Genomic DNA, 288,358 nt, shown 5'->3' with positions numbered 1-288,358 from the left:
TAAGAAGACAACTGCCGTGTGGTGGTCCCCTTTCCGGCCTTCACGGAGAGAGGCTGTTCTTTTGTGTAGGTTGAGGATAGCTCATGGATGATGTTATGCACGCACTGATCTCTCTGGCCTAAGACAGAACCTTGGCCAGCAGGAGACACTCGAATTCATACTAGCCAATGATACGATTACTGCTGATCTCATCATTCGCTTTATGTGTCAGAGTGGATCAGGGGTGTGTAAATTTCAAGTGTTCTGTTACTCAGGGAACTTGTGTTCTCTTTCCATTCTTTAGTTACCTTTTCAGCTTAATATTATAGTTTTTATTTTTTTTATTTTGTACTTCATTTTGAAATTTCTTTGATTTTTTTTTCCAAAGTTATTCAGAGAGGATAATTACCAAGTTGTACGTCCTGTTTAAACAAAAATCACCACCACCACCTTCTTTTTGATGTAACCTATGATTTCCTGTATACGATCATTATCTCGTACCCCTTTTACAGGTGCATCTTTCATATTGTGCATGACATTCATTTCAGTTTTTGAATATAACAACTTAAATTCTGAACTTTTCTATTTGTCTGCTCATTTCAGATTCTGGTTTTGTGGTGCTGCAAGGAACAACCTATTGGACTGACCTGTTTGTCCGTCACTTTCTCTTCCAAACCGAACATTGTATAGACTGTGATGACCTACTCTTTTTTGTTAGGAAACGCCATATCAAAGGGTCTTCCCGGTATCTTCCAAAATTTGAGGTATATCTCAAGTGTGTGTTGTATGATGAGTAATGATGTAGTTTTATGAATGAGAAAGAATTCCATTTAGGATTTGTACGTCAAATTGTTGCATAAAATGTTATTTAGCGTGTGTTGACAATGAATCCTTATATTGAATAAAATAGATGGAGTACACCTTTTCAGTACTGTTCAATACTCCTAAATAGAATACAGTTAGCTTATTAAGAGTACACATTTTGTCCCTATGAGGAACATCCTTAGTTGTAAGATAATTGAATACAAGAACTCCCAAAACTTAGAGATACACAAAACTACAGGTTTAAAAGAATGGCATGTGCTTATTAAAGGAACGTTTTAGTTCAATATGCATCTGATGTTTAGATAGTAATCTAAATGTCTTGGATTTTATAGTCCCCCCCCAAAAAAAATAGCCATAACACTTGATTTTAGAAAAGGTGTGCAGCAAAGACTAAAATTGGTAAACACATTAAAATAGAATGTAATTAAATCTTACGTCCTTAAAGTTCAGTGAAATCTGGTTAAGATATTCAAAGAGTAAAATATTCCTTTACACATTATGATGTTGCATCACTTTGGGCTTCCTGAAGCCAGAGGAGCTCCTCTCTGATTTGCAACATATGATGATTTTCATAAACTATTGGAATAATTGGAGTAAAACTTTTTTTTGCTAGGGGCTTTACGTCGCACCGACACAGATAGGTCTTATGGCGACGATGGGATAGGAAAGGCCTAGGAGTTGGAAGGAATCGGCCGTGGCCTTAATTAAGGTACAGCCCCGGCATTTACCTGGTGTGAAAATGGGAAACCACGGAAAACCATCTTCAGGGCTGCCGATAGTGGGATTCGAACCTACTATCTCCCGGATGCAAGCTCACAGCCGCACGCCTCTAAGCGCACGGCCAACTCGCCCGGTTGGAGTAAAACAGTGAAGGATTTGAAGATTGAGAGAAATTGTTATCTTTATGAGTGGAAAAAAGAAAAAAAGAAATTAGTGCAAAGATCCCTTGTGGGTGGGGGACGCAGATGAAGAATATACCTATGGTATCCCCTGCCTGTCATAAAAGGTGACTAAAAGGGGCACCAGGGGCTCTCAACTTGCGAGTGTGGGTTAGCGACCACGGGGCCCTTAGCTGAGTCTTGGCATTGCTTCCACATGTGCCAGGCTCCTGACTTTCATCAATCCTGTCCTACCTTCCTTGGTCAACTTTTGTTCTTTTCAGACTCTGAAGGTATTAGAGCATTCGAGGCCTAGGGAGGCTTTCATTTTCATGCTCTTCGTGACCCTTGTATTTCTTTGTTCGATACTTCATTTTTCAAAGTGACCAATCCCTTCGTTTTTATTTTTCTCTCTACACCCTGTCGGAGGGGGGCGCAGGCGAAGATTACACCCACGGTATCTCTTCTTGTCATAAGAGGCAACTAAAAGGGGTGACCAAGGGATGATATTAGAACCATGAAATTACTTGTGATTAGTACCTCTATGTGCAGAACACTATGGGTCAACATTACTTGTGGCTAATACCACCTTGCGAGGAAAATCATGGCTCTACGTTACATAGGAGCAGTACCATTATGTGAGGAACACTAGGGTCTGAGTGTTGCTTGTTATAGAGGTCATCATGTGTATTCCACTGGTCAGTTCCACTGTGTTCGAGAATAGATCTGCATTACCTATGAGTAGTACCACTTTATAATAAACACCCTGGGTCTACGTTGCCTGTAGTTAGTACTACTGTGAGAGAGTGGTTAGTACTACTATGTGCGAAACACCACGGGTTTGACTGGCGCCCATGATTAGTACCACTACATGAGAAAAACCATTGGTCTGCATTGCCTGAGAGTATTATTATTACATGAGGACCACCATGGGATTGTGTTTCTGTGGGCATTTCCATAATGTGTGATGCACCATGGGTCTGCATTGCCTATGATTAGTCCCACTAGGTGAGGAGCACCATGGGTCTGCGTTGCTTGTGAGTGGTGCCCTTGTGTCCAAAACATCATGGGTTTTTGTTACCTGCGAGTGTTGCCATTGTTGTGACATACCGTGTGCCCAGTCTACATTACCTTTGATTAGTACCGGTACCATCATACGAGAAACATCATGAGTCTGCATTACCTGTGATTAGTACCACTGTAGGAGGAATAACGTGGTGGTTCTTTACTAGTGATTATTACCATTGTGAGAGGGCGGTGACCTCGATGTTAGACCCCTTTATGTAATGAAGCATCATCCCAGGAATTAAGACATTGTGAATTGGATCCACTGTTTATTTTTGTTTCATGATCATTTTCTTATCACCATTCGTTTTAGATTCTAGTCAGCGAATACATTTTGAAGTTTTAATTTGCATTTCGTTACACCTCGTACCATTAGGGACCGATGACGTAGCTGTTAGGCCCCTTTAAACAACAAACATCATCATTAGAGCAAAGTTAAGAAAAGGAAGAAGAAACAAAAAGAATAATGGGAAGTAAAGACAAAATTTAATATAAGTATTCTCTCCCCTGCAGGCCCCATTGTACGGATGTGTATGTTGGCTATGCTGTGTAAAGATTAACATGTTCTTTGTACCTTATAGCCAAACCTTTTCCAGACTGTATCACTGCCTACATGTTTGGCATGCTAATGCAGTCAAACATAAAATATATTCAGCAATGGGAGAGCATATGTTTGAAAAGAATCATAAATTTACAGACATTTCTAATGAAATGGGATTAATACATTCGGCCAAAAGGGAAAATTCATTAAAAATTTATCTTACTCAAAAAAAAAAAATCACTTTGAATCAAGTTTGAATGAAAGAAGTACAGATGAGAACTCATTGTATAAACTAGCATTTAATAATTTAAGGAAGAAAAAAGATAAAACTTTAAGATCTTTAATTTATTTATGTATTCTCGTTCAACATCATCTAAATATTAAAATGTTATGTAATGATAATGTTCATAATATATCACTAATGTTTGTTTATTCATTGATATGGTCTAAACAAAAAGATGTGTTATATTCTTTTTATTCTTTGATTGGACTTCACTGATGTGGGGAATGCACTATGTTCCTGAAATATGTATGATTAATTAATTTTCAGTTATAAAAATGTATGACAAGGTGGACCAGACACATACTATTTTAAATAGCTTTTGATAATAACGTCGCCATAATTCACGTGGCCACATTTAATGCACGCACCTTGGTGCGGCACGACTGCCACATTAAGTCTGTGCTTATATACCCACATCAGAGTCTTGCTATGTTGCATGTCTGCTGCAGCAGCGCCCTCATACGGAACCTTTTTGAGCACGCCTTATATATTGTCATTGGGTGGAATAAAAACTAAGGTAGTCATAAAATGATTTATTTCAGGTTTACTGAGATTTACTATGTTGCTGGAGATTATCATTAATTATATTGATGGTATCTTTTGCGGTAATATTTGAATAAATGTTGGAAATGTCAAAAGAATGGATAGTGTGTGAAGGATATAGATTCAAGATTTAAGCAGTGTTGCATAACTCAACTGAATTCTTAATAGAAGATCTGTTGTGGAAAGTATAGTTTTATTTAAAAAGCTCTGAATAAACAGAGAGGTTTTGTAAGTGGGGCTGTTTGTAATGGGTCTAATGGGGACTCTCTCTTAGTGAATCTTGGATAAAGCTCGTGTTATAGGAAGTCTTGGGTTCATGTTAAGTTTAGTAGCTGTGTATCTTGGTCGCTTAAAATGAATGGAGCCTGTTTAAAAATCTGTTTGGGAGTTCTTTGAATTTTACCAGTTGGGTTTTTATTGACTTTTATAAAGGAACTGTTTGAATAAATATATATATTTTTTTTTTTTCATTAGAGAGAAACTCTGGAATCTAAAGCAACAAGTAGAATGGATTAAGAAAATTAGAGATGATTTGGAAGAACTGCAATTAACTCTGGGAATTTGCAAAACAGATAATTTAAAGAAACTGAAAAACATAAAAATAAGATTTAAACCAAAAATAGACAAACGACACACAATGAAAAGGGTATTTACAAATGAGGAATGACTGGAAAGATCAGAACAAATGAAAAGCTACTGCACAATTCACAAAGAAAACCTATCAAAGAAGTTGACCAGAAAATGATTAACTGAAGTGGTCCCATGAGGCTGTAAAAGCAGAATAATAATAATTTCATAAGAACATCAGCACATGTACTGTGTGTGACCACAAGGATTCCAAATTTTACAAAAATGCTAGTAGACATTGTTACAACTTAGAAGAAAAAAAAAAAAAAATCCGTAGTCCTATGCACAAATTTAAAACTCCTTGGACTCATACCTTACGAAAGAAACATGCAGCACATTCATAGGGGATTATCACACAAAGTATTTGATTGACAGTTATGAAATATAAAGGATGCCTAATGAATGCCTATATTATGTTGAGTGTATTTCTGGGGATACCTAACCTTGTCAGAATGTTCCATGTACATTATCACAGTAGTATTTCCTTTGTCACCTTTAGTGTCAGTGAAATTATTGTCTGTATTTTTTGTTTTAAGTCATTAGGGACTGTAATGAACATAGGAGACACTTTTAATTTTGATCATATTTTTGTATGTACTGTACAGTATATTCTATGGCCTTCATTGGACCACTTTACACAGTTTTTAAAAAAGGGTTTTTCAATATCCTATCAGCCCAGTACTTCTTTATTCTCTCAGATTTTAACTTTCTTCTATTGTCTAAAATCACCTGTCCAATTATTGTCAGTCTGTTGATCTTGATTTGCAGTCTGGTTCGTTTGTCTGTGAGATCTTGATTTTGTATGTTTTGTATTTCATATCTTCTATTGTAATTTGTAGTTTCCTCATGCCTTCCTTGATTTCTGTAATCCATCTAATGTTGCCGTTGCTGTTCAATCATTTTTCAATAATTCCCTGTTTCCTGGTGTCCTGTGAAGATGTGAAAGAATGAGATTTGTTTCTTCCTGACTGTACTCATTACTGGTTTATTTCCTTCTGGGCTGTTTCATTAGAAGCTAGTCTCCAATGTCCATTTTCTTGGTAGTCTGTTTTTTTTAAATGCACATTTTGATTCTTCTACTTTCAGTCTTGAGTTTTCTGTCTATTTGTGGAGTGTTAGTTGTTTTGAAAATGGTTTCACTTGCATACGTTATTTCTGGTTGTGTAACTGTTTTATAGTGTTTTCATTTTGTGGCTATTGAGAGCCCTTTTTTATTGTAGTGTTCTTGGTGATATATTGTGCTCTGGTCAGTTTCTTCTTCTTTCAAATTGGCCACCTGAGGGCCATGATGTTCAACTTTTCCACTTAGAGGATGACTTGATGTTTGCCCAGTACTCATGCATTCTCTGGCTATGGTTCTCCCTTCTTTCATTTGTCCAGAGAGCACCTGTTTATTACGGGGTCGTCTGTCCTGAAACCTCTTTTGATTATTCTTCTGAGAGGTGCTCGGTTTCTGATGTTTTCAGTTATTACCAGTTACTGTATGCTTTTCTTTACTTCTGTTAACCATGGTGTCCCTATCTTCCTGTTTTTCCAGTAGCTGAGAAGCCAGTAGATCTTCGTAGTTGGGGTCATCCTCATGACATGTCCATAGAAAGTCAAGGCTCCTCTCCCTGGCTTCATCTGTAATTTTCTTTTCAGTATAACTGTATAGCTCCTGCTTTGGTCACTTTCTCTACTCGCCATTTACTTTGATCGATCAATTTATTCTATTACGCCATGTCTGCTTTTCATTGAGGTTATTATTTTGCCTAAATATTTAAATTTATCAACAGTTTTGATTTCCTTTTTATCTGTTGTGATTTTATTTATGAGTGGTGGGTCAATTAACATGTTTTCTGTCTTTTTGAAGGATACTCTGAGGTCGATTTTCTGCGCTATTTCCTGTAGAGATTTAAATTTGTTGGACAGGAGAGCAAGCTCATCAGTGAATCCTGGGCAGTTTAAATCTATGTTGTCTTTGGATCTTCCTATTCTGATGTTCCTTGGGCTATTTCTGTACCATATTATAAGAATAAATTGTCAAGAGGGGTCCACCTTTTCAATACAGTATATCAAGTAAATGATATTACACGTAAGGTATTCTTATAATTGCACTTCAATACGGAACAAAAATGTCACTCGCTCATTATATATTCCAAGGCACAGCTGAACAACAGTGATGACAGGCAATCTCCCTGTTGTAAACCTATTTTTTATAGGGAATGGCTAAACTGAAAAGACTTTGTTCAAATACTGGAAGTAGAGACTGTAGAGCGCTGGTCTTCAGAGCTCAAGTTGGCAGGTTTGATCCTGGCTCAGTCCACTGGTATTTGAAGATGCTCAAATATACTGGCCTCATGTCTATAGATTTACTGACATGTAAAAGAACTTTGTGACAAAATTTTGGCACTTAGGCATCTCCGAAAACTGTAAAAGTTCTCCTCTGACTGCAGTGGTGCTGGTTTTGCAAGCTGTAGAGAATCTTTCATTTTTATACTCTTGTGGCCCTTGTCTTTCTTTTGCCAGTATCTTCATTCTTCGAAGGGTAGAAATTCTTCCATACTTTTTTTTCCTGTGATTAATGTCAAGAAGGGCTGGATTACCTAGTTGTGCAGTGTTAGAAATGAGAACACAGTGGCAGTAATGTCTGCTAAGGATCACATACGAATGGACAGTTTGAGAAATTGCACAACATGGTGAATCGATAGATAGAAAGCTCAGCGGTTTTGTTACAACATATTACACAAAAATAGGCTGTTTATAGAGCAACTTCAAAAGGAGTGGATTGTAAACCTAACGATTATTGTACACTTATCAGGTTCGCAGCAAATGTTGAAAATGTTTATCATAAAATTCTGAGCACAGGGCAAGGGAATTGATTTGAATAAATATTAAAGTGATATGTTCCGATCTGTCAGTGGAGAGATGGCATTGAATGACATTAGTAGACGAATAAGTTTGAGTTGTGTATTCAAAAGTAGGAAAGATCACAATATGAAGATAAAGTTGGAATTCAAGAGGACAAATTGGGGAAAATATTCATTTATAGGAAGGGGAGTTAGGGATTGGAATAATTTACCACGGGAGATGTTCAATAAATTTCCAGTTTCTTTGAAAACATTTAAGAAAAAGCTAGAAAAACAACAGATAGGGAATCTGCTACCTGGACAACTGCCCTAAATGCAGATCAGGATTGATTGATTGATTGATTGAATTTGCACATATTACAAAAAACTTTCACTAATGTTTCATTATGCACGAAGTACACAAAATTTGTATATGGTTGCTTTTAATTCCTCAGTTGTTCTGGGAGTAGACTGGTAGGTAAACTGAGAGCTTGACAGCACCCCAGAAAAATAAGTGAGATGACAAATTGGGATTGTCATGAAATTATTCATAAAATCTAGAGACTGTATTATGGTGGGGAATTGCATAGCTGTTGTAAATAGTTAGAGTAAACTGGTTGAAGAAATGTAATTTGCAATAAGGTATGTGGCAACCACATGTTAAGTGTGTTCATGCAGTGTCATTGTCATTACTTTGAGCACTGTAACAAGAGATAGCGTATTCTTCGAAGGGATCCCATTCATTTCCCAGTATTCTTTGAAGGGATGATATTCTTTTCCAAACTGGATATGGTATTGCTCTCATTAGTTTACAAACAGATTTAAAACCAGTTCCTTATATCTTTTAGCTATAGCTCTGAGGGTAGTCTGCTCATATTAACAATATCAGACAAATTACCTTTTCTTTAAGTTTGACAAAATTGAATTCATGAAGTAATACTGAATATGTACCTGGCCAGGTTTCTGCTGCATATGTCATTGGTATGTATTCTGCCTTGTGCATTAATTGTCATTGGTATATCTTTGTTCTATTATAGAATACATATTCTGTGATAGAAAACACACTCAAGTTGTATCTTGTGTTTCTGTACCCATTTGTTAATTTTTTAAGTTCTCTACTACATCAAAATATTCTTCTGCTAATTTTGTTATGCCTTTTCCTTCTTTTCATTTACCATTATTTTATTTTTATTTTTTCTCCATTATGTTTCTCATTTCTCAGTTTTGGAGAAGTACAACTGAAAAGTGCATAAAATAAATATTGTATTATAGTCAAGATTTAAAGTGGATAAACTGTACAGTTTCTGCACAAAAACAGAGCAGACTCGGCACAGAAAAATCTGCATCAGACTTTATATACTCTGTTTCATGCTGTTGTCTTTTGTAATAAAATATTTCTTCTTTGTTATTCATTTGTCCAATATACACTTTGCCAATAAACTTGTGTAATTGTATTATGTTCGGAAAGTGCCGAGGAGCATTGAGTAGTGGTGTGTTGAATCGAATATTTCAGCCTATTTAACGAGAGCCAAACATGTATTTGTGTCAATTTGAGCGACTTTGTGCTGAAACTCGTTTAAAGAAACTGCTTACTTGCTCGAGCATGAGGTCAGAGACACAAAATGGCCCAAGTGTTTTCTGTTGATCGACCAGTTCTTAACCTAAACAAGAATTTTTTTTTTTTTTTTTTTTACAAAGCATTGAAATACACACTTCAAGACAATTTGGGGGACTTGTTTTTGAATGTATGCTATGCTTCACAAAACAATACCTCACACCCAGGTATATTACCAACTAAACCTTTATTCTTTACCATTAAAGTATATAAAAGAACATCAATGGATTCGCGTTCATTTTCAGAGCACAAACAGAAATGTCCAAATAGGGGCAAAAAACATAACAGTCCTCCAGGGTGGATTTTTATCACAGTTGGAGAGCTTCAGTATGGTGTATGTCCTCCACGAGCATTTATCACAGCTTGGCACCTACGTGGCATGCTCCGAGTAAGTCGACGGAGGTCACGTTGCGGTATCAAGTACCATTATTCAACAATAGCCTGTTCGAGGTCTTGAAGAGTCTGTGGTGGAACAGGACACCCATGAACACTTCTATCAAGTCTATTCCACACATGCTCGATGGGATTGAGGTTGGGACTCACTGCTGGCCATTCCATCTCTTGAAAGTCCAGTTCTCGCAAGACAGCTCTGGTGATGCATGCTAGGCCTACATGAGCCCTGGCATTGTCGTGCATGAGTACGAATTCAGGGCCAATACCATATGCAGCAACCAACACATGCTGTAGCAGTATCTGCTCGATGTACCCCGCAGCGGTAAGATTACCACGGACGACGACAAGATCCGTACGGCCATCAATATTGATGCCACCCCACACCATCACAGAACCTTATCCGAATCGGTCGCATTCCTGGACAACATTTGGCATGTACTGCTCACCATGGCATCTCCATACACGTTGCTGTCCATCATGCTGTGTCAGAGTAAATCTGGACTCGTCTGTGACCAACACAGGTCTCCATTGGTGAAGTTACCGGTTGACGTGGGTACAGGCAAACAGAAGGCGAGCTGCGCGAGGTTGCTGCGTTAAACAGGGCACTCAAACAGGACGTCTGGGTCCTAAGGACACTTCTCTTAACCTGTTCCTTACTGTCTGCTCAGACACCGTGACTCCCACCTGAGGTCTTGTTGCAGTTCTCTGGCAGTTGCTGAACGACACCGCAATGCACAGATGGTCAGATATCGGTCATCCTGTGAGGTTGTCATGCGCCCACGACCTTGTCCGACCCTCCTTGCGAACCGGCCTGTCTCATTGTAGCGGTTCCACAAGCCTTGAATAACTGACGGAGAAACATTAAGATCCACAGCAACACGACGAAAAGTCCATCCTTCCTGGATCAAAATGACCGCCCTTGCGACTTGAACCTCGTTAAGATGTCTCATGGAATGTGCTGGTTTATGTACAACGTGCTCAAATGACCGCAGAAGTCTGTGTACCTCACGACGACACACGGACGCACCGCTATTCACTTTGTTTTGAGGGGTCGCGTGACAGTTTAATGCATGGCTATGCCTACAGATGGAGTATAACTTCAATTTGACATACCCTGAGTACTAAGGTCTCAGGTATGCTGTACGACCATTGGAACTGCATCTACCAAATTAACATTCACGTACCAGATGTTACAAAACATGTTGCCCCAATTTTTTTGAACTGTGTATTTTCCTTTTGTTTTGGTATGCATGTTACAGAATTAGTTTTCTTTGCAAAGGAATGAGACTATTATCTGGTTCACATTAAAGAATTAAAAATGTGTTTTCTTATTTATTAATGTTTTTTTCTTCAACTGCCTGCCTGATAATCTAACATGCATGTAATTTCTGATAGAAAATACATTGTTACTATTGGAATACTATGAATATTATTTTCATTTTCATGCCTCATAACACAGATTCAAATACTGTTTGTGAATACAAAAAGCCTTCAAGTACTCCCACTCTCCTCTTTCGTGAGATTTGCGATTTTATCACACTTCCTCTCCTGCCTGGTGAACTCATCAATTCTAGTCCAAACTAGAGTTGGTGGTAGAGTTTCTGAACAAGTTATTCATCAAATTGTTGAAGTATTTGACTCATCACATGGCTAGCATTGAATACAGTTTGTATGGAATTCCATCATTTAAACTATTTCTTTAAGCATCATACTTGAACTTGGGAACTTTATAATTTTTATCCAATCACTTTTTCTATCAGAAAATATGTTATAAATATTGAGGATTGATGGTTTTCATAAAAGTGTATTCAGCACAATAGCATTGAATTTTGAATTACATGCTGTATTTGCTTCATAAAGCCAGGTTCACCTACCAAAACTTGGAGTTCAGTATTCCCAACAAAGATACAGTATTTGTTAGTGTGGGTAACGTGTGTCTTCAATATTGATCTGGAGCAAGAGAGTCTTAGATGAGTCATTACCACTTATTGCTCTACGTATTGAGTAAGCTGCTTTCACTTGTAGGAGTTCTCCTTGGCATTCTACAACATGTGTGAATAGAACTCTTATTATTCTCATCACTACTGGTTATACAATACAGGGACATAACTCTTGTAAATCTGGAAAGAGACTATCCCATAGAATTTATCTTGAGAGACTCAGAATGAGGCCATGAGCTAGAATAATAACTGTATAATGTGACTGTACCACAGTGGCAACTCCTGACTTGTGGTTTAGGTGATGTAACCGAGAAAACTGCAAACATCAACGTAAACAGACAGTCATTCCAAACAAATTTTTCAAGAGAAAACAACAAGCAAGGCCAACAGAAAAGTTTATTTAAGATCTCACATCCACTAATCCAATGGTCTGTTTCATAAATATTTCTATTAAAATGATGAACACGACTTAAGATGTGTAGTTACATTCAGAGTTGGTCGCAGTTGTCCTTCATGAATAATTCTGCTTTTCTCCGTAAAAGAAAGTATACTAAATGGTTCTCTTAATAATCATTCAATTACACAATGGTTAGAATTCAATTTGGATTGCGCGGTAGAAACGTGTGACCCTGGCGCTACATCCATGCGTGCTGAGCTACTCTCTGATTGGTGTGATGTCATTTCAAAGTCGCATCATTCCCGCATTTTCTTTGTTTGATATTTACACTACAAGCACACGAAACTGAATCATTTATATTACAGCACACATTTGTCATATATCATCATTTATAGGACAACAAAAGTACCACTCACAAGCAAGGACTCCAGTATTTCAGGAAATAGCAAATAAATCCAGGCTACACGCGATAACTTACAGGATTCCACCTTGCACTGCCCTCTTGACGAATGTGGCTGTTCGTTCTGCATTTCAGCCCCACGAAAGAGATCAGCAAACAACAAGGGTCCAACTCGTGCTGCCATCTCAGGAGTAGTTTGGCATTTAGTAGGAGTCACTAGCAACAACGCTCATTTCATCCATCTCTAAGTATCAATAACTGAGCGTTTGAATTTTATATAAATAACTTCAATTAAAATATGAACAATTAATACTTATCTTTTGTTGAAAATACAAGGGATGTAACACATCAATCGCATGTATGGAGAATTCGCCACTGCCATACCATGAATTGGCCTAAAGTCAAGTCTCCTTAGGTGAGTGGTCAGAATCGTGGTCTTTGGTTCAGAGGGACCTAGTTTCAATTCCTGGCTGGGTCACTGAATTTAGTTGTGTCTGTTTAATTCATCCAGCTCGAGGATTGGGTGTTTGGGTTTGTCTTAGCATAGCACACGCATCTTCATCCACATTAAACGAATCATAATGCCAACCACCACAGAAATACACTAGAGTGGATACATCCTTCCTCATAGGGTTAGTGTCCGGGTGTGGATTCTCTCTCTCTCTCTCTCTCTCTCTCTCTGTGATTTTTATTCATTGCTCATTGCTGTTTTGCATTAAGATAATATTGTGTTTCTTTGCTTAGACGGAAGTTGACGTATTCCGTAAAGACAGCCGTAAACTACCCATTGGAGACCCAGATATTGACTGGGAGGAAACAGTATACTTGAATCTCATCATCCACCAGTTTGATTATACACTAACTCTTGCCATTTGTACAAGGACAAGTCCAAAAGAACTTCAAGTATTGAAGAGACATTCTCAGGTGAGCTTATTATATTTCATTAAAATGTAGCTTGTTGTAAAGAGATTTTTGGATGTTATTTATTGCATTTTTCTTTCCACAGAAAGTTTATGCTTCCCCAAGCAGAAGAAGAATGGACACTAAAGGAGAGGTGGAAGAAATGACATATCCCCATATCTGCTTCATGGTAGATAATTTTGATGAGGTAAGAATGTATCAAAACTAGGAATTTCTCACAAGATACAAGCAAGTTAATTTTTGGAAAATGTTTTGGTTATGGCAGTAAATTATTCTGTTTTGGTAGAGCTGATTCATGAATATACGTTACTAGCTGATGTACCCATGCTTCACTACGGAATTTTACGTTGTATACAGAATTCTAAATGAAGTAGTGTACACATTGTGAATAAGATTTTATTAAATTACATTGTCCGTAGTGTTACCGGGGAAACGCAACGGGGAAGGTCTCCAAACGTCGTTTCACATGTGAAGGCCGTTTTAGAGAGTTTTCATTGTATTAGCAGGCCTTCTTGCTTACTGCCAGTTACAAGGGAGTTGGGGAGTTTTCATTATGGTGGCAGGTCCCCTTGTGTACTACCAGTCACAATTGAGTTGGGCATTTTTCATTATAATGGCATAAAGATAATAATTAGTCAACAGAATCGAAGAAGAGAACAAAAGAAGACATTACACCATGGCTAATTCCAGATAAAATAAGATAGTGATGTCATTATTCTTGTCTGACTCGTTGGCTGAATGGACAGTGTACTGGCCTTCAGTTCAGAGGGTCCCGGGTTCGATTCCCGGCCGGGTCGGGGATTTTAATCGCTTCTGATTAATTCGTCTGGCTCAGAGACTGGGTGTATTTGTCCGTCCCAATACTCTCCTCATCATATTCAGACAACATACCATACTGCCAACCACCACAGAAACACGCAATAGTGATTACATACCTCCATGTAGGGTTGGCGCCAGGAAGGGCATCCGGCCGTAAAACAGGGCCAAACCCTCATGTGCGACACAGTTCGCACCCACGACCCCGCAGGTGTGGAGAAAAGCGGTAACAAAAGAAGGGACGTCATTATTCTTGTTAGAATATAATATTAACTGACTGGAATGCTGCCGTTAAAAACAATGCTCTCGTACGAAATGCTAGATCAAATTAAAATCTGTATAGTTGCTCACTTTTCACCAACAGTACTACTACGCTGCTAATCAAACCGTGCCAAGTTCTAGAGCTGGAATGACCCAGCCACAAACAAGCTGACCACTGCTTTACTGCTGTCCATTAACAACCTCCCTATTCCTGTAACTGTAACATAGCTGGAATACTGTGGTGAACCAGTGTGTCGTATACCAGTAGTTATCAAACCATGTGTGAACCAGAGGAATGGCATGCTTCAAAAAAAAAAAAAAAAAGTTAGCCTACCCCCCCCCCCCCCCCCAGTCACTCGTGTAGCTCACACGGTATGCAGCAATATGGCATCTATTGGACATGAGCAGCAGCAGAAGAGACAAAGCACATAAACAATAGCCAATGTAATGTTATTGTTGATCAAGTATATGAGCTTTCAATAACCTCTTATTCGTCAAGCAATCGTTCCTTCACGACTTTTTTCTCATTTTGATAGTCATCTTCACAATTCCCCTTGTGGATGTGGACTGATGACCACGCAGCTTTTAACCGTAAGACAGTAAAGGCAAAAATCACCACCATCGCCAGTTAACACGATTGAACATTTCCATTTTAACTGTGTTCGGTTCATTTGAGAATTAAATGTTAGGCCTTTTCCTAAACTACCATTTCACCCATTTATAGCGTAGACTGTAGTGCCTTCCAGACTTTACATACAGATTTTCTTTCAGTTCTGTTGAGCCATTTTCTTGTATCTCGGGGTTGATATGGACTATGCAACAAAAGTGTAAATCATGAATATCTCGATTACCACAGCCGGTACGGCAAAACTGTATAAGACAAAAATGATCGGAAATTGTACTTTCTATTACTTTGGTTATGTAATATTCATCGATAGAACCACTAATAACATAGATATTTGAGAATTACAAAATATTTGAGAATTACGTTAGATTTCTCCTAAACTACCATTTCACCCAGAGTGATTAAAATTATTTATAGCATTGATTGTAGTGCTTTATTCTCTGACTATACATACCGATTTTTATTCAGTCTTTTTTAATTCTGAGTAATGTACAGACAAAACTCGTATTTTATATGTACTTCTGATAATTAAATAATCATGATATATTATGCTTTAAATTCTTGCCCATCTGTAAGATTCCCTTACCCAAAAAGAACCTAAACTCATTCCGTGTATCTTTACAAGTAGTGAAACAGGGCTGTGTACCTCACATCCGTTATTCTTTACTTTGGTGTACTATACCTGTTTTCATAAGTTGTCATCTTTTGATGATTATTCAGATAACATACCTTCACTGTTTTGAAAATTCTGAGCAACAAATGGAAATGATAAAATATGCATGTAAACCCAATACGAAGTTTTAGAGCTCATGATGCATTTGGAAAACAATGTGCCTTAATTCTACTCTGGAAATAGTTCCTCTACTTTGGTGGCAGTCATGGTAATGTTGATTAGTATCTTAAGAGAGGTAAAACACTAATCAGAAGAGAAAATGGAAGAGGTGTAACTCTTCGGTGAATGCAGGTATCAGCAAAAGAAAGGGATGGGTCACAGAGGGCATGAAAATGACTCCCTAGGCCTTGCAAACCTAATACTGTCAAATTTAAAGACCAAGGAATGGAAGTCTATTCTGCATTAAAGAATCTGTAGATGTCTTCTTATGACTAAATTCTGTCCTGAATTAAATTTCCAAATTCTTAGAAATCATTTTAGAAAAGACTAGGTAAACAGTTTGATAGGGAATCTGCCACCTGGGCAACAGCTCTGAATGCAGATCAGTGGTGATTGATTGGGTCGTAAGAGATTGAGAGTTGATCGAGGAAGGTTGGATAGGAAAGATAAGTGAGGAGCTTGACACAGTTGGAAAGAATGCTTTACGTCGCACTGACACAGATAGGTCTTATGGCGACGATGGGACAGGAAAGGCCTAGGAATGGGAAGAAAGCTGCCGTGGCCTTAAGGTACAGCGTGGTGTGAAAATCGGAAACCACAGAAAACCATCTTCAGGGCTGCCAGCAGTCGGTTTCAAACCCACTATCTCCCCGATGCGAGCTCACAGCTGCGCCCCCTAACTGCACGGCCATCTCGCCCAGTAACTCAGCTAGCGACCCCATGGTTGCTGACCCACACTGCCAAGTTGAGAGGGTTCTCCTTTCAGTTGCCTTTTGACAAAAGGTAGGGGATACCATGGATATGCTCTACCACGCCTCCACCCCCACCTACAGATAATCTTCATCTTAACCAGTTTTGACTTTTTTTGAAAAGTACTTGTGTAATCCAATTTAACTCTCCAGTGGGCATGCCTTTGAAGTTTCATAAGTGTATATGCCATGGCTTTTTCACCACATCTAGAAGTGTTATTTAATATCTGTGTTTTGATAATAAGGAAGGTAGAAGAAATTTAAAAAACTTATGATAGCATTCTTTGTATATTGTAGGAGTAAAGAAAAAGCTACACACAAGGTTAGAAAAGACACAAACAATTACAAAACTTCCAAACAAATTATTACAATACTGTTCTTAATACATTAAAGGAATAAGATGTTACAAACACGTGAAATTTATTAACCAGAAGTAGTTACTGATTCTTTATGCAGATTTGACTTCCATTCCTTGGTCTTTCTTTGTCACATAACATTTATGTGGCTTGTTGCCAAGAATATTTCTTGCAGACATTGTTTCCACACCTCTTACATATATTTTTGTTCTAATGTTCTTATGCTGCCTGCAAATGTGACATATTCCAGGTCTTGGTGCTTCCTGAACTTGCATTTGTTTGCTGTAAATACAGTATACTTCAATATCTTCTGCTTAACCTTGACCTTCCTTTTAGATGTAATAATAATAATAACAATAATAATAATAATATATAATATAGATTATTATATATATGCGAATAAGCCCATTAAGACTACACAAAGTACTTAAAATGCATGCATTTGCCTTCCTCTGTGCCCATATTTCTTTCATTTTTTTACCATGGGCTTCCTTTCCGTCTTCAGACCAGGTTGTTCCAGTCTTCTTCTTTGGTCTTTCCTCTTGGTCAACTTGCCCTTTGTGATGTGTACCAGAAGACTGGAAAAAAGAGATAATAATACCAGTGTTTAAGAAAGGAGACAAGAAAGTTTGTGGTAACTGTAGAGGAATCACACTTACATTGCAGGTAGTTAAAATACTGGAAAGGATATTAGAAAGAAGAATGAGAAGAAAGATTGAAGGAGAGTTACAAGAGGAACAATATGGCTTCAGGAGTGGGAAGATCTACAGTGGTCCCAATCTTTAGCATTGAGACAGCTGATGGAAAAGAACTGGGAATATGGAAAGAATCTGGTCATGAGTTTCATAGATATAGAAAAGGCATATGATAGTGTACCCAGAGAGAAGGTTTGGGAAACAATGGTTAAAAAGAGACTCAGAAGAGAAATGTTAGAAATGGTGCAAGCAATATACAACAACTGTGTTAGCAGAGTACTGACCCCAGTTGGAAAGACAGAATGGTTTAGGAATAAGACTAGACTAAAATAGGGGAGTGTGCTGTCACCTCTTTTGTTTATTATGGTCATGGACGGAATTATAAAGGAAACAAAGGAAGCCTATGGAGATACTGCTATTTGCAGATGATGTTGTGATCTGGGAAAAGAACAAAGAAGTACAACAACAACAACAACTAAATGTACTGAATGAAAAAACTGAGAAGTATGGCATGAAAATCAGTACAGAGAAAAGCAAGAGTATGGTGATGTCGAGAGGGGAAAGGCACGGAAAGGGCACTGTGAAAATTGAAAGTCAGAGTCTGGAAATTGTGGACAGCTTTAAATACCTAGGAAGTGAATTAATGCAAAATGCTAGGTTGGTCATGGAGATTAGCAGGAGGGTACAGCAGAGTAATGCATTCCATCAAAGTGTAAGAAAACCTGTTTGGAGCAAAGAAGTACCAAGGAAAATAAAGAAATAATGTACAAAATGTACTATGTACCCATACTGACTTATGCAGCTCAGACTTGGACTTTGACTAGCGGGCAAGAGAGTAGAGTTGAAGCCAGTGAGATGAAATTCCTAAGAAGTATGATAGGAAAGACAGAGTGAGCAAGATGTTATGAAGGAAGTTGGGATAGGAAAGCTAAATGAGAGAGTTGAAAAGAATAAACTAAGGTGGTTTGGACATGTGAAGAGGTTGGAGGAGAATATAATCCCAAGACAGAGGCCAGAGGCAAAGTGCGAGGGCAAAAGAGCAATACCTGATGACCTTAAAAATGCCACTCTCGTTACTCTTTTCAAAGGAAAGGAGATCATAGTGTTTGTGACGACTATTGGCATATATTATTGCTATCTATAGCAGGTAAAATTCTTGCTAGAGTTTTTCTCAATCACCTGCAGATTATTTCCGAGAGGATCCTACCAGAGTCGCAGTGTGGTTTTCGAACGTCCAGAGACACAACAGATATGCTCTTCTGTGCAAGGCAAATCCAGGAAAAATGCAACATACTCCTTTATCCAATGTTCTATGGCCTGGGGCCTGTTCCACGAACGAACTTTGCAACTTTTCAACTTTGCACTTTTCAGTTCTGGCAAAGTGCAAAGTCTTTCTGTTCTACCATGAACTAGGCTGTACTTTTCAATTTCTTCGCAAAGTGAAAAGTCTTTGCGAATGAGTGATCCGATTGAGTTTATTCTATGAGCAAACTGTATAGACCTAATACTCTGATTTTAATGCTTTACTTTTCGCGGCAAACTTGGCGGTGTAATTGTCGTACCGTTAAAGTTTTTATCATGGGAAAGAAAGGTTAGGCCTATTATAAGAAGCTGGCTGTGCTGGAAGTTGTCAGGGAGAAATGTGACATCCTTTTTTGACAACTTTAAAGATAACCTCTCAAATGATGACACACATCAATGTTAATGAGAGTACCGTCAACACATATACACACAGAAAGACATTCACCCTTCATTAGAAATCCCGTCGCTATATTAAGTGGATTATCAGGCCAACGTACTGTTAGGAAATATTACATTTACTATAACATCTACGACTTTGGTAACGGTTCTGCAAATAATTGATTTTGATGTCCCATGCATTGCTGTTACACAGTACAGCTGGGCACCATTTACTAAAAAATGTAAACATAAGAATTTGTTCTTTTTTGGAAAGGAATTTACTTCTTTATGTTTCAATAAATGACCGATCATTTCAAGAATATAGTCAGCCTCTGTTGGGATAATACGAAATCACTCGCGATATTACGTCGAAGTGAGGTTATGAAAATTAATCCTGTATTTGTACGTTCTATTATTGGATTCTTCATCACTGTCCTCACTTGATGCTAACAAAAGCTCACGTCGTGACGTGTTTATATCACTAAACCAAATTCTACGCCGAGAAACTAATGTACATACTTGTTAATTAACATATGAAAAGGGAATCATCTCTTTGCAAGATTTATGAAAACTTTTCACTTCATTACTTTGCACTTTGCATTTCTGTACCAATGGAGGAACATAACAGGCTTGAAAAATGAAAAGATTTCTAACTTTTCACTTTTCACTTTGCAAGCTAAATCTGAAAAGCGATGGTGGAACAAAATCTGAACTGAAAAGTGCAAAGTGAAAAGTTGCAAAGTTTGTTCGTGGAACAGGCCCCTGGAAAAGGCTTTTGACTTAGTCCCAAGATGGGTAATATGGACAGTAATAAAACACTTTGGCTGTCCACAGCATTTTGTTGATCTTGTCAAGGCTTTTCATGATAACATGTCTGGGCAAATCATTCATCAAAATATTATCTCTGATACATTTCCAATCACTCATGGATTGAAACAATTATTTATGCTTGCTCCAACACTCTTCGTTCTTTATCTAGCTGCCATGCTATATGGAACATTTACAGACAACCATAGATGTAAAGGTCAGATATTTTGGGGGACTGTTCATTCTAGCTAGACTTTGCTCCCAAAAGTTTACCAAGATTTCCTCCATTATAGAATTGCAATATGCAGATGGCACTGCTGCACCTGAGAAGCTACAACAGTCAGTCAGTTGTTTCAAGAGTGCATGAGATCGTTTTGGTCTCTCCATTAATGTTCAGAAATCCAAAGTACTAGCACAGCCTGAACCAGGGTCGAACCTGCCAGCTTTCAATATCACCATTGTGGATACTCCCCTGGAGCAGGTCGACCACTTTTTATATCTGGGAAGTATCCTCTCAACAAATGCTAACTGCTCACAAGATGTGGATAGGAGAAATGGTGCTGCCCACTCAGCCTTTTGACATTTATGTCATCGTGTCTTCATGAATAAGGACCTTACAATGCATACCAAGATGATGGTTTACCATGCTGTTGTCAAATAAATACTGCTTTATGGTTGTGAAACTTGGACCCTCTACTGTCAGGATATCGGAGAGCTAGAGCATATCCAAACGGGAAGACTGTGTCGCTAACCTTTCATTTCTTGAGAAAGCACATGCTGTAAGCATTGAGGCTACCATCATTGGCCACCGTCTCAGATGGATAGGGCACATCCGTCACATGCGTGAAACCAGGCTTCCTCGCCAACCCCTGCATGGTGAACTCTACTCTGGCACAAGACTTCTTGGAGCCCCTTTGAGGCATTTCAAGGATCAGCTAAAGCATACTATGAAAAGAGCTGGAATTAACACTCAATCATGGGATACACTTGCTGAGAATCATACACTTTACACCACATTGTTTCTACATCAGTTAAGGTGTTTGAAGCGGAACGACGACAACGCAAAGAGGATAAACGACTGACACAGAAGCTCCGTCAAGCTCAACACCACCCTCCCCCAGCCATTCCATGTGATCTGTGTGGACGTATGTTTCATGTCAAGATTGGGCTACTGAGTCATGAAAGATATTCACAAAGCATTGTGAGTGTGAAAATGTAAACTGCTTGAAGAATATGTTTACTCAGATAAGAGTTGCAGCAGACGACGACAACAACAACTATGAGCAAGTAAGCATAAGTCATCGGCAAAGTCCAAATCTTCCAGTCTTTGAGTAAGATTCCACTGGATTCCCAATTGTTGATTCATTGCGCTTCTCATGACAACATCAATAGTCATAAGGAGCAGTGTAGGTGAAAGTAGACATCCTTGTTTCACACCAGTCTTAACTTCAATTGGTTCCATTAAACGTCCTTTATATTCCTCGTGGCATGTATACTTATCTGTCTGGCTGGTCATCAGCCCAGGCTCTGGTTGGATCCTCAAATAGCACCACCAAAGGTTATGTGTTTATAGGGAACCTGCAAAAACAAATGGCGGAGCCAAAATGAGGCATACTAGGCAAGGCGAGGAATGGGGTAGTTTGCCATTGCTTATCATACATGCACTTAATCAGACTGGTCATCTTGGGAATGCCAAAGATCTTCATTACTCTTCAGATCTTAGCCCTAAAAATGCTATCAGACACCTTCAAAGATGACTGGTATTCTGTTGATTGCTCTGCATTCTGATCAGCTCAGGCGTGACTTTTTTGGAACCCAGCCTGTTCTTTTCTCAGCTTACTGTCCACATAAGCTTTAATCTTGTCTAGGATGTCTCATGAAAGAATCGTACTAGGCACAGAGCAGTGTAATACCATGCCAGTTGTCACAAACCGATAAGTCCCCTCTCTTTGGAAGTGTGATAAGCAGCTCTTTGTTCCATTCTTTTGGGAAAGTCTCCTTTTCTCAGATAGCAGAAATTAGTGGAAGTAGCAAATTTGCAGATATATCTGGATTTACTTTGAGAGCTAGATCCAGTCACATGTTGCAACTGCTATGTCACCAAGGACCAGTGGGAACCGTCTGCTTGCAACAGGATTACAATCACGTGTTCCTCTGGCCAGGCTACCACTGACACCATGCACCGCCTAACACGGCTACTCTGGTGTCGTGAAAGAGTCAACTGCTCTTTTGTTTTCAGTGACAAAATTAGGTTCTGTCTGTATGGAAGTGATGGATGTACACAAATATGGTGTAGACCTGGCGAGAGGCCTATTCCAGAGTGCATTCGCCGACGACACCAAGGTCCCACCCCAGGCTTCATGGTGTGGAGGGGGCCATCAGTTACAACTTGTGGTCACAGTTGGTGATTCTGCAGTACAATGTAACCAGTGCCCACTACATTGCACAGGTTGTTGTCCCGGTGCTATTGCCATTTCTTTGACAGAAAGGTGATGTACTTTTTCAGCAGGACAATGCACGTCTTGCAACGCCCCTAATAAGTATGAGTAAATGACGATGGTCATAGGGACGAGCGCTTACAAATAAATTTTCAACAGAGCAAAAATAATATAAGACAGTAAAACATACCCAAGGAAATAGACAAGAGGAAGCATGTAGGGACCAGGAGCCTACCCACTTAATGAGAGAGGACGGGATCAGGAAATTGCTTAGCAAACACACCAAGAAATGACACCAGAAAAATTCAAAAATTTAAAATAAAATATAATAAATAAATCTTTTACACTACAATTTAAACCTTTGGGTCAAATTTAAATAAACTGAAAAAGGTATTAAGCTTACAATTAACACCCAACATTAGGGTAAAATAAATATACAGAAAATCACAGAATTATATAAGTAGAAAGAAATTCATTGCTAATAAATAAAATCATTCATTTCTTTAAGAACAACCATATTCATACACCTATATACTGATGCATCAGGAAAACTACGTAGGTACCATGGTACGCACATGTTTGACGTATTCTAAAATTAAATGAAATTTTAACATTTAAGCCCGAAAGTGGAGAAAGGGGTTAGCAAATCGAGGACTGAGACAGCACCCGGTAGAAGTAAATGGCCCGCACCAAACCCGGATACGAAGGCATCACCACGGAACGTGACAGTCAAATCAAGCCACGATTACGAACATGTTACAATCACAAGCTCACGCGGCACCGATTAAAAGAAATATCCCAAGTTACAATAAATTTTCAATCACCAAACCTAGGTGAACAAACGTAAACATGAGCCACAGTAACATCAAGAAAAGCACGAACAGATCACTTAGCATAACCCAGAACACAAAATAGAACCAACAGATTCAGAAGAAAAAAAACTCAATACAACGAATAATTTATGGAGTATAATACACGATACAGTCATCGGGGCAGACACAATGCACACACCCATCACACACTAACAATGTTACATAACTGTCAGGCCAGAAGAGATAATAACAACAATACCCACACAAAAGGATAAGATAAGGAACCATCCCATTCTCCAGGGGTGTCCAGCCCTCGACCTACTAAACGTTACTTGTATTGTTGAAACTGATAACATTTATACGATATTACACCAACAATGGAATGATATTTAATTTAAAGCCCTCAAAGGGAAGGAATATAACTAAAACAGACTCAACTCAATTATTCACCAAGAAAATTAAGCATAATTCAACTTACCAAAGGTGACTAATAATAATAATAATAATAATAATAATGAAAAAAAAAGATTAAAGAAAATTATGGAGAGAAATGTAAGTGCATTGTTAGGCCAAAATACGGGCACAGGATAGCCAAAACATGCGACAACCAACACAATTCGCACAAGGAGACAAGCAGAAACACGAATATACGCCAAAAATACAACACGTAAGAAAACGATAAAATACCACAGTATAAAAGGAAGGCGGCACACGCATACGGGCATTACAAGGAAAATCACAAGCAAAAACACCAAAAGGTAAAGCCCGAGCGAAGAGAATGACAAATTTAGAACAAGGACACGATAAAAATTTTCAAATGTTATCTTAGCACAAGGATAGCTCACCGTTATGTACATCACGTACACTAGAAGCAAAACACGGCATCACTAAAACTTAGATGTCCACAATGTTCATATTCCACCACAAATTCAAATATTACACCCACGCAGTAAAATAATATTAATAGCAATGATACTTTAAAATACTTACAAGCAAGCCTTATGCCAAGATAACTCACCTCGTAGTTCGACCTAACAATATCACTCCACAAGTATAAATAAACTACCTATATAATTACATATTTACAAATTAACACACATATTATACACCAAAACAAAATGTTTAAACTCCCATCACTCGATGTGGCCTTTTTTGTTTATCATCCAACACCAGTTGGAGTACACATCGTTCTGGTAACAGTCTCCGCAGCCATCATTGCTACAACCAGCCTCCAAGACATCCTGCGCAAAAAAATCGCGCTACCAAGTTCGCCGCTAGGCGTGACACCTGGCAGACTCGATACGCGCCCTGGCGAGCAACAGTCACATCACACTCTTTGGTACTACATTCAATCTGATAGATAGCGTAGCAGTCCCCGTAGCTGGCCTACCGTGCAATTACACGTTTAGAAACTACACACATAGAGTAACCATACAACGGAAAGTTCATCTCTCCTCGTATAGGCAGAGCAGGTACTTAGTAGCCAAACGTCCAAGGTGCTAGGGCAGATATAATCCAAGTTCACGAGATACGAAGTCTTTCTTAATTTATACTTCAAATATAGTCGAACTCCAGCCTCATATGAACGTGGTAAAATAATAGTTCAACTCAGTTACTAGGCTGGGAACCCAAGGTCATTAGCAGAGAATAAGAATTACAAGTGTCAAAAATAGACACAATTTAAATAAATGTCCAATATCCGTAGATGGTCGAAGGTATATGATTCAATAAGAGTTTCTATTTTAATAACGCCACAGTCTGCATACAACTGCTGCAATACGTGCTCTACGTGATGTACAACAACTAGCCTGGCTAGCAAGATCCAATGATCTTTTGCCATTTGAACATGTATGGGACATGATGCAGTGGGAACTTACGCATTATCCAGAGCCTGCAAGAACCAATGCCGAATTGTATCAAAAGGTACAAGATGAGACAATTACCACAGGATGCCATTTGGCAACTTTATGATCGTTTGTATGCACAAATAAACACCTGCATTGCCGCCAGAGGGGATTACACTGTGTATTGATGGAACTATTTGGGCACCCTGTACTATGACATGTTTCATTTCGTTTGAATTTGTAATCATATACTCCTGCAATGATGAACTGTAGTGTGCCATCTTGGGTTTCAGGTATTTTGTGACATCTTAGTACGTGATGGAGAAATGGTATGTGTAGAGTTAGTTGCTTCAGACAGAGATGGAGCCATCCAAGGAGTGATATTCCTAGGCTCCATTCGATACGATGCCTTGAAGAAGGTGTATGATGCAAGGGTAAGCCTTTTGTGCTTTAAATTGTATTATTTATTGACATGTTTATTGTGATATTCACTGCACAGTATATGTTTATTGTCATTTCAGTCCAGCTTGAGTAGCAAAATGGCCCAAAGAATGACATTTGGATTGTTTTCGGGAGCAACAACTCAACGTGTCGAGTTTGTACGCATGAAGGGACCACAGGGCAAAGGGCATGCTGAAATGGCAGTCACCAAACCAAAAGGTAAGCATGCAATTAATATCAATGGTAGGGACTCTTTATTATCCCATTTCTGCCCAAGGAAGTGCATTCTAGCACCTCATTTTTTGTTGTTGCTAGGTTCTGGAGCAGAAACTCCTACCTCTGAACCAGGAATGTGTGCTGTGGATATGTGGGATTCAGATTGGGATGAAGACCCAGAAGAATTTTATGTGTACAGACATCAGGTGAGGTCTTATCCATTTTGCCCATATACCCAAAAATCAAGGATATTTTGTAATGTTTCATTGTAGGCTGCCTGAAATAACCTATCTCCATAGGTAAGTTAATATGAAACACTACCTTTTAAAATTTCTAAGTTCTCTTGTCAGATCTTGTCATCAGTCTCTAGCTCTTAACAGCTGATTGGGTGATCATATGATCTCAGGTACTGTATTGCAGACTTCTGAAGCAATGCCTTGTAACTGTACAGCAAGGTTACAGATTTCATTCAGCATTTATTATTATTATTATCATCATCATCATCATCGACACAATTCATTAGATTGTATATCTGATTTTCATCATTTAGACTGTAATATAATCATGCATATTATGCAATTAAATCATTGGATAAGGGAATTTTGTTTGTAATTATTCTGTATATAAAAAAGTGAGATTTATTGATTTGAAATAGTCATACTTTAACTGGTAACAGTAGGCAGATGAGCTGGCATGACATGTTGCAACCAAGGCTATGTTTAACTGAGGTGGTATTAGACAAGCAAATTTTCCACGGACACATCTAGGTGGTGACCGTTTCTATGCATGGGGAAGCTATTTACACACATGACTGATTTTGTAAAGTACGTGACCACATGGTTTCGATAGTATGTCCGTATTCGTCGATGTGGAAGGGATGACCAGATAGAGAGGATCTGAGTGGTCATCACAAGTTTATATAAGTTGATGTAAGGAAAGTTGTGTGGTCGAAGTGGTCTAAGAGGTCTGGTCTGGTCTGGTCTGGTCTGGTCTAAGAGGAGTGGTGATTAGTACTGGTCTGAGATGTGTGGTAATTTGTACAAGATCTCGTGGAGAAGCAGCAGCATCTAATTGCAAGGTAGAACTTCTTTATGCAATTTTATTTCAGCAGATTCACCGGATACTTGGTGCCGTGGTCTGTAGATGTATAGGCAGTATACATATCGAATTTAACCGGTATGTGCAGTTAAAAATCAGATCATAAATTAGATGTATGGCTTTTCAGGCTTGTGCTCTATTAACCAGCGTCTCGTCTTAGGTCTGACACCAGACTCGTCAGAGTGGGATGTGTCAGACCCTACCCACTGACGCCTGGTGTCAGACCTAAGACGAAACGCTGGTTAATAGAGCACATGCCTGAAAAGCCATTCATCTAATTTATGATCAGATTTTTTATATGCTCTATTGGTGGAAAAATATCTAAATCCCTCTATGGGAACTTAGAATTTCCATTCGGAATTGCTAGGTGGGCATTAATTCCATTGTGGAGTTTTATCTCCCGTATGCAGTTATCAGACTGTGCCTCTTAAATAGGCTTCTGAGAAGTTCACCTGCATACACCCAGCGTCAGTGGGTAGGGTCTGACACATCCCACTCTGACGAGTCTGGTGTCAGACCTAAGATGAAACGCTGGTTAATAGAGCACATGCCTGAAAAGCCATACATCTATGATCTGATTTTTTATATGCTCTATTGGTGGAAAAATATCTAATGCCCTCTATGGGAACTTAGAATTTCCATGTGCAGTTAAGTCATCAGTGTATTTCGAATTCTTTATTGAATTCTACTATGCAATTTGCGAACTTTGTTCGAGAATTGAATGAAACAAAAATACATCTAACATCGCATAGAACTGTTATATTTATTTTAACAGTCTCTATATTAGCTATTCCACCTTTGCTGTTAGGACCTAGTGATTACAGTGCACTATGTCTTCTGGTATTTGCTACTTTCATAAATCTGTCTCTGTCTTATCTTTGGCTTTGACAGTATGAAAGTGACTGAAGTATGAGCGGTGCTAGTAATGCCAATCCTTATGCAGCCAGTCCCTGCTATGAATGGTGTGAAATTGTTGCTCATAGGATCGGTTGGTGTATGCATTTCAGTGGGCTTGGCTGACTGATGTGTAATAGCAACTCTGGCTCGGTGAGGAAAGCAGCGGGAAACTACATCACTCCTCATTTCCCTAGTACGCTCTTCAGTGATGCCTAGGCCATCTATGACAGCTGATGGCAGAGCTGTTGAGGATCCCACCAGCGGCATCGCTGACGGACTGAACATACATACATATTAGCTATTAGGACGTGTGAAACAAGACTAGATATCATGCCTGAATATTACAGGTTCTTCTGTCAAGTTTTCCAATTTCTTACAATAAATATTGAGTGGACGTAACCGCATCGGAGGTTACTATATTCGGCCAGGAAAAGTAAGTCACCTCCAGGTTATGCAAGAAGATTAGATAACAGAAGACGACTTCCAACTTCACCTCAACGTTTTTTCCAAGAATTTCAAGTTCAACAGCAGTGTTTGCAGATATCAGGTAATTACATCAGACATGTTATGCATAAATAACATGAGAAGAAGAGCCTCCGTGGCTCAGGCAGCAGCGCATCGGCCTCTCACCGCTGGATACCGTGGTTCAAATCCCGGTCACTCCATGTGAGATTTGTGCTGGACGAAGCAGAGGCGGGACAGGTTTTTCTCCAGGTACTCCAGTTTTCCCTGTCGTCTTTCATTCCAGCAACACTCTCCATTCTCATTTCATAGCATCTATCAGTCACTAATAAATCACTTTGGGAGTGGCGACCCCATCGTACTAATAGCCTATATCTGCTTCGTTCATTTGTCGTGACCTACCTGTCCAGTGAGACGATCTCGTAGGTTTGTCACCAGGCCGTTGGATGTTGAAGTATTACCTGTCCTGCCGAGCGGAATGTAGGGAGGTAATTTGTCGGTATGACTCGTCCCGCAACTCCCGAAATAAAAGAAGAAGTTATTTCCCTGTCCTTTATTACTGAGGACAACTAAAACTACTATGTACAGTATATTTACAAGTCTGAATGTGATGATCTAAAGAGAGAGCGAGCTTGTTCCACGCGCCTACTGTTCTACTACGCGTCTCTCTGAATCTTGCCCTGCGGCACTTGGGCTATGCTCGAAAAGAATCTCGTTCTGACAAGTACGAACTACTGGCTGGAAGAAGGCCCCGCACCATCTTGGCCAGGGGTTATATCTCCGCTCCTGAACTCAAAGTTCTATCCCTACCTCCTACCAAGGGGTTGGGTCTTACGGGCATTACCAAACTGTTCATCCAGTCCGTGGCGCCTTCAAGTAGCTATTCTCAATAGTTGTCACAGTAAGTGCTGCTACCTAGGCACTACTGTCTTCTGTCTTCCTTTGTCCTCATCTTTCCTTGTTTTCCTAAAGTGCATCTGTACTGGCCCTGACTGGCCTTGTACTCTGCTTTGTTCCTTTGTCGGGCACCAGGCAGGCCGCCTGGCCCGCATACTAACTTTGTTTGTTGATACATAGTAAATATCCTGTTATGATCAACAAGTCTCCGCTCTTGGTCAACAAATTTTGTAAGCGCACTTTGCAAGCTCTCTCCACTACATGTAACTTCTTGAAATATTTCCCTTTTCTTATAGTAACTAAATCTGACTATAATTATTATTCAATTACCTTAATACTACAAGGTGTCTCCTGTCATTGATCATCATTCTAACACTAATTAATCTCCTCTGACACCTTGAGCCCGAGACACGGCTGCGAACCCCGGCTGCCTTCCACCTGGCAGTCCGTCGATTCGAGTCCCTGGGAGGTCGGTACACGACATCTCCCCCCTTAGGGAAGAAATGGATGCAACCATACGTTGCGTCCATTTCTGTCCTACACTATGTATACTCTGATGTTGCCTGTACATAAGGATCGGCGACCCTGTGGTGAAGGGGAAGGTTGTTCTCTACTCTGATTATCACTTGCATCCATTTCTACTTCTATAGATCTCACAGGCGTACTAGGGCGTCCCCCAGCAGGCCTGGAGTGTAATTCCATGATCTCCTCAGACATCTCCGGGCGTCCCCGGATCCGCCTAGAACGTTGGAATATAGTTAAATCCTCATCTGAAGTCTTAACCTTATCACCCTTCGTAATTACCGTTTGTTTTATACATATATTAGGGCAGTGAGCCCGTGCGTCTTCAAACCATCTTTTTGTTGGAAACCCTAGTTTCGGACAACAACAATTACAACAGAAACAAATTAAAATTAAACTTATGATACCAGCAACTATCCACACAATATATTTGTACACATTAAGATGCTGATAGACCATTTGTCTTTGCAGTTCTTCTTCTTTTTGTCTCACCATATCTTCCACTTCTTGTGTCTTATGGGTAGCCCATTGTAAATCGTCAATATGATTTAGCAAATTATTTAATGACAACTTATTCATTTCGGGTATCTGTTCTAACTTTATTTCACTACCTATCTGTTCACAACAGTCATAATCAAGTGTGACTTCTGGTACAAAGTCTTTACTTTGTGTAGTGTTCACTTCACCTACACCTTGTATTTTACTATGTGGTCCATATACTGTGCAACCCGCACTTAAAACAAGAATACCAGTGCCTGTTAACCTGATATCACTAGTGGTATCCTTACACATGCATGTTACCTTAACTTCTTCTGGGGATACGTATATATATCTGTTAGCTCTGATAGGTATCCACATGAGCTGTTGAACGGGAAGTACTCTTTTATCACAATTATCTGGAATTTGACTAACTCCAATAATTAGCTGGATCACGCTACTCTTTTGAGTGTACACTGTATTAATAGGGAATTTAACATGACATAGTTTCCAACTGGGTGTTACGACCTTACATTGATTTACCTGATCTTTATCTAACTGAACATAAGTTTGTTTCTCTTTGTCCATAAGGATATAGTCCTTGGTCTCTTGAAGATAAACAGAATGGTGTGGATTACTCTTCATATACGTGGGGAATGGAATCATGTGATACATTGTATAAGTTACCCTATCTGTAAGGGGTGTCTTGATGACGTACACTAGATAATTTTTGTTAGCGAACACTTCCACTGTGGCTACCTTGTAAATCAAGTAGCCGTAAGCTGATTTTAAATCAAATGGCAGGGACAATCCTTTAGGGAAATCTCCCTGAGCTTTCCTATAACCTTTAATGATATCATCTGGTGAGATTTGCACCTGAATGACTCCTACCGGAGCATTCATTATACCTGATAATACAACACTGTAATGCTCATACAGTTGTATGAGAAGGCCTTCAATCTCAATTAAATGCCTATTCACTGAGTTTTCTAATTCTACTTGCTTAAGTGCTTCTGTAATCTGAAGCGTGCTATTAACAAGATAAGATCTCATTTCTGCAATGTTTTGAGTTAATCTCTGCTCATTGGCTGTGACATCGTAAATGGTGCTGTTCATAGATTGCAATGTTGATTTTACTACTATCATCTGGTCTTTTGCAATTTTCATAATTGAAAGCTGTTCCTGCTCTAACTCACTAATTTTTGACTCGTATTTATCTGCATCATCTTGACTTAATGTTCCAAATAACGCCTTTGCGATGGAACCTACTGCGTTAATTAGGCCTCGTTTTCGCCTAATGTTTTCCGTTTCCCCTATTGGTTTAGTAATCCTCGTAATTAATTCCCTCGATTCCTTAATTCTCTCTAATTGTGCATTGAGCATTTTAACATCCTGTTGACATGTTAGATTAGTACTTCTTTCTAATTGTGTACATATTAATTGAGTCCAGTGTATGTGTTTCTTAACATTTGAAAATACATCACTTAATTTATTCAGGTTTACATAGGTAACTATTGTCCATTCCGTATGGTATAACTGAATCTCACCCTGATTGTCGAAGTATGCCCCTGGAGTACTCTCATATGGTGTCACCTTGACATCCAGTACTTCTCCGGCTATTCTGTAGCGGTGTGATGTCACGACTATCACTGCTACTACGATGGACAACAATCCTAGCATTCGCTCCATATCTGTTGTCTACCTGCGAGGTAAAGACAGGATATGTGTTACCCTTCTATCTGTGAATACATTCGCTTCCCAGTTCTCACTTCACTTATCTACAAATACAATTTCAGTCGGTTTTTATGTACTTTAACCCTTTTTCCTTTCTTGTTCATCAGTAGGGTGCAGTTCACCCCTGAAATATCTACTATCTCGTAAGGACCTTCGAATGGTGGGCTTAGCTTTCTGGATTTTCCTCTTCGCAATGCGTCATTGCGCAAAAGAACCTTATCACCTACCTGAAAGGTGATTTCATTCTGCTTTTTGTCATAATGCTCTTTCTCTAATTCTTTTCGCTCTATTAAGGTCTTTCTGGCGGCCTCGTGGTTTCGCCTAAGCTGTGCCGTCAGTTCCTCCACCACGTTCTGGTGTTCGTTGTAACTCATCTCAGGTGGCTTTTGCAGCACACCTAGGATATTTGCCTTCCTTCCAAAAATTAATTCGTAGGGTGTGAACCCTGTACTTGTGCTCTTCGTGGTGTTATACACAAAGCTAGCTGTGGGCAAATACTTATCCCAGTCATTTTGCTCTCCTGAGCAGACATAATGCCTTAGGTACTCCGTGAGCACCTTGTGGGATCTTTCTATACTACCGTTCGACTGTGGCCTGAAGGCCGTAGTGTGTGTTTTCTGTATGCGCAGCGTTTTACACAGCGTCTTAAACACATCACTCATGAAATTACTGCCCTGGTCAGTGAGAATCTGCTCTGACATCCCGTAGATATTTATTACATTATTGACTAGCGTCCGTGCCACAGTTTCTGCCTCTTGATTAGGCATGGCACTCGCTACTAGGTACTTCGACAGCTGATCTTGGCATGTCAGAATGTACATATTTCCTGCCTCTGTCAACAGAAGAGGTCCTACTACGTCTAGGGATATTTTCTCAAAGACTGTGTTCGGGGTATCCGTAATTCTCATGGGAGCCCTGACATCTGGTCTGGTCCCTTTATTCTTTTGGCAAGAGGGACATGTGCGTACATAGCGCTCAATGTCCCCTTTCATGCCCTTCCACTGAATTCGTTCACGTACCCTGGCGTACGTGCGCGCTATTCCTTGGTGGCCTCCCACCAAAGAATCATGACATTCCTTCAAAATGGCTAGCTTTACAGCTTCGCCTAATTCGTTCTCTTCCTCAGATAAGCTACCTTCGAGCGAAATCTCCTCTGTGTTAGCGTCCTCGGAAACCTCGCTACCGTCCGCTTCAATTCCCTCTGCCGTAGCGTCCTCAGGTTTTGAAGACAGTACCTCCTCTCTATTCTCGTCTGAGGCTTGAGTTTCTACTGTTGTCTCTGAGCGAGACCTGTGCTGAGCCGAGTTAACCACTCGCGCTTGGCACTTGGGTTCAGTGGGATTCCTACTCAGGGCATCTGCATTGCAGTTCTGTTTGCCCTGCTTATATACGACGTCGAAGTCGTATTCCGCCAGCTTCAGCCTGAACTTTAGCAGGCGTGAAGACGGATCTTGCACGTTGAAGACCCACTTCAACGGCTTATGGTCTGTCACAACAGTGAATTTTCTACCAGACAAATATGGTCTGAAATACTTTACTGCCCACACTATTGCCAACAATTCTTTCTCAGTTACGCTGTAATTCATTTCTGCTTTATTAAGCGTTCTACTTGCATAGGCAATTCGAAGGTCTTTTCCGATAGATCCTTGTGACAATACTGCCCCAACCGCTTCGTTGCTCGCATCAGTGGTAACAACGAATGGTTTTTCAAAGTCCGGATATTGCAATATAGGTTCCTCAATTAACTTTTGCTTTAGTGTCTGGAACGCTTGTTCCTGATCGTCTCCCCATACAAAGGGAACGTCCTTCTTCACTAACTGATACAGCGGTTTCGCGATTTTGCTGTAGTTAGGTATGAACTTCCTATAGTACCCACTCAGTCCGCAGAACTGCTTGATCTAGTGGTCGGCCTCGGAAAGTCCTTAACGGCCTGTACTTTACGTGGGTCTGGTAAGACACCTTCGTCAGTGATTACATGCCCTAGGGACACTACTTCGGTTATTAGGAATTCACATTTATCTGGCTGGAGTTTCAACGTGTTCTCTCTCAGCCTTTGAAATACGTCTCTTAGCTTCGCGTTGTGCTCCTGAATTGAACTCCCGTACACAATTACGTCATCCAGGTAACACAGACATTTTATACCTGTTAACCCTGTGAGCACATTGTTCATCAGCCTCGTAAACGTGGCCGGCGCGTCTTTCAGCCCCATGGGCATTTTCCTGAATTCGTACTTGCGCCCTAGCGCAGAGAATGCCGTCTTTGGCTTGTCTTCAGGCTTCAGTAACACCTGGTGATAGCCACTCGCGAGATCTAAGGTCGAAAAATATCTCGCCTTGCCAAGGGCGTCTAGCAGTTCTGAAATTAATGGCAGGGGATAACTGGTTCCTATTGTTATCTCGTTCAATTTTCTAAAATCGATCACGACCCGCCATTTTTGTTTCCCTGAGGCGTCTAATTTCTTGGGAATTAAAAGTAATGGCGCATTCCAGCCTGATGTGCTAGGTGTGATAATCTCATCACTTAGCATCTTGTCTATCTGAGCTTGTATTTCCCCTTTCTGTGCTTCGGGAAGTCTATACAGTCGTACATTGATTGGAGGTTGATCTTGGGGTGTAAGGATCTCATGCTGTAGTACGTCAGTGTGAGTTAGTTTATCTCCCTCAAGATGGAAGATATCATTGTACTCAGCACAGATAGCGTATATCCCTTCCTTATCTACTTGCGTGAGGTGATCAACTCGCAAACAGTCACCCGTTGTGATCGGGGCTTCTGGGTGGCCGGTTCTCCGTTCGCCACTCTACTGTTCTGCTCTACCTTTCGCACTTGTGCTAGGCAGGTCTTATCTACCTCCTGTATGTGCACTCGTGGACTGTGTAAAGTCACCGCCTTTTCAGTGGTATTCATCATGCTAAACACTGCTTCGTGGCGCTCTGATTTGGTTAGGCACCCTGCGAGGTACACCCCTGGTATCACCTCTTCCTTCTCAATAATTCCTAAGGGTAGATTCCGATCTACTTCTAGAACAACGACCTTCTGGGTCCTTGATTCGAGACGGATCACCTTTGTCTCTCGCGCCCCCATAGGGTATTGTCGCCCTCTTATGGTGACATGACCTTCCTTATAGTCGATCACGCTATCTGTCAGGATGTCTCGCCCAACTATACCATCCTGTGTTAATTGGAAATCACTCCCTACCACATGAAATGTGTGACTTGTGTTTCCTATGGCAAAACGTACAGTACCTTGAGTGTAAATTATTCCCTTACACCCGCTAATTCAATTGATTTGCTCCCGTCAGTCATGCATTCCTTGGGTACCGATTGCCTCTTTACTAGGCTGACATCGGACCCAGTATCTATCAGAAATCTCAACGGTCTTCCTTGGTTTGCAACCTGATTCAGCACCGTGTCTTCTACGTCAGAATTCTTGGGACCTTCTGATCTGCGGGCCTCCGTAACTGTCCCCTTGCTACGGGCCCGTTCTAGTTTGCCGCCTGAGCCACGGAGGCTTTTGTGGCGTGCGTACTGCCGCCCTTCTTTTTGAACCAACAGTCTTGGGTTCGATGTGACCACCTATCACAATGTTCGCATTGGGCTCGGTATCTTACTGCCTTGCCCCCTATGCGATCACCCTGAGTTTGGCCTTTTATGGCCCTGTTGCCCGTGGACTTGCCTTGGGCTTTTCGACAATTTCTCTGAATGTGGCCCTGTTGGCCACACAAATAGCACCTACGGTTATCCATTCGCATCACCGGAGTGTGTGCACCTTGTGTGCGTGCACCTTGAGTGTGTGCACCTTGTGTGTGTGCACCTTGTGTGCGTGCACCTTGAGTGTGTACACCTTGATTGTGTGCACCTTGTGTGCATGCACATTGTCGACAATTCACCTGTATGTGCCCTTTTCGGCCGCAACGATAACAAGTTCTGTTTTCCTTTGCCACTGGGTTTGGTTGTATACGTACTATGCGCACCATGTCTCGTACCTCTGTTTCCTTATCCCTTTGTTTCTTTCTACATTCACGTTCCATGTGCCCTGTTTTCCCACAATAGCGACATTTTAATTTACTGGATGTGCCCCCTGTAGCTGTATAGGAACTAGCGGTCTGTGCGGTGTGAGCCCCTTGCGTTCCCGTGTTCTTACAGTTCTTTGCTATGTGGCCTTCTTTGTTACAATTATAGCAAACCACCCTAACACTAGCATGTGTTGGCTTAGTATGCCACTGTGGTGCTGCATTGTGCTCCCTAGCATGTGTTGGCTTAGTATGCCACTTTGGTGCTGCACTGCGCTCCTGTTGTGGTCTGCGCTTGCTAAACCCTGAACTATGTTTGTGTTGTAGGCCTTCTCGTGCCTTCTTTGACATGATTACGGTTTCTTCCTGTTGTGCGAGTGCAACTGCTTTCTCAAAAGTGATGCCCTTTTCTGACTGTACCCTAGCTTGTATTCTAGGGTTGGCTAACCCTTGTATGAAACTAGCAACACATATTTTTCTTTTTATTTGCAACTGTGCATCGCGATCTTCCTCTGATTCGCCTTCAAGTATTGCCTCTCTAAAAGAAGCTGACAATGTTTCTATCTTGCGCGCCCAAAGTGCGACCGTCTCTCGCGGGTCCTGCGCTGTTTGGAACATTTGACAAATATACAGATCTAACGTGCCTTGTTGGCCATAATATTCTGTCAATGCCCGCTTGGCTTTCTCCCAATTATGTATATCACGTCTATACAACAACTTATCTTGGGCTCTGCCCGTAATCTTAGTTAAAATGTACTTGAAAAACAACACTTGATCTTCATCCTTTATCATACGAACAGCAGCATCTACATTAACTATGAACTCGTGCAATCTATCTGGTTGACTGCCATCAAACTCTCGTCCAATGAGGCGATGTCCTTGTACTACTGTCACAAAAGGCCCACTCATACTTACTGATTCCACCTTGTCAAGCATCTCAGTGCCTTGGTCTGCTGGTACTGAACTATTCTGTCGTGCCATTTGAAATAAATATTCAGCCTACCTTAATTCTTCAGTGCTGCTTCACTGTTGAGCTGGATGAGTAGTCGGCTGTAGTGCTGCGTCTCCACCGGATGGCGTTGTCTGCTACTGGACTGCTACCCCTCTTTTGGGCTGGCTTAGTAGGCTGCGGTAGTGATGCTCCTCTTCTGCGATGCGCGGCACATGAATGAAACTACGCGGTAGCGCGGTTCGGACAATCTTCTGCGAAGTCACGATTTTCTCACACGGAAATCTTCTGCGAAGTCGCGGTTCTCTTGCGGACAGTCTTCTACGAAGTCGCGGTTCTCTCACGTTATTTCGGTGAGTTGACACTGTTCGAGGATCGAACTCGGGACCCTGCACTACCTGACACCAAATTTTTATACGTGCCTGTCGTGACCTACCTGTCCAGTGAGACGATCTCGTAGGTTGGTCACCAGGCCGTTGGATGTTGAAGTATTACCTGTCCTGCCGAGCGGAATGTAGGGAGGTAATTTGTAGGTATGACTCGTCCCGCAACTCCCGGAATAAAAGAAGTTATTTCCCTGTCCTTTATTACTGAGGACAACTAAAACTACTATGTACAGTATATTTACAAGTCTGAATGTGATGATCTAAAGAGAGAGCGAGCTTGTTTCACGCGCCTACTGTTCTACTACGCGTCTCTCTGAATCTTGCCCTGCGGCACTTGGGCTATGCTCGAAAAGAATCTCGTTCTGGCAAGTACGAACTACTGGCTGGAAGAAGGCCCTGCACCATCTTGGCCAGGGGTTATATCTCCGCTCCTGAACTCAAAGTTCTATCCCTACCTCCTACCAAGGGGTTGGGTCTTACGGGCATTACCAAACTGTTCATCCAGTCCGTGGTGCCTTCAAGTAGCTATTCTCAATAGTTGTCACAGTAAGTGCTGCTACCTAGGCACTACTGTCTTCTGTCTTACTTTGTCCTCATCTTTCCTTGTTTTCCTAAAGTGCATCTGTACTGGCCCTGACTGGCCTTGTACTCTGCTTTGTTCCTTTGTCGGGCACCAGGCAGGCCGCCTGGCCCGCATACTAACTTTGTTTGTTGATACATAGTAAATATCCTGTTGTGATCAACAAGTCTCTGCTCTTGGTCAACAAATTTTGTAAGCGCACTTTGCAAGCTCTCTCCACTACATGTAACTTCTTGAAATATTTCCCTTTTCTTATAGTAACTAAATCTGACTATAATTATTATTCAATTACCTTAATACTACAAGGTGTCTCCTGTCATTGATCATCATTCTAACACTAATTAATCTCCTCTGACACCTTGAGCCCGAGACTCGGCTGCGAACCCCGGCTGCCTTCCACCTGGCAGTCCGCCGGTTCGAGTCCCTGGGAGGTCAGTACACGCCACATTCCATCCCTGACCTGGTCAATGACTGGAAAACAGGTTGTAGGTTTTCATTTTTCAACATGAGAAGAATTTAATCACTGGCGATCTCACAATGTAATTCACACAGAATGCCTATAGATTTTTAAATTTAGAGTAAGTTTTACGTAACAACAAATCTCACAGGGTATTTTTATAGTTTTAAATTAAAGTACAGCAATGAAAGTTCGTTGTGATGTAAACTCTATAGTCATGAATTCAGTTTTCTTTTCTTTCAATAATAATAAGTGATTCTATTTCCAAGTACAATCCTTAGTTGTGGAAATGCAACCATAATCTTGTATTGTCCTGATCCATTTTCCTGTATATTGCCAAGTGTGTGAGTTTTATTATCCCACGCCTTGAGAATAATCAAGATAAGAGGCATGCTGTCTGAATTTTGTTGCTTATTACAGCAACTGGCGCTCAACCAATTTATAGTATATTGTGTGAAGGAAATTAATAATATGAGTAGTGGTTGATGTAGTTTCAGCCTTTACCATTTCAACATTCTGACAGTCCAGCCATCTTCCAGCAGAGTTGAGATCTACATGACAGATTCTAAGCAAAGCCACGCCTAGCCTTTTCTGTACAGGAGTGGAAGGTCAAGTCTCCATAACCTCAGCACTGAATGAAATACTGATTCGCCTTTTCCCTAGAAATTAACATCATACTCTTTTCTGGTGTAGGCTGATTGAATGTGTGTCTCCAGAAATCTTCTTTCTAACTTTTTCTACTTCCTAGCACAGGGTTTTGAACCCACTTTCATACGGGTGAATTGAGTACTCCTTTACCATCTAGGCTAGGCACCCCACCTAGATTCTAAGACTGACTTAACTTTCCCTCCAGAACAAACCAAATACATCATGGGTGCTTCATGGTATGTTCCATCAGTTTTTCTCTTCTTCTGGTTAATTTTTGCCAAATCATTCTCCTGTCTAAAAATTATTTCAGTATCCTTTAATTTTTGAACCATCGACCCGTGTAACTTTCAATAGTTTTATGTAATGGGACCTTTAAAAGGGTTTTATTTTCTTTAAGAGTTATTTTCCATGTTTCACTTCCATACAATGCCACATACTACACAACAGTCTTCAGAAACTTATTTCTACTATGCATTTTCATATGTGAAGTGAGGAATTGTGACTGATCTATACTATCTATATATTATTTTGTATATGTCATTGTATGTTCCACATCTCCTCCTACATCGGTTTCCCAATTACAACAAAATTTGGTACACATTACTTATTATCCGGAAAAGAATACTGTGGTAGGGAAGGGGTGACATGTAAAAATAATTGAAAATATTCCCGAATGCATAGTTTTTGGGGGCAGTGAGATGAATAGTGACACTCCGGATGCCATTTAAGTAGAAGTTCAGCCCCCATCGGCATGGAGGTTGAGAATGGATGGAAAAATAAATGTTCAAAATGACCAATATTATGGAGAGAAATATGTTCCATTGTAGATTTCAACCAGACTTGACACACATGTGACTTACCTTGAAAAAAAATACTGTGGTGGTAAGTCACCCCTAGCACTTGTAGGGATGTATGTGGAGAAGCAATGATGTAAAAATAATCTAGAATGACCAATAGTAGTGTTGAATGCATAGTTTATGGGGTCTCTGAGATAACCAGCGACACTGTGAATGGTGTTCAGTTCAAAGTTCAGCCCCCATCAGCGTGGGGGTTGAGAAGGGATAGAAAAGAAAATGTTAAAAATGACCGAGGAAAGTGGGGATGTCTGTATGTTTGTGGGTTGGTTTTTTTTTTTCCAGATGATCAAACTTGGTACACATATGACTTACTATCTGAAAAAAATACTGTGGGATAAGACTCATGGCACCCCTAGAGGAGGGAGTGACATAAATATAATGGAGAACTATTAATATTAATGTCGAATCCATTCTTTTTGGGGTTGCTAGCATGAATAGTGATACTCCTGTTGCTGTTTAAATCAAAGTTCAGACCCCCCAGTAACATGGGGGTTGTGATAGGGTGGAAAAGAAAATGTCCAAAATGACAGATTATAGATTCATGTGTGTGTGTTCCAGCATAACTCGCAAACCAAACTTGGTACACTTATGACTTACTATCTGTGAGGGTACGAGGGGTTAACATATATAAATAATTGAAAACTACCAATGTTAGTGTCAAATTCATAGTTTTTGAAGTCACTGAGATGAATGATACTCTGAAGCCATTTAACCATTCGCGCTCCTGTGTCAGGAGCGGCCTGCCAAACATTTCTGTTGCACTCCTGTGTCGGATATATGAATTTTACTACCTTATTATGTCAATTTGATTGTTTATGCTGCAGTCTTGTGTAGTGGAAAGCTTGAGCTACATCCATGCACATTATAAATCGATTGTTTTTAGTCGTTTGATAGTTTTATGTTTCGTCATTGGTGTTATGTCACAAGCGATCCGTTGAAATGTCGGGCTGTGGTAGCAAGCGAATGTGCACGGATGAGATTAGCGACTTACTGAATGAATTGAGTGATAGCGAGGAGTCTCATGTTAGTACCGTAGAGGCGCGCAGCTGTGAGCTTGCATCCGGGAGATAGTAGGTTCGAATCCCACTATCGGCAGCCCTGAAGATGGTTTTCCGTGGTTTCCCATTTTCACACCAGGCAAATGCTGGGGCTGTACCTTAATTAAGGCCACGGCCGCTTCCTTCCAACTCCTAGGCCTTTCCTATCCCATCGTCGCCATAAGACCTATCTGTGTCGGTGCGACGTAAAGCCCCTAGCATGTTAGTGCCTTTAGTGTGAATGAAAGTTTACCTGCTAATTCAAGTGACTCTAGCAATGAAAGTGACAATAATGGTGACTCTAGATCTGATAACGAAAGAGCTGATGCGGTTGCCAGGCAACAAGTAGCCAATTGAAGTACGCATGAAGTTCACAATGCTTATTTGCCACAATTCATTTTCATTGCACATAGTAGTGTAAAGTTAGGTCAAAACTTTGAGAAGCCTGTCAAATTTTTCAGGGGTTTTTTTTCCCTCTAATGTAATACTTCGAGAAATTGTGACTGAGTAATAAATATGCATGTGAGAATATTTCTACCAATGTACTGTTTCAGTACATGTGCTTTCCTCCATTGCATATCAATGTAATCTTTCTTTCTTTCTTTCTTTCTTTCTTTCTTTCTTTCTTTCTTTCTTAATCTGCTTACCCTCCAGGGTTGGTTTTTCCCTCAGACTGAGCAAGGGATCTCATCTCTACCGCCTCAAGGGCATTGTCCTGGAGTGTGAGGCATTGGGTCGGGGGATACAACTGGGGAGAATGACCAGTACCCTGCCCAGATCAATGTAATCTACTAAGGTTTTTATTTTACTACCTCTGGTGGAATATGCTTGAGCATTGAGGGTTGGTTTATTGATACGCACCATCCAGAGATCTGCAGGAAATGCTTCCGTGAAAATATGTCATTGAAAAATGCCATATTTTTTATCCATTCTAGGAACCCAGGACTTTACCAAGGGGATTGTTTTGAAAACTTACACACCCACACCCTGAAGTTATTGTACAGTAAACCCTAGATTATCCATTCTAATGCCTGGGAAGGGGTGGGAAGTTCAATTTTTAAAAAATGGATAATCCATACTACTCATTTTAATGGACTTTAAAGTACATAAAATACATACCATATAACCTTGAAATGCAGTGCATTATACCCTCTTTAACACCAAATGTAGTCAAAGGTACAACAATACATACTAAATATTCACGTAAATTACCAGCAGACTGTAAATAATTAATTTCCCTAGTGTCATTTAAGCTGCTTTAAAAAAATCTGTTACTTTTTTTTTCACTCTCCTACAACTTATTTTCTTTATGTCCATTCTGAGCTTTTTAATTACAAAAATGTCTGTAAAATCCCTATCGTCCCCTTGCTCCAAGAATTCCATTAACTTTTCAGCCGACTCCAGTGCGGTCTGAAGGGATGCGCGATTGTTTGTGACGCCCTCTTCTTCCCCATCCCCCTCACTTTCACTCCTCACTTCGCAGCTGACCGCCGAGTTCCCATTTGCGTTTTTATTTACTATTTAGTCATCAGTTAAAATGTGATGCTCAGGCAATACGTCATCAGCATGAAGCCACTCCTCAATGTTACTTTCATCTACTTCTCCGAAATGAATGTTATTTTCAATAGTCTTCAGGATATCTTTGATCATCAATCCCTCATTTTCATCTTCATCAGTGAACCCATGAAAATTATTGGCGAGCTCTTCGACATCAACATACAATTTTCTCCACGATAGAGTGATGTTCTGAGTGGTTACTGGATCCCATGATTTCTAGACAAGATAAAGCGCTTCTTTAAGATAGTTTTCTTCAGAACTCAACCATCAACATTTCTTCGGAAGGTAAGAGGCCTAGCAATTCCCACTTGTAATGCGCTTTAAAGGTTGCGATGACGCCTTGGTCCATCGGCTGAATTAATGAAGTTACATTAGGTAGCAAATAGGAAACAAAAATGTTTCCATCCTCTGATTTCAACTCTGTATCAACAGGGTGAGAGGGTGCATTATCAAGAAAAAGGACGGCTTTTAATGACAAGCCTTTGGACGCCAAGAAATCTTGAACCCGCGGAACTAACTTATTATGGAACCAAGCCTTGAAAATATTGCGTGTCATCCATGCAGATTTGTTATGATAATCTACTGGGAAATAGTTCGTCTATGTTCCTTTGAAAGAACATGGATTTTTTGCTTTACCAACAACAGCTAATTTTAATTTATGGTCGCCACTAGTGTTCGCACAGCACAAGATGGTAACGTGCTCTTAACTCTATATGTAACCTAGAGCTGATTTCTCTTCAGCAGCTGCTAGTGTTTTACTGGGTACGCACTTCCAATAAAGTCCAGTTTCATCCGCATTGTACTTTTGACTTGGAACGAAATTGTATCTCTCAATTATGCGCTTAAACTCGTATCTAAAGTTTTCTGCTGCACTGCTGTCACCACTTAGTTTTTCTCCTACGATGTTTAATTCTCGAATGCCATGTCTGTCCTTAAATCTCTGTAGCCAACCATTGGACGCTGGTGAGGACCCTGAGAGCCCCATCTTTTCGTGAAAAATTTGTGCCTGCCTTGTTATCATAGGACCACTAATAGGTACACCTTCACCTCTCTTTTGCTGAAACCACGTGAATAAAGCAGCAGTTCTTTTAAAGATGATGCCTTCATTGTTCTTCTTTTAGCGAGTCCATGTGAACTGTCAGAACTCGCTGCAAACTGTGACACTTTGTCTTTATTCTTCAATAGGTCCCACACTGTTGTCACACCCACACCGAACTCTGATCTTAAATTTAAGACTAGTTCACCTTTCTTTAGCCGTTTGATTATATTAACTATTTTGTATGGTTAAAACTACACACGTTTTCTTTTTACTTCAGATTTCGATCTCGACATTTCTTGGCTGTTAGAATAGAAAATAAATGTTCAACTTTATCTGTCACTCCCACATTTCCTTACTTTGCACTACAGTACAGAATGTAGCATACCTGTCTACTAATAGCGGAGGTTGACTATGACGGACTGCTAAGCTGTTTTTTAATTCCTGTGCATTGTGAAATATTTACGATACAGTAGCCTGTGGTGAAAATATTTAACCCTGACAGAGAACGATATGAAAGATCTACGTACGATACTCGGAGATGTTAAACTACCAAATAAGTTGTAGGTATCATTCTGAAATAGAAATGACCAGCATAGCATACCGTACTCTACGCTCCGTGGACTGGGAGAGGGCACGTTACAGTAAATTATTCGTCAACAATGGAATGGATAATAAAGTTTATGACTGTTGAATTTGAATAGCATCCTTCTTCTTTCGTAACAGTTAAAAGTTAAATAATTCTACACAACATAAAATTACGTAGTAAAAAAATGTATGATGTCTCCAATACCGATTGCCGGTCTATGCGCATGTACATACAGTAGTTACTGTAAGTTATAATCGTGGACTCAGGAGTCGGAGAGTCAATCTAAAGTCGCTCCAAAACAGAATACTGTATCAAGACACCTTGACGTCAAGAGCAGAGCTGAGTGGCTCAGGCAATTGAGGCGATGGCCTTTTGACCCCAACTTGGCAGGTTCGATCCTAGCTCAGTCCCGTGGTATTTGAAGGTGCTCAAATACGTCAGCCCCGTGTCGATAGATTTACTAACACGTAAAAGAACTCTTGCGAGACAAAATTTCGGCACCTCGGCGTCTCCAAAAACTGTCAAAGTGGTTAGTGGGACAAAAACCAATAACATTATTATTACTGACATCAAGAGTACGCTCGTTCAGTTTTGGAACGACTGTACATTTTTTTTAAATTAGAGAATTTTTTTTTGGCGACGGGTAATCCACAGAACGGTTAATCGAGGGACGGATAATCAAGGTTTTACTGTATGTCAAATACTACTCACATTTGAGAATTTATGATTTTATTAATTATTGTATATGCATGACCGAAAGTTACCATTCTGTCAAAATAAACTCTGAGCTGGCGTAGAACTAAATGTGTTATTGCTTGGAACCTTAGAGATTAAGTCCACGTTCAGCCCCCACTGCTATACTACTAATTCAATTTTTTAAACATCTCATGCCTTAAACCTAAAATATTTGAGTTCACTATAACCACTCGCTCTCACTATTCACACTAAGTTGATGTGTTTTTTTCCTTTCTTACAGCGCCGCCTTAGTGATCCTAGTGCCAATCTGAACAATTTTGTACGTGGTGGTTGGAAAACAAAGCCTTATGATATTGGTGCTAAGTCTCGCTCGGAGAATGAAGGTCTTGATTGCATGGCTAACGGAGTTACAGAGATAGAAGCTGGAGATGTTCGAGATGGTAAGATCTTTGTCTCATTTTCTCTGATGATGGAGTAAGCACTGGTTATTTATTCCCAGTGTATTTCAAGAATAAATTAAAATCTAAACGAAATGTGATGAAACCACATGGCCCAATAGAGAAAACTGAAAAATTTAACCAGTGTTTTCTTCTAAGAGATGCACAGTTCAAAAAAAAAAATCTCTCTTTTGTGTACCTGTAAAAGATGCTGTTTGTTCATTTAAATGTGCTCTAGCTTTTGGTACCAAGAGAAGGATTTGAGTTGCAAAGTAGTTACTGAAAAGCAGTTCTTTCTTTTGTGTGGTAGAATTGAGCATGCTTCTGTGTGTTTATCCACTTGTGGTTTCCCCCTACACACAGTTTTTAAATAATTTATTTCTGCTTACTTTTATTTTGCTCTTTTCTTTCTTGTATCTTGCTTTAATAATTTTATCTCTAAAAAGGAATATAGGTATCTATAGTCACTCCTGTTATTTCTGTATTGACTAGTTTCAGGCAGAACATTTTTGAGTTTACACTTTCTTTACACATCTGTGGTTAAATTCACAAGAACTTGCAGGATGCAGTGGACAAGAGTCAACTCAAATCTTCAAATTGGTGTAAAATGTAGTCGTTCGATCGTAACACAGCATTGTATTTTGAATACCAAAGTCTAGATTCTGCACATTATGAATGGATAGTACACAGTACATATCAACTTCAGTGAAAAATGAACTTAAATATGGTCATGACTCATCAGTGAGATTTGTTGGAAATTAAATATGAAATTTCCAGATTAATTATTTTAACAGTCTAGGTTCATCAACATTTCAAGAGTTATGTTATTTTACAGCCAATGTTAAATATTTTATGGATGCATCTTTTTAAAATCACAATTGCAGTTAATCTCATACATGTTCTTAAATTCTATTGCCTGTTACAGTTTACTGTAACCTTTAAGTTTTCCTTTCTGTCAAAAATATTGAAATATTAATAATACCATATTAGAAAATACCGTATAATCTCGAATACCACCCACCACCGAATAAGACCTGCACCCTTATTTTGAATGAACAAATTTTTTTAAAAAAAGTGAAGTCAATATTATTTACAATCTTGACTAACACACATCAAATGATTAGAAAATACAAATAAAGGTACCTAAACAAACATTTCCAAAACGATATCAATGAGTTCATTCATCATCAAAACTTTCATCATCAAAACTTTCATCATCAAAACTTTCATCACCATCACCTTTCCACAAAATGTCGTCATCGCTGCCATCCATAGCATTTCCTGAAGCTCTTCCGTATGAGGTCTCCAGGGATACGATTCCATGCCGTCAAAATCCACAAACACAGCAGCTGAACATCCGGGCGCTGAATGCGACCAGTTGGCGTCTGTGTGTATCAGCCGCCATCCATTCTGTATGGAGCTGTTTCAAGTCTGCTTTAAATGGAAGGTTCACGCAGACATCCAGCGGCTGTAGCATAGACGTCATCCAGCCCGGAATTAGTGCTAGGTCGGTTTCCCCATCCTTGATATGTTCCTTCACAGCGTCTGTTGTGTGGCTGCAGTAACTGTCAAGAACAAACAAGCTCTTTTATCCGAATAATGCACCAGGGCGACGTTGCCAGACACACTTTACCCAGTCTTCCACAAGTGAACTGTCCATCCAGCTGGAGTTCTGAGATCTGACGATAACACCAGCGGGTAGATTTTTAGAAAGCGTCTTTCACTTGAGAACAATGTACGGCGGCAGTTTGGTTAGGTCGGCGAGAATACACAACATTACCGTACACCGTTGTTTTTCATTACCACCTGTTCTAATGGTAACACTTTTCACACCGTTAACATTCACAATCCTGTCCACTGGCATTTCAAAGTAGACTGGCGTCTGATCTGCATTGCCAATTTGGGAAAGCAAATATGCATTTTCTTTCTGCAACCGAATTATGTGACGCTGAAACGACAATAACTTCTCATCGTAGGCACCAAGAAGGCGCTGTGAAATTGAGGTACTCCTTCGTACACTCAACCCATTTCTTTTATAAAAATTACAAAGCCATCCTCGGCTTGCCTTAAACCCTTCCGATGAAAGTTCCTTTGCGATCTCTAATGCCTTTAGCAGACACATTTCAGTTGACACACCATATCCTAATTCCCGCCTTTGTCACATATTTATAAAGTTTTTTTTTCAGTTCCTGGAAACTGTACACTCTGTCCACATAAAGCTCTACGATCACCACTACATGTTAATAGCACATTTTTCCTCTTTCTCCAGTCGCGAATACACGACTCGTCAATATCGTATTTCCTACCGGCGGCACGATTTCCAATCATTTCGGCTTCCCGAACTACTTTCAGTTTCTCACTCACAGTGAAAGATCGCAAACGCTTTGTGGAATTCATGTTGATACTCCGAGAACATGCGTGAGACTGACGCCAAGTGCGGAAGTAGCTTATGCTGAGAGCGGAGAGAGCATTGTTGCCAAGCCGCGCCGGCGACGATGCCCGATTTACGCGCATTCGGAAAGATAAATTTCCCAAACTTTTAAATAAGACCCGCACCCAATTTTGGAAGCGATATTTTCGAAGAAAAAAAAAACCACTGCGGGTGGTATTCGAGATTACACGGTACTTGAAAAAGAAAACATTTACTTACTGTATTAACAGAATATACTTGAAAAAGAAAGTTTAATTAGTATGGAATGATGTGCTGCTTTTAGGAACAAAACGTGTCACTTTTTACTATTTGTTTTGCATCGTGCCAACACAGATAGGTTTTATGGCAATGATGGGATAGGAAAGGCGTAAAAGTGGGAAGGAAGCGGCTGGGGCCTTAATTAAGGTACAGCCCCAGCATTTTCCTGGTATAAAATGGGATACCACGGAAAACCATCTTCAGGGCTGCCGACAGCGGGGGGTCAAACCCACTATCTCCTGGATGAAAGCTCATAGCCCCTAACCGCATGGCCAACTCGCCCATTATTCTGTTTATTATCAAATGTTTTCTTGATCAGCTATTTTCTAAATCTTGCATTAGTTTAGATGTAATAAAAACATTCCAGTCTGTCAGACACACAACAATTTCAAATGCAAATTAAAACACGATAAGCATACCTGTAAAAATCACATATTATGTACAAAGAAGGAATGACATGTTTCATTCTGCAAGAACATCCTCAGATTCTATCAAATTATGTGCATATATGTACACTATAGTTTACATAGTGTAAACTTGTCAATGATATGGAGTAAGGAGATAATATTATGAACCATATGTGAGTAAAAAATGATTACATGGGAAACGACCAGCACCGTATAATGAAATATTTTGTACTTATCTACACTTATTTCATACACTTGCGAGTACTTCAAAGCCGTCTGAACCGTTATAGCACTGAGGCATGTGACACGATAGAGGAGGTAGTAGAGGAGCGGTTTTGAACTTAGCTAGCGGTTCCTCGGGGAGGGGCAGAGGAGGGGAGGGGTGCGTGATTTCTTGAATGTTATTAGCTAGTAACACTAAGTTATCTGCAAATCACAAGCAGTTTATTTGATCTTTCTTGGTTCCAATTTTTGTGTTCATAGGATTTTCCTTGTACCTTTCCCCATCACATATTCTAAACCACAGTTGAAAGTAATGGCGATAAACAATCTCCCTGTCTTAACTCTATTTTAATTGTAAATGGCTCAAATATTTCTCCTCTGAATTTACTTTGAATTTGGTGTTTGTAGGGTTCATTTTATCATTTTTATTAATTTGGCATAAAGTCCAAAATTCCTTAGTATCTTCATCATTGAAGATCTGTGAATACAATCATAAGCATTTTGAAGTCTGCAAAGGTTATGACTTTTTGTTTTTGCCTCTTTTGTAGACATCCATTACTAATTTTCAGGTGATTATCTGTTCTGGGCAGCTTCTCCTATGTGCTCTGTATAAAACTAACAGTTTGTTGTTCGTTAATATTCCCGTCGATGTACTTGCAAAGTCTTGTGGTAATGAAAAAATACAAATGTACAGTACTGTTGTGATAATAGAATATTTTATCAGCAAACACTTCAGGCCCGGTTTCTTCAACTCTGTTCAATTTTACTTAACAAATGTCAACTAACTAACTAAACTAAACTAAACTAACTAACTAAATTAATATTTGAGGGAACGTTAAGATAAAAAGTGCCCCGTTTCACGAACACATTTCCATTTGTTACGAAACAATTGTGAAAGACAAATTAACACATTTCTCTGAAATTTCTGAACACGTTTGGCAGTGAGCGTCTTTTGTTTCTTTACATAAAATGCTTCTAGTGGTGTGTTGAAATAGTATTGTCACACACAGACACATGGTTGACATTATTATAGGTTATGGCTAGTGGAGACCGATAAGACGTAAACATGTCGAGAAAGAGGCAACAAAAGCGTTATTGTGATGAATGCGAGACAAATGTTGTTATAGTTTTAATTTAAAATTATGCGATCGTGCTTAAAAAACGAAAGAACTGACTGTTATATCACAACATTCGATATAAGCACAGGCTATTCTTATCACCAAGAAAATGTGATAATTGATATGTTTTGAATGATTTTCAGGCATTTTTTTATTGTGACAAAAATAATTTAATGCCTTGTTGATGCTGCAATGGCAACAGGAATTCTTTGCAGGATTCTACACACTCTTTTCTTGCACTCGTGAACATAGTCACCTACAATTACATGAAAAGTGTCTCAGGCATAATATGTAACAAGTAGAGGCCAGACCCTACGGTCAACCGATTTCATCGAGCTTCAGTGTACCTGTGGAGAGACACTCGACAGTAATTAGTGTATAAGGGTTTAAGTCAATACACTTTAGTTTTCGAAAATAATGAGGTCAGATGTCATTACACAGAATCCGCTTCGGACAAAGTGGGGTGATAGAACACTAAAAGGCAAACAAATTTTACTTGAACATGTCGGGTCAGCAACCTAATAACTTTTGAAAAATTGATGAATCACTGATTCCAATGCAAGGGAGTTACATCACAGTGACACGGAGTGGTGGCCTAGTGGTCACCGTACTTGTACACGAACCTCGTAGATGTGAGTTCGAGTCTCGTCGCCGCTATAATTGTTGTACAAAATAAATTAATATTTGAGGGAACGTTAAGATAAAAATTGGAACAAAAATATTACGCATATTGCAGTACACTTTATTTTCTATGTGAAATTAATATAGGCCTAAACATTCTCAGAGTTACTGCTGGATCTCTCTCTCTATATATATATATATATAAATTTCTTTCTTTCTTTCTTTCTTAATCTGTTTACCCTCCAGGGTTGGTTTTTCCCTCGGACTCAGCAAGGGATCCCACCTCTACCACCTCAAGGGCACTGTCCTGAAGCGTGAGACTTTGGGTCGGGGGATAAAACTGGGGAGAATGACCAGTACCTCGCCCAGGCGGCCTCACCTACTATGCTGAACAGGGGCCTTGTGGGGGATGGGAAGATTGGAAGGGATAGACAAGGAAGACGGAAGGAAGCAGCCGTGGCCTTAAGTTAGGTACCATCCCATCATTTGCCTGGAGAAGTGGGCAAACACGGAAAACCACTTTGAGGATGGCTGAGGAGGGAATCGAACCCCCCTCTACTCATTTGACCTCTCGAGGCTGAGTAGACCCTGTTCCAGCCCTCATACCACTTTTCAAATGTCATGGCAGCCGGGAATCGAACCCGGCTAATCATACTAACACTACACCACAGAGGCGGACTATATATTAATTTGAGGTAGAAAATGTTCCACCGTTGTAATACTATGTTACTGAAGAAAAGTGTATTTTTTTATTTCATTTATGACTTTATTTTACAAGGACTTTCATAGGAGGTATTATAATTTTAATTTAATATTTGTTTTTATCTAATGTAATAGTATATGTATATGTGTTTCACATCATTAGGTTTGTACCTGTCTGAAGCACAATAAATAAATAAATAAATAAATAAATAAATAAATAAATAAATAAATAAATAAATTCTTAATTTTATTTGCATTTTTACCTTCATATTCCCTGAAATAATAATAATAATAATAATAATAATAATAATAATAATAATAATAATCAATTTATATAAAAAAGCATGGCTATGGCGGGACTCGAACTCACGTCGTCACGGTTCGGAGACAAGTACGATAACCACTTGGCCACTGCTCCACTTGTCTGGGTTGCAACTCTTCACGTATATACGCATTGCATTAGAATTGGGGGATTCATAAATTTTTCGGAAATTATTAGTTTGCGGACTTCACAAATTTAAGTAAAATGTGTTCGCATTTTAGTGTTCTATCACCTCCATGTGGTTCAAAGCGGATCTTGCCTCATGACATGTTTTTTTTTTTTTTTTTTCGAAAACGAAAGCGTATTGAACACGAGTTACTGTAGAGTGTCCTCCAACAGGTACATTAAGCTCGTTGAAATCAATTGGACCTAGGGTCTGACCCCTCCTTGTAAAATCTATAAAAAACTGCTGCACTGGAGACACTGAAAAGTTTCAATCTGTTGGAAACTCGAACCTATTTTCAATATAGTCTATTACCTCGTTCATTATGGGTTTGGTAATTAGAAATATTTCTTCTGACAACTCTAAAAAGTCGTTACTTCTTAGTATGGGTCGTCCTTTGCCTTCTTCAGTTTATAAATAGTCTTCATACAGCAGTAAAGCTTCAAACTTACGTCTTCTACGTGCCTCCATTTTGAAATTTTAGCAGCTGTTAAGAGGTTTAACACAGGGCTGCTGCCAGGTTAATTTAACTCATGTATTAACAATTTGTTAGAGTTAACAGTTCTTCATGAAATGTCCATTTTGTTAAATTATGTGTTAAGTCTCCTTAACAGCAGAGTTAACACTTAACATTCGTTGAAGAAACCGGGCCTACCCTTTAGAATTACACATAATAAACTTCACGCTTGAGTCCGTATTGTCATAAGTATTAACTTGTTAAATCCTTTTGTCAAATATTCCACCTTTACAATACTGTGAATCGTCTTTATTGTTAAGACTATATTAAGCTATAATAATGAGACATGTTTTATCCCACTATTGGGACATCTTCAGTGTTCTTCTTTTTCGACCCGATGAGCTGCTGATGATGATGATTTTGCTCCAAATTACAAAATATAATTTAAAATATTTTATTAAAAGTAGTGTAACATAATAACTGCAGGACAGTCACATTAGAAATTTATAGCTAATCTAAAAATGTCTAATCCCATAACACTACAATTAACAATAGATTCAGTACAATGACTTACTCCTAGCTAAATATTGTAATTGCATTATATCATATACGCATTTACACAAACTTTACAGGATGTTGGATTCTCTTCTTGAAGTGTCATTTATTTTCTGGTAAAGGTTCTAAAACTCTTGCCGATAATGTGTTCCATTACTCATATGAAACAATCACTTACATACTTCAGGAAAAGCCTGCTAACTTGACAAATAGCCCCGTTTTTCCCAGTCTGTTTCTCACAGTAGGATCAAGGGAAAGAAGTAGGTAAGGTTCTGGAACAAAGAAAGGAAATTGTTGTTGATGAAATGAGAGTTCCAATCTTGAGGTCTTAATATAGCTTTGAGAGACCTAAATAGGAACAAGGCACCTGGCATTGATGACATACCCTCAGAATTACTGACTGCCTTAGGATGTTATTCCATTTAGTGTGTAAGATGTATCATACATACAGGAGAAGTGCCATCTGATTTTAGACAGAACGTTGTTATACCTGTTCCCAAGGAAGCGGGTGCTGACAACTGTGAAAACTACAGCACCATTAGTTTAGTATCTCGCGCTTGAAAAATGGAATGGAAAGAGAAGTTCAAGCTGAGTTGGGAGAACGTAAGTTTGGCTTCAGGAAAAATGTAGGAACACGTGAAACAATCCTGACTTTACATCTAATCTGTGTCCGTCTGATTGCCTTAGTGGACAGTACAGTGCTCTTCGGTTCAGAGAACGCTGTGTTCAATTCCTGGCCGGCTTGGATATTATAACCTTAAATGGTTAATTCCCATGGCTTGGGGATTGTGTGCTTGTGCTGTCCCCAACATCCTTACCCTCACACACTACACATACTATCATCTATTACAATAACATGCAGTTACCTATACACGGCAGATGCCGCCTACCCTTGTCGGAGGGTCTGCCTTATTACAAGGGCTGCATCTGGCTAAAAATAGCCACGCAAAATTGTTGTTGTTGTTGTTGTTATTATTATTATTATTATTATTATTATTATTATTATTATTATTATTATTATTATTATTATTATCTAATCTTGGAGGATCAAATTAAGAAACAAGCCCACATGGCATTTGTAAATCTAGAAAAGGCATTTGATAATGTTGATTGGACCAAGCTATTTGATATTCTGAAGATGGTCAGGATCAGATACCAAGAAAGAATTATATGCAATCTGTACAATAATCGGTCTACAGTGATAAGAATCAAAGGTTAGGAAAAATAAGCAGCAATCCAGAAAGGATTGAGGCAAGGCTGCAGTTTGTCCCCCTCTCAGCTTCATTGTTTATATAGAACAGGCAGTAAAGGAAATCAGACGAATTTGGAAAAGGAATCGCAATCCAAGGAGAGGAATTCAAAACTGTGAGATTTGCCGATGATATTGTTATTTTATCTGAGTCTGCAGAAGATCTAGAGAAATTGCTGAATGGTGTAGGCAGAACAAGATGAAAATAAATCCAGAACAAAAGTAATGGAGTGCAATCAAATGAATCAGTTGATACAGGAAATATTAGATTAGGAAATGAAGTCTTAAAGGAAGTAGATGAATATTGTTACCTGGATAGTAAAATAAATGATGGCAGAAGTAAGGAGGACATAAAATACAGACTAGCACAAGTAAAGAAGACCTTTCTTAAGAAAGGAAATTTGCTCACATCGAACGGGGTTAAGTCAGGTTGTGAGTTTCACAAATAGGAAAAGTCCTCTCAGTTTTAATTACTATGTTAATGGATTGAAAGTTCCTTATGGGAATGATTGTAAGTACTTAGGTGTTAATATAAGGAAAGATCTCCATTGGGGTAGTCACATAAATGGGATTGTAAATAAAGGGTACAGATTTTTGCACATGGTTATGAGGGTGTATTAGGGGTTGTAGTAAGGATGTAAAGGAGAGGGCATATAAATTTCTGGTAAGACCCCAGCTAGAGTATGGTTCCAGTGTATGGGACCCTCACCAGGATTACTTGATTCAAGAACTGGAAAAAAATCCAAAGAATAGCAGCTCGTTTGTTTAGGGTGATTTCCGACAAAAGAGTAACGTTACAAAAATGTTGCAAAGTTTGGGCTGGGAAGACTTGGGAGAAAGCTGCTCGACTAAGTGGTATGATAAGTAAAACTCTTTCAAGATTAAAATTATTGTGTCCACCTTTTCAATACAAATATATTTTTTAGTGATTAAATTCTACATGAATTAAAAACACCAGTTAGAAACATGTTTAGCCCTAGTTATGGGCATCTTCAGCCTAATGCTAATCTTAAGGTCAAGAATTAAAACTATAAACATTGGAACTTAATAGTAAACCTAACTTAATACTAAATACAATGGTCTTATGCTTTTTACATAGTTTACAATATGTACATTAACTTGGCTAGAATTTATGAACAAAGAATTAATTTATTTTATAATGACTAGACATCCAAATTGTAGATTGGATTGATCACAGCATGAATTGGGGTTTCTCAAATTGTATTGACTAGAGATTTATCACAGTGTGAGTCGGGGTTTCTTTAACTGTTATGGTCGCCGAGTCGTAAGAATTGTTACAAAACCAGAACCTTGGTTAAGGTCATTCATGTTAGGGTTTGAATCTGTTTGAATATTCCTTTAGAAAGAAGCATGGTTATGTTTTAAGGTTGAAGCATGTATGTTGGAAACATATTGTTGATATATTCATTAGTGCTCATTGGATAAAAATTTGGAATACCGTATTACGTCATTCTTGTTGATTAACTTGAACAATGCACCAATGGGAAGTTAATCAACAAGAATGGCATAATATTCAAAAATTTTATCCAATGAGCACTAATGAATATATCAACAATATATTTCCAACATACATGCATCAACCTTAAAACATAACCATGCTTCTTTCTAAAGGAATATTCAAACAGATTCAAACCCTAACATGAACGACTTTAACCAAGGTTCTGGTTTTGTAACAATTCTTACGACTCAGGCGACCATAACAGTTGAAGAAACCCCCACTCGCGCTGTGATACATCTCTAGTCAATACAATTTGAGAAACCCCAATTCATGCTGTGATCAATCAAATCTACAATTTGGATGTCTAGTCATTATAAAATAAATTAATTCTTTGTTCATAAATTCTAGCAAAGTTAATGTACGTATTGTACATACTGTACATATTGTAAACTATGTAAAAAGCATAAGACCATTGCATTTAGTATTAAGTTAGGTTTACTATTAAGTTCCAATGTTTATAGTTTTAATTCTTGAACTTAAGATTAGTATTAGGCTGAAGATACCCATAACTAGGGCGAAACATGTCCCTAACTGGTGTTTTTAATTCATGTAGAATTTAATCACTAAAAAATATATTTGTATTGAAAAGGTGGACACAATAATTTTAATCTTGAAAGAGTTTTACTTATTGTATCTTCAAGACAGAACAAAATGAGATTAGTTACTTGTAAGTGGTATGTTCTGAGCTGTCAGTGGAGAGATGGCGTGGATAGACATCAGTAGACGAATAAGTTTAAGTGATGTCTTCAAAAGTAGGAAAGATCACAATATGAAGATAAAGTTGGAATTCAAGAGGAAAAATTGGGGCAAATATTCATGTATAGGAAGGGGCGTTAGGGATTGGAATAACTTACCACGGGAGATTTACAGTAAATTTGCAATTTCTTTGCAATAATTTAAGAAAAGGCTAGGAAAACAATAGATAGGGAATCTGCCACTTGGGTGACTGCCCTAAATGCAGATCAGTATTGATTGATTGATATAGGAATTAGATGTTTGTGAAGACTTTTCATCTGGAGCATGGCATTGTATGGAAATGAAACATGGACGATAACTAGCTCACAAAGAAAAAGAATAGAAGCTTTTGAAATATGGCGTCAGAGAAGAATACATAAAGAGAAATGGATAGACCGAATTTCAAATGAAGTGGTACTAAATCGAATTGGTGAAAAGAGAATGTTTTGGCAAAATTTGACCAGAAGAATAGAGAGAATGATAGTACACATCTTAAGACACCCTTTTTGAGGGAAGTGTCAGTGGTATGAACGGTAGCGGTAGACAAAGGTATGAATATGGAAAACAGATTAGAGTAGATGGATGTAATAGTGAACTAGAAGTGAAAAGGTTAACATAAGGTAAGGTGGCATTGAGAGTTGCATCAAACAAATCTATGAACTGATGACCCAAACAATAATTCCACATGCGGCAACAGTCTTCCACAGAAGAGGAGGTTAAGAATGTTTTGGTGTAAGCTTATATGACCAGTATTAATGGATAGGTTAATAGACTTCTTTCAGGAAATTAGTCTGCATTAGCATTGCAAATGTGTTGTTTCAACCACTCTTCTGCAGCCTTGTTAAGATGATATGACACAAGCAAGGTGGGTGCCTATATTTGTACAGCAGCAAGAAGGCTAGGTGGTGGTGCTCCTATTGGCTTGCCCCTTTCTTCAGTTGATGATATCCGGTCTTGAACAGTGTGACCCAGTGCAAAGATTCTTGGGTCTCACAATAAGCAAAGCTTACTAATTTCTGCTAGTCTGTTTCATTCTTTCTCTCGAGTTTTATTTCATGGTTGAGAAGTTGAGAGGTGACAATTACAGTTACGTTCCTTCACCTTCGTGGTAGTGCTTTGTTTGGTGGTCCGTTATGTAAATCTTCATAAGTGAACAGGGAATAGAAGAGAGAGGATAAAGATGAACACAGGAGGAGAAATGGATCCAAACAGGTCAATGGAAGTAATGGAAAGAAACAAACAACCCTTGTATTCCTGTATTCACCTTTATTGTCTTCCCTTTTACTGTCTTTATCTGGCTATCTTATCCCACACTTCCCACATCAAGATAAAATTCTATGAAGATGGCTCTTCACTGAGCGTTGATGCCTGCCGTACTGATGAAACTGGGAAGATGAAATGTGATAATCAGAGGCTGAGAAGAAATGGACGAAAAGTATTTGGCATTGATTAGGAGAGAGCCCATTTATTTGAAGATGTGGGTATTGTCCTTGTCTTTTTATTTTTTCATGTTTGTCACCTATATCTGTTCCCTCTTGCCAGCAATGACCTGTCATTGTTCTTATCCTAATCTGTGTTCCTTTTCATTTTCTTATCCTTTATATGTATTGATTTGTCACTTGTTCTTTCGTTTCTACTAATTATACCTTTAAGTATATTTCCCTTAAATTTTATTGCCGGTAGAAACAGAACTGCATGGAGTAGGTGTTTCATGAAATCACGTCAGCGGCAGTAGGAACACTTGTTAATGGGCACCCTTTTGTCTTGTTTCCTGTTGAAGAAGTTAGTGTAAGGGTTGGTGGAATGTTCCTTACCACCACTTGACTTCATTGTAGAATGTAGAGTTTTGAGGTCTAAAAGTAGCAAGGAATATTAGAATATAGTCACTGTAAGATTTTGTTCTTTATTACTTGGATCTGTAATAATATTAGCGCACTCACACTTTATTATTACACAGAAGTCCATGAAATCACTATGCATAGTCCTACACCAGACACAGTGTTCTCTGTTTATAATAACCTGTTTATTTGCATATCACTCCTTCAGTATCATTATCATGTCTCTTCTCACTTGACCTAATTTCTTTCATGGAGCCTGCTTTATATTTCTCATAACTCTTTAATCTACTGTTTCCCTGAGGCTTCCCAAACTTTCTCATACTTCAAGAATTGGTGTACTTCCACTGGCACCTCAATTTTTCAGAAGTAGTTTAATTGTTGCTCAATGCTTGCCTTATTGGCTTTCTATTATGCAAGGCACATCCAACATTTTTTTTCTTTTTTGTGATTTCAGTTTATTTAAATGATTGAAGATTCCAAGATTAGCATTTGCCATTGTGAACAAGCTGAGTGATGCTACATGTATTGTCAGGAAGTTAAGAGAGAGGGAGAAGTACCACATGGAAACATAATAGCATGAGGACGGATCAGAAATGACAAAGAAGGTGAAAACTGGAAATTTTCCTCAGCATCAGAGTCTTTACCTAGACATGAAGGATCTCCCCATTAGGTCCAAACTTGCTTTTCATTGACTGTGATACATTGCAGTTTTCTGAGCTGAGTGGCACAGGTGGTAGACCCCAAGTTAGCTCAAGTTCAATCCCAGCTCGTGGTGGTATTTAAAAGTGCTCAAATATGCCAGTCTTGTCAGTAGATTTACTGGCACAAAAACTGAGGAACAAAATTCCGTCACTTTAACACTTCCAAAAACCATAAAAATAGTTAATGGGGACATAAGATTAATAATAATAATAATAATACTTTGTGGTTATCGGGGAATACTCTATTTGGTTAGTGTTCCTTATATGGCATAACAACTTAAATCTTCACTGACTTCTCAATGAAGCACTCACAGTTTGAATCCTTGCCTCTGCATGTGTAATTTTTACATTGAAAAGTCACTCTCTTATTGTTCGAATTCCATGCAAAATCCAAAATTGCATGTGTTTTGTTACTGTTTTGTATTTATCGTTTTATGACTTTGTAATGTACATTGCACGAAGACTGGAGTGCCCTCAGTTCCAGACCACTTGTGATTCTGTCATGACAGTGAGTATGGGTTTTATGTGAGGTTTTCATACCTGCTCCTGCTAATTTTTTTTACAATTTGCTTTACGTCACACCGGTACAGATAGGTCTTATGGCGACGATGGGATGGGAAAGGGCCAGGAGTGGGAAGGAAGCGACCATGGTCTTAATTAAGGTGCAGCCCCAGCACTTGCCCGGTGTAAAAATGGGAAACCAGAGGAAACCATCTTCAGGGTTGCCAGCAGTGGGGTTCGAACCCACTATCTCCCAAATGCAAGCTCACAACTGCACGGCCCTAACCATATGGCCAACTCAGTCGGTTCCTGGTAAATGTTACTACTTCATCTTAAGTCATGTTTTACAATATCCCACTCCTCATCCTAGATAATTTCAGTTACATATGCTCCAGTGTATACAAAAAACAACACAGGTACCTAGTGCAGTTTCTGCATATGTCACTAAAGGCTACATTTTTTCAGTTTTTAAGGTTTGATGCTCAATCCAAGCAGCTGCTAGGTTGTTGCTTTTATTTAATTTGTTAGGGTATTTTGAAGGATATTTTTGAAGTTCATACAGTAACTGCATTTGCCATGTCATTAGATACCCTTGTTCTTCCTCTTGTTACTAAGAAATTGTACTTTGCTGTGTGTCATTTCATTCTCACCTGTCAGGAATAAACAGTTGTGTTTTGTGGCAATGATTGCTGTAGCTCAGGTCAAAAATGTTAATAAAGTTCTTGAAAAAAAAATGTCAGTGTATATCTTAATAACATGCCATAGGACATGTGGCTCAAGCATTTTATTGATGTTTTAGCATTATTTTTTATGATTTTCTGTTTTGCTTCTTTTTTTGTCCGTAGAGCTCGAGTTTTGCCTGCACTCTTCTACTACTACTTCTTCTACTTCTTCTTCCTCTCCTCGTTGTCGATGTTCAAGCCAAAGACCAACACACACAGATTTACTAAGCATGGGCATGTCTCAAAGTTACTGCGGAGTTTCCGCCACCCCTGCACCGAGATGTGCTTCATGCATCAACAACAATAATGGTCCTACAGGAACAAGTGTTCCTAATGAAATGCTCAAATCTGTAACAAGTAATGACCTTCAAACTGGAACCGAAACAGCTGCTGGTGATGCCGCTGGGGCTGATGATAATTTTGTGAGGACTGTAAATGAGAGGGATCAGAAAAATAATCTAACTGATAAAGACAGTAGATTAGAAGATCCTGAAATGTGTGTTGAAACATCCCAAGTCATAAACAACGAACAGGACTTGTCCAGTCCCAGGCCTAGAATAAAAGACTATTGCACAAGATCGTTGCCTAAACGATTAAAAGACTCTGTCAACAGTCGCACTAAATCTTATGGAAGGTCATTCACTCCCCCATACCGGCTAACGCCAGATGGTACACTTGTGAATTACTGGTGTGACCTACCGAGGAGAGGAATACCAGGAAGTCATGGTAAGTTGTTTGCTTAATGCATGGCCTTTGTTATAGTTGTGATTTTGGTTTGTTTTTATTTGGTTTGGTTTGGTTTTGTTTTGTTTTGATTTGCTTTCAGTGTTTGCTTGGTGTTGCAAATTTTACCCAGTGCACGAAGGGATTGCTTTGTTGTTTTATCACATCCAATTTTCAGATGTACATTTTAAATTATGGCTTAAGGCAAGTGCTGAACTAAATTGTGAGCATGAGGATTAACTTGCATATAAAATGGTGTGATTGCATCCTCAGAATTGAATTGTAATAAAGGACAAATGCATATAAGTAGAACAACATGTGAAAGAATATTGCATGCAGTATTGCCAACTCGGCATATTTTCTGCCAAATTTGGTGGATTTTTAAATAGAACAGCGGATAAATTTTCCATTTAGCGGACAGTGGATTTTTTGGTGGAATTTCAAACTTCTTTTAGCGATTTTCAGCGGTAACAATATCACCTTTCATCACCAGGAGAAAAATAATAATAAAGCACTTACAACGGCATAATAGTCGAATTATTCCTGTTGTATTGAACTTACGCTGCATACTACGACTCGTTTTCTAGACCAGCCCTGGCCCACAGCCTCAGTCAGAATTTGTTACAATCGTTACTGTACTCTTGATGACCCGGGTAGTGTCATGTTTGATAATGTTTCTTTTGACATCAGGTTCTTTTTGGTGCATCATTATGTCGAAAGAATCGGTTGAAAAGTAGTCAGATATTTTGTAAAGAGTGATTAAATAATTAAACTTCAAAAGACTAGTTGGTTGAGCTTCCCAGTGATTCCAAATACCGACGGTGCATCTATTGGCAGTGCAATATAAATGCGAAACTGTTTGACATTATTTCTTTCCGCACTTATCAAAAACAATGAAAACAGTAATGAAAGTGGAAATAACTTTCGAAATAGATTTGAAAAGTTCCGTGTGTGCTTTGCTGCTTTGAACTGCCAGCATATACTTTGAAAAAGAATGGTACCATGTGGCTTCATATGAAACCACCAGCTGGTATATGCTATTTTGCTACAGTTCGAAATTTAGCGGATTTTCAACTAAAATTTAGCAGAGAAAAGATTTATGGGTTGGCAACACTGATTGCATGTTGGTACCAGTGGATGAGTATTAAATGTTCTTATTGGAAGAATGTCATAATTTAATTCTACATACTGAATTTAGATTGAGATACATTCATGTGAGTATTAACAAAACAAGTCCTTCTCTTCCATTGATCCAGTATTGAATACCAGCAATATTATTATTTACCTTAATCATAAAATTCTATATAAAATTGTTCTGAAAATCAAAACTTGCACAGCTTGATGTAAGATTCCTAACTCTCCTTTTCTCTCTATTTTATCCATTTTCTGCTATTGTAATATTTTGGGAGTATCTGATGCAAAAATTGACACCTCATATTCCTAAACATATCACATGGAATTTTTACAATTTTATTTCTCATTCCAAGCAATTAGTGGAGTTTGTTCTGTTTAATGTGCCTGTTTTTGGAGTATAATAAATCTAAAGCAGTATTTGCCAGAACTCTGCCCAGTGGATTATAGCAGCATTGCTAGAATTACTACTCTGAAGCATGGTGATGAAACATTTTTATCCTTTTGTTGACTGTGGGTAATGCTGAAATGGTGCTAGCATGATTGATTTCTTCTTTACATTGTGTTTTGGACTTGTGTGAGGTTACAGCTGTCCACTTCATTGATGTAATAAAATGTAAGGTTGATTTAATAACATGGATAAACTGAACTGCTGCCAAATGAAAATGAAAACCTTTTATTTGGGGAATTCTCATAAGTAGCCTTTAGGATTTCCGTTCTAAAAATCCCATATAATAACCTTGGATCAAGTCTTTTTTTTTTACAGCGTTATGCCAATGTGTGGAGCACGATAGAACTTAATTTAGCTGACGTTGATGTTTTCTTCTCCTAAAATCTCATCATCTGGGCACTGACCATTTTCCTCCATTCTTCAGTCCATGATTTATTGGTCCTGGTATTCATTTTCTAGCAAAATGGTTGTTGTTGTTGACAGCTTTTTTGAACTCGAGTCAATCTTTAACAATTTCCTGTGTAAATTTCCTGCCGGTCTTTTTCTATTTCACCAAGCCAGTTGTTCTCGACTTTCATTGAGAGAGCAGGGTCAAGAATTCTTTTGATGAGGCTGTCATTGTTCATTCTGAGTGTGAGCATAGAACTGTAATCTCCTTTTTCCTGATGGTGTCTGTAATCTTTTCAGAATGCTGATAAAGCTCCTGAGACTTCTGTCTCATCCAGATTCCCTCTGAGCAGACTGGACCAAAGATTTTCCTCAATATTTTCCTCTCCTGTTTCTCTATGTCTTTAATAAGTGATCTTCCTCCAGTGATCAAGGTTTCTGAGGCGTAAAGTACTTCAGGTTTGATAACCAAGTTGTAAAGTCTTAATGTTGCATTCCTAGTTACAGATTTATTGTTATATCTGTTCCTGGTGAGCCTATAGTTCTTCTGTAATCTTGAGATCCTCTCCTTATTTGCTTCACGATTCAAGCTTGATGGCTGAATCACTTCTCCTAGGTACCTGAACTTATTCACTTGATTAATTTTGCCAAATCTAGCTTTTTAGAGGCTTCCCATCTAGACAGCGAGCGGATCCCTCCATGTACTGACATTTTTCATATGATGTTTGGAGCCCATTCCAAGCCAAAATTTCATGGAAGTTTTTCAAGGGCCTGAACTGCTTCTTGTCTGTTGTTAGAAAGAATAGCTACATCATCTGCTAAGGCCAAACACTGCAAATTATTTATAATAATAATAATAATTATTATTATTATTATTATTATTATTATTATTATTATTATTATTATTATTATTATTATTATTATTATTATTATTATTATTATTATTATTCCGGGGTATCTGTGGAACAGCAGAGGTGAAAGAAGGTACTGGGATGAATAGGTCTCAACTTACAAAATTAAAATTAATTTAAAATTTAACAAAGGTTATATTTTCTTTTCGAGATCAAGAAATAACAAGTATGACAGGAACTCAGTTGTATATCAACAAGTTAAGAATGTACAATTACAGTTTATTAATGTATTTTGGGCTTCGAGCCCCAGATTCACAATCCCTGAGCAATGAGCCCAACTTTACTTATACACAAGGTTCAACAAAGGGGCAGAAAACCCCAATCATGCCAAGGAGCATTTGCTGCCAATTACCCAGTTAAGCCTGCTCGAGGCACACAGAAAATACAATTTAAGAAAGAGCAACCCGCTCTCAAAGTTCAAGCCTATTCAAAGGCCACACCAAACTCTACCTTCAAGCTGCCTTCCAGGCACACAAGAACAGGGGTAAAAATACCCAACCTACTGAGGCCTATTCACTAAAGAAACAGGACAATTACATGGCCTCAAAATACCAACTTGAGTGGAGGTGTAACTTGCACTCCTAATACACCTTTTTAAAACCTATTTGGCTCTTAGGCCGCTTATGCAAGGGCTAATCCCGTACTACGGAGGTGACACGATAGGAAAATTTATTACATTATGAAGCGAAGAAAAACGGTTATGAAAACGTAGTCACCTCAAAAACAATATGAGAGGGAGGTCGAGAGGGTTAGGCACTCTCTATCCCGATTTGTAGTTAAAGAGACGGAATTTATACCAAGTGTCTTTTACATTTTAAAGGAAGGTTACATGATAAAAGATTCGAACCTGCCCCGAGGGTTAAACTGCTGAGCTAGCAAGAAATGAATTTATTAAAAGGCCATTACCTCATGGAAGAACTGCATCCCAAAGGAAGAGGCGCTTCCCGCCCCCTGCTACATAATCACACTAGGAAAGATGTTACTGAAGTGGCCCGGAGACCAGAAAATCAGCAGTTTATATACCCTCGTTGGAACATTCGAGACCTTTCAAGAATGAGAACCCACACCCCCCTCAACTTTATTGGCTAGGATCAAGCAACATATCCATATCGGAGAAGACATACGTTATTGGTCAAAAATTAATTAGAGAAATTCGGGATTGGCTAAATTCAAAACAAGCGGAAAGAGAAGGGTTATACTGCCAACCCAAAAAATGACTGAAAGAAATTTAACAAAGAACAAACTTATGAACACAAAATTTCTCAAAAAACAGTTCCTTCACTTCGCACTAGGGTGCACAATTGTAGTTCTTCAGTAGTGCCATCTAGAAGAGAATGTTCACACTTCTCACTACAGAGAAAACAAATATAAATCGAAAAAGACACAGTTCAGAACTCTTCAAAATTTACAATAGCGACATCTTCTGAGAAACTTTAGAATTAACATGGTGGTTAAAGTTCAGGCTTCCTCCAGTAGAGGAGTTTCAACTGGCGCAATGTTTGAATTAGCGGCGTGGAGGTGTACCGCCCGGTACAATTATTATTGCGTTAGGGCTTACTAGGGACCACGTTCCAATTTCAATTCTTCATCCTTTGTTCTTCCTTCCCTTTCTTCCATCCTTCATTGTTTCACTATGTTTCATTTTTCTTCAGACCACTTTGTGCTGGTTTTCTTTGCCTCGCTCCCTTGGAATCCTTCCATCTTTAAAACTTTCTTCCTGAAAATTTCTCTTTCCATTACTTCTTCTTCTCTGGTGTTATTTCTTTCCAAGTCTTTGTTTTGATCTCTTAAATCCAGGTGGTAGTTGACTTTTTCTTCTAAAGATACGTGAAGATCTTTTTAGTTAGTGTACTGTCGTCCATTCTGTAAGTATGTCCAAAAAATAGCAGTCTCCTCTTCTGTACTGTTATAGATATGTTTTCTATGTTCTGATAAATTTTGTTATTACTTCTTAATTTCCAAAATTCTGTAGTTTTTAGAGGGCCCTAATATTTATTTTAATAATTCTTCTTTCTAGTACTTTCAATCTTTCAAGTTTATAATTGAGTACTAAGCATTCACAGACATATAAGCATTCTGGTTCCACAACTGTGTTGTAGTGCTTTAAGATTTTTAGATAAACATTTTTTGTTGTATTTTTTAATACCATATGCTCTTTCTATTTTGTGTATCCTTGCCTCTTCTTTCGATCAATCAATCAATACTGATCTGCATTTAGGGCAGTCGCCCAGGTGGCAGATTCCCTATCTGTTGCTTTCCTAGCCTTTTCCGAAATGATTTCAAAGAAATTGGAAATTTATTGAACATCTCCCTTGGTAAGTTATTCCAATCCCTAACTCCCCTTCCTATAAATGAATATTTGCCCCAGTTTGTCCTCTTGAATTCCAACTTTATCTTCATATTGTGATCTTTCCTACTTTTATAGACGCCATTCAAACCTATTCGTCTACTAATGTCATTCCACGCCATCTCTCCGCTGACAGCTCGGAACATACCACTTAGTCGAGCAGCTCGTCTTCTTTCTCTCAATTCTTCCCAACCCAAACATTGCAACATTTTTGTAACGCTACTCTTTTGTCGGAAATCACCCAGAACAAATCGAGCTGCTTTTCTTTGGATTTTTTCCAGTTCTTGAATCAGGTAATCCTGGTGAGGGTCCCATACACTGGAACCATACTCTAGTTGGGGTCTTACCAGAGACTTATATGCACTCTCCTTTACATCCTTACTACAACCCCTAAACACCCTCATAACCATGTGCAGAGATCGGTACCCTTTATTTACAATCCCATTTATGTGATTACCCCAGTGAAGATCTTTCCTTATATTAACACCTAGATACTTACAATGATCCCCGAAAGGAACTTTCACCCCATCAACGCAGTAATTAAAACTGAGAGGACTTTTCCTATTTGTGAAACACACAACCTGACTTTTAGCCCCGTTTATCAACATACCATTGTCTGCTGTCCATTTCACAATATTTTCGAGGTCACGTTGCAGTTGCTCACAATCTTGTAACTTATTTATCACTCTATAGAGAATAACATCATCCGCAAAAAGCCTTACATCCGATTCCACTCCTTTACTCATATCATTTATATATATAAGAAAACATAAAGGTCCGATAACACTGCCCTGAGGAACTCCCCTCTCAACTATTACAGGGTCAGACAAAGCTTCACCTACTCTAACTCTCTGAGATCTATTTTCTAGAAATATAGCAACCCATTCAGTCACTCTTTTGTCTAGTCCAATTGCACTCATTTTTGCCAGTAGTCTCCCATGATCCACCCTATCAAATGCTTTAGACATGTCAATCGCGATACAGTCCATTTGACCTCCAGAATCCAAGATATCTGCTATATCTTGCTGGAATCCTACAAGTTGAGCTTCAGTAGAATAACCTTTCCTAAAACCGAATTGCCTTCTATCGAACCAGTTATTAATTTCACAAACATATCTAATATAATCAGAAAGAATGCCTTCCCAAAGCTTACATACAATGCATGTCAAACTTACTGGCCTGTAATTTTCAGCTTTATGTCTATCACCCTTTCCTTTATACACAGGGGCTACTATAGCAACTCTCCATTCATCTGGTATAGCTCCTTCGGCCAAACAATAATCAAATAAGTACTTCAGATATGGTACTATATCCCAACCCATTGTCTTTAGTATATCCCCAGAAATCTGATCAATTCCAGCCGCTTTTCTAGTTTTCAACTTTTGTATCTTATTGTAAATGTCATTGTTATCATATGTAAATTTTATTACTTCTTTGGCCTTAGTCTCTTCCTCTATCTCAACATTATCCTTGTAACCAACAATCTTTACATACTGCTGACTGAATACTTCTGCCTTTTGAAGATCCTCACATACACACTCCCCTTGTTCATTAATTATTCCTGGAATGTCCTTCTTGGAACCTGTTTCTGCCTTAAAATACCTATACATACCCTTCCATTTTTCACTAAAATTTGTATGACTGCCAATTATGCTTGCCATCATGTTATCCTTAGCTGCCTTCTTTGCTAGATTCAATTTTCTAGTAAGTTCCTTCAATTTCTCCTTACTTCCACAGCCATTTCTAACTCTATTTCTTTCCAGTCTGCACCTCCTTCTTAGTCTCTTTATTTCTCTATTATAATAAGGTGGGTCTTTACCATTCCTTACCACCCTTAAAGGTACAAACCTGTTTTCGCATTCCTCAACAATTTCTTTAAACCCATCCCAGAGTCTGTTTACATTTTTATTTACCGTTTTCCACCGTTCATAGTTACTTTTTAGAAACTGCCTCATACCTGCTTTATCAGCCATATGGTACTGCCTAACAGTCCTACTTTTAAGACCTTCCTTTCTATCACATTTATTTTTAACTACCACAAAAACAGCTTCATGATCACTAATACCATCTATTACTTCAGTTTCCCTATAAAGCTCATCTGGTTTTATCAGCACCACATCCAAAATATTTTTCCCTCTGGTTGGTTCCATCACTTTCTGAATCAGCTGTCCTTCCCATATTAACTTATTTGCCATTTGTTGGTCATGCTTCCTGTCGTTCGCATTTCCTTCCCAATTGACATCTGGCAAATTCAGATCTCCTGCTACAATCACATTTCTTTCCATGTCGTTTCCCACATAGCTGACTATCCTATCAAATAATTCCGAATCCGCATCAGTGCTACCCTTTCCCGATCTGTACACTCCAAATATATCAAGTTGCCTATTATCTTTAGAAATGAGCCTTACACCTAGAATTTCATGTGTCTTATCTTTAACTTTTTCGTAGCTTACAAATTCTTCTTTCACCAGAATGAAAACTCCCCCTCCCACCTTTCCTATCCTATCTCTACGATACACACTCCAGTGCCGTGAGAAAATTTCTGCATCCATTATATCATTTCTCAGCCATGATTCAACTCCTATTACAATATCTGGTAAATATATATCTATTAAATTACTTAATTCTATTCCTTTCTTTACAATACTTCTACAGTTCAACACTAACAATTTTATGTCATCCCTACTTGATTTCCAGTTCCCTGTTCCCTTATCACCGCTCCCTAGGCCATCCCGTTTCCCTGAATGTACCTCCCTATTACCCTTCCAAACAAATTTCCTAACTTATACGTACCACTGCGGTTTAAATGAAGGCCATCCGAGCGCAGATCCCTATCTCCTACCCACCCATTAGGATCTAGAAATTTCACTCCCAGTTTCCCACATACCCACTCCATAGTCTCATTTAAATCCCCAATCACCCTCCAGTCAGTATCCCTCCTACACAGTATTCCACTAATAACAATCTCCGCTTTCTTAAACTTCACCCGTGCTGCATTTACCAGATCCCACACATCTCCAACTATGTTGGTACTTATATCAGCTTGCCTTACGTTGTTGGTACCAACGTGAAACACTACCACCTTCTCCTTCCCCTCCTCCCTCTCTTCTACTTTCCTCAACATCTGCCTCAACCTAATTCCTGGATAACATTCTACCCTGGTTCCCTTTCCTCCACACACTTTCCCCACGTGTCTAACGATGGAATCCCCCATGACCAGAGCCTCAACCCTACCCACCTCATTTGATCCCCTCCCCTCCTGGTCAGCCCTATCTTTCCTGATAGCTGCAGAAGCTACTTCCTCCTCCCTTTTCTCCTTCCCATGACCCTGTTCCACCTGTCTTTTCCTATCCTCTACTCTACCTTTCCCTTTCCTACAGTTTCCCTTCCTCCTACTTCCATGCATCTCAGCAACAGTTCCCTGTCCCTCATCTTCCCTCTGTTGTTCTACCTGGAGTGACTCGTACCGATTTTGCACAGACACCTGTCCTGAATTCTGATCCTGAATAGAGCCCTTGGCCTGCAATCTCCTTCCCCTTAGAACATTAGACCACCTGTCTTCTACAACTCCTCCCTTTCCTTCCCCTCCCTCTTGTACACCTACTGTAACCTGTACATTGTTTGAGGGAGTCCTATCTTCCTTCCTGTCTTCTGTGAGAATCCTAATTATCTCCCTCAAACTTTCCAACTCCTCCCTCATACCCCTCAATGCCTCACCACACCCACAATAAGTACACTCGCGCTCCTTAGCCATTCTTTACGGGGGGAAAATTATAAATTATAAAAATAAAGTAACTAATTTGCAGAAAAATAAATGAACGGAGGGATATATTGTCTGGGATAGTACACAACAATAAGGTAATTAATATACGACTACACTACAATACTACTTAGTCGTGCTCTATTTTTTTTTTTAATCCTACAACCCCTAACAGGATAAAAGCTGCTGTTAATTACTGAATATCGAAAGTAATACACAAGAACTACACAATTCCAAACTGCAATTTTGAAAGCAATTAAAATTCTCTCTTCCACTGACTTGCTCTATAGCAGATTTTTCCAAACCATTTTCTTGGATTGTTTCCCCCCAAATATTTGAATTGTTTTACCCTTTCGATTGAACCAACATATGTTCCTAGCAATTTTGGAGCATTTTTTATATTCGTCATGAATTTTGTTTTCTCTGCTGAAATCCTTAAGCCTGCCATGTTGGCTGTCTCTTCCAGGAGATTTACTTGTATTGCTGCATTAGTCAGGCTTTCAGAGAATACGGCAAAATCATCTGCAAATGGTAGGCAATTTATTGCAACACCTTTATTCTTTCTCCCCAGCATAAGTGGTAATATATTATGGTGCTTCAGTTTTTTGTTCCAAATTCTCATAACTTTTTCCAAGATACAGTTGAAAAAGGAGGGGAGATAAGCGATCACCTTGTCTGACACCTGTTTTTATTTTTAAACATCGTGATATCTCGCCCATACATTTAACTTTTGGGACTGTGTCTGTAAGGGTTTCGCGAATCAGGTTTGCCTATTTGGTTTTAACTCCAAACTCGCATATGGTTTTATCTAAGTTTTCTCTATCAGCACAGTCGAAAGCTTTTTTTTAAATCGATGAATATTACAACTATGTCTTTCGGGTTCATTTGTCTGTGACGAATTACTGACTTTAAGTTGAATATTATTATTATTATTATTATTATTATTATTATTATTATTATTATTATCATTATTATTGTTATTGTTATTGCTGTTGTTATTATTGTTATTATTTAGCTTACAACAAATAGTCCTTTTGAAATTGCTATAAGCCATATATTTTGTAACATGCCTGTATAGAAAAAAATGGATTGAATGTATACAATGAGGATGAAAAACTAAAGGTGATCTATTCTCCAAATTTGGTATACCAGTAATAAGTTTCAGCCATATTGGAGAGAGAATACACAATTTGCAACTTTAAATTTTCTGCAAAACTTTGCTAGTAAATAATTAACATTTTGTGCTAAAAAGTTGCATTTTCTTCTTTCTTTAGTTTTCTTTGACAATATTTGTTGCAGAATTCTTCTGGAGAGCATTTTTTAATGGTGCTTTTACTCCAGCCAAAAACACATTTTTCATTATTCCAAAGAAAGTAAGCAAAAGTCTTGTACAATTTATAACCTAATAGTATAACCCTGCTTTTACATTCCCAGAATTTACACTTTCTTGTATTTACTTTTTTTAAATCTTGGTCCCTTTAGTTTCCCTATGTTCACTATGCAATCCAGCCTCTGCTTTTATGTTAACAAAATTTTGAATTTCCTGCCAAATATACCTTGTAGACCATCCTTCCTTCATCCTTTCAGTTGAATACGACTCTCGGTTATCCCTTGGGTCATGTGTCACCACTCAGCTCTTCTTCTTGCAGATTTTTTCAGTTCACCAATAGACATACCAGTATCGCGTTTGATATCATCTTTGCCAGCGCAGTCTTGGCTGTCCAGTTCTTATTTTATCACCCATCACTTCTAGCATGATATCCTTTTCCAGAGAAGTGCTTCTCATTATGTAGCCAAAGTGGGATAGCCTTCATCTCTTTACCATGGCTTCAAGGGCGACTTTTGATTTCAGGTGGTTTACGATGCTCTTATTACTGATCCTGGCACACATTGCCAACACCAAAGCTTTAAAACATCAGTCCTTCTTTTGTCAGATTTCTTTGGCATCCATGTTTCACATCCGTAGGTGGCAGTGGGGAAGACTATGGCGCTGATCAGTCTGCATTTTGTTGTTTTACTGATTCCTCTGCTTTTCCAGATTTTATTCATGTTGATCATTGCATTCCTTCAGAGTGTCAACTGCCATTTGATCCGAGGAGCAGTTTTCTTCTTGATCAATTTTAGAGCCAAGCAAGGTAAAATCACTGACTACACCAATTTCCTTGTTAATTTTAATCATTAACATCTGGGTTTTCTGCTGTCACCAAGATCTCTATTTTCTTGATGTTCAAAAACAACCCAGCCTTCTCACTTTCTGTACCAAATAATGAAAGTTCTCCTTCCTGCCAAAAGGGTGTTATCTTCAGCATATCTGAGGTTGTTAATATTTCTGCCACCTATTTTCACACCAATCCCAGATTTGTCCAGACCAGCCTTCCTCATGACAGCTACGCACATATTAAATAGTGAAGGCAATAAGAAAACCTTTTGCATTTTAGAATTCTCATAAGTAGCCTTTAAGATTTTGGTTCTAAAAATCCTATATTATTATTATTATTATTATTATTTGAATATCTAATTCTAATCCTTTTGAAATTGCCATAAGCCATTATATATTTCCCGATATGTCTGTTTAGAGAAAAATTGATGCTATGATCATGTCATGTTTGAAATGAATAAAATTATTATTATTATTATTATTATTATTATTATTATTATTATTATTATTATTATTATTATTATTATTATTATTATTATTATTATTATTAATGAAAGTGGACACTGTAAGAAACTGTAAGGAAGAAAAGGTATGAGACATGATGTAAATATGGAGAACAGGAGGAAATATTGAAGAACGGGTTCCAAACTACACGTGCATCCAACATCTGGGTCAGTTGCATGTTGTTGCATGAAGAGTCACACAAAGTGGCCAATAGGCTCAGCGTCAAGAACTTCTCAGCAACAAACAGATGGATCAACAGATTCAAAAAGCACTATAATTTGGTATACAAGACTGTGTATGGCGAGTCCATTGCTGTTGACGATGAAAGTGTCTATGATTAGCAAGGGGGTAGGTTGAAGGAACTAGTAAAACAGTATGCTCCCAAGGACATTTTTAATATTGATGAAACTTTTTTTTTAATGTTGTTCTCAGCAAAACCTGGCTTTCAATAGGGGAAAAGTGCCATACAGTGAAACAGAGTGAACATTGCCGTAGTGTGATGTTAGGTGGAAATGCCCTTGCTCTGAAAAGCTTCGTCCATTGGTAATTGATAAATCAAGGAAGCCACGTTGCTTTAAAAACTTTAAGACACTGCCCACTAGTTATGATGCTAATCAAAGGCACCTTTTTGAGAGACAGATGTATGCTGTTGATTCAAAGATGGAAGCACACAACAAGAAGATTCTTCTCTTTGTTTATTGTTCTGCACATCCAAAGAATTTGTACTTGAGAAATCTGCAGCCTGAATTCTAGCCACTGAATTGTGCAAGCAAGTTATAGCCTTCAGACTTGAGAATAATCTATTGCCTTCAAGTCATTTTATAGAAAGAACATTGTGCAGAGGGCATTGAGTTTGATGGAGGCAAGAAAAGGAGTTGACCTCCTTCAAAGTATGTCCTTTTAATCATTAACATCCGGGTTTTCTGCCGTCACCAAGATCAGTCCTACACTACATTGCAGTGGCATGGAAGAAGGTTAAAAGTTCCAGTCTCTAACCGTTTCCTGAAAGGTAACTTCTGCAAGGTCGGTGAAGAAGGAAGTACAGTGGATGGTGGTGGTTGTGGTGGTGGTGGTGGTGTGTTTGCCTCTGCCTGGGAGAAGTTTCAGCTGATAGCTCAATAAGACAGTTTTGTCTGCATTGACAATGAAGTTGGCACTGTTGAAACAGTGTTGGTGGATGAGATGATGGAATCCTATATGCAGGAGGTGTAAGTGAAGAAAGTGATAATGAAGATGATTGTGAAGATAAGTATGTGCCCCCTCCTGCAAAGGTAATTGCACCAATAAACATTGTCAAGCAGTACATTTTTGGTGCTGATGGAAATACTCCAGAAGATCCAAAAGGCAAGAGTGAAGTAGTTTGGGCATGTGAAAAGAATGAGGCCTGCAAGAAAGGAAATAAGGGGAAAGAGACTAATAGGCAGACCTAGGGAAAAATGGACAGACTTAGTGAAGAAGGATGTAGAGGAGAGAGGTCAGGATTGGGAGCGGATTTTGAACGAAGAATTGTTCATGGACCGAACAAAATGGAAGGGCTCGTATACCACATCTGGGAAACTGGAGTTGGTTAATGATGATGATGATGGAAATAGTGATAGTTTTGATAATCTGTATGAACTGGAAAAATAGATTGAGATGATCCGTTAGCAAAATACAATATTTGACTTTTGTCAATAATAATAATAATAATAATAATAATAATAATATTGTTTTTTTAAGTCCCTATGTGTCAGAAAGCAGGCACTACAGTGTTTGTTTTCAATGTTGTACAAAGTGATTAATCATAATCAATTGGATTGCCAACCTTCAAATGGAGACAGCTTCCTAAGAACATGACACTGTAAGATGAAGGGAGTGGAGAGATAGATAAGAGAATGGGGAAAAAATGAGCAGTTATCTAATGTTAAGGCCAGGTGCTTCCATAGATCCAAACACCAGTTGATATCCAATTGCAGAATATCCTAAGGACAAGAGGGTGGGAAATTGGGGGTAAATGTTTGAGGACTTTATAACACTCATCAAACCTGATTTGATGATGCCTGATGTGAATGGGGACAGGAAGATCCATCCATGTCAGGAGTTTTGCAGATACTGTGGTGGCCACATATATACTTAGCTAGTGGGTTGCTAGTTCAGCCAATGCAGAAAGTTGTGCAGAGCCTGCATTGAAGATGGTAGATGATGTTGAAGTACAGTCATGCTACCCAATATATCCATAAACTGAACACATTTTGTATGGATGCTCTTAAAAATCAGCAAAACGAAGACAGTTGGCTTGGTGATGAGTAGAAACTCTCCAACTGTTCATCTAAGAATTGGAGATGAGGAGATGGATATTGTAGACAACTTCCAGTATTTAGGTAGTGTTCTGTCATCAGACAATACCATACATCAAGAGATTAGTAACAGAATACAGAAAGCTTCCAAATTCTATCACGCTGTACGCCAAATACTTTGGGATGAAACATTTCCATTAGTTTCCAAGATCGGCTTGTACAAAATATATCTAGTACCTATATTGACGTATGGCCTGGAAGCAGTAACGCTTATTGGACCAACAAAGAGTCGTCTTCAGGCAACAAAAATTAAGTTCCTCCGTTCTTGTGTACAAAAAACAAAAATGGATAAAATAAGGAATGTGGATATCCAACAACAGCTTGGATTGGAAAGAAGCTTGCTGGAGACTCTGCAAGTGAAGAGATTGCAATGGTATGGTCACATGAAAAGAATGAACCCTCACAGGACTCCTCGAACATACTTTTACCACAATGTTCCTGGGAAGAGACCAAGAGGAAGACCTCATGATGTTTGGAAAAAACAGATAATGAAGAACCTTGAAATTAGAGATGTGAACTGGTGTCACATATATGAACAGCATCTGTGGATGGATAGAACAAACTGGAGGAGGCTTGTACACAACCGCACCCGGCTTGCTGGAGCAAAGAAATGATGATGATGATGATCATGATCATGATGATGATGATGATGCTGCTCTTAAAACTGGTATCCCTCTCCCACACCCAGCATATGTACTATCTGTTCATCAGCCAACTGACACCCTCCCTCTTTTAAGCCCCACTCTGTTTCTGGCAGATCTCTTCACCCTACCCAAGCCAGCTGCACTTATTCCCAGTCTTCCCAAACATCTTCCTGTACAACCACTCACACAGCCCTTATCAGGAACCCAGACTGATTCTGCAACCGTATACTGTTCTGAATATCTCATCTCACACCCTCGCTGATTATATATACTTATCTGTTAATCTCTCCTGTCCAGAGTTCTCAGTTTCTGCCCCATTTCAATTTCTGGCTGATGCCTACTCTTTTGTTAGGAAACTCCACTATCACTTTCAGTACAAAGACAGTTGTTCATCACCAAATGGTCCGACTCGTTGGCTGAATGGCCAGCGTACTGACCTTCGGTTCAGAGGGTCCCGGGTTCAATTCCCGGCCGGGTCGGGGATTTTAACCTTCATTGGTTAATTCCAATGGCCCGAGGGCTGGGTGTTTGTGCTGTCCCCAACATCCCTGCAACTCACACACCACACATAACACTATCCTCCACCACAATAACACGCAGTTACCTACATATGGCAGATGCCACCCACCCTCATTGGAGGGTCTGCCTTACAAGGGCTGCACTCGGCTAGAAATAGCCACACAAAATTATATTTATATCACCAAATGATATAGAACCATCATTAACTGGCTTCAAAAGTCCATTTAGTATTGAGCTCCAACCCCTACCACCTGAACATCACCTTCAAATAGCATCTATTCCTCCTAACCAGTCTCTGACTCAAAATTCCTACCCGATACAACCTGATGAAACACAAATGTGATGCTCTGACGAGATTACTAGACAACCTGGGCATCATCATTCTTCCCGCCAACAAAGGATCGACTACCATTGTCATGAACCTCCAAGATTATGACTGTGAGGTCCTGCGTCGACTCTCTAACACCATCTCATATGTCCCCCTCAACCAAGACCCCCGACATAGGATCAGAATCTTAACTTAGCCACTTACATCAAATTTCATGGACCACATTGTGGTTTGTCTGAATCCTTTGTTGGTCTCCCCATCCCAACCAGCCCCATACTTCAAAGTTCCACATGCTTCCAAATGATGCATAAGGTGAATAATCCAAGACACACCATCATTTTTTAGCCAAGGTTCTTTCACAGGACCTCTTTCAACATTAGTTGGCCAATATTTTCAACCTTTCATATGTTCTCTTGAGTCTTACATTTTTAACACCGGTCATTTTCTAGAATTTTCTTGCCACTCTTCTTGAACCCCTCCCTGTGAACTGCCTTCTGGTTTCTATTGATGTCACTTCGCTCTACACCACCATCCCTCATGCAGACACACTTAGAGCCATCGAGTAACCCAGTAACCCAATGCTCTGCCGTGTACTTCCTTCCTCGTCTACCTCGCACAATACATCCTGGTCCACAGCTGTTTTAACTTCAAGAGGCAGTTATTCTACCAGATTTGTAACTCTGCTGTAGGCACCAGGATACTTCCATTCTCTGCCAATCTCATGGGGAAATTCAAGAAAGATTTCATCACTACTCAACCTGTCCAGTCCCTGGTCTGGTGGAGGTTCATTGACGATGTCTTTTTCCTGTGGCACCATGAAGCAAGCCTACTTGACTCATTCCTGCACTGCCTCAATTCTAATTACAGTGTTTCCCTACATCTCTCTTACTTTCCTTGATGTTGACCTCCACCTTCAGGGTGGCAGAATCAACACCACTGTACACATCAAACCCACCAACCATCAGCAGTATCTCCATTACAACAGTCCAGTCTTAAATTTTTTGTTTGAAGATGTGTTTCTCTAGGACATCCTGTTCAGTTAACCCGTTCAGCCTCAAATTGTCAGCCACTGCTTAGTGCCATCTACTGTAGGCTTGCCTTTGAGATTCCAAACTTGTGTTAGGATCTGATTCATTAGCCTACTATCAAACCTATGGAACACTTGACTGATGACATTTGTTACTTTGCCCATCTTGTTATGCTCTTCTTCACTTTTTCTGAGCTGTATAATGGGTCCTAAGATCTTTCTCCCTGTCCTTGGTGTTTCTCCAGTTCTCATTTTGAGGTTTTATTTCTCAACCTCGTCCAGTGTTTCTGACACATGACTTCATTTGAGTTAATCTCGCCTGCACACCTTGTTTCTCATTATTTCTCATATCTAGCCAATTAAGACATTTATCTTTCTATCTAAATATTTGAACATGTAGACCATTTTATCTTAGATGGACCTCTACCATTATTATTCTGTCCTCCTCTGACGAAGCCTGCAGCTGAAAATTTTGGACCCATGCCTTTCTTTTGTGTGTATTCTATCCACACGGTTTTATGCAGTAAGCCACTGATCTCAGTCTGTTTCATAGACTTATGTATATTCTTCTCCAGCTAACTTTCTTACCTGAGCATTCTGAAATTGTTTACTTTAATGCATATTAAGTTGTTTTTTACTGCTTAATACTGAAACATAGTTTGACATTTAATTCTCTCTACAGATCTTTTTTAAATAAATTGATTGTATTTTATATATATAAATCAATAACAAGCTTTTGTTAGTGCTACACCTTTTTTTGGCCACCCGTGTATATTGAAAAGAAATCTACCATTTAAACATCGCTGCAATTTACACTTTATCTGTTACGTGGCGTAAAATGTGTAAGAGATTATACTGCCCAAAATATGCTAAAACATTACATTAGACATTTTTTGACACTCCAAAACTATTATTTTTAGAAATACCATTTAAGAATATTACTTAACATGATTCAGGAACAAAACATTTTTACCTGAAATCCTATTTCTGCCTATGGGCTTTGAATATTTTGAGTAAATTAATATTGCTGAAAGTGTTCAATACCACAGCCTTCTAATGTGTGGTTACTATATCATGTTAACAACTCTAATAATGGTAAAATGCAGACTTATATTTGTGACTGAACTATGATGTGTTTGTTGCTTTAATGGCCAAAGAATAATATTTTCAGCTCCTCAAATGTAATTGTGCACTTTTGTGAACTAACCTTGATATTACCTGTCAGAATTGCTAACTACTGTGTACAAAGGCAAAAGTTATGTTGCAGTCATTGATCTCTTTAGTGTAGTGGTTTCTATACTTTTCTCAATGGCACCCTGTTTATAAGCTCTGCAAATCCCATGCTCCCCCTCCATACTGTCTTTCTTTCTATCTTTCTTTCTTTCTTTCTTTCTCTCTCTCTCTCTCTCTCTCTCTCTTTTTTCCTTTTCTCAGAAATGCTATTTGAGAATAATATAGAATAAATTAGAGGATTTCAAAATTCACAAGACTACAGTAAGTACTTTTATGAAAATCTAAGAATTTTCTTATGAGCAATAATTTTTAATTGGTAAAAAATACCCACATCATCCATACAGAAAAAAATTAAATGAATTCTCAATAACATAACTTTTTTATTAGACTCCAAGGATAGTCTAATTAACATGAGCCCAGAGATACCTACTTTAAGGGTGCTACCAAAAATTCATAAGCAAGAAATTCCTATTAGACCAATAGTTAATGTTAGAAATAGTCTGGTATATAAAACAGCCAAACTTACACTAAGTTTAATAGCCAGGTGCACCTAAGTAATACTGTTGACTTTTGTAACAGAATCAAAAACATTGAGCTAACAGATAACTACACAATACATAGTTTAGATATCAAAGCTTTGTATTCCAACATTACTATCGTAGATACTATAAAAATAGTAAAAAAGAATGTAATGCAACGCTGCAAATTAAGTAAGGTGGAAATTGAAGAATTTTTAACTTTACTAGAATTTACTTTGGAAAATAACTATTTAATTTTTGACAACAAAATTTACAATCTAAAGGCCTAGCAATGGGTTCACTGGCTTCTGGTATTTTAGCAAACATATTCATGAATTACATGCAATATAATAAAATAGTGGATGAAGTTGATTGATTACATGGTTAAGATATTTATATCAAGAATATTACAAGATTATTTATTAAACCACCTATTCAATACATTCCACAATTTGTGGTTAGATTTTACATGGTACTACAGAGTTCTAAGGTACATGTTTTGTCCTTTGTTTAATGGGCATCATCAGCCTAACTCAATTTTAAGAAAGAGTTAGTTGTGGAACCTATCTATTCTTACAATGTGGTATTAAACTATTAGTGTGGTGTCTTGAAACTAGCAATACATAACTTCTAAACATAGAGAGACACTGAACTTGTTTAAAAGTATTGGTAATTAACAATCTAAAAATCACTTAGTCAATCTTAAAAATATGTGTGTCTGAAACTAAAATGGATCTTCATTTTATAGACAATAAAACTTATGTGGCCTTCAGTACTCGAAGTTCAAAATGTCTGAGGGATCATTTAACCTGCAAGGAAACTTACACTCTTATAATGTGAAGTCTGTTGTATTTACACGTCTTTATAAAACAGGAGTGGTAATGCTGTGAGGTATTACCGTTAATGTTGTCAACAAGTCATAAACTAAGTGGAGCTTTAGTTGACATAAGTTTATATGGTCGGATATTATTTGGCACTGCTGCTAAATTTTAAAGGTGATCAGCTGGACAATAATGACAAACTTGAAAATACAATATCCCTTGCAGAGTTATGGGTGAACAGGGCTTAAGAACTTATGTGATAAATAAGAATCTCTCATAATACCTGTATTTAAAATGGGTACTTACTCATTAGGGTGCAAGTCAGGTGCATCTTACTGTTTCAGCAGTGCTTGCTGAATTATGAGAATAATAACTTGTAATGGCTAAGATATGTTGATATATTTATTATCGATGAACAAAAGATAAAACCTGATGGATTATTAGAGTATTTAAATATTTTGGATAAACAAGTGCATTTTACGATGGAATCTGAGAATGACGAAACTTTGAGTTATTTGGATTTAACAATTACTAGAAATTTTGGTCATTTCGATTTTCAAATTTTCAGAAAAGCTACTCAGATACTATAATCAGAAACGGCTCCAGTCATCCAGGTCAATGTAAAAAGGCAACATTTTACAGCTTAATTAATAGAGCTATAAACATACCTATGTCTAAGAAGAATTATAACAGAGAGATAAATATAATCCACCAAATTGCTTGTAACAACGGATACTCCAGAAAATGTATAAATAGAATGATAGAGTGAAAAATGAACCGAAAACAACTTTAAAGATCAAAAGGAGAAAAAGAAATTTACAGTTCTGACTTTTCAAAATAAGCACTCTTATCAACTGGCTGAAATTTTCAGAAAAAGGAACATCAATAACAAATACAAAACTGATAATATTAATAAGATAATTTTCATAGCAAAAAAAAAATGAAATGATTATATAAGAAGCTGTAATATTTTGCTGAATGAGACTGATCAAGCATCATATTAGAGCCACACAGGGCACAATTATAAATCAGTTATTAGCCTGGAATTTGACTATGTAAAGTGAAAGGATTCTTGTCCCATTCATTAATTTTATGCACTCTGCCATATACTTTCAGTTAAAATACAGTTCATTTGAGATGGCTTTTAGGTAATGCTGAAAAGGAAGGCCATTATGTCACTGAATTGAACAAAATGTCTTATAATTGTTTCAAATCCATCCATGTTAATAACATTTGTTGTTTTCAGAACTGGATGATGGTGCTTATAATCCTCTGTGGACAATGAGAGGTTTCACACAGACGTTCCATTTTTGGAAAGAAACTCGGAGGGCACAGTCGGTTCCTCTGAATGCATTCCTCACATACATTACTCTTCCTTGGTGGAGTATAGCTAAAGGTGAGAATGGAATATGGTCAACATTCTTCATATTTTTCATATACTGTTTACCATTAGTAAGTTGTACATTGAGTCATGTGAATTTTGTATTTTTATGTATGTTAATAATTTACCGATTGAAGTAACTGCCTCTGAAGTCCTCCCTAACAATGTACCAATTTCTACTGTGTTCTTTTCAACAACCTCTTACTCTTCTCTTTGCACTGCTTATGCAATTTTCCTTTTTGTTGATCTGAATATGAGTACATACACCTCTTGTTTCAGAATATTTTGTCTTGTAGCAGTTCAAACTGTGCCTGTTATTTGTTACATGTGGTGCAGTGGTGAAACGTACTGTTGGACGTGCACCAGTTTTCCTGCTCCAGACTTCCAGTGGTATCATTTACAGGTCTTCCTGGAAAGAAATTCTAGGTTTAAATATCATTGGTTGGAGATAGACATGGTGTAAACATCCTGCACATTCACTGGTTGCTGAAATGATCTCTTCGTTTCCATCGTGTGGGTACGCAGTCCTTCCCAGGGACGCAGCTTAGTAGGATGCTACCCTACTCACACATAGTCCCAGTGAGGATCTCTCCTCTAATGTGTTATGGATCACCAGTGGAATATACAGTCCTTAGCCGCCTGATCACAAGGAGGACCTTGACTCAGAATATGTCCAAGATGCCCACTCCTATTCATATCAGCTGGTATCCCAACTCTCAAGACCACTTACTAGGCCACTCAGCCATTGCTCATGGTTCACAAACTAGGATGTGACTACAGTAACCCATACGACGAACCATGGATTTAAAAATTTTACTTTCTGGCTCCAAGCGTTTCTCTCTTTGTGATTGCAACTCACGAAACTCAACGTTCCCCTCTAGGTAGGTCCATACATTTCCGCATCCATTCTTTGTTTTCTTACCTTGTTGTTTTTTTTGTAGCTTCCCATCCTTTTATTTAAATTTACATTTCTTAATGTTCTATACTGTATTGTTTGTTTGTACCTACTTAGCACTACACTCTGCTACCACTACATCAGATCAAATACATGATGCCCCACTAAGCTGCGTCCCTGGGAAGCAATGTGTGCCTGACAGTGGAAACAAACCGATCAGCAAATTTTAGTGACCAGTGAATGTGCAGGATTTTTAAACCATCTTTATCTCCAAGCAATGATATTTAAACCTATTTTTTTGCAGTAGTCCACAATATTAGAATTTCTTGCCAGAAAGATTTGTAAACAGCAGGAACACAGACACATGTCCTACAGTACGTCTCACTATTGCCCTACCTGTAGTAACAAATAAATGGCATGTAAAATAAATGGCACATAACACAATATTTTTTTTCCCTACCTTCTTTTTTTGCTCAACATTGCTTTTGATATAACCTGAATTATTGTACCATTTTTTTCTTCTGGTGAGCCTCTAAGAATGGATACTGAATTTAAATATCTGGAATCTGTGATCAGCTCCTGTGCAACAGCAGATGCAGGCGTGAAATACCGAATCGCTATTGGATGGATGAAGTGGAAGTTCGTAACCTCAGTACTGTGTGACAAAAGAATGCTGGTCAAACTTAAAGGGAAGATCTTTAAGTCTGTGGTTAGACCTGTAATAATGTACAATGCCAAGACTTTGGCAAAGCTAACCAGACACAATCAACAAATACTTGTTGCCAAAATGCAGATGCTGCATGTAGTTTGACGATCAAAGATCGGGTCAAGAACAAACATGTACGAGAATCAATGGGTGTCGCTGATATTGAGAAAATGGATACTGACCAACTAAAATGGAAACTATATAGTCCATTGAGCCTTGTGAATTGAACCACTGCTAGCTGGTAAAGGAAGACCAAGAGCTACATGTAGTTCTTGCAAATAGCTGGTCAAGAAACAGGATATTCTAGAAGAGCTGGTACACCATGCTGATGTCTTTTCCTTATCAAAAATTGAATTGTTAATCTTACTTTCCTTTTTCTGTTCTATTCAGTGTTTATTATTAATGCTTTCTGTTCACGTTATTCCACAACTGGAAATTAATCAGTGATTGTGCAGCCAAAAATAACCATTCTTATTTCTGTCCTGAGTCTTATTTCTTTGTTCCTTTCTTCAGCAAAACTGTCAGTAGTTTGATGCCATTATCTACATACTTTAGCTCTTCCACATATTACTGCATATCCTTCCCTCTGGCCTCTACCTACTCTCTTTCTGGCTTGCATTCCTCCATCCTTCAGTGATCTTTCTCCTCTTTCCTTCTACTGAGCCGAAGGATAGCTATGTTCTTCTTTTTCATGAATTTGACCAGTTCTTTGATCTCATTTGTCACTGTGAATATGGCTGTTCCCAAGTTAATAGTGTCGTCCAGATGAACTGTGATACTGGTCACCCAGAACTACATTAATAGAAAATACTCATCATTGTGAACATAATCATTATCATAATACTGCTACTGTAGTGTTCGTAATTGTAGATACACTGTGCAGTGAAACCTGCTGAAACGATCACGCATATTCAGCAGTCATTTTTCTCTGGAAATTATTAATAATTTTTCCATAAGACCTGTGTAAATGTAACCTTATTTAGCAGTCCCTTTCCATTGCAGTCAGCAGCCACACATATTTCATACACTGAACTGTATTTGGTGGCCAGGGTTGTAGCCCTCTGCAGTTTACAATTACTGTGTCAGATTTCAATGAACAGTATGGCAAGAATACAGTGTCTTATATAAATTAACTTTTAGTATCTGTTGAAACCTGTACTGCTAAGAAGAGGTGTAAATTGTACTTGTACCTAAAACATAATTTATTATAGGTGTGCTGTACTTGCATACAATAGCAGATTTATTAAAGAAGGTGTAAGCTGTGCATGTTAGTTTTCATGCACTTTTCATTACATAGCAAGACTGCTGAATAAGATTTATTCTCCCATTCCTGTGTAGTATAATATTAACATAGCAGCCACCTGTTCTAATGGCCATCCTCAAAGAACAACTTGTGACAACTCTACCTCTTAAAAAGGCATAAAATAAATAGTCTTTACTGTAATCAGAAAAAATGAAGATACTAACAGAATAAAGTGAAAAGCCATGGAGGATGTGAAAACACTACAAGAGTTGGTCAAGGGAGATTGAATTAGAAAGATGAAAGTGAGGAGCTTGGTACAGGTGGAAGCAATATCACTCAGCTAGGAGCTCTGTGGGTGCCAGCCCATACTGCAAACTTGAGGGCCCCTGATGTGTTAGCCCATGTATTTGCCTCTTACGATGGCTTTTGTCCCCACCCACAGAGAAACTTCCTCAGTACCTTAAAACTGTCTCTTTTTTGCAGGAGACACCATAGCATTTTCTGAGGCAGCATATTTGCAGTCATTTTCATTGCTGACTAATTTTACTGTCTGCTCTGTACTCAATCTATTCCCTTCTGTGCACTTCAGCTAACACTACCCTAGATGATCATGCAATGGAAATTAATTACCTGCGTGATTAACCCATGGTGGACCTGTACTGATGAAGCAGCACATCCATACAAGTAAATATGATCCATTGATGGAAGTAGTAGAGCTTATTGAAGCAGACCCAGACTGTATGTGTAAGATTTTCAGATGGTTGAGAACTACTGTCTCACTTCGCCATCTGGCCCCACAAGGAGAATTGTCAACAAGACGTGAACAAGAAGTCAACAGTACTGTCTTCAAACAACACATCAATCAAGAGATAATGAAACTGAGTAGTCCTGAACTAATTCAAGATCAACCTGCCATGCAGACTCTACAGCACCCTATATGCCAGATACAATCACCTGCATATCTATCGGATTATGTAACAAATGGTTATAATTTCAAGAGAGAAAGGAGCAAATGTGGTAATATTCACACTGTTCAGATGTTAGTGTTGCTTAATAGTTCTTTTAATTTATAGGGCATGACTGATAAGTTATTGTCTTTGATGTCTTGTAATGTTTATGTAATCAAGCCCTGTACGTCTGATCTTTCCTTATTAAAGCCTAAATTGTTGAGAAAGGCTTGTATTCATATCAGCCAGCTAAGATGTTCACCTTCAGTAACTCATAAACTGTTAAAGATATCAAAAATCTGTTTTCATTATTAATAATGTTACCAACGGGGCTCATAATCAAACTTGCAGTGTTTTTCCAGAGTGTCAGTTTCTGCCAAGATAACAATTTCTTTTTAATGGAATTACACTGTTTTCTACATCTAGCATGAGTAGTTTTGAAGAAGAAAACAAAAGTATTTCATTTGCCAGCTATGGCCTGCCATATTTGAATGAATTGCTAACCTGAAGGCCAGGGTATGCGCTAAGCATGAATCCTGAGCCCAGTGACATACAGTTACCCTTCAGTATCTTCTGACAGCTAGCTAATGTGCGCATGCAGTATGATAATACCATTTGATTTTTTTAAAATTAGTATTCTATATTATTATTATTTTTCTCTAGATCACAGTAAACAAATACCCAATCGATCCGTTGAATGAGAAAAATAACAGCGTTCATCTTAAGCCACACACACACAAACTACTACTAACTTTAAAACAAACAGACATAGTTAATATACATAAAAAAGAAAGAAAAGAACACCACAGTTTATAAACAAAAACAAAAGGAAAAGAACACCACATAATAACCTACCGTCCGGCCAAGTCATCACCCCTGGTGAGAAGAAGGCCACCCTCCCAATGATGACCCGACCGGCCCTTCCTGTGGAGACCTCCTGAAGGCCCCAAGATGTAACCAGATGACAATGTTTTCCTTCTCACCATTCCACTCCTAATCGTACTCCTTGGACATGCCATGAAGTCCGTCGGATACTCCGGATATACCATTTGATTTAAAACCTTTGTCCATCTTCATAGCATAACAGTTGGCACTACTAGGTGCTGCCTTGGGAGCCTTGCTTTGATTCCCAGTACTGCTAGAAATTTAAGAGTGGCAGAGCAGGTACGTGGTTAAACAGATACATGCAGCTCACCTCCATTGAGGATGTGCAAGAAAGAGCTGCACAACCTCATGATGAGAACATGAATTACCGGTATTATTGCAGGCAGAGGAGACACGGATATTAGACAGCTTCTAAGGGACAAGTTGTGTGTGTTTTACTGCCCGATTAGTGATTCATTCCAATAGGATGGTCTACAACTGGCAAATGAAGCCTATTTGAAGACATTTTGTTTTCTCAAGAACTGCTTGTCAGATTTTGATAATAATCACACTCCTGAATTTATAATGTCAGTTACTTTAATGCTAGTTAAAGAAAAATCAAAGTTGGTACCGGTACCTTATCTCAGCAGATATCAGTGCTCTGGTAAAGTGAGGATGACTATCAAATTTTACTTACTCTTAAAACGGTAATTACTATCACCGCCATCTTACTGGAAAAGTGCTGCAAATTTGATTGTGAGCCCCCCTTGTAATACTACGAACAATGAAAATAGAATTTTGATATCGTTAATTGTTTTATAAGTTATTTGAGGTGAACCTCTTTGTTAACCAACCCTGTATAATGATGCTGAGCTCATTAAATGAATTAGATGTGGTGTTGATCATTTGAATACTGTTTGCACCATTACTCTGTAAGTTGTTATCTCTGATATCTACAAAACTTAATGGCACTGCATCCAGTACATAGCACAAATGTGATGTGGTGATCCATCAAATACCTTGATAGTAAGTTATTTGGCAGATTCTATCCTGGCTCAGTGCAGTGGTATTTAAAGGTGGTCATGTAGATTTACTGGCAGTTAAAAGAACTCCTGTGGGACTAACTTCTGGCACCTCAGTGTCTCCAAAAACCATAAAAAGTAGTGGGATGTAAAGACAGTAAAATTAATTAATTAGTAAGTTATCACTGATAACTTCATGCCTAGGAACATAAACAGTTATTGTTCCCAGTGTACTTCTGAACTGTGATATTGATTACCTGACTACTCATGTCCTTTTAAACTTAGAACAGCAATAGACTTCTGCCACAATATCCTTCCTGATCTAGTACCTCTTTTCCATTCCTTCCTGTGCTCTACTCTTCCAGGTGTTTTTTTTTTTACCAATCTTGTCTCCTGGTAGTTTCTGATATTGTTCCAAAAGTTGAATTTCCAGAAGGAACCCATAATTTAATTTCACTGTTGTGAATTTTATAAAAGCATTCAAGCTCAGCTGACTTTTTCAGACGTACAGCTTACCAGTATTTGTCCCAGTGTGAAATCCAACTGATGAGCACATTGTCACACAGACAAAATGCTGGTAGTTTCATGATCGATAAACCCTGACAAGCTCGGAACACTTTTGTGATACTGTTGTTGTCGCATCTTAGTGTGTATCCAATCCACCTCTATTTCCTTCGCATTACCTTAATGTAAGTTTATTGTGTTCTGTACCACGTCCTCATTGAAAATGACCAATGGTCACTATATCCTTGGATTTTTCTCAGGCACCTGTTCAAATGCTTGATGGTTTCTGGACTGCAGTTCTGGCCCTGCAGTGTAGGGTTAGCATACCTGCCTCTTACCTGGATGCCGTGGGTTCAATCCTGATTGGGTCAAGGGATATATATCTGGATCTGAGGGCCAGTTCGAGATCCACTCAGCCTACATGATTACAATTGTCAAGCTATCCGACAGCGAGATATCGGGCCTGGTCTAGAAAGCCAAGAATAACGGCTGAGAAGATTTGTCGTAATGTCTTCTCCAGTACCTCCATTAGTAGCGATGATGCTTTCCAAGTTGCAGAACTGGTTAACTGCTATCTCTTGATTCTAAGCTGAATCATGCATTGCTCTTGGTTATACACCACATCTCTTTGATCTTACTGGTATTAATTGTCAGCCCAGAATCTGCTGCTTGTACTTGCATGTCATTTAATTTGGTTTCCATGTTCTTGTAGCTATTAGCCAGCAGGCACAGGTCATCAGCAAAATCACAAGTCCTTCAACCTATGTGTTGGTCCGCAATGGATACTTCTGCGTCTTCTAGTCACTTTTCTCATCACCTTATCTGGCATCATTAGGAACAAGATCTGTGATGGTGGACATCCTTGTTCAACCTCAGTTTATTGAGATAGGTTCTGACAGCATCCTCTGATTTTGTACTCAACATGTGTTGTTTTATATACCCCTGACAATGTTTTGATTACCTGAAGGTTTTGTGAATTATACTGCTTTAGAGGTTTCAGCTCAAAGTTTGTTGCATTTATGTTGCAAGTCTTAGTAGAATTACTTTTAAGTACTATGCAATTGAATTAAGGATTGTGTTGTTTCAACCAACAATTTGAGATTTTGAGTTGATGGCAACCTACCTGTTGTTGAGAGCACTGGCAGCTGTATCAGAGGCTTTCAGTAACATCAAGTTTTCTGGACATGTATTCAAAAGTTATTAGGAGGGGGACTGACACATTTACACAGAAGTAGTTAAAAATAATATAATATAAAATCTTTAAATTAAGTTTTTGTAGATGCCTGGCGTGAACACACGAACGTATACACTCGCGTAATGATCTTCGCCTCTGAGACAAGAAGTAACTAAATCCTTGACCAAACATGATGCACACAAATATATGAAAATTGCAATGGCCAATGGACTTCTGTCCAAGTGCCTGAGCATGAGAACACACACACACACACACACAGTTTTTTATAGATATAACACAACTTTGTAGATAATGACCCATTTGTTATTGTTTTAATTATGTACTAGCTGTTTTGTACCCACTGTTGAAGAGTTTGTTTTTTTTGTAATTGCAGCAGTAATATCTTATAGTGAAGATGAGTGGCAGCAGAAGAGTCGTCAGTCATACCTCAATCTGTCACTATTACAGTATTATTGATCACTCTTAGGGACTTAGGATATTGCAAGTAATATTTTTTTCTTCTGGCTCAACATGTCAGGGGTATTGGAGTCCTGGGCTTTCAATCCCATTGTTGCTATTCCTTTCTACCCTCTTTCTTCGAGTGATCGTTTCTTCAAGTTTTTCTACTCATTTCGGTAGTCGCCTTCACTGTCTTAATGATCAGTAGGACCATGTCGTTTGGCATCTCATAAAACCAATCACGACAACCACCACCACCACCACCACCACCACCAGTTAGTTTCATAATATGACTACTAAACAATATTTCGGGAGATGGTCGGATTGAATTCCACCGTTTGCAGCCCTGAACATGGTTTTCTGTGTTTTCCCATTTTCACACCAGGCAAATGATGGGGTTGTACTTGAATTAAGACCATGGTCACTTTTGTCCCATTCCTAGACCTTTCCTATCCCATCATCCCATAATACATACCTGTGTCAGTGCAGTGTGAAGCAAATTGAAAAAATTATAAATATAAAAAATTTAAAATGTTATACATTTCCCATTAATAAAAAAACATTTGTGACTTTCAGATATCCTGGACCATCGAGAGGGACCTATCCTGACATTTTAGTGATACCTTTCAGAAACTTTGTAAAAGAAGCACCATGAACTCCTGGCCATCTAAGATACTCAGGAATGCAATATATGTGTCTGTAAACAACATTGCGATTGTTATTTTTTAATTGAGAATCCCTTTATAAATTATATACATGATAATTTGTGATTGTGTGTGTGTGTGTGTGTGTGTGTCTGTGCGTGTGTGCCTATAAATAGTCCAGTATTAGCTGGGAAAATAGTCAAATCATTCAGTCATATGTTGTGTGGACGTTAATGTTTGTACAGATCGTATATTTTAATTTAAAGGTAGAATAGCATGTGAAAAAAGTAAATAGAATGTTCGAGTTCTCATTTTGTTTTTCAAGAAGATATTTCTGTTATATTTTGATGGAAAGTGATTGCTTGAAGATCTGTAAATATTTTCTCGTCTAGTATTAACTAATGTTCTGTATTGTGTTACAGTATTGTGACCATGTCATAGACATTTAAAATGTAACCCTTCAAATACTGTTAATTTCTGAACAGATACTTTTTATTGCTTTTTATAGGATTTTATAAGGAGCCTGTTGATCTGAAAATCCTCTATTACCCCAAAGTGTTGTTCAAAATTTGTTTCTCTTGGTATTAGAAATCTTGGAATACTAAAGTGTAGTCATCTTTAATGCTAAAGAATCATTTGTTCATTTGATGCAGCAATTCTTTGAATACAGAATTCATAGTTTTTTCATAGCTTTTTTTCTGGTGAAGGTTCCGCTATATACTAGTCAGTGATTTATGTCCTCTATTTTGTAATGATTTTCATATTTTGTTATTCTGTACATTGTTTTATATGAGATTATAATTTGTTAAATATTATATTTATAATTTTGAGCCATATAATATTGTTTGATTTTCAGAACAAGCTCATGTAATGACTAAAATCAGAGGGAAGTTTGTTCAGCATTACTCTTGTGATAATGTATTGTTAAAGTTGATGTTGTGTGCTTATTTTTGTGAACTGTGGCAAATCTACAATGAAATTACATACTTCGTTGTGCAGAGTGCACAATTAATTACTAGAAGTCCATTGTCAGTTGATTGTTTTTGACTCTGGATGGGTTAGAGTGTTAAACCATCTCGGCTAGGTACCAGTAATAATTTACCAGCTATATTGGCTGTCGTGCCTTAAGGGGTATTCGCATTTGTAATTGTAGACACTCTACAACGATGACAGCAAATAAGACAATATTTATTGTACAGAAGTTTACTAAGTGAGTTTATATTTGATTTTTTGCTGTGTGTTTTTCGTCAAAGTATGTGTATGTTAGCAGTCTCTAGACTTGTTCCCAGATGACTGAAAATATTTACTTGTAATATTGTGAAGTAGCAATGAGGTATGACTTTGAAGAACAAATGTGTGTTTCAAGGAAACAAATTTTGACTACTGCATTACAAATTCTATGTTTGTGGAAAGAGTCCCAGACTAAGTAGAAATTTAATCATTAAGCTAAATGAACACCTAAATGTACATTTAACTAGCTAATTTTCCCCAGTAAAATATGTTTTCCCTTATAATGTTAATTATGATCTTATTATTTATCTTTAGCGTTTATCCCACCTGGTGGCAGAGTCTGCTATATCGATCTGCTGTCTATATCATTCTATCTCGGACCACATCCGGATGGATATTCAAGATTTTTGTGTAGTTTGTTGACCCAACATTGCTTAGATCGTCCCTTGGGTCTTCTGCCAACGACTGCTAGGTTGTAACGCATCTTTGCAATTGTCGACTCATGCTCATAAAACGTTCTCAAAAAATTGGAGACAGCTCTCCCGCATTTTCTTGTGGATTCGTGCAATGGCAAACCATTTCCTGATGCTGACATTGGAAACGTGATCTAATTTAATGTGATCCGCTGTCCACTTTTGTCTCCGTTACGCTAAGCTGATGTTCTTTCTCGGTTGTAGTCAGCCAAAATTCGCAGTCATAAAGTGTGACAGGGCAGATGACAGTACGTTATATTTTTTTTATGTTAGATGACCTTTCAACCTGCAGTCGCAAGTCATTCCAGTTGTTGTTCGCTGCTTCAATCAGGCTGCATTAATTCTTGCGTTGACCTCTTCAACAAACTATCTTTAGACCCCTGCGCAGATATACAAAATATCCGCATCCGCAAATGGTTATCTGCATCTGCGAATTGTTATCTGTGGATATTGTAAATATTAACTACAGTATATAACACCCAAGATGTTGAAACTGATAGATCTGTTAATATAACACAAAGGCCTGATACCTGGCATCAGACCCTCCCCCAGTCACACTGGTTTATGAGGGATTTTTCTCTTGCAACAACTATCTTTGTACTTTCCTTCCATTAATTGCAGGCAGGAACCAGTTGGGCTTAGGTCAGATTTTCGGCTTTATGGTCTCAAGGCTCTTTATATATATCACAATTCTCCCATACCACTGTCAAAGGTCACCTAACAACAAGCAAAAATAAAAGTATACCTGAGTGAAAATGAATAAACTTCATTATCTGCAGATATTGTAAATATTATCAGCAAAATTATCCTCACTGCCATACAGTTTGCATCTGCAAAGACAGTAACTTCGCGGATATCCGCATCCTTGCAGGGCTCTGTCTTCAGTTGTCATGGAACCAAGGTGTTTAAACCTTTTCACTCACAGCAGGTCATCACCGTCTGCTTAGACATTATCCATTTCTTGTGTGTTGGACATCGTGTACTCTTGTTTTCTTTTTGTTGAGAGACAAGCCATGTTTCACCAGTCTGTCACTCCATTCTTGAATTTGGAATTGTAGATCCATCTTTTTCTCTGCAACCAACATGACATCATTAGCATAGAGAATTGTCCACATTAATGATCAGTACAGGTCAGGTGTCACACTATCACTATGTTGAACAGGAGCAGTAATACGGCGGAACCTTGGTGTATGCCCACTGTGAAGCTGCTTACAAGCAGCAAGATATTCTACCACACCATGTTTTCGAAGTGCTAGCTGGATGAGACTGTGCAGTACTCGATCAGACATTCTTGAGGTCCAGGAATGCAAGATGAAGCAGCTTGTTCCTTCTTTCAGTGTTTCTTGACTCAGAGACGTGTGACATGAATTCCGTCAGGTGTACTGCAATTTTTCACAAATCTAGATTGGTTGCAGGTAAGCTTAATGATCTCGTGAATCCTGTTATGTAGAACATGCTCAAAGATCTTCATAGCTTGACACAGCAGCTGGATTGAGCAATAAATAATTAGCACCCTAAGAGGGCCTTCCTTTCTTTTAAAAGATGGGTATGTTGATGCTTTGTTTCCAGTCATTTAGGGCTCATCTTTCTGTAATGACCTGGTTGAAGAGCTGTGCTAACTATAGATGAGTTTGCGAACGGAGTCACAAAGAGTAGACCCTACTGGCTGAAGAGTCAACTCCAAGATGACAAGCAGAGCCATTGGGCGAGTATACAAGGAAATTGTATGCTACCAACATGTGGAGGCCACAGCTGTGGGGTCACCAATGTCGTTCAAACGTTCGGAGGTTAATACTCATCAAAAATGAACAAATACAGTATGTGTTGGAAGGTATTTGCCATTTTGCCATTGAGTCTTGTTTAACAAGAAAGACCCTTTAAATATAACAGTCTTTATGTGTGTTTGCAGTTCGCTAGTGAATGTACACATCACCCTTGGGCTAGTGGTTGTTCCTAACTATCACGCAGTTGCCTTGAGTTCAAGGCAGTCTATCACCGTACATGTTTACTTCTTCTTTTTTTCTCTCTAATCTTTCTTTCACTGTCCATGTAGACTGTGAAATGTATTGATAAACTGTGGTTTGTCAAATCTTTACTTTTCTGTTACTTTCATGACCATTGATGTAATTATAAGGGATGGATTTACAGTAAAAATCAGTAAAGGTAATATATATATGTAAAGTAAACAAAAATTAGGTCCTCGTGAACTTTAAACACAAGTTACTTGCGGGAATTCTGGAATGCTAACTGGCAGGTGTGTGGACTGTTAAATTTAAAGGGCTATTTTCTTGTTAAATAGGGACCAATCACAGAAGCCTGCAGGCACCTATCTCTTTACTTTTGGCACTGGTGTGTTCATTCTATGCATGCTTCTTTCCATCCTGTGCAAAGGGAGACTGAAATTCCCAACATGTTCTGTTATGCGGCGATTAATATCAGATGTGAAGAAAGTATATTTAAGGATGTACATGCTTACTACGGTATGCGTGAATATTTTCTTTCTTTTTTTCTGTTATGGCAATATGAGAATATCACTTTCCCTTCCTGGGACTGGGAAGGAAACGACTGTGACCTTAATTGAGGTACAGCCCCAGTGAACGTCTGACATGAAAATGGAAAACTACGGAAAACCATCTTCAAGACAACTGACAGTGGAGCTCGAACCCATTATATCCCGAACGCAAGCTTACGCTGTTCGCTCACATTCAAATAACGCACCAAGCACTCGGAATCGACTCTTCACATCCAAACAGACCGTCCCTTCGAAGTCAAGGAAGTCTACTTTCACGCCTCCAGTGTTCATTCGTGCACATCTCTAGTGCTAACAATCCCGCTGCATCCCAACAGTGAGAATACCGTAGTTCTGCTGGAATATCATCTGAACCTGTGATGATGGCCTTTCCGGTCTTAATTTTCTTCAGAGCCGCCTTACCTCTGTTTTCTCGCTTTACTTCAATCAACCAGCGAGTTACTATTCTCATCATTGACACCTCAGAATCGATGGATGTCTTCAGTTTTACAATGTCACGATTTAGCGAGTTGGTAGCTGTCTCACTCTTCTTTGTTTCGTTTCTGGTTGTACTGTACACATTCCAACAATGCATTGTTTTGTCTCCAAGCTTCTTCTGTATTGTGTCTTTGGCATTATTGTTCCTAAGCGACGCATCTCTATTGATCTGGCGGCATTCTGGCTATGTTGTTCCAAGATTAACACAAGCAGCTTCATGAGTAGCCCCTTTCAGTTTAATCCAGCTTTGTTCCACGGTTCAAATTAGCAGAAGTGTAATTCGTACAATGACATTGGTCTCCTCCTCTTTGAAGCACCACCATTTAATTCTTGCTGGTCCAGTTTGCTCCATGTATTTATTGGTGGTTTGATACACAGATTGCAGATCAACAGTCAGTGACTGTTTTGTACGGCACTACTTTTACAACAAGCACATCTTTGAGATATAGGCGTTTTACAAGGATGTAGTAAATTTGGTTGCATTTGTGCCACTGCAATAGGTGATTAAATGTGAATCACACTTTTTGAACCAAGTGTTCGTGATGATCAGGTCATGTGCTTGAACGGAACCAAGGATTCACTGGCAGTCTTCAATTCTTTTCCCCATACCCACACCCAACATGGATAGCATGGTCTTCTTTTCTGCAACCTACCTGCCCATTTAAATCGCCAGTGATGATAAAGTAATCTTCTGGGAGCACTTCAGCAGATTTTTCAAGTGTTGCCCAAAAGGCATCTGCAGGGCATAGACACTGAAGAGGTGGATTTTCCTGCCATCTTCAATAAAGACGATTTTCATCAGGTGATCGTCATACCATTGAACTCTAAAGACATCATATAATTGAGTATTTGTATTATGGAAACTAGCTAAACGTAGCTTTTGAACTTAGAAGAAAAATAAACTAAAACATTTCTCAGATTAGCCAGTAAAGACATCATAAGAATGTTTGTGATCTTGAAACAGGACTTTCAGGACAGCATTCATGTAGTCTTTTTCAAAGGCCACTATTTTTCTTTTCTGTCATGAGAAAATCTTCAAACAGTGTTTTTTGTGAGGTGAATTTTGTGTTTGTAATACAGTAATAGTATTTGCTGTGTATGTGGCTGAGTAATGATAAAGTCACACTCATGTATTATTATTGTACCTACATAGAATTCTGGAATCTTTTCCACCATAACTGATTGAGAGCTGCTATTCTATTTCTGTAATTATTCTTACATGCACAGTCCTTCAAAGTACTATACGATTATATGCTTTGTTGATCCAGATAAACTTGGATGGAAATATTCAGGGATGAAGTCCATTTAACTAGCAATGAATGGATAGTTTTTTTCTTTTGAGGAAGACTTTTTTGAAATCTTTGTGGTTACACAATATTGTTGAATGGATGATGGTCATAAATGTCAGGTATGGTACCTTTGTTTAAAATGTTCTGTATCTGATTAGCAAGTATGAAATTCAGAATTTAAAATCTGGTCTTGTGTTTAACTAGTCCATTTTTATTGCTTTGGAAAAACTGTGTTGCTCAATCAAATTCAGAGATAACATTTTATTTCCACAGCTATTTACACAGCTAGAACATTAACTCTATAAACTAGATTATCTCATAAATGTCTTTGTATAATGTATAATTGAAAATTCAGATATTTTTTGGAAAAGATGAAGTTACAGTTTATCAGTAGGTGGTAAGTACTGTACTAAATTATCATCTCAAATATAAAAAGAGTAAGCCCTCAGAAGATGCACATTCTGCTGAAAGAGACAAATTAGATTCTAAGGGAGCCCAGTAAAAATATTATTTACCCCTTTCTAGGGAGACTGGGAGATTTATGTATTTATTTTTTTATTGAGAGAGTTGGCTACACAGTTTGGGTCATGTAATTGTATGGTTTTCCTTGATTTCCCATTTTCACACCAGGCAAATGCCAGGATCTGTACCATGGTCGCTTCCTTCCCAGTTTAGCCCTTTCCAATCCTATTGTTGCCATAAGACTTGTCTGTGTGACATAAGACAAATATTTTTTTTTAAATAGTTATTTCTCAAGAAGTATATTTCCTGGTTAATGGCACAAGCATGAAATGAATTCATCAGTCACACTCATTTAAAGATATAGTTTAATGAGAATCTCAAGTATCATATTCCTTGCACACTTGGGAAGAAGTCTTTGATGGTTTTTTTTTCTACGTTGCACTGACACAGATAGGTCTTACGGCGAAGATGGGACAGGAAAGACCTAAGAATGGGAAGGAAGCGGCCTTGACCTTAATTAAGGTACAGCCCCAGCATTTGACTGGTGTGAAAATGGGAAACCACAGAAAACCATCTTCAGGGCTGCCGACAGTGGGGATCAAACCCACTATCTTCCGGATGCGAGCTCACAGCTGCGCACTCCTAACCGCACCTCCAACTCGCCCAGTAATCTTTGATGTTGTGATGAATTGTGAGCTTTAAGAAGTTGTCATAATGATACTCTTAATCATGTAGTAGATTTAGTGTTGTAATTTCATATGCTGTGCATATGTTAGCATCCAGGTATAATGTATCAAAATGAGAACTCAGCATGATAAAGTAAATGAAATAAAGGGAAGCATCTTCAATAATTCTAAGTAGTCTTGGGGATGGGTGCCCGCTGTAAATGTCCTCAAACTTCAGGCAGACCTCTTTCACTTCCTCCCCCTAGTCTCTTCTGCCTTTGGATTTTGCCACTTCCCCATCCATTCCCAATTCTCCATTCATGCCCTATTGGAGATTGATGAACTACTTTCAGATTTTTTTAAATTTCTTATTTAGCATGTGCAAGGTATTTATTACTTATACTGTTGAGTTGTTTACTTTGCAAGAGGTTATCATAATGTCCATGTTGAATGGTTTTCTTTGGGATACAATGGTTCACCAGAGCAAACTGGCTCAAAATGTGTTTGTATTTTGTAACACTTTGGGTAACATCTGGGAACTCCTTGAAATTGAGCCATGGATTTTAGACTCTCCTTGAGGACATCGTGTCAGCACTGCTGTATTTTCTTCAAAGTATAAATCAGTAATCAGCCTCTCCTGTGACACAAACCAGGGCTATTTGCTGACTTGTAATAATGTCTTTAAATATATATATAAGGAAAGAATGCCCTTCTTGTTGGTTACAGTACTCTTTTGTCTCTTTGCAAAAGGCAATCTCCCTCATGATACTTTTTCATCCTCTAGAATCAGTACTGACTGGTCAAATTTCTTAACTCGTAATGTGCTTCTTATACTAAATAATAAATAATGGGCAAAATACTTCATTCTTCTGAAACTTATTCTACCACGTAATTATTTAGAACTTTTTACCATGAATCTTCTGACATACTTGTCTACTTTTTGAGATTGTTACAGGAAGCTAACATTCCATGTATACTGAATAGTGATGCTATTTTCTCTAGCTTCATTTTCCTCTTCCAGGAGGTAATTTTCCTCTCGTGATAAATTGTTTTTTCTAATCCTTGATTTTTTATATCACAGATTCTTCAGCTATTTTCTGTAAACAAAGAACAGAGGGCTTGAAGTGAATATTTACTAAATGGTGGGTAATTCTATATTAATTGTCATTTTAAATACATGTTCTTGTTCTCCTGTAATTTCCTTTTATGCGTTTTTGCACTTTCAGATTATATTCATATGTTGATGGAAAATGAAATCCCAACACTAAGAAGACACTAGTTTAAAGGAATGAAATGTAAGCTAAGCAATTGTCTAAGTAACATATTTATTTGATTAAAGTTTCCAGGGCACAGTCATGCAGTCATGCGAACGTGCATGAATCGTGTTGTACAGGTGCCGTGTGTCTTTTTATGGGTTGAAGTTTCATGCCTGTTGCACTTGGTCAGTCAAATCAGCAACAGTTAATGCTAGTATTGGATGACTCAGGATTTGTCGTCCCGTAATGACCCATACATGGTCAGTGGGCAAAAGTGAATACTGTAAATGAATGGCAGTAAAACTAGTTCAATCACTAGTCTGACGTACAGATCTCCTGTCAAGGTTCTTGAATTGACGAGAGTGCTCCTGCTGTTAAAGGGAATTGGTCTCCAGACCATAATTTTTGGTGTAGCCCAGTATGTCAACGCCACAGACTGCTTGGTTCCAAGCGCTCATCTGGCCGCCTCCTTTACCAACCTGCGGCCATCTTGGCACCAAGACGGAAACAGCTCTCATCTGAGAACAAAACAGATCTCCATTCTGCCCTTCAAAGAGCTCTTGCTTGACACCTCTGAAGTCACACTTGGCAGTGATTCAGAATTAATGGTATGAATGCTACAGGACGTCTGACTTGGAGCTGTCCCCTAAGTGATTTATTTGTTACAATTCACTGTATCACTCTGTTGCCAACTGAAGCGCTGTTGCAGTATGATCCACCACAGCCATGCGACAAATATGGCACTCTTTTCTCTCCGTAGTGGCCCATATGTGGCTAGACCTTGGTCTTCTTATGACAGTGCCTTCCTGTGACCATTGCTGGTAAGACCAATGCACTGTGGATGCATCCCTGCCAAGCCTTTCTGCAATATCGCAGGAAGAACATCTACCATCTTCTCATAGCCCTATTACACGGCCTTATTCAAACTCAGCAAGCTGCTGATACTGCCTTCTTCGTCACCTTAAAGGCATGTTTAACTCTCACCAACCTCACGTCAACACTGGATGATGACTAACACTCGTAAAGTGTACAGTGCGTTTTAAAGCAAACTTTTTTTGCAAGGTCCTAGTGGTGCTACTAGCACCACTCTTCATCAACTAGTGCACAAATTTGAATAGGTGTCATCTTTCAAGTGTGCAAACACGCCTCCCAAATGTCATATATTTAGCACAACTCGTTCTTGGTGTTGGGATTTAATTTTCCGCCAGTGTATTTGTAAATTGAGTTGTAGCTGGAAAGTGAGGAATTATTTAAAGACTATTTGCTAGTTCTTGCATTGACACAATACATTCCATTTCCTCTTCATTACTGACAAGTTTGAAACTGTGTTTTTTAATCGCCTTTAATATTTTCCAACAGTGTACCTGAATGTGTTGTGTAATAAAGGTAATCAGTACTTAGTAGATTTAGAGAATGTGCACCATAATCTTTTGTACAAGTACAATAGAAATGTCTTAATTATGAATAAAATTACTTCCCTTTATTTCTTATTTAAATGGTTTACTGTGATAGAATTGAATGAAATTAAGATCACTCTCATTTGTAATGTTTTTTTAGTGAATTCAAAGAAAATGTAAACATTATAAAAACAAAAGAAATATATTGAATGTAAAATAATATAAATTGCAACCGATTTATTCCATTAGGAAACATTATTAAGTAAAGATGATCCTGTTAGAAAAGAAACTAAGATTCCCTTGTACTTAATAGCATATTCAATTTCCAGAAATATATTGAGTGCAAAATAACTTAATATAATTTGCAAGTGATTAATTCCATTAGGAAACATCATGAAGTAAATATGATTGTATTAGGAAAAGTAAAGATTCCCTAATACTTAATAACATATTCTTCAGTCATGAATATCTATCTGAAAATGATTTGTTCCTCTACTTTCCTCCTCTCTTAAATGTTTTATTTATTTATTTATTTATTTATTTATTTATTTATTTATTTATTTATTTATTTATTTATTTATTTATTTATTTATTTATTTAAGCCTGCCTGGTGGCCATTATCATTAATGCGTTGAAGACACCGAGGTTAGCCAGTTCGAGTCCTGTTGATCGAAAATATTTTTCCCATCAGAATGTTGGCCGGCAGGGTAGGTGATGGTATACAATTTATAATCTCTAGATTGCGTGCCAAAAGTCTGGATTTAATTCCAAACCTCTCCGCAGTGCTCATATGGAGTGAGGGCATGTGGCGCTGTTGATGATGATTCGTCCGTCGGATGGGACGTTAAGCCTTGAGCAGACCTCTTAGTGCTATTGGACTGGAGAAGGCTATGCGCTGGTACCGGGTTTCACCGTCTTCCTTCCTACTATCACACGAAGTATATCACGCCATTCATTTCATCTCATTAACCCCAGATCTCTGCACATGGTTATGAGGGTATTTAGGGGTTGTAGTAAGGATGTAAAGTAGAGGGCATATAAGTCTCTGGTAAGATCCCAACTAGAGTATGGTTCCAGTGTATGGGATTACTTGATTCAAGAACTGGAAATAATCCAAAGAAAAGCAGCTCGATTTGTTCTGGGTGATTTCCGGCAAAAGAAATGTTGCAAAGTTTGGGCTGGGAAGAATTGGGAGAGAGAAGACGAGCTGCTCGACTGAAGTGGTATGTTCCGAGCTGTCAGCGGAGAGATGGCATGGAATGACATTAGTAGATGAATACATTTGAATGGTGTCTTTAAAAGTAGGGAACATCACACAATATGAAGATAAACTTGGAATTCAAGAGGACAAATTGGGGAAAATATTTGTTTATAGGAAGGGGAGTTAGAGATTGGAATAACTTGCCAATAACTTACAAATTTCCAATTTCTTTGCAATCATTTAATAAAAGGGTAGGAAAACAATAAATAGGGAATCTGCCACCTGGGCGACTGCCCCAAATGTAGATCAGCAGTGATTTGATTCTGATGAGGTTGACGTCAAGAAGGGCATCCGGCCGTCATCAATCAATTGACAGATTCATCTCACCTCCTACCCGACCCCGTAGAAAATGGGGATAAGGGTTGGGCAAATATATATATATATATATATATTTATTTATTTATTTATTTATTTATTTATTTATTTATTTATTTATTTATTTTTTATTTATTTATTTTTTATTTTTTTATTTATTTATTTATTTATTTATTTATTTATTTATTTATTTATTTATTTATTTATTTATTTATTTATTTATTTATTTTAACCTTGTTGGAATGATTTCTGGCAAGTTTTATTACTATATTTAACCACTTTGGTATGGTACAAGACATAAAAGGATCATGCTATCACTGTTCAGCCTGAAGGCCTGCAATTATGAGGTGACGTATGGTCGGCACAACAAATTCTCTTGACTGTTTTTCTTGACTTTCTAAACTTCGTGCTGCTATCGTGCTGGCAGATAGCTCTTCAATTGTTCTCACGTAGGTTGAGTGGACCTCAAACCAGCCCTCAGATCCAGGTAAAAATCCCTGAATTGAATGCAAGGCCTCCGGGTAAGAGGCAGGCTCACTACCTCTAGACATTGGAGGTCATAGTTTTAATATCAGAAACACCCTTTCTGCAGTGCCTATCTTGTTTTGATTTGTACATCCATATCTCTGAACTTTGGCTTTCAGTCTGTCAACATGCAAAAAAGTTTCAATTTAATTTGAGCAGATGATTGTATTAAACAGTAATACAAATAATAAAAAAATAAAGCACAAGTAACTGTCAAGAAAGTGAAACAGGTATGGGAGATTGTCTTTCAAGAATTGCCTTTTAGATGAGTGTAGATGTCTGCAGCCCTGGTCAAGAAGGGAAACAGAAATGAGCTAAGCAGAAATAGATTTAAAAGAACTAGTACTGATGAGAAGAGGATCAGTCTCCAAAGATGGCAGTGTGTAAAAATGTGGAGTTAGTTGCACTTTTATTTCTCATGTCTCCTCTGCCTGAACTCTTGTCAATGTGTATACTCCTATCCTTGTTTGCAGTTCTTTCTTCAGTGTAATAATCCATTACCATTCCTGAAGGCTTATCTCCAAATTAAGATTGCAAACATTTTGGCTGTTAAATAATTCATTAATCCGCTAATTATTGTTTCCACCAGTATCGTTTCCCTTCTGTCTTGCCTTCTACTATCAAATGTGTCAGGCTGTATTTGTTATTTTGGAAGTCATGACCAAAATAGGCTGTGTTTTGTGAGAGTTAAGACTTACCATGATTTCCCAGCATGGCAGAATCTCTCTTCATCTGTGACACATTCCACGCACGAGATCTTGAACATTCTGTGATACATCAACATTTCAAAGGGCTGCTGGTTTGTTCACTGACGACGCCTTTAGTGTCCATCTTTTGACTATTAATGTACAGCACTTCGTGAAGCACCAACGTGTTTCGAATCGGAGGTCATAGTTTTCATTTCAGAAACACACTTCTTGCAGTGCCTATTCTTGTTTTGATTTCTACATCAATATCTCTTTCTTGTATTAGCCAGCTTCCTAGGTACGTGAAATGTTGCACTTGTGACACACTTTCAATGATGTATCTGTCCAGGTTGATAACCTTACCTGAGGCCAATGGTCAGCTCCATGGCCTGTGGTAGTGTAGTGGCCTTTAATTCAGCAGGTCCTAGTTCGATTCTTACGTGTGCTGGGGATTTTAGCTACATCTTGTTAATTCCTCTAGACTGAGGACCAAATGTTTGTGTTAACATATTCACTCTTGGTCATTTCCATGCATAGAATCAAATGAGCCCCTAATAATGTTTTCTGGTGTGGTGTACCCTCTGTGAAGATGCATAAAGTCAATCAAACACTTACGCCAATGGTACCTTGTTTTTTTTAATTATGCATAACAGATGGCTATATTCCGTTGGCCTTCCCCATCCATTCCACAGGCTTCAGCGGTACTCTGGTATCAACCTCAAGGATATTAGACACCTACGGTCCTGCAAGTATACCTGCACTTCGCAGTATGTGGCCAGGACCGGTAAACCTAATGATCTATCTTTGAATGTTAAAATCTTAAGAATAGTAATTAAAAATCCTATATATATCCCATTATGGCAGACCACATGACATAAGAGTTAATTATTGGTAAACCTAAGACACTGAACTGTGAAGCATGAAGTATTTCTCACCAAATGCCTTAGGGCACTGGCGAAATTTTATCTACATGAAGGCGGATATGGGAGTGAATGTGTTAATATACACCTTCATTTACACAAAGCCCCATCACATTGCCAATTGCCACAAGGACACGCAGTAGTGAATAGGTTCCTCCACATTGGGTTAACATCAGGAAAGGCACCTATGCTTAATCTGACCCCAAGTGTTCGGATAAAGTCCATAAGTAGGAAGAAGAAGAAGAATTAATTTTTGTTAATACTATTACATTTTTCAGCCCCAGTTAGTTATAAATAATGACACCACTGCAACAGAGGTTATTAGGCAGACTTAATAAACATTCTCTCTCTTTTAATAGCTGTGTGACCATGCTGGGATTCTTACCAAATGGCCACAATTCCTCTTCTGGCTAATATATGTGGCATTTTTTAAATGTGTTGAGAAAGGAGTTTGAAATGCTCTCACTGGAGAAATTCACATTGCTTGGTTAGGATTCCATGTAAAACTTGAGACCTGGTGGCTGTGATCTCTGTATTAACAGGCGTATAAAACTACAAACATGCTTCTCACACTCCCTCATGCACAGGATTGTTGACTGAAAAGTACTGTACCAAGACCCCTATTTGAAACAATATCTTTGCAAATGTTTTTCAGACTAAAGTCAGCAATTCCAGCCACAACTTGGTTGACAAATTGAGGATTATTCTGTCACATTATGAGACTAATGAGTTTTCTAAAGCTTTAAATAAGTACATATTAATTTGTGTGGACTAGTCACTAAAGAGTTTGCATCTAACAGTTTCTTTACCTTTCTTGTTTAGCTTTTTGTAATACCCTTAAATAATGAAAGCTGTGCTTTCTTCTGATTTGCTGCTATTACTAGGATGGCAATAGTTTTGTTTTATTTTAAATATCCTTATCTTTTAGATAGTTTGCATAAAAAATGGATATAATCTATTACATGTATAGATGTAATTTATCCGATCATAATACTCGTATGAAATCTATAATAATAATAATAATAATAATAATAATAATAGTTTCACGTCTCACAAACAACTTTTATGAGTTTTGGAGATACTGAGGTGCCAGAATGTTGTCCCACAGGAATTCTTTTTCCTGCCAGTAAATCTCCCAACACGAAGCTGGCACACCTGAGCCCTTTCAAATACCACCAAACTTAGCTGGGATCAAACCTGCCAGCTTGAGCTTGGAAGGCCAGTGCTCTACCATCCAAGTTATTCAGCCCAGCTATGGAATCTCTTAAAAGTTCACCAAAAGGAAGTTAATACTAATAAGGCATAAATTTGGTTATAAATCCAATATCTGATCTGTGAAATAGGTAAAATGTCTCCTCGACAGTTAATGTGTTGAAATCTCATCAGAAGTAGAGCTACGTGAAGCTACTCACAAGAATGTGTAGTGAGGAGAGAAAATTTATTGCTCTGGAGCAATTTTGAATAAATGGCAATAGGCCTTATAAATTATGTTCACTGCTTTGATGTGTGTATTGTATGTAGCTCATTATGGCATATTTTAAGGCTCTTCCAGCCGGTAGCTTGCCTGTTCTCGCACTTTTTTCCCCGTTTGATATTTTCACCATTCCTGAATTTTTACTAAAATAACAAATCCTAGACCATATGAAAATACATACTGTAAAGGATGTGTGTATCTTAATTTTAAAACATGGTTTCAAGTTTTAAAGTTTATTTTTTACTGTGAACTGTAGCATAGAAAAAACTAATTGAGGGCTACATTTTACAGACGGGTATAAATCATAGCAGACATTTCGTAGAGCTTTTTATGACCAGCAATTTTTCCATACATACTTTGGTTCTATCTTTGATGATTTAGGCAGCATAAACCAACAAAGCACTCTCATGGCCATTTTTTCTTCTACTTTAAAATTGGTACTACTCGGCTCTCTTTTGTTATAGATTAAGGTGTCGTGCACCTAAGACTTCTCAGATAAATGCAGTATAAAATGGAGAAAACCACATCAAAATCCATTTGATAGTTTTCGATTAGTCTGCACAAGCACAGATCTTGCATATACTTATAGATACATCACCATTCTATTATTACTATCTCTGTCTCTGTTCAATGACCAATATTGACATCAAGAAAATGAGGAACTTTTTTACGTCGCGTATAATTTTTATTTCGTTATCCATAAAGTTTTGTTCATCATTATAGAAATATTTGCTTCATTTATATGTTCTCTGGAAATTGGAATTATTGATTGGTATATAGGAGATAGCAGGAGTTTATACATAGTACATCTGTATTGCTGTGATTATTTGAAGTAAAAGATAATATCTGCAAGTGAAGAACCAAGCAATTGATGGCTGAAGTGTCGGTGAAAATTTATGTATAAAATATGTCTGTCAAGTTTTCATATATTTTGGTACGTAATGTAAAATATTACAGGGACTAATTGTTCTGCATGTCGTCATTGAAGTTGGAGATCCAGTTGCAAAAAAAATGTACTGCTTTAGGTGATCTATTCTACATAACTATGTACCTTAATTACTGGGTATTTATCATGGAGTAGTTAATGCAGCCATTATAGACAGTATGGTGGTAAATTCTTCATTCTCCTTTAAATGTGAAATAGTATTTAAGAATTTATTTCCGTGTGTAATGCATCATTCTTTATCTCCGTGGAAATGTGTTTTGCAGTGTGAAAACGTTATTTTGAGTGTTTGTTGCTATAATTCAGACAGCTGCAACAAATCTTACATTTCAGATGTAGGTTTTTTGTCTGTATGGTAGAAATTCCTGACAAGTTCAATTTTCTGTGTTACCGGTATATTTATTGAGAACCTCCGTGGCTCAGGCGGCAGTGCGTCGGCCGCTCAGCGCTGGGTTCCGTGGTTCAAATCCCGGGTCACTCTCTGTGAGATTTGGGTTGGACAAAGCAGAGGCAGGACAGGTTTTCCCTGTCATCTTTCATTCCAGCAACACTTTCCAATATTTAATTTCATCTGTCAGTCAATCATTGCCCCAGAGGAGTGTGACAGGCTTCGGCAGCCGGCACCATTCCTATCCTTGCAGCTAGATGGGGGCTACATTCATTCCATCCCTGACCCAGTCACTGACTGGAAAACAGATTGTAGGTTTTATATTTGAGACGTTTCTAGCCATAAAGTGTGTGTGTGGTTTTTTTCACTGGGCAGGAGTGTGATTTATTTGACTGATATTTTTCATATATGAAGGTAATCCCAAAAAAAAAGTCTCCTATTTTTTTATAAATACATAGACCTGTTTATTTCTACAATGGTTTACATCATTTTACAGCTTGAACGTTTAGCTATTTTTCTACATAATCACCATTTCGGTCAGTGCATTTTTGTAGACGTGACAGTTTTTGTATGCCCATGTCATACCAGTTCGATGTTATGCTGTTCAGGAAGTTGTGAACCTCATCTTTCACCTCGTCGTCGGTGCTTAATCGCTTTCTAGCCAAATGTTCTTTCAACTTACAGAACAAGTGATACTTACTGGGCGCCAGGTCAGGAATATAGGGTGAGTGGGTGATGTTCCACTGAAACTGTTGCAGGAGAGCAACGGTTTGCCGGGCGACATGCGGGCGAGCGTTGTCATGGAGAATGTTTACACTTTTGCTCAATATTCCTCTTCTCCGGTTCTGAATTGCCCATCTGAGTTTTTTCAGGGTCTCACAGTACTTGTCAGCGTTAATTGTGGTCCGAGCAGTCATAAAGTTGACCAACAATACCCCTTTTCGATCCCAAAACACGGTTGTCATGACTTTACCGCCAGACTGTGATTGTTGCTTTATCTCGGGTGTAAAGTGGAACACCCAGGTTTCGTCACCCGTGACAATTGAGTCCAAAACGTTGTCCTGTTCGGCTGCAAAGCGTTGAAGAAATGCGCTGGAAGAATCAAGTCGTTGCGCGCTTCGGGAAACCTCAGGAACCAAAGTGCAGAGATCATCCAGGGTGATCCACTGATCTTCACGCATGATTTGCTCAACCTTCACGACTGTCTCGGCAGAAATTGACAGTCTCCCACTCCTTTGTTCGTCGTGAATTTCAGTCCGACCGGCTGCAAACTCTCTACACCACTTACAAACATTTTTGACACCCGTGCACGACTCACCATACACTAATACAAATATTGTTGGTCCATTATTGGACATTATAAATTTTCAAGCTAACTCATTCCTGGATTCCTAGTTGTTAGCGTTTCGCCTCAGTGTGCTAAGTTGGGCTCATCAGTTGGTAAATAGCGCATCCATCAAGACACATGGCTAGTGCATACCGTGGAGGCCACTGCGTAGGCTACTTGGAGCCACCGGCAGTGTCAATGCACGATGAGAGACTTTGTCTCATTATCAAAAATTGATGCCTGCCTGGCGATCAGATGATATAGATGAAACACTCTTCACAATATTGTGACCAACAGCCACACGAACAGAGTTCTGTATTTATAAAAAAAATAGGAGACCTTATTTTTGGGATTACCCTCGTACATGAAATAAGTTCTGCTGCTGGGAAGAAGTAATGTACGCATATAAGATTACACCACAGAGTTGAAATGGTTGTCGTTTTGGGGAAAGAGGCGTATTCAGCAACAGTGTCGAACAAAATCTACTGAAGAATTGTATACCCTAGGGTAAATAATAATAATAATAATAATGATCATCTGGCCTCAGATACCGTGTTGCAGACATTTCGATTTAACATAACTTAGATGTCCCATGTTAGTTTTTATGTTCCATTTTACTCTACCAGATGACAGAGAAACCAAAACTCACTTGAGTGATCCATGCCCGAGTTTTAATTAATTTTGTCGTGTAAACACAAACTTGTCAACAGAGATCTTTTACATTCCAACATTGTACAACATAATGGACTTTTTCCTACCCTTCAAATATCCAACTACCTCTGCTGGGTTTAAACCTGCAATCTTGGGATCCACAGGCTGATGCTCTACCACTGCTACCCTGGGGTAAGACTTCTGCATATCCAACTCCCCAGTAAGTTACTGTCATTCCACATAGGAACCACAAACACACTTTCATAAATGATTAATATAAATTAAATAAACCTTCATTGTTTCATATATTTTAAAATTGAAAAGTTAATGTTTTATAGAAAATGTGTTAAGAAAAGTGCATAGTATTGCATATAGGGCAACAATTTGGATTAAATTATATACTTAGTTTAATCACATAATTCAGTTTGCTGTCATATTGCTACTTCCGTCCATTGTTACTAAACCATAAACTTTTAAAAGAAATGTACAAAGTACTACAAAGGACCATAAAAGAAAGGACATTCAAAATTTCACTATGTCATATGTGGCTTTCTATTTATACACAATCTTATTGACTTGTGGGTTTATGAGCTACTGTATGATTTGCTATATGGCTGGCAACATTTTAAACTTTAGCAACAAAGGAAATCCCTTCTGTTGATAAAATCCCAGCACAGACATATTTTAACAGAGAAATAAGTATTTTAGTAATACTTAGAACAGAATCCAGGATGTATTGGTATCATTTTGTAGAAAACAAAGAATTTACCTCTTATCATGCTAGGACAAATGCTAATTTTGCATTTTAAGCCAATTTTTCATTTTATGACTAATTCAGAGCAAAAATCAATCAATCAATACTGATCTGCATTTAGGGCAGTCACCCAAGTGGCAGATTCCCTATCTGTTGTTTTCCTAGCCTTTTCCTAAATGATTTCAAAGAAATTGTAAATTTATTGAACATTTCCCTTGGTAAGTTATTCCAATCCTTAACTCCCCTTCCTATAAATGAATATTTGCCCCAGTTTGTCCTCTTGAATTACAACTTTATCTTCATATTGTGATCTTTCCTACTTTTATAAACGCCACTCAAACTTATTCGTCTACTAATGTCATTCCATGCCATCTCTCCGCTGACAGCACGAAACATACCACTTAATGTAGGATGCTAAAGGGTTTATTGTGTCGCCTATTCAATACATTATAAATTTCTAAACACTTAGGAATTTATTAATTCCATTTGAGACATGTTTTGCCCTTCATTGAGGGCAACATCAGTCAAATTACCTCCTCAAGGCAAAAATCAGGTACCTGATTGGTAATTAAATTGTTGGAAATTTTGCCGATTTTTACCTCGAGGTTGATGCCCTCAACGAAGGGCGAAACATGTCTCAAATGGAATTAATAATAAATTCCTAAGTGTTTAAAAATTTATAATGTATTGAATAGGTGACACAATAAACCCTTTAGCATCCTACATTCAGTATCTTCAGTACGGATTAACAATGATATTTATCACTTGCAACATACCACTTAGTCGAGCAGCTCGTCTTCTTTCTCCCAATTCTTCCCAGCCCAAACTTTGCAACATTTTTGTAACGCTACTCTTTTGTCGGAAATCAACCCAGAACAAATTGGGCTGCTTTTCTTTGGATTTTTTCCAGTTCTTGAGTCAGGTAATCCTGGCGAGGGTCCCATACACTGGAACCATACTCTAGTTGGGGTCTTACCAGAGACTTATATGCCCTCTCCTTTACATCCTTACTGCAACTCCTAAACACCCTCATAACCATGTGCAGAGATCTGTACCCTTTATTTAAAATCCCATTTATGTGATTACCTCAATGAAGATCTTTCCTTATATTAATACCTAGATACTTACAATGATCCCCAAAAGGAACTTTCACCCCATCAACGCAGTAATTAAAACTCAGAGGACTTTTCCTATTTGTGAAACAACCTGACTTTTAGCCCTGTTTATCAGCATAACATTGCCTGCTGTCCATCTCACAACATTTTCAAGGTCACATTCCAGTTGCTCACAATCTTGTAACTTATTTATTACTCTATACAGAATAACATCTGCAAAAAGCCTTACCTCTGATTCCACTCCTTTACTCATATCATATACCAAGTAAAAGGCATTAAAAAAATGGGAACAACATTTTGCATTTATTGTAAAGGCTAAAGACCACTTTTCCATGCTCTTCCGCAGAATTCTTTCTCATTTCATTTTACTTTTAACTATTTTTATGTGCCCATAAGACCAAATGGGATAAGCTGTAGGCTGTTTTATCGAGAGATATTGAACAAGGCCTGATACCCAAGTGGCATCATCATTGGCTTTCCACAAAGGTGGCCGCAGTTCAAATTCCAGCTAGTGAACATGGGATTTGAAATGAAAAGTCACAGCCCTGTGGTTTGGATGTGGTCACAATATCAGTTGCATAAAATTACAACCTTACTTACTTAAAGGGACGAATATAGATCTGTTGCTCCCTCTTCATATACTGACCTGTTATTATGTTGATACAATGTGTGTTTCCCTATCCTCCTGAAACAATTCAGAATTTTCTGAAAGAGAATTCAGGTAACAGTGTATAACATTTTTAAAAGTTCTATTGTAATCATATATATATATTTTGCCACTTTTATGAAAACCCAGCATGTTGCTCATCTGAATTCATCTTGATACTCGTGTCACCAACGAAACTTTTAAATATGTGTTTCAAACTAAGAATACTTGCTATAGAATTCTTAGCATTTACAGTGGCTTTCTTGAGTGTGGAGTTTCCACACTTTCTCAAATACATGAAGGAATACAATAGTGTCTCATTTCTAGTCTCTGGTGTGCTGGAAAGTGGGTAGTATGTATCCTATTCTTTTCTTGAAATCTTAAAGGCCTAGTTAACTAAAAACTAAATTTCCTAAACATACAAGTATGAGCTTTTTAATATACTGCTTGGTTACTTTTATGTAACACTAGGAGTTGCCCGTGGCTTCGCTATATGAAGAGGTGTCCGCCAGGGATGTGTCTTGTTCCCACGCCTTTTCAACATCTACTCTGAAGCTGTGTTTAGAGAGGCTATGGAAGATGTTAATCTAGATATCAAGATCAATGGCTATGTCATTAGTAACATCCAATTTGCTGATGACACGATTGTGTTAGCCAGCAACCCTAGTGATCTTGAAATCAATATATTAACAAGACCAAGCTGATTGTATGCTCGAAAACACCAAAACGGCCTCCCTTTACATCAACAACAACAACAACAACAACAACATTGTCCAACATGTATCTTCCATCAAATATCTTGGAACTCTAGTGAACCAGCATTGTGATTCAAAATGTGAAATCTTATCCAGGATTGGACAAGCAAAAAATATGTTCAATACCATGAGGACCTTATTTACCAGCCAAGAACTCAACCTCCAGCTCAGAGTTTGAATGCTACGTTATGTCTTTCCTGTCCTTCTGTATGGTTTCGAAGGGTGGACGCTCAGCCCTTTATTGGAGAAGCAGATTGAATCTTTTGAAATGTACTTATACACAAAAATACTCTGAATATCTTGGGTAGAAAAGAAGACAAATGAAGAAGTCCTCAACATCTTGAACAAGAAGAAAGAGCTTCTCATAACAATCAAGGAGCGTAAGCTTGGGCACATCATGAGAGGTGAACGATATGAACTTCTCTGACTGATCATTCAAGGGAAGATTGATGGGAAAAGATCTGTGGGAAGACGGGGAAATTCTTGGCTGAAAGACTTGCGGTGGTAGTATGGACATACGTCGATAGAAATCTTCCTTGCTGCCATTTTGCATGTAATCATAATCAATTGGATCGCCAACCTTCGGAGGGAGACGGCATCATAAGAAGAATCATTCCTCGGTACTGTACTAATACATTATCTAAAAATTCCTAAAGTATAAAAACTCTCCAAAAAATTGAGTTTCATTTACCTCAGAAACTCTTTGTTACCCACGTTTGTAGTATTGCCTTTTGGGGCAAGATGACCATGTGACATAGAACTGTACATGTGAAAAACAGTCATCTCTCAGGTTGGAAATAAAAAGTTTCCTTATTTTAAAAGGAGATTCCAAATACCAGTTTTCACGTCTGTAACATCTTCACTTTTTGAGATATGAGTATCCACATTTAAAAAATACCTTTTTTTTTTTTCACTTTTCACTCCCATTAAGTGAATATTCAGAAAACAAAGCAAAGAATGTGTTCCCGTATTTTTAAAGGACTTCCCAAATACCAAGTTTCTTGTCTGTAACATGTTAAGTTTTTGACGTACGATATACTGTAGATATGATATTCTTTTCAGCTCCTTAAGTGGATTTTCCAAGAAAAAATAAATACGAGTTTATTTTTAATGGAGATTCCAAATTCCAACTTTCACGTCTATAACATCTTTAGTTTGAAATAGAAGTACCCTCATACAAAGAATTCAACTCCTTTTTCACCCCTTTCCCGCCCCTGTAAGTTGATTTCCCCCAAGAAACGTATGTTTCTTTATTCCTAAAGGAGCTTTCCAATTAATTTTCACGCCTGAAACCTTCAGTTTTTGAGATATAAATATCCCCATAAAAATAATTCAATTTTTTCACTTCCTTCCACCCTCAGTGTTCTAATGACAAAAAAAATGTGTGTTTCTTTATTTATAAGGAGCTTCCAAATTCCAAATATCACGACTGTAACATCTTCAGTTTTTGAGATATATGTATCCTCATAAAAAGAACTAAACTCCTTTCTCATCCCCCCCACAAGTTGATTTCCCTCCAAAATGAATGCTTTTTTATTTTTAAAGAAGATTCCGGATACTCATTTTCACGCCTGTAATGTCTTTAGTATGTTTTTAGATATAAGTATCCTCATTCAAATAATTCAATAAATTTTTCCATTCTTTCACCCTCTCTAAAGTGGATTTTTCCAAAAACAAAAGAATACATGTTTCTTTGTTTTTAAAGGAGATTCCAATACTAATTTTCACATCTACATCTTGTTTAGTTTTTGAGATACAAGTATTATCGTACAAAGAATTCAACTAATTTTCAGTTCTTCCACCTTCCCCCTCCCCCCAACTGGATATTCCGAAAACAAAAAGTACGGATTTCTTTATTTTTAAAGGAGACTCCTAATAAAAAGCATTCAACACCATTTTCAGTCCGCTTCCCACCCCACCCACCTTAAGTGTTTTTTCTGAAAGCAAAAAATACACATTTCCTTATTTTTAAAAAATTATAAATACTAATTTTCACAACTGTAACATGTTAATTTTTTAGATATCCTGTAGATATGCTCCTTTTAAAAATTTACCCACTTTTCAGTTCCCCTTATGTGGATTTTCCAAAAACAAATTGTTTCTTTACTCTTACAGGAGATTCCAAATACCAATTTTCACGTCTGTAACATGTTTCTGAGAGATACCGTAGATATGATATTTTTAAAGTTCACTCCTATTCACACCCCATTAATTAGTTTTCCAAAAAAACAAAAAAATACATTTTTCTTTATATTTAAAGGAGATTCCAAATACCAATTTTTACATCTATAAACTTTTAAGTTTTTGAGATAGAGATATACTTGTTTAAACAATTAACCCCCCTTTTCACCCCCCTTCATGACGGAATATCCAAAAATTCTCCCTTTGTGAGCACCTACACTTTAATATAAATGTATCCGCAAAATTTCATTTCTTTATGTCCAGTAGTTTTGGCTCGCCGATGATGAATCAGTCAGTCAGGGCACGTTATTTATATATATAGTATTTAAGATATTATTCCATCTGATAAGTGTTATAAATGGTTGTATGTTGCCTATTTCAGTGAGAAGGTTTATTTACGCCAATAATTTAACTTATTTTCACAAACACTGTGCAAATGTTTTTAGCCAAATCTTTGCAGGACACGAGTGCAATTTCAGTCCACTATTTAACTTAGACAGAGCATGCCACAGAAGTAGAAGCATGATGAATAGAAGAACAAATGTGAGGACTCGAGTTCAAGCGCGCCCCGTCAGGCAGTGCTAGAGTTGGGCTATGTCCACAGTACCGATCAGCTGGTCTTAGGAATGAGGCCAGAGGAAACGTATTACTCTGTAACTGATAAGTAACAATGAGAGATTACAATGCAATACCACAGCAGAGTACAATGGAAAAAAATCATACATGGAAATAAGAGCTACGACCTTCATCAGATGTTGTGAAAAGCACAGGTTACTCGAGTGTACAAATACAGATAAATAACACACAACTCCCAGCGTATCAAAACAAACTCAGTTTATTGGTTACTGGACTTTCGAAAGCTTGCGTGAAGATTTGGCAGATGTTAGAGATTGTAAATCTCACCGGATTTCTTTCATTCTGAAGAAAAATCGGCACTTCAGATAATGATAAACAAGTCTAGAGATTATATCCATAACATGTTGAAGACAACAGCCAGCTCCTTAAATATAAACTGAATTTTTTTGTCTATGGAATCGATATAATAGAAAAATATTTTGCCCCACATTGATTTTGAGTTTAGTTTTCCACTAATTACTTTCTCAGCCTGGAAAAGAATGTTGCATATACTTTTCGAAGGGCGCATTAAAAACACTTCAATATTGCTTGAACTGTAGTATTTTATTTCGGTGAGAACTGACAATGTACTTTATATATATATATATATATATATATCGTATGGCTTTACAAGTAGACAAAATATTTTTTTTTTTTGCCTGTGGCTTTATGCCACACCGACACAGAAAATCTAATATCAAATGGAAATGTCCACATTTGACAGAGCACTGAGTCACTTGTTGTAGAAGCCTCAGATCACCATTAAATGCTCGAAATGGGCATTCCTTAACAATGTGTTCCATTGTCTGCTCCTCCGCTCCGCAGTCGCAGTCAGCAGATGAAAGGAAACCCCATTTCTTCAACATGTAACCACACCTCCCTTGACCCATTCTAATTCGGTTCAGTTTTGATCAGGTTTGATGCGACAGTTGGAATCCCTCAACCGTAGTCTTTTATTTCAGTGAGAACTGCCTTAAATACAGATATTGATTGATTGATTGATTGATTGATTGATTGATTGATTGATTGATTGACTGATTGATTGATTGATTGATTGATTGATTGATTGATTGATTGATTGAGATAGCCACTTTTTCACCATTCACTATAAAATGACTTGATTTTACTATCAAATCATCAGAGAAACTAACTTGACAAATTCTACTATTACGCTTTAACTCGGTATTCTTTCGTGGAATAGCTCTGGCCCGTTTTTCAAATGTATTTCTATCCTTCGATTGTGAAAAGAATCGCATATCATCAACTACTCTACCATAGCTTGACTTACAGCCAGGCACAAAACAGTACAGCATGTTGAACTATTAATTTAATCAAGCCACATAAGATGCGGCTTTAAGTACACAACACACAATGAACTGAGTTTAGGAACTGAAAGCAAAGAAAATTCAACTTGATGACTGAAATATCTCGCACAGCAACATCTCTCGCACTTTCCTATACCCGGCTTGCCGGAACTACTAGAGCACATGTTGGACAGAATCGCTTGCAGTGGTGGGGCCACAAACTACCGTGCTATAATGGCTGAGTTCTCGAACTTGGTTCTTCTCTTCGTCATGGTGGTAGTAGTAGTAGTAGTAGTAGTAGTAGTAGTAGAAGCTGGAATTGATAAGATTCCTGGGGATTAACTAAAATAAGTGGGTTGGAAATCAGTAGCACATCTGAAAGATTACTGTTTGCATGAAAGAGCTATACCAAATGAACAAAGTTGCTATAGTAGCCATGTGTACCAAGGTATGGATGATAAACACAAAGCTGACAATTACAGGCTGGTCAGCTTGACATGTGTTGCATGTAAGCTATGGGAAAGCATTCTTTCTGATTATATTAGACATTCTGCAAAATTACTATCTGGTTTGATAGAAGGCAGTTTGGGAAAATTTATTCCACTGAGGCTCAACTTGTAGGATTCCAACAAAATATAGTAGCTGTTTTAGATTCAGGATGTCAAATGGCCTGTATTGCTATTGACCTATCCATAGTTTATATGGTAAATCATGGGAGATTACTGATAAAAATGAGGGAAACTGGACAAGACAAAAGAGTGATTGAATAGGTGGCTAAATTCCTATAAAATAGAACTTGGAGAATTAGAGTAGGTGAAGCATTATTTGACCCTGTACTGATTAAGAGCCTCAAGGCATTATCATCGGGCCTTTATATTTCATTATATTTATTTATATTTCCATTCATTGCGTGGCACTTGAACAGGTATTTTTCTTTAAATACTTAGGAAGAATAACATCTGAGGATGGATTCTGCCACCAAGATGTCAAGGTGCAGTTTGGAATGGCAAGAGCAGTGTTCTATATGTCATAAAATGCTGGCCAACAATGCTTCGAGCCTAGAGCTCAGGAAACGGTTTAAGATATTTGTTTGGTCAGTGGAGTTATTATACTGTGGAGAAAAATGGATTTTGAATGACAGCTGACTAGTTGTATTCAGGCATTTGAAATGTGGTGTCGGAGGCACCTGCTTAAGATTCCTTGGACAGATAAAATCATAAATGTGGAGGTACTCAATCGAGTTGGTACTGGTTGGGCAATTTTGTGAAAGATAATCTGTCTGGAATGGACACAAGCTGCGACATGGGGCCTTATTACAAGACATAATAGAAAGAAGACTGGAGGGCAAGAAAAAAAAGAGGAAAGCCACAGCACACTTTCATTGCCCAACTGAAGCAAGAAGTGGAATTTGCACTTTATGGCAAATAAAAGAGAAGGCTCACTGCTCTAAGAACTCGAGAGCTATTATTAGAGGAGCAAACCAGCCACATGGTTGATACACTATGAATGAATAAATGATATAATATGAATTTAGCTTATTTTCACAAACACTGTGCAAATTTGTTTAGCCAAGCCTTTCCAGGCCACATGAGTGGAATCAGAGATACAGGCAGCTTTTTGAAGATACTGTATAGACTAATAGATCAGTTACAGGATTGTGACTAACTGCAAAAAGACCTTAATAATGTTGTGAGATGGACAGCAGGCAAATAAATAAATAAATAAATAAATAAAAAATAATGGTAAACAAAAGTCAGGTTACGAGTTTCATCAAGAGGGAAAGTCCTCTCAGTTTTAAATACTGTGTTGATGAGGTGAAAGTTCCTCGTGGCAGTTACGGTAAGTAGGTATTTAGGTGTTATTATAAGGAAACATCTTTGTTAAGGTAATCACATAAATGGGGATTGTAAATACAGGTTACAGGTCGCTTCATATGGTTATGAGGATATTTAGGGGTTGCATTAAGGATGTAAAGGAGAGCACGCGTAAGTTACTGGTACAAAAGTAATCTCAAAAATAAGGTCTCCTACTTTTTTACAAATACATAGATCTATTTATTTCTACAATGGTTTACATCATTTTACAGCTTGAACATTTAGCTATTTGTCTACATAATTACTATTTCGGTCGATGCATTTTTGTAGACACTGTGACAGTTTTCGTATGCCCATGTCATACCAGCTCGCCACCATGTTGTTCAGGAAGTTTTGAGCGGCGCTTTGGGAAACCTCGGGAACCAAAGTGCAGAAATCATCCAGGATGATCCGCCGATCTTCGCATGATTTGCTCAACCTTCACGACTGTCTCAACGGAAATTGACGATCTCCCACTCCTTTGTTCGTCCGTTGTGAATTTCAGTCCAACTGGCTGTAAACACTCTACACCACTTACAAACATTTTTGACATCCATGCACGACTCACCATACACTTCCTTCAATTGGCGATTGAGTTCAATCGGTTCAGTACCTTTCGCGTTCAAAAACCGAATAACTGCGCGCACTTTGCACTTGGTGGTAACATCCAATGGGAGCTCCATTCTCAACGGCTGCCAAGCGAAGACCGAGTGCCTCAGCACGGCGTGTGCATGTTTATATGCGAGCATTGGAAACACTCTTCACAATAATGTGACCAACAGCCACACGAACAGAGTTCTGTATTTATAAAAAAAATTGGAGACCTTATTTTTGGGATTACTCTCTTAAAACCACTGTTAGAGTATGGTTTCAGTGTATGGAACCTTCATGAGGCTTACTTGATTTGAGAACTGGAAAAAGAATCCCCCCCCCCCCCAAAAAAAAAACAGCACAGTTTGCTATGGGTGATTTCCAACAAAAGGGTAGTGTTACAGAAATGTTGAAAACTTTTGGCTGGGAAGACTTGGGAGTAAGGAGACAAGCTGCTCAATTTACACTATGCATCTGACAGTAGTGATATTACCAACCACATTCCTTGTGCCGCTGTCAGTTATTATTCGATTAGGGGAATGGAAATTCCTTAACCCCTTCACTGTCGCACATTTATTCCGGTTCCTCTATCGATCATATGGAAACTCACGAAGTCATAGTACACAATTCTCAAAATCTCAACCAGTAACCACAAGAAACTGCAAGAAAATGAACGAGTGCAAGCCACACCCTTGGCGTGATACCTTGAGAGTACTAGGGCTCCAAAGTTACCAAAATCTCAATGAAATATATATATATGATAGATTACTAGAATGTAACGATTACAATTTTATTTCAAGATGCGAGTAACTAGTAAAAATTACATGTTTTGAAAAGTAATTATTACAAGTAAACATTATGAAATATTTGTATCTATTACTAATAATTTAATTACTTTGACTACTTTCCAGCTCTAGATATAATGGGTAATCCGGAACAAAATAAATGCAATTGAAATCTTCAAGTTGATTGCAATATATCAAGAAGCCCATTTTTATCACATACTGTTTGTAATACCTTCTAAAATCTGATGTGTAACTTTTTTTTTTCACTATTTCAAAAAAGTGGATCAAAAATAGTGAGCATCCTAACCCCTTCAGATTCTTAAACTATAGATGACATCTGTATAGGGCAACTACTACATTAGAACATCTTCATGATTGTAAATGCAATATTCTCTTGCTCATATGAGATACTTTGCCATACATAGCTACTTCAGTGTCATGTGACTTTGTCAAATTTTGATCTATATTTACCTTTTTTAGCAATGTTAGTTTTGAGAATAGAAGCTCCTGAAACCAAGATTTCTAAATATAATTGAGTAATAGAAGTAAAAATTGGAACTTGCATGCAAATCTTCCTGGTTAGTAGATGGTGATAGAGCCATTTCAGCACAGACCTCGATCTACCAATAGTATTGAGTAAACTTTGTTTGAATTCATGAAAATGTGCGTGATTGTGCAGGCCGCTTGATTAATAACAAGGTTAATGTTATTGTAGATGCCTTCTTACCTAGAAGACCCATCGTAGATTCCCCAAACAAAACTGTTGGCATTGTGAAAACCTCTAAAGGCTTTTTTTTTTTTTTACCAAATTCTGCCCAAAATTAATATTTATATGTTATTCTTCAAAATCCACATTCCTTATTTCACAGTACAAGCATGACTAACAATTAAAGAACATATTTGCATGATCACTGTTATTCACAGCTGAAACTTCAGTACTGTGGGGGTATGCATTTTGAATAGCATTACTTTAACCTTATGTTCATAGTTTATTGGATGAAAGCATTCCTCAAAATTTTGAATACTTCTTCATATTAGAAATGGAATGAGTAATATCAAAGGCATTACCATAGAAGAGGAAAATACAATCTAATGTCCTTTCTGTTATACAATTTATTACATTATTACATTCTCATTCTCATTTTAGTTTATACGGTCTTTCTTTTTACCTGCCTTCTTTATAAAACTACATTGGTTTTGTGCATCTAAGATACTGACTCAATAAACTAGTCTGTGATTCAGTATTTGTTCTTACACTTGTTATCATGATGCTTGTTGTTCAAAGGGGCTGAACATCTTGGTCGTCAGCACCCTGTTATCATAGTTCTGTAATTAGCTAAGTGTATATTCTAAAAGAATTCTATAGAAGTGAACTGGATGAGATTTGAGTCACTTCAGTCTCTCACAAGGTCCCTACGAAACTTTGGAACTTCCAATGTTTATTATTGTTTTGATATGTGCAATGGGGGAGTCTCCTCTTAGCACAAGGTTCAAAGGATTTTGTGTAAGGTGGCGCTTGAAAGCCCAGTGGGATGTTCACTGGCTTCTCACCAACATGGTCACAGTTTGAATCCTGGTCAATACACATAGGATGAAGAGTCTCATCCTTTGGTTCACTATCCTTGTAAAATTAGAGGCTGTGTGACTGAGTCACTTAAAGCTTACTTTTCTTTTTTGTTTTCTGTAACAGAGCTTGGTTCCCAAGACAACTTGGGAGTTAAGTTTGCAGCATACTAGTTTATGCTGTAATACCTTACCTTTACTTTCAGTTGTTTACATTTCCTTAACTAATAGAACTGCGGACTCATGTTAGAATCCGTGATTGCAGTTTGTTTCCTTTTTTTTCCTGTTATTTTTACAATTGGCTTTACGTCGCACCAACACAGACAGGTCTTATGGCGATGATGGGATAGGAAAGGACTGGAAGTTGGAAGGAGGTGGCCATAACCTTAATTAAGGTACAGCACCAGCATTTGCCTGGTGTGAAAATGTGAAGCTATGGAAATCCATCTTCAGGGCTGCCGACAGTGGGGTTCAAACCCACTATCTCCTGGATGCAAGCTCACAGCTGCGCGCCTCTAACTGCACGGTCAACTCTCCTGTTTTGTTGCTTTTTTGTTTTTTTTATTACAGTCATTCAGAACATATAGAAAGTCTTCAAAAAATTAATATGGATCAAAGACTCAATACATTTCCACAAAAAGAGAGAATATTCGCCTCCAGAAATTAACTTGAAAAAGATAAGCTAGGAACTACAGACAACCGAACCGGCATGTGACAGGTCTAGTGCTTTTGTCGAACTGCTTAAGTGGAATATTCTCCCACAGTGTGATTTCAATATCACAGATTTTTGGGAGCCCAACTTGCCAGTAGACAAGTTGGGTGAAGAAATTCTCTCTAATATCTCAGGAACTAAGACTCATGTAAAATCCTTTAAACCTTAGACTAATAGGTCACCCCCTTTCAACAAATTTAAAAATTAAAATTTGTAATTTCCAAGTTTGGTAGCCACATTGTTGGAGAGAAGTTTATTGATAAGTGAGTGAAAATATTGTACACATTTTTTCTCTTTGGTGAAAGAACGATAAGTAATACAATACATTCATATAACTGCCATTTATATTTGTCCTATGTGTATGTTGTTTGACATGATTTGTAATTCATGTTTGTGTAATGAATATTAATTTTTAAACTAGTGGAATGAAGCAAAACATTAAAAAATTTTGTCAGGAAAAGTTATGCCAAAGTTTTTTGCTCTGCATAACTAGTACAAAGCAAGAACTTCTCACCATTCTAAAACTGTGCATTAAGAAGTATTTGTTCAAATAGATTTTAAAAATTTATACTGTAATGATGTGATGTGAACAATAAATTACATATTGTGGTTAATATCCTGTGATAATTGATATACATCATCAATACCCTAAAATCTTACCTGTGTTATTTATACACTGACAGTCGTAAAAAAATTGATGCTAGGCTGTTACTATTGTGATGGCCACAGAGTTTTGAGGGTTTAGTAGACTTACTCTTTAGAAATAAGACAAATATCATGTTGATAATAAATTTTATTCAGTAGAACATGGTACACTTGGAATGTGGGTAATAACTCGGTGTAGTATGGGTCTGTGATATGAGAAATAAGGCACATAATCTAGGAATTCGGGAGTAATATTACGAGTAAAAGTAAGATCAATAAATTAATTGCCCAATGTGCTAGGATAGTTGATCGGCACAACGCGAGTCAACACAGTGCCATCTTATAACAGAGTATGCATGTGACATCGCATACTTTTCCCTTACTTTGAAGTGCTATTTCATGAAACTACGTTTGGGATTTTCTTCTTTCTTTTTTTTCCAATCAATCGCTACTGATCTGCATTTAGGGCAGTCGCCCAGGTGGCAGATTCCCTATCTGTTGTTTTCCTAGCCTTTTCTTAAATTATTGCAAAGAAATTAGAAATTTATTGAACATCTCCCTTGGTAAGTCATTCCAATCCCTAACTCCCCAACCTATAAACAAATAATATTTGCCCCAATTTGTCCTCTTTGAATTCCAGCTTTATCTTCATATTGTGATCTTTCCTACTTTTAAAGACACCACTCAAACTTATTCATCTACTGATGTCATTCCATATCATCTCTCCACTGACAGCTCGGAACATACCACTTGTAATACTAATATAAATAGTCCATTATTGGACATTATAAATTTTCCAGCTAACTCATTCCTGGTCGCCAGCATTTCACCCCAGTGTGCTAAGTTGGGCTCATCAGTTAGTAGAAAGCACACCCACCAAGATGCATGGCTAGTGCATATCGTGGAGACCACTGTGTAGGCTACTTGGAGCCACCGGTAGTGCCAATGCACTATGAGAGACTTTCTCTCATCACCAAAAATTGATGCTTGCCTGGCCATCGGATGATATAGATGATGATAGTCGAGCAGCTCGTCTCCTTTCTCCCAAGTCTTCCCAGCCCAAAGTTTGCAACATTTCCGTAACGCTACTCTCTTGTCTGGAAATCACCCAGAACAAGTCGAGCTGCTTTTCTTTGGATTTTTTCCAGTTCTTGGAATCAAACAGGTAACCTCCTCTTTTATCTGTCAATTGAGATATTAAACATAATCGTAAGTTAAATAACCCCCTGGCACTACAGCCCTAAAGGGCCTTGGCCTACCAAGCAACCGCTGCTCAGCCCGAAGGCCTGCAGATTACGAGGTGTAGTGTGGTCACCATGACGAATCCTCTCGGCTGTTATTCTTGGGTTTCTAGGCCGGGGCCGCCATCACACCATCAGATAGCTCCTCAATTGTAATCCCGTAGGCTGAGTGGACCTTGAACCAGCCCTCAGATCCAGGTAAAAATCCCTGACCTGGCTGGGAATAGAACCCGGGGCCTCCAGGTAAGAGGCAAGCATGCTACCCCTACACCATGGAGCCGGCACCGTAAGTTAAATACTCTCAGCAATATATGCATTCTACCCAAACAGTAAAAGCATCTTAAAATTTTTCTTTCCATATACCCATTGTCAAGGAACATAAGTCTACGTTTTACCGAGCTCGATAGCTGCAGTTGCTTAAGTGCAGCCAGTATCCAGTATTCGGGAGATAGTAGGTTCGAACCCCACTGTCGGCAGCCCTGAAAATGGTTTTCTGTGGTTTCCCATTTTCACACCAGGCAAATGCTGGGGCTGTACCTTAATTAAGGCCACGGCCGCTTCCTTCCCACTCCTAGCCCTTCCCTGTCCCACCGTCGCCATAAGACCTGTCTGAGTCGGTGTGACGTAAAGCAACTAGCAAAAAAAAAAGCTACGTTTTAAAAAATGAAAAAGTATCCTGAGAGGGACCCAGAAATGAGATCACTCTTGTCCTATAGCATGTAAATGAATGCTTCACAAGCCAGCAATGGTACCAATGACCAACCACCTTCATGCAGCCATATAGCCTATTTCAAAGTCACCGGGCGAGTTGGCCGTCCGGTTAGAGGCGCACGGGTGTTGCCTTGCATCCGGGAGATAGTGGGTTCAAATTGCACTGTCGGCAGCCCTAAAGATAGTTATCCGTGGTTTCCCATCTTCACACAAGGAAAATGCTGGGGCTGTACCTTAATTAAGGTCACAACTGCTTCCTTCCATAAGACCTATCTTGTGTCGGTGCAACGTAAAGCCACAAGCAAAAAAACAGCCCTTCAAAGTCTGGTTGGTGGTATTGGCATCAAAAGTATCTTCACTTGCTCTGTACCATAGCAATGAGAGAGAATTCTGGACTAATCAAGTTTAGCAAGCAAACGTGGTGCTATTCTGTATCAGTAGCACTCAAATCATTTACACATTGCATATCTTTGTACCAAATAGTAGAGCAATAACTCTTCTCTTTGGGTACCTAACATTCTATGCTTAACAGTAGATTATCACTTAATTTTGTTCAGAAATTATCAAAAAACTGTCATATATGGACTGGGAGGAATATGTTAATTTTCTAATTTAAATTTTATGTTTAAATATTTATTTACATTTAGAAAAATAACTACACTTCTGTATTTCCTTCCTTCCTTCCTTCCTTCCTTCCTTCCTTCCTTCCTTCCTTCCTTATTTTATTGATATCCATTATTTCAAGCTGTAGCTGCCTCTGTGAATCAGTGGTAGAGTGTCAGCCTCCAGATCCCAAAATAGCGGGTTCAAACCCAGCAGAAGTACGTAGCTGGAGTTTTGAATGGTGGGAAAAAGTCTATTCGACACTCCATGACATACGATGTCGGCATGTAAAAGATCTCTGGTTACGTATTTGGTGTTTACCGGACAAAATTAATTAAATCTCAGCCATAGATGCCCAAGAGAGTTTCGGTTTACCCGGTCTGCCATCTAGTAGGTCTAGAGTAAAACGGAACGTCAAAATTGATGAGCAAACAGCCAGATTGCATCTAATCGAAATATCTGCACATGGTAGCTGAGGCTATACAATTATTATTATTATTATTATTATTATTATTATTATTATTATTATTATTATTATTATTATTATTATTATTATTATTTATTTCAAGCTGTGGTTATTTTTGTTCACCATTCTTGAATATTCCTACCTGTTCAGTTACTATCTATCATTTTATTTTTGTACTTTAATTTACAACTTACTTAATACCTATACAGAGTGCTGTAAGGTTTTCTTGTTAGTTGCTTTTTGTAGTACACCAACCATCATACTTAACACACGGTGAAAATATACCAGGTGATCCACCAGCCCTTTAGTCCTGGGTTTGCTCCTTGGTATGTTTCAATATATTGTGGAAATAAAAACAGTTTGATCAGAATCGTTTAAAATTTGTATTTGTATGTTGGTCATGTCCAGATTAAGCAGAAAATGCAATAATGCATCTGTATATGAGCATCATGAGAAAAGGAAATAAGTTTAACAGAAATGAATGAGAATCTGTACTTATCAAATATCTTTGTTAATACGGGCGCTATGGACAAATGCTATATACCAAAAGTTGTAGAAAATAACACTTCCGATCTTATGCCCAGTACAAATTGATCCTACAATGAATAATGATGGAAATACTTATGATTTTGTACAGAATTTATTTCCTGCAACATACCATTGTTAATATTAATCTTGCTGAACAATCCTTTGAAACAAAGAGAGGAGGAATACTAAATTCTGTTCATTCATGCCTCAAATATTTTTATCGCCAATGAATGAATAAAAGGCAATTAACCAATTTTTTCTGTATAACTGTTATGTTATTGATGTTATTTTCTGCACACTAACTTACTTGGCTCACTCACTCATCAATCAATCAATCAATCATCACTGATCCACATTTAGGGCTGTCACCTAGATGGCAGATTCCCTATCAATTGTTTACCTAGATCTTTTTTTAATGATTTCAAAGAACTTAAAAATTGTAGCCAGAGCACGTGTTAAATACGTTTGGTGATTTTCAAAATTTCATACACCATGCAACTTCTGCCCTAATGGTACTGTTATATTGGGTGTAAGATTCTCTATGATTAAACACACTTCATGGGTCAGAATTTACGATACATGCACAAGTCGATATAAAGGAAATTATGAAATTTTTTACCTAATTTAACTGTCCCTAAGGTCTAGCCAGTTACCCCACTACGGTAATGAGTAGACCATACAGCCTGCTTCTCAGCACAGAGTGTTGGGCAACAGTAAAAACCCAATCCCCTAACATGACCAACGGCTTCAGGCAGATGAGTTTCCTTAGGTGGGCTGAAAGTCCCCTTAGTGTAGGAAATAACACTGGAACCCATCGAGTAGCATCTGACCCCAGCATCCATACTCGATAACCTGCTGGCAGTACCTCTAAAATGTTGTTGGGAGTGGCGACTCCATTGTGAACAGCCTAAAATGAAAATGGCACTTTTAAATTTGCTAGAGTGTTCCCTGGAAGCGAGGCACAGATCTTATGCTGGAGGAACTGTAAGAAGTGGGGAGCCAGTAGAAAACATTACGAAGCTGACAATAATCAACCTCATGACACTGACTGGAATGTCAGAAGAGGTGATTGAATTTGTGGTGAAGGAGAGTGTTGCTATAGTGGGATGATTGAGTGAGGTTAAGTCAAGAGAAGAAAGGAAAGAAGAAGTTGAGGAAGGGGTACACTCTCTATGGGAACAGAGGACATAAGGCAAAGAATGGAGTGGGGATAATAACAAACAAGATCTTAGATGAGTATGTAGATAAAGTGGACTTCACAAGTGAAAGAATAATACAGATACAGTTAGGGACAGAGAATGGAGTAAAGGATTTCATCCAAATGTATGCACCTGAGATTGGATGCAAAGAAGGCATGGGCAAATTCCAGGAGACACTGGAGAGAGAAATAAAGGATGGGGAAGTGGCTTTCATGGGAGACTTGAATGCAATGTTGGAATGCAGCAGAAAAACTATGGGAGAAGTAATTGGATCTTTTTGATATGGAATGGGGAGGGAGAAAGTTGGTGGATTATTGTGTGAGAAATGGGTTAAGTGTGGGCAAAACGTGGTTTAGGAAGAAGAACAGTAGACAGATTACAAGATATGGATGGGGAAACAGAAGGACAAAGACAGTAATTGATTATTTTTTGGTTGAAAGAGCAAATCATAGACAGTTGTTAGATGTAATACTTACTTACTTATCCGGCGCTACAGCCCAGTGTGAGCCTTGGCCTCTTCTACGATATTCCGCCATCTACTTCGATCCTCGATTTCCATCCGGTTTTCTCGTAGAAGTCTTCTGAACAATGCTTTTTTTACAAGGTGAGGCCGTTAACCCCACGCTCAACCCTATCCACTGGCTGGGGACATTGATTTTGGAGCATCCTACTCCTAGACAGGTTGTCTTCACCACGACTAAGGAGTCCCGTCTACCCCGTCTTACATCCTCAACTATTTAACCCCAGTGAGGATGGGTTGCCTCATCCGCCTTTTCCACCATTCCGAAGGTCTCCTTCTCTGCTGGATCCGTCGTTAAGGTCTTCACCCGTAACCCTGGGCAAGGGTTCCACGTTATACCCCGTGGGACTGGGTCCCCACCTGAACTTAGCCATCCTTTTACACCGGCCTACTGGAGTAGAGGATGCCCACCCCCGCAACGTGGATGCGCCAGGCAGGAGTTACTCAAGTGGGGAATAGGGAAGGTGGCCCTATCTCCCTTGAGTCGGGTTAATGGTTGTGTATGGTACCACAACCAAAGGCTGTTAGATGTAATAGCCTTACCAAAAGTAGACTTTGATGGAGACTATTGAGTATTTGCAGCAAAAATGAAAGTATGAAAAATAGTGAAAATGAAAGAAATAAGAGAAAATGAAAGTATGGGAAATAAAAGATATGGAAGTAAAAGAAAATTTCCAATATAAATTGAAACAACACACCCAGAATTAAGGTGGAGATTGAGTAAATGGAATGGGACATGTTCAAGAATGCATTTGTAAGTTGTGCAGAGAGTGCTTGTGGCAGAATAGCTGAAAGAGTAAAAGATGAAGAGACCCCGTGGTGCAATGAGAGGGTAAAAGGAGCATTGAAAAATAAGAAGTGGGAAATATGGAATAGGGATAAGACAGAAGAAAGTATTAGGAAATTAAAAGAAGGTGCAAGAAAGTAGTAAGTAAAGAATAGAAGAAAAGCTGGGAAGGATTTAAATGAGAGTTGGAAGAGGATGTGTATAGCAGTAAAAGGATGCTGTATAGACTTGCAAGGAAGAGTCTACACAAAGCAGGTGAAAGGTAAAAACTGAGATATAATAACACAACCTGAAGAGATAAGGGAAAGATGGATGGAGTATTATGATGAACTCCTGTGTACTCATCACCTTTTATTTATTGTAAGTTTACTTTATCCTTCTCCCAATCATTCTTATCAGTTTTCTGTTCTAATGTCTTACTTCAGCAAGGGTTTGTTGGCAATAAGGCATGAACTCTTGACTGTGTTCACTACTGATATTTTTACCATCTGTTGTTTCATAGTGGTGGGATCATCTGTTTTTTCTGAATTATCTTCTTCATCAGAGCTGAGACCATAATACCATATTATGGTACTAATGAAAGTTTTGAAGTAGAGTATTCTGGCAGAGAGTGATATAAACCATTGTTATCAACTTTTAGCATGGGAATTGGTTCATTTTAATCTGTTCCCAGCATGATGTTGGTGGACTCCATGACATTTTTGACAGCACACATGCGTCAGAGTTGATCTGTGAAAAATATTCTTCCAATTAGTGAAATTATGTTTACATCATCTGTTATAGTTAATTAATATCAAATATAATGAACTAGCTGAAAGTTCAAATTTATTTTTAATTATATTGGTACTATAGTATGAGCACATTATCATAACCTTCAATTGCAGTGCATTTATACTCATTCTGAATTCCTGACAGATGTCTTCTCTGTCTCTTCTTGAAGTACTGGTATAAATGCAGTACGTACTTTTATCAGCAGAGCTTGAGTTTGTCATTGCAGTCCTGTACCCAGGATTTTTTAAAGCTACATTGCCTCTAACATGCTGTGAATTCTAAGGAGAGAAAGAGACAGCAGGAAGGATTAGTCAGCTAGTACATTTATATCATGGCAGCTGTAGTGCTGCTTGCCTCTGCCCACTGTGCTAATCGAGCTGCTATAGCCATTCTATGTACAATATTCTAGCTCACTGGCTTCAGTCTTCAAAACAAAGTCTCATCTCCATTTTGTAACCTGTTGAGATGATTAAATTATACTTGTATTACTGTCTTCTTCCATGCTTTTTGGTAGATTTTTAAGGCTGGACGCACACACATGCCTGTTTTGCCAAAGGCGCCATTATGCTCACTGCGGAGCCCGATGGCGAGGGAAAACGTACAACTCGTCTGCCGAGTGGTGAAACCTCAAGGTCGCAGTGAAGTCCACGTCTGCCATGCTGTCAACATTGCTTATAATCTTAGCATGCAATCATCTTCAGTGCAGTGCAGCACTCAAAACAGCCATGGGGGGGGGGGGGGGGTGTCTTCTCCTCCAGAGCTACAGCTCCCCACTATCGATATAGCAGTGCAACCTTGAGACTTCACCACTTGCCGCATGAGCTGTACAAGCTGCTAGGAGTATACTGCCTCGCTTAGTAATACCATGGTACAAACCTAAACATTGTATCACCATTTTGTGTAATACCACAATACCACCAACATCTACATTATTATTATTATTATTATTATTATTATTATTATTATTATTATTATTATTATTATTATTATTATTATTATTATTATTATTATTCCGGATCATGATAAATGAATGGCATTGTCACTGGCTGTCACTTCGCTGCGGTTCGATTCACCGTAAAACTGGAGGTCACATGTTTGTGTTAAACAATTATGTTAAACTACAATCTTGCTTGCTTCCTTTTATTAGTACAGTATTCCGTGGATGGTGAACTTTCACTAGCTCAGGTGGTAGAGTGCTGGCCTTCTGAGCTAAAGTTGGCTCGCTCAAGTTTCAAGTTGCTTTATGTTCCATTGATACTGATAGATCTTATAGCGACTACATGATAGGAAAGGGCTAGAAGTGGGAAGGAAGCGGCCGAGGCCTTAATTAAGGTACAGCCTGGTATAAAAATGGGAAAACACAGAACATCCTCAGGGCTGCCGACAGTGGAGTTCGAACTCACTACCTCCCAGATGCAAGCTCACCACTGTGCGCTGCACGGCCAGTTCGCTCGGTGTTGGCAGCTTCGATCCCGGCACGCAAAAAAACTCCTGCGGGCAAAATTCCAGCACCTCGGTTTCTCCAAAAGACGGTAAAAGTAATTAGTGGGACGTCCAGTATAATATTGTGTGTATGTCTACCCCTTAGTCCCGTTTTCTGATACGGGGTCGGAGATGAGATGAAATTATATGGAATGTATTTACGACCGGATGCCTGTCTTCACGCCAACCTCGGTTGAGAAGCTAATGAAGTTGGAATGAGTGACAGTGAAAATAAATTTGGTAAGGAGGTAGAAGGAATCAGCTGTGGCCTATGAACAGGAGCTGTCACGGCGTTTGCCTGGAAGTGAAAATGTGAAACTACCAACAAACAAACAAACAATCTCAGGACAGCCGACGGTGGGGTTTGAACCCACTCATCTCCCGAATGCAGAGCTCGGCTAGCTTTACCGTGGCCATTCCGCTCGGTGTTAAACCAATAACATTATTACTATTGAACTGTATTGACAACTATGCCAGACTCATTGGCTTAGCAGATACAAACGCTGGCCTTCTGAACTTAAGCTGGTGGGTTCGATCCTGGCTCAGTCCGGTGGTATTTGATCGTAATCAAATAAGTCAACTTCACGTCAGAGATTTACAAGCACGTAAAATAATTCCTGCGGGAAAACATTCCAGCACCTTAGCGTCTCCCAAACCCGTATACAGTAGCGGTGACTACGGGGCGGGCGAGGGGGGCAGTCGCCCCCCCCCCACTTTGTAGAGAAAACATTACATTTTTTTTTCCATTTTAGTCGGCTGAAGCTAGGAATTATAGGAATTATTAAAAACAATTTGTGCGAATTTTTAATTATTAACAAAATTATTATCGAAAATATGCACAAAATGTCGTTCGTCGCGGCTAACCGATTTGTATAGCGCCACAGCAAGTAGTGGAGACTTCGCAAATGGTATGAGGAAGGGTAACAGGGGCATTTTTTTGCCAAGGTCGTGGACACTGTGGTATGATTCACCTGCTGCATTTGTCAGTATGGCAGTCTCTTTAATATTATCTGTTACTTTCTTAGAGTGTAATCAAATACTAAGTGATTTTTTAATTTTATAACAACGCCGTACCTCCATTTAATTGTAATACGTGTGTAATACTGTTTCTTTGGTGAACGTTTTATTGTATAGTAAGTATTGAATCAAAATCTCAAAAAAACTATTATTGACGCACCTCTCTGTTGAAATTCGCTCAAAGAGTATCAAAAGCTTACCATTTTGCAGCTATATCAGTCAACGCGAGTACTTTCTGTTGTTTGTATATTTTTGCTCCCCCCCCCCCTCCCCCCCACTACTAACTCCCAGTCGCCGCTACTGCCCGTATAAGTAGTTAGTAGGACGTAAAACCAATACGGTGAGATTATAATATATTGACAACTGTACAAGAACAAATTATAATATCATAACAGACGCAGTTGTATTGTAAATGAAATAGTACGAAATGGAGAAAATAAAATTGCCTATTGTCTGAATACCGTACGGTACGGCAACAGAAGTTACATTGACGACAAAATAAGAATATTGTATCGGATATTGGGAAGACATTTACATCCGTTACAGGGAAACTCTGATCAAAGCTGATTTTTGATAATACTTCTAAAATTAGGCCTGATAAAGGGAGTAGCTGGCTAGACGTCACAAGAGGGGCAAAAGTCATGGCCTGCGCCGACAGAGCCATCTACATTACTCAATTGGAACTGAGCTTTATGTCTCCACTCGGGCCAGACTAGATGCCGGTCGAGTGACGGCAACTTCTCTGAATTATTTGTGCGAGGAAGACCGCGCTTTCCAGACCAGACAACAACAAACGGAGTCACATCTGTGCAGTTCCTCAGCTGTGGAAGTTAAAAGGTATCAGCTAAACCGTTTATAACTTTCACAACAATAGCCCTGTAAGTAAGCTTGGAGTTATACGTGTCTATTTAACAAATCGTAAATCACTGACTCTACGGCTGTACTTGGAAACCGAACCACAGGGATGTGATATTTCATTTCGAAAAAAATCTTGCTTGCATCGACCGGAATTCAAACCAGGATCGCCTTAATGAGAATTGATAAAGTCGCTAAACTACATTTAAAAATCAGTAGTTCTGTGAACAATAGAAATTAAATTATTAACAGTTATGGGACACTTTAGCTTCTGCATTCACTTGGATGTCACAAAATAATTTGAACTTTTCAAAATTATATCATTTTTTATTATCGAAATTATATTATTATCGAAAGTATGAACTTGGTTTGTGATAACATTCGGAAACGCGCGCTAGTTGATATCTCACCCAGGGGTGATTCGCCGCTTAAGGCGGCTCTAACGGAGCACAGGTTACCAGAAACTGTAGCCATCACATATGAAAGGGTTTGCGAAACTCTTGACCAAGGAGTTCTACGTTTCCGAAATAATAGTTTGACTCTTTCGAGGAAGAAGTGAGGCTTTTATTTTCTGTTTTCCTTTCTATTTTTTCATTGACTTTTCTTTTTTTTTTTTTTTTTTTTTTTTTGCTATTTCTTTTACGTCGCACCGACACAGATATGTCTTATAGTGACGATGGGATAGGAATGGGAAGGAAGCGGCCGTGGCCTTAAGGTACAGCCCCAGCATTTTCTGGTGTGAAAATGGGAAACCACGGAAAATCATCTTCAGGGCTGCCGACAGTGGGGTTCGAACCCAAAATCTCCCGATTACTGGATACTGGCCGCACTTAAGTGACTGCAGCTATCGAGCTCGGTGAAAATTATTTACAATTGTACCTCAATTTATTATAGTTGTAGACAAAAACATGCTGTGAAACCGGAGAAACATAAACACAGCATTATTCACATACGATGTTACACCAATATAACGTCTAATCCATTGAAGATATCGATACCGTATTCTGTTTTCATAATTTTAAATGACTTTAAGGGGCTCGTAAAATATTGTGCTGCATTTTTGTTTGGGATTATTAAGAACGGAGATATCGATACCGACTTCGTTGTATAGCTGGAGCTATAACAATTTCCTTTTTTTTCACAATTGTCTTTTTTACGTCACACCGACACAGATATGTCTTATGGCGGCTATGGGATAGGAAAGGGCTAGAAGTGGGAAGGAAGCGGCTGTGGCGGTCACTGTATCGAGCGGCGATTGCAAGAGTTGAGGGGGTGGAGAGGATATATAATAATGTTATTATTTTACTGTGAATAATACCGAAATACCTTCCTAATAATGCGGAAGCGTGTTAATTTAACGTCTACCAATCAGAAGCCATAATCAGATCCTAGTGTTTGGTACTGGGATACGCTATGTAGAAGAGCGTGTTGTGGGTGAGAATACGCCAAATCCTGCGGATCACCTCATCCACTACCTTCAGCTAGCCCTTGATTCTTTGGAAGTTAACTACCGACCACTACCCCATATGTAGGCCCACGTAAATAGATTTTACCCAGTCCTTTAAGGATAACTCATTGACGTGTTCTTACCTCATCACTCATCACATCCGGAAAACTCCATATTTGATATAGGCTTCGATGATGCTTATACTTATCATAGGGGTATTTTATAGTTTGGAATAAGGTGCCAAACCTCCGAAATCATTGAGAGCACTTATTGAATATTTTAACACACACGCACACATGAGCAGGTAATAGCGATTCTTTTCCGCTTAACGTGATTTATTTCCGCGTTCACAAACGAATACGTTAATTACGGTATCTGAAGTTCACACGATAAGAATAATTACTATATGGACAGATGATTATAGAAGTAATTAAATACAATAATAAAATCTACAATAGGGTCTGATATCGGAAGTTGTTTAATCATCACCAAGTAGTGTCATCAACACGAAATATTACGGGATGAAAATCATACACATACAGGAACTCAAACAAGAAATGTAATGAAGTAGTCTACGAGTGAAAAAATACATACGTGTTGGTATCAGTGAAAATGGAAATGACTGTGATGTTCTAAAGAACAATAGCAAGTCCCAGTAAACTCTAGTGCTTATGCGTGGGCATGTGATCGCTTATAGCCAATCAGTAACCAGATCCAAATCGTGGATTTCTGGTCTGTTGATAAATGTACGGCCATATGCGGGCTAGTGGTTGGGAACACGTCGAAGGCAGCGGTCGGCCGATCCCAGAGGGGAAACCGGAGCCATTACCCCTGCTGTCTAAAATACGGGGAGGACACTCTGTCGGGTTGTTTAAAAGTAGGTCGTTGACGCTTGCTGTGCGGGTTACCTTCCTCACAGGCGCTACCTCAATTTTCAATTGAACCTTAGAACAACTTCCCTTACTCATATCGTATTTCTTCTGAGCCATTTTCTGGACATTGTCGTTTTTCAGAAATCCTTACTTCATATTTTCTCATCCGCCATATGTCAGATATTTGCTTCTAAGTTTCTGAAGCCATCTATATCTCCGCCACGACACCTTCTACGCAAGTGTATCCAACTGGTTCCTATTGGCTGCACTGTACCTTTCAGTTCCTTGGTACCGTACTCTGCCATTCAAAGTTATATTAATTTACTATTCTGTAAAAACTGTCAGCCCGAGCGGGAATCGAACTCCAAGTGTTCTTCATTCGCACTCCGGTGCCTTACCCAGAGACCACACTTTACTGTCGAGGGTTTAGCCTGAAATCATGGGTAATGAAGTGCAATAAATAAAAGGCTTACTAAAATCCATTTCTACAAGAAAAAATATCGTGAATTTTGTTTAGCATGTATCTAAATTAGTCCGCCTCTGTGGTGTAGTGGTTAGCGTGATTCGCTGCCACCCCAGGAGGTCCGGGTTCGATTCCCGGCTCTGCCACGAAATTTGAAAAGTAGTACGAGGGCTGGAACGGGCTCCACTCGCCTCGGGAGGTCAACTGAGTAGAGGTGGGTTCGATTCCCACTTCAGCCATCCTGGAAGTGGTTTTCCGTGGTATCTCACTTCTTCTCCAGGCAAATGCTGGGATGGTACCTAACTTAAGCCCACGGCCGCTTCCTTCCCTCTTCTTTGCCTGTCCCATCCAATCTTCCCATCCCTCCACAAGGCCCCTGTTCTGCATAGCAGGTAAGGCCGCCTGGGAGAGGTACTGGTCATTCTCCCCAGTTGTATCTCCGACCCAAAGTCTGAAGCTCCAGAACACTGCCCTTGAGGCGGTAACGGTGAGATCCCTCGCTGAGTCCGAGGGAAAAACCGAACCTGGAGGGTAAACAGATTAAGAAGAAGAAGATGTACCCAAATTAACAAACATACTGTAAGTGACCTAAATACGATAGAATTGTTTTTAATATAGTAATAATATCGGTAGTAGGCCTAATTTCTTTCTTTCTTTTCTTTCTTAACCCGTTTACCGTCCGCCTCCGTAGCGTAACGGTTAGTGTTATTAGCTGCCGTCCTCGGAGGTCCGGGTTTGATTCCCGGTACTCCCAGATTGGTACACGCAGCTCACCTCCATTGGGGATGTGCCTGAAAAGAGCTGCACCACCTCAGGATGAGGACACGAGTTCATTATATTATAATCCGTTTACCGTCCAGGGTCGGTTTTTCTCTCGGACTCAGCGAGGGATCCTACCTCTAGCGTCTCAAGGGCAGTGTCCTGGAGCTTGAAACTTTGGGGCGAGGAGATAAAACTGGGGAGGAGGACCAGTACCTCGCCCAGGCAGCCTCACCTGCTATGCTCAATTGGGGGCTTGTGGCGGGATGGGGAGACTGAAAGGTATAGACAAGGAAGAGGGAAGGAAGCGGCCGTGGCCTTAAGTTAGGAGAAGTGGGAGATCACGGAAAACCACTTCGATGACGGCTGAGGAGAGAATCGAACCTCCCTCTACTCATTTGATCTCCCGAGGGTGATTGTACCCCGTTCCAGACTTCTTACCACTTTTCAAACAATCTTTGCAGAGTTGGGAATCGAACCCGGGCCTCCGGTGGTGGCAGCTCATCACTACAACACAGAGGCGGACCGATACATTAATTACGATATATTTTCTTGTATACTGTGCATAAAAAATCAAATTCATGGTACTTATACTTGAGGAATGGACTTTCTTAGATCCCTTCTCTTTAGAAGTTCGTTACCCAGTATCTCATCGACAACATACGACATTGATGTATGGTTTTCGGTAAGGCGCTAGAGTATGAATGATGAACACTGGAGTTCGAATCGCAATAGGGAGGAGCATTTTTCCTTAATAGTAAATGAATATAGCATTTAGTAATTGAGTACCAAGGAGTGAAAGGTACAGAGCACCCAATAGGAACAGCTAAGTAGGTGTCATGGTCAAGCAACTTGCAAACTTACAAGCAAATATCTGAAATATGGCGGATGAGAAAACATGAACAAAGGAATTCTGTAAAAACGACAATGTCCAGGAAATGGTTCAGAAGAAATACGATATGAGTAAGGGAAGTTGTTCGAGGGTTGAACTGAAAATGGGGGTAGCGCCTGTGAGGTAGGCAACCCGCACAGGAGTCGACGACTTACTTTTGAACAAACCGACATTTAGACAGCTGGGGTAACGGCTCCCGTTTCCCCTCTGGGGTCGGTCGATCTCTGACTTGGACGTGTACTCATCCTTTAGTCCGACCTTGGCGCTGCATATTTCAACAGATCAGAAATCCAGGATTTGGTTCTGGCTACTGATTAGTTGTAAGCAATCACATGCTCCCGCATGCGTACTACTGTACACTTAGACTTCGCGTTATTCATTGCGAAGTTGTTGGTTTCTTTTGTATTTTTTGTTTTTTGCTATTGGTTTTACGTCGCACCGACACATATAGGTCTTATGGCGACGATGGGATAGAAAAGGGCTAGGAGTGGGAAGTAAGCGGCCGTGCTCTTTATTAAGGTACAGCCCCAGTATTTGCCTGGTGTGAAAATGGGAAACCACGGAAAACCATCTTCAGGGCTGCCGACAGTGGGGCTCGAACCCAGTATCTCCCGGATGCAAGCTCACAGCTGCGCGCCCCTAACCGCACGGCCAACTCGCCCGGTTCATTGCGAAGTAATTTAAATGTGTATATCACGGGATCTGTATTATTATCTTATTCAAATAGTTATTTACATAATTATTTATTTTTATCCTAGTTATGTGACAGTGGATATACCGAGCATGATACTATACAGTAGCGTAGCCCGGATCAGCCGATAGTGGTGGTGGTGGTGGGGATTTGTAGTTACAAAATGATGGTAGAACACAATGGAGGTGCATTAATGACTTGTCATTATAGGCCTAATGATACTGATACAAGTGAATTATATAGCTGTTTGTTCTACGATTATGTCCAAATATTTATTTAGTTTTGTTATTGTTTATTGTCAGTTTCTGTTGATTTTCTGGCGGATTCTAACCCCCAGTACTCCCCTCCCCCCACTGGCTACGCCAGGATCGACCGATGGGGGGGGGGGGCGGTTATAGTTACAAAATTATGATAGAACACAATGAAGATGTTTGTGCGTGTGTGGTGCGCGCATGCATGAGTGTCTTTAAATGGTCCCAAAGAAACGCTTGCACCAGAGAACGCCGTCTGATACGGCAGCTACTAGAAAATTAAATTCAATTGTAAGGTAAGGTGAGGGCATATTCTGCCCGAAGGCAGGTCCGAACCTCCGCAGAGGTGTGCCTGAGCCGGAGTTTACGTGCGGAAGGGTGGCCAGATTCTTTCCGCTCCTCCATTCCCTTACCCCCCTTCCCCCAACAACGCGTGGCAACCCATCCAAATCTTGACCACGCCCAACTTCGGAGATCTCACGGGTCAACACGGCTACGGCCGTTGATTTCAAGTATAACTGAGATTCCAAACATTAATGGACCGACGTATGATATAATTGCATGTCTGAAATCGTAATAGTGCGAATTTTTCTGCTAGTGTCAGAAATTATTACAGTTCCATTATTAGTAGGCTACTGTGTAGAGTTGTAGAGAATGAGGTCTGACATGGAAATAAACCGTTTCCGGAAATATGTCCACAAAACATATTTGCCTCTTATACGTGTGAGGAATGTATCTTAAAAGTTTGGCCGCACCTTATTGCTACACCTTGTAAATACTGTATTTGGGATAAAACAAGACACATTAATTTTATTAAACTTGAATAGCGCCCCACTACTACCATATTGCCGTTTTGGTTGACGCAACAGTGCTGCAGCGTTAGGGTTGTTACCATCATGTGTATAATTGTATTATTCGCTTCTATGAAGATATTATTTCCTTCCTCCCCTGCGCTTCCAAGAAACGATAACGGATTCGTCCAAGTAGGTGGCGTGAATTTTTTATTGGGGGAGGGGCAAAGTCCGCCCCCCCCCCCACCCCCCGCGTGGTAATCACACATGCTATTAATTTCTAAGGAGAAAAGAGATAGCAAGGAGTGGAAAGGTACTACAGGAGTACCTGCCTGTTTGCACGTCAGTCTCATTACCAGGTAAGGTTTGTGTTTGAAAGGTGGTGTTGAGGTATGGTATTAAGGGTCAGGGGAAAACGACGTAGGCGGAAAAAGAAAGAGCCTACATGTAGAACCTGACGAATTTTGATAGCACATCCAGGGATGTGGTTTCTGGATGGATGCAGGTGTTTGTGTTAGTTGAGTTTCTGGATAGGTCCAGGCGTTTGTGTTAGTTGAGAAAAGGTACATGCACCAGCCATGATCCATAATCTCGTCAGTCCAGCTATCAAGGGATCAGTCCGTCTGGGCACTGCTGTGACTAACGCGGGCCTTGCCGGTTGCGGAGTCATGCGTCAATAGCCACTAGGGCCCGCCGCATCGCTCCGTCCCCTTGGATCTCTCATACCCACTCTCCGATCCCAGAGAATGACTCCTAGCCCGCCAAGGCAGGGGCCTTCTGGATGGAGGTGGGACATGACGCCGGGCCTCCTTCCTCTCTGCCCGCGCCATGCCCGGTAAACAGGGCAACTGCGATGAGAGGCCGGGTTGCCCCCCGCGCAGTTGGCGAACACCGGCGCCTCCTTAAGTGCTAAGCAGGCCGTGTATTGGTGATCACCCCCTCAACGGTTACACCTCACTAAGAGCCTACACCTATCCTGACGGCGGCCCCACCTCAGACAGCGGAAACACGGCAAGAGCTGCCGAGGTGGACGTTTCAATCTCGCCTGACTGCCGCTACCCGCTGAGGTCCTCTTCTGATTGGCTCCTCGGTCGACTGCTGTCCTGGGAGCAGTCCTGGGTTGCGGCGGGGTGGCCCTCTCCTGTTGGGCCGACGTCGTCTTCTTTTTCTGGGTCCGGGGCTGGTGTCTTCTTCCCGGCGGTGGGGGTCTCTTCTCGGCAGGGGAAGAGGCCTCATCCTGGTAGCCCTTCTCCCGGCCTGGTGACCCTGGGGTAGCGGGTCGTCCCGCTGTAGAGACGGCGTCTCCCTCCTCCTGGCTGACGGCGGTGGCGTCGGCCGATGCTTACACCCGACTGCGTTCCCTGCACATCGATTGCGTCCACGCCCTCACACCACTGGAATTAGGTGGCCGGACGAGAAACACCTAGGAAACCCGTGGTCGCCCACCCGCGCTCTACGTCGAGAGTCTCTGGTCCTCCTTTTAGTCGCATCTTACAACAGGCAGGGGATGCCATGGATGTACAGTATTCTACCGCCCCCACCCACAAACGGAAAATTATTGTGAAGTTAAGTCTGTAGTACCTACCTTAGGCAGTAAATCATTGGGACGGGTAAATGGACGTTATTGACATCAAAATAATACGCAACGCATATTTCGGGTCAGCATGAGGACGGCTAAGATTGGGAGGATAAAAGAGGAAGGGGGAGTAACAACGTGTATGGCACCAAAAGGTTGTTTTAACGGGAACAAACTTGTGTCGAGCCGCTCTTGCTTAAGATCCATAGAAATAATTTTATATTATTATTATTATTATTATTATTATTATTATTATTATTATTATTATTATTATTATTATTATTATTATTATTATTATTATTATTATTATTATTATTATTATTATTATTATTATTATTATTATTATTATTATTATTATTATTATTATTATTATTATTATTATTATTATTATTATTATTATTATTATTATTATTATTATTATTATTATTATTATTATTATTATTATTATTATTATTATTATTATTATTATTATTATTATTATTATTATTATTATTATTATTATTATTATTATTATTATTATTATTATTATTATTATTATTATTATTATTATTATTATTATTATTATTATTATTATTATTATTATTATTATTATTATTATTATTATTATTATTATTATTATTATTATTATTATTATTATTATTATTATTATTATTATTATTATTATTATTATTATTATTATTATTATTATTATTATTATTATTATTATTATTATTATTATTATTATAGACATGATATGGGCCTTTGTACTTATGCGGTGTCAAGAAAACAAGGTGAAACTCTTTACGTTCCTTCACAGAGAACTTTGCTCAGCGTCTTCAGAAGAAAATCTCAACTATTCACAAGGAAGACTTCTACAATAATGAAGGTTTGAATTTAGACGTTATTAATAGAAGTCTAGATGGTACGTTCATTTGTCACCAGATGGCTCACCGTACGCGGTACGGAGTTAGCATTCGAAGCGGAAGCTGACGGCACCATCAGAATCGGCCTGGGAAGAAGAGGGGGTATAACTGGTGTACACACATATGAAAGTATGACTGACACAAGCCTGGAATGAAACATCTGGTGATGAGGAACGAACGAATTCGGAAAACACGAAACGAAATAACGATAGTGAAAGGACAGGGAAAATCCTTAATGCCTGGCAATCATAAGAGTCTTTAAATCTGCAACCATACGTGTCTTCCAGGCCGCGACATGGAAAAGCGACGTCATCTCGAACCAATCCTTCAGGCTCTTCAGCCAGGTATCCATTGTCCTGATATCTTCCCCTGCATCACCGATTGTAGGATCCTGAACTTTTCATTCCACATCACGTGACCGAAACATTATGTCCTCGGACACTAAAAGCCATACGCCATTTCATTTCAACCGAAATATTAAAGTTTCCGCTTCTTAATGGAAAGGAAAGGAATACTTCGGTCGTCTTGTTTAGTCTTTCCATCACCTCAGTATTCCTTACTCTTTCAGTCCACGAGGTACGTGACATCCGCCGACAAGCCCACATTTTGAAGGCTTACATCTTCCTGCATTGAGCCTGGGTTACAGTCCACCCTTCCATTCCGTAAAAAAGTGCGGCAGATACATAGACCTTGGCTACTCGCGGCCTCAGATTGAGATTGCAGTTGCTAAAGAACTTCTTCATTTTAATGAAGGTGTTTCACGCATGCTCAGTTATTGCTTTGATCTCTTGACTGAGCTCTCATTGCTCTTTCAGATTGCAACCAAGGTATTTGTACTGTCGAATACGCATGCTGCCCTCGGTGCCTAGCACAAGTCTGGCTCGGATGGACCTCCGCTTTCTCACGATCATGAACTTGGTCTTTTTTACGTTTATCATGAGTCCTAAGTTGTTATAAGCCATGTTGACTCTCCAACAATGCTTGAAAAATAGTTGCGCTGTCTCCAAGCAACACTGTAACATTTGCATGCGCTCTCCACTGATGCAGATGGCTACTGTTGTGACTGTCTCTAGTGCTTCGTCCTGTATTGTATGTGAAATAAGGGGAGATAAGAGGCAACCCTGACGGACTCCTCGCTAGATTTCAATCTCTTCAGACAGGCTGTGTTCTACGTGGACGGTGGCTTTCTGGTTCAAGTACAGGTTTGCGATGATGCAGGTGTCTCTACTGTTGTGTTAATCTCGAAGCAATCCTTCAGGTTCTTCAGCCAGGTCTTCCTTAGCACGTCCAGCAGTCAATCAATCACTACAGATCTGCATTTAGGGCAGTTGCCCAGGTGGCAGATTCCCTACCTGTTGTTTTCCTAGCCTTTTTTTTAAATGATTGCAAAGAAATTGGAAATTTATTGAACATCACCCTTGGTAACTTATTCCAATCCCTAACTCCCCTTCTTATAAACGAATATTTGCCCCAATTCGTCCTCTTGAATTCCAACTTTATCTTCATATTGTGATCTTCCCTACGTTTAAAGACACCACTCAAACTTATTCGTCTACTGACGTCCTCCCACGCCATCTCTCCACCAACAGCTCGGAACATACCACTTAGTTGAGCAACTCGTCTCCTTTCTCCCAAGACTCCCCAGCCCAAACTGTGCAACATTTTTGTAACGCTACTCTTCTGTCGGAAATCGCCCAGAACAAATCGAGCTGCTTTTCTTTGGATTTTTTCCAGTTCCTGAATCAAGTACAGTAATCCTGGTGAGGGTCCCATACACTGGAACTAGTTGGGGTCTCACCAGAGACAAATATGCTCTCTCCTTTACATCCTTACTACAACCCCTAAATACCCTCATAGCCATGTGCAGTGTCTACTGTCTACTGTTTACTGTGTTGTACTTAATCAAATACCTTTTCGTAATCGATAAAACATGCATACACATCCTTGTTCATATCCCGGTAACGCTGTACCAGGACGTGTATGCAGTACAGCGCATCCCACGTCCTAAATCCGTTCCTAAAACCAAACTGAGTTTCTGAGAGTGTCCCTTCGCATCTAGCATATATTTTGCTGTGGATGATCTTCAGAAACATCTCCAGAACATGGCTCATCAAACTGATTGTACGGTGTTCCTCGCATCGCATTGGTCTTCTTCGGTAGAGTGGCGGAGATGGACTTGAGTCAATCGTTTGGAATTATGCCGTTTCTGTACACCGCGTTGAAGAGGTCTGTTAGGACTTCAGTATCATCGTCGTCCACCAGCTTTAGGATTTCGTCGTGCATCTGATCCGGCCCTTCGGCCTTACCAAAACTTCCCACACCTCCTGCAAGATGTCAGGACTAAGTCTCTGCTTCAACCACGCCGTGCTGCTCTGGTCTGGCGTCCTCAAGTAGCTGCTCAGTGTACGCCTTCCACAGCTTCAGCTTATCTGTGTCCGTCACCAGTCGGTTGTTCTTGTCGACCAGCATGTTGGTACCGTGCTTTCTATTTATTCCCAACGTCTCTTTGATCTTCTTGTACAGGTTGAAATTGTCATGTCTCTCTTGTAGTTCTTTAATTTCCAGACACTTTTATGACAACTATTCTTCTTGAACGGCTTTGACCTTGGGTTTAATTTCCCGGTATGCCTGGTTAGTGGTTAGCTAGTGGTTACGATTCTTCCATTTCCGTCTCTCATCCCTCATCCATGGCTATTTCTTCCTCCTCATCCCTGCTATCAAATGTTTTGTCTCTGTAGTGATTGAACTATGTTAAGTAAAATGATCTTCATATCTAAAAGATATTAAAACTGATGGACTGTAGGGTCGTTGATAATGAGTCATATTGCGTTAGAATTCTTCTGAATAAAAACAAATCAAATAAAACTTGAAATCCTCCATGCTTTCCTTTTACAAATTGATTTACGTCGCAGCGACATAGATAGGTTTTATGGAGACGATGGGACAGGAAAGGGCTAGGAGTGGGAAGGAAGCAGCTGTGGCCTTAATTAAGGTACAGATCCAGCATTTGTCTGGTATGAAAATGGGAAACCACGGAAAACTATCTTCAGGGCTGCCGACAGTGGGGTTTGAACCCGCTATCTCCCGAATACTGGCTGCACTTAAGCGACTGCAGTTATCGAGCTCGGTCTTCATGCATTTTAACAAAGCACACTGACTGTATTTCTGCTCATTCTGAAATATCCGTGAAATTTTATTTCGTCGTCCATCAATTCCTTATATAGAGAACAGAACTCTCCTTTCCATGCGTTTCCATAGACGGTTAACCCACTGTTTCTTCTTTTCTTCTTCCTCTTCATTCAAGATCACAGCTATCATTGTGAGATCATCATCACCAAAATTCATCATGGAACATTTGACTACTTACGTAACTGTCCGGAACTGAAGTATGAGAACAGACATGATACATTAATGACGGAAAGAAAGGATACGGAAAAGGAGAGCGCTGTCACATTCCTGAGATGTGTGGATCGACCTTTTATCTTCCGAGTGCCATTTCCATCATTCTGCGAGATGACGAGCAGTCAGTAGACCTCGTCATGGGTTTTATGAGAAAGTGGCCTGTTCCATCGTCTTTAAAAGTGAAGTTTTATTTCTATGTTTTTTAATTTCTATTTTTAACTACGCTTTTATTCTATGGAGTATGTTTATACATAATTCTGTATATAATACGTCTTTTAGCGTTTAACTTGAATAAAATATATTATTTTACTTCTAGGTTAGTGCCTTGTTCAATTGTATTACATTTTTTCTTTATTTGTAGCCATGTTATAGGAAAATAAAGCTTTGATTATTTTTAATTCACAATAATTTTCCTCATCATTATGTTTTTGTTTGCATCCTAGTCAGTAGGTAAATTTGAATTTATTATTGAATCATCGAGGGATGATGACCTAGATGTTAGGTCCCTTTAAATAACAAACATCTATCTAAACACAATGGTACATGTAGCTCACCCCCATGGGGTGTACCGGTTAAGCAGTTGCCGAAACTGACGAGCCGAACATGTCCTCGGAGATTCCCGGCTCTAAAAGACAAAATCTAAAAATACATTATAAATATTATTATTTAAACAGACAAAATGTACTGTATTAAGACTTGTTTTTTTTAAAAAGATAATGGTTTAAATCTGCTCGAAGCAGTTTAGAGAACAATATGCTTTAGCATTAACATTTGCATTTTATATTTTGAATATTTTTAACATTTTAGTAAAATTGTTTTCATCGTGCCTATGTCATGAAATAAAGGGTGAACTTAAGTCACACCAGAGATACAGTCCAGTATATACCATATTCTCATGAATGATGCTGTCATTCATTCCTACTGGCAATACTGTTAGCATAATCATACTTCACCGGAAATGCCAATTGTGGCATCCATGATGTACATCGTGTAGCTGTACTCGGTGGTTTAGCTTCTCCGTTCCACGATACTCATATTACAAATAATAAACTGTTCCCCTCTGTCAGTGGGTTAATTAATTATGAGATGATTGTAGCACCAACATAACTTATGCCTCTAAAACACACACACACACACACAATTAGGGAGGTCTCCTTTCTGGCTGCCATCACTTAGTCGCATTTAACAAATAATAATAATAATAATAATAATAATAATAATAATAATAATAATAATAATAATAATAATAATAATTTAATTGCTGTGAGCTCGCATCCGGGAGATAGTGGGTTCGAATCCTACTGTCGGCAACCCTGAAGATGGTTTTCCGTGGTTTCCCACTTTCACACCAGGCAAATGCTGGGGCTATGCCTTAATTAAGGCCACAGCCGCTTCCTTCCAACTCCTACGCCTTTCCTATCCCATCGTCGCCATAAGACCTGTCTGTGTCTGTGCGACGTAAAGCAAATAGCAAACAAAATAATTTAATTGATTAGATGATCTGTATTTAGGACTGTCCTCCAGATGACAGTTCCCCTATCAATTGTTTACCCAACCTTTTCTTAAAGAATTTAAAATAAATTGGAAATTTATAGTACATTTCCCTTGATAAATTATTCCAATCCTTCATTCCTCTTCCTATAAATGAATGTTGACCCAATTTCTCCTCTTACCTCGCCCTGTAAATAAATAAATAAATAAATAAATAAATAAATAAATAAATAAATAAATAAATAAATAAATAAATAAATAAATAAATAAATAAATAAATAAATAAATATTGCCCCAATTTGTTCTCTTGAAATCCAACTTCATCTTCCTATTATGATTTTTCCTAATTTTAAAAGATCCACACAAGCTTATTCGTAATCTCTTGTCATTCCACGCCATCTCTCCGCCGATTGATTGGAGCATACCACTTAGTCAAGGAGCTCGTCTCCTTACTCTCAAGTCCTCCCAACCCAATGTTTGCAACATTTTCATATCACTACTCTTTTGTCGGAAATCACCGAATAAGTTGTGGTGCTTTCCTTCGGATCTTTTCAAGTTCTCATGGCAAGTAATCGTGGTGTGGCTCTCATGCACTGGAAACATATTCTAATATTGGGATCTTACCAGAGACTAATACGCCCTCTCCTTTACATCCTTTGCCGGGCTGAGTGACTCAGACGGTTGAGACGCTGGCCTTCTGACCCCAGCTTGGCAGGTTCGATCCTGGCTCAGTCCGGTAGTATTTGAAGGTGCTCAAATACGTCAGCCTCGTGTCGGTAGATTTACTGCCACGTAAGAGAACTCCTGCGGGACTAAATTCCAGCACCTCAGCGTCTCCGTAGGCCATAAATGTAGTTAGTGGGACGTTAAGCCAATATATTATTATTATTATTATTATTATTATTATTATTATTATTATTATTATTATTATTATTATTATTATTATTATTATTATTATTCCTCACTACAACCCTAAATGCCCTCATAACCATGTGAAGAGATCTGTAACCTTTTTTCACTACTTCGTTAATGTGTTTACCCCGCGATCATTCCTTATATTAACACTTAGGTACTTACCAGTGGCGTGCGGTGAACATATTCGTTACCCCAACCGCCAAAATGTAATATAAACAATCGTAGCCCCACTACACTCTCTAAAGTCAACATCACCATTTTATAAGGCTGCGTTTTTCGTGGAAAGGTCTACCTTTCAAGAATATTTTCAACCACACGCTCGCACATACTTCCAAATTGATATTCACGGCAGTGACGAAACCATCATAACTTAATCTATAGCAGATTTTAAACAATGTACTTACAGTTTCATCCGGTATAATAATAATCGTATGGCCTCAGCTACCGTGTGCAGACATTTCAATTTGACGCCATCTGGCTGTCTGCTCGTCAATTTCGACGTTCCGTTTTACTCTAGGCCCCCACTAGATGGCAGGCCGAGTAAACCGAAACTCTCTTGGGCGTCTATGGCTGAGATTTAATTAATTTTGTCGGGTAAACACCAAATGTGTCACCAGAGATCTTTTACATGCCGACATCGTACGACATGGAGTGTCGAATGGACTTTTTTCCGCCCTTCAAAAATCCGACTACCTCTGTCGGGTTTGAACCCGCTATCTTGGGATCCGGAGGCCGACACTCTACCGCTGTCCACAGAGGCAGCTAGTTTCGTGATAGTACAGTCGTGGTTTTCATAAAAATACACTGGGACTAACTATTTGTTTGTTTGTTTACTTACAATGCCTAATCTAAACTAATAAGCAAAAGTTAACTGGTAGATTGACCTGTCTAAAGCATTTGAAAGGGTGGATCATGGGAGACTACTGGCAAAAATGAGTGCAATTGGACTAGACAAAAGAGTGACTGAATGGGTTGCTATATTTCTAGAAAATACAGTAGATCCCAGAGAATTAGAGTAGGTGAAGCTTTATCTGACCGTATGTTTTCTTATATATAAAAATGATTTGAGTTAAGGAGTGGAATCAGAGGTAAGGCTTTCTGCGGATGATGTTATTCTCTACAGAGTAATAAATAAGTTACAAGATTGTGAGCAACTGCAAAATGACCTCGATAATGTTGTGAGATGGACAGTAGGCAATGGCTTGATGATAAACGGGTTTAAAATTCAGGTTGTGAGTTTCACAAATAGGAAAAGTCCTCTGAGTTTTAATTACTGCGTTGATGGGGTGAAAGTTCCTTTTGGGGATCATTGTAAGTATTCATTGGGGTAATCACATAAAAGGAATTATAAATAAAGGATACAAATCTCTGCAGATGGTTATGAGGGTGTTTAGGGTTTGTAGTAAGGATGTAAAGGAGAGGGCTTATAAGTCTCTGGTAAGACCCCAACTAGAGTATGGTTCCAGTGTATGCGACCCTCAGCAGGATTACTTGATTTAAGAACTGGAAAAAATCCAAAGAAAAGCAGCTCGATTTGTTCTGGGTGATTTCCGACAAAAGAGTAGCGTTACAAAAAAGTTGCAAAGTTTGGGCTGGGAAGAATTGGGAGAAAGGAGACGAGCTGCTCTACTGAGTGGTATGTTCCGAGCTGTCAGCGGAGAAATGGCGTGGAATGACATTAGTAGACGAATAAGTTTGAGTGGTGTCTTTAAAAGTAGGAAAGATCACAATATGAAGATAAAGTTGGAATACAAGAGGACAAACTGGGGCAAGTTTTAATTTATAGGAAGGTGAGTTGGGGATTGGAATAACTTACCAAGAGAAATGTTCAATAAATTTCCAATATTGAAATCATTTAGGAAAAGGCTATGAAAACAAGAGATAGGGAATCTGCCACCTGGGCGACTGCCCTAAATGCAGATCAGTATTGATTGATTTACTGTCGCTGAAGTTTCATAGTTTCACTCGCATACTGAGCGTACGTGCATCAACGACAAACGAGGGAAAATGTCACGCCGTATAACACACGTTATATTCATGAAGAATGCCATAGAACTCACGAAACCTTCACCTATAATCCAATAGGAACACTACAAAAATACACTATAAACCACCGTCACAGACAACCATTCACGCTTAGCTCTGTGTTCATGCTGGGCAACCTAAATATTTTTCTGCGGCTATCGGAACACATACTCTACGCGTGCCATCAATGAATTGCTCGAAAAAACTGTATACATGCCGAAACCCAAGGCTAAAATATATTCTTCTATATTACGATTGATTTCATATACTGGCTCTATTTTTATTAGCAAGACGACGTGCAAGTGGGTATACTGTTAAGATGTTGATATTTTTCTTGCAGTCTGTAGTGTTTGGCGCTGAAGACTTCGAATGTCAAGTATTGAAACTAACACCCCTTACCTAATCTAGCTGGCCTGTCGCCGTAAATTTCTGCCGGGGGAAGGCCTACAGCTCCGCTCCGATGCCAGGATAAGGAAGCTTAAATTTCGCTGGGGTAGCTCTCTTTTGCGTCGGCAAGGAAACCCAGATCGCTGGAGAAGTTGAACTGCCGTAGTTCGAGAGTATTGTCGAGACAGCTCTACTTGACTTGGCTTAGATGTTCGTAGTTTCTTAAACTGTATAAAAAAAGCGTTCTAAGGAATAATTAGACAATGTTAATACAAAGTTCTTTACCCCAGCGGCGCTGGAGTAGATGGGGTTCGGTGCACGCCACTGGTACTTACACTGATTCCCATAAGGTACTATCACCCCATCAACACAGTAGGAAATTAAAACTATGAGGACTTTTCCTCTTGACGAAACTTGCAGTCTGACTTTTCACCCCGTTTAACACCAAACCATCGTCTGCTGTCCATCTCACAACGTTGTCTAGGCCTTCAGCATTCACTCACAATCCCATAATTCATTTACTACTCCATCATCCGCAAAAAGCCTTACCTGTGATTTCAGTTCTTTATTTATATCATTCATACGTAATCTATCTATCTATCTATCTATATATATATAATAAGAGTTTTGTGTGTACATTGCTCAGAATTTAAAAACGATGATATTTCTGTATCAGTCAGACGAGAAAACGGCTGAAGAGAATTTAATGAAAATCGGTATGCAAAGTTGGGGAAAAAGTCACTACAGTCTAGGTCATAAATAATTGTATTCACGCTGAGTGAAATGGTAGTTTAGGGGAAGGCCTACAATTTAATTCTCAAATATTTATGTTATTAGTGGTCGTATTTCAATGAAAATCGGTATGCAAAGTCGGAGAACTAGTTGCTACAATCTAGGCTATAAATAATTGTATTCACGCTGAGAAAAATGGTAGTTTAGGGGAAGGCCTAAAATTTAATTCTCAAATATTTATGTTATTAGTGGTCCTATCTTAATGAAAATCGGTATGCAAAGTCGTGGAATAAGTCGGTATAATCTAGGTCATAAATAATTTTATTCGCGTTGAGTGAAATGGTAGTTTAGGGAAAGGCCTAAAATGGAATTCCCAAATATTTGTTATTAGAGGTGTAATCGATAAATACTACATAACTAAGGTTATATAGTATTAAATTTCCTATTATTCATGTCTCATACATTGTTACCGTACCGGCTGAGATCATAAAGATATTCATGAATTTGGATTTTTGTTACAAAGTCCATATCACTGCCGAGTCACGAGAAAATGGGTAAACAGAATTTAATAAAAATCGGTATGTAAAGTCGGGGAATAAGGAACTACAGTCTGCGCTAAAAAAATACAAATCACAGAGTCGAAAGAAAACTAAATGTGATGGCCTACAATATAGAAAGCTTATAAAATTGATCAACAATAACATCACATTGACCATTGTTTGCTGTGATGTGCTTTGCGTCTTCTGTTGCCACTCATCTCCGGTAGATAGGATTACTGCTGAGTACCGAGTAGACCTAGAATGTTGTATATAATGTAGAATTCCGTAGTGAAGCACGGGTACATTAGCTAGTACAATATAAATTCTGCAGCGCTAAAGATTGTTTTCCGTTGTTTCCCATTTTCACGCCTGGTAAATGTTGGGGCTGTACCATAATGAAAGTAATGGTCACTTCCTTCCCACTCCTAGTCCTTTCCCATATCAACGTCGCTATAAGACCTATCTGTGTCGGTGCGGTTCTCTAGTACTCTCCCTTACGACTTCTCTTGAGCAAAAGAACGTAAGTATAACCGTCTAACATAGCATTTTCACCTCCGTAGTGTATACTGAAATCTGGTCCTGATAATCCATTTATGGACTGAAACCACGTCGGCTTTCATTTCAGAACTTCAGATAGCGCGCTGCTTAGCATATTGATAGCTCTCAACTTGTAGAGTAGCCAACGTAGCCGTAGCCGTGTTGAAACACCGGATCCCGTGAGATCTCCGAAGTTAAGCAACATTGGGCGTGGTTAGGAGTTGGATGGCTTGCCACGCGCTGTTGGTGGGGGGATAAGGGAATGGAGGAGCGGAAAGAAACTGGCCACCCTACCGCACGTAAACACCAGAATAACCCTTACCTACCTTAACTTGTAGAGTGTGTGTGTGTGTGTAATAATCATGAGGTCCATCTGAGTCGGGCATTGTTTCCACTTAGCCGTGGTCAACTCTTGTTCTTTAATTTTCTCGCCCTTCATAGTTATTGTATTTCTTTTGTTGAGGGATCAGAACTCCTTTTCTGAAACTTTCATAGGTTTCCTGTACTTATTATTTAATAATAATAGTAGCAATAATAAATGCATTGTACTATTTAAATGATACCCCGATAAGCTGCCTCTGTGGATCAGTGGTAGAGCGTCGACCTCCGGATCCCAAGATAGCGGGTTCAAACCCGGCAGAGGTAGTCGGATTTTTGAAGGGCGGAAAAAAGTCCATTCGACACTCAATGTCGTACGATGTCGGCATGTAAAAGATCTCTGGTGATACATTTGGTGTTTACCTGACAAAATTCATTAAATCTCAGCCATAGACGCCCAAGAGAGTTTCGGTTTACTCGGTCTGCCATCTAGTGGGCCTAGAGTAAAACGGAACGTCAAAATTGACGAGCAGACAGCCAGATGGCGTCAAATTGAAATGTCTGCAGGCGGTAGCTGAGGCCATACGATTATTATTATTATTATTGTTATTATTATTATTATTATTATTATTATTATTATTATTGATACCGTGATGGTAAATCCTGCTATAGTATATCAACGAAGTAAAATTAAATCACAAGTCACGTAACAACAACACCAACAAATACAGCAAGAATTGCATGAAAAAATATCTATGAAAAAATGCTATTTGTTCGGGGCGTCGATCTATAAAGATCTTTTGCCCCTACTTGCACCATGTGATATGAACCTGCGTGTAATTGGAATGGAGGAAGTGTAGATTGTTGAATGTGTGGAAAGGAACGTTAAGGACGACACAAACACCCAGTTCCCAGGCCAGGGATATTAATCATTTACAATTAAAAACCCCTGACCCAACTGGGAAACGAACCCGGGGCCGCCAGGTGACAGGCCGACGCGTTGCCCCCTACACCGCGGGGCCGGACTGATAAGAAATTATATCAAAACAAATTTCGTGATAACGAAAGAAAGAGTAAAAAATAAATGCATCCAAACAAGACACAAAAATACATGACCATTTACAATTACGTGCAGTACAGCATAATAACTAAAAACAATCCCATAGAAATTCATGCGAAATTTATAGAAAATAACTTTAAATATTTTTTACATCTAGTGTAACATAGGGGCGTGATCAGCTCAGTGGCTTAGCTGCTCGCTTTCCACCCGGAAGGCTGAGGTTCGAATCTCGGTCGATCCTGGGTTGAGATGTTCATCTCAAAAATCATGTAGCGTCAGGAAGAAACCCCAGGCCAAAACAAAAATATGTCAGGGTGGCTCCAGCAACCCCAGAAATACATAGGATAAGCTGGGGGGAAAAAAGATAAAATTAATGGATCATAATCGCAACGCAGTTACTCAGATATTCACCAAAATTTACAAAATATAGTGCATTCACATGCATATTATCGTAGGCTATAACGTACCTGTTTCCAGTACCTTAACACTACGATTTGCAGTAGACTGAGTGGTGCAATGACTTACTACTAGCTCAACATTGTAGTTATAATACTAAACCAAACCAAAACCCATGGCGCAACAGCTCCGAAGGGCCATGGCCTACCAAGCGACCGCTGCTCAGTACGAAGGGCTGCAGATTACGAAGTGTCGTGTGGTCAGCACGACGATTCCTCACAACCGTTATTTTTGGCTTTCTAGACCGGGGTCGCCATCACACCGTCAGATAGCTCCTCAATTGTAATCACGTAGGCTGAGTGGACCTCGAACCAGCCCTCAGGTGCAGGTAAAATTATCTGACCTGGCCGAGAATCGAACCCGGGGCCTTCAGATAAGAGGCAGGCACGCTACCCCTACAACGCGTGGCCGGCAGTTGTAACAACATCACACATAAATATACACAGTTGATAGAATATTGGAGTCTTTTCTTGAAACATCTTACATTTTTGTGAAGAAAGATTGACTGCTTCAGAACAGAAAGACAACGACTAACCGATTGCATGACTGAGATCGGCAAGAGGAAAGATAGCGCCGATGTCTCTGAGCTACTAAGAACGCGGTGTATTTATCGGCATGCCGTTGTTACATAATCGAACTGTGCCGTTTATCAGAGTTGGAAAATAATTTAGTAAAAGTAATAAAATTTACTTGTAAAGATAACTTTTCAGTCATTTTGACTTTTCACGAAATGTGATTTTTACTCTTAATTTAGTTCCTGAAATAAAATTGTGATCGTTGCCTTTGCTGGCGGGACCTAGTGTTTACAGTGCACTATGTTTTCTGGTATAGGCTAGAGCAATTTTGTTACTTTCATAGATCCGTCTCTGTCTCATCCTTGGCTTTGACAATATGAAAGTGACTGAGGTATGAGCGATGCTAGTAATGCCAATCCTTATGCAGCCAGTCCCTGTTATGAATGGTGTGAAAATGTTGCTTATAGGGTCGGTCGGTGCATGCATTTCAGTGGGCTTGGCAGACTAATATGTAATAGCAACTTCTGGCTCAGTGAGGAAAGCAACGGGAAACTACCTCACTCCTCATTTCCCTAGTACGCCTGTTCAGTGATGCCTAGGCCATCTATGACAGCTGATGGCAGAGCTGTTGAGGATCCAGCCAGCCTTAGAGCTGAAGACTGAACATACACATACATTTTTAGTAATCGCTACATTCTGGTAATCGATATAACTCTCATCGAGAATGTTGCAATTTTGGAATCCCGGCACCCGCAAGGCGTCGCGCCAATGGTATAAGCACGGTTACTAGGTTAGTAACCGAGGGCATAAAGCCAAGGATACACGCGCACTCGTTCATTTACTCGCATCTTGTGGATTCCGGTATAGATTTAGATAATCGTACACTACGTGGTCGAGAACAGGACAAGAAAGAAAACATGTGATGGCGACGAAGGGGTTCAGAAATGTTCATTCACCTATTTGAATAAATGTCCGCCTCTGTGGTGTAATGTGATTAGATACCACCCATGGAGGCCTGGGTTGGATTCCCGGCTCTGCCACAAAATTTGAAAAGTGGTACGAGGGCTACTGGAATTGGTTTCACTCAGCCTCGCGAGCTCAAGTGAGTAGAGGAGGGTTCGATTCCCACCTCAGCCATCTTCGAAGCGGTTTTCCGTTGTTTCCCAATTCTCCTCTAAGCAAATGCTGGGAAGCTACCTAACTTAAGTCTACGGGTGCTTCCTTCCCTCTTCCTGGCCTATCCCTTCCAGTCCCCTCCCCTCCCCGCACAAGGCTCCTGTTCAGCATAGCAAGTGAGGTCGCCTGGGCGAGGAACTGGTCCTCCTCCCAAGTTTTATCTCCGACCCAGATTCTCACGCTCCAGGACACTGCCCTTGAGGTGGTAGAGGTGGCATCCCTCGCTGAGTTCGAGGGAAAAACCAACACTGGAGGGCAAACGGATTAAGAAAGAAGTATTTTGAATTGGTTGGCCCTGAAAATAATTAAAACACGAATATAACTTTGCTTGGGATTAATCATTCTGAAAGTGTCTTTAGTCACTCGATTTTTATTTAGTGTCTCGATGTTAATACACACAAGATCGCTTCGGCGAGGAAATGGTCCTCCTCCCCAGTTGTATCCCACGACTCCAAGGTCCTTTTATTTCACTTAAAAACTTTGCCACCGAGCGAGTGGCCGTGCGGTTAAGAGCGCGCGGCTGTGAGCTTGCATCCGGGAGATAGTGGATTCGAATCCCACTGTCGGCAGCCCTGAAGATGGTTTTCCGCGGTTTCCCATTTTCACACCAGGCAAATGCTGGGGCTGTACCTTAATTCAGGCCACGGCCGCTTCCTTCCAACTACTAGACCTTTCCTATCCCATCGTCGCTATAAGACCTATCTGTGTCGGTGCGACGTAAAGCCACTAGCAAAAAAACTTTGGTATCACTCCTGGCCCATGCGAAAAAAAAGTCAGTAATTTCCTAAAGACAAGCGTCTGTGAAGAACTTGTAATTTTACTGATTACTTGTTGAAAAAGTAGTTACTAATCATTAATTATAACTGAGTGAAATATTTCTCAGGCAACTGTAATTTAGCCCAACTACTTGTATTTTGTTCTTTTCCCATCACTGCCATTAATATTTCGCCTTAAGCGCCAGTGCTCTGCCGCTTTGATGTTGACATCTGGAGTAAACTAAGGAAGTTTACATAAGGAACTATTCCTATCTGGACAACGGTTGATGATAACACGCACTGTAAAGAGGAGGTGGAGTCAAATAGGTTACAAAGATAATAGCGGAAACTCTCTCGAAAATGTATAGCTTTCCGACGAGACAGCGCCACTAACGCTATCCAGCGGCTCGCGGTTATAACTACTTACAGTTGTCATCTGTCCCCGTTGCCCCCCACACCCTGTGGGTGGGGACGGTAGAATAACACCCACGATATGCCCTGCCTGTCGTAAGAGGCGACTAAAAGGGGTCCAAGGTGCTCTTAATTTGGGAGCGTGGGTTGGCGACCAAGGGGCCCTTAGATGAGTCCTAGCATTGCTTCTATTTTGTGCCAGGGTCCTCACTTTCATCTATCCTATCCGACCTCCCTTCGCCAACTCTTGTTCTTTTCCGACCCCGACGGTATTAGGTTTGTAAAAATGAAATGGCGTATGGCTTTTAGTGCCGGGAGTGCCCGAAGACAAGTTCGGCTCGCCGGATGCAGGTCTTTTGATTTGATTCCCATAGACGACACATGCACTCAGCCCCCGTGTCAGCGAAATTAACCAATTATGGTTAAAATTCCCGACCCTGCCGGGAATCGAACCCGGGACCCATGTGACCAAAGGCCAGCATGCTAAACATTCAGCCACGGAGCCGGACATTAGCTTTGTGAATCCTAGGGAGTCTTTCATTTTCACGCCATTCGTGGCCCTTATCTTCCTTTGGCCGATACCTGCATTTTCAAAGTGTTGCCAAGTTGTACTTCCTCTCAAAACAATAACCACCACCACGATCACCTGTCATTGTTGGCTCCTATGACATAATACCTGAACCAGAGATCTCTAAATTTCGTTTCCATACGAAAACGCGCTTTTAAGTTTTAAAGGAGTCATGCAACAGGTTTTAAGTACACAATCTTGAATTGCAGATATATTATTTTATTAGTCACGAGATAAGGCAAAAAAAATGACATCCACTTTAGACCTACAGCTAGACTAAAACAACTTACACCTACATGTGATAGGCTACTGCCTGTAATTTTCAGATAAGGCATGAAAAGTGACAACTATATGCATTCAAAAATAGACTGTTGTACATATGTTATGTTCTGCAAATTAAAGTCTAGACATGAAAAATATAATTACTACAACAATTTGCAATATGCATCGATATTTACATTAAATTCACTTAGGCTTACATACATTATATATTTTTTGTAATTAGAGATTAGGTATACACATTGACGACTATGCACATACCATTCTTATATAAATACTTTATAATGTAGATGAGGGGTTGCCTGGCCGAGGCGGTAAAGGCGTGCTCAGTTCTCTCGTAAGGACGTGGTTTCCAATCCCCCGTCAGGAAGTTGTCAAATTTAAGAAACGAGATTTCTACTTCCGGAGGTGCACAAGGCCCTGAGGTTCACTCAGCTTACACCAAAAATGAGTACCGGTACCAGGTTAATTCCTGTGGGCAAAGGTAGCCGGGCGTAGAGCTACCCCATCAAGTGGCGAGGTTAAGGATAGTGGAAGCCTTTACCTTCCACCGCTCCAAGCGTCTTCATGGCCTCTACGGAGCTGACTTTGCTTTGCTATATAATGTAGATCCACATAGACATTAACATGAAATCACATATGTGTTCCTTTCTCTCATGTGACCTTCTTTTTTTTTTTTTTGTGATGTATAGGAATCATTTGTTTTATTTGCGAAGAATTTATTGAGGATCGTAAAGTCATTATGGGCCAACAAGAAATAACAGTTGGCATACATACTATCTACATTACATATTCACTCATTAAGGACTACACTAACTTCATATCAGACAAATTTACACTCACACACATATTTCTTTATTTTTCGGAAATCTGTAGAAAGACTTTGACACATTTCGCTGTCAGTAATTATTACAACCATATAGAGCGCAAATACTGCCTCTTCCTGCCATTTTCCTTAAAATAGTCAAATATTTTTCATATTTGACATTGCATTACTTCACAACTGTTAACGCGCGGTTGTTAGTGAGCACTTCGAGCCACCAGAGTGAGCAACAGTCGCTGTCGCAAGTTTTCACGCCTGCTGTCCGCTACCATCTTTGTAACCTATTAGTTGGAGTGTCTGCACATAAATACGTCAAATATTCAAACCTCTCTATATTTCCGAAGTTATACGATTCTTTATCGTTTGCTCATCTAAAATGTTGCATCTGTATAGGCACAAGTTCTTACTCGGTTTAGCCGGGCTGAGTTGCTCAGATGGTAGAGCTTCAGACACTAAGTTGGCGTCTGACTCGTGGCTGAGTCACTGCCTTCGTAATGTCCAGGCCGTACTGTACCTCTGATGACGTCACGCTTTGGGGGGGACTTGAAGGCGATACGCATATGCTCCGCTTGAATAATACACTTGTATAAATTACTCAAAGAACTGTTAACACCTTATAAAACCAAAACCTATCCTCAAATATTTGTTAATTCTGACATACAATGCATATCCTTCTCCGTAACGTTCTATTTCTCGCGTATATATGTTAGTTTGCGTGAGTACAGCCTAACACTTTGAGACATATTCTTGCGATTTTATCCATTTTCTGGTCAACTGGAACATTCACATCATACACATTGACAGAAAACATGCAGCCAATTACCATTACTATTTATTACAAATATAAATTATTTCTGTACCTCACTGTTTCCACTCCATGAACACTGCAGCTTTCCTGGACCTCTTACAGGAAGTTACACCAGTATGGAGTAGGTCTGCTCTCTTTGAAGCACTTAGTTGAATACACAAGTCGGTGTGAATTTTGGAAAAGTTATTTAAAAGTATATTCACCCAAATATATATACACTGTCCGGCCAGGTCTTCCAATTTCTTCCCCCAGTCACAAATGACTAGGGAATCTGCCAACTGCATTGACTCCAAAGCCAAGGATTTTGTGACACACTTAGGATCGTCTGAATTCAGAAATACCATCGTATGTGTATATGACACTAACACACAAAATACTTTGTACACCTCAATTCCAAGTTCTATTGACATGTCTGATGGATATTTTAAGCCCCCTCGATTTAGGAAATTCAGATATCTTACTCCTGGAGGTAATTCATAAATAAGATCTGAATCTGTCAGAAGATAAGATTCGCATAAATCACACTGCTGTTTGATACTCATAATTGATTTATTTTTTAATTATTATTATTTTAATTTTTTTTTTTTGCTATTTGCTTTTCGTCGCACCAACACAGATAGGTCTTACGGTGAGGATGGGACAGGAAAGGTCTAGGAATGGGAAGGAAGCGGCCGTGGCTTTAATTAAGGTAGAGCCCCAGCATTTGCCTGGAGTGAAAATGGGAAACTACGGAAAACCATCTTCAGGGCTGCCGACAGTGGGGTTCGAACCCACTGTCCCGAATACTGGATACTGGCCGCAGTTAAGCGACTGCAGCTATCGAGCTCGGTGATACTCATAAATAAGACTTGCATTTTCAAATACAAAGAATAAGATAAGCCGTAGGTCTGATTACATAAAAATATAGGGCCTACCTAATGTTACCCATGTTTATGACATAATAAAAAAATTAACTCACCACCTGGACGAGACACACTTATTTCTCTCAGGATGTGATTTTCAGGAAAGTGCTTGATACACAGAACTATGTTGTGATTAACTATTAAATTCTCCCTGGGAATAGCCTTCTTCCATAACTTAACTCGTTCTTCATCAGAAGGAAACACTAATGCCGGAGTGTACTCTCCTTGTTTATAATTGGCTTTGCAGCCAGGCACACAGCAACTCTTAGGCATGGTGATTTCCCTCACTGATCATCTTAATTCAAGTATATACAATTCGTTGTTAATAGTAAAACACAGAATGCACTAACTCAATTAATTTTACATTATAAATATAACTGTACACAAATAAACTACAAAATTAAAACACTGAAGAACGATCTTCTTAACCTACAGCTTCACATAAATACACTCTCACACTAAGTTTTCTTCATTAATTAACGACTTTCCACTTAATAATGCAGTCGATGACGACTCATTCTCACACATATCTGAGTGAACACGCGGCCATCGTTAAAAATTTCAATAAAACTGCGAAAATCTATGTTTAACTCTACTAACTCATGTGCTAAACTTCCCCCTAACGATCAGCTGATTGCTTTCCCGCGCTCGTTACAGTACGGCCTGGACATCACGAAGGCAGTGGCTGAGTCCACCGGTATTTGAAGGTCCTCAAATACCCAGCTTCTCGTCAGTAGATTTACCGGCACGTCACGTAACAGAACTGCGGGTCAGAATTCTAGCGCCTCAGCGTCTCCGAAACCCGTAAGAAGTACTTAGTGGGGCGTAAAACGAATTATTATTATTATTATTATTATTATTATTATTATTATTATTATTATTATTATTATTATTATTATTACAGTCTATAATGAATGTTTGTGTATGCATGTACATTTAGTTTAAACTTTCTTCAGATGCAATTTTGTCACGCCTAACCATCCTCCTCTATTCTATCCTGATATCCTGTATATCAACGGAAATACAGAAATTTACTTAGGATAACTAGAGACCTGTTAGAAAAAATACCTATCCTTTATTTTTACTTAAATACAAACGATTCACTAAACGCTCATTTCGGGGTCTCGGGGTTGTATACAGCAAAGTTAAGTTGCTGTTTGCTTTACGTCGCACCGACACAGATAGGTCTTATGGCGACGATGGGGTAGGAAAGGCCTAGGAGTTGGAAGGAAGCGGCCGTGGCCTTAATTATGGTACAGCCCCGGCATTTGCCTGGTGTGAAAATGGGAAACCACGGAAAACCATCTTCAAGGCTGCCGACAGTGGGACTTGAACCCACTATCTCCCGATTACTGGATACTGGCCGCACTTAAGCGACTGCAGCTATCGAGCTCGGTAGTTAAGTTTGCCTATGTTCGGCTATTTTAATGCCTATTCGCCTTTCTTTTTTTTTTTTTTTTTTTTACGAAGTTAATATTGCATAGTATTGAACACAACCAAAGAGCTATTTTTAATTGTCGAAATTACGCGACGCACCCTCACTGCAAAAATGAGACTGCCCTGTTCTTGAAGGCCGTGTTGCATCGTTACGATTTGAAGGGATGGGGGGGTGATGTTGGCATTTAATCGGTTTTGTGTTGAACATTTAAATTATTTAAGATTATGAAATTTCATTTACATTTCTTATTTTTAAATTCTGCACTTGCTGGCGTTATGTCTTCTGGTATGGGCTAGAGCAATTTTATTACTTTCACTGATCTGTCTGTCTCATCGTTGGCTTTGACAACATGAAAGTGACTGAGATGTGACTATGCTAGTAATACCATTTCATACATAGTCAGGTCGTGTTACAAATGGTGTGAACAAGTCGCTTAAAGGGTCTGCTGGTGCTTGCATGTTAATGGGCTTGGTAGACAGGTACGTAAAAGCAACTTCTGGCTCGGTGAGGAAAGCATCGAGAAACTACGGTACCTCACTCCTCATTTCCCTAGAACACGTTTTCAGTGGACTATATATGATGGCTAATGGTGGAACTGTTGAGGATCCAACCAGCCTTCAGGCTGAGTCCTCAACCAACCAACCAACAAACAAACAAACAAACAAACAAACAAGCAAGCAAACAAACAAACAAACAAACAAACATACATACATACATACATACATACATACATACATACATACATACTGATTTATTAGAACAAGCTAAGATGTACAGTAAAATATCTGTTGACACCAAAAAGGAAATACATGTGATAGTGTAGATACTATTATTATTATTATTATTATTATTATTATTATTATTATTATTATTATTATTATTATTATTATTATTCTACCGCGTTTGCCACACCTGTGGGGTCGCGGGTGCGAGCTTGGAATTTTTTTTTGCTCGGGGCTTTACGTCGGACCGACACAGAGAGGTCTTATGGCGACGATAGGATAGGAAAGGCCTAGGAGTTGGAAGGAAGCGGCCGTGGCCTTAATTAAGGTACAGCCCCAGCATTTGCCTGGTGTGAAAATGGGAAACCACGGAAAACCACCTTCAGGGCTGCCGATAGTGGGATTCGAACCTACTATCTCCCGGATGCAAGCTCACAGCCGCGCGCCTCTACGCGCACGGCCAACTCGCCCGGTGAGCTTGGATTTGGCCCTATTTTACAACCGGATGCCCTTCCTGACGCCAACCTTATATGGAGGGATGTAATCACTACTGCGTGTTTCTGTGGTGTTTGGTAGTATGGTGTATTGTCCGAATATGAAAAGGACAGTGTTGAGACATACACAGATACCCAATCCCCGAGACAGAAGAATTAATCAGAAGCGGTTAAAATCCCCGACCCGATCAGGTATCGAACCCGGGACCCTCTGAACCGAAGGGCAGTACGCTCACCTTTCAGCCAACGATTCTGACATGTAGTACCATACTAATTTTCAAATAATTTAAATTTAAAATTACGTAGGCCTATAGTACTTATTTTTAATGCCCTTTTTGAAGTTTTTGGTACCTGTGATAGAACCTACTTTCAAGATTGTGTAGTGCCTAACGTGCGGTTTGTAGTGGACCTTACGTACATTGCCAGTCAGAGTCGTTCAGCCCCTTCCTTGCAGAAGCAATAAGGAATGGCATCAACTGTGCGTATGTCGTCCTACCACAGCGAAGCAGCTGGTTGTGTTGTGACAGGAAGGAAATAGAACACAACCGCGAATGAGTTCGTAACCCCGCAGAAGTTTATGATGTCACTCTCTAAGATAGTTTATTACTCAGAAGTCAAAGATTCAAGGCGACAATGCTATTTATGAGTGTGCCTCTCAGTTCAGCGGCACAAAACATTCTAAACGTACTGATGTAATAAAAGAGCTAGTGGGCGGAGGAAGCGGTCGTCTAACTCGACCAGCGTACAACCACGGAACTTTGTGCTGGCTTGCTTGAGTTAAGATGCTGTTCCAGATAAGAGCCCCGGAACGTCTTGGCATTCATCACACTCCTGAATTTATGTGTGTTGATTCCTGAAAATCAAGAAAGCTCGTCATGACTGTTAATATCGCGATCATAGCCGCAGGATCTTTAGTTTTACGTAGCCAGTCGTCTTCTTATTTTTATTACAATTTTTACAATTTGCTTTACGTCACACCGACACATATATGTTATTATGGTGACGATAGCATAGGAAAGGGCTAGGAGTGGGAAGGGAGCTATTTGCTTTACGTAGCACCAACACAGACAGGTCTTATGGCGACGATGGGTTAAGGGAAGGCCTAGGAGTGGGAAGGAAGCGGCCGTGGCCGTAATTAAGGTATAGCCCCAGCCTTTGCCTGGTGTGAAGATGGGAAACCACGGAAAACCATCTTCAGGGCTGCCGACAGTCAGATTCGAACCTACTATATCCCGGATGCAAGCTCATAGCTGCGCGACTCTAATCGCACGGCCAACTCGCCCGGTACGGGGGGGGTGGGCAATGAAGCGGTGTGAAAATAGGAAACCACGGAAATCATCTTCACGGCTGACCAAAGTGGGGTTCGAACCCACTACTCCCTAATACTTGAAACACTTACGCGACTGCAGCTATTCTTATTCAGGTCCTGTCTCGTCACATAAGGTTAGCGACCAAGGCCGTACCCACGGGGGAGGTTAGATGGGTTCAAACCCCCTCCGAAATAAAAGTAAACTTGACAAATTTAAACAGCATATAAGGGTTTTGAAATAGCCTACAATAAATTAGAAACCTCATAAAAACAAGCATTTGCAATCTGTGTCATCTTTAAATGTTTCTCTATGAAAATAGTTACCGGTAACAAATTTACTGAAAACATAAATGGAAAAATTAATTTTGATGAGATACACGGATTGTTATTTTTATGTTCTTTATTCATTTTGCACCATAAAATCGATTTCAATAAACATATATAAATATTTTCATGTTATCGATCCGCTAGAAGACTTTCTTTAAAATGAATTAAAACTCTAAATATTTTTAATACTTAGGCCTATAGTGAAACATATTGTTACCTCCATTTTTAAACAAATCTTTGTGTCGCACTGCACGCACGTGTTAAAGCGTGTTCTGCCCACCAGACAGCTATGACTTTACCTTTCTACCAGTAGTGGCGATTGGGATTTAGGAGTTGGGGGAGGGGGAATGTACAGACAAGAAAGAAAACGTACCCGGGTTTGTGGGATTTAGCGGGCGAGGGGGGAGGGGTGGTTATATACATAAACATTAAATAAAAAAGCTACAAAGTGGTAAGTTGTTCGCTGCTCTCTGAGCGAATCTCGACAGAGAGATAAAAGTGGTCACTTTTCCAACTTTAAGTGCGGTAATAATACTTTTTTTTAAATACTTTCTCCAAAGGAACAGTTACATACTGTATGTAATGCAATTAAATGGAAGTACGACATGATTATACAATTAGAAAGTTATTTAGTACTGGACTACATTTTAAGAAACTAACAGACACTAAAGAGACGGTCGTGATTTTGAGATCCGGAACCCGATATTGTACGCCTGTAATTAGTTGTAAATGGCAGGCAGCTAAGTATACCAATCAATCACCACTGATCTGCATTTAGGGCAGTCGCCCAGGTGGCAGATTCCCTGTCTGTTGTTTTCCTAGTCTTTTCTTAAATAATTGCAAAAAATTTGGATATGTATTCAACATCTCCCTTGGTAAATTATTCCAACCCCTAACTCCCCTTTCTATAAACGAATATTTGCCCCCATTTTTCCTCTTGAATTCCAGCTTTATCTTCAAATTCTGATCTTTCCTACTTTTAAAAACACTACTCAAACCGTTCGTCTACTAATGTCATTCCACGCCATCTCTCCACTGACAGCTCGGAACATACCACTCATAGTCTCCTTTCTCCTTCGTACACATGAAGCCTACAGTGAAGGCACTGCAGTTTTAAATTTTATTGGGGTCTTACCAGAGACTTACATCTCTACATCCTTACTACTTTACCTTTACTTTATATCCTTGACCCACTGAAGGAGCTAAATATCCCCACCGGTGACTGGGGGATAGAATCAGTATATAGTAATTGCAGATTCTCTGTCTGTCGTAAGAGGTGACTCAAAGTAGTAACTCCTCCCCTCAAGGGCTCTTAACTTGTGAACGTTGTTTAGCGACCAATGGGCTCCTACGTAAGTCCGACATTCCTTCCTCTTAGTTGTGCCAGGCTCTCCACTTTCATCTTTCCTGTCAGACCTCTCTTAGTCAACTTTTGATGTCTTCCGACCCTGGCGGTATTAGGTGCATGAGCCCTAGGAAGTATTTCAGTTTCACATCTTTCGTGGCCTTTCCTTTACATTTGTCGATACCGGTACCTTCTTTCTTCGAAGGTATGGACCTCCTCTTCTTTTTTCTTTTCTTTCTTTTTTCCTATTTGTTTTACGTCACACCGACTTAGACTTATCTTATGGTAATGATAGGATAGGACCTGAATGGCGTCAACTCAAAATGCCTACACACGTTAGCTGAGCATTATTATTATTATTAAATTATTTTTAAATTTTTATTATTTATTGTTAACAGTGTGCTGTTCTTCGGCTTCCGGGCATAGGTATTTGATGCAAAGAACTTAAATGTATTCAGAATGAATGAAAAATCATCGACTATGGTTTTGACACTAGGAGACAGTGGGACATCTGCTATTTAACACGTGCGATTTGCCTTATTAATAGTCGTGTTAAGCTGAAATATTTATCGTTTATCAAATATTATGTATTTAATGATTCACTTATCATACCACATGAAGCCTACAGTGAAGGCACTGCAATTTTAAATTTTAATGGCGCCCTTTTCCCATAAAGATTATTTCATATTTTGATTGTTTTCAGGTTGCAGTCATGAAGCTAGCAGTATGGCTGGCTGTCCTGGCATCTACTTTGAGCTTAACGACAGGCTATAGGTGTCCTCGAGAGCCCAGAGAAGAACACTCTCTGGTGCTGAAGAACCCTGGAGATAATGGATTCCGCATCCAAGTCAGCGGAGAACCAGAACAGTACGTCCCAGAGTCTGTTTACACGTGTGAGTATACCGGCCATTTATGAACTAAAATACCACTGTAAATTATGTCCTAATTGAATTAGTTTCCCAGGTTTGGAAGGTCCTGTAAATAGCTTCATGCCTTACTTCTAATGCTATAAATCTCGATTTTGATCCCCGCCCTTATTAGGGAAGGCTAGGTAGTTCACTGTTCCAGCCTGAAGAAGAGCCAAGAGGAACACTTCGCGACATATCCAATCCCAGTGGACTATGATTATGAACAGGGCGTGGATTTCGATGACCTAATGCATACCCAAAAATGAAAATGACGTAAAAATCCTCAAAGATGGCTTAAAACAGTGAGAAAATTACCCAAAAATATGAAGGAAAATAACATTTACCCAAAATGGTAAATAGGCCTATATGCATGTATTCATATTACCTTTAACTCCTAATGAATACAATTAGTAAATGTCATCAAATAATAATAGTATTGAATGTAGAAACACCTGAGAGAATAGAATTTCAGTCCTTTTTTATAATGCAATTTTTACAAGCAAAATAGCTGAGCACCTACGTCATCCACTGATACCGTGGATACCGCGTGTTTGTCGCGACCCCACATATTTCTGAATGGTACATCTTTTATTTGCTGCCCCTTTCACTTCACATATTTTTCAGAAAGGTATCCTGTAGAACTCGCCGAACTGTGAAATATTTTCCTTCAGTGGACAGCTAAAATTGTATTTTTGGCATTCTAATACTTGAAGTGAATCACACACAAATAAATAGAACTCGCACCGTGTAAAACAAAACTAACAAGCACGTATATGCATTTCAACAACCTGACTTACATGTGAATTTGTACCTACTACAGTCTACTCTCATCGCACGCCCTTCCACAATAGAGGAGGCAATGTCTTATCGCTCTTTATAGGGAAGTGAATTTCCAAAGAGTTCGGATAAGGGTTGTAGAAAGTGACTTTATTTCACAGTTCTTGAACTGCTGAACCTTTTGATATATGAGTATTTTCGTTGTTTTTGTTTTTTTGTTTTTTTGCCAGTGGCTTTACGTCGCACCGACACAGATAGGTGTTATGGCGACGATGGGATAGGAAAGGTCTAGGAGTTGAAAGGAAGCTGCCTTGGCCTTAATTAAGGTACAGCCCCAGCTTTTCCTGGTGTGAAAATGGGAAACCACGGAAAACCATTTTCAGGGCTGCCGACAGTGGGATTCGAACTCACTATCTCCCGGATACAAGCTCACAGCCGCGCGCCTCTAACCGCACGGCCAACTCGCCCGGTAGTATTTTCGTTTATTGAAAGCTCGGATAATATTCAGATATGATAATTGTCTGTGTCTGTTAGGTCATCAGCCCAGAGGCTGGTTGGATCCTCAAATAGCACCACCAAAGGTTATGCGGTTATAAGGAAACCGCAAAAACCAATGGCAGCACCAAAATGAGGCGTACTAGGCAGGACGAGGAGTGAGGTAGTTTGCCATTGCTTTCCTCACTGGGTCAGAAAGTGCTATTGCAGCACGACTGACCCTATGAGCAACACCTTTCATAACACTCATGCACTAGTCGTGCTCTGAATGTCATTACTCAGCACCACCCATACCCCAGCAGCTTCCATATTGTCACAGCCATGGATGAGACTGGGACTTCGGTGGAAGCTACACTTTACTCTGGCCCGTGCCAAGAGATGGATACAAAAGTACTGTATCCATCACGAAATGGCAGCAGGCCTATGATGATTATTCAACCTAAATGCATAAGAATGACTCAATAATAGCGGAGCATAAAGAAAAATGACTTAAAATAACAATTTCACCTAAAAGAATAGCTTAAAATGACAAAATAATGAGGCAAAATTTTTAAAAACACCTAAAAGTAAAAACATGAATAAATACGCATTTCTGTCAATGGCCCATAATCAGAATTTATAAGTTAGTAATGTGTATGTTGCATCAGATAAAAGATGACACGTCACCAAAGTCCGGGTCCTACTATGAATGTTTGAAATGGCAACCTCATAAAGGGGCCAGTCTGGAGATAAAAATGGATATTTCGGTCATTTTGATGAAAACATAAGGATATGAAAACTTTTAGGTAACGACTCTGTAGTGAAAACTTTATCTAACTTTATTTACACTTTCCCAAATTGCCAATGTTACATATTGAATTACAATTTTGTTTTACGTAGCAGCAACACAGATTGCGACGATGGGATAGGAAAGGCCTAGGATTGGGAAGGAAGTGGCCGTGGCCTTAATTAAGGTACAGCCCCGGCATTTACCTGATGTGAAAATGGGAAACCACGGAAAACCATCTTCAGGTCTGGCGACAGTGGGGCTCGAACACACTATTTCCCGGATGTAAGCTCACAGCCGCGCGCCCCTAACCGCACGACCAACTCGCTAGGTCATATTGAATGATTTTTCTCCTCTAATATTCCTTTTAACTTTACAAAACTGTCATACTGTATGTATCATTGGTATTATAGCCACTAAGTTCGTGTACTGGCTGCATAGTGTGCCCGTGGTGCAGCATATCGCACAGGTGCCGTGACATACTCGAGACGTCCCAGCAAGAGTTCGTAGTTGCTTGCATGTAGGTAGACAGGAACTAGGGTCTCTGTTCTGAAAGGTAGTGGAATGCGAGAATGTCGCAGTATGAGTTACTGAGCAAACGTAAAGTTTCTGTCAAAAAAATGGACACATCTGCTAGCGAGACGTTTCAGATGATAAAGCAAGTATATGGTATGGTGCTGTGCTCAAGTCGCGCCAACGTTTTGCACAGGGGATAGACAGTTTGGAGGATGATGGCGTAGTGGGCGGCCACAAGGAGCAGCTGTAAACAAGGACAGCTACAAGGAGATTCTTCGCTATCTATGCGATTCAGTTCGTCGTAAGCATCCCGAACTGTGACGTAGGAAGAATTGGATGTTGCTACACGACATATTCCTGCAGATCGCTCTGTTCTTGTCTAAGAGGAACTGAAAATTTGTCTATACTTTCCATACTGTCCCGATCTTGCACTATGCGATTTATTTTCCCTGCTTGAAAGGAAAGCTCCTTCGACGTAGATTTCTTTCTTCTTTTTTTTTTTTTTTTTTGCTAGAGGCTTTACGTCGCACCGACACAGATAGGTCTTATGGCGACGATGGGATAGGAAAGGCCTAGGAGTTGGAAGGAAGCGGCCGTGGCCTTAATTAAGGTACAGCCCCAGCATTTGCCTGGTGTGAAAATGGGAAACCACGGAAAACCATTTTCAGGGCTGCCGATAGCGGTATTCGAACCTACTATCTCCCGGATGCAAGCTCACAGCCGCGCGCCTCTACGCGCACGGCCAACTCGCCCGGTGACGTAGATTTCATTCCACCGAAGGGATCACTGCTACAAGACAAGCGTACAGGATGTTTCATCTACATCCTTCAGTAATGTTTCCAACAACTATACCAACGTTGGCCGTCACCCGTAGCGGTCATTAGCGACTATATTGAGAACCTATGTGGAACTGTGTACGTGTGTACCATGTTGCGTGACTGCCTAACAACTACACCCTTCCAACAACGTGGTCAACTTGATGCACTAGGACCAGCATTATCATAATAATAATAATAATAATAATAATAATAATAATAATAATAATAATAATAATAATAATAATAAATAATAATAATAATAATAATAATAATAATCTTCTTCTTCTTCTTCGTTCCGTTCTGTTCCGCATTCACCTCCTCTAAGATTCTCTCGAGGTCGTTCTCATCTGCTCGGTTTTCGAGAACATGTGATAGCGTTTAGCTGCATCTTGAACATGTTTCCTCACTGGTTTGGGTCAAGTTGCTATTAGCTTATATTCGGAATATAGTGGGTTCGAACCCCTGAAGAAGACTTTCCATCGTTTTCCATTTTCACTTAAATTAAGGCCACAATCGCTTCTTTCGAGTCCTATCTCATCCTCGCCATAAGACCTCTTGGAACCATTAAGACGTGAAAGGAATAACGAACAGCAATGAACATCAATTGATCGATCAATCAATCAATCAATCATCATTGATCTGATGCCGATGGGGCAGATACCATATATTTTCTTAAATGATTACAAAGAACCTGGAAATGCTACTAACATTTCCTTTCATAAATTATTCCAGTCCCTAATTCCTTGCCCTGTGAATTAATATTTGTCCCAATTGACCTCTTGAATTCCAGCTTTATCTTCATATTATCTCTCCACTGACAGCTCAAAACATACCTCTTAGTCGAGCAGCTCGTTTCCTTACTCCCAAGTCTTCTCAACCCGAAGTCCGCAACATTTTCATAAGACCACTCTTTTTTTTTTTTTTTTTTTTGCTAGTTGTTTTACGTCGCACCGACACAGATAGGTCTTACGGCGACGATGGGACAGGAAAGGGCTAGGAGTGGGAAGGAAGCGGTCGTGGCCTTAATTAAGGTACAGCCCCAGCATTTGCCTGGTGTGAAAATGGGAAACCACGGAAAACCATTTTCAGGGCTGCCGACAGTGGGGTTCGAACCTACTATCTCCCGATTTTTTTTTTTTTTTTTTTTTTTTTTTACGTCGCTCAGAACAAATCGTGCTGCTTTACTTTGGATCTGTTCCAGTTCTTGTATCAAGTAGGTAATCCTGGTGTGGGTGCCATACACTGGAACCGTACTTTGAGGGCGAATCAGAAACTTCTACGCCCTCTCCTTTACATCCTCACTACAACATCTAAATATTCTCATAACAATATGAAGAGATCTGTAACTTTATTTTTTACAAGCTCGTTAATGTGATCACCCCAATGAAGATCATTCCTTTATTAACACCTAGGTACTTACAATGATCCCTGTGAGGTACCTTCACCCCATCAACCCAGTAATTAAAACTGAGAGGACTTCTCCTCTTGGTGAAACTCACAACCTGACTTTTCGTCCTCTTTATCAGCATACCATTGTCTGCTATCCATCTCGAAACATTGTCGAGGGCTTTTTTTGCAGTCGCTCACAATCCTGTAACTTATTTACTTCTCTATATAGTATAACATCTTACGCAAAATTCCTTACCCGTGATTCCAATACTTTACTCATACCATTTATATACATAAGAAAACTTAAAAGTCCATTAATACTGTCGTGTGGGACCGCATCTTAATAATAATAATAATTATTATTATTATTTTCTCAGTTCTATTTTCTAGAAATGTAGCCCCATTCTTTTGTATGGTCCAATAGTCCTCATGTTTGACAGTAGTCTCCCATGATCATCCCAATCAAAAACCTTGGATAGAACAATAGCGATACAGTCCATTTGACCTCCTTAATAAAAAATATGTGCTATATCTTGCTGGAATCCCTCAAGTTGAGTCTCAGTGGAATAACCATTCCTAAACATGAACAGTATTCTAGTAGACCAGTTATTAATTTCGCAGACTGTCTGATATGTCAGAACAAATGCTTTCCTGCAGCTTGCAAGCAACTGTTCTGGAATTATCCACTTTGTTTATCATTTGCACACTGGGGCTAATATAGTAACTCTCCATACATTTGGTATAGCTTCTTCATGCAAACAGTAATCAAATATGGCACTATATCCCAACCCATGGCCTTTAGTATTGTCCCCATATAGCCACCAAAATCTGGTGATGCCCCAACTAGCCAGCCACTCAGGCGTGTCCGGTCCTAACCCTCTATGAAAAATTCGAACTCACACCGCTATTTCAGATTTTGGGAACATATACTTCGATAAACAGACATTGTATAATGGGTGAAGCTATCTACTGAATAATGGGCAACAGTTGATTTAAAACAGATCCTAATTTATTCAAAATAAGCACATAAATAGCAAGGCAAATTAAACAAAACAACTTAAACATCCCTGGATTCAATAACTGTAAAACTCCTTGGGAATATAAACGTCCAAAGTCCTTTATATAATGAACACGAATATACCACATTACACTCGTGGATTTAATTCTTTAATGTTGACGCAAAACGAAAATGTGCTTGTATTTTATTTCTCGTTGAATGTCGTGAGTAGCTAAATTTCATGCCCACAAAACATTGTGGTGAAATCCTATCCGACCTCTACGTAAATATTTAAGGGATGACTAACGCTAACTCTAAAGCTTGGTAAAATGAATCGCAATAATCAATTACTTATGCACAAACAATATTATCAAATCACTTATATCATCCCTCACGTGGATTTCAATTTACCACGGACACACATTATTTACAACATAAAGTAAACACATGACGCACTCACAACACCCGTAAACATAATGTCAGTCTCACATACAAACCAAAATACATAATATTAACATTCAGCCATGAACACTGTTCGCGTGTCATTCATACCAACGATGGCTATCTCTGAAATGAACCTAGCATATGCCCTTCCCAGGGCATTTACCGAAAGCACTGTCTAACTCATTAAATAAAACTGTGGGTGATGAATGCGCATGGGCCTTCGTTTATGACAGTCCTTGGGATATTAACTATTTCGCTTCGCCCGACCACACTAGCCCTGGCGGCAATTCACACACTGGGAGATCACACACGCTCCCTAATCTCTATCTTGAGGAATTACACTTCTCAATCTCACTATTACCTTCCCAAGGCCTGTCGTGTCATTACAATGAAGACTCTATCCACGTCTAGTTAGACCATTCTATTAATACGACAACCTGTAAATATGAATTCTTCCTTCGACAACAGGAATAATTCCTTGAATTTACATCTTACTACCTGGCTCATTCCTAGATGCTGGAATTTAACACTCCTCAACACACATTTGCCGAACATTTCACTAATTTAATTTAACATTTTGAATTCTCTCGACGATTCTCCTCTTGATTAGGATCGAAGAATTGACAACATCCATGTAACAATCACATTCATTCTCTAGCATACGTAGAAAATCACACATATACACGCATGTCCTCATTCGTTTCAAAGCATGCATACTACTAGATTACACTAGGCCTGACATATTTGAGGCTTGTCTGCGCGTTTATTAAGAAAGCAAAACTGTCACTGAGTGAAATGTAATTTTTCACATTGATTTGACCCTTATTTACATTTTTATTTCCAAATGACATGCATTCTTACGTTAAGTTCCCTCACAAACAAGATGAAATGTGATGAAATGGGTCGATTCATTTACCACTTCTAGCTTTTACTCTTATGTTACTGGCTATTGCCTCTTTAGAAATACAAAATTCTACAAATTAAAACTACTATTTACAAATCCCTCTAAATATCTACGTAAAGTGCTACATGATTAAAATGGTATGTTTGCTACTCAGCCTTCAGGTCACTCCTTGCTTCGGATCGGACGGCCCCATCCTGTTTAAGCCATCATTGTAGTGGGCGTCGGATGTCCAGATCTCAGTTCCGTCTTCCCTGTGGTCCAGCTGCTGTTCTCCATTGTCGCGCCCTCGTCCTGGATAGGTGGCTCCTGAGGTTGCGTCTCCGGAATATCTCGTGCACTGCTGTCTTGTCGGTAGCCTAGTGACACTATAAAATTACGGTCACCTTATGAGCTATGTGTAACTGAGCTCCTGAGTTTGTGTGGCTACTATAGCATCCTAGAATTTGTAATGGTATTCAATGTAGGTGCTAACACTGTCTATCTCTCCCTCTGCTCACAGTTCATGGGTCTCCCCTCTCGTTCGCGCCGCGGTCGCCCGACAGAACATTTCCCGCACTGCCAATTAACACTGTTCTGTATTTCCGGGACACGATTTGGACTTCGACGTCGGTCAAGCCCCGTTAGTCACTTTATGCGGTGAACAATAGCCTTCCACCGTCGCGCATGTTCCAATGGACTCGATTGTAAAATAACTCTGATTAAAAATAACTGTTTCTCTGGTTATTATTTTCTTATAAGTTCAGATAACTGCGTTCCCGAACTTTGGTTCAGAGTGCCTAGACAACTCTCTGACACGAGGTAAAGTGATATCTAAATATTAATACGATATAACAGTGTCTCCATGCATCTGTCTGTAAATACGAACGTCACCAGTCAATAGGTAGAGTGTACCAGTGAGACGTTCAAAGTAACACGAACTCGCGTGCCGATTCACAAGTACAAGAGTATGACAATCTATGAACGAGAAATAAACTGTTCGACGACTGATGCTAAGACCGATAGTACGAAGAATTCTGATGTCGATACGACTACCACTGCGAAGACGATACCACTAAGGATTAAAGAGTGCCTTTCCAGGTGCTGCGCGGCTAAATTTATCAACTCGGTTTTCTCCCTCCAGTATATTCTTCATTTTGGTTTCTCTTGCCTTTAACCATTCCTACAGGGATAATTTACATGACGCTTTTTTCTCATTAGCTGGTTCGTTGTGATTCCTTGCACTGAATTCAATTCTTCCCCTGCTTGTGCGGGCTAGGGTTAGACTTTCTACTATTGTACGAGCTTGGTCATATTTTCTAGGCCTCCACTTTGTATTTTTGACGTTAGTTCAGATCTGTTGTGAATGTATCACTTGGGCTCAATTGCGTTACTTTTCAATTGTTTTTATGACACTTCCGTCACACTACTTTTAACCGTGAAGCTGGATATCGAGTGTATTGTTTCCTCCTGGTCTATTGTCTTTCCTCGCTCCCAACCCGCCTGTTGTTCTTCCCGGTCAGTCCTCGGGAGAATTTATGGCCGGGTTGGCATTTTAACCTCTCGTCGAAAACACTTGCACGTCAACCCAGGGTTCTTTCTCTGTTCGCTGTATAAGATTTATTTTCTTGTCCATTCTTTAGAGAATAAATATAATTGATGCCAGGATACGCTTTCAATGAGCTCGTATGAAAACGGGCGCAGTATGTCCCCAAAAATCTTATCAATCTAAGCTGCTTGTCCAGCTTTCAGCTTTTTAATCATTTCGTAAATGTCTTTATCATCATAGGTAGCTTTTCAATATGTCGTCAGTATTAGACACCTCGTCAACTTGAACACTATACTTATATCCAACTACCTTTACATACTGCTGAGTGAATACTTCTGCCTTCCTCATATATACTCTTCCTTTGTTCAATAATTTTTGGTACGTTCATTCTTTAGATAGACCTAATATTTCCGGAGATATTTGGAAGTTTGTGAAAATCGCGAATAGGCCTATCTGTTATTTTTCCTTGTAAAGTAATAACGCGTGAAAATAATATTTTACAGAACTTTTAATATGTATAGTGTTTCGATACGGCTAATATTACATGAGAAACTTGACACTTCCTGCTGTTTGGTCTCCTCAATATTGCGATATTCTAGCCTGTGTAAAATGGGAAGTTGTGTCCGTTGCGGTCGCTTTTATGAAGTACAAGTATTTTGGTCTGGCGCAAGTGATGTTTAAAGCAGTGAAATTTTGCGCAGAGTGCAACGCATTCAATGGGTGGGATAACGCGACAGCGTACCCACAGTGCATAACAGTCTTGTTTGTACACCAACTTATTGCAACGAAATAACTGTTAAACTTTTGTATACAAGTATTGTGTTGTATTTTATTGCCTATATCGTAATAGATACACTAATAAACAATGCAAATAATAAAAAAGTATTGATAGATAGCCATGACGTGCAGCTCTCAGGATACTGTTGCTAGGTAATATCGCGTCACACATTCTCTTACATGACACTTTTTCATTACACAAATTTTCAGATGACCGCCAGCCACATTTACTGTATGTCAAAAGGTGAAGAATCGATCACTCGAAGAATGAGTGTGTCGGAAATGAAGTGATGATTTCAACCTAGAATCGAATGCCTTACCATCGCCGAGGTGGAAGGAAATGAAACAGCATGGTCTACTAAGTCCTAAACCTTTAAAAACTGATCAACAAGAGTGTACTGACTGACTTGTTAGTTGTGGTGTGACCGAGCTCGATAGCTGCAGTCGCTTAAGTGCGGCCAGTATCCAGTATTCGGGAGATAGTAGGTTCGAACCCCACTGTCGGCAGCCCTAAAAATGGTTTTCCGTGGTTTTCCATTTTCACACCAGGCAAATGCTGGGGCTGTACCTTAATTAAGGCCACGGCCGCCTCCTTCCCACTCCTAGCCCTTTCCTGTCCCATCGTCGCCATAAGACCTATCTGTGTCGGTGCGACGTAAAGCAACTAGTTGTGGTGTGCTGTATCTCTCTTGCTTTCACTCTTCTTCGCTAGAGCACTCAATAGCTAGTATCTAATACATTACCATATTTTCAATTGTCTATTTATTTTAAATAACAGTGCCTAGTTTTCATGCTGTGTCTGCCTATTTTAACCATTTTTAGCGCCTAAGCACCCGGGGTCTGAAATAATAATAATAATAATAATAATAATAATAATAATAATAATAATAATAATAATAATAATAATAATAATAATAATAATAATAATAATAATAACTATTCGGGTAAGGAGGAAATGCCTGCCCGCAACCGGAGAACATCTTGAGGCCCTCCAGGGCTAACAACCTTGGTTGTATTCAGAATGAGCAATTTGCTCCAAGCTAAGCTAAAGCTTCTCAAGCATGATGGTAAAACAAAGACATGAAGTTAATACCCCAGGTGGCAACTTTTCGAAGAAATCCACCGTCGCCGACAAGCGACGCATGCATCCCGTTCGGATCCTGGGGCCGGGGGGGGGGGGGGGTGGGTGTGATGCAACATCATGCTAAAGACGAGTCGGAGCGTCTTGGAAATCCTGAACAGTCATGAAAACTGAAACCCATATCTAAGAATTTTTTGGCAACGTTCAACATAAACAGTCTAATACAAACTGGTAAGATGAAACAGCTGACCAATGCCCTCCACGAAAATAAAATCGCTGTAATGGCTCTGCAAGAAACTCGCTTCACTGACGAAGATACGTTTGAGTCTGAAGGGTATCGGTTCTTCAAGAGCAAATCCCATAAGAGAGTAATGAAAAACACCCCTATCTTCGGTACAGCTTTTGCTGCCAACACCAGAATCCTTAGGTCAGTCTCAAATTTTGAAGCTGTTAATGATAGGTTATGCCTGCTATCCCTGCGTTGTGCAAATAAAACATATACGCTAGCCAATGCGCATGCTCCAACTAATGAACAAAACAAAAAAGACCTGGAAGGCACAGATAGATTCTGGAACGTCCTGGATGCCAGATTAGCGAAAATCCCGAAACACCACGTCAAGATCCTAATGGGTGATTTTAATGCACAGGTAGGACGTGAACGGAAACACAGAAAAGTAGTTGGGCTCTACCCAGCCCACAAAAGAACCAACAAGAATGGAGAACGCCTCGTTGAACTATGTGATAACCACAACCTCCAACTGATGTCAACACACTTTCGTCACTTACCAAGAAAACAGATGACATGGAGATGCCCAAACAAAACAATAGGAGAATTCCAAATAGACCATGTTGCAATATCTCGAAGATACAGTCCAGAAATCATGAACGTTACCGTAAAAAAGGGAATAAACATAGACTGAGATCACTACGTATCAGTAATCGAGTTTCGGCCAATCCCTCTCAACAAAAATAAAAACGAACCTACCATAATTCGCTTTGACACAAAAAAGCTCAGAGAAAGAGAGAATGAATTCAAAGAACTTGCCCAACCAGTGCAAAAAGACTTCAACAGCACGAGAAAGCAGATTATACAAGCTGCTAAAAGAGTGGCCGAAATCAAGAAGAGGAAGAAGCACACGTGGTGGAACGATAACTGCGAGAAGACCTTAGGGGATCGTCTGAATGCCTGGAAAAAGTATTGCACCTCGAAAAAGGAAGAAGATTGGAAGATGTACAAAACACAACAAGCACAAACAGCAAAAATAATACGCAGTGAGAAACGCAAGTATGAAAAGGAACTACTGGACAAGATTGAGCAAGACTTTCATAGAAGTGAGACCCGTGAATACTTCAGAAATTTTAAAAAGAAGGTACAAGGATACAAGGCACTTTCCCTTTGCTTTCGAAGGAAAGATGGAACTTTTGCAACATCAAATGAAGAAACCTGCGAAATCTTAGCTAAGTATTTTAACGGCCTTCTAAACTGTGAAAAACCAGCCAACCCCATCAAGGTGAGCCAAAACCTGCCATCTTCTCCACCAAATCGCGATAAAATCAAACCCCACATAAAGAGACTGAAAAATAACAAGGCTCCTGGTGAAGACTTTATGATTGCGGAACTGTGGAAACATGCCCCGGAAGAAGCAAGAAAGGAAATATAAGAGATGTGAACAATTACCGTGGAATTTCGCTTCTGTCAGTAGCCTACAAGATCCTGTCACTATCCATTCTTGAAAGACTAGAACAGCAAGTTGAACACAAACTCGGGGAATACCAAGCAGGTTATCAACATCAATGTTACATCTCTTCAAATTAGCCTTGATTACATCTTTAAATCGCTTCCTCTGACCGCCTACACAGCGTTTACCTACTGATAGCTCAGAGTAAAACACTTGTTTGGGAATGCGATTATTGGGCATGCGAACTACGTGGCCTGTCCATCGTAGCTGGCGTCTTAAAACCATCAATTCTATACTGGTGGTGTGTGCCTCTTCAAGAACGCTGATATTTGTGCGCCTGTCTTGCCAAGTTATTTGCAGTATTCTCCTCAAGCAACGTTGATGATACTGTTCCAGCTTCTTAAGGTGTCGACTGTAGCATGTCCAGGATTCAGATCCGTAGAGTAAGGTTGGAACTACAACAGAATTGTACACAAGAATCTTTGTTGTGATATTGACATCGTGATTGTCAAAAACTCGAGATCTTAACTTAGCAAAGGATGCTCCTGCACGGTTAATTCTGTGTTGGATTTCTGAATCTATATTTGCGCTTGATGAGAGGGTGCTGCCAAGGTATGGGAAGGTGTTTACAACTTGAAGGCTCACTCCATCAATTGTGACATTGATATCTCTTTGACCTTCCCCAGGGGCTGGTTGGTATAGGATCTGTGTTTTGCTGGTATTCAGTTTCAGTCCGATCTTGTTGTACGCATCAGAGAAAGCATTCAGGATTCTCACAAGCTCTTCTTGTGTCTGAGCTACGACAGCATTATCATCAGCGTACTGTAATTCAACTAATGCTGCAGACGATGTCCGAGTTCCTGCCTTTAAACGGCTCACATTAAAAAGTTTACCATCCATCCTGTAAGTTATATGAATTCCTGGAGGGAGATCATCTCTGACAAGTTCCATGACAGTGGCAACATACAAGGAAAACAAAGTGGGGGCTATCACACAGCCTTGCTTAACACCGGTATTGATATGGAATGGCTCTCCAATAGAGCTGTTGCCAATGACAGCTGCCATCATATCAGTGTAGAGCAATTTCAAGATGGCAATAAATTTCTGCGGAAAGCCATATAGAGATAAAATTTTCCACAAAGCTTCTCGGTTCACAGAGTCAAATGCCTTAGTAAGATCAATAAAGGCAATATAAAGAGGTCTATTTTGTTCTCTACATTTTTCCTGGAGTTGACGAGCTGTGAATATCATATCTGTGGTTCCTCTAGAAGGCCTGAAGCCACACTGACTCTCTGGAAGTATTTTCTCCACCAGGGGTACAATACGATTTGCCAAGATTCGAGCAATAAGCTTTCCCAGGCACGACAGTAAGGATATTCCCCGATAGTTACTGCAGTTTGTTCGATCCCCTTTCTTAAATATGGGAACTACCAGACTGTCTCTGAAATCAGGAGGCATTTCTTCTGTGCTCCAAATTTTGACAGTCAGTTCATGTATGTGTCTTACTAGTTCCTCACCACCTTCTTTGAGAGCTTCCACTGGTATACCATCCGGACCAGAGGCTTTGTGACGCTTTGCTTGATTGACAGCATGCTTAACTTCATCTAATGTTGGTGGGGAGCCAAGTTCATCATTGATGGGAGCTTGTTTTAATATATCATACACCTGTTCATCAATAATCGAATCCTGGTTCAAGAGGTCTTCAAAATGCTCTTTCCACCTATTCATGATGGAGTGCTGATCTTTTAAAAGTATACTTTTATCGCTGGAACAAAGAGGATTCCTCCCATAGGTGGTGGGACCATAAACTGCTTTTGTCGCTTGGAAGAACTGTCGTGAATCTTTATCTGCTAGATATTCCAACTCTTTTGCCTTTGCTGTCCACCATGCATTCTTGAGCTCACGGGTTTTTCTTTGGACATTTGCTTTGGCAATATTTACGGCTTGTTTCTTAGAGTGGGAGTTCATGTCCCTTCGCCATGCTTGCAAGGCTTTTCTCTTCTGTGAGATCAATGCTTCAATTTCTTCATCATTTTCATCAAACCAGTCCTGATGTTTTTTGGTCTTATATCCTACTGTTTCTTTGCAAGCATCTTGAATAGTGGTCTTCAGACTCTCCCAGTGTTGCGTTACATCAGGTTGATATTCCTTCGGCAAAGTCCGATGAAGGAGCTCTCTGTATTTTGAAGTAATTTCTGCATTGCCAAACTTCTCGGTGTCAAAAGTATGTCTGAAGCTCTTCCGTTGTTTCCTCCTCTGGGTGGACAGTGACAAATGCATCACTGATCTAATAAGTCGGTGATCTGTCCAACAGTCATCGGCTCCTGTCATTGCTTTGGTGATGAGAACATCGCGTAGATCTTGCTTGCGGACAATCACATAGTCAATGAGGTGCCAGTGTTTCGATCTAGGATGCTGCCATGATGTTTTGAAGCGATCCCTTTGGCGAAAGATGGTGTTGGTGATTATCAACCCATACTCAGCACATTTTGAGAGGAGTCTAATACCATTGGAGTTTTCACTGCCAACTCCCTCCTTGCCAATGACACCATTCCATACTTTATGGTCCTTTCCCACTCTGGCATTAAAATCACCAAGCAAGATGATTTTATCTAGTCGATTGATGTTTGATAGGATGTCATCCAGATCTGAATAGAATGTTTCTTTGATGTCATCATCAGAGTCTAATGTGGGGGCATATGCGCAAATTACTGTGGCATGCTGGTCGCCATTTATTCGAAGTCTTAATGTCATGATGCGTTCATTACGTCCAGTTGGAAGCTCCTGCAGGTCTCTGAGAAGCTTATTCTTGATAGCAAAGCCTACTCCATGTGTTCGGTGTTCACTGGTAGGTTTACCCTTCCAGAAGAAAGTGTATCCTGCTCCGTTTTCATTCAACTGACCTTCTTCAGCAAGGCGGGTCTCCTGTAGTGCTGCTGTGTCGATATTGTATCTTCGTAACTCTCTACCCACAAGGGCTGTTCTCCTTTCGAGTCTCTCATTTGAAGGGTCATCATTAAGCGTTCTTACATTCCATGTAGCAAAATATAATTTCTTTCTTGTTCGACCGCATTGAGGTGATACCATTGGACGCGGCTATCCAATCGGTACTAGAAGTGGTTGACTATGTTTAGGGCACCTTTTCTAGCCCCTTCCCCATGTGAGGTGAGCAGAGTGGACCCTAAATAGGACTGCTCAGTCGTAGATGCAGCAACCGAATTGCTCTACAGCCACAATCCTAAGCAAGACGACCGATCACACATCTACCGCCTACGTGCCAAGTTATCACTAGAGGCTTCCAGACATCACAATCCTGCCCCCGTCGCAACTTCCTGATCGCCGCAGGACTTTTGGAAGAGTCAATTTGTTGTTGGAAGACTGCTGTGCGTGAGATTCCTTTAGAGTGAGAGTGTTGGTGCACTTCAACAAACGCACTGTACTTGATGACTTAAGAACTGTTTTCAATGGCAAGCCGATGCAAGACGATTGAAGGGTTCCTAGTCACTGCAGCCTTCGTCCGCCATTCCAGCCGAGGAGGGACTTCCTGTCCTTACGCCTGGTCCGCCGTTGAGGACTTTCTATGCCGTTGACCAAATATGGTTCATCCGCCTTTAGGGGAAGTTTTCCACCCCAAGGGCAAGAGAGTGCCCTGAACTTGATGAATTTATGTGTCATTTCCTACACAAAGGCTTCATCAAACCTACTAAGGGAGAGCTCATCCGCCCGTAGCCGTTGGTTCTCCCCTAGTTTGCCAGGTTTGGTACTGGCCGCCTGACCCTCGGCCAGACAGTCACAGGTAGTACCGTCTACTGTCACATACGGTAGCAGGGTGACCCTGACCTGACAGATGATATAGCCCTTATGACAGAAAATTTCGAAAGTGCAACAGAACAGAAGGAAGTAGCAGAACAAACAGGTTTACAAATTTCCTTTCAAAAGACAGAAGTAATGTCAAATATCAAAGATGATACGGCACAACTAAACACCAAATATGGAACGATAAACCGTGTCAGCAAATTTAAATACCTTGGGGAATGGATCCAGCAAAATGGACTTGACAAAGAGGCCATAGCAGCAAGAATCAAGAAAATGGAAGTCAATTTCCAAACCACCCGCAACATATACAACAAAAAGTGCTTTTCCCTGAACACAAAAAATCGTAACTACAACACTGTCATCAAACCAGTATCGCTGTATGCATCTGAATGCCTTATCCTGTCCGAGAAATGTTTGCTTGCGGATTTAGAGAGGAAAGAAAGAAAGATCCTACACACCATACTTCGTCCGAACTACAAAAATGGCATCTACATTAGAAAATCCAGGCAAGAAGTATACTCTAAGATAGAAAAGATCACGGACACAATGCGTAAAGGCAGAGTTCGCTTCTACGTAATCGTGAATAATAAACAATCGGCTTTTAGCAACGGCTGATGCACAACGGCTGATAGAGCTCCATGCGGTACTGGATTGTGACGTCACAGCGCGCCGCTTACGTCAGAGGCCGTTTCACTCTCCTTGCGGAAAGGCACTATTAAATATTTTTTTAATGGTAGAAAACAAGGCAACATACCACAATGTAATACGTTTACGTACTATTTCATTGGTGTACTTTTCAAAAAAAAATATTTTTGAAAATGATGCATGTTCCCAATTGCTTCATTCCCGTACTCTTCACAAATTGTTCTCGCAGCTCCTGCTGCGCTGGATCCTCGGTTAAAATCAAAGAGTAAAATGTGTCGGAAATGCTCACTTTTCTCAACTTGACATTCCATATCCGTTTGTCTGAAATATGCACAAATAATACGTTCACAATCAAGAAAAGCTCTGTGTGTGTGTGTGCGTGCGTGTGTGTGTGTGTGTGTGTGTGTGTGTGTGTGTGTGTGTGTGTGGTTTTTTGCTAATGGCTTTACGTCGCACCGACACAGGTCTTATGGCGACGATGGGATAGGAAAGGACTAAGAGTTGGAAGGAAGCGGCCGTGGCCTCAATTAAGGTACAGCCCCAGCATTTGCCTGTTGTGAAAATGGAAAACCTGTGTTTCGCAACACAAACTCCAAACTCAGTTTAAACAACGGAATAACGATAAGCGATATACCTTCACGCCGCATTGTTACCATCCCAAAAGAATACTGCACGAACTTATGCATGGACCCTATACCAACCACCACAGAAACACGCAATGGTGATTACATCCCTCCACATAGGGTTGGCGCGAGGAAGAGCATCCGGCCGTAAAATAGGGCCAAATCCACATGTGCGACACAGTTCACACAGTTCCACCCAACAGGTGTGGAAAAGCTGTAGAAGACGTAGGCATTTTACTTGACGTTTCGGACTCTGTTGCTTTACGTTTCTTTATTAAACATGTATCCCCTGTTATGAATCAACTCTCTTTTAAGAGACGTACGGTACTCCACAGACCACCAAAGAATCCTCACAATCCTCACTACTGCACTCGTTGTCACAGCACACATTCTTAAACCATATTATTGCCGGTAAAAAGAAACCAACAGCCAACACAAAGTAGTAAATATAAACCTAATGTTAGAGGGTGGTTGCTCAGTTGTATTTTCTCTTAAAACAATAATCACTACCACCACCACCACCACCACTAAACTTTGTTTTGTCCATTGTCACACTTCAGCCACACAGTGCACGTCTAATGCTTGTTAGATAATTTATGCTGCTACTCAGAGTCAGAGGTGTTATGCCTTTGTTGGCGTGACCTAGTGTTTACAGTGCACTATGTCTTCTGGTATAGGCTAGAGCATTTTTGTTGCTTTCATTGATCTGTCTCAATCTTACCGATGCATTTGACAATATGAAAGTGACTGAGTATGAGCAATGCTAGTAATGTCATTCCTTATGCAACCAGTCCCCGCTATGAATGGTGTGAAAATGTTGCTCATAGGGTCGGATGATACATGCATTTCAGTAGGCTTGGCAGACTGATATATAATAGCAACTTCTGGTTCGGTGAGGAAAGCATCGGGAAACTACCTCACTTCTCATTTCCCTAGTACGCTTCTTCAGTGATGCCTTGGCCATGTATGACAGCTGATGGCGGAGGTGTTGAGGATCCAACCAGCCGTAGGGCTGAGGACCGAACATACATACGTAGGTGGAGTCATTAGTCATGGCAACTTTTTTTTCTCGCGAACAGGAGACAACACGGAGCATTTGGAAACGTACGGTATGTACTTGCGTATTATGCCACTAGATGGTGTATGTAAACAACAGTGTGAGTCTAAGCATGCCCCCAAGTTCAGTGTGTGAGTGAGAGCGTCACAAAATGGAAGTCGTTTGACACAATTGGATACATGGGCATAATCAATGAAACAGATATATACATAACAAGCAGGAGCAACGATCGTATATTAAAATAGCAGTTCTCCGCGGCAGAAATGGCGGGAAGTATTAGGTGCGCAGGCCATGTCCTATAGAACAGTGGCGAGGTGGGTGGAGACGTTCAAACGGGGTAGAGTATCAACTGCCGATTTGCCTCGCCCAGGCCGTCCAGTGTCCATGCACAATGATGTACTGATAATAGTGATCGATCAGTGTTTACATGAGGACAGGCGCTTGATTCTAGCGGAATTGCAAGAACATACAGCAATACCAGCGGCAACAATACACAAGGACCTACAGATGCGTAAACTTTGTGCAAAGAGGGTGCCACGTCACTTAACTGAGGTACAGTAGTGGACTCGTTACGAAACATGTCGTATTAATCTGGAGAGGTTTCAGCAAGAAGGACAAGCCATGTTGAATCGCATTATTTTAGTTGATGAAATATGGGCACGTGCTTATGAACCTGAACTGAAGGGACAGTCAAGTGATAATAATAATAATAATAATAATAATAATAATAATGTTATTTGTTTTACGTCCCACTAACTACTTTTTAAGGTCTTCGGAGACGCCGAGGTGCCGGAATTTAGTCCCGCAGGAGTTCTTTTACGTGCCAGTAAATCTACCGACACGGGGCTGTCGTATTTGAGCACCTTCAAATACCACCGGACTGAGCCAGGATCGAACCTGCCAAGTTGGGGTTAGAAGGCCAGCGCCTTAACCGTTTGAGCCACTCAGCCCGGCACAGTGAAGTGAATGGCGTCGTCAGGGGTCACCACGGAGACACAAGGTTCGACAAAATCAGTCGTCCAATAAGGTTATGGTAATCCTGGCATACGATGTTCATCCAGTGCGTGCGGGGCACACTGTCAATGCAGTTTATTACAATTCCTTTTTGTTGTACCAATTGCGCCGTGCAGTGCGAACCAAACATCCAGATCTTGTGGACAACGCCATAATCCTACACGATAACGCGACAGTCACACAGCAGCCATCGTTCAGCGTCGTTTACAACGGTGGGGATGGGAGGTTCTTCCACAACCGCCTTATTCTCATGATCTGAGCCCATGTGACTATGATCTAATCCCCAAAGTCAAGAAGCCATTACGTGGACAACGGTTTGCTAACAAAGAGGACATCGTAACAGCATTTCGGAGAGAGGTGTCACGCGTTACCGATGCACATGCAGCTAATGGTATTCAGCGCCTGCCCCACCGCTGGCAACGCACAGTGGAAACCTCGGGTGATTATTTCGAAGATCTGTAACCAGTGGAGACCTGTCCTTTATACGTTGTCTTGTGCATTTGCTGTCTATACCGTAATAAAACAATGTTTACAAATGGCCTGTCTTCTGTCACTTTCCTACGAGAATCTCCTGCAGTCAGAATTTGTCTTCAGGCACTATGTATAGGTACATGCCCTATATTTCCAAATGCATATTTTAGATTTCCCGTGTTGTCTCCTGTTGGCGAGGTAAAAAATAGTTGCCATGACTTATGACTCGACCCTCGTACGTATGTACTACATACATACCCAGTGGCGTAACGAATATGGTATGAGCCTGCCTGCAGGAAACAAAATTGGATGCCCTTTATAGAAATTGTATAAAACCTGTCGATAACACATATTTTAATGCAATCACTATCCATTTTACATATATGCAAAGGACTTACTATAAGAGTACAAAACTAAATCATTTATTAATAGGCCTAGATTTTAATTTGGAAGTTAAATATTTTGTGGGGATTGAAATAAACGTAAAAAATACAAATAAATATGTTTCTATCTTTTGTCTTTACATTTGTAAAACTTTACTGTACTCGCATTTGATTCTAAAGAAACTGGACCATGCAGCATACTTTCTGGGATTCAAAAGCAGTGACGATTTCAATCATATCTATGTATGACACATTCGATGCTGAGGAGGCTGAGTTCACAGAGTCTGTCTTGGGTCATAGCATTTCGGAAGTACCCATTTTTCACACCAAGCAAATCCTGGGACTGTACCTTACTTAAAGACCACGCTCACTTCTTTCCTGCTTCTAGCACTAACCTATCCCATCGTCGCCGTAAGACTTATCTGTGTCGGTGCGACGTAAAGCAAGTTGTAAAAAAAAAAAAAAAAAATCGTAGGTAGTTCTTTATAAGTTTCAGTTTTCGAACATGCTCAGCCCCATGGCAAAATGGTTAGCGTGCTGACCTTTGGTCCAGAGGGTCCCGGGTTCGGGGATTTTAACTTTCATTTGTTAATTCCAATTCCAATGGCTCGGGGCTGGGTGTGTGTGTGTGCCGTCTTCAGCATTAGAATTCGTCACTGGTAGGGCCCCATTCTCAGGGACGCGCAGGTCGCCTATGTGGTGTCAACTCGAAAGACCTGCACTCGGCCTCTTCGGAGGCCACACGCCATTATTATTATTATTATTATTATTATTATTATTATTATTATTATTATTATTATTATTATTATTATTATTATTATTATTATTATTATTATTATTATTAGTTTCGAACATGATCGTTTTACGGGAGAAACATAAATAGGAATAATAGGTCTAAAATTTGATATTTTTGAACCAATTTTTACTGTTTCTTCAATAATAACTTGGTAGGTACAGATATTTGTGTGAGCCGGACTGAGTGGTTCAGACGGTTGAGGCGCTGGCCTTCTGACTTGGCAGGTCCAATCCTGGCTCAGTCCGGTGGTATTTGAAGGTGCTCAAATACATCAGCCTAGTGTCGATAGATTTACTGGCACGTAAAGGAACTCCTGCGGGACAAAATTCCGGCACCTCGGTGTCTCCGAAAAACCGAAAATGTAGTTAGTGGAACGTAAAGCCAATAACATTATTATTATTATTATTATTATTATTATTATTATTATTATTATTATTATTATTATTATTATTATTATTATTATTATTATTATTATTGTATGAGAACGTGTCGCGTTACGAGGGACAACTCAACAAAATAATAATTTGCAGGCAGATCAACCGTCCGAAAATTACGTACACACTGTAAAAACAAAATTTTTTGCCCCATTCTACAAACATATGATGTCACCTTTCCCGCGCACAGTAGCATTCGGGTAAACTTATTTTATTAATGTATTTTCTTTTTCTAGGGAACTGCGAGCCCCTAACGTTATGCCCCTTCTACGCATTGTGCAGGTGATACCGATACGGTTTGAAAAAACGGCATTATGAAGAAACGTTAGTACGTAGGGTATTTCCGGTAATTGCATTGGAATTTATGAAATGTAGAGAAATATATATCCCTGGTAAGGAAGGAATCGTTCTTTAAAGAGCAGGGGAAGGTATTTGACGAGAGGGGAACCCCCGCCCCACAATTCCTCCGTTAATTCGAACCCTGATGATCGGCTGCAGAAGTTAAGTTACTTCACCGAGACAGTCACGCAAGCTGTTGTCGACAATAAATCCCAGTGAATCATTCACATTACTAACAGTCCTGAAATCATCTCTGGCGTGTATTGCTTATTAATTTTTAATGTTAATAAATACCTAGATAACATTTAACTGTTTCGTCTTAGGCTTCTTCCGGGAGTGTTTCTATGGAATCTGAAATACTTCTGACGGTCCAACAAAGCAGAAGCTGCCAAATGCGGAGAAAAATGAAACGTATCTGATGCCTGGTTAATTATTATGTCTCCGGGCGAGTTGACTGCGCGGTTAGGGGCGCGCAGCTGTGAGATTGCATCCGGGAGATAATGGGTTCGAACCCCACTTTCGGCAGCCCTGAAGATTGTTTTCCGTAGTTTCCCATTTTCACACCTTAATTAAGGTCACGGCTGCTTCCTTTCCACTCCTAGCCCTATGCTGCGATGTAAAGCAAACTGTAAATATATATCGCATACTTCTTTCGCCGGGATTTTTCTCGATAGACGAGGGGTCTGGACACAGTATCTTCTCTAACATGTCCACTTCGTCAAACAGCAGCGGCGATTGGGAATTAGAAGTGGGATGGGATAGGGGGTCAGAAAAATGTATAGACAGCGAAGGGTACCTGAATTTGAGGGATATAGTTGCGGAGGGGGGCTGGGGTGTTGAGGTATTCATAAAAATTAAAAAGTTTTCTGATGATCTCTGAGCGAATTTCGACAGAGAGGTAAAGATTGATCTTAAATGGGGTAATAATAGGTTTTTTTTGAGTTCCCGGTACTATACAATAAACATTTCACCAAAGGAAGGACAATTAAATATGTTTTACAATTAAATAGTATGGCATGATTATACAATTAAAATAATTTAGTATTTGATTACACACTAATAAAGTAACAGACACTACAGTAGATAGATCTGAACAGACACATTCACTGAGTGAGACTGCCAGACTAATGAATGCGTGCGGCAAGCGGATGAATCCCCATACCTCAGTGCCTATATGACCTTGGCAAAAATATACCCCTGCTGCCCTTCTTCAAAGTACGTGTTACACGGTGCTGAGCGAGTCTCCGTTACTTGCCGTGATGCTGTACGAATCGGTTAGTCGCGACGAACGACATTTTGGGCTTATTTCCGGTAAGTATTTTTCTTAATAATTAAAGAAACTAAAGGAAATAATTTGCTAATAGAGTTTGTACAAAAAATATTTTTAAAAAATAATTCCTGTAATTCATAGTTTCAGGCGGCTAAAATAGAATTAATGGATAGATGTAATCACTATTGTGTGTTTCTGTGGTGGTTGGTAGTATAGTGCATTGTCTGAATATGAAGATGAAAGTGTTGGGACAAACACAAACACCCAGTCCTCAAGCCAGAAGAATTAAGCAAACCCGCGACCCTCTGAACCAAAGGCCTCAATGCTGACCATTCAGCCAGTGAGTCGGACGGTCGTCAAAACAGCGTTGTCTCTAATCTTTTTGATTTCACTTACAAATGAAGATAGAGCATGCTGAACTGAATCTGGAATAATTGACCATTTCTGCAGTATATATACAGTATACTGACAGGAGGCAATACAATATAGTAAAAAGAAGCTAAGAAAGTAGAAGCTAAAAGAAGGAAATTGCATTTTGAGTGAAAGTCCCTCAGCTTGATTCACTATAAATGTTTGCTGGCTGGTATTTCCAAGACATGCCACCGCCTGGTGGTCTGACACCATGGTTAGCCGGTTCGAGTCTCATTGGTCGGAAACAAATGTCACCATCAGAATGTTGTCCAGCAGGGTAGAAGAGGTGGGGGGTATACAATTTCTAATAACTAGATCGCATGCCAAAGGCCCTGGATTAAATTCCAAACCTCTCCGCAGTGTTCGTATGGAGTGAGGGCATATGACACTGTTGATGGTGATTCGTCTGTCAGATGGGAGACATCTCATTACCTTCTCTAATGAGTCTGACATCAGGAAGGGCATCCAGTCTTAAAAATTTGTTACGAAGATTCATCTCACTTCATACTTGATCCTGTAGAGTAACGGGACAAGGGTGGAACACATACACTTTCCACATTCGCATCCTTGTTTTTATGCACAGTCTGAACCATTCTTGAGTCTGAATTCATATCTAGTTACTGAATTATCTGGAAGTCTCTTACCAACAATCTCATCAAGGAGCGCTATCCTTTGGGAAGAATGTGTATAAAAATGAGGAATCTCATGTATGTTTCCAAAGAAAATTTGAATTTCTTCGTTCTGACTTGTGGCTTGTGACATTATCAAATTATTATATTGTCGTGCTGAATTACATTATATTACATACAAGTAAAAGATTTCAAAATATGGCTGGTCTAAGGCATGCATCACCTGATGAGCTTTATGGGTGGTGCTGTTATCCTGCTGGAAGTAGGCATTAAGCTTTGCTTCCTCAGCCATTTTTTTTTTTTTTTTTTTTTTTTTTTGACTGCAGTATGTTTTTCATGTAATCTTTAGAGCTAACTGTATCATAAAAGAGAGGACAATTATTCTGCATGCTGAGCTCCATGGCTCAAGTGGCAGTGTACCGGCCTCTCACTGCTGGGTTCTGTGGTTCAAATCCTTTTAAAGTCAAGAATTTCATGTTTGGTCCGTATTGAATAGAGATTACAAAACAATAAGTTAAATTGTACAAGATCCACCTGTTCAATACAAGATATGTTGTTGATTAAAATTACAACATCATTTATTGAATGGTACCAGTTTCAACATCCATGGACTTCATCATCAGCCAAATAGGGTCATTATACAAAGATACACATTAAGGTTAAAACACACAAAATTGACTCTCATAATTAAAACTGTCTATAACAAGTTAAAATATAAAGCATATTTATGCTAAATGTCCAGGTTTGAATATGTAATTAGTACAAGTTTGACAACTTGTTAGTCACAATTAAAATAAAAAAACTGAAGCTGAGAAGCCTTGCAGAAAGTAAGTTCAATTCATTGACAGTCTTAAAATTTTAGATTTGGGTGCATTGTACAGCACTGGCAGCCAACGTATGTAGAGAAATGTATGCTAAGTGTGATGCAGTAATGTTAAATACATTGAAAGAAGTGGATGATGTTCCTCTGTGAGCATTGATTTGATTTAATACTAAGTAATACATATAAAAACCATCTTCGTAAATATGATGTTATGTTGTATTGTACACACAGTTCCGGTCACAAGATCCACTCACTCCAGTACAATACGACATAACATTTAGCATAAATATGCTTTGCATTTTAACTTGTTATTGACAGTTTTAATTATGAGGGTCAATTTTGTGTGTTTTAATTTTAATGTGTATCTTTGTATAATGACCCTATTTGGCTGATGATGACGTCCATAGATGTTGAAACCAGTACCATTTAATAAATGAGGTTGTAATTTTAATCAGTAACATATCTTGTATTGAAAAGGTGGATCTTGTATAATTTAACTTATTGTTTTGTTCAAATCCTTGTCTCTCCATGTGTGACTTCAAATCAAAATCACTTTACCTGCATATGAGGTGTCTACCTCAGTAGCAAATGATACACAAAAATACATTATTATCAAGCACTAAATTTTAAATTAAAAAGAAAAGACATTTTCCTAAAATACAGCATTATACAATTTACACTAACAAGTTTTTTATTAAACACACAGCTCATCCTTAATAAATGTATATTATTTACAAAATTCTACTCATAATATCTTCTTTACTTACACACATAATCAGCTCATATACAGTACGTGGAAGATTTAAATTTACATTGAATTTTTAAAACTAATTTTGTTACTTAACATGCACTTGACAAAGCATAGGTGGGACAGGTTTTTCTCCAAGTACAGTACTCTGGTTTTCCCTGTCTGCTTTCATTCCAGCAACACTCTTCAATAGAATTTAATCTGTAAGTCATTAATCATTCCCCCAGAGGTGTGAAACAGGCTTTGGCAGCCGGCACAATTCCTGTTCTCACTGCGAGATGTGGGCTTCATTCATCCCATTCCTGACCCAGTCGAATGACTGGAAACACGCTGAGGGTTCTCATTTTCATTCATTCTGCTTGTACAGTAGTAATGCCACACCAAACAGACTTTCTGACTGTGAAGAGGAATTTCAGAGAATTCACATATCCACTTAAATGGAAATTGTCAGTCATAATTAAAAGAGTAGAATCAGCAATACCGTCATGGACAGATCGCAGCATCCACTGATATAAATTTGCGTTGGCAGCTGGATCCTAGGGTATTAACTGATGAGCCACTTACACTTTGTAAAGGTAGCATTTACAGTCCCTGTAATGCTAATCTTTATGAAATACCACACTCCTGTACCAATCGGCATGAAGATTTCCTCATGCTAATATTCATTCTCGCTTGAATATCTGTAAGCTTCTCCATTTTAATAACCTCTTCTTTTCTTAAAAATTAGATCCTGTTACTCACCATTTCCTGAATAACTTGATTATGTATTGTCTTAAAGGTATTGCAGTGCCATGGAAGTGATATAGAAATTTGTGAACAGTTCTGTCACATAATTTCTTCTTTAAGAGAAATATCTCAACTAGAAATATCCATTGTCCAATACAATACTGTACGTCACCATACTGATAGCTAACACAAATAATGTTCAACAAGTTTAGGAATGCAACACTAATAACATGCACTTAACCTTTCAACTCCCAAGTTCTTTTCAGCCTTATACATGTCCCATGCCAGATGTTTCTGGATGTTTCAACAATGGTTGAAATAGACTAAAAATACCCTGTATTTACACAGCTACTGGGCAGTCATGGAACGACAATATTAGCAGTAGTTTTCTCTTGGCTCTTTTACCAGAACTTAGCAATGATTTGATAAATGTCTACAGCTTGTTTAACTGGAACTTATCTCCACTGTACTGATAAAAGTCAGGCTCAGCATCATTCCCTAAAATTTCTAAAATATAATCTTCCTTGATGCTTTCTTTACACTTCTGTGCACACATCTCAGAAGACAGCTGTGAAAGAAAAATACACGGTACGCAATTATCGTAAAAAGTGGGAGAACAAGCTGGCCATTCTGTCGGGCCTCTCCTTCCCACTTCCTGTTTGGTAATTCGCGATTCAAAATTTCCCTTGCCGCAATAGCGTAGTGAGGTGGTGCACCATCCTGCTGGAATACACAATGTTGGTGCTGAGCATTTTGCATCACTGGAACAACAACTTCACTGGCAATTTCACTATACTATTTACTGTTGACTGTCTCTCTCAAAATTCGCATGCCTGCCAATCCTTCCTATCCAGTCATTGCCCAAACTGTCATTGATCAGCATTTCATACAATTCTCTTCAATAATTTTTGGATTTTCCCTCACATAATAATGACAGATGTGTCAATTAACATTCCCATTCACCTGGAACACAGCTTCGTCTGAAAAATGCAATTTCTTGTAGCAAGATTCGTCAATACATGAGACACACTGGACTGACTAATATCAAGTTCACGTTGGCGTGTTGATTTCCAGGGGCTATTCCCAAATGATCCTTTCCTGTTGTTGCTGCATCAGTGCTGCTGTGAAGTCTTCCAGGAGTTTTTCCCTTCTGAATGTTTCCCATTGTCAGCAGTCATTGTCTCCACTTTCCCACAGTCGACGGCAGCAGTGTTATGTTAAAATAATGTCTCGTGCGTCTCACGATCATTCAGAAGAGCAATCGCCCATGCAGCTACGATAACTTTCTGCTGCATATTCAGCGCCATTTTGGTTAACAATGTGACCAATTTTGTTGTTGCATTGTTGTGTGTCGATTGTAAGGAGTCTTGGCTGTCCGATGGTGCCATTCTTCCATCTGTAAGAGTTATAATCAAACGTCAGCATTCGATCAAATATCATCATCATCTTCCTTCCAAGTATTGGGCCATGTGTCCCGTTACGGTCTTGCATTTTTCTTTTTGCAAGACTTGAAAGCAATCAAATGTCCTTCCGACAGGTTGCTAGCCTGAAGGAAGTAAGACCATTGGTGGGGCTGCCACCTCTCAGCTAATGGACTAGCTGAAATTACAGCATTTCCCCCATAATGGATGTAACGGTTATACCGCTGTGACCCTGTCGACAGGGCCTCATCTGTGGGAACAGGTTTTTTCATCTCGGGAAGGTGAGGTTGGCCTTTGGGCAGGAGAGGTTATGTCATAATCATCATCATCATCATCCTTCCAAGTACTGGTCCATGTGGCCCGTTACAGTCTTGCATTTTCTTTCCATCGCTTCATTGGACGTCCTATAGATCTCTGTCCTCTTGGTTGATAGCGTAGGATCTGCTTTGGTAGTCTTCCAGATTCCATCCTTTGAACATGACGTTTCCAGTTTTCTTGATAATCATAGATGTAATTGATTACTGATTTCACATTCAGTCCCTTAAGCACATCTTCATTTCTTATACGATCCCATTTCGTATAGCCTGCTGTTCTGCGCGTAAACGTCATTTCACGTGCTGTAATTCTGGAAATGTCTTGAGTTCTTATTGTCCATGCCTCACTGCCGTAGCAAAGGGTTGGTCCGGTTAAAGTGTTATAAAGACGTATGCGAGTGTGTTTTTGGACAAGAGATGGCTTCATGATATGATTTATGATTCCTGTTGTTCTGGTAAATTTGGTTATTTTTGCAGAGATATCAATTTTCCCTTGGTAAGATAAATTGTATCCCAGATAATTGAATTCGTTGACTCTTTCCAAAATTTTATTATCTAAACAGATTTTACTCGGGATAGGGTCCTTCCCCTTAAAGGCCAATATATATACCTGTATTTCTGATTCACCCAGTATATCTGTGGTATTTAGCCATAATTATGTATGTATTTACTTATTTATTTGTCTATTTATTTTTGTTTATTTATTTATTTATTTATTTATTTATTCTCAGTGTCCATCGTCGGATCTCGGACCCATGGGAAACTCCAGATGTTCTCACGGTTTATGCTGGGAGTTGAGCCATTGGATCCCAATGGTGACGCCTCTCCTCAGAGAGTTGGCAGTTTTCAGTTATTTGGTGACTCCCTCACTACTTTTGATGACCGCTGTGTCAATACAATATCAGAAGCAGACGACTTACCAAAAACGGAAGTCCAGGTCATGTGGATCTCTCCTCCAAAAGGCTCTGGATGTGTCGTGTTCAAGTAAGTAGCATGCAGTGGATTTTAATATTAATTCTTGGTAGAGTGCAGGAAATTAAACCAACAATCTCCATCCTAAATTTTTCAGGAAAGAGGAAAAATAACAGTGGTGATATTTAGATTCTTGCATTGACCGCTATGTTGTGAATACAATGATACTGGTGATTATGAAGTGGAAAAAATATTAAGATTGTGATAAAAGTAATTATCTAGCATTTCTTTCCAGTTGTCCCCTCTTAGGATCAGTGATTGAGTGTCGGCCCTTTGATCCCAAGATCAGAGTTCAGACTCAGCAGAGGTAGGATTTTTGAACAGCGGAAAGAAGTGCAATTGGCACTCCATGTCTTGTAATGATGAATGTAAAATTTTTCTGGTAACTCATTTAGGGTTTACCCAACATAGTAATTTAAAAGTCATCCATAGATTGCCCGACAGAGATCCATTCTTCTGCCACCTGGTAGAGTAAAATAGAATATCAAAATTGATGTTCAGTTTGCCTAAATAGTGTCAGATCAAAATACCTGAACATGGTAGTTGAGATGATGATGATTATTATTATTATCATTATTATTAATTGTTTTACAACTTGATTTATGTTGCACCGACACAGATAGGTCTTATGGCAATGATAGGATAGGAAACAGCTAGGAGTGGGAAGGAATCGGCCATGGCCTTAATTAAGGTACAGCCCCAGCATTTGCCTGGTGTGAAAATGAGAAACCACGGAAAACCATCTTCAGAGCTGCCGACAGTGCAGCTTGAACCCACTATCTCCTGGATTCAAACTCACAGCTGCACGCCCCTAACCGAACAGCCAACTCATCCGGTATTATTATTATTATCATTATCATTATTATTATTATTATTGTTAGAGGACTCGTGCTGTTGCACAGCATTCATCATAAATAGGTCAGATTTTTTTTATAAAATAGTTCCGTGTACTGCCTGGGTAATATTTTGAACATTTACTTTTAGGATTTGTATTACCTGTTAATTGCGTGTGAAGTGATTTTGTGTAGATGTCCTTATTGTGATGATGAATGATCATTTTACAAACTTGTTTCCTTTTATAACTTGTTTTATGTCATGTGATATAGATGTTGATTCCCATAGGGAATCTGAAATATTTCTTCTGAATGAGTAAATTTATAATACCAATATAAATGGTCCGTTATTGGACATTATAAATTTTCCAGCTAACTCATTCCTGGTTGCCAGCGTTTCGCCCTCGTGTGCTAGGCTGGGCTCATCAGTTGGTACCTAGCACACCTACCAAGACGCTGACTAGTGCATACCGTGGAGGCCACTGCGTAGGCTAATTGTAGCCACCGGCAGTGCCAATGCACTATGAGACACTTCGTCTCATTATCAAAAATTGATGCCTGCTTGGCCATCAGATGATATAGATGTTGATTCCCATAGGGAATCTGAAATATTTCTTCCGAATGAGTAAATTTATAATACCAATATAAATGGTCCGTTATTGGACATTATAAATTTTCCAGCTAACTCATTCCTGGTTGCCAGCGTTTCGCCCTCGTGTGCTAGGCTGGGCTCATCAGTTGGTACCTAGCACACCTACCAAGACGCTAGCTAGTGCATACCGTGGAGGCCACTGCGTAGGCTAATTGTAGCCACCGGCAGTGCCAATGCACATTGTTTTATGTCACACCGACACAGATAGTTCTATGGTGATGACGGGAAGGGAAACGGCTAGCAGTGGGAAGGAAGCGACCATGGTCTTAATTAAGATACAGCCCCCAGCATTTGCCTGATGTGAAAATAGGACTGTGGAAAACCACTTTCAGAGCTGCCGACAGTAGGGTTCAAATGCAAACTGACACCTATCCGACCCAAACCACGCAGCCACTCACTCCGTATTTTGGAAATATTGTGTAGTTTTAGAGTTATTGTTGTGTATTTAATTTAAAGTTTTAGTTTTCTTTTTCGCGAGGAACTTTGTCCTTTTTTCAGCCCATATTGTCTGAATTGTTCCTTTCACATAATAAAAGTATGTGATAAATGTATGTACTTACAAGTCACACTATAGATATGATGTAGATGATTCCAGCTGTCACTGGGACATTCAATCAATCAGTTAAATGAACCTGAAAACTGTTCGTGGAATACTCTTGACAAACTACGAGTTCTTGGCAGACCGGTCAATTATGTAGACTACAGGAACGAGACATCATATCAGGCAGGGCATGTGTGTGCACCCTTTAGAATTCCTGTCAGGCACATGGCCGACCGTGAACAAGCAGGTGGGCTTGAAGTACTGGCGAGCACTTTGCGAATCAGAATGCTCCATTTTTCTTTAAAAATTTAAAAATATACGGCAAGAAATTTTTATGCTTTTAAAGATGCTCTGCAAATTATTATTATTATTATTATTATTATTATTATTATTATTATTATTATTATTATTATTATTATTATTATTATTATTATTATTATTATTATTATTATTATTATTGTTTTGTATTTTTTGCTAGTTGTTTTACGTTGCACCGACACAGATAGGTCTTACGGCGACGATGGGATAGGAAAGGGCTAGGAGTAGGAAGGAAGCGGCCGTGGCCTTAAATTGCCTGGTGTGAAAATGGGAAACCACGGAAAACTATTTTCAGGGCTGCTGACAGTGTGGTTCGAACCTACTATCTCCCGAATACTGGATACTGGCCGCACTTAAGCAACTGCAGCTATCGAGCTCAGTATTAGTATTATTATTATTATTATTATTATTATTATTATTATTATTATTATTATTATTATTATTATTATTATTATTGTTATTATTATTATTATTAATATCTTTTATAGAGTACAGTTGATTACAGAACAGGATGGAAATTCTAAGTTCCCATGAAGGGAATTAGATTCTTTTCCACCAATAGCGCATATCAGCAGTTATCAGCAGTTATCAGACTGTGCTTCATAAATGAGCTTCTGATAAGTTCACCTGCATACACCCCAGCGTCAGTGGGTAGGGTCTGACACATCCCACTCTGAAGAGTCTAGTGTCAGACCTAAGACGAAACGCTGGTTAATAGAGCAAACGCCGGAAAAGCCATCCATCTAATTTTGATCTGATACAGAACAGGATACGTGATTTTGTGACAAATACAGGGTGGGCTAAAAAATTGCTTTTCCAACAGTTCCTTATATTTCATTTATATTTGATTGCATGTTCCTTTACCTAGATTGTTCAGAATGTAGGCCCTGTTTCTTGATGCACAATTGACAATGTTTAGGCTCTGATTTACAGATAACAGAACATAACTCACAACTATTATCAATTTTCACAAATGACTATTTGATTTTCTGTTGCAACTGAAGCAGATCCTGCGATTTCTGAGCAGAAAATTGCATGGTGTCAAGGCTTCATGATCTGGGTGTCCAATCTATTGCACCAGAGCTAAACCATTAATAGAATTGCTGGTTCAAGAAGTTCCTAATTCCTGCATCAAAATGAGACTGTGCTCCATCTTGTTGCCATATCAACTGCATCTGCAACAACTGAAGATACCAGTCACTGGTAACCATTCCTTCAAAAAAAGAAATGGTCCTATAACTCCTCTACTGGAGTGCGACAGGCTTCAGCAGCCGGCACATTTCCTATCCTCGCTGCTAGATGGGGGCTTCATTCATTCCATTCCTGACCCAGTGGAAACAGGCTGTGGATTTTCATTTCAACTCCTCGACTGCAAATGCCACTCCAAACAATTACATCAAAAGTATTTAATTCTTTTGTGATAACTTTATATGAATTTTCTCTAGCCTAATAAACACAAGAGTGCTGGTTCACTTGGCTGTTTAGATTAAAAGTGGCTTCATTGTTCCATAGAATTGTTTTCCAAAAGTCAGGATCAGCTTCATGTCAAATAAGAAAACATTCGCAGAACTCTAAAGGACAGTCCACATCATTTTCATGTAGCACTTGCAAGAGCTTCCATCGATATGGTCTCATTTTCAGATCGTGTTATAGGCTTCTTAAAGTTTGAGAGACTCCCTTCTAATTCCAATATAACTGGTCTGTTATTGGAAATTATAAATTTTCCACCTAACTCATTCTCTGTTGCCAGCATTTTGTCCCAGTGTGCAGTTTGGGCTCATGAGTTGGCAACTAGCACACCTACCAAGACACATGTCTAGTGTATGTAATGGAAGAAATTAATTTCATTAAGCCCATATTGTCAACTTTAACAGCACTATGGTATTTTATGGAAAAATCCCACCTTTACAATACAAATCTTTTTTATTCCTTACTAGAATAACATTATCTTATAGGAACATGTTTCATCCCCATAGGGATATATTCAGCCATAGTTGAAAGACAAAAGTGGAACAAGGATACATTGATACAAATTGATACACTGGGTGATCCTAATGGATTATTGTTCTGTCCTTGTGCCAATTAAAAACATGAAACATTGTCACTTTTGCTGTGCCTGCAACTTACATTAAAATGTATAGAATTGGTCACAAACACCATTCTGACATACATCTCTCATTTGTAAAAACTTCAGGTATAAAAATACACTAATATTAGTTAATTACACATAACTGCAACTTAGTACTGTGTCAGTTAAAATCTTGGGTTTGTTTGATCTGAATTGAAATCCGAACCCACAACCTCCCGATTTTGCATTGGTTGCTCTACCAATTGAGCTATGGTGGCCTAGGCCATCTTTGTTCTGTTTGAAAGGATCTGAGCTACAGGTCTGGCACTGCTGCTAGCACACTGTAGAGTGCGTTTAAGTCGCCCGTTGTGGGGCATGTCAATGGATATTGAATTTTCACGACCGCATTGGTAGAGCAACCGACGCGAAATCGGGAGGTTGTGGGTTCGGATCCCACTGGTATCCGGCTGGCCATTTTTGTTCTGTACTTAACATCTCTTCAACACATACTACATGTATGTAACACGACCTAATACGTTGAAAGTCTGTTTCGATTAGGTTAGAAATAATTTTCCATGAGTAAACAGTATTGTTTCTTCTGTGAGAAAGTTGTTTCTTAAAGCTCCTAGCTGCATTCTCACATTCAAGGAAATGTTGCCTCAACCTCCTCTTCCTCCCAAACCCATCATCACTCATTGGAGGACATGGCTCAGTGCAGCCCTATACTATGTCAATCACTTTGAAGACATTAAAAATGTTATAAATTCTTTTCATGTCGATGATGCACTCTGCATAGTGAAGGCTAAAACAGCTTTCACGAACAAGAACGCTGTTTCACTTGCCTTCATTAGGGCACACTTTACTGATATTCCTGCAGCTATTGAGCGTGTTGAGTCGGTATCGTTGCCATTAAAAGATTCAATAGAAGTTGTGGACTCCATTTCGAAGAAGGAAATACCAGTACCGATGGGTGAAACCTATTTACTCAAGCTCACCAAAATTCTACAGTGGAACCCTGGATTTTCAACAATGAACAGTGTGTCTGCAATACAGTACTTCAGGGAGAAGAAATTACTGACGAGGTACCATGGGGACCGAGAGCTATTGCTTCAATGACGCTTGCTCCAATGACTTCTTGTTGTGTGGAGCGTACATTTTCCTGCTTTAAGAATATTTTGAGAGATAACAGAAAAAGTTTTACTCTGAAAAATCTGGAAATGCATTTAGTTGTACAATGTAACAGCAAGTGAAAACTGTGTTCTATGCTTCTGAAAATGTTTCTTGAATGTATAATATAACTATTTAAAATAGTTTATTTAACCCTAGAATGGTAGACATAATCACCCACCTATTATTAGTAGACATACGTAAAAATGACGTGTCAAAGGAATTTTTGGTAAATGAGCAAGTAAATCCACGTGTAAGTTATCTATATTTACAAAAACAAATAATTTCACTTGTCACAATACAAAATGAAGCTAGTTCCACAGAACGGTGCACAAAACCTACAGAAACTGTTAAATGTTCCGTTGAAAACGAATAACACATACGAAATGAATTACAAGGTTCTGGTTTTGCCTCAACAATGGGGTAGCATGAACACACTCAAGACGTACAATATTCCAAATGATAGGGCACGGCCTTAAGAATATCAGAGACCTAGGTTGTGGAATATTCAGGACATTTCTTCTTTTGATGTTCGCCGCATATGGGCCTGTTGCAGGAGCAGTATGTAGTCGTCATTCTTTTTATGCTCGACGGGCAGAAAGAGCAGTACTTCCTCTGTCCCTTGTAATCTGAAGCTGACGTTGGATTTGGCCGATCATCTTGTCCGAGTGAGTTCTTTATGAAAGTCTTCACCTTCGTTTGCATGGTGGGGATGGATAGCCTTTGTGATTGCCATGGAGCTGCTAGTTGCTTGTGGAGTTCTATCATATAGTGCAGCCTTGAAAGTGCCTTTTTTTCTCCACGATGGAGCCTGCACAAATTGTGGGTATATATAATGAATGAATTTATGCAAACTATATTCATCATATTAAAGAAAAAGCACAGTGGCCACCGTTTAGTTTTTCGTCCACAGTCCATGTTTGAACACATCTGGTCAAATACATCAACTCCACATTTGCTTTGGTTATAACGAGGGATCATTTCTGGCTTGTTGTCATTCACACTGATTGATGCATCATCGCGCATTGTTGAGATGACTGTCACAAGTTTGTTTTTCTTCGGCATGTAGGACACTGCTGTCACATTTTCGTGAAAAATGAACAAACTGGATTCAACTATCCTTTGCATAAACTTGGGGTCCTTGAACTCAAAAGGTAGTTCTCGTTTGTCCTTTCGAATATTTTCAAGAGCAGTAATACCTTGTGCCAACAGGGATTCAATTAGGGGTACACTTGTGAACCATCTGTCCACTGTAATATTCCAGTTAGTTCCTTGTATGTTAGCAGATAGTTTTTCCACAAAATACTGAGCTGCCGGCACGTTTGCAGGTGTGGTGCCTTTTCCAAGGTAAGGGATGGCATCCTGCATGTAATATGTTCCTGCATCACACATCATGATTATTTGTAGCCCATATTTGTTAGGTTTTGCGGGCATGTACACACGAAATATGCATTTTCCACGAAACCCAACAACCTCTCATCAATTGTCATGTAAGAACCTGGAGTGTAATTTCCTCGGCAATTCTTCAATAACATTTCCCAAATGTCAGAAATAGGAGCAAGTCTATTCGCATTTCTCCTCTCCTCACGGGTACTTTTGTCGTCAAATCTCAGGCAATTTGTGATGAGGTTGAATCGTCTTTCTGACATAGTACCCCGATAACTTTCACCACATAAAGTAGCATCAAACAATTTAGATGCCGCCAGATGGTTATTATTCAGAGCTGCAGATAGTTGCTTCTTTGGCAATCCATTTCCTTATTCGTAAATTTGAGAATTGTTTCGAGTATATCCATAGTAAAGAAGGAACGGAAGCAAGCAATAGGTTCAGAATAGCTCGAAGCATTCGGGTTTACCCGTTGACGAATATGTACAACATTCCTTTGTGGAGTTTTCCCTTCATTTTTCCTTTTCTTTGTTGTCCACTGAAATACATTTCGTCCAGTCAGTATGAGTTTATCACTCTGAACTAGAGGATTAGAAACACTTCCACTGGGAGCTCTACGCTGAATAGATATTCAGGAGGTCTCCTTTTGCCGTTTCTTGCTGCTATTTCCTATATTCTGTAATATTTTCTTCCTGTTACCTCCACTTGAGACGGGATCCCTCTTTCCGGAGTTGCTATGTTCTTCCACCTCTACGTCACGTATTACTTCACTCAATTCTTCATATATGATATCATCTTCAATTGGCACAAAGTCTTCACCTATGTCAGAATTATATTCCTCAGAATCAGAGCACACTTCCACATTGTCTTCTTCACCTTCCGACTCATCTGACAGCTCTCCTAAAAGCGCTGCTATCGCCTCGTCATTATCCAGATACTTCGCCATTCTGCAATTAGAAATAATTATTATTAATTAAATACTTATTGTACATAAATGTGTGTGTACTTTTACATTATATGTATTAATTATATATATCATATACGTAGTGTAGGTGAAGAGAAGATCCATTATTGGTAGACATACGTCAAACAGACGTACAAAAAATTTACGTGCATTGGTAGAGTACGTCATACTTACGTGTAGAGTTTCAATGGACGAGAGCTATAGACAAACTGGCGGGAGCACGGGTGCCATTCGTGGCCACTTCTGTTTCACAACTGATTAGCGGATGCACATCCGGCCGGACAAGCGATAACGATGAGTGGGGGAAACGAGGGATGCGCCTGTTCATGATAGACACGTCATTTTTACGTAGTCTACCATTCTAGGGTTAATCTGCCTTGATCAATACACTCATTAAATGAAAGAAAAACTATTTATTAAACCAAACATGTTTCGGGAAATCTTAACCATTCCCTTCCTCAGTGGTAAAAATTCTAAATCTATTAAACAATTTCTTTGCCAGCTGGCATTTAGACTAGTCAATACGGACCAAACACAATATTAACCTATCATGGTTAAGTTTATTAACAATGTTTCTTGATGCATTGGAAGTGACAAAAATTTAACCTACATGAACCATTTATTGTATTTGCACATAAATATTCTTTGTTATGTTTAATTTCAGTTGGTATGATGTGTTTGAAGTGCTTTCATTAAGCCATTCTGTCCCATATTTTGAAATGAGTGGTATAGTTTTGTACTAGAGAGGCGTGAAGGTTACAATAAAGTACAAAAAATTTGAATGAAAAGTTATAGTAATGATTGAAATGATCATTAAAAACTATTTCAGGAGGATAAAAACTATTTTGAGCTATTAAAAAATCTAAAACGTGGTTTTTAAGAACCTAAAAATCCGGGCCCTAGTAATAACACTACCCAGATAACAAAATTCTTTAACCTAATCTATTTTTTCACAGCCTAATTTAATGTTTGCTTTCAATTCAGTACCGCTTTAAAATTTTCTGGTGACCAGATAATTTTATTCAATAAATTTAATCATAGGATAACAAGATAAAGGTCAAAAGCTATTATTTGATATAATATACAGTACTTAAACATATACTTTAAATAATAATGATGATGATGATGATACAAGGCTATTTACAATCTTCACTCATTCTTACAACTGAATTGGTTCATAAAGAAAGGGCTTCAGTCCATTTCAGCTAAGTGTTGGGAAATCAAAAAAAACTATCTGGACATTTTACTATCATAATAGAAATGTAAAAATTGTAACGATCAAATAGAGAATGCATATTATGATTCCTCTGAACATATTTCATGAATTTATCATCAGTAGTTGAATTATACAGATTTTTAAAATCTTGTGGACTGATAACCTTTCTTTATAAAAGAGTTTACAACTGAGTAGCTTTATCTAACCACTCAAAGTTTCCATACAGCCTTTTTCTTTTTCCACAGAAAAATGTTAGAATATTATAATACTGTATAACCAAGTTCTTAGTCTCAGGATGAAGAACAGTTACTGAAATCAGATTAAATCTTCCGTGTCCTCCTCTAATAATCATCTTCATTGTCATCTCCTCCCCCAGTAGGCCAAGAAGTCAGCTCCGTTAAGTACTTCTGATACTCATCAGATGTATATTTGACCAATTTCTTCAGATCATCAATTTTCCTCTTCTTAATAGCTATCTTTCCTGCTGGGTAGGCAGTGTTTATTAGCAAAAATGATGGCACTTGACTGGAGCTACCTACCTACCTAGTATGAAAGTGTTTATGCTCAAGCCATCAATGAATGATAAAACATTTAATTTTATAGGTTTTGTATAACAAAAAATAATAAAATACTTCAGTATACAATAATGATGGAGTTACACAGTCAAATGGCCTCAAAACAGTGCATAAAAACAAGAGAGTTGTGTGCTGTTAATTGACAAACACCTAGTGCCTCTATGGGTATTTCATAAAAGTAGGGCTTCAGTCCGGACTGATGCCCTTTCTTTACAAAATGCTAACTTTCCAATCACAATATCACAGTGAAGGAGAGGCTGGATTGATCTCCTTTCTTATAAAATGATGTGATGACCATTCAAGATGAGAAATTCAATGATAACTTAATTTCAAAAACAATGTGACTGATGCCCTTTCTTTATGAACCAATTCAACTGGTGTTGTGAGAGGACTGATCTGCAAGCTCAGGGCAAGAAGAGTTATGTTGTCTTATAAATCATTCCTTAACATTTTTCCTTTCCCATTTTGATAGCCATTGTATTCTGATCTGATTGGATGAAATAGTTTGAGACATAGTGGCCTTTAACCCACAGAGCTATGGTGCTGGAAGACAGCAACAACTGGTATGCTGATGACGGTGCTCTCAGTCGTGAGCTGTGTGAGCTGACCTCTCCAGAAAAGCAGAATGATGAGGAAGATGATCAAAGTGAATGCTGTGCTTGTGATGAAGCAAAGTATAAGGTAGGCAATACAGTACAATCTCATGTGTACTAGAATAATTTTCATAAGGTTCTCAAAAATAAGAATATTGCTATTTGCATGTATAATCATTGTAAACAATGGAATGAACTTTGTTGCTATTTTTCACTCCATTTTTAGGTTAATGTCATATTCATTGGTCTCAGAATTATACTTTTCATATATTATTCAATGAATCTCTAATAAATAAGTTCATACATAGGTTTATTCCAGTCAAATTCATTAATATTAATAGGATTTTTTTTATCTCTTGCTTTCTGGAACTAGAATATTTCCCTGCCACAGTCCCTGATTGATTGATTGATTGATTGATTGATTGATTGATTGATTGATTGATTGATTGATTGATTGATTGATTGATTGATTGATTGATTGATTGATTGATTTGGCAGTGTAGGGGTCATGAAGAAGGATAATGCCATTTGATAGCATAACTGGGTGTTTTGATTTTATGTTACCGGGCGAGTTGGCCATGCATGAGCTTTCATCCGGGAGATAGTGGGTTCGAGTCCCACTGTCGGCAGCTGACACGGGCCTTTTCAGGAGATCCAGTTGAAGACATGTTAAGTGCTATAAGAATGGGAGGAGGGTACAATGTCATGACTGACTCCTGGGCTGTTCAGAATTCCATAAAGAGAATTCTGAAATCTGGTATTTTAATTTCCACCAATGGTGGTAATGTTATCCACATGCAAAATTCAAAATTTTCTGCCTCAATATCCTCTCACAGACTTGACGAAACAGAACCAGTGTTGCTCCCTGAGTATGTACTTGATTCACTGGAAGATGTTTATGAGCCCCCTGAGTCAGTGTGTGTCACTTAAACTGCTTCCCAGGCATTAGTGTGTGGTTATTTAGTGTGTGTAATCGAAGAAAAAACAGAATGCAGCAGGTGCTTGAATAATGTTTCCACCTCAGTTAATGCATCCCCATGACTGCATGAACTTAATCAGACAGTTGGATGGAGGAGGCCTGTGCTATTCCCAGCCATGATTTATTGGCCTAATTATGGGGCCACAAAAATTTGTTGAGGCGGATCTACCGTACTGCAATAAATCTGCAAGTCTGCTCCAGACTATTAAAAAACTTTCTAACTTCCTTGTGTCAGTGTAACATTTTAAAGTGTTTTAGTAATAATAAACACCAGGAACTTGTCAGAAACTGTGGTGGCCTAATTCATGAAACCTCTACTTAGTAATGTAGACAAGTACCATACAGACAAAGTTTCCAGGTTTTCTTGTTTGTTCCAACCTCTTTCTCGAAAAGTCCTGAAGGTATAACTCTCTAGAGCACCACTTTATATGTAAAATCCTTTAATTTTTCTGTTACTTTCAGATTTTACATTTTGCTTGTATGCTTATCTAGATGTATTCACACGATAACTGCAGCCGTCTGGTGCTGCCATCTAGCGGCAGATTGTTTGTAAGTCGTGTTACACATTTGAATATGGAATGAGCAAGCAGTATAAGCAGCCATCGAATGCAGATCGAGCAGGCAGTACCCCCAACATAACAAGTTTTACTCAAGTCTGAGTGCTTCTAATGTAGTAACATACAAATCATTTTTCATATGACTGTAGAGATTCGTAAGGTCCAGTATATTTAAGGTTTAATGCCCACTTTTTGTCTTCTTCAACGTTTGTACTGATTTTTGTATGTGTGTTTAAGTCTCTGTAGTCTCTTGGTGTAGGAATCCTTTTTAAATGTATATGGGATTTTCCTTTTTTCACTAGACCTTCCAAATTTCTGTTGTCAAAATTGTGATACCAGTAAATGAATTATTTTAATATTAATTCATAAACTCATCTTCTCTAATGTTATATGATCAGGACATTATTTTTGTCATTTGTCTTATTACCTTATATAACTCTTTTTTTTTTTTTATAATTCCAAGATTTCAAGTTCAAACTTGACAGAGGTAATCAGATTTTTGAAGAACAGAAAGAAGTCATTGTTATGCAATGTCAGTATGTAAAAGATCTTGGTGTCATATCTGATGATCACCCATGAAAATTAATTAAAACTCAGTAATGGAGTTTCTCAGTCATCTTGTAGAGAAAATTGAAACATTAAAACTGACACACTAGCAACTAAAGTGGCATTAAATTAATATACCTGTACTTGGTAGCCAAGTTGTTGATGTTTTTGTTGTTGTTGTTGTTGTTGTTGTTGCTGCTGTTGTTTCCCATATCTTTCTCCTCTTTCTTCAATATTTGATATGTATTTTAAATTTCTGATTATGCTCCAGCCTAGCAGTGCATTTTTTTACATTTATAATATTTGTAATAAATAATTTTTATTCAATCAATAAAATTATTGTATGTTATTCCCATACCTAAGAAGAAAAAATAATGAATCTGAATACATGAGAGGATTCAGTATCTCTCAAATCAAAACATAATTTGATTCCCAGTTATTACAGTTCAAATTTCAATTAAGTGTTCAGGTTGCTCAAATTCATTATGTGAAATAAAGGTATTTTAAATTTAAATTTAAGGAAGAATTTGGTGTTACAGATGGTGTTTGAAGGAATCTGGTCAAATAAAACTCATCCCAAGGATTTCCCATTCTCCTTGTGGTTGACACACTTCAGTGATGTCATTGGAGCATCTCATGAGCGAAACTTCTCCTTCTGGGGTGAAGGTCAGATTGCTACCGATGGACTACGTATGGTGGCCGAGTGGGGATCAGTACGAGGCATGGAGAGTGAGCTACGAGCTAATGTAAGTTACAACTCAAGTTTATAATAAACATAGAAAATGTTTAACCTCTCAGTGGACAAACAGCCACAGTGTGCTTCACTCGCTAGTGCAGGAGGAGGCTCCTGCACACTGCAACTTAGGAGCATAAAATGTGCAAATTTGGAACTGTAACTGGATAGTTTTGGCACATATGAATACCAAATTTTAGTACAATAAAACACACAAATCACAAAATACCTCCCTTTAAACCACTTAAGTAGACACAACCTTTCCACTGGAATGCACAAGCATCTGACATATAAGCACAAAGATCAACACCAGGCACCTCACTATCGCTTCCACTTTCCACATTCATTTCTGCCACGTCATTATTTGTCAATGAACTGTCACTGGAATAATTAAGATTACTTACCATCTGAATCATTATATCTATTGTTCAAAAGCAAAGAAATACTCTCATCAAAGAGCTACCATGATCGGTTGTTGCAGCACTAAAATTCACTTCCTTTCACGTTGCTGGAAAGGAAACTGTCAATAGAGAGAGTAGATATACTCTACACAAAGGAAGAGGAAAGAATACACTATTCCTATGTAAAAGAAATTTTGACTCTGTTCTCAATCCGTACGGCAGATGGTAGCATAATGCAAACACTGCATGTTGCATATAAATACAACACCACTTCACATCTGCCAATATTTGGTGCTTGCCACACCTAGTATGGCACTCCATGCCATTGGGTTAATTTGATTATTAGCACCAGCCTTAGAACAAACATTGTCACTCATTTAACTTTCTTGAAAGTCACAGCAATTGTGCAACTGTGTAGTACTTTCAATTCTTACATGTTACCCAACTGTAAAATATTGGCGTACATCAGAATACATTCTACAATAGGGACCAGTAACCTAGAAAACCAATTTTTCTGTTATAAGTTACATATACCATAGAAACACACATTAATACATTTAATTATTACTTTTGCAAATTTTCTGAAAATATATTGTAATAATGTTGTTTTTCATTCTTAGGGAGTATATAAAGGGTAGTCAAGTAAAAACAAATCACCTGCCAATAGGTATAGCGAAACATTTCCTACTTCAAAAGTAATAACCAGAACTTTTAAGACTTTTAGCCCACTGGGTGATAAGATGGTCATCTCATTCTTGATGGAACCACATGTATACCCAGTCACATACATCATCGTCTGATTCAAACTGATTTTCACAAATGGCTTTCTACAGATGTAAACGCAGACTGAAGAGTTTCCGACCCATATCTCTGAAGCTTATTGCTCACAGATTGATTGATTGATTGATTGATTGATTGATTGATTGATTGATTGATTGATTGATCAGTGTATGGGAAAGGCATTGTCATAAAGAAGGATAATGCCATTTGATAGCATAACTGGGTGTTTTGATTTTATGTTACCGGGCGAGTTAGTCATGCAGTTAGGGGCTCGCAGCTGTAAGCTTGTATCCGGGAAATAGTGGGTTTGAACCCCACTCTCGGCAGCCCTGAAGATGGTTTTCCGTGTTTTCCCATTTTCACACCAGGCAAATGCTGGGGCTGTACCTTAATTAAGGCTCCGGCTCTGCTTCCTTCCCACTCCTAGCCCTTCCCACTCCTAGCCCTTCCCTAGCCCATCATTGCCATAAGACCTATCTGTGTTGGTGTGACGTTAAACCAGTTGTAAAAAAAAAAAAATTATGTAGTGCCTCAATTTCTGCAGCGTATCTTCATAGCTTCATAATACTGTGCATTAATTTTGGGCCTTGTGCTTAAGCTGACTTTCTTGACCAGATCCACTGTCTCTCATATCAAACAGCTCCTCAGTTGAACTAAAGAAAATAAAAATAAAACAGTGATTCTCTTCCATGCTAACATTCTTAGACTAGCTGAGAACAGACAAGCACACTACCTCGACATCATGGAACTGGGTTCATTAAAGGTGTGCAACAATAACATTGGGCTTTTAGGTAGCTCCTAAACTGGAGAAAGATTTGAGTATGAAGTTGGCAGTCAAAGAAACATGCTGTATTGATGATGAAGAGATGGGTAGTATTAGAATGTGCTCATACACTTGTTTGCTCCATTTTCATTATTATGTGGCGATAGGACTTAAATACTCTCATAATTTCTGGGGTAAATATTGAAACTTCTGCTTCTGGAAACTTACAAACATATATACCTACTGATCCATGCTTCAGAAACCTACAGAAACAATTATTTATTGTTCCTTGCTCCCTCTGTGTGTCATTGTCATTGGAATGAAGCAGATGTCCACAGAAAAGAAAACTTACTTGGATACTGTGTATCTCTCCACATACTGTTGAAGTGAGACTGGCTACAAAAAAAAGTGCATGTGCCTGCATCCAGCCAGAGAATATAAAACAAACGGAATGTTTTTGTACAACAAATGCAATTTGTTTCCTTCTTACATAGAATAACAACAAAGTCAGTCCTAATTCCTAATTCTGTACTCCATTTTTCAGAGCAAACACCTGAGAACATTGATCAAAGCAGCTGGACTGTGGTATCCAAATGTTAATACCAACACATCATCAACATTCCGAGTGGATCGACGTAGACCTCTTGTTTCTCTTGTGTCTATGCTTGGTAAATATGATCAACATTCCTTTTTTCTTTCTTCTTATTCTTCTTCTTCTTCAGTCTAAGGCTTTCTCTCTGTACATTTTGAATTTTTATCTCATTATTATATTTATTGAGGACTAAATTAGGTATGGTTACAGAACATAATTTTAGGTAAAAGCCTTTATGTAAATGCATATTTTATATTTTTTCTGTAAATACATAAATTATTACTTTTCTGTTATTTGCACACATTTCTTACATGTTTATTTAGCACTATGGTAGATATTTTTAGTTTAGTGCATTTTTGTTTTGTGTGTACTTTAACAGGGAAGGACCTGCATGTGTCATGTCGAGGATTGCATGTAAAAGATAGTTGGGGAAGTACCGACTCCTTCCCTCTTCAGACCCCACTAGCCATGAGATTCCCCCTTTCTCCTTCAAAATATGAGACATATTCTGGTTCGTTCAGTTGAGGATTACATGTTAAGTAGATAACATCACATTAATGTGCCCAAAAATAAAATCTAGTGTAAGTAACTGGTTGTAGCAATATGTGAAAGAATTTAGATGTGTTCAGCAAAGGTGGAAAAATTCTATACTGTATTGCCAGCCTTGTGGAAAGTACTTAAGGAGGATCAACACATTAAAATTTTTCAATATTTACCTGTCAACAAACATATCATTGCATCTTCATGTTTCCTTACAAAACAGACATTTTTACATGAAACAAGACCCTCCATCTCATACTCAAAACCTTCACAATGTCATGAATTTTATTTGGATTTATGCATAACTTTTATTTTGGTGGATATTCCTCCATGAACAATCCAGAGGTTCAATTATTTTAAGTTCATGACCTTTGATCCTCCGTATTATAATAACAATAACAATAACAATAATAATAATAATAATAATAATAATAATAATAATAATAATAATAATAATAATAATAATAATAATAATAATAATAATAATAATAATAATAATAATAATAATAATAGCATTATTGGTTTAATGCCCCTCTAACTACTTCTGTGGTTTTTTGAGAAGCCAATGTGCCAGAATTTTGTCCTGCAATTATTTTACATGCTGGTAAATTTATACCAACATGAGTACCTTCAAATACCACTAGACTGAGCTGGGATTGAACCCACCAACCTGAGTTCAAGAGGGCAGTACTCTACTGCCTGAGCTACCTTCCAAAGTGCTATGAAGAAACATTAGGAAATATCAGAGCTGCTTGCAAAAATGAGAAATTATGGATGTTCAATAATGAATACAGACTCAATAGGAAGAAGAGTAGGAAATGTAGTTGTTGGTGTGCTTACAAATGACAAAATTGTTTCTAAATCTTTATTTTTGTTAGCAAACAAATTTTGGCTGCAAATTACATTACTCTTGCTAGGCTGTTCAATGAAAGTATGCATATTTTGTACCGAATGGATTTGGATATGATGTGTATGTTCAGTCCTCAGCCCTAAAGCTGGTTGGATCCTCAACAGTTCCGCCATCAGCTGTCATAGATGGCCTAGGCATCACTGAAGAGGCGTACTAGGGAAATTAGGAGAAGTTGCTATTACACATCAGTCTGCCAAGCCCACTTAACTGCATGCACCAACCTACCCCATGATCAACATTTTCACATCATTCATAACAGGGACTGACTGCATAAGGAATGGCATTACTTCTTCTCTTTCTTGCTATGGGCTTTACGTCGCACCGACACAGATAGGTCTTATGGCGACGATGGGATAGGAAAGGCCTAGGAGTTGGAAGGAAGCGGCCGTGGCCTTAATTAAGGTACAGCCCCAGCATTTGCCTGGTGTGAAAATGGGAAACCACGGAAAACCATCTTCAGGGCTGCCGATAGTGGGATTCGAACCTACTATCTCCCGGATGCAAGCTCACAGCCGCACGGCCAACTCACCCGGTAATGGCATTACTAGCATCGCTCATACCTGAGTCACTTTCATATTGTCAAAGCCAGGGACAAGGCAGAGACAGATCAATGAATGTAACAAAATTGCTCTAGCCTATATTATAAGACTTAGTGCACTGTAAACACTAGGTCCTGCCAGCAAAGGCATGATAGCATGCTTATTTTCGCTGCCGACATTGAAATTTTCTCCCAAAAAGAATCTTATAACGTCATGAAGTGCTACTTCTAGCCATATCAAAAGTGAGACAGGGCAGTTCTATGAGGGATAAGATGAAGAAAGTTTTCATCAATTTTCACTTGGGCAAAGTGAGAGTAGACATGTGACCTTGAGGATGAGATCCTAAGGGCAGCTGGCAGGATACTTTCTGCTCTCCACTTTCTTGCTTGCATTTGTTTATGTTGTAAGACACAGTAGATTGACTTAAAAAAAATATATATATATATACACTGACTGACAGAGCAAATGCAACACCAAGAAGGAGTGGTTCAAAAGGGATGAAAGTTGGGGAAAAAACAGAAACGGCATGGACGAATAATTGATGTTTATTTCAAACCGATATGCAGGTTACACAATGCGCATGGCATCAACTCAGTAGGATGTAGGACCACCGCGAGCGGCGATGCACGCAGAAACACGTCGAGGTACAGAGTCAATAAGAGTGCGGATGGTGTCCTGAGGGATGGTTCTCCATTCTCTGTCAACCATTTGCCACAGTTGGTCGTCCGTACGAGGCTGGGGCAGAGTTTGCAAACGGCGTCCAATGAGATCCCACACGTGTTCGATTGGTGAGAGATCCGGAGAGTACGCTGGCCACGGAAGCATCTGTACACCTCGTAGAGCCTGTTGGGAGATGCGAGCAGTGTGTGGGCAGGCATTATCCTGCTGAAACAGAGCATTGGGCAGCCCCTGAAGGTACGGGAGTGCCACCGGCCGCAGCACATGCTGCATGTAGCGGTGGGCATTTAACGTGCCTTGAATACGCACTAGAGGTGACGTGGAATCATATGCAATAGCGCCCCAAACCATGATGCCGCGTTGTCTAGCGGTAGGGCGCTCCACAGTTACTGCCGGATTTGACCTTTCTCCACGCCGACGCCACACTCGTCTGCGGTGACTATCACTGACAGAACAGAAGCGTGACTCATCGGAGAACACGACGTTCCGCCATTCCCTCATCCAAGTCGCTCTAGCCCGGCACCATGCCAGGCGTGCACGTCTATGCTGTGGAGTCAATGGTAGTCTTCTGAGCGGACGCCGGGAGTGCAGGCCTCCTTCAACCAATCGACGGGAAATTGTTCTGGTCGATATTGGAACAGCCAGGGTGTCTTGCACATGCTGAAGAATGGCGGTTGACGTGGCGTGCGGGGCTGCCACCGCTTGGCGGCGGATGCGCCGATCCTCGTGTGCTGACGTCACTCGGGCTGCGCCTGGACCCCTCGCACGTGCCACATGTCCCTGCGCCAACCATCTTCGCCACAGGCGCTGCACGGTGGACACATCCCTATGGGTATCGGCTGCGATTTGATGAAGCGACCAACCTGCCCTTCTCAGCCCGATCACCATACCCCTCGTAAAGTCGTCTGTCTGCTGGAAATGCGTCCGTTGACAGCGGCCTGGCATTCTTAGCTATACACGTGTCCTGTGGCACACGACAACACATTCTACAATGACTGTCGGCTGAGAAATCACGGTACGAAGTGGGCCATTCGCCAACGCCGTGTCCCATTTATCGTTCGTTACGTGCGCAGCACAGCAGCGCATTTCACATCATGAGCATACCTCAGTGACGTCAGTCTACCCTGCAATTGGCATAAAGTTCTGACCACTCCTTCTTGGTGTTGCATTTGCTCTGTCAGTCAGTGTATATATATATATATATATATATATATATATATATATACACATGTGGGAGAGTAAATCATATGGATGGTGTCAAAGAGGACAGTTAGTGGTCAAGGAAACTCTGGAAAAAAGTAACAGGCAGTCAGTTGTCATGTTGATATTCTTACAGCTCAGCTAAGACTTGTGTGTTGTTTTCATCTCCTGCTTATCTTTAATTCAATTGAACCGGGCGAGTTGGCCATGCGGTTAGGAGCGCGCAGCTGTGAGCTCGCATCCAGGAGATAGTGGGTTCGAACCCCACTGTTGGCAGCCTTGCGCCCCTAACCGCATGGCCAACTCGCCTGGTAATGGTGCTCTCAAGCCAGTATTAAGCCGCATGCAGATTTAGCAGCACCACCTTGCTAAGCCCATTTTTATTTGCCCATGAAGCAATCTGATTTGCTAACTTCACAAGTTGATAAAATGAAAACGGCATAAGATACTGAATTATTTTTTGCAAATTACTTATCAGTATGACCAACTCTCTAACGTTCATATCCCTGGTTCATGGTGATTCCAACCACCCTATTTAGTTCATTCAAATATGTTAGCATATATTTGAGGCATTTTCATTTATGCAAAGCTTCCTGCTTTTAGATCGATGGCTTTGGACATAGCACTGACAGATAAATCTGTACCATTTTCATCTTCTTCAAAGTCACTACCTGGTATGAGAATTAAGAGCTTCATCCACAGAATACAGTCTCTCATACATTATGAAATACAGTACCACAATGCGATGAAGTTAAATAGAAAAGCGCTAACACACTGGCAGTGAACAACAATCGCACAGCAAACAAGCACTGGAACCCTTACCTTCTAGCTGATTGCCCCCAACATCTGGTGACTACTAGTAACTGCAGACTCGCAAGACAACCGATCATGTAAGTCCGACTTATCCAACAGTCTACCATAGCGAAACGCAGAAAAGCTCAACAGCGCTTGTCCACCAGAGTGAAAAGTTTACAGAGTGACCAAAATCTGTCCTATTCACAATGGCTACAGCAGCTTCCAAACAGCTTATGGAGGGTCTCAACCTGCCAAGATGACTGTTATCCAACTAGTGTGAAGACTACTTCAGTCATATTACTCGGCCTTTTTGACTGAGTCCACTAACTCTCTTATTAGACAGCTCCTCAGTTGAGGCTGAGTGAACCCTGTTTCAAATCTGGATTAAAATCCTTGGATGAGCCAAGAATCAAAACCGTCGTCTTCTGGTAAAAGAGACACTACCTCTATTCCACATGGTGTGTAAATCTACCAGTTATACTGGTACTTGTTTTGTTACCAGTTGCCTTCATATAAAATTTAGGGACATCATGTTCATCATCCCAACATATTAAAAGTGAATGATATTAGATTTTATACATTACTACAGTGTCATCATTATCATTATCATAATCATCATCATCATCATACGCAGTTTCCAGCTGTTGGCCAGGTCTGCTTTACTACAGTATAAATTAGTTTAATCCGAGGTTGTGAATAATGGAAGCCTTTACCTTCCACCACACCAAGGGCCTTCATGGCCTGTACGGAGATGACTTTGACTTTGACTTTGGGGAAGATGGCACGAGACTTGGAGCAAACTACTAGAACTATTTCAGCATTGCCAGGAGTTGGCCTATATGTGATATAACTTTGGAAAAACACTTAGAAGAGCTGATAAGCTGCCATAAATTACAGTGCTAAGCAAGCTTTGAGTTTAATCTTGTGATCACAAGACAGTCCACAACTGCCAATACATGGTGACATCCCTGTTGCCAGTTGGAGTTATCTGCATTCCAGAAGTCCTTCAACTAGTACTGCAATAGATCTAAGGAACAACAACTTCCAGATAATTTTGACATGGCATAAGAGAGTAAATAACAGGCATGAATGAAATACCACCGCCTGGTTTTAAGCTATCTTGCAAAATATGGTCTACCCTCAATAGGATATAAGTAGGCCATGTAAACTGTGCAGATTTTCCACTGTAAATGGAACAGAATCTCCACACCTAAATATGATTGTGGAAACCTAAAACAGACCATTTCACAGATCATCACTCAATCTCAAAGAGGAATTAAAATGGCAATGCTGTTGATTTTGTTAATGCAACGTCAGATTCAAGCAGCTACATCAGCAACTTAAAGGTGTAGTAATTTATATAGTATGGTAGTACCGTCGGTTTGTACGAAAGGTTATTTACGTGTAGTATCTTTTAAAACCCTATCTCTCATAGTATAAAATGAAGTCCTCGATCCTGTCTGTCTGTGACAGCTAATCTCATGAACTACTGGACGAATTTTAATGCGGTTTTCATCATCCTAGAAAGTGTTTCTTGACAAAGGTTTATATGACCAAAGGAATCTGAACAGTAATGATTTCAGTAACGCAAGTCAAAGAAAAAATGCAGTTTGGGCACCTTTCCACTGGCTAAACCGTTAAGATACATCTAACCGGGTGAAAAACCGATGCATCTGTCATAACAAGAGACCTAGAGCATGGTAAATCACTTGAAGAACTTGGCTTGGACGTGAGTCCGATCAAGATAATGCTTGGTGACCAGAAATCATTATTTGATAAAGGCCAGTGGATTCCAATATCTGGTCCTGTTAGTGGTACACACAGAGAAAACCAGAAATTGAGGAAATATGTTCAGAAACTGGAAGAAGAAAACAATTTATTGAAACTGAAGTTCTGAAATTTTACTGGATATGGCTCCGCATTGGATCGAGAACTTTCTGGCCATATACTCTTCTGTCAGTGCCTGCATGAAGATCCACTTGTTTGAGTACCTTGTAACTTACACTCGACGTTAGCCCCTGACGGGACGTACTCGGGCTCCACCTGGATACCACGGCCGAACCCTTACGGAACACGCCGAAGATTTCCGAACGGCGCACTGGATTTGAGTTGACAATGCAAAAGAACAAACTGTAGGAGATCTGCTGAACGAACGAACGAACGAACTATAGTAATGTTTATGAGGTACACTACGAATACATACGAAGAGAACCGGGCAGTGACGATTTCGAGTTGACAGCAGGAAAGTGTATTTATTGTACGAGTGGTTTGAGAAGAAAATTACGTGCGTATATTTTCGAAGATCTACTTGTGCATAGTGTTCGTTACTGTACCTGTGGGATTAGTGTATTTCGTTTGGTGTGCCCAGCTATAGTGTGTATTTAGTTACGTGCCGCGTGTATATTTAGTTTTTCTTCAGTTTAGGTAGGCCTACTTACATAACGTTATAATGAGCAACGTTAAGAAATACTCGTGTTCCGAATGTGGTAAAAGCTATGAGTATAATAAAAAATTTTGGAAACATCTTTCTAAGGCCCATCCAGAGAAACTAGATGAAATTGCGCCTTGTTTAAAGGGCGAGACATCTCTTCCGCACCAGTGTAAATTTTGTGATAAACAGTTCACGCACAGTTATAATTTAAAACGGCACGAGCGTCAGTGCCACACAAACTTAATTGGAGGACCTGAGACAGAGGATAAAAAATGTCCTTCTTTCTCAAACTTCCTAGAGTGGAAACAGCACATTGAAAGCAAAACATGTTCACAGTATGTAAAGAAAAGGGGTTCTTACACTGCAACAGATAACACGAAGAGACATTACTATGTGTGTCATCGATCAGGCTTTTTTGTGTCTGAAAGTAAAGGCATCAGGCCAGTAGCGTAGCCAGGATCGGCCAATGGGGGGGGTTACAGTAACAAAATTAAGATATAACATAATGAAAGTGCTTGTGCTTGTGCTTGTCTGGTACGCGCATGCATGATTGTCATAAGGATACTGATACAAGAGTGAATTACTGTATGTGATATTCAGATTGCAATACACTACAAAATTCTTACTTTAAAATACAGAACAAGAACAATATGATCGAGGTCAGCAGTTTTATCTCAAATGGTATGTTCAGTTTACAGTCTAAAATCTAATTTTCGAGGCTTCCTAGAAAATAAATTTAACACATCTGTTGGTTTTACAACTATGTGTCTGTGAATGTTCAAGGGAGCCAACCCGTTGAGTCGACTTTCACTTGTGGTATTTCTGAGGTAGGTTTTAAGGCGTCTTAATGTTAAAAATGATCTCTGACTGGCTGCAGTGGTGACAGGTAGAGTGGCAAACACTCTCAACAAGCAGTAGATTGCAGGGAGTTTATCTTGATCACATAAAAGAAGTTTATTGTTTACTGTCAGTTTCTATTTATTTTCTTTTTGTGAAAGTTCAATGGGGGGGGGGGTTCTAACCCCCAGTAACACCCCCCTGGCTACGCCCCTGCATCAGGCACTTGAAGCTTCAGGGAAGCAACAAAGTTGATGAGATCTGTCCAGCAAGTATTCGACTAATTCAACACGAAAATGGAATGTGTGAAGTAAAATATGTTCCCACTCACAGAGGTCATCAAAATGATCTAAGCCATCTTGCCCTCACAGATGTAGAGAAGAAAACATTAGCAACAGATATTGCCAACCAGATTCCCTTTCAAGCTATTCTGGACAAAATTCGCGAATCTGTGACAGACTCAAAGCTTGAAAGAATTCATTTAATCACAAAACAGGATTTGTATAATATTGAGCGTAGTTTTAACTTGAGCTCTAAATCTGTCAGACATCAGGAGGATGGTACAAGTGTTGAGGCCTGGGTCAATGAAGTTAATTCAGGTGACAGGCCCTTGTGTATTATTCTATAAACATCAGGAGACCACCAGTGAAAAGCATCCAAACCTCATTAGTGATGACTTTATTTTAATTATTATGAACAGTGCTCAGAGTGAAATATTAAAGAAATATGGTAGTGACTGTATATGCACTGATGGAACACATGGGCTTAATAGCTACGGGTTTGAGTTAATAACGCTTTTAGTTCTGGATGACTTGAGACAGACTTTCCTTGTGCATTTTTGATTTCCAATAGAAGTGACCAGAAAATATTGTCCCTATTTTTCACCTACATTAAGAATGAGGTTGGTTGTGTATCCCCAAAGGTCTTCATGTCCGATTTGGCAGAAGCCTTCTACAATGCTTGGAATGTAGTCATGGGACCTGCAACCATGAGATTATTTTTCTCATGGCATGTTGACAGAGCATGGAGAAAGAATATTCAGACCAAAGTAAATGGGAAGGAAAAACAACGAAATGTTTATAAAATTCTGTGAACAATAATGCAACAATATTTAGATTTTTGTGAATTAAATAGGGGTGGTCTTGCACACCTAGTAGCTATGTCAGTGAGTGTATAGTATCATGCAACATTTGATTTAAAGTGGCTATGAACATTGTGCTTTGAGTGTTTCAGATCAAAAGCAGTTGTTATTTCAGTTAGGAATGAGTAGTTTGGATTGTTGTGATATGATGATGATGCTTGTTTAAAGGGCCCTAACATCTAGGTCATCAGCCCCAAATGTTGTGATATCAGTGTTAGATGAGATATGTGTTTGTGGCCTGTTGTAAAGAAAAGGGTTTAGAATGTTTTGAAATATATAGTCAGTATGTAGATAAATAATACACAGAATTAAGCAATCACTGTTTTCAGGATTTTAATGCAAAATGTAGGAAGTTATGAGCATCACTGTAAAATTCTTGTTTGTAACATTCATAATTAATCCTATATGGACTACACACACACAAAAAGAAAAGAAAGAAAAAAAAAGGAACATGTGATACATATTTGAGGTCCTTTATTTAATCATGAATAAACGCATTTAGGCATATACAAACTACTATTTATTTCTTCCTGAATTGCAATCCTCAGAAGTATTGTTCTGAAGGATCACTAGACGTTATGATGGAGGTGGTGCATAACTTGGTGGGTATAATTATTTTTAACTTACTTGCTTTATAGTTGACCTTTCATAGGGCAGAAGATTGCGAGTTGGAAAAGAGGTAAAGCTTTTTTGTGAGATCTACTTAATATTACATTTGAAAATTTAATGTGATTGGACCTTTTACAATAGACTCGTGGGCTGTACCACTGTCTGTTTAGAGCAAGAGATTATCTTCAGGGTGCAGGAGTACAGTACTGTACCACCTTCCCCTACCAAAGTCTTTCTCATCGAAATCAACTGCAATATATCCTATTATGAATACCTAAGTATTTTAGAATAGGTATTCTAGTTAAGAAAAATATAAGTGATGTTTACATTTGTTGAACGAATCATACAAGGAACAGTATCAAAGTCATGATGGAGGAAATTCAGGAGACAGAACACTTTAAGTCACTTAATAAACAACAGCAGTCATACTTGGCAGAGGAAGGAAAAAGTTATCAACAGCTCACTGTCGGACCTGTGTCTGGAAGTGAGTGAATAATCTGTACAAAACTCAAGGCTGACCCTCAGTATTGATAAACTAATTTTTTCTAAAATAAAACAAAAAGAAACACATTGCATATCTTCTTCACAAAACAATCTTTACATCACCTCTTACAGCAGTCTGTCATTTGCCCTTAATTTCTAATTTTTATCAGAATACTACCATAATACAATAAAAAAGTACTATAATATGAATATTAGATCAATAACTAAAAAGGTTTACTATGAACCATTAAATTGCTATTTTTTCTGGAAAATGTTTGTTATAAGATAAGACATCCATCTAAGTTCTTCTGCATGCATTCTACTTCTTTATATACAAGCTTTCTCTTGTTTTAAAGTTATCATTCCATGAAATTTATTCCCTGAGCAACCTTTATATTGCCAAGACCATTTATTACACAGCTTTCTTTAACTTCAATTTTACTTCTTCAAAAAGCTTGTCACTAGTTGCCATTTCTTCACTTTTATTTCTTAAGTTTCTTGAAATCTTCAAATTCTTCAATATTTAAGTTGCATTTCTTATTTACTTTTCCAATTTTGATGCATTTTTCTTCCTCTCCATCAAGTTCATTTGGTGCTCATTCTTTCCTTTTTGGATGAGCAGTGTAGCAAGAGTGAGCAGATCTTGTCACTGTCAGTTGCTTCGTTGTGACCAGATCAATTGTGGTTTGTTTTACTGCAGTAATTTTTAAAAGCACCCTGAATATTTGTTCTTGTATTTAATATTCCTGGTGACATGGGCGATGCTTTGTCATTGATCAAATCTTGGCTCTTCTGAGAGAAAGCTCTCTACATCTGCACTCCTACAGGATAGAGTGAAACATATCTTAATTGTATTTCTTACTTCAGGATATTTCCTTTTCCCACATGGAAGTTTTAGATTGATATGAGGTTTCTGGTTCTTTTAACTTACAGATTTTTAATTTGCCTTAACTTTCTCAAACTTAAATATCTTCCATTCATCTTGAAGGATAATACTATCCATGGAGGAAGACTGTAAGATTGACTTAATTGGAGACGGCGAACAAATTCGTTATCTTGGAATTACCTTCAGGGATACTCCAGTGTTCGACGAGACTGCTGTAATGAAAAACCTTCACAATAAGCTCCAAATTCTAACATCGTCGCCACTGCTTAAGGAAGACCAAAAACTCATAGTACTGAATTCCTCAATCTGTCCCACCCTGATGTACCCTTTCCTGACATGCAGTTTCAAGAAAATCGCACAGAAATTCTTATCCGATAGCAATAAAATGATTAAAAGTGCAACAAAGGAGATATTGCAGTTACCGACGGATACTCCAGATGGCATGCTGTACACCGAAAAGAAATACAAAGGACTCGCTCTTTTTAAAACCTCGTGGGAAGTTTACCTTTAATGTATTAATGCCTGTAACATCTTGCTTAAGACTAAACACCCACTCCGCGTCACTTCAAGGGATTCTCATGCGGAGAGTCGGGAATGCGTAGAACGCCTAAAACTAACAAACGCTGATATCCAGAAAATAAGCGCCAAGAACGGCTTGTACGATACTAAGAAGATCCGGCAAGAGCTACGAGAACGTGAATTCACCTCCTGGTGTTCACTGCCGCAAAAAGGACTCTGAGTACAACTGTACAAAGAGTACACACCAGCAAACTCTTGGGTGCGAGATCATACCGGACTGTATTGTAACGAGTGGAGAGAGGCTATAAAGATGACTGCTAATGTTTGTGCGGTGCGTTCGGTGCCAGGCAGATCCCTGGACAACAACCTCTGTTGGCATTGCCACAGAGAGAAAGAAACTCTTGGTTATGTCCTGGGATTCTGCACACGCAGGGAGCTCCTAATAAACATGCGGCACCACCAGATCAGATCCCTCATTGCCGAAGAACTAAGAAAGAAGGGATTCAATGTACATGAGGAGATACACGGACTGGCCATAAACAGTAGTTCGCGGAGAATTGACATCATAGCCTTTAAAGACAGCAGCTCTCAAGGATTCATATTAGATCCAACTGTCAGATTCGAGCATCATAGCGGTCAGCCAGAGGAGGTTAATCTTGAAAAGATTAACAAATTAAAATCCACTATCCCTTACTACAAATCTAAATACCACCTTCAGGAAATAGAAATACAGTAATGGTCGCGTTCGCGGTACTGTACCTCGTCATTTCGTCGCCACATGGAAGCGCTTCGAACTTCCAATGAAGCTCATCCCTGAAATTGCGACCCTCGTCCTCAGAGGCTCCATCAAAATCCTGAGACACCACCTCTACAGCTACAGCTCTGGAATGCCACACTAATTATACTGTACCTTTATAATTTAGAGTTTTCTTCAATTAATAGTTCTGTACAGAAATTTGATATGTTTTACCTTGTCCATAGTGACAGCCTGTAAATACAGAACGTTGTTCCTAAATAAATGGGAATGGAAATATTATTATTGTGAAGAATATAAGTCGATATATCAATGGGAAGAACCTTTGCAACCTTCACCATATCTACACAGCAGTGATGTGAATTTTTCTCCTTAGGTTGTAAAAACAGGTATGTATTAGAAAATATGCAGAAGTAGATTCTCCCCCCCTCCCCTTGCAACTGGTGATATAGTGTTCCTGTACACTTTTCAGAAGAAAAAAGGGCTTCTTTTTCTGGCAAGTCTTTCACAAAGTGCATAACTGAAATATTTCCTCCTTAATCCATGCTGTTTTCAGCCTTCATAATACATCAGTCTTGCAAACCTACAAATGATATAGTAGCCAAGATTCTTCAGCTCATCATACAGAAACTTGAACAAACATTCTCTCTTTTTTGGAAAGTCTCAGAGAGTAATCTAAACACCAAGCTTGATACTTGCAGTCGCTTAAGTGCGGCCGGTATTCAGGAGATATTGGGTTCGAACCCCACTGTCGGCAGCCCTGAAGATGGTTTTCCGTGGTTTCCCATTTTCATTCCAGGCAAACACTGGGGCTGTACCTTAATTAAGGCCACAGCCGCTTCCTTCCCATTCCTAATCCTATCCCGTCCCATCATCGCTGTAAGACCTATCTGTGTCGGTGCAGCGAAAAGCAACTTGTAAAAAAAAAAAAAAAAAAAAAAACAAAGCTGCACTAGGCATAAAACTCAATTCACCCTTGTATGTTACATTTTAAAAAAGGAAAGTATCGATTAATTTGTAGTTTTCCAGTTGATGTTACGGATCTACAAACTGTACTGGTATGTTTGTGGTAACACTCACAAAATATTTTTGAAGAGCGAGACTTAGTTCTGTCTGTTAGAACATGGTAGAAATTATTCAGTTCTCATGATGCTGTATGCATTTTTTATAATTTTTGAGTCAGTAGTTATCAAAGTTCAAAAGCAAAATAATTTTCAGAAAATTTCAGCACTTATACTTCCCACTGAATATGGCTGTTGGCAATCCCAGCGAAAACTTACCTTATTTAAAGTCCACCATTAATGGTACCACATTCAAGTGAAAAATATGTGGCTTAATTAATGGGAAGTTTGTGTATGTACAGGAGAGTACAGTCTACACTGGAGGTGTGCTCAATGGGTTTGCTTAAATTATCAGCAGCAGCAAAAACTGTTGTGGCATCTTTAGTGCCTCTTTATTTATTTCACTTTTTTTGTATCTGTCTCTTGGCACAGGCCAGAGCAAAGTGTAGCTTCTACTGAAGTCCCAATCTCATCCTTGGCTGTGACAATATGGAAGCTGCTGGGGTATGGGTTGTGCTGAGTAATGACATTTGGAGCACAACTAGTGTTTGAGTATTATGAAAGGTGTTGCTCATAGGATCAGTCGTGCTACACCTTCTGGTCCAGTGAGGAAAGCAATGGCAAACTATCTCACTCCTCATCTTGCCTAGTATGCCTCATTGGGACTGTGCCATTATTTTTTGCAATTTCCATATAACTGCATAGCCTTTGGTGGTCCTAATTGAGGATCCAACCAGCCTCTGGGCTGATGACCTAACAGACAGAAGCAAACTTTATCCCTTACTCCTGTAAATATCACAGGTAAGGACCTAACATCCTACGCAAGTGAAGCCTGTTGTAACATGAGGGCTTAAAATTTGTGTGATAATAGCAGACAATAACAGAGTGAACCATGTAATATTTAAGGACTTGTCAATATCTGCAAGTTATGAGTGTCATCTCTCAAACAATTTCAAAACTTTCATTTTTGACAGTGTGTATATTTTAAAAATTATCATAATCAGCTGAGCTTAATCAAACAGACTCTGCAAACAGCTTTAATGTTTCCATCATTTTATTACCATGACAAATTAACAGCTGCCAAGTTCTCAGATATCAGAAGCGTGTACCCAAAGAAAGTGGTTGTTTGCTGAGAATGGCTCCCAAACTAAACTTCAGAATAGTTTTTCCACATAGGTACTCTTGAACAACAACTCTTGTGCAGTTAATAACTTCTATGAAACTACATTTCCTGTGATCAAACAAGAGTGTAGAAAGGAGTAAAGAATTGCACATTTTCTGCAAACTATGTCTCGGTAATGGAAAATAATGAATATTTAAAAAGTTATTGCATTTCCCTCTGGGAAAAATCAAATGGGCATAAATACTTTTCAATAAAATGTGTGATGCTATGTTGTCTAGCAACCATGCAGGCTGTGATCTGAAGTATTGATGGAGAATGGACCATGACATTAAGATCCATGGTTTGTGCAGTTCTCAAGGTAATGTCGCCAGCTAACATAATGTCGCACATTTTGTAACATAACAGTATTACATTACACAAATGTTTGAATAACCCTCAACTGTTAAGTCCAAATGTGTGGTTTATGGTGAGAGTTACTGTAGACATATCCTAGTGTGTGAACCATGGGCAATGGCTGAGTGGCAAAGTTAATCGTCTTCAGAGTTGGGATACTCATTGCTATGGAATTGGGGTGGACATTTTTGACATGTTCCAAGCCAGGACCCTCCTGTTGTTCTGGCAGCTAGAACTATACAATCAACCGGTGGTCTCTACCCTATAGGAGAGATTCTCACTGTGATTATGTGTAAGTAAGGCAGCATCCTGCTTCACAGAATGTACCAAGCTCAGAATATTTTAAACAAGCCTTGAACCTATGGGAGTAACTCAGTCCCACTTCTATTTGACAGGGGAGGGACTCCTTTTAAACTTACGTACTTAGTTATATCCTTTTACTCTTTTGGAGAGCATAGGGCTTTGACAATGAAGCGCCAAAGTATCCTATTTTGAGCTAGGGTTTTCAGTTCTCCAAAGGTCTTCCCTTCTTGTTTTGCCTCTTCCATCACACTGTGTCTCCATGACTTTCTGGGTCTACCTCTCTTCCGTTATCCTTGGGGTTCCAAAACAGAGCCTTTCTCTCCACTGCATCCTGCTGCTTCTGCAGTGTGTGGCCGATCCATTTCAATTTCCTCCGCTTTATTTGTATGCCAATGGGCTCTTCTGTTTGTTTCCAGAGATCTTCCTTTGAAAATACTTTTGGCCAAAAATGCCTTAATTCTCCTTTAGCATCTATTTATAAATACATGTAGTTAATGAGTGATCTCTGAGGTAACTTTCCCGGTTTCACAACCATGTAACAGTACTGTTTTTACATTTGTTCGAAAAATGCGAAGTTTGGTTTTCATTGAGATTTCTCTGGCCCTCCATATCGGATAGAGTTGTATGAATGCCACATTTGCTTTGTGGATTCTCATTTTGACATCGGCAGCTGCTCCTCCATCCTGAGTAACCATACTGCCAAGATATGTAAACTCTTCACGTTGATATTCATTGCTTTTGTTTTCTGGGTATTTGTGTACCTTGGAAACTACTTGGCAAATAAAATGGAATTCAATGCGGATCCATCAATATCAATGAGGCTTATGCAAGAAAGAAAGTAGAACTGGCAGAGGTAAGTGGAGATAATGAGGAAGAGATAGATTAGAAAATATTCTTAACAGGTGTTAAAATGGGAAGGACTGTTAATCAGGAGTTCTATTGCACACAACATAATTTTGGTTAGGCTCGTAAATGAGGAGATGACTTGGGTAGATTTAGCCATTGGAGGAATTAGGATGAGAACTGTCTGCGTGAACCGTGGCAGCTAATCACACTAACCACTATACCACAGAGGTGGTCGATTCAATACTATACCATACAATAAAACTTTCATCAAAGGAACAATATTACGCATTGAGTACAATTAAATAAAGTACGGTGTGATTATACAATTAAAATCATTTAGTATTTGACTACCACTAAGAAACTAACAGATACTAAAGAGACTGCCAGACTGAAGAATGCACGTGGTAACCGGGTGAACCATACCTCAGTGCCCATGACCTTGGCAAAAAATATACCCTTGCTACCCTTCCTCATAGCACATGCAGTGTCCACTACTTGCTGTGGCGGTATACAAATATGTTATCCGGGACGAACGACATTCTGTGCGTATTTCCTCTAAACATTTTGTTAATAATTAAATAAGATGAGGGAAAAATTAGCCGATAAGACAACAGGGCTTGTACAAATTGCTTTGTTTAAAAATAATTTCTATAATTCCTAGTTTCAGCTGGCTAAAATGGAATAAAAATGCAATCTTTTATCCACAAAGTGAGGGGGCAACTGCCCTCTTCCCCCACAATCGCCGCTATTGCCCTGTATAAAAAGGAAGACGGGAAGAAATGCAGAAATTATAGGGGCATCACTCAACTTTCTAAATCAAACTTTTGGAGATCATTTGAAAATGAATTAGGAATATAGTTGAACCGTTATTGGAGGAGGAGCAACGCAGGTTCAGGAACAACTGAAGCACTACAAACCTGATATTTGCCATCAGAATGATAACGGAGAAGCACTGGGAATAGGCTATGTTAAGAACTTAGTGATAGTTTTTATGGACATCGAGAAGGCCTACGACAGTGTTCCTAGAGAGATAATCTGGGAATACCTAGAAGGTATAGGTCTGCCAGACATCCTGATTGATAAAGTAAAGATGCTCTATCAAAAGTGCTTAACCTGTGTCCAAATATTGGATGGAAGATCAGATTGGTTTGAAACCAAAAGAGAAGTCCAGCAGGGAAGTGCCTTGTCACCACTCCTGTTCATCGTTGACATGGATTGGATCATAAAATCCAACAAAGAACATTGCAAAGAGCCTAACACTCTAATATTTTCAGATGATGTTCTGATCTGGGGAGAAAATGAAGCAGACGTACAGGAGAACCTAAATCCCTGGAATAGCAATTTAAAGAATATGGACTAAAAATCAATAAAACAAAAGCTCTTTAAATTATTATCAACAGTAAAGGCACAGATTCAAACAATTTCCTGGAGGAAAGTCTATTGCAGTCTGGTTCTAACTTCAAATAGGCTACCTTGGAAGAATCACTTCAAAAGATAACCCATTAAATTAAGAAATACTTAACAGGACTCAGAAATCTTCTCAATTTCATTTTCAAGTGAGAAACCTACTCTGGGATGATAAAATACCCCAGAAAGCAAAACTGACCATGTTTCATACCTACTTCATTCCATTTCTCGCATATGGACTTGAAACATGTACCCTGCATAACAAGGCAAATAATAAAATCCAGTCAACAGAAATGAAATTCACCAGAACAATGAACCAAAAGACCAGGAAGGACAAGATTAGAAATGAAGCAAATAGAAAGGAGGCTGGCATCAAAATGCCTGTTACCAAGCTTTTAGGAAGAGGCAGGCTACAATGGTTTGGACATGTTATGACGATGGACAGAACAAGAACAGCAAGGAATTATTTTGACAGAGAAGTGAAAGGGGGAGGCCAAGGAATTGATGGATAGAGACAGTGAAATCTGAGGTCAGCAAGAGGAATGCCAAGTGGGAAGATATAGAGGAACAGAAACTAAACTTTAACAGGATGAAATAGCAAGCGCTTGTACTCCACACCTGGGAAACTGGAGCTTGAAGATGATGATGTATGGATGTAAGGCATTTATAAAATTTACTTTGCACAGGAATCCTCTGGAAGTAAATTTCAGTTATGCAAATGACACCTCACTTTTCTTTCAATTTCTGATCATGGCTTAACAGTTGCAGAACTCTTAAGTTGAGCCCTGGGACACTAATGACTGACACTTTCAGCAGTACTACCATGTACCAGCAGGGAAGCTCACAAACCAACAATCTTGAGAACAGATTTAGCTGTTACCTGCAGCTTTCAGGAAGGTAATTATCATATATCAGTCACACAGTTCATGGAGTGTGATAAAAAAAATCATACCATAATACATCATGCTCAAAAATTTCATGTGATTTGACCTTTTTTTACAATAGAAACAGGAGTGTACCACTGACCCTTTAGGATGAGAGATTATCTTTAGTGCTGTCGCCCAGGTGGCAGATTATGCTTTCACTAGAAATACTGTTATAAGTCTCAATTAATACAGCATATGGTATTGATAACAGTAGCCAAGAGATTAATTATAATACAAGGTAGTGGAACTGAGGCTGTACTTGTATTTCGGTATTGCTGATCTTGAAGGATAGCCTATATCCATTACGGTAGTGGTTGGCGAATTTGCTTGAATCTTATTATCTCATGCTTGGCAGAAAAAAGAAAAAGAATACCCTTCAATATCAGCTCACTGTCAGTTCTGCCTATGGAATTACATAACCTCTTCTATAACCTAGAGGTACTGAGTTTGATGGGATTATATTCAACCTTCTCATTGTCACTTTCTTCTGACTTTCTGATATAGATTCAAGCAAATTCACCAACCACTAATGGATATACCCATCAAGATCAGCAATACTGGAATAAAAGTACAGCCTTAGTTTCACTACCTTGTACTATAATTAATTATCTTTTGGCTAATTTTATCAATCCCGTAGGTCTATACTGTATTAGTTGAGACTTAAAAGTGAAAGTATAATCTGCCACCTGGGCAACAGCACCTAATGCAGATCACTGATTATTAGTGCAATTCTTATTGATTAATGAAACTGTATATCGGTATCTAAGGTAAAATAGGGCATTCTTTCCAATATAGAATTTGAGGTTATAATACTCGATGCAATATTGAACTGAAATATACAATATAAACGTCAAATATAATATTAAAAAATACACAATTTTTTTTAAAAATACATTTATTTATATAAAGCCTGTACATTTTAAAAGACTGTGCTTGCTTTAAACGGGTTGTAGATCACATGTACCACTCGGAGATATAACAACAAACAGTAAAAATCATTGAGCTCCAGAGACCGAAAGCACTATCCAGTATCTTCTCACAAGCAACGGGTAGTCGATCACATGTACCACTCGGAGATATAACAACAAACAATAAAAATAATTGAGCTCCAGAGACGGAAAGCACTATCCAATATCTTCTCACAAGACATTCTCAACACACGAGTCACATTTATATACACATATGCTAATACTCTGAGCATAAAATAATAGAAATAGCGCTGACCATGTGAAGCTGCAGTAGGTGAAAATAAACATACAGCAATGGTCTTCAGAATAGTTCAGTTCAGAGATCAGTTAGTGATTTGAACTACTCGATTCATGATGGCGGTGTACGCCATTCGGAAAGCTTCGGCTTGCTCCGTAAGGCTTCGGTAAAGCTTCAGAGTGGAGCCGTAGTACGTCCCGTCAGGGGCTAACGTCGAGTGTAACTTACTGTTTCTTCTTATGACCTGATATTACAAGCCACTATCAGACTACATTCTACATTAGTTTTTGGATATCAATATTCAATTTTCGCCCAGTGTTTATCAACAGCACGCTCAAGACTTTTTAACCACTACAAAGTGATCAAGATTTTTAAATATTTGTTGATATTTTCACTTTCATTTTATAATTTGACCAACAAGTTCATAACTTGTAAACATTGTAAGAATGACTTTTAAGCAACATCATTTTTTATTTCATCCAATTTATGTTATTTATTATTAAGGATCTATAATATGTATTATAATACTTGTATATCTTTGTTCATATGACCTATTTTGGCTGATGATGGTGTCCAAAGACATCGAAACCGGTTCTAAATAAAATTGTTGTGATTGTATTAACAACATACTTTGTATTGAAAAAAGGTGGATCAGTTACGCTTTCCTCTGTTGTATGTTTGTCTCCTGTTCGCAAGAAAAAAATAGTCGCCATGACTTATGACTCGACCTGTGTATACTATGAGGGTAAGAATTGTCAGCATAAAAAGTTCTTCAAAAAATTTGAGGCAGCATATATCTATAATAATACAGTAATTATTTCAGTGAAGCAAGTCAAAGAAAAAAATGGCCTGTTCATATGCCCTTTTGTTTTAGCTTGTGCTGGCTAAACTGTTAAAGATACTGTACATCTATACTATAAGGGTAAAAACTGTTCAGCATATAATTTCTACAAAAAAATGTCTGTCTCTTTAACACATAACCCACTGTAACTGTTTGTATGTTACAGTTTGCAATAAAAATAAAAGTGAAATTTAAAAACAATTTTTAAATTAATTGTTTAATCCTTATCAAAATAAATTGTTTATTCCCCTCAAGTAACTAATGCAGATTAAAATATAATTTTCAGAACATAATTTTCATCTATAATTTCAAAGATATCATTTTCATTTTTCCGTGCAATCTCCATTCTGAAATATGGAAATTGAAATGACCAGCTTTAGAGCGAGTAAGAAGATTGTGAGCCAGCAGAGAACCCCTCACCCAAGCTATCAGTGACTTCAGCCAGCAGTTAACACTCTAACAGTCGACGAGTTAAGCTATTAATTAAATTCACCTGGCTTTTCTGTGTTGTTTGTGAACATTTCATTCCACAGTTTGTTTGGAGTTGACATGGTAATTAGATGCACCTCAGCTTTTCTTCACTCAGGCAGGCTACACAGTCGATTTGAGATTGGTTGGTGAGGAGATGTGTTTGGAGTTTTGTTGTTAATTTCATGCACATCAGCTTTTTAAAATTCTATCTGTGAACATTTCATTGCACATGCTACAGTACAATAATGAATCATTTTCTAGCGATTTTCCATCATCATCTACATAAAATCTATGGTAACCCCTAATGCCGAGACAGAAAGCAAATATAGGTCGTAGTACATTGTATTTGAAAATAGTGCATTTATCACGTAACAATGAAACTACCGGGCGAGTTGGCCGTGCGTGTAGAGGCGCGCGGCTGTGAGCTTGCATCCGGGAGATAGTAGGTTCGAATCCCACTATCGGCAGCCCTGAAGATGGTTTTCCGTGGTTTCCCATTTTCACACCAGGCAAATGCTGGGGCTGTACCTTAATTAAGGCCACGGCCGCTTCCTTCCAACTCCTAGGCCTTTCCTATCCCATCGTCGCCATAAGACCTATCTGCGTCGGTGCGACGTAAAGCCCGTAGCAAAAAAAACAAAAAAACAATGAAACTGATCAACAAAGAGATCCTCTATTGTGACAGGACAGATAAAGAATTACTTCACAAAGACAAAGGGAGTCATCTCTTGATCGTAATAATCATCTGTCTTTAGGTCGAGGTAGACATAATTCAAGGAGGGATGTAGAATCGTCTGCTGACTGAAATGATCATCTCTCAGATGATAGAATCAGACATTATTTGATGAGAGAAAGAAAGTCCTCTGTTGAGCAGAACAATCACCAATATTCTAACAGAACCAGATGCATTTGTTTTAGAGAGAGAAGAAATGTTCATAGTTTGTGGTCCAATAAAGATATGGATATGATTCGTCCATAAATTATAAAACAAATTCTCATGGACAGCTTAACATGGCCATTTCACACATTAAATCAAAACAAAATATTTTCATTTTGACTACGAAAGGAAAAACTACTATTGTCGAAAGCAAGAAAATTTTGTAAGTCCTTGTTTAAAGGTAGCCTTTTCCCTTAAATTTGTAACTGCTCCTGAGTGAAGCCGGGCTGGGTAGCTAGTGCTAAATAAATAAAAAGTTAAAGACAAAGATATACATGCATAGTGTATATAAAACCTTAGCAAGACCAATCCTCGTCTGCGTAAGATCTATCTGTATTGGTGCAATGTTAAAAAAAAAAAAGCTGTCATTGACAGTTTTAAATCTAAAAACATCCATGGACATCATCATCAGGTTCATTATACAAAGATACACATTAAAGTTAAAACACATAAAATTGACCCTCATAATTGAAACTATTAACACTATTAAAACTATTAAAACAAGTTAAAATATAAAGCATATTTATGCTAAATGTCCAGGTTTGAAAATGTAATTAGTACAAGATTGACAACTTGTTAGTCACTAATAAAATAAAATGACTTCAAACTTATTTCTACGAGGCTTCTCAACTTCAGGTTTTCATTTTATTAGTGACTAACAAATTGTCAATCTTGTACTAATTACATATTCAAACCTGGACATTTAGCATAAATGTGCTTTATATTTTAACTTGCTATAGATAGTTTTAATTATGAGGGTCAGTTTCATGTGTTTTAACCTTAATGTGTATCTTTGTATAATGACCCAATTTGGCTGATGATGACGTCCATGGATGTTGAAACCGGTACCATTTAATAAATGATGTTGTATTTTAAACAACAACATATCTTGTATTGAAAAGGTGGATCTTGTACAATTTAACTTATTGTTTTGAAATTAGACCATCCCAACTATACTCTATCATGATCATCATCAGTTTACAGTTTCAATTCTTCATGACATCATCCAGTGTCCTTCTCGTAGCTGCAATGTTAATCTTGATCATATCCATCCAGCACAATCCATCAGTTGTGTAATGAAATGTTGGTGAGAGAATGCTTTGTAGGCTCATAACAGGCCACTAAGTCTAATACATCAGGCATTTTCTTTTCACCTCTCTTTCCAAGTGCAATATACACCCTCAATATAATATGGTGTAAGATACAGTATTTCCAAGAGAAGGAATCCTATGTCATTTCACCTGTTGTTTGTTAATTGAATCATAAACGATCACTTGTTATTCTTTATTTTCTAATAGGGCCAACTCCAGATTGGATCGTGGGAGTAAATGGACTAAATCTCTGCCGTAGAGACTGCTCGTGGACAGAAGAAAAGATTGTGGACCTCTACCCTTGGGATGCTGGCACTGACAGTGGTATTTCTTACATGGTAAGTGGAAAAATATGTAACATCTGCCTTAATTTTTGAGATTTGCCATCCTTCCTTTTCATGGTGTGGTTCACAGCATTGTCAGTACCGAAGTGCCTGTATTAAATAATCACTAGTTATTCTACCACAAAATGACCATCAGTGCAGGTGTTCACTAAATCATGGTAATGAAGAACTGGTATGAGGAAATATATTACAAATTTATTGCATGATGAACCAAATTTAAAGTAACATATAGGTACATTCATTGGTTAATAAAAACAAAACCTACCGAGCTCGATAGCCGCAGTCGCTTAAGTGCGGCCAGTATCCAGTATTCTGGAGATAGTGGGTTCGAACCCCACTGTCGGCAGTTCTGACACTTTCAATACGGACAAAAAATGAATTTCATCACTTGTAATAGCTCTGAAGATGGTTGTCCGTGGTTTCCCATTTTCACACCAGGCAAACGCTGGAGCTGTACTTTAATTAAGGCCACGGACGCTTCCTACCCATTCCGAGCCCTTTCCTGTCCCATCGTTGCCGTAAGACCCATCTGTGTTGGTGCGACGTAAAGCAAGTTGCAAAAAAAAAAAAAAACCCATGCCACCACATCCCTGATGGTTCTTGGCCTACCAAGTGACCGTTGCTCAGTCCAAAGGCCTGCAGATTATGAGACGATGATTGGTCAGCATGATGAATCCTCTCCATCTTGGGTTTCTAGTTCCCTCTGACTAGGCTGGAAAACAAAAAAGAGTGCTTAATGAGCTATAATCTGGAAGAATCGACCCTCACCCCGAATAAGGCCATCTGCACATTGGACTGCTTGGTCTTTTTTTTTTTTTCAGGGTCTTTTTTTTTTCAAAATGGCGCCCGGTAATGACGACGTAGTGTTTTATTCTCCGAGTAAATTAACCGTAAAATGTGACGAAAAGTGCGGAAAATGTCGAAAATTAGTGAAAAATGGAATGTTGTGTGATTCATGTGATCGATGGTGGCATTATAAGTGCGAAAATTGCCCTAGAGACGTAAAAACTAATGAAAATGTTGACTGGATTTGTGAGCAGTGTGTTCGGAATGTTGTTGTTGGGGACGGCGTTGACGAAGCACCGAAAAGAGTCGATGAGGAATATAAAAGTGCATTAGAAATTATAAACATTCTAAAAAAGGACAATGAGACTCTTAAAGTTGAAAATCAAGAATTAAAAGAAAGACTGCGATCGCTAGAATTTGGGACTGACCATTCTTCGAGTGATATACCGGTACAAGTAACAAACTCGAGCACGTGGTGTCACGTAGTTCGTGGATGGCCGGCTAAGAAGAAATCTACAACTGAATTTCCGGAAATAAACATTAGAAATAGGTTTTCTGCCCTAAATAATTTAATCCTGGAAGAAAGTGATCGCGCGCGTGAAACCAAATCATCGCGATCCGTTGCCGTGCCGAGTTTAAAATTTAGGCCTAGAATTCAGATTCAAGACCCAGTTAGGCCTAAATCAGCGAAGGTAGCTGTGTTTGGTGATAGCCAAGGAAGGGGAATTGCGGGAGTGATTAACGACGAGAATATAGCAGCAACCGGAGAAATATATCCAGGAGCTTCTATCAGCAGTGTTGTGGAAAACGTAGAAGCAGCAACTAGGAACTTCGGGAGCGGCGATGCAGTGCTTATCATCGGTGGGACGAACGACGTAGCTCGCGACGACGCCAAGAATGTAAGATCACAACTTAAACATACACTAGGGAAGCTGACCCACACTAACGTTTTTGTAGTGAACGTGCCCCACAGGCATGATTTGAGTAGAGACTCGTGTGTGAACATTGAAGTGGACAAGGTCAATACAGATATTGTTAAAATTTGTAAACATTTTCGGAATACTCAGGTTATTAAATGCAGCAGTTTTGAGAGATACTGTTATACAAAACATGGCCTCCATCTAAACAATTCAGGTAAACGAAAGATAGCAAATATTGTTCTAGATTTTATTAATCTTAAGATATGTACTGTAAAACAGGCAACTCCCTTGAGTTATAATACTGACCAGGAAAACTAGTAGAAAGAGCCAGCTGTACTTCAAGCTGGCTCAGTCGACTAGAAAAAGAAACTCAGGATAGTAAGGAATTTCAAGTTACCCAATTGCAACAGTCAAGTTTTAGGGAGGAAGGGGGTCTGAGATTGCTCTTGGTAAACTGTCAAAGTGTAGTAAATAAACAATTAAAATTCGGTACATTGATGGAATCTTATGAGACTGATGTGGTGATAGGAGTGGAATCGTGGTTGAAAGAAGGGGTGGGTAATAGAGAAGTATTTCCAGAAGGGTACACAGTCTATCGTAGAGACCGAGGAGAGAAAAAGGGAGGGGGGGGTGTTTATTCTGGTGAAGGAAACTTACTGTTCTCATGAATGGTTTACCGATGAAAGGGATGAAATATTAGGGATAAAATTAGTTTGTGATAATATGAAGGAGGTGGGAATTATAGGAACATACAGGCCTGGAAGAGAGGAAAGAGACATGGAAATCTTTGAAAAAATAATAGATTATACTCATAAAAACAATAATAATGATATGGTAATAATTGGGGGAGATCTAAATTTGCCTGAAGTTGAATGGAAAGGAGCTGCAAGTGAAGCCCATGAACAGAAACTGGCAAATAAGTTAATTTGGGAGGGAGGATTTACACAAGTAGTACAAGAACCGACTCGTCTCAATAACTTACTAGATGTATTCTTGGTTAAACCATGGGAAATTGTTGATAAAATTGAGGTAATTGAAGGAATAGGAGACCATAAGGCTGTAATAATGGATGTAGGACTCGTACCAAAAAAGGCTTAATAAGAGGGTTACACAAGACAAGAAATTGTACAGAAAAACTAAAGTTGATGAATTTGGGACTTACCTTAAATCACAATTCAGTTGTTGGATAAGTGAAGGGAGTAACGTGGATACACTTTGGGCTAAATTTAAAGGAATTATTTGGGAAGGAGAGAAGAGATTTGTACCTGTTAAGAAGGGTAAAATGACCTCAGACCCTGTTTATTATACAAGGGAAATAAGAAAATTAAAAAGAAAATGTAGAATAGTAAACAGGAAAATCAAAGAGGGTAGGGAGAGTAGAGAAACTAGAAAACAGCTAATGAGGGAACTGAATAGAGTGAAAAAGGAAGCAAAAGAGAATTATATGAATGGCATACTTCAAGAGGGTAATGACCACAAAGGGAAATGGAAAAAGCTGTATTCATATATCAGGAATCAAAAAGGAAAAGGAGTCCAAATTCCTACAATGGTGGGAGAAGGGGGTGAACACTATTTAACAGATACTGAGAAAGCAAACCTATTTAGTAGGGAATTTAGAGATTCAGTAGATGATTGTCAAGAGTTGGAAACCGAAACAGAAGATAGAGAGGGAGAGAGACAGAGGGAAACAAGAAGCTTCTCATTCACAAACGAAGATATTTTCAGAGAAATCCAACTGCTTCAGCAAGGAAAAGCTGCAGGAAGTGATCAAATTACTGGGGAGGTATTAAAGACAATGGGGTGGTACATAGTGCCTTATTTAAAATTTCTCTTTGACTATGTCATAAATAATGGTGTAATACCAAAGGAATGGAAGGAATCTATAATAATACCAATTTATAAAGGAAAGGGTGATAAAAGGAAACCAGAGAACTACAGACCAATCAGCCTGACCAGTATAGTTTGTAAAATTCTGGAGAGTTTAATATCGAAGTACATCAGAGGGATATGTGATGATAAAAATTGGTTCATGAGGAGCCAGTATGGATTTAGAAAGAAATTTTCTTGTGAGGCACAACTGGTGGGATTTCAGCAGGACATATCAGATCAGTTGGATTCAGGAGGTCGGTTAGATTGCATAGCCATAGATCTTTCCAAAGCCTTTGATAGAGTGGAACATGGAATATTATTAAAGAAATTGGAGGGAATAGGATTGGACGTAAGGGTTACACGTTGGATAAAAGCATTTCTAAATTCAAGGGTTCAGAAAGTCAAAGTAGGAAATAATGTATCTCAGGAAGAGAAAGTTTGGAAGGGAATTGCACAGGGTAGTATAATCGGTCCGTTACTTTTCTTAATATACGCAAATGATTTAGGGAACAATATAACATCAAAAATAAGATTGTATGCAGATGACATAATTGTTTATAGAGAAATAAACAACATTGAGGATTGTTCAGAATTACAAAGGGACCTTGAAAGTATCCAACAATGGGTTGAAGAAAATAATATGAAGGTTAATGGAGGCAAATCAACTGTTACAACTTTTACAAACAGGAGCTTTAAAACTGAATTTGAATATACTTTGGATGAGGTAGTTATCCCAAAAGATGGCAAGTGCAAATACTTAGGTGTGAGATTTGAAAGTAATTTGCACTGGAAGGGTCATGTTGATGACATTGTTGGGAAAGCATACAGATCATTACATGTCATAATGAGGCTACTTAAAGGATGCAACAAAGAATTAAAAGAAAAAAGTTACTTGAGTATGGTTCGTCCATTATTGGAATATGCAAACAGTGTTCGGGATCCTCACCAAGAATACCTAATAAAAGAAATAGATAGTGTGCAGAGGAAAGCAGCAAGATTTGTAACAGGGGATTTCAGGAGAAAGAGTAGTGTATCAGAAATGTTAAAGGAACTTGGGTGGGAAACTTTAAGTAAGAGAAGGGAGAAAACTAGACTTACAGGATTATATAGAGCCTATACAGGAGAAGAAGCATGGGGAGATATCCGTGAGAGGCTTCAGTTGGAAAATAATTATATCGGCAGGACTGACCACAAATATAAAATTAGAAGGAATTTTAGCAGAAGCGATTGGGGTAAATTTTCATTCATTGGGAAGGGTGTGAAGGAGTGGAACAGTTTACCAGGGGTAGTGTTTGATCCTTTTCCAAAATCTGTACAGATATTCAAGAAGAGAATAAACAGCAACAGAGAAAATAAATAAAGTGTTAGAGGGCATTCGACCAGTGCAGGTTATTGTAAATAAAAAAATGTGTGTGAATAAATTAATTCCATCCCCTGGTCTAAGGAGTTTGGACAGCCAAAGCAGGGGACTGCCTGTAGGGGTGAAGTACAGTGGGGACTTCGAGGGCCCTGGGACCGCTACGGTAGCTGTGAAGGCCCTTCTCAAACTCTGAAAAGTGGTGGCAAAAGGGGCTCTGGTTAAGACGCAGCAGGTCGTTATGCTACTTAGGATCCTGAACGGGTAAAAAAAAAAAAAAAAAAAAAAAGTAAATAAATAAATACAATGTAAATATTAATGTTATACCAGTTTTATAGTATCATTTGAAGCAATTCCACATACTGTATATCAGTTGACTATATTTGTAAGTAGTACAGGAGATATTATAATTAGAATTTTGTAAACAATATAAATTTATTAAGGATGAGCTGTGTGTTTAATAGAAAACATTGTTAGCGTAAATTGTATAATATTGTATTATAGGAAAAATTTTCTTCTCTTGTTAATTTAATATTTAGTGCTTGACAATAATGTATTTTAGTGTACCATTTGCCACCGAGGTAGACACCTCATTTGCAAATAAAGAGATTTTGATTTGATTTGATTTGATGTCACAGCTGCATGTGGCCGTCCTGATTGTTGAAGATCTGACAGTTGCACTTTACCTCGTTGTAATGTTGATACTCTACTTACCCAGTCCTGACTGTACTCCTATCCATTGCATCATCTTCATAGACTTTTTTTTTAAGCACTTGTAAATATTTGCGATGGTCTCCTATCCCACAAAAACAAATTCAATCACAGCTCTCTGTTTTGTACATATTTCATGTGCAGTAGCCATTTAAAAAAAAACTATTATGTTACCATGGTAATGACAAGTGTGCAACTTAATGGCATTGCCAAGGAAGGTTTGTAGTTGCTGTATATAAAAGTTGGTCCTTCTCCAACATCTCACTGAAATGAAATCACGTATGGCTTTTAGTGCCGGGAGTGTCCGAGGACAAGTTCGGCTCGCCAAATGCAGGTCTTTTGATTTGACTCGCATAGGCGACCTGCGCGTCATGATGAGGATGAAATGATGATGAAGATGACACATACACCCAACCGCCGTGCCAGTGAAATTAACCAATTATGGTTAAAATTTTCGACCCTGCCGGGAATTGAACCCGGGACCCCTGAGACCAAAGGCCAGCACGCTAACCATTTAGCCATGGAGCTGGACAACATCTCATTTAACAACAGCAACAACAGCAGCAACAACAACATATTTGCATTATACACAGTGCTTTTTTTTCTGCCAGTACGCAATGGTACACAGTACTCTCACCTTCTTTTCTCAAGTTTTAAAAAAGGAACTGTGGTTTATTGACAGATAAATTGATTACAAACATTCCAGAAGATGGTATTTTTCTCACAAACTGAATTCTCAGTTTTGATTCTCACAAGCTGGTACAATGTTTACCAAAAGCTTCATAAGTAGCTGGAAACAAGAAGCTGTGTTCACTTCTGATTGTTTCTGATGTCAGATAATCAATTCCATTCCACTCTGCAACATGCATGTGTTCACACAAGTTTTGAATTAATCTTCTCTACATTAAATAAGGGCAATTATTGTTAAAAATGAGTCAAATAAGTAGTTACTTTATATCAATGAGTAAAATAAGGAAAGTTGAAGAAATAGAATATCTCAAAACCAACATGTGATCCTGTAAAACACAAAACTAGCAACAGAAGCAAATGTGGTGAAGAGAATCACAAAACCAAGACCAAACATCCACAGTTAAAATGAATCAGATTCTGATAATGACTGTCCAGAATGTTGGACACTTCCAAAAAGAAAGTTTATGTGAGAGAAAGGAGTGGAAGGTGCTGACAAGGGTATTTTGGAGTTTATGTTAAGAAGTATGGAAATTGCTCTAATAGCACCTACATGGTGAGTAAGCAGCACCTTTTCTCCCAGAAAAAGAGCATTGTGTATATATACTCAGTACCGTATATAAACCACATTTACAACTTTATTGATATCATGGTCATATGAGACAAAGTCTCTCATCGTGTATTGGCACTGTCGGTGGCTCCAAATAGCCTACGCAGTAGTCTCCATGGTATACACTAGCCATGCGCCTTGGTAGGTGTGCTATTTACCAACTGATGAGCCCAACTTAGCAAACTGGGGCGAAACGCTGGCAACCAGTAATGAGTTAGCTGGAAAATTTATAATGTCCAGTAACAGACCAACTATATTGGTATCATGGTCATAGCCATGTGAACTCCAGTTTTCCATGGAATCCAAACCAAGCGGGTAGGACTTGTCATTCTAAAATTCCCACATGCATTTGATCAGGATTTAGACTATACCCATCTTGATGAGAAGCCAGTAATCGTCATCATCATCATCATCTCTTTGCTCCAGCAAGCTGGGTGCGGTTGTGTACAAGCCTCCTCCAGTTTGTCCTGTCCATTCTCAGATGATGTTCATATTTGCGATGCCAGTTTACACTTCTGATTTCAAGGTCCTTGAAAATCTGCTTCTCCCAAACATCATGAGGTCTTCCTTTTGGTCTCCTCCCAGGAACACTGTGATCAAAGTATGCTCGAGGAGTCCTGTGATAATCCACTCTTTCCTTGCGACCATACCATTACAATCTCTTCACTCCGAGGCTCTGCAGCAAGCTTCTTTCCAATCCAAGCTGTTGCCGGATGTTCACATTCCTTATTTTATCCAATTTTATTTTTTGTAGCCAAGAATGGAGGAACATCATTTCTGTTGCCTGAAGACAACTCTTTGTTGATCCAGTAAGTGTTGCTGCTTCCAAATCATACATCAATATAGGTACCAGATATATTTTGTACAAGCTGATCTTGGAAACTAACAAAAATGTTTCATCCCAAAGTGTTTGACATACAGCATGATAGAATGTGGAAGCTTTTGGTATTCTGTCACTAATCTCTTGATGTATGGTATTGTCCGAGGACAGAACACTACCTAAGTACTGGAAGTTGTCATCATTATCCATCTCCTCATCTCCAATTCTTAGATGAGCAGTTGGAGAGTTTCTACTCATCATCAAGCCCATTGTCTTGGTATTGCTGATTTTAAGACCTAATGTTGTAAAAGCTTCATGCCAAAGATCTAGTCTAGCTTGTATTTCTGCTTCTGTCTCGCTCTATTCCATTACATCGTCAGCAAAAACCAGGGCATTAATTGTTGGATCCTTTCTTTTAACTGCTTTTATAACTTCGTCCATTATGAATTTGAAGAGGAGTGGTTAAAGACAAACTTCCTTGCTGGATTCCACTCTTCATTTTGAACCAACCTGCCCTTTCATCCTGGACCTGGACACAACCTTTGGTTTCATCATATAATAGTTGTACTCATGCTATGATGTCATTGGGTACTTTCTCATGTCTCAGCCAGTAATGATATCACTTAATCACATGTCGTCTATCTATGTAAATAGAATAAACATAATATCAGGTCAGTGTGAGGAGAGAGAGCTGCAGAAAGAGGAAACAAGCACAAAAGGTCAAGGATAATCTCTACATCTTCATGCACTGTCATCTTGAGATAAATGGATTCATTCCTTACCTCCTTGTCTACATCCATTTCTTCTCAGCCCTTGTGGAGCTTGTTTCTCTTTCCCATTTTCACAGATATTCAATCCTGATGCAGTGTATGATAAGACAAAAGCTGAATAAACAGAGAAATAGGAAAGAGATATGAAATAAGGAAGAAAACATATGGTAAAGGACTAGGAACACAGGATGAACACAGAAGTAGTAAAGGATCCCAATGCGTCATTATTGTCCTGTATTCTTCCATGTCTTTTGCCTCTTTCTTTTCCCCTGTTTATCTGGTTTCTTCTAATCCCACACTTTAAGACTGAAGATTTGTCAAGATGGGGAGCAGAAACAAGTTTGTCAGGGGCTGAAAAGAAATGGGTGTAGAACACGGGTGTAACATTAGGGCCTGCAGGGCCTGCAATGCGGGCAGGCCCGGGCCTTCCAGGGGCCCCACAGGCTCCTCACAAAAACATAAAAATAATATTTATCTAGCCTAATGTCACTCTGCACAGAAAAGGTCAGAAGACCAGATCACAACGAAATACTTTGTTTTTAGAAATTGTACATAGAAGAATTGCCATTCAGTTGCATCTGGCAGTTGTTATTATAACTGTGTTGAATGTAACACAGTACAGCATTAAACAACAATGCTTGCCCTTATCGTCTCTCGCAACACCGCAACACGTTCCTCACAAAAGACCTGCACTAAATTATTAAAAAATAATTACAGCAATGAAAACTGATACCAAAATTTCATATTTTAGTTAGAAAATGATACCTCCTTGATGTGCAGTTTACCTGAAATCATATTATGTGCAAAATTTGCTTATCATTTAACTTTTTTTCACATGTTTATTTTTAAAAAATGTTTAATTCCAACAATGACTTGATGTAGTGACAATTAGTCAACTCAGTTTCGAACAAGCTCTCTTTGCGCAAAGGTAATAACATGGTGTACTTACACTAGGAGTTGTGCGGTTTGATATTTTTCAAACTTTATTTGAACAGATTTTGATTTAATTTTGCTAGTAAATTTTTCTGGCTTGTAATCAAATAAATTATTATAACTGTGACTTCAGTATTGGTTAGAGAGTATATTCTGTAGTTACTGAAAAATGAAACTAATTTTAAGCACAAATACATAAGTGATGTATGGTTGTGTTCGCAGTTCAGCAGTTTAGCCGTTAAACCATAGAGACAGCCAAATAAAACCTATTAAAACAATGTTTTTTAATAATCTTACAATAATTAATAATCCCCATGTTCATATAATTTTACAATATATTGAGTATATTGCTGTAATTATAATCATGTTAGTTATTCACAGGTTTTACATTTCATTTGAGGGGCCGGAATTTGTATTGTTTGATGAGGAGAGCCCATTTATTTCAAGATGTGGAGATTGTCATTGTGTTTCTATATTTTTATGCTTGTCCATGTCCTTTCTTTCTGTTGCTCTTTCTTTCCACATTGATCTGTCATTGTGTTTCTCCTATTATGTGTTCCTTTGCATGTTCTTTTATCTCTATATAGTACATTCTAACTGAGTGGTTAGAGACTTTGAACACAGAACAAACAAAAAAGGATTCCATGGGTCATTACAAATAAAATAATACCAGCTGAATTTTTTTCCTGCCGGGCTGAGTGGCTCAGATGGTTGAGGCACTGACCTTCTAACCCCAACTTGGTAGATTCAATTCTGGCCCAGTCCAGTGGTATTTGAAGGTGCCTTGTTGATAGATTTACTGGCACACAAAATAATTCCTGTGGGACAAAATTCAGGCACCTCAGCATCTCTGAAAACTGTCCAAAGTAGTTAGTGGGATGTAAAACCGAAAACATTATTATTGTACGTGTCCATCTCTTTCATCTCTTTCCCTTTACGCTGTTTATCTAGCTTTCTTCTTACCTACACATCATGCATCAATACAAGATCTATAATGAAGTGTGTGTTGATGCCTGCCCTCCTGATGAAAATGAGAAGCAGAAATGAGGTTGTCAGGGACTGAGAAGAAATAGACGTATAAGAAAATAAAAATATATGTATCATATATCAGTGTGCAGATGGAAAAAGACTTGGAAAACAAAAAAGGAACAAGAAGCAAGTACAAATTAAATCATATATAGAAAGACAGGAACTGTACAGACAGGCCTGATGCACCTATATTTCTATATACAACTTGGTCTGCACTGGTTTGGTGCTTTCCCTTACATATCTATGTACCGACACAAGGCTGATGTATTTGAAAACAGCAGTGCATTAAGATGTGGAGTTTGTCCTTGTGTTTTCTTGTGTTCTAGTGTTTTCACTCTATTTTTCCCTCTTCCCACAATGAAATGTCATTGTGTTTTTCCTCTTATGTGTTCCATTCAGTGTGGTTTTCCAATTTTATCTTCATAGATCTTCAATCTTCATGTGAGAAATGCAGGATAAGGAGAAAGCCACATAGACAGGAAAAGGGAGGAGACAAAAAAAAAGACAAAGATGAATGCAGATGGTAAAAGACTTGGAAAACAACAAAGGAACAAGAAGCAAGTGCAAATTAAATCATATATAAAAAGACAGAAACTGTCCAGACAGGCCTCATGTTCCTACATTTCCATATACAACTTGATTTGCACTGGTTTGTTGCTTTCCCTTTCGTATCTATGTACTGACACAAGGCCGATGTATTTGAGCACCTATGTACATATTTTTCACATCCTTGTCTCACTTTCTGTCTTTATCTATCCAGATTAAGGATTGTTTATCAGGAACTAATGCAGTCTTTGCCCATTGCAGTCCCCCAACTCTCCCACCATTCCCAGAGAGAGGATACACCGAATAACAACAATGTACCCAGAAGATCCTCGAGCTCCATTCTACAACCCTGGTGGTGAAATGAAGCCACTTGCTCGTCTTTACTTATTCCGAGACAGTGTCATTCCCAAGAGCTGTGATGAGCAAAACCTGGATGAACTACTAGGAGAACTTGTTGACGTAGCTGAAAACACTGAAGACACTACAAGGCGTAAGTATTCAAGTGCAAGAAAGAATTAATAATGGAAAGACTACTTGCATTTTTCAAAAAGTGTTTTAGGCAGGATTAATTAACAGTAACTTCATTTTCAATTGGATGAAATAGCAAGAATAAGTAAAGTTAATAAATTCAATGATGTGGAATTCAACAACAAAATTAATATTTTTATACATACTACATGTGAAATAGGTCTAGTTTTATGCTTAACACCTTAACTGCCACCTACATGGGTCCATATAGAGTACAGCACTAGAAGCGATGCCAGCTACCCAAACCTGTGGAGGCTTGCTGTACATTTAGTTTTACCCAGTATTCACGGCAAAAGTGCACGTTCTGCGTGGCGTGGCTGTAGGGATACCACATATCCATTAACAATTGTTGCTTTTCAATTATCTGGTCATATTGTTTTGTATTGCGTTCATATTGGGAAATGGAAAGATAAACATATCTAATGCTTTGCTTTCCAAGCACAAAGAGTAAAATAAGCAAGCAAATATGTATAAAAATAGAAACAATAAGCGTCAAAATAAATAATGGGAAATATACTAAATATTCTGATAAATTATTTGCTTCATACAATTTTTACCTTATTGACTGCTGTTATAGTATACAAAGGAGGGAATTCTGAGGTTCTGTGTCTGTCTGTGAAAAATTATCTTTACAGTAAAAATGTTCCTTCATCATTCACATGACATCAGGGGCATATGTGAAAAACACCACAGTTACTCTTCACTGAATTCCTCTTCAATATCTGTTTCTTCACCACAAAGCTTCTTAGAAATTTGGCATATGGTACTGTTTTGTTCCCAGAATTTTTCAATAATACCTTACCAAGCTTGTCGATGCAATTTTAGCTACACCATATGTTTCCAAACACAATGTTGCTGAAATATCATCTATCAGAGAAAGTGAATGTTCCAAGGAATTATTTTTAGCTTCCAACTGTGTGTGTTATAATAGCAGGTATTTTGTAGAAACAGTTATGGTTAAAGTGTATCTTTTTTCGGTGTTGTTTTTAGCAAAACATTCTAGGACTGTGACAATACTGGCTACTTCTTTAGCATGTAAAGAATACAAAAATGTTCACTTCAATGAAATCTTCTGCATAATATAACCACAAACCCCAAAGAGTTAAAACTGGCTGAGAAGGTAAAGACAATTCACAAAAAATAATTAATTATAATCAGTGCCTTTTCAAACACTTTCTTCATTGCTGGAGATGAGATGATCCATATCTTTATACTGGCTTTAAAAATTTTCAGTGACACGATGTAAACCGGGGCGGGAGGGTGTTCCGCATGGCCGTACGAGATGGTGTGGAATGACATTAAAGTACAACTAAGTTTGAATGGAGCTTTTTTTTTTTTTAAAGCACTGACACAGATAGGTCTTAGGGTGATAATGGGATAGGAAAGGGCTAGGAACAGGAAGGAAGCAGCTGTAGCTTTAATTAAGGTACAGCCCCAGCATTTGCCTGGTGTGAAAATGGGAAACCATGGAAGACCATCTTCAGGGCTGCCGACAGTGGGGTTCAAACACACTATCTTGTGAATGCAAACTCACAGCTGCATTACCCAAACCACAGTCAGTTGAGCTTTTAAAGGTAGAAAAATTCATAATATGAAGATAAATCTGTAATTAAGAGCAACAAATTTTGGCAACAGTAAAAGTCCTCTCAGTTTAATTACTCGTGGTTGTTAATATAAAGAAAGATCTTCATTGGTGTAATCATGTAAATGGGATTGTTAATAAAGGTTACAGCTCTTTTCATGGTTATGTGGGAATTTAGGGGTTGTAGTAAGGATCTATCTACAAATGAAAATAAAATGAAATGGTGTATGGCTTTTAGTGCCGGGAGTGTCCAAGGACATGTTTGGCTCGCCAGGTGCAGGTCTTTCGATGTGATTCCCGTAGGCGACCTGCGAGTCATGATGAGAATGATATAATGATGAAGACAACACATACACCCAGCCCTCGTGCCAGCGAAATTAACCAATGATGGTTAAAATTCCCGACCCTGCCGGGAATCGAACTCGGGACCCCTATGACCAAAGGCCAGCACGCTAACCATTTAGCCATGTAGCCAGACTAAGGATCTACAGGAGAGGGCATATACGTCACTGGTAAAATCCCAATTAAGTATGGTTCTAGTGTATGGGACCCTCACAAGGTTTACTTGATTTGAGAATTGGGAAGTTCCAAAGGAAAGCACCATGATTTGTTCTGGGTGATTTCTGACAAAAGAGTAGTGTTATGAAAATGTTGTAAAGTTTGGGCTGGGAAGACTTGGGTTGGGAGTAAGGAGACGAACAGCTCGACTAAGTGGAATGTCTCTCATAGTGCATTGGCACTGCCGGTGGCTCCAAATAGTGTCTGCTGTGGTGTCCACGGTATGCACTAGCCATGCATCTTGGTAGGTGTGCTATTTACCAACTGATGAGCCCAACTTAGCAAACTCGGGCAAAACACTGGCAACCAGGAATGAGTTAGCTGGAAAACTTACGATGTCCAATAACGGACCAACTATATTGATATTAAGTGGAACGTTCTGAACTATCAGTGGAGAGATGGTTTGGAATGACATCTGTAGACAAATAAACTTGAGTGGAGATTTTAAAAGTAGGAAAGATTGTAATATGAAGATAAAGTTGAAAGTCAAGAGGATAAATTGGGGCAAATACTTGTAAGGATTGAAATAATTTACAAAGGGAAATGTTTGATCAATTTCCAACTTTTTAAAAATTCTTTTAGAAAACCCTAGGTAAACAACTGATGGGGAATCTGCCACCTTGGCAACAGCCTTCAGGACAGATCAGTGGTGACTGATTTATTAATTGATTGAAATCAGTCAATTGATCAGTTAGTGTGAAAGTGAGCAACGTAAATAAATCTATGGAAGGCCATGAACATATCATTCTATTAACTTGACTATCCAAGCCGTAAGTAAGTTAGTGAAGTATACTACTAATTTATTTTAAAAAGATAAGATGCTTGTATGTACACATCCTGTTGAATATTTGTAATATCAAAGTGATGTTCATTTTGTACTTCTAATTGAAGTAACTCCATCTTTGGATATGATGCAGTTGACATTACGGAAATTTGGATCCCCTTCTCTTTCACACTTTGCTTTGCACTCATTCTATTATTCAGTTCTAGAGTCCCTGACTTCCCCTATGTGTCCATCCAATTTTTATGATGGTTACAACATACTTGAAAAACTACTTTCTCAGATCCAAACAATTTAGATGCCATGGTCATCCCTTTCCTTTGTCAACAACCTTGCACCGTACCCATCCCACTATGCACTTACCAGTGTATAGATCTTTTTCCTCTCTGACTGATCAAGGCAATATCTATTTTATTTGTTTGAATCTAATCTTCTATGTGTCTTTCATATCCTTGCTAAGTATATTCTTTTTTTTTTTTTCCTTAACTGGCTTCATTGACTATATGTGGTCTCTTATGGAATATTTGCCATAAACCCAACTCCTAACCTTTTGCAAGTAACTGGTGAATTAATTTACTTTAAAATCTCTCTACTTCCAATTATTATTAACAACTGTCTAAATATTAAAACTATAATTTTCATGATTAATTCTTCTTATTTAGGAGAATACTTCAAAAAACTCGAAGAAATCTCTATCAGACTTGAAACAATATTAGACTTACTCAAGGAAATCTACCAAGAAAAATAAAACTTCTACATACCGTCACATGGTTCTAAAAAACAAATGACAACAAAATTATATGCTTAATGATTGGTCCTCATCATGCAATATTAACTATTTAAAAAAATTGTAGTGAGAGTTTGAACTGTCTAAAAACATCCACTTGTGTGGACCATAAAGAGTCTACTTTACTTGTTGCTGTTCTACATTGTCAATTGTATAAATGTTGAACTTCATTCATCAGTTCAATAAATATGGTATTTGATTACAGCTGAGTGTGCTGTGACGGAATATACAGAATGGGGTGCTTGTTCCGTGACATGCGGCAAGGGTCTCAGAGTGCGACAGCGAGAATACATCAATCAACAGAAAGCCCTCATGATGGGATGTGATCGACAGTTGGTATCCAAGGAGATGTGTGTTGCCAGTGAAGCGTCATGTCCGTGAGTGTGTCATATTTATTCAACATTGTTTTCATTAGGTATACCGATTATTACTAGAGTATAAATTAAAATGAACATACACTCTTCTTTGATTCAAAATTACAGAGTAAAGAAATAGAGATAATTTTTTTTTTTTTTTTTTTTTTTTTCTGTATATTTATGCAGAAATATCAGCAGTTTTTTAAGCATATGTGCCAGCTCTCTCCAGGGGTTACCTTAGAACCTTTTGACTGAGTAGAAATTGATATCCAAATTAAATCCTCAGCCCTAAGAGAAGGAACTTAAGGGTTCCAGCCCCACTAGGAATGAGGATTTTAGGATATAAAAGATTGAGAAAGGTCAGAAAAAGGGAGAGGAGAAACATAAAAGATAGTATAGAGATTTCAGAAAGAGTGTTAATGAAGAGTAGACAAATGTTAACTAGTACAAGCATGATAGTAGTTTAATCTATTGCCCTATAATGAAGCAGGTTTCTGTGGCTGTCTTCAGATGTTCCATTTACCAGCAATTTCTGAGGAAAGAACTCACTTTATTGGAGACTGAATTTTTAATGGGCCAACTGTGCTGCATGTTTAAGTGTTCTAATCCACAATGATTTTATTTTTCTCAGATTGAATAATTGAGAGTTAGTGTTTAATGAAAAAATACTATAAATAAAGAAGAAAGGGGTAGGTCTATTGAAGATACCCCGTGATTGAAAAGAGAGAAAAAGGAATTTGAATATTGACTGCCGTATGACATCAATGCATTATAGTTCATAGTTCCACTACTGTGGGCATTTGGGTGCACACATTGTTACATTGTTATTATAGCATTACAGTTATGTTCTACCAGTGCTCTCACACAGTTCAAAGTCTCCTTTACAAAGCTTTCACCACCCCATCCATAATATTGCCATGTTATTTAAGGCAGTTCTTGCATCATCTGCAACAAATCTGTCCATACATTCTCTACACATTGGATCTTATACATTGTGTATCCTATTCAGTATGCCTGATTTTTTTCTAATTACTAGGAAGTATTACCACATGAGTGAAACCTTTGATAGAAGCTAGTGTTAAAAATAAACCTCATATTAACAGAGTAATAAAAGAGCATTAGTTGTAAGAACTTCAGTGTGCAGGGTCAGATTTAGTAAGTGCATTGAGGATTTCTGAGATTCCTAACTGCCGGTCAAACTTTCTGTAGCCCAGTTGTCTCCTGCACATGAAAAGAAAGAAAATATCTTGTTAAATGTAAAGTTGGTTCTCACTTATGAACAAAATATGCTTGAAGTACTCTCCTTCAGCTGGTATGTACTGCTCACATTGCAGACAGTTGTTTCCATGGACTTTGTACAGTTCATCTTAAGAAAGGAATGAAATTCTTCCATGATTTGTAGAACTGATATACACCCTCCATGGATAGAAGTTGCAAGGAATGAGGTCAAGCGAGGATGTAGGCCATATGTTAACTGTATTAACCTTATTTTCAAAAAAATAAGACTGCCTTACTTCACAGTCTTGCTGGAACTACATGGACACTTTCTCCTTCCCTGTTAGTCCTCAAAGAATGACAAGTAATTGTATCTGAAAAGATGATCAGTCCAATTATGTAATTTAAACATGTAGCACACACTCAGACATGCCCATATCCTGAAGTCATAGATAACCAGTACAGTACCCATTGTTTTGAAAGATCACTACCCTACTTAGAATAAACCAGGCTCCATCAAAAATAGCATTGGCTATGGGTCTATTTCACTATTATGAATTCAAATGCAGAAATGTTGTCTGTTCATATCTTACAGTTTGAGTTCATGCAATGGCAATTTAAAAAAAATTAATGGTGATTCAGACAGATGCTGGACTTACTTTAGTCCACTGAACCATATGATAGAGATTTCTTGATTGAATGTTCAATGCACAAATTTCTTCCAAGTTCTCCCCTGTTTCCCTTACTTTCTTTACTAGTACGTGAAGAGTGCTACTGACTGGAACTCAAACACCTGTGAATTTGTGTGCAAATTTCTTTCACACCAATCCAGCTTGTTTTTTCACATAACATATATGCTGTCCCATGGCAAACTTCACAAGGTCCATTGATATTACATACAAATTATAACAATGTATTTTGCTCGTTATAGCTAGTCTCGTTATAGCTAGTCTCGTTATAGCTAGTAACAACAAACTATCAAGCACAGCACAGCTACTATGAGGACATGTCAAATGCAAACCCCTTAAGTATTTCTTTTTCAGTTCATTTGTTTTAAACAAAAGTAGTACATAACTATATTATTGTTCTACATAGTCTAGGTTATGTTCAATGTAAATCGCCCAGTGCTTACAAAGTGCATGGATTCCTCTACAATAGAAAAAAAACTCTGGTTGCCTGTGTAGCACTTGAGCACTCCATTCATCTTCATCAAAACCGAATGTTTTTCCTCCCAGTGTCTGCTTGAGTGGTCCAAACATGTGGTAATTACTAGGCATTTTTTATTTGGAACAGAAACAAACAAAATATATGGTTATACATATTGCAATCATAAAGTAAGTCACACCATGGTAGATCAATGACGTGCAACCTCGATAGCGTTTGGTGTCGCAAGCTGGTGTTGCGGTTCGAGGCGTGTACTGATAGCTGTTAGTTTGTAATAATAATAAATAATGTTACTGGCTTTACGTCCCGCTAACTACTTTAATGGTTTTTAGAGATGCCGAGGTGCCAGAATTTACATGCCAGTAAATCTACCGTCGCGAGGATGACGTATTTGAGCACCTTCAAACATCACCAGACTGAGTCAGGATCGAACCTGCCAAGCTGGGGTCAGAAAGCCAGTGCCTCAACCGTCTGAGCCACTCAGCCTGGTGCTGTTAGTTTGCATTCAGGAGATACTGGATTTGAACTCCACTGTCGGCACCCCTGAAGGACATTTTCTGTGGTTTCCCATTTTCATGCCAGGCATACGCTGGGTCTGTAGCTTAACCTTTTCACTCCAGTGGACTGCTGTAGCAGTAGGGAGAGAACTGTGTTGGGTAGCCGGTGGACTGCAGTAGTATTCGTGTGGGAGCAATGCCACAAAGCTGGTGGACTGGGCTGCTTTAGTAGTCGTGTGTTGTTTGGCTTTTCTGTGCTTAGCTACGGTAAACTGCTGGAGAAATTCGACCTTCATGATATGACGTTAGTAGAGACATCAGACGTCAGAGGCAATCGGTTAGAAAGTAAGGGTTTGAGTGACCTTCACGCTAGTCATTTATCGTGTAATGTATTAGCATTTATGTAGGTAGCTTGAATGCACTGTGGTACCATGTTTCATAATGCATGATAAACTGTATATTTGGATCCTTATCCTCATATCCGGTAGAGGAAAATGAAGACTGGAAAGATTTGATGATGATGCTTGTTGTTTAAAGGGGCCTAAAATCTAGGTCATTGGCCCATGGGAAAGATTTAACTCTGACAATGCTCTGACCAGAGCCATGGATCTAAGAGAAGGATGGGAAATTTTGCATGAATGAAAATGACTAATACATGCGCAAATATATTTAACTGAATATTTTTAAAAATAGTCAACCTGTCTTGTCCTAACAATGTAAAGAAATGCGAGCAAGGTATAAAGGGCATAAAATATCTGTACAATGGGCTCAGACAACTGCCGTCGGCACCCATCCCCAAGGTCACGCATCCACTCTTGCTTTACCAGAGTGAAAAGGTTAATCAAGGCCATAGTTGCTTCCTTTCCAGTTCTAGTCCCATCCTAGTCTTGTCCTATCCCATCGGTGCCTTAAGATCTGAATGGAAATTCTAAGTTCCCATGGAGGGAATTAGATATTTTTCCACCAATAGAGCATGTGGGAGGTTGTGAGTTTGGATCCCACTGGTGTCTGGTTGGCCATTTTTGTTCTGTACTTAACATCTCTTCAGCACATACTAAATGTACGTAACACGACCTAATAGGATGAAAGTCGGTTTTGATTACAATGCGGTTGTGAAAATTCAATATTTATTTTTTGTAATTGAAATTTTGTAATTTTTACATATTGTGTTTGGTCCTTTTAGTCTCATTACACTACATCATAATATTAAAGTAGCTTTTTTTTATTTAAATTTTTGCCATCCTACCCTGTGAGCTATGACCTGAACCGGCCTATGTGTAAATATGCATCCGATATATATCCAAGTTCAGAATGATATGGGTTTAGTTTGATAATTATGTCATACAAAATTTATTTCATTTTCCTTTATATGATGATGATTACTCCAAGTGCAATAAAATATAAGCTAATATACAGGCAATCTGTGTCTTAAGAATGCGATATCGCCAGCTACCGTTCCAGAGAGAATACCTAAATACACTCTACATAAATGGTACTATAGTTCATACATGCAAGGTTTATAAGGGAAGGGCACAGCTATGGAGTCATCGATTTTGTGTTTGACTTTGGGAAGTTCATCTACATAAAAAAAGGATACATTTGCCCTTGTTGACTGAGAAAATGGTCCTTTAAATTTAACAGCCTGCTGCTTACCTGTTGGTAATTTGGATGCAATGGTGCGACATAGCCTAATTTTTTAAAACTTTTTTCCCTTAGCAGTCGTTATGAAAATAACAGAAAAAGCAAATATTTGTCAAGTAACGCATGACAAGATGGGATGAGAGTAAACAAATTTATTATACAGGTTATATTTAATATACCGTACGCATTTCCTAGTCCGCATCGACAAAGAATGAAATAGATAAAGGACAAGTAAGGCCCTGGCACACTTCGAACCCACATGGATGTTTGGGAGGCTAGCCACTAGACCAGTGTTACTACAGACATTCACACATTCAGACATATTTACTCACGCGATGGCACTGCTTGTATTCTTGGAGTTGACTCTTTAGCTGCTAGGGTCGACTCTTCACGACTCTGTTTGCAGCCCATCTACAGATCCAACTGTTGCACAGGCAGTATGGGACCGAACTTTGTAATGTTGTTGCTGCTGTTGCTGCTGCTGCCGGACAAACATGCAGCACCATACTGAATCATCATTTGTCAATGAATTTCAATTGGTTTCATACCTTCAATTCTCAAAAACCTAATAACAGACTACTTTTGTGCATATCTGAAGTGGGGTGGTCATTGACACACTGGTACTTTGATGGTGTTTGCATGGTCCTACCACTTATAGGATATTCATTGAAGTCTTTGTAACAGTACTGCCAATGGATAGAACTGTAGCATGACACTTCATATTTGTATTTAAATTTTAAAGGTTTTTATTGCACTTATGGCTTTTTTTTTTTCCAAACAAGTACGGCAGTGAGGAGAATAACTTGAGAAATACCAGCAGGGCTTGTTGTTAGAGCACACTGTGCACAACTGTAGGCTAGTGGATTGTGTTGCACATTGCATGCTTGGTAAAATTGACACTGTACATATTTATACCTTTTGTTTGTAGGAATACACTGTGTACGAAAATGAAATATTTGATAAAATCCTTGACATGAATGAAGATTACGCTAATTTGAACACACTCAATCTGTCACAGAGGCGATGAACTGGAAGAGGGTGGCCTACTCGAGGAAATAGAGGGAATATGCAACACTACACCTTGGGGTCCCTGGTCAGAGTGTTCTGTCACATGTGGAGTGGGTTTCAACATGAGGACTCGTCGATTCCTTGACCGCATGGGTAACAAGAAGTGCCCTCACATTTCTCTTGTCGAGAAGGAGAAGTGTATGCAGCCAGAGTGTACAGGACCCCCTGATCCACAAGACATAGTAAGATATTACTGTATGTATTACAATAATGACTTAGTTAAGACTTTCAGTATCTAAAATATCAGGTGTAAGTATTGTAGTATATGCTATGTAAATAGTACAAAAATGGACATTTTGGATATTTCTGACATCATTAATAATGGCTATGTAAATAGTACAAAAATGGACATTTTGGATATTTCTGACATGATTAATAATGGTCATATCTTCTCTTGAGATGGCTCTGAAAATAGTCCAAAATTTGTTCTTCATTTCTTATAATATCAGCCCAAGAGATGTTACACTTGGCTGGTGTTATCCTATCTTACTCCTGTTTGTCCTTATGTATTTATACTCCTAATCCTCTCTATCATCGATGTGTATATTAATTGGCTATTCGTCGATTTGCATATATTTGCCTTGTTTTCCCTGGTGTAGTTAAGGATATGGAACCTTCTCCTGAAACTAAAACATTCTAGAAATAATAATAATAATAATAATAATAATAATAATAATAATAATAATAATAATAATAATAATAATAATAATAATAATAATAATAATAATAATAATAATATGATGTCATAGCGAGATTTAAAAAATACCATATTTGCTCAAAAATAAGATCTCCTTTTTAGCACAATTTTTAGTCCCAAATTGGAGGGGTCTTACAAACAAGTATTTTGGAAAACAAATATCAAAATAAGTACTGGTATACCTACTAAACATTATGGTATATTAAATTATTATTATTTATGTTGTATGTCCGGCGCTCCCTTTCTCGCTCCACCAGCCAGCTGCACGCGCGCCTGTGTATCATTCTGCTAGCTTCGACGCGCAGCCCTCAGTGCGCGTGCCTGACCATCGAGTGTACTATAAATAGGAGCTCCCTGCCTGCTCAATTGCCCACTTGCCCGGTGTCCAGCTCCAGAATACACCCTACGTCGAGCACGGAGGCTACTCCTCTTGAAAATGTGCTTCGACCAGGTGGACTGAATTTCTGGCAGTACGAGGTTTCACCTCTGGTCACCGCTCCCTTACCTGTTTCCGCTGCCTATGTTCCGTAATTCTTTTACAAGCCATTTTTATTCCCTAATTTACGCAAGCTCCCTTAGTTTCGCTAGGTGGAATTTCTTCAATCAATTGAACTTGCTTTTTAGGAATTCAGGCACTTCCACAAACAAGGACTCTCAAAGACATTCATGTTAGTGTGCCAGATAGTTCTCGACTATCAACGTGTCAATTCGCAAAGACTATCTTTTCAAGATAGAAGTGTATATAAAGACTGTAAACCTGTACATATTGTATAAAGACAGACTTTTCTCAAGATTCAATATTCCTTTTTGCTTCAAAATAAATTTCAGTTATTTGTGTAAATATCATAAAGTGAAGCAATAAAAGTTGTGTTTGTAAATTTCAACCTTGGTTACAACAATTTAGTCAAGGGCCATCCTACTATTTATTTTAAGAATGGATGGTGTTAATTTGTGGAAATGACTATTTCTGTTTACCCATTGGAGAGATTCTTTGCATTTTGGAACATACTGTCAAACTTTGCTTTTCAGTTTTTTAAAGTGACCTAGGAGAAGGACCATTTACTCTGTATAAAGTGAACAATGAATGAAGCAAGTGTAACTAAAAGGCGAGGCTTTATCCTTGTCAAGCGGGGTTGTCAGCCCATGTTGTGACAGGACTAAAATACCCATTCATAAGAACTTCTATGAGTGTTCATTATATATAACATAAAGTTCGAACTAAGTTTTGTTTCTTGGGAGGGCTAGACTTGTTTAAGCAATTGGGTTGTAGTTGTATAACCGTTTATTTGGGTAGGTAGTGAATTTTTTATTATTTACATTAGGTAACACTAACATAGGTATCTTGGTAAGCCATCCCAGTATTGCCTGTTTTATTTTTAATGTTCTTGAATTTATAGTGAACTAGCTGTTGTGCACCTGTCGTTAACAGGTTGGTTTTTATAAGCAAAGCAACAGTGTCATCTAATGGAGGTGAACAGCTTCGGAAGAAACAATGTAAATTTTAACAAACAACAAGTGTCATTTAGTTATTGTTACTGGTGAAAAGTTTTAGAAGTTTGTAGGTCTCGGGCATTCGAGACATAGGTTTTCAACCCCCTCTTTTATGAGTCCTTTTCCCCTTATTCTTCAAGCGACCATTTTTACCATTTTTCTTTTCATTTTCAAAGGCAGTTTTTCAGCTTATAAGAAACAATCACAACAACCACCACTGTTGCCTATTAGATCATTACCATGATGGTTGAGCAATATTTCCACATCAGTGATGCTCGTCCTGGTGGACTCAGCATTTTTTTTTTTTTTAAATATGTTTTTGAATCTATCCATTATTCCAGCTCCTGTGCTAAAACTGCATCAGATATAAATTAAAACTGCACTTTAAATAATTTTTGTTATGTCCACTTTTTATATAGAACTAATATTTCAGGAGATATTTGTAAGTTTGTGAAAAAATATGATAGTCACAAATATCTCCATTATAATTCCTCATACGGCAATAGCATGTGAAAAATAAAAGATCAGAAATTATATTTTACACAACTTTTAATTTCCAATACAGTTAATGTTAAAGGAGCAATTTGACATTTCCTGTTTTGACCCCCTTAATATTGCTATGCCACTGTATACTAAATCAAAGAGTATATCAAGTGAATCAGCTGCCCTACCAATATTTTTTTCTACAGTCCAGCAAATTTGTGAGATCATCATGAGGTCGATATTTCTCTGCTAGCACCCCGTATGGTACTGACATACTGTACATCCTGCAAACGATTCTGAACACTTTTATCGTTCCTGCCATATGCCTGATGTGCAAGTATAGTAGGTAATCATCCAGAAAACTAAGTTTTGTTTCTTGGGAGAGCTAAGCTTGCTCAAGTAATCAGGTTGTAGTAGTGTAACAATTTATTTGGGTAGCGAATTGTTCATTATTTACATTAGGTAACGCAGTAACATAGTTATCCTGGTAAGCCATTCCCATTCAAAAAATATCACATCCTTTCAATTATTTATGGTATGTCAGTTTACTGTGTAACTTTTAGTGTTATAGTTTCAAATGGATGAACCTCCACAACATTGGACGTTAGCTGTTCGTAACCACTTGGCCCACCACGTCACTGGATTTTACGCTATTAGGCCCAGTTTATTCAATCTCAGTTAAAAGAACGCTAACACTCTGTTTGTTAACATACGTTAAAAATTTAGCAGCATGTTAAGATTCTCGTGTTTATCCAAACATTTCCTGCGAACTGTTACCTAATACAGTGTTAACTCTCACAAGAGTCACGATCAGTGAGAATCTAGAAGGCAGTGACAGAACCATAAAGTTTTTGAGCGTGCTCCAATGTGCTTTTGTTGAAAAACAGCTGTAAACCAAGGTGCACGAGGTCAGCATTTATTAGAATTTTTCATCTTGATCTGAATTTCCTGTTGCTCTATAGACAAATATGAAAAAATCCGAGAAGAGCATGTGTGGTTGTAATTTCTCTTCTTTTAGAAATTGTACCTCTGTTCAAGAAAGGAAGCCGACAAAAATGTACTAATTATTGTGGTATTACACTACTGTCCAAATGTCCTGAAAATATTGGAAAAAATAATAGAGACCAGAATCAGAAATATTGTTGAACTAATTTTGGAAGAAGAGCAGTATGGTTTCAGACCACGAAGGTCAACTGCAGACCTTATATTTGCAATTAGGATGCTAATGGAAAAATACTGGGAGAAGAACAATCCTTTATTTCTAATATTTTTGGACATTGAGAAAGCCTACGACAGTGTACCAAGGGAAAGAATTTGGTAATGCATGAAAGAACTTCAAGTGCGAGACAGCCTCATAGACGAAATGAAAATGTTGTATAGTGGGAATAGAAGTTGTATTCAAGTAGGACGTGGTTTGTCGGACTGGTTTGAAACAAAGAGAGGTGTGCAACAGGGCAGCTCATTATCACCACTTCTATTTATTATTGTGATGGATGTAGTAATGAAATCTATTAAAAGGAAAGAACATGGAGATATCAAAGCCTTCACATTTGCAGATGATGTTGCGATCTGGAGTGACTCAGAAGAGGAATTGGGAGAGAGAATGCAAAGCTGGAATGAGGGGTTTAAGAAATATGGTTTAAATATCAGTAAGAACAAGACGGTGGTGATGAAAGTGTATGGGAAAGGAGCAGAACCAATAGTCATGTTAAATGAAGCTCAACTGGACAGCGTTCCAGTTTTCAAATACTTGGGTAGCATTTTATCAAATGACAATCTAGCAAAACATGAGGTGAACAATCGAATCAATAAGGCAACACAATTTTACCACCAGGTAAGACACGTGCTGTGGGATGAGCAAATACCTATGAAAACAAAAATGACATTGTACAAGTCTTATTATACACCAATTCTTACATACAGTCTCGAAACCACAACACTGACCGACAGAAATAATTCCAAACTCCAGGCAGCTGAAATGAAATTCCTATGCACTATGATACAGAAAACCAGGAAAGACAAGATTAGGAATGAGAAAATTAGAGAAGAAGTAGGAATAGATGATTCTCTCCTCAATAAGATTCAGATATCAAGACTGAAGTGGTTTGATCACATGACGAGGATGCCAGTAAACAGAACTGCAAGGAAGGAATTTGACAGAAAAGTAGAAGGAAGACGACCCATGGGAAGGCCACGAAGGAAATGGATAGATTTAGTTAAGAATGATGTACTGCTGAGAGGTCATGATTGGGACAAGTTGGTGGAGGAGGAATGGTACGAGGACAAGATGAAATGGAGGAGGCTCATATACCACATCTGGTAAACTGGAGATGGTTTACGATGATGATGATGATACTTATTATAGAAAGTAAGCAAACTAATGGATCCCTGCTCAAAGCCAAAAGTGACGCTTGGCAGAAAATTTGTAGTGAATTCAATGTGCATACTGATGTTAGCCAATGTATGTTAAAGCAACTGAAACAAGACTGTAATATCACGATATATTATGAAAGATCCTGAATCCCTTATTTGTGATCTGGTCATGTTTCTGTGTTGTAGTAAGACGCCATGATAGATCACACTGGCGTGAAGATGTAGAACCCCGTGTCCCTATGATAAATACGTAAATGTACCTAACAAATATATACTTGTTACTAACCATAGAAGGATATAATATTCCATATAATAAATAAACAACTTCTCCCACTAAACACAACCTGTGACAATAAAGTTCCGTGAATAGTCCTGTACTACCAACATAGATGAACAATGCATGACAGTGACTTTACTGTCCTTCAAAATAGTCTCCTCCCATAACTATGCACTGCTGAGATCGGCGATACATGTCCTGGAAACTTTGCTAGAATGCTTCCTTTGGGATGGTGTTCAAAAGCCTCATCATGTTTCATTGAATGTCAGGAATATCGTTAAATCTCTTTCCTTTCAAAGCGAGTTTGATGCGTGACTTTTCGGCTCTGACCGTTTTCTGACGAGGGGATCCTGGAGAACACCTTTCCATGCTTTGCCGTTTCGTTTCAGGGTCATACCTGAGACACCAGGTTTCATCCTCCGTGACAATACAGTTCAAGAAATTTGGTGTCGCATCCGCCGTTTCGACAAAATCCTGTGAAGCCTCTAAACGTGCCTGCTTCTGATCGTCAGTCAAGTGATATGGCACAAGATGAGAACACATTTTCCTCTTCCCTAACTTCTGGGTAATGATTTGTCGCATGGATTCATGGTTAATCTGCAGTTCATCTGCTATCATGCGCACAGTTAATCGCTGATCATTCCTGATTAATGTCCTCACCTTCTCAATGTTTCCGTCACTGACGGTCGTCGTCGGTCTTCCGCTATGGGGGTTGTCAGAAACACCTTCCCAGCCTCCTCAAAAACGGGCAAACCACTCGTACACACACTTCAAGGACAGTGCTTGATCTTCATAAACACGTACCAGCATCGTCGCATGCGTTTCTTTCGGTGTCTTGCCAAGCTTAAAACAAAACTGTACATTGATCTTTCGGTCGTTCGTGTTCCTGTTTGCAGTTCAAAAGCAACGCACTAAACACGCACTATGTCAAACAGGTCTTACACGGCACACACACGATGCTAAACTGAACAACGTTGGGAGCAGGTGGTCAAAACCTGCTGCTACGCAGGTGCAGCATTGTGTGTCGCCAATGTTGCCGGATCGACCGTTCTGACTTCATTCACCGAATTTTATTGTCACAGGTTGTAGTTCATACTTCTGTTTATTATTTTTTGGTTAGAAATACTTAAATCAAACCAGTGACTGGACGTAGTGTGCAAGCAAAGTCCAAAAAAATACAAAGAAGGAGAACTGTATGAAAATCATCTCTTCTGCTTCTCTTTCTGGAAAAGGCCTATAATATTCCAATTACACAAGTTCTGCATCTAATGCACCTGCCGTATTTTGAGCCAACAGAGAATTTAACTACTTGAACCTGGGTAGTTAAGTTAACTGAGATTTTAACAGATTGTTAGACTTAACCAATGTTGATTAAATGCTAATTTGGTTAAGTTCACTGTTAAATTATTTTAACATGCAGTTAAATGTTAAGTGAGTTTGAATAAACTGGGCCTTAGACTTCTTCCTTTGGGGGCATTTGAAACAAACAGTTTACAACCAGGAGCCAGAAAATCATGAGCGCCTTCAACAACTCAACATCAAAGGCCGCAGATCAATAGCACCAGTTATGCTACAGCACACCAGAATATCCATTCAGTAGCATGCCCAAAGGTGTATAAACCAAGCAGATCATCACATTAAATATTTGCTAATGTAGCTAACCACTGTTAGTGCTGTTTGGTTCGTCTCTCACAACCTATCCTGTCTCTGCCGGACCCTGATAATATATCAGCCCTTCTAGGGCCACATACACCTTCATTCACTGAAAACGAGCATAAAAAAGGTTATTTCATATATATTAAGTGACAGTAAAAACTAAATAAATAAAAAATAAGAGTATCACTGCCCCAAATTCAAACCTATCACATGTAAGACTGGCACACTGTACTGTTCGGCTAGCTCTTACCATCTACACTATCACTGCAGCACAATGATGTAGATTAAGGTCGTATGATAGTTTTAACATGGTCGCAATGTCATATCACATCACTTTGAGAGTGCACTCATGGTTTCTATTATTTAACAATACTATGACATAACAACTTCCAATTAATTTTTGTGTAGGTCATAAATACAAAGATATCTGTTTTACTGTATTTAATGTGTGTATTGGAAAGGCAGATGTTTTTAGGATGTATATAAAACTGCTGTTTGGATTAAACAGTATTGGTAGGGGCAACTGATTCATCTGGTATAACCTAATCCTTAACCAGTAAACTTATCGAGTTGTAAGAAATTCTATTATGCCATTTTCTTGTGAAATGCACAGACAAGCAGGCAGGTAGACAGGCAGAATCTGAAATGAACCTCGTTTAGACTTTTGTATACCTAACAAAGTATAAGACAATAAATGAAATGTACAACAAAATATAACTGTATTTATGTAGATAGTAGATAATGGAGAACTGTTTAATGTGATGTGCAGCCAGACCCAATGTGTCCTGCCACTGAGTGGAGTGACTGGAGTCCATGCAGTGCAACCTGCGGCAAAGGAGTGAAACTGAGAACCCGCTTGTTGATGGTGGAACCTGGTCTCCAAGAGAAGTGTAGCACAAGGATTGAGCTGGTGCAGCAACGGCCATGTCAAGAGCAGGAGGAATGTACCTTTGATATGGCAACTGCTAAATGTAAGTTGGTATAGCAGCAGCTTATAGTAATACTTCATAGTGCAAGTGATAATCTACATACAGAGTGGTCAGATACACTTCACTCTGGCGTGTGGAATGTTTTTCCTAAGAGCAAGCTTGTTCGTCGCATGCAGGAAGGCGAGGCGCTATATGTTATCACATTTTGTTCCCTGACGTGGCCTTTGTTTTGTGTGCATGTGCATTCCTGCTAGCTGACCTTGTACACATGTTCGATGTTACAGTAGTATTTCAGCTGTTCCAGAGAGAGAGAGAGAGAGAGAGAGAGAGAGAGAAAGATTTTTTAAATTTTGTAATCAGTCATGGCTTGTGCATTTTCTATGGCACAGGGTTTCTTTACGTATAATTCATTTGTGGTAACTCAGTCATCTTGTGAAGTTCAAAGACTGTTTCCAGAAAGATTCCTGGGTGTAGACAATCCAAGTTGTAAGGCTTTATAATAAATTTCAAGAAATTGGAAATATCCAGCCTAAGATAACAAAAAAAAAAAAAAAAAAGCAGCATAGGATTCTCACCGAAGAAAAATTAGATGACATTCATTATCATTTGGAAAATTCTCCTAAAGTATAATTTTGGTGTCTTGCACATAAAGTCAGAATTTTATATGGGTCTTGTGCAAATTGTTACATTTACAGCCGTATAAAATAACTGTGGCACATGCTCTTCAACCAGCTGACCCTGTACGCAGGCACACATTGTGCGAGTGGAGTGTGGAAAATGTATACAATGGACAAATAGACCTACATTTAATATTCTTCTCAGGCGAGGCCTGAGCCCACCTCCATGGTTGTTTGCACACAATTGTTACTGGATTGCTGCTAAACCTGACTGCATTATATGAACTGCCTCTCCATCAGTGGCGGCGCGTGACTTTCATCACTGGGGGTTCAAAAGAAGAAAAAATTGCCTTCCCCCCCAACCTCTCCTCTCCCCCTCTCAGCCAGCTTCTCTTCCATCGTGGGCCGTAACCTCCTAAACTAAGATGACATAAGTTCTAGAAATGTGATCAAATACGAGAGGAGCAGAAAATACAGTAGACCTACATGCCGAGTTTTACCACATGCAAAATAAGAAATAACTGCTTCATTGAAGTCCGCAGTCTTGAACAAAGTTCCTTCCAATTGACAACATAGCAAGAGCAATAAGTCTATCCTCGGTCATTGTGCTGCGCTAGAAAGTCTTTATTCTCTTCAGGGTAGAGAAACACCTTTCTGCTTCCGATGTCATGGGAATAGTAACAACTATATTTAAAAGTTTTCATTGGTATTACCTTGCCGCTATTCTTTGCCTCAATGATTTTTGAGTTAAGTTTCTCTCCAAAAGGTAATTATTCCAAAGAAGGCAAATTAATAGATGTTTAGTAAGTAATGATGTATTTGCGACAAGATATTAATTGGAATTAGACAGTTTAATGTGACTTTTGGTTGTAACGATGCTTTTCAACACTAGCGCTAGTTACGTGCACTATTCTCTGTTGCCTGGTCAAATTCCCGTAAGGCCAACAGATGGCAGGCACATACCCCAACCCCAACAACACGACTAGCTAGTCTTGAGACAGTGGCCTATTGCGCATGCGTAAAGAACAGAGATCCGTTTCTGCGATATCCTGGTCTTGCCTTAGTGCTGGCTTTCGTCCCCCCGCACCTCGCCACTCCCTTCGCCTATGTACGGACGGAGAGATCGCCTTTGCAAGGGGGTTCATTCCAGACAAGTATCCAGCCACAGACCTTGCGCAGCTCACATGAATTGAAAGCCAGTACGAGTATATTACGGATAGAGAGACTTAGCAAGAGCTTCGAGATTGACAAGGGAGTTATGAAAATTACGTAGTTGAGTACAATTTGATATAAACTGGAGGTTCATTGCTCCATTGCGCTATACCAGAAACCGCCACTGCTCTCCATGATGCAAAAATCAGTGTAAGGTGTGCCAACAATGGTGAAAGAATCATAGGAACTCACTCGCTCACTTCACATTTTAGTAGGGATTTGTGAACCCCTTGGTCCCCCAATTTATCTGGGGTCAATTAAAAAATGTCTTGTACAAGACAAACCTGCACACCATACAAGAAGTAAAACATAATATTTGTCATGAAATTGCTGCGAGTGATTAATCATTTCTCAACGATGTGCCAAAAATGTGTGGGGAATGAAGGTGGCAGTTTCAACCACTTTTAGAATTTGGTAAGTAGTGAACTTAAAATTGTTTGTGTTACTGTTGTATGGTTTACCTTCCAACTACTGGCCTTGACCCACATGCGAGAAACAGGGACACGCTCGCTCACCTTTGGTAAAAACACAGCGTGCCAGAGTAAAGCATGTCTGATTACCCTGTTGGTGGAGACTGTCCTCCTCCTTTCAATTTTTCCTGTTTGTCCTTGTCTTTTTTCTGTTTCATCCTCTTCCAGTGCTGACCTAGCATTCTGTTTATCCTATTATGTATTCCAATTCATGAGCCTATCTCTCTATATGTCACTTAATTTGACCCTTGTTCCTTTATATTACTTTTATATTTGTCTGTTCCCTTTCTGTTTAGCCTACTTTATTAGATGTGTAACTTTACTCTGGCAATTTTAGTTGAATGGTCAGCATAGTGGCCTCTGGATCAGAGGGCCCCAGGTACAATATTCCTGGCTGGGTCAGGGAATTTAATCACATGTATTTTGGGGACTAAGTTAGATGTTTGTTTTTTTCTTAATCAAATCAAATCAAAATCTCTTTATCTGCAAATGAGGTGTCTACCTCGGTGCCAAATGGTACACTAAAATACGTTATTGTCAAGCACTAAATATTAAATTAACAAGAGAAGAAAATTTTCCTATAATACAATATTATACAATTTACGCTAACAATTTTTTATATAAAATACACAGCTCATCCTTAATTAATTTATATTGTTTACAAAATTCTATTTATAATATCTCCTGTACTACTTACAAATATAGTCAACTGATATACAGTATGTGGAATTACTTCAAATGATACTATACAACTGGTATAAGATTAAACTTTACATTGCATTTATTTATTTATTTATTTATTTATTTATTTATTTATTTATTTATTTATTTATTTATTTATTTATTTATTTATTTATTTATTACCCATTCTGGAACCTAAGTAGCATAACGACCTGCTGCGTCTTAACCAGAGCCCCTTTTGCCACCACTTTTCAGAGTTCGAGAAGGGCCTTCACAGCTACCGTAGCGGTCCCAGGGCCCTCGAAGTCCCCACTGTACTTCACCCCTACAGGCAGTCCCCTGCTTTGGCTGTCCAAACTCCTTAGACCAGGGGATGGAATTAATTTATTCACACACATTTTTTTATTTACAATAACCTGCACTGGTCGAATGCCCTCTAACACTTCATTTATTTTCTCTGTTGCTGTTTATTCTCTTCTTGAATATCTGTACAGATTTTGAAAAAGGATCAAACACTACCCCTGGTAAAATGTTCCACTCCTTCACACCCTTCCCAATGAATGAAAATTTACCCCAATCGCTTCTGCTAAAATTCCTTCTAATTTTACATTTGTGGTCTGTCCCGCCGATATAATTATTTTCCAACTGAAGCCTCTCGTGGATATCTCCCCATGCTTCTTCTCTTGTATAGGCTCTATATAATCCTATAAGTCTAGTTTTCTCCCTTCTCTTACTTAAAGTTTCCCACCCAAGTTCCTTTAACATTTCTGATACACTACTCTTTCTCCTGAAATCCCCTGTTACAAATCTTGCTGCTTTCCTCTGCACACTATCTATTTCTTTTATTAGGTATTCTTGGTAAGGATCCCAAACACTGTTTGCATATTCCAATAATGGACGAACCATACTTAAGTAACTTTTTTCTTTTAATTCTTTATTGCATCCTTTAAGTAGCCTCATTATGACATGTAACGATCTGTATGCTTTCCCAACAATGTCATCAACATGACCCTTCCAGTGCAAATTACTTTCAAATCTCACACCTAAGTATTTGCACTTGCCATCTTTTGGGATAACTACCTCATCCAAAGTATATTCAAATTCAGTTTTAAAGCTCCTGTTTGTAAAAGTTGTAACAGTTGATTTGCCTCCATTAACCTTCATATTATTTTCTTCAACCCATTGTTGGATACTTTCAAGGTCCCTTTGTAATTCTGAACAATCCTCAATGTTATTTATTTCCCTATAAACAATTATGTCATCTGCATACAATCTTATTTTTGATGTTATATTGTTCCCTAAATCATTTACATATATTAAGAAAAGTAACAAACCGATTATACTACCCTGTGCAATTCCCTTCCAAACTTTCTCTTCCTGAGATACATTATTTCCTACTTTGACGTTCTGAACCCTTGAATTTAGAAATGTTTTTATCCAACGTGTAACCCTTACATCCAATCCTATTCCCTCCAATTTCTTTAATAATATTCCATGTTCCACTCTATCAAAGGCTTTGGAAAGATCTATGGCTATGCAATCTAACTGACCTCCTGAATCCAATTGATCTGATATGTCCTGCTGAAATCCCACCAGTTGTGCCTCACAAGAAAATTTCTTTCTAAATCCATACTGGCTCCTCATGAACCAATTTTTATCATCACATATCCCTCTGATGTACTTTGATATCAAACTCTCCACTATTTTACAAACTATACTGGTCAGGCTGATTGGTCTGTAGTTCTCTGGTTTCCTTTTATCACCCTTTCCTTTATAAATTGGTATCATTATAGATTCCTTCCATTCCTTTGGTATTACACTATTATTTATGACATAGTCAAGGAGAAATTTTAAATAAGGCACTATGTACCAGCCCATTCTCTTTAATACCTTCCCAGTAATTTGATCACTTCCTGCTTTTTTTCCTTGCTGAAGCAGTTGGATTTCTCTGAAAATATCTTCATTTGTGAATGAGAAGCTTCTTGTTTCCCTCTGTGTCTCTCCCTGTCTATCTTCTGTTTCGGTTTCCAACTCCTGACAATCATCTACTGAATCTCTGAATTCCCTACTAAATAGATTTGCTTTTTCAGTATCTGTTAAATAGTGTTCACCTCCTTCTCCCACCATCATAGGAATTTGGATTCCTTTTCCTTTTTGATTCCTGATATATGAATACAGCTTTTTCCATTTACCTTTGTGGTCATTACCCTCTTGAAGTATGCCATTCATATAAATCTCTTTTGCTTCCTTTTTCACTCTATTCAGTTTCCTCATTAGCTGTTTTCTAGTTTCTCTACTCTCCCTACCCTCTTTGATTTTCCTGTTTACTATTCTACATTTTCTTTTTAATTTTCTTATTTCCCTTGTATAATAAACAGGGTCTGAGGTCATTTTACCCTTCTTAACAGGTACAAATCTCATCTCTCCTTCCCAAATGATTCCTTTAAATTTAGCCCAAAGTGTATCCACATTACTCCCTTCACTTATCCAACAACTGAATTGTGATTTAAGGTAAGTCCCAAATTCATCAACTTTAGTTTTTCTGTACAATTTCTTGTCTTGTGTAACCCTCTTATTAAGCCTTTTTGGTACGAGTCCTACATCCATTATTACAACCTTATGGTCTCCTATTCCTTCAGTTACCTCAGTTTTATCAACAATTTCCCATGGTTTAACCAAGAATACATCTAGTAAGTTATTGAGATGAGTTGGTTCTTGTACTACTTGTGTAAATCCTCCCTCTCAATGCACCATCTTCATTTACCCACACTACAACACACTACCAACCATCACGCAAACATGAAATAATAAATAACGGGAATAAGAATAAGAAGAATGATCTTGATACTTTCATGGCCTGTACTTGTAGACATGATATGGGCTTTTGGGCTTATGCTGTGTCAAGAAAACAAGATGAAACACTTTACGTTTCATAGAGAAATTTGCTCAGGATCTTCAGAAGAAAATCTTGACTGTTCACAAGGAAGGATTCTACAATAATGAGGGTTTGAATTTAAGAATGCTTTTACCGTTGGAGCTGTAGTGGTACGCTCATTCGTCACTAGATAGCTCAATGTATGCAGGCACAGTGCTAATATTCCATGCGGGAGCTGATGACAACATTAAGCTCCAATTAAGGTGTTCTATCATACCATGTGTGTGTGAGAAGTAACAGAGAGAACATCTTAATTGGAGCTAATGTTGTCGTCAGCTCCCGCTTGGAATATTGGTGCTGTGCCTGCATACAGTGAGCCACTTGGCGACGAATGTGCGTACCACTACAATTCAAGCATTGAAACATTCTTAAATTCAAACCCTCATTATTGTAGAAGTCTTCCTCATAAACAATCAAGATTTTCTTCTGAAGATGCAAAGCAGAGTTCTCTGCAAAGTGTAAAGAGTTTCACCTCATTTTCAAGATACGGCATAAGCCCATATTATGTCTACAAGAATAGATGTGTGAATTTTGTGTGCTTGCCTATATCAACCATTCTCCCACAGTACATTAGCCTCATCAAGTTTGATTATGTGAAGTCTCACGAGGCAGTTAAAAAATATTAATGGAGGTGTTTTCAGTCATTCCAAAATTTATGTTATTTGTTGGTACAGTGGTCTGCATGTTGGAGCCAGAAGTCGGTCCCTGCCGAGGTTTCTTTGAACGCTGGTACTATGAACCAAGGAAAGGAATGTGCATTCCATTTGGCTATGGTGGCTGCCGAGGAAACAGAAATAACTTCCTGACCGCCAAGGAGTGCTCTGATTCTTGTAATGAAAGAGGTATGCAAGTATAGAATATCCATATTGTTCTAAATGTAACATTCTTCTGTGCTTCCTAACAGTGACATTCTCAAAGCAATAATTTTGTCTGCCTCCATAGCATAATGGTTGGTGCTATTAGCTGCCATCCTTGGAGACTTGGGTTCGAATTCCCAGTATTGGTAGATATTTAAGAATGGCAGGAGGGCTGGTATGTGGTTCAAAATGGTACAAGCAGCTCCCCTACATTGGGGGTTTGCCTGAATCTTTTTTTTAGTTTTTATTTAGCTCAGTCAAAAACATCACAATAAACAAATGAAAAACGGTACAGAGATGAACAATTCATTTTACCTAAGAAACTATAATTTACACAATCTACAAATGAAGTAAATAATAAACTTTTCACACTGAATGATTGGAAACTTAATAGAAGGAAATTACAACCACTTAAACCTAAGAGACTAATTGACATAATTTACAAATTAAAAAATAAACTTAATAAATATATACAAATTGGGTGACATTGATGACCTCAGGCAAGGCTTTCAACAGATTTTCTAGTGTGCATGATGTGGGACATACACTGCACTGGTACAGATGCTGAGTTGCACCACCTGAAGGAATACAAGGACACAAGTTTATTTTTATTTTGCCAACAATTTTGTTTTGTCGTCTATAATATGTGTTTTCCTTATAGAGTCCCCATTCTTTTGAGTTGACTGGGAAGTTATGAGCTTTTTTGACTAGTATATGTTTTAGTATTCTTAATAAGGCTAAACTACAGTAGCGTCCTGTTAATCCTAACACTGATAACCAGGAAACTCTGTTAATTCACACTAAAATTTTAAAGTACCGAAGTTTTAATGAAATTAAATAAATGCATTTCTGAATGAAAATTATTTGTATTTTTATTATTCAGGTTGGGTTTTATTTAATTTTTTATTTACAAGTTTGCCAGGATTGACAAAGCTTACAGTATTAATTGACATTTAAAAATACCAGAAACAAAATCTACAAATCTATACAGCTACAAAGATAAATGCATTTTGCCATGGAAGATGAAACAATAAACACCTGTTCAACATGCAAAATAAAGAATAATCTGAACTAGAAAAACAAATAGGAAATTATGACCTGATTAAAGAGGGTACGAAGCAGGAGAACTGTAAACATTTTCTAAAAACCAACAAATACTTTAACGGTTAATCATATAAACGATGACCCAAGATGGAGACTGATCCTTTTAGGGTAATTCTAGAAACTTACTGACTGGTAGAGTTAAGAATTCCCAGTCGCTTACATATGTTCATAAATAAAGAAGGAATGGTGCTCCGAGCTCCTACCATAAGACCAATCACTTTGATATGTTGAACCTGTACTCACTGTTGGTTAGTATATAGCTTTTTTTTCCCTTTATGCTCTTCTTGTGGTTGAGCTATGTAGGATTCCAGCCTCGCAGTTGGATCAAGGACATAAGCAGTGGTAGAGATCTTTATGTAGGCGATGAAGATGTGCTGTATACTGCCATGTTCTACTGTTCCCTGCACCTCTTCATGAACAATGTAGCTTACTTTTTGGACAGCTTGAGAAATGGTAGCCCCAACCGAACGGTGTCTTGTATTACTCAGTGCGTCGCCATGATGGCATGATCCGAGGACATGAACTAAAGTTTCCATCTTGCTGTGACAACGTCAACAGTAGTTATTATTCTGGGTCCTACTTGGGATGGCTTGGACTGTTGCTGCATTTCCAACCATCTAAATTCCATCCCTCATTCTGAAAAAGTCAGACCCTCATGGTGATATATTCACATGTTAGCTGTCATATATTCTTTAAACAGGATTATGCCCTTTTCTTTTTGTTTTAACTGGCATCAGAGATTGATTCTCAGAGTTTATTTTCCTCATGTCTAGAAAATGTTCCTTTGTATTTACCGAATTGTTTTTCAGTTCCAGGTTAAAATGTTCTAGACATGAAGGACATTCATTGTTGAGCTTCCTTGTGTTTTGGATATACAAGTTAAGTTATATTTTCAACAAACTGCAAGCTGTTTATTTGTTGAAGAGCTGTCTCCCATTTAGTTCTGAACAAGCCAAGGCTTTTATATTTTCAGTGAGAATATAGCATTTAATTAGCAGAATCTGTTGATAATTGTAACATTTCCTTCAGAGCTCCTTTTACCATTTTATCTGCATTATCAAGGAAACTGTGGTATTGTGGTTTGGAAAGTATAAATTAACCCGGTCACATCATTTGACGAGCTGTGGACATGTGCAGCGTTTTGGCGCATGAATCAAATGACTAGCTCAGCACAGAATAATACAGTGTCTTGCTTATCTTTGTGTATTATATTCCTTTGCAGTATAAGTTCTCACAGCACACACTGTAAGGAACTAGAGGTATGTATTGTTGGTAAACAATTCAGTATTCATTATGCAGTAGAACTGGCACTGTGGTAATGATGACGAGAGTTTGAAAGCGTTTGTAGACGGTGTTTTAGATGATGATTATGGCAATAATGACATTCTGTAAAATGAATTAGAATTCGAGGGTAGTGATAGCAACAGTGAAAGTTACTAGAGTGCGAAGAGCATTGAAGAAAGTGAGAGTGAAAGTGCCGCAGCAGGTCCTTCCAAAGTACGCAGCCGGTGACACAAAAGAACCAGAGTGATTAGAAATTGTACAATAAAGACAATACAAGACATGGATACAGTGGTGTTTCAGAAATACTTACAAAATATTTAGAGTCCGCCCACTGTCTGAACTTGCGATTTTTGAGATTACATGGATCTGCTCTTTTTGAAATTACTGAATTTGAAATGAAACATTTGTACCACAGCCAGCAGTCGTTCAAGGAATGAAGTATGGGTGTCATAACTTTCAATAGCATGAATGCAAAATTTGAGTGAATCATCTTCATTACTTAGCATTTTATGCATCTGTGACAAGTTCACTCAAACTACTGGTGGGCAAATAAAATCTTATTTGACAGTCAACAATGTGTCCATTTATTGTGACTTGAATGGGTTAAGGATGGACATATCACGGTGTTCAAAATACAAAATTTCTGGTCAAGATATACAGCAGTAGCAGGGAGGAAACTAGTAGGTCTAATTTAGTTTTAACGTTAGTAAGTACTTCTTGTTGATTGAAGATAGGTTCATCTGTGTGAAGTTTACGCCCAAGTATGGTGCATATTCTTTTGATGATAAACAGGTAATTGTAATGTTATCAAAGATATTGAGTTTGCCAGTTTTAATAAATTTATAGATACTGATTTTGCTTGATAAATTTGCATTCCGATCTGCTGGAAATGTTGTACTGAAATTCTCGTTAGCTCAGTTGTCCAGGACTTGTCTTTGGCTATAATACCAATATTTTCTGTGAATCCAAGGATGGTTAGAGGTTTCAAACCAGGAACAAGACTGAAACCCTATTCATTAGCAACAGCCTTATCCAAATGTTCATTTAGAATGTGGTCAGTAGCTATTATAAAGAATGGTGGTCTTTGCATTAAACCTTTCCTCATTTAAATTAGTTTTTTTTCTTATACTGAATTTTTATTCTTGTTTAGTCATTTATTTGAAGATTTTGGAATATATTTGCCAGTTTGTTTGGGAGGGGGGACTAGCTGCAGTGTTTTTATGAGTTTTGTCAAAAGCTTTTGATATATCTAGGAAAACTACAGTTGTATTTTTATGTTGTAACTTGGCTGAAGTGAGGATGGATTGAAGATGTGATGTATTAATTAAAGTACTTGGGGATTTCATGAAATCTCGTTAGTGCTCATTGAAATTCACCATATCTGAAGAACTTATTTGATTACTGTTTGCATGAAGGAACTATACCAAATGAATGGAGAGTTGCAATAGTAGCCCCTGTATATAAAGGAAAGGGTGACAAACATAAAGCTGAAAATTACAGGCCAGTCAATTTGACATGTGTTACATGTGAGCTTTGGGAAAGCATTATTTCTGATTATTATTATTATTATTATTATTATTATTATTATTATTATTATTATTATTTATTTTTCTTAAATTGTACATGTACAATTTAGGGGTGGTAGATGGAGAAAGGGCAAGCCCCACATACACGGAAGTGCCTCCATCTCCACATGTGTACATAAACTCTACTGAATATTTACATACAAACTTATGTAGACAATTTTAAATTTACATATTTACACTACAAACACTGTACCCTTAGAATAATAATTATCTTGATTTATTCTGAAAATATTAGAGTAAGAACACCCAGCCATTTATACTCTCACTCAGACCCCTGTATACACACTCATTCACAACCACTCACACACGCGCACGCATACACATTCGCCCACATACACCTGTACTTGCACCCATCCTTCTTGCAATTCTAATTTATACAAGTTATATACATCACATATAGGCTTATATTTACATATACATTTTCTTTACTTCGCGGAGGAAGTGAGGAAGAGGAAGTAGCTTTACCTCAGATGGTATAAGGTTCCACGTACGAGCAGCCCTTGAGTAAAACCCATTTAAATATGAGGTTGTTCTAGCGAAGGGAAGGACAAGAGTAACTCCTTGGCCTCTTTTAACAGAGCGGTAATTGAGCTGCAGGCGGTGGAAAGGGAAGAGGTGTATTAGACATGTTTGTGAAATTAATAACTGATTTCATAGATAGCAGTTCAGTGTTTAGGAACGGATGTTCCACTGAAGCTCAACTTGTAGGATTGCAGCAAGATAGAGCAGATATCTTGGATTCAGGAGGTCAAATGGACTGTGTCGCGATTGACCTATCCAAAGCATTTGACAGGGTAGATCATGGGAGACTACTGGCAAAAATGAGTGCAACTGGACTAGACAAAAGAGTGACTGAATGGGTGGTTATATTTCTAGAGAGTAGAATTCAGAGAATTAGAGTAGGTGAAGCATTATCTGATCCTGTAACCATTAAGAAGGGAATTCCTCAAGGCAGTATTATTGGACCTTTATGTTTTCTTATGTATGTATTCATACAATAATTTCTAATAAATATATATAAATATATATATATATATATAAATGTTATGAGTAAAGAACTGGAATCAGAGGTAAGGCTTTTCACAGATGATGTTATACTGTGTAGAGTAATAAATAACTTAAAAGATTGTGAGCAACTGCCAAAAGACCTCAACAATGTTGTGAGACGGACAGCAGGCAATGGTATAATGATAAATGGGATTAAAAGTCAGGTTGTGAGTTTCACTAATAGTAAAAGTCCTGTCAGGTTTGGTTACTGTGTTAGTGTGGTGAAAGTTCCTTATGAGAATCACTGTAAGTACTTAGGTGTTAGTATAAGGAAAGATCTTCATTGGGGTAATAACATAAACGGTATTGTAAATAAAGGGTACAGATTTCTGCTCATGATTATGAGGGTATTTAGGGGTTGTAGTAAGGATGTAAAGGTGAAGGCATATAAAACTCTGGTAAGACCCTCGCTAGAGTATGGTTCCAGTGTATGGAACCCTCACCAGGATTACTTGATTCAAGAACTGGAAAAAAATCCAAAGAAAAGCAGCTCAGTTTATTCTGGGTGATTTCCAACAAAAGTGTAATGTTACAAAAATCTTGCAAAGTTTGGGCTGGGAAGACTTGGGAGAAAGGAGACGAGCTTCTTGACTAAGCAGTATGTAACATTGAAATCTATTTTTTTGTTAGAAAATTGTCCACCTTTTCTATACAATCTATTTTCTTTCCACATTAGAACATTTACATTATTGTTGATTCTAAGGTTCTAATATGGAAAGAAAATATATTGTATTGTATTTTTCTAATTAAAAAATTAGAATTTGATGTTACTTTGAAGCTCAGTACGGACCAAAAAATTAAATTTATTACATGTAATAAGTAGTATGTTCCGAACTGTCAGTGAAGAGATGGTGAGAAATGACATTAGTAGGCGAATAAGTTTGAGTGGTGTTTTTTAAAAGTAGGAAAGATCACAATATGAATGTCCACCTTTTCTATACAATCTATTTTCTTTCCACATTAGAACATTTACATTATTGTTGATTCTAAGGTTCTAATATGGAAAGAAAATATATTGTATTGTATTTTTCTAATTAAAAAATTAGAATTTGATGTTACTTTGAAGCACAGTACGGACCAAAAAATTAAATTTATTACATGTAATAAGTAGTATGTTCCGAACTGTCAGTGAAGAGATGGTGAGAAATGACATTAGTAGGCGAATAAGTTTGAGTGGTGTTTTTTAAAAGTAGGAAAGATCACAATATGAAGACAAAGTTGGAATTCAAGAGGACAAATTGGGCAAATATTCATTTATAGGAAGAGGAGTTAGAGATTGGAATAATTTAACAAGGGAGATGTTCAACAAATTTCCAAATTCTTTGTAATTATTTAAGAAAAGACTAGGTAATACACAGAAAGGGAATCTGCTATCTGGGTGACTGCCCTTAATGCAGATCATGATTGATTGATTGATTGATTGATTGATTGATTTCTCCTTTACACCTAAATACCCTCATAACTATATGAAGAGATCTGTAACCTTTATTTACAACCTCACAATAATTATTAAGAATTTATTGCAGCTAGATGGCCATATAATGGGATACAACAATAGGTTACAAGGTTACAAAGTAAGCATGAAATATTGTCACATAACATATTGAGATTTACGGATGCTCGAGACGGTTTAGTCTTTGCTATAGTCAACTATGCTCTTTTCCCTGTTACTACACAGTGTTATGTGGTATTTGTCGCATGGCTTCTCACACAGAGAACATATACATACTTTGTTCGGTTCACGATATTTTATGTTTTTGCAAATTTCGTGATGGAAGCCGTGTATGGCGAGTCTTGTGACTACGTTTCTTAGTTCCTGATTTTCCTGTGTCCATCATGTATTGGTCATTGCTTTCGTTGCGTAGAAATCCAGTGGTATGTCCTGTTGCTTCAGATGCTTCTGCTCAAGTACCTTCTCCATTTGCAGGGTAGATGGCAGGTGTAGTTTGAATCAGAGGTCCTCGATATGGAAAGGTTCCCTTGCTAATTCATAGGTTAGTCTGGACGGTGACGTTCTTGCAATGCCCAGTGCTCTCTTAAAGAATTGTGCTTTCACTTTTTCTATCGTGGTGAGGACTGTTGTGGTTAGCCTTTCCCATATTAGCTCTAGGCCATATGAGATATTACAATAATGTACTACTGACTGAATGATTCAATTTGGTCGCATGGGAAAGATGTATGAAATTCTGTGGACACACAGCATGAAGGTACGACATGCGATTCACCAAGAAAATCTTCATCAATGGAAGCTGACAAACCAAAGTATGCTGATAATAGACACCCAAAAGGATCTTAAAAATCAACACTGACCTACTGGTAACTATAGACAGAAAGTTAACTTGTAAAGTTCCCAAGGAACCATTGGCAAGACGAAACTTAAAAATGCATGGATACAAGAAAGACAGACGACAGACTCGTAGTGAGACGATGGGGAAGTTTTGGGAAGATACGAATAAGAAGATTAATGCTAACCAATGATCCTGTGCCCTCCTTAGATGACCAAACAAATAATAATAATAACAATGGTTTTTTTTTACGAGGGATTGTGGAAAATCTTACACAAGACACTCGTGAAGGAACCGCACTCCAAAAGTGTGCGGGATACTTACCAACTAAAAACCACACGCCCATTTTCCCACGATGTTTGTTTCTACCATGGAACTGCTTTCTCATTACTTCAGGGCAGTGTCATACTTTTAGTCATTCAGACTTTTTCTTCCTTCATTCATCTTTCACTTATGTTCAAAAGCATCCAGATCCCTCTTCTTCTGGCGCAGGATACTTCCCACATTTTCTGTCACCCTATCCCAAGATTCCTGATTCCTCAGCATCACAAGCACAATATTATCTGGTGCCAGTACTTTGAGTTCTGCTTCCACAATATAGTACGCGAACCTTTTCTTGATCCCTGAGCTCCCTGGGAACTCAGGGATCAAGAAAAGGTTCTCGTACTATACTTCTTTCTGTCAACCAATGACCACACATGAAGAAAGTATGTAGGACGTCATCTATATCACGACAGTAAATGCATTTTGAACTGCTGGCTATGTAATAATAATAATAATAATAATAATAATAATAATAATAATAATAATAATAATAATAATAATCTATTGTAAATTCTTTTTACCTGGCAAAATCTGAAATCCAGTCATATTGTTGCAGAGTACAACTATGGATCACTATGGCTATTAATTATATTAGATAGGACCCATCAAGGTAACAAAGCTCTGGAATGTAAAGTTTACTGTGCTGAAGGAATATCAAAATATGAAGTCTTAATTTGCTGACAGAGAGTGGTACTGTAGATTAAAACTTTATTTCTTTAATTAAGGTAGAAACTCGGTGCTTAAGTCATGTACAACTAGCTGGCACTGCTGTGACATAATAAGATATGTGTCTCCCATACTCTGAACACTTGATTGTTTCACTTCAATAACTGATAGTGTTTGTTCTTAGTGATTTTTTAAGTACTTTTTCCTACAGCATTCTTCAATGTGTGGAGTCAATATTTGAGAAACACTGTGTCTTGGTGTACATATACTTTAAATTATAATCTGACAGCTGGCTTCTCTGCTTTGGTTTGCATGTTAGTGTGCATGTGGGAAGATCTTTTTTGAGGAAAATATGTTAAGAAACACAATTACGGTATATTCCTCTTATTCTCATATCTGTATTTTAGATCCCTAAGCAACTTCCAACTCAGTGAGGAAAGGATCAGGAAACTACCGATACCTCTCTAGTATGACTCTTCATTGATGCCTAGGCCATCTATTACATACTGCAAGTCTATTAGCTCAGTTGTAGGTCAGAGTCAACATTTTCTGCCACAAATAGTTACTCCTCTCCCTGCTCCTTTCCAGCCTTCCCTTCAACTGCACAATTGATTGCTCTGCTTTGTTTCTCTTGAGCTGTAAAAAGGCTCTAAAGTCACAAATTAGGGAGTTGGTTGAATCTGGCTTAAGTTATAGGGAAATATTGATAGAAGGATACTGAGGAGGCTATGGCTGTTTACAGTATTTTCAGGTCAATTGGTTCAAGGCTCTCGCCACAGAGAAGATGAGAATTCAGTCATCCCTACAGGCAACTCAAGGGTCAACTGTGTGGTCACAGAGTGGGGGCCATGGGGTGAATGCAGTACAACCTGTGGAGTTGGATTCAAGGAGAGGACAAGAACAATCTTGGTATGTATACTATCACATTCTTGTTGACTGACTTCTACACCCAGTGTTAATGTTAAACTAACCTTGTCTTCAAGATTAAATTTCATTGTTAATTAGCAGACTGTTTAGTCAACCAAAGTCTTCTAATGGAAGTAACAAATTTGGTTAGGGCTGTGAAAAGAGCATTAACTGAGTTTGAAAACTGTATTTAAAATTGTGTGATTTGAAAGAAATTCTGGAAGAGGTTCAGATTTCTTTGTTTTTCTTTATGTCACACTGACACAGGTCTTATGGTGATGATGAGATAGGAAAGGGCTAGGAGTGGGAAGGAAGTGACCGTGGCCTTAATTAAAATACAGCCCCTGCATTTGCCTGGTGTGAAAAATGGGAAGCCACAGAAAACCATCTTCATGGCTACTGACAGTGGGATTCGAACCCACTATCTTCCGAATGCAAGCTCACAGCGGCGCTCTAACCGCGTGGCCAACAGCCAACTCAGATTCTTTCAGACAGAGATTGTACATTCCTAACAGTCTAGGAAGAATCTGGGTGGTTGATAACACTATGCCAGCTTCTGTACAAAATAAAATAAGAATTCCAGGAACTGTCTCATAATTTAGATTAGTTTATTCTTGAGTCTTAATCTGCTAAAACCAGCCAGGATTCAAATTCCAGCCAACACAATGGAAATTTTAAAATTAAAAATCACTTAATTCAGGTTGCATGTTTTTACTGGAGTGATTATTTGTATAATTTTAAAAATTATAAAAATACAAGGTTGGGGCAGGAAAGGAAACAGCTTTGCCTTGATGTTAGATTCCATCACTGCAGTCTCCTGCAGTTGCAAACCATGGGAAACCACATCTAGGATGGCTGACAGTAGGAGTCAAACTCATTTCTCTTCTCGGTTGTCTTCCGGAGGCTAAATCCACCAACCCTCATACCGGAATCTGTCCTCTGTTATAGTCAGAAATTGAATATGAAACCTGCTAGGTGAGAAACTATCCTCTAGACCACAATAGTGACAGTATGAGGAGGACTGTGTTTTTAATTCCATGATTTACCACTGCCTTTTTTTTTTTTTTTACACATTTTTCATAAATTTATTTATTTCATCATATCAGGAACCTAGTGAAAATTGAAGACGCGTGCAGTCAGGGTCATACAACTGTGAGCTTGCATCCAGGAGATAGTGGGTTCGAACCCCACTGACGGCAGTTCTGAGAATGGTTTCCCATGGTTTCCCATTTTCACACCAGACAAATGCTGGGGCTGTACCTTAATTAAGGCCATGGCCACTTCCTTCCTACTCCTAGGCCTGTCCTATCCCGTCATCGCCATAAGACCTATCTGATACAGATGTTGATTCCCATAGGGAACCGTAGTTCGTCCTTTATTGGACATTATAAATTTTCCAGCGAACTCATTCCTGCTTGTCAGCGTTTTGCCCCAGTGTTCTAATTGGGTTCATCAGTTAGTAAATAGCACACCTATCAAGACGCAAGGCTAGTGCATACCGTGGATACTGTGCGATGTAAAACAAATTGTAAAAAAAAAAAAAAAAAGACATACAATAAGATCTAAGTGTGCAAAAACTAAATGACAAACTGAAGAAAAACTGGGAAACATCCACGCAGGAAATAGTTCTGTTCATCATTGCATCTGTAACATAAAACTCAGAAAATTTTCCTTACATTTCTTGGAGTAGACTCTGGTAGACTTCTGTTGATGGCAGTGGTTGTTCATATCTCAAATCCTTTGCTATTGGCTTTACGTCGCACCGACACAGATAGGTCTTATGGTAACAATGGGACAGGAAAAGACTAGGACTGGGAAGGAAACGGCCGTGGCCTTAATTAAGGTACAGCCCTAGCATTTGCCTGGTGTGAAAATGGGAAACCACGGAAAACCATCTTCAGGGCTGCCGACATTGGGGTTCGAACCCACTATCTCCTGAATACTGGATACTGGCCACACTTAAGCTTGGTACTCAAATCCTTAATGTAGAAGGATTCTCTGGAGAGTACATATGCCCAGGGTGAGGGTGTTTACTTTAAAATACGTAAGGTCTTTCTGAGTTGGTCCCAGATTAATGTCAAACTATATGTCAGTACTGGGGTGATTTCTAAAATTTTCAATGCAGTATTTAATGACAACTTCCGTAAATTTGGTGTACTGTTCACAGTTGATAAGGCAGCTATCTCCCAGACATGGATACTGTATACATTTCCATGATCTGTAACGTAATTCATAAGTATTTATAAAGTGTGACGATCAATAGTATTTATCTTCTATACTTTCTTGCAAACTCTTCTTTTGTTCTGTATATCTTACTCTGTTCTCTACAGTCCTTTGTGTTTGCCATTCTTTCCATGTCCTCTTCTCTTCCTTCACTTCTTTTTCTCTCTGTCACTTCACTTTCCAGTGTTACCTTTTTAAGATCTTATTGTATACGAGTTGATACCTGTACAGAGGAAGGAATTTTCACTCAGTTATCTGGCAGATACTTTTCTGATCCATTTTAATGCAATATTATTTTGTCTTTCAGGCCCAACCAGAAAATGGTGGAAAGCCCTGTCCAAAACGTCTCACTCGCAGGAAGAAGTGCCACAATTCTCCATGTCAGAATGAGTAGACTGATCAGTGAATGTTTATACTTTTCTAAAAGAGAATTTTTTTTATACTTGTATATAATGAGACAGATGAAATGAGAGACAGAAGAATGTATAGGTGTACCCACATTACACAGAATGTGCAGTAATATTACTGGAATGGAAGGATCATTCAGGAAATGTCAACTTAGCTCTTAGAGTTGGTAAACAAGACCTCCTTTCATAAATCTTTTCAATCCAGGTTTAACGGTCACCTGTGATTATGAAGAGCAAATGTACATGGACCATGATCTACTGATGTTGAAGAAATATTCTACAAACATCTGACAATCTAGTTATAGTGCATGTTTTGTACTTGTTTGATATTTTTGGAAGGGTGAAATAATTATCTTTGTACTGCTGTTGTCCAATGGGCAAGAAATAGATGTCTGCTCATAGTAATGAATGGATACTTCTATACGGTGAATTGTCATCCTTAATAAATGCTTGAATAATGTGCATTATTGTGTGTGAAAAATTAACCTTATCTTTAGATACCTTAAAATTTTCTATCCATGTCAGTCCTAACCAACTGCTCCACCTATAGGTATTGAAATTGAACACTGGTTTCATCAAAAGTCCCAGTCTGACTACAGATGTTTGGCAGTGATCTCCCACCAATCCCTGAGCACCTTACTCAACAGCAGTTACCACATCCTACAAGTTGCAAGATAATATCTATATACACATAAAATGGTCTTTCTTTCTGTATTTTTTAAATATTTACCTGATACTTGGCTTTTCTTTTTAACTAGCCTGCCTAGTGCCCATGATCATTATGGTGTGAAGTCCATATGGTCTGACACCGTGGGTAGCCAGTTCGAGTCCCGTTGGTCAGAAGAAAAATTCATCAGAATGTTGGCCGGCAGGGTGGGAGAGGTGGTGGTGTACAATTCCCAATCACTAGATTGCATGCCAAAAGCCTGGATTAAATTCTGAACTTCTCCATAGTGCTCATATGGAACAAGGGCATATGACTCTATTTATGGTAATTCATCTGTCAGATGGGGACGTAAAGCCTTGAGAAAACATAAATGTTATTCGACAGGAGTAGGCTATGTACTGGCACCAAGTTTCAGCCTCTACCTTCCTAATAATGAAAATGAAAATCCACAGACTGTTCCAGTCATTGACCAGGTCAGGAATGGAATGAATGAAGCCCCCATCTAGTGGTGAGGATAGGAATTGTGCCTTCAACTTTTTCTCTCTGATTAGTGTTAACAGAGGATGGTTGCCTAGTTGTGCTTCCTCTTAAAACAATAATCACCACCATCGCCTCTTATGGTTGGTTTTACAGGAAAATTGCTGATGAGAAAATTGATTTAGAATATTACATACAAACATTTTTTCAATACAATGAAATATAAGGGAAATATCAGTGACGGTAAGATCAAGTCTAAGAGCCAATAGCTAACTCGATGGTATGTTGTTGGCTGTGTTAGTCTCCACTTTTTTAATATTAACCTGATACCAGTACTGTACTTGTTCTGTATACCAAAAATAAGAGATCAAATGTAAGAAAGATGAAACTGCACAGGGCTAGAGAAAGCCAGGAATTGATTTCACCACGATAAGCAACTGACAAGGAGAGGCTGTCTAATTGTGTGCCTCAAAATCCAGCAACAACGAGAGGGGTCAACAGAAATGTAATCATGTGCATGCTAAGTGATAGCTCTGTAATAGATGAGTACAGCAGCTACAGTAGTTTATCTATATAATCAAGTACAGTATGCGCCAAAATATACAGTACTGGAAATTATGTTAGTCTTATTGTCATTACTTTACTTATCGAGATGATAGCATAAATGTTCAAAATGTGCTCCATTGCGCTATAGGCAGTGTTCATAACGATCACGCAGATTTTCCAACATATTCTGGAACATAAGTTGCTGCAGAGTCCTGAAGAACTAGACGATCTTCTGATGTATTGCAGGCACAGTTTTGGGTGGATCTGAACAATTGAAAATTTGCTCCTTTAACATTCCCCACACGTAAGCATCAGGTGGTGTGAGATTCAGGGAATGTGATGGGTAGGGGAACTCAGCCTTGCAGGAAATTACTCGCCCTGGAAAGGTTTCTTGCAGCATAGCCATAGGCTGTCAAGCCGTGTGGCGGTGTGTCTTGTTGGAACCACTGTCTACTCATCTGCATGTTCCTGGCACGACAAAACCTTCTTAGATCCTGAATAAATGGCCTGATCATCATGTTCCTATAGTGTTCCTGGTTAACAGTAAGAGGTGTACCATCATCATTCTCTATGAAATACGGACCTAGCACAGCGTTTCCTGACACTGCACGCCAAATTGTCACATGCACACTATGTAGCAGTTTCTGGACTATAGTGCTTGGCCTCTCGAAACCAAGAAAGCGAATTGTTTGGCGATTGATAAAACTGTCCAATTGAATGTGACTTTCGTCGGAGAACCACACGTTAAACAAGAAATCTGGATCCTCGTACACCATGGCCAAAAATCGTGCACAATATTCCACCCTGACATGCCTATCATGCTCCGTCAATCGTTGCCCAACCTGTATTCGGTACGGAAATCCACCTATGTCTTTAAACAATCGTCGAAGTGACATATGGCTGATGTTTAATTTCAGAGCTGTTTGCCGAAGACTTCACTTTGGAGACTGCACCCTGACATGCTTATCGTGCTCCGTCAATCATTGCCCAACCTGTATTCGGTACGGAAATCCACCTATATCTTTAACTCTCTTGGTGCCAGGCGGTAGTGCAAGCACCCGCCCTTTAAATTGCCAAAGCCGATCTGGTCGGCCTTTAACAATCCAGTCGGAAGTTGCCAGAGCCGATTACATCGGCCGGCTTAAAATTCTGTGATATACATAATTTTGAGGCAACCTATAGTGATGTGCATACTTTTGTTACAACCTGTAGTAAAGGAGCTACACGTTATTGTGTGCCTGGCCTTGCTTTCGCAATTCTAAGAGGGTGTTATACCTTTCACAAGAGTCGTTTCCTGTGTTTACAAATACCGCTAACCAGTCAGTAAGAGATTGCTCCTTGCAGTGAGTGGATTTGTGACAGGAAAATGGCATGTTGTTCACGTGATATTTTTTTCAGCAGGTATTGATGACAATAAATGAATGCAGTATTTGGAACAGTGCGAAGTTAACGCGGATGATTTATCGGATAGCGATAGGGAATTTAGTTCAGAGAGTACGGACAAAATTATACCGGACACGTCCGCGGAATCACCGCAGCTAAAGAAGAGACGTTTAATTGTGTCTAACCGCACTAAAGCTACTCTGAATATGGTGGTAGATGAAACTAGTCATAACGAATATGATGATGATGTCTCTGGAGAACATTTTGTGGAAATTTGTCGCAATGAACCCGACAACATTCCTCAACCTCCTGTCTCCTTTAAGGAAGTTCTTGGACCTAAACATGCCTTACCGTCTGATTCTCCACCCATATCATACTTCAATTTACTTTTCACTTATTCTCTGCTAAACCTTATAGTCACATAGAATCCTCTATCATTACCTAAACGCCGGGCTCCGCGGACCAAGTGTAGCGTTCCTGCCTCTCACCCGGAGGTCATGGGTTCGATTCCCGCCCAGGTCAAGAATTTTCGCCTAGTCCTGAGGGTTGGTTCGAGGTTCACTCAATCTAAGTGCCGGGCTGAGTGGCTCAGACGGTTAAGGCGCTGGCCTTCTAACCCCAACTTGGCAGGTTCGATCCTGGCTCAGTCCGGTGGTATTTGAAGGTGCTCAAATACGACAGCCCCGTGTCGGTAGATTTACTGGCACGTAAAAGAACTCCTGCGGGACTAAATTCCGGCACCTCGGCGTCTCCGAAGACCTTAAAAAGTAGTTAGTGGGACGTAAAACAAATAACATTATTATTATTACAATCTAAGTGATCCTAAGTGATAGCATTTGAGGAGATATCTGAGGGTGAGAGGGTGACCCCGGTCTGGAAAACCAAGAATAATTACTGAGGGGATCCGTCTCACTGACCACGATTCACCTCGTAAACTGCAGGTACCGAACTGAGCAGCGGTCGCTTAGTAGGTCAAATCAAATTACAGCTTTAGTGCCATACATTTCTTAATTTCGTAAATTTTGTTGTATTGTAAAATTATTTTTCTAATATATACTACAACCAAAAACGAGAAACTTTTTCTGAAAACAAAAAACTATGATATCAACTACTATTTTTTACTTATTTAATAATTCAGAATTATTCTAATACTGTGTTGTCCGCACGTAGAAAATTTGTTGTCAGTATTAGCCAAACATCGATACATACATGCGAATTTTATCGGTGAGTAAAATTGTCTTGTTTTTACTAGTGACATACGTTTGAATTTTTATTTTTTACATTTTTATTTTTCTCGTTCAAATTAGTTGTTCTATAGAATTGTATTTAGAAATACATTATACTAATTACGTATATTCTTTTGTATCGTAAATTATTTTCTCAAAGAAGATATTGAGAGAGAAAGTGCGAAAATATTTTTCTCTTCCTAAAAATAAACGTTATCGACAACTATAAATCAACAATAAAACGTCTTTGACTCTTTATATCTCTCCAAACCAGTTTCTTATTCTACGTAATCGATATGTAGAAAATTTCATGCCGGTATTTGCTATACGATATATGTGAATTTAAAAATACATGTATTTCCACAGAAAACGGCCTGGCACTTTACAGCAGTAGAGTGGAGGCGGAGCTCTGGCCTCTTCCAGCTGATGGGGAGCGGCTGACCAGATCGGCTCTTAGCTCCAAGAGGGTTAAACAGTCGTCGAAGTGACATAGGGCTGATGTTTAATTTCAGGGCTATTCGCCAATGACTTCACTTTGGAGACTGCAACACCTGAGTGAGGACACGTCCATGATTTTCATTTGTGGACACAGTTACTGGCCTACCAGACCTTCCCTTGCGTTGACACAATACACTACCCGTACGACAAAATTTTTTAACAATAGATAGCATAACTGTGTTGCTAGGTGCTGGCTTATTGAAGTGTTCATGATATTGTTCCGCCACTAACTTTAAACTTGGCCCACCTTGATAACTGTTTCCGTATGAGCGAAAATAATACTCCACTATAAACACTTTTTTCTGCGTCGTGAGACCCATTGTTACTTCCAATCACAGAGCATAACGTTCTTTACACAACTAGCAATTCATCATGGTGATGTAACAACATGCAGATACTGAGGCGTGCGCATGGGCACTGCACGAAAATGAGTACTGTATATTTTGGAGCATACCGTATCATATACCTGTAAAATCGAAAGGAAGATTACAGTATAGATCTCAAAGAGTAGAAGTAAATGATTCAAAGGTGACCAAGTAGTTGAAGAAGAATGACTGTTTATCACAAAACCATTAAACTTGCAGGCCTACAACTTTCATTTTATTCAAGAAGGATCATGGCAAATAAATAAAATGTATGTGTATATGAATAAGCCAGTATAGGGTAGTGTGCCTGCCTCTTACAGCAGGCAACTAGCGCACTGTACAGTTGTACTGGCCATAGTACCAGACCTGTAGCTCAAATCCCATCCAACAGACCAAGAATGTTAGGAAATTGTAGCTTAATTGGGAGAGCTCAGTCTTATGAGACCAACTGAAGAGTTGGCTGATATGAGACACAGCAGACTGGTCATGAGAACAAAAGGATACAACTGAGGATATAATCACTCTGATCATGTGGAACTCCAATATCTGCAGGCTATCCGGCTAGACAGGCAGTCACCTTGGCAGACCAAAGCTCTCAATGGGCTGTACATGCTACAGAGTTTTCATTTTATATACAAGTATTCAGTGTTAGTAACAAAAATTTTACTTCATACTCTTGGAAACTTCATAATGGAATAGAGAATTGAGTATTATGAACGTCTCATATCCTCTGTCCATCTTCAATTTATTTATTTATTTTTGCTCTACTTTTAACTTTCTTTGATGTTTCCTATTTGCTCCACACATATTTTTGCCACAACCTAAGTTTTGTACACATTTTAATCGTTGTTTCTACACATTCAATATTTCCATTTTAACATCCACCCCTATGTTATGGATCAGTTCACTCACCACTTCAATAAAGATTCACAATGGTGTGCTCATAACATAATACAAAACAAACATTTTACACAGTCAGTCATCACTTCTGTTGGTTTCAGCATTGTTTTTGGAACACTGTTTATTACTGTATACTGTTTGCAAATGGCCGCAGGACACTGCACACATCAAGCAGTCCTGCTATTTTTGCGGGGAGAATACATACACTTTTGGCGTTCCACCTCAAGAGGAACTTGCTGTTCCACTTCAGGCAAACCAGCTTCTCTTATCTGCATTTTCAAAATTGTATCTCGATTTACAGCTGATGATCATATAACCAAGTGTGATTTTACCATATCTCTGCTCAAACTTTTCTGAAATTCATGCCATGGCTCAGTATGATCTGTGTTGCTGCAATACATGATTAGGCTATTTATAGTAGCAATATTCAAAAGGGAAAAGTAAACAGCGAGTGACCACCTACAACTTACCCGACCAGGCGAGTTGGCCATGCGATTAGGAGCGCGCAGCTGTGAGCTTGCATCCGGGAGATAGTGGGTTCGAACCCCACTGTCGGCAGCCCTGAAGATGGTTTTCCGTAGTTTCCACTTTTCACACCAGGCAAATACTGGGGCTGTACTTTAATTAAGGCCACGGCCGCTTCCTTCCAACTCCTAGACCTTTCCTCTCCCATCAAATTTTTAAATAAAATTTTTAAAAACTTACTCGAGCTTCTGAATATAGACTCTTCAGATCATCAACAGCATCAACTGCACCTTTAGTAAGGTTGTAAAAATGTATCACCTCTGATTTCAGCATATCTCCAATATCTGAATCAATTTTGTCACTGTTTTGTCATTGTAGAAAGCATGAGAATATTTTTGTTTCTTTTTAAAACATACAACACCGGGCGAGTTGGCCGTGCGCGTAGAGGCGCGCGGCTGTGAGCTTGTATCCGGGAGATAGTAGGTTCGAATCCCACTATCGGCAGCCCTGAAGATGGTTTTCCGTGGTTTCCCATTTTCACACCAGGCAAATGCTAGGGCTGTGCCTTAATTAAGGCCACGGCCGCTTCCTTCCAAATCCTAGGCCTTTCCTATCCCATCGTCGCCATAAGACCTATCTGTGTCGGTGTGACGTAAAGCCTCTAGCAAAAAAAAAACATAAAACACCAAGAGACCATTATTTTTGCCATACCCAAAAATGCTGCTGTAAACTGGTCTCCCTCTGACGTCACCAAAGGAAGGGGGAATCTCATGTTTATTTTTCCTGAGTGTGCCAACGATTGTCGTTGAGTGATTTTCCAAAAGATGGATGGTTAGCAGCACAGAGGTAAACCAATTATGCCCTGTGTTAGCAACTGGCTGAGTTAGTTGTTTTACCATGCTGATTGCACTATTATCCATTTTATAAGGACCATCAAGTTGTTGTCCCACATAAATTTCCAGTTTTAGTGTATAGAATACCCAAGAATCAACCAAACCAAACATTTTAATTCCATATTTATTTGGTTTTCTAGGCATATATTCACAGAAGATGCTCCTCCCTTAAAAACCCTCCAATATCTCATTTACAGTGCAATATTCTCCAGCTTGGTACAAATCTGAATAGTAGAAGACAAAATTATCGAACAACTTTTGGGTGGGAGCTAATTTGTCAATTCTTTCTTCTTTATCATGGATACTGTTGAATTGCAGAGCACAAAGCAATGTGTAGAACCTGTTCTTGGGCATCACAGTGCTAAAGAATAGTGGGGCAGTTGAATCATTTACCCAGAAATTGTTCAGGTTGACATGCCAGCCATATGCAGCAATCCTATCAAAGCCCAAATTTCCTCAATATTTATTTCCAAAACATTTCTAGTTCTTGCATAATTTACTCTAATTTTAGCTAAATATATGTTCATATACTTTACAATATCTTGCAGAGTTTCCATAGGAAAAAACTGCCGCCAAGATTCAATTAGAGTTTTGACATATCGGGCTTTCCTTTCCACTCCAGGTAAATAAGACACCAAATTATGTCTCTGGGTTTGAATACTTGTAGTGGGAGC

The 288,358-nt window shown here is 38.8% G+C and overlaps 2 protein-coding genes across 2 annotated transcripts in view; both read left to right on the top strand.

Moving 5' to 3' along the window:
* The window catches only part of LOC136872667 (uncharacterized), a 137,564-nt gene extending 46,498 nt beyond the window's left edge, over positions 1–91,066 (top strand). Inside the window, exons 2-11 of the mRNA XM_067146479.2 lie at positions 583–743; positions 13,059–13,238; positions 13,321–13,422; positions 25,444–25,584; positions 25,672–25,810; positions 25,907–26,013; positions 44,976–45,135; positions 59,777–60,379; positions 80,698–80,847; positions 89,223–91,066. Of these exons, the coding sequence (XP_067002580.2) occupies positions 583–743; positions 13,059–13,238; positions 13,321–13,422; positions 25,444–25,584; positions 25,672–25,810; positions 25,907–26,013; positions 44,976–45,135; positions 59,777–60,379; positions 80,698–80,847; positions 89,223–89,263 (1,784 nt within the window). The 3' untranslated portion in view covers positions 89,264–91,066. The remainder of the gene's footprint in view (positions 1–582; positions 744–13,058; positions 13,239–13,320; positions 13,423–25,443; positions 25,585–25,671; positions 25,811–25,906; positions 26,014–44,975; positions 45,136–59,776; positions 60,380–80,697; positions 80,848–89,222) is intronic.
* Positions 91,067–131,086: 40,020 nt separating this feature from the next.
* fat-spondin (extracellular matrix protein f-spondin) lies at positions 131,087–280,728 on the top strand. The gene is made up of 14 exons (XM_067145619.2): positions 131,087–131,240; positions 164,340–164,529; positions 193,364–193,616; positions 203,858–204,005; positions 206,539–206,745; positions 209,221–209,344; positions 232,403–232,533; positions 243,839–244,067; positions 248,019–248,190; positions 253,705–253,936; positions 261,501–261,702; positions 268,250–268,417; positions 277,471–277,637; positions 280,165–280,728. The coding sequence occupies exons 2-14, from the start codon at positions 164,349–164,351 to the stop codon at positions 280,249–280,251; spliced, it is 2,301 nt and encodes a 766-aa protein (XP_067001720.2). The 5' UTR covers positions 131,087–131,240; positions 164,340–164,348; the 3' UTR covers positions 280,252–280,728.
* The last annotated feature ends 7,630 nt before the right edge of the window (positions 280,729–288,358 follow it).

Source organism: Anabrus simplex, chromosome 4 (assembly GCF_040414725.1).
Source record: "Anabrus simplex isolate iqAnaSimp1 chromosome 4, ASM4041472v1, whole genome shotgun sequence".
Classification (NCBI taxonomy): Eukaryota; Metazoa; Arthropoda; class Insecta; order Orthoptera; family Tettigoniidae; genus Anabrus; species Anabrus simplex.
This window is presented reverse-complemented; position numbering and strand designations above follow the sequence as displayed.

Bases quoted from the DNA above. Each gene is read 5' to 3' on its own strand.
- fat-spondin (XM_067145619.2), top strand. From the start codon at position 164,349: ATGAAGCTAGCAGTATGGCTGGCTGTCCTGGCATCTACTTTGAGCTTA. The intron at 232,534-243,838 runs GTAAGTGGAAAA...TGCCCATTGCAG, and splicing joins ACAGTGGTATTTCTTACATG to TCCCCCAACTCTCCCACCAT. The intron at 277,638-280,164 runs GTATGTATACTA...TTTGTCTTTCAG, and splicing joins AGAGGACAAGAACAATCTTG to GCCCAACCAGAAAATGGTGG.